Raw genomic sequence first — 277,727 nt, forward strand, 5'->3', positions numbered from 1 at the left:
GTAATCCAAAGAATGTTTCTTCTTGCTTTTTCCCCCCACTTTCTCTTCCTGGGGTTTTATTATTTTTTTGCCAGGTTTTTGTTCAAATGTATCTTTTAGGCATCTTGTTGAGATTTCACTGTAAATTCCTTTTAATTCCAGGCAGTCTCTTCCATTTTTCCAGATCGTGCCCTTTTATTCTTTTTCTCTCATTTCCTGCTTGTTCTTATATTTTTGTTTTTTGTTTTTACAAAAATTACATTACATTTTTGTTGCCTCTAACCATTTTTTTACTGGATAACATTTTTCTAGTGGCGGGGCATCCTTGCAGGCCCTACTGTTGTCATTAGTGGAATATTAGTGCATAGGATTGTGTGTTTGTTAGTAGGATTTATGGGTTAGGGATTTTCTGTGTTAAGGGGGGTGCACAAAGGGAGACTCAGCCAATCTCATTGTACACATGTTGTACTCTGACAATAAAGGTTTGAAAAATGTGTATATTTTTCCTGGTGCCTGCTAATTAAAGAAGAAAGAGTGCTTGACATCATCTGGTCGTCCGTATCTGCAGTCTTCTTTTGGCAAAGTAAGCCCTGGGAGGAGGCATCTTGGCTGCCAGGCATGCTATGTTGCTTAAAGATGCTCTGATTACATTGGGTAGGAAGGCTGGGAAGTACAGACTGCATAACTCCACCTTGGCAGGATTACAAGGTTAAGATGACCTGGAACATGCTCCAACATGAAGTTTCACTAATTAGAAAAAGCAACCCTGATGCTAATAAACCAGCACAAACTGGAAGCAATATTGATTCTCCAGTGTGCTCCTTTTTTTGAGACAAAAGGTTGGAGGAGATCAGTAAGTAGGATAGCAATTTCATGTCGATAAAGAACACTTGGATTTGCTCATTCTTTTAAGTCTGCCCCTTGAAAGTGGCCCTCCCCTCCAGCCTATTTTCAAATTTGAGGGAGCAAAGAAGCCAAGAGCACAATTGTTTTACGCTGAGGAAGTTTATCTGAATTAATCTGAATTAGACCTTTCTTAGGCTTTACTTTTCCTTTTAAAATTCAGCAGGCTACGTCATAAGAGTCCATGGAGTCTAGATAGTATCTTCTGAATGATAAAACAAGGCTTGCAGTGCAAGCTGACATCTCTTGCATGTCACAGCAGATATACAAAAAGAGTGAAGGGTGTGTCACAATACTGCAATGCCCGTTTCATCATTTGCCCCCACTTGATCCTCCTGCAGACACCAGTGCACCATGTCAATCCAATATTTGATTTATTTTTATTTTTCACATTTCTGTACCGCCCATCTGCTTCAAAGGGGTACTTACCATACAGTACCTAAAACCCTCTCTCGGTTGAAAAATAGAGCCCTTTTCCTGAAGCATAACAAAACAAATAATTCGTGCTAGTTTGTGCTATCAAATATCTTGGCAGGACACATAAGCTGAGATAGAAGCTCTTGAGAGCAAATACCTATGGAATTTTGAAGACATACATTACGCAAGAAAAAAGGTGTCTGGACCCAATCATTAACCTGCAGCTGCTTGGCTCAAACAGCCAGGGCCATTGTAAGGAAGGTAAGAGAAAGCACGCAGAATAACGCTTCTGGAATCCTTTCCCTTTAGCAGCAGCCGCCCTAGGGTGCCTCGACATTTTCTTCTGCATAGTAAGGTAATGTGTTGTCAGCATCCACTTTGGTGAGTCAAGAGAAGTCAGAGGATGAAAGCTGCCTCCACGCTATCACAGTGCAAACTCTGTGGCATGCACACCCAAAAGGAGCCCAGCGTGCACCACAAGGGTACTGCCCTGCTTTCCTCATTTTGATAGAAGTGTTGGATCCTGCAGATGCCTCTGCATGTTACATTTGGGCATTACTTCTCTCTCCTCATATTTCCCCCACCCCTTTTTCTCTCTCTGTGTGTGCTCACATGCATGCACATCCCCTACCTTGACTCACATGAAGGAGGCAGCTTAGAATGGAGGGTATGTCCATATTTTTTGTGAATTATTATTTTTTCCTTCATAGCTCTCATCCAGATCTGGCCCCTAATCAAATTAGGTGTTTCTTTTCCTGGCTTCTCTCCCCTCCCCCAATATTTAGTTCTGTTCTGCTCAGGTGGGTTTTTTTTAACCATAATCTCATTGACAGGCAGACAGGCAGATGAACAGCACCCTGGCTTCATTTTACATAATTTCTTTCCAACATTCCACTGGGTTGGAAAGAATTAAAAAAAAAAAGGTCTTTCAAGAAATATTTGAAAGAGAGAAGCAGTGAGGGGATAGAGTATCTGATCATTTCCAAGGTGCTGAACTGTTGATTTATAGCAATAACAGTAGCACTTAGACTTATATACCACTTCATAGTGCTTTAGAGCACTCTCTAAGCAGTTTACAGAGTCAGCATATTTTCCCCAATAATCTGGGTCCTCATTTTACTGAACTCAAAAGGCTGGAAGGCTGAGTCAGAATCGAACTTCTGGCAGTCAGCAGAATTAGACTGTGATACTGCATTCTAACCACTGTGCCATCACTTATGCCCTTACCCCAAAGTCAATGTTTGCCCTGTCATCATATAATAAACCAGAATGGAACCAATTGGCTCCTGATACAGAAAGTTCAGTGCAGGGAATCAAGGACCACCTGGATAAAGCAAATCTATCCCATTTTAGGCTGGATTTTAATCAAATGGAAATCATATAAATGGACAAAGCACCATAGTGAGGCCTTGTATCAAGCACCTTTGGTACCTACAGCAGTATGTTGATTATGAAACTGTATGCAGCCAATTAAGCACTAGCCAGTTCAAGTGTGTCTCCATGTGTATATAGATACATACACATATACATGGTTCATACATATTCGTAATTTTGTTTTTTGTTTTTGGCTTAATGTAGTGTATTGTTTGTTAGAAAACATTGTTTGTTTAAAAACCCTGCTCTTTTCAAATCATGCATTATGGTTTAGTACGATATATGAAGTTATTTTTTATTTCAATTGTCAATTTTGAATATATGTAATACTGTATTCATGGCAGGTTATAATAAAACAACTTGATGTCACTTTATTCTTGGAGAAAAATAAACAAGCGAATAACAGTCCAAGGCTTTATGGGATGCATTTACATATGACACTTCAGATATTTTTTTATCAATTAAGGAATTGTAAAAGTTGTTCGTTGAACAAGGAATTATTTCCTGATTTTTCTCATACACGAAGTCATAGCTCAGTAGTCTTCAATGTACGACCACAATTGGGCCCAAACTTTATGTTGCTAAGTGAGACATCTATTAAGTGAGTTTTGCCCCATTTTGCAAACTTTCTTGCCACAGTTTCTTGCCAAGTAAATCACTGCAGTTGCTAAGATGGTAATACAATTGTTAAGTGAATGTGGCTTCCACATTGACTTTGTTTGTCAGAAGGATGCAAAAGATGATCACATGTCCCTGGAACACTTCAACTGAATTTTGATCATGTGACCATGGGGATGTTGTAACAGTTATAAATGTGAAAAACAGTCATAAGTCATTTTTTCAATGCTACTGTAACTTTGAACAGTCACTAAACAAACTGTTGTAAGTTGAGGACTTCCTGTACTTAAGAACAAGCTGCAAGAAAGCTTATGCCTTTTAATAAAAATGCTACCAGATTCCTGAATTGTTGCCAATTTGGTGTAATAATTAAGTTTTGGCTTAGAAACCAGGAGACTGGAAGTTCTAGTCTCTCCTGAGGCAGAAAGCTGTCTGGATGACTTCATTCTCTCTCGGTCTAATGCACCTCACAAGTTTGTTGTTGTGGGAAAAATAGGACTATTATGTTCACCGCCTTGAGTTAGCTATAAAGTAATAAACATACATAAAGTAATAAAGACAGGATAAATAACTAATAAATAAACTAATATGGTTCTCCTCCTAAGTCATAAGGAATGACTGTACATATCCTGCAAAGGAAAAATCAAACAAACCATACTGTAACTTGTCACAATATATGAAATCCTAGAGTTGTTCTGTCTCTCTAATGGTGTATGTATCAACCTAAATGTTTGAATGGTTGTGTGAGTATTTTCCCTTCTGGCACATTGGCAAGTGAAGGTATTCTAAACTGGCTGAATGAACCGAAAAGAGAAATCTTATGTTGCCCAGCGTGTGGAAGACCACAGTAATTTGCATGTAAGTTGCAACAGATTTTAGCGCATTTGGAAATTTTTGTAGCAATGAGGCAAAAATAAAAAAAATCCTGTAAGAATATTTTCTAGTCATAAAGAAACAATGGCAAAAAATGAAAGAAAAGTAAAAAATATTGGGAATGCTTACTATTTATTACAATGCATATTATTTATTCTATATGTATGTATTGTTTATTATTTTATTGCCACAGAAGTATTCTCTCCAAAGAAGGCAAAGGATTGAATTACGTATTTAAAAAAAATTTTTTTTTTGCCTTCACTATGTTCAATTTGAATCATTAAGCAAAAATTATTTGAAATAACTTTCAACCAGGGCTGGGATTCAAATTTTTTAACAACCGGTTCTGTAGGCATGGCCAGGTGGGTGTGGCTATGTGACTGGGTGGGCGGGGCATCTTTTTTTTGCAGCAGCAGACCCCTCCCCTGTTTTGGGGCCTCCTGGGCCTCAGGGAAGACTCCTGGGGGACGTTTTTGATCTCAGGAAGCTTCCCTGGGGCCCAGGAAGGCAAAAAATGGAGTGGGAGCACACAGCTCTCCCCTTGCTCTATTTTGGGGCCTTCTGGGCCTCAAGGAAGCTTCCTGGGCAAAGCAGTAAGACAGCAAGGGGGATCCCAACTCAGCTGATCATCGGAACAGCTGGTCGTCATGGGGAAGAAATACCTTAAGGAGTGACTGAGTGGGAGAGAATGCAGTCAGCAATGTCCCGCGTGTGTAATAAGGACTGACTGGCCGGGGACAGGAGGGGTGGGCAGAGAGGGGCGGGGCACAATTTGTCGGTTCTCTGAGCTGCGCAGAATCATAACAACCAGTTCTATAGAACCGGTCCACACTGGTGGAATCCCACCCCTGCTTTCAACCTACATGGCCCATCTTGTCCCCTTCAAGTTGTACTTATCAATCCTCTACCTGATTTGGTAAGCTGCTTACCTACAAGCATCCTCATGATTGATTAGAAGAACATCTAATTGAATAATTCATTTCCATAGAATTAGTCACATCTGAAAATGGTTTGGTCATTAAACACAGCCTCTAGGCATATTAAATTATATCAGAAAATCTCTTAGGACTGCCAAAAGTATAAATGGTTCCATTATCACACTAGCATTGCTCAGATCACTTTGGTTTAGGGACATAAAACTGAAAGGAAAAATACTTCTAATGTCGTGGTATCACCCATATTTATGGTCATTAATAAATTGATAAAAATATAAAGGGAATGGCATTGAGAAGTGGATTTTGTCATTGGGAAGTGTAACAATGATATATTCATTAACTGTGCTTATGATGCAGCAACCACTTATTTACTGCATTTTTGTCCCCTGTTTGGTCTGCATTTGACCCTCATAGCTCAAGCCAGCTTATTAAAAAAATCTCCACTGGTTTTATTTATCTCCTCAGCAGTAACCCTGTGTAGATTGGACTGAGAAAAAGTGAGCGGAGAATGACTAGCTTAAGGTTAACCAGTAAACTTAACAGCTAGGGGTGATCTTGAACCCGAGTCTTCTTTGACATTAACTATGCTACACTGGCTAAGTTATTCTATGACAAGTCAAACTGTGCTTTCCTTGATTTAAGCTTTGCATGTTGATAACTATTGTGATTGTCAACATTGCAGGTTGATCAGTTATTGTGGTTCGTAAACTAAGGGCTTAATGGCTTTGATGTGAACTTATATCTTTAGAGTGTGTTCAATAAATCATGGTTAAAACCCATGGCTTAACTAGATGTACATAGATTCCTATACTGTACTGAATTTAGAATGGATGAAGACACTGACTCAGCCCCTAAACCACTGCAACATTTTGATCTTATCAAAAGGCTGTCTCTGAGATTCTGCTTTTCAAGCATCGCCATAGACCACCTGTTTCATCCAAAGTTACAATCCATCCTGACCCTTTGTGGGTTGGATCTGAAGATAATATTGTTCTGAAATCTGTCCTTCAATTTCTGAACATTTTGTTCTCCTGTGAAAAAAAGGTCATTTTTTTTTCCAGGCAGCCTGTGCAAAGGTTTAACAGGGTGATTCAGACTGGCAAAGCTTTAATCGAATCACCCCATGGAAGCAGATTTGTGAACCGAAGCAAGGCCCTGCTCTGTGGCAGATCATAAATTTAATGACTTTTTTTTATGCTTCTGGATTTGCTGTAGATAATATGCAGAGCTACAACTTCATTTCCCCAAATAAAGGCTGCTGGGGGCCAGCTAAGTGGCTCAATGGGATGTGTGACATGGAGAGAAGCAGTTGGCCAATAAATTTTAATTTTTCTGCCTATCAGTAAGGCAAATTTTCTTTTGGCTTCATTGAGCTTTCTCTTTTCTCAGCTTCCTTCATGTGGCCAACCACAAGTTTTTGCTTTGCTCTCTCTTGTGCTAATGTAATAGTAGTAGTAGTACTAAATTTTATTGGTAAAATTCATTTATTAGGCATTGACCAAATCAAAAGGAAAAAAAAATCTGCAATAGAAAATAAAAACCACAGTAAAACTTACTAATTATAAAAGTGGTGTGTGAAAGTATGGCACATTTTACAAATACCAAAATAAAACTTAACCACACAGAGAGAAATGAAATCTTGTTGAACAGACAATAATAACTGTAAAGAAAATGCATCCAGGTAACCTGGGAATCTGACTAGACAGGTATAGCTATGCATTTTTATAATAAGGGCAATAATAAGAGTTAATGTTTTAAGAATTCCTTCACACAGGATGGATGTAATTTAATTGCATCCACTTGGGATCTGATTGGCAATTGGAAATCATTTCAACCAACTAATCCTTAAAGGCAGCAAACTGCATTCTTCCTATAAGAATTTTATCAACTGCTTTTTTTCTTTCTTTGAGAAAAAAACCCCCTCAAAAACCATTTTCCCTTATCAAATTAAATGAGAATCGTTAGAAACACAGAGAAACTACATTTTGGCACAACTTTCCTGATCCCTTTCCAATTAACCTTTCTAAGAGCTGAATAAGAAAAGCTTATTTACTTAATTAAAATTCTGCGAAGATGAAATCTTCACTGAATTACTTGTAATGATTTACAGAAAATATTAAAACCTGACAATAATTAAAACCTTAATAAATAGTAAGAACTTACTGCATTCACTTTCAGACCAGCAAATACAATAAGATTCAATGTGTGAAACAAAAAGTCCCTGTATCTATCTTCAATGGTGAAAAAAATATTATTATTTAAATCAGAAATGTGCCCAAGGGGAGTATGGTACAGCTGAAGAAGAACATAACCTACCACCAAAGAGTTGTGGTTTTCTGTGAGGTGACAGACTTTTCAATTGTATTTGCACTTTAAATAATATATTTGGTGGCAACTGAATTATGTTGGATGCGTCACTGGCTTGGCCACAGCAATAAAAAAAAGTGGCATCAAGCTTGAAAAAAAGCAAAACCTTAAACAACTCTCCGATAAATGGTAACAAATCTCTTCCGGTAAAGGATCTCCCTGAAAGTAATCACTGACGTTTTGTTACTCCTGGGTTTATGAAATGATTGCTGAACGTTCTTCCCTCTTAGTTTCCAGGCCTCCTCTGACTGGAACTGTGATGAAGTCGGCACATTTTACAGAGAAGAAACTCTGCTGCTCCTTTATAGGAAGCGGCATAAACAACCCGGCCATAATGGTTGCAGGTTTAGTGTGGTTTACCTCAAGACGTCACATCAGTTGCCCGAGGAAAATCAGGAAGCCCGCTGCCTTACCGCACTCTGTTGATAGAAAGGGGAAAACACATCTCCCCTTTGATTTTTATTTGTTGAAAAGAACCATCAGGCTTGTTGTCTAGCTGTTAGAAAGAGGCCTATGTGGGTAGAGATAGATACATATGCAAAAATGTGATTGAAGCAGTTTCTGCTTAACTCAACTTGAACTTCAGTTCAACTTTGCTGAATTCTGAGATGTTTTTAACCAATGAACATAGATGTATGAGGAGAGGAAAGCCACCTCTGTCATACTTAGAATGTATTTTGGAGGAACCATTGCAAGCTAGGAAAAGTAATACCAGGCTTGGTGGACCAAAGATCTAACTTCTGTGGCAATTCTGCAGATATCTCTGTGCAAAGACACAGACATGCGGATGCTGAGTATATGTTAGCCCTATGTTATTATTTAAATAGGAAAGCTAATGACTTATTCTTTAAGATGCATAGGAGATAAGCAAAGTATTTGTGTTTTCTAGGCCAATGACTGAGTTCATAGATGAAAGTAAACAATGGTTTGCATTTTACATTGTAGATGAATTCAACAAATTATTCAACGAATTATGATCATTTTGTGGCTTAAATGACAAAACCAAGCCAGTTGCTTTTCTCATATATCTTATAGTGCACAATCCCAAAAAGCCATAGCACCAGCCTGAACAGTAATATTAACTGGAGCTGTTTAAAGTAGGGGTCTCCAATCTTGGCAACTTTAAGCCTGGATAATTTCAACTCCCAGAATTCCCCAGCAAGCTTTGCTGGGAGTTGAAGTCCTCCAGGCTTAAAGTTGCCAAAGTTGGAGACCCTGGTTTAAAGTACATTTTAGGGGAGAATCTTTACCTATATTCAAATGTTCTTGGCAGCTGGTTCCCACAGCAATTGATTCACCTACCTTTAACACCTTGGGCTGACAAAAAGAAATGGCATACCTTAAAGCAAGGGTGTTAAACTCACATCATCACGGTGGCGTTACATGACATATCGGGATTTTTTCCCCCTTTGCTAAACCTGGTGTGGGCATGGCCAGTGCCTGACACATCCGGCCCCGTGGGCTGGAAGTTTGACAGCCCTGCCTTAAAGCATAGCCATTCTGAACCATTTTTGGCATATGTTTGCATATTCATGCAACTAGAAAAGAAATTGTGGGAAGAGGCAAAACTGGGACAATACCTACTATCTGTGTCAAATAATTTATATAAAACTAACTCTCTGCTGAGTAATTGTCTAATTAACATCAAAGTCCCTGGTTTTCTCTTGTTCCATTCTAGAAACAGTCTGTGGTTTAATGTGCTTTTCTATACTGGGATGCAGGCACAGAACAAAAAAGCAAGCCGTAATGTTGCCTCCATTCCTGGTTTCTAGTTCTCATACTGTCCGAGAGCCATTGTGAAATTTTCTTCTTCAGGATGTAATTGCGAAATAAGTTAATACTTGTTGTGATAGAGTAGGATGTTTAATCTCTGCAACATCCCTGTTATTTGTCTTTGACTGTGCTATTGATGTGGCAAATGGTGATTTAGTACATGCCCATCATCTGGGCTGACAGCAGCAACATTTTCAACCACATGAAACCCAACCAATTTGCAAAAGGCAAATAAATGGATGTTGGGATGAACCGTAAGGAGGCAATGGAGAATCAGCCCATGTTTACAGATTCAAATGCTTTCTTTCCAGCATTGGATGTTACATGGGAGTGCTGATATCATATTGGGCGAGGTTCCTTACAAAACAAATCTGTATCACTTGGTTTTCTGCCTCGTGCAAGCTCACAAAACAATGAACATGCCATTTGGATCCGCCCTTTTTCAGCCTTTTCAGTATAGAGGATATATACCATCTCACAAAGCCTTTTTAATTAATAGATAGGCTAACATTGTATTACTGCTGGTTGTGCAATCTTGGCGCAGAATTTCTTGAGGTGTGATTTTGCGATCTTACCGTGATGTTTGAAGTGTGATTTTATCTTGGATATTATCATGCCCAATAGCTGAAACGTTTTCCCTGATTACATTTTGCTAATTCATTGGCACGCTAGAAACAATTTGCCTATGATTCCCAGCTTCTATATAAGGTGAAAACCAGAGCAATTTTGTAAACATATGGTACTGTTTCTACAGGAGATGTTGCAATCGGCAGCATACCTTTCACATCTTTTTATCTGGGCAGCACAGAATATATCAGATAAAACATCTTAGAGCAGAAGTGCAACTGTTGTAGTTCTGCTGGATTAGCCTTGGGAGTTGCAAAGCTGCAGCTTCTTTCATATCAGTCATTAATGTTAAGACCAAACATCTAAGTTTTGCTATTTTGGTGGTATGGCAACATTAGTCATACTGAAATGCAGGTAGTCCTTGAGTTATGACCACAATTAAGCTCACAATTTCTGTTGCTAAGTGAGAAATGTCTTAATTGAGTTTTGCCCCAATTCATAACTTTTTTTGCCACAGTTGTTAAGGGAATCACTGCAGTTGTTAAGTTGGTTACACGGTTATTAAGTGAATGTGGCTTTCCCATTGACTTTGTGTGCTAGAAGGTCGCAAAAAGGGATCACATGACCCCAGAACACTGCAATTGTCATAAATGTGAGTTGGTTGTCAAGTAAATCACATGACCGTGGGGATGCTGCAATGGTCATAAGTGTGAAAAATGTCTTAAGTCACTTTTTCAGTGTCATCATAACTCCAAATGATCACTAAACAAACTGTTGTAAGTTGAAGACTACCTGTAGTGCTTTTCATTTTGGGAATCCTAGATTTTGAAGTGGAAGCATATCAAAAACATTAGTCACAGAGTAGTGGTCTGCAATGGCTGAAGGGATGCAACTGCAAGATAATGTTTGAGTATTCTACGAATAAACCCTTGCAAATTCCATGAGACCCTTAATTTTGCCCAAAATTTCATACTAACTGGTTGTATTATCTAGAAGATACTGAGAAGATACTGTTGAATGTATAAGTTTTGTATTTCTGTCCGTGGGTTTGATTGTATGTGTATATGTATACTGGGTTTCCCCAAAAATAAGACCCAATCTTTTTTTTTGCCACCAAAAAAGGCACAGGTCTTATTTTCAGCAGATGTCTTCCACTGACTCACCTCACAGTGGCAACACTGACAGCCCCACCCAGCAGGAGCCCACTGCCAGCCCACTTCTTCTGCAGCCATTTGTTGCCACTTGCGCATGTCGTCCCAACCTCGGTTTTGCTGTCAGAGGCCTTCAGGAAAGGCCTCTGCAGCCAATAACAGAGTTCCAGATCAATCCAGAGCTCTGTTATCATCCAGAGCTCTGTTATCTTTCCTGAAAGGCCTCTGACAGCAAAATGGAGGCCAGGGATGATGCACATGAGCGGTGACCTGTGGCCACAGAAGTGGACCAGCAAGGCAAGGCAGGTATCAGGGTGTGAGGGGCCTGGCTGCAACTTTCCAAAGGTATGTAGTAGGACAGCTTCACCCTCCATCCCCACCTTAGCTTAATTTTTACCCGTGCACCTCACCACATGCTGTGAACCTTGGAGTGGGCGGGGTCTTAACTTGGGCTTATTTGGGGGTGGGGCTTATATTGGGTTCACGTGTAAAAATCAAGCTAGGGCTCATTTTCAGGATAGGTTTTATTTTCACGGAAACATGGTATGTATGTAAATCTATGTATGCAGGCAGCAGGACATGACTCCACATCTTAATCCCTTGGAGGTATTCTGTCTACCATCCTTGCTGAGGAGACCTAATTGTGATAGGTCAATTCATTTCAACAATGCTTCTCATTGCAGAGTTGGGTGGAAGGGAGGCTTAGGAGAATCATCTCTTGGCAAAGAAGGCAACACCAAGCATGGTTCAATTGATTGTTGTTTCCCCTCGAGCAAAGCACATAGCAAAAAAAATTTTTTTCCAGTCCTTTCAGTGATTCTTCCTAAACAGCCACGATCTATAATTAATGTATTATCTGATTAATTTAAATTTAATTAAATGCAAATAAGTGGAGGGGGGAAACATAAAATGCTTTTACAGTTTTTTTTTTAAATTAAAGTAATTAAATGCTTTATTTTTAGTTTTGCCTCCATCCATTTTTGTTAAGACCACACCTAAGTTCTGCCCTAGAATCCCACTTAATGGTGAATTCAGGTGTGTAATCTTCAGCTACATTCTGAATGGAAGGCTGAGAAATCAGTGTGGGCATGTCACGTAAAAGAGATGAAACAGTTCAATATTTTAAAATATCTATGTAAAATCTTGCAATTAAGTTTGATTACTTTATGGGCAAGTTTATACAGCTCTTCAGGGGTGGGGGATGCCTTTATGTTTGTCTTGATTCCTGACAACTACACTAATAAGTCCCTGCAATTTTCTGGGAAATGTTTTCAGAAGTGGTTTGCCATTGCCTTTCTTCCTGGGACTGAGAGAAAGTGACTGACCCAAAGTCACCCAGCTGGTTTCTGTTCCTAAGTCAGGTGTAGAACTAGTCCAGCATCTTAACTACTATACCAAATTAAGTATATTCACGGAGATTACCTGTAACAATGTAAACATACTTTGTCACTGACCTCCTGAAGGGCGTTTCCTTCCCTAATTTTAATTTCACATTCCCAGTCCAGTTAACAGCCCTTGGATTCTTTGGAAAAATCTCATTCAAATATTAACCAGGCCCACCTCTGCTTAGCTTACAAGCTCAGACAAGAACAGGCAAACGCTGCTACCTGCTTCTCTCACCCTAAAGAGAGATTCCATTCATTCACATGAGTGATAAAATGACCTCAAATCTCCCTGCTTGGCTAGGTTGGGTAGAATAGTTAGGGAGAATTGAATGTATTTCTATGCAAATTATTTCTACACCTAAATCAATTAGTCATGAACTAAGAAGAAGTGTCTATTGAATCATACAGTATACAACCAAGGCATATTTAAAGAGTTTTTCCAATTACAGTTATAATCACTTGAGGTTATTCAAATAAATAGCTATTTAATCCACTGTGTGGAAGAGTGGAGTTTTGATTACTTTTGGCTTGTTTCCATCTGAGTCATAGACTTGTGACTTTATGGTGGTCATTAGCTTTGTGTGTAAATGTTTTCCTATTCTCCCAGTTGACCGTCCCTCATCATGTCTGTCCCCACTTTCAAAGGTCTTTCCGTTTTCTCATTATTATAGCCCAAATCCTTCCTGTCCTTAAGTTTCCTGGTCAGTTCCTATATAAAATTTAAGACCTTATTCAATATGTTACATATCATTTAAGGGCAGTTTCCTATGAAAAATATTCCTAGAATCAACTTATTTATATCTTACTCCTGTTATTAAAAGTTATCTATGCTCTTACTTTGGAGTTTTAAAGGTGTGCTCGTTGCAGACAGAAAATCAGATTTCCTAATACTGTTATGAGTCTGAAGGTGCAATAAACATCAAGGACATCTGCCTCTTATGATGAAATACCTCAAAGTCTTCTTTACCAAAGCCTCATTAAATCTTAAATTCTTTTCTATATTCCGCAGACTAGAAAAACTGCCTGAAACCCTGGAAACTCTCAGGGTTAAAAATATTGGTCTAGATGGGTTGGGCTGGATAAGCAGCTTTCTGTATTTCCATTTTTGAGAGCCTGCAGAACGAAATCAATGAGCTCAGGAAGCTTCACCCTAGACAAAGACCCTTGGAAGGGCCTCCTGCCTTTCCCCTTTATTGCTGATATCCTAAAGGTGACTATTCTGAAGGCTGCCTTTATTCCCTTTGTTGCCCAAGGAGCAAATCTTTCACCCAATGAGCCTATCAGTCACTTTGCAGGGCTGTTGTGAAGTTTAATTAATTAAAGCTTCTGATGTGCTTTGAAGCTCTTGGATGAAAGGCTTGCTGTAATTGCAAAGCATTATTAATATTCTAATCCAAAACTTCACACGCTGTCTCCTTCTGATGCTATCAGTTGTATTGCATACATTAAGAGAAGCTGCCTCAGCATGACTTGGTTCATGTTTATGAACAGCTGCTGGAGGTACAATCAAGCAAAGTCCCACCCAGATGCCCAGGCCTTGTTATTGTCAGGCAGAGACAAAGTTGGCCCAAGGCTGCATTCCATCAGAATAAAATACGTTGATGATACTGTGGCACAAGGGGTTCATCTGGTTCAAATTTATTGTTGATACTTTGGCCTCAAATCAAATAAATATTTAGTTATGAGCAATTAAGCATGCAATAAAAAAATTCATGTGGTGCCTGATAAAAACTTCATGACTTTTGCAGCAAACACTTGCCATGGACTATAATGTTCTACACACACAAAATTTTATGTTGCAGTACATGTGTTACATATCACAAGATTCTTCATTGTTTTTGTAGTGACAGATTAAGTCAGCTAATTCTGAACACCCAAAAGAAAACAAAGCTGTCTCTACCTTAATCTGATTTTTCAAAACTGGATTTTCTTTATAATCAACTTTTCCTTAGGTGTTTCATACGCATTTATTGAAGGAAGGAACATTTAAAAGAGGAGGGAAGCTTCAATTTTTTTATTTTATTTTTTTGCTGCAGGTGCTAAGCAACTAAGAGAGGCATTGTCCTGCTGAGGAATGGGTCCTGTGCTGTCCAGACAGTATATAGTTAATTGGGAAGTGGGATAGTTAGTTAGGAATTGGGAGCTGTCTGCTTAAGGGAATGCATCATGGGAAATGTAGTTAAGGCATCATGGGAAATGTAGTCCATGTCATGTGGTCGCATTTGTAATCCTGATTGGTCACTGAATTGACCCTTGGTTGGGTTGGGGGAAGCCCTTTGTTCCCTTTCCTTGCCTGGACCCAGCAGCATGCTGGCTCCCTCCACTCCTTTGTTCTGGGATGAAGAGAGCTGTCTTTTTACACTATGAAGTCAGCTGTGCAAGGAATTGGACATTAGATGGATCTTGACCTAACTGTGAGTTACTTTGAGGATGCCTAATATAATCCAATAAAGAAACTTTGTATGGAAGACTTTGTAGAGTTTGCCTGTCCGTCTTTATGCATTCAGCCAGTAATTATAAAAGACAGAACAGGCAAGCATGACTAAGGGATTTGTTTTCTGTCATTCATGCTGCTTCATGTGCAGTTCAGTTCCTACACTTAGCTATCAGACAATCCTTGAATTGCACTCTCAGGAGCTACCTGTACCTCAAGGTTAGAAACTTTGCTTGAATCAGCATGTACAACTTTGCATACCCATCAGTCCCAAAGAACATGGCTAAAGATGAGGGAGGAGGTCATAAACTGACCTCTGGAGATCTGCAGATAGGTCAGCTGCAACTTAAAGGATCCCAATGAGCAAGAATCAGAAACCTTTGATGACTCACTAGACCAAAACAGAAGGATGAAGAAGCCTGATCAGCATCTGGTGGGTATTGGTGGGAACAGAAGTGCATCTTTAGCCTTTTCCAGTGTTGTTATTGCTGTTATTTTTACTAGCCCTAGTAAGGTACTGGGCAGAATAACATTTCTCAGCTGAGGAAATTGGGCAGGTTTTGTCAGCATCCAGCTTCTGTTGCTACCACCAACATTTTAGAAGACTCGGGACAAGTCTTTCCTCATTCCCCATCCTGTAACTATTAAGTGCTATAGTGCCTGAAGAAGGGGTGCAGCTAGGTGGGTAAAACCTGTTTCTCTACCAAATACAGGAAGTCAAACAGAGCCTTGGAAACAAACAGCTAACAAAGGTACCCATCCCTTCAACACCTTCATTGATTCAGTGCCTTTAAGATAGTGTCTGATTTCATCTTCCTATATTGTCTACCTAAACAGTGTGTGCCTTCAGGAGCTATCCAATGCAGTGCATGCATGATTTATCTGGAAAGTCAGTTTGGGGCACTTGCAGTACTGTGAGCACCAGGGGTGGGATTCTACCAGTTCGCACCTATTCGCTAGAACCAGTTGTTAATATTCTAAGCAGTTTGGAGAACCGGTTGTTAGAAGAAATTACTGGCCTAATCCTGTCAGGAAGGAAACATTCTGGTGTTGCTTACAGAAACTGCCTCTCCATTAACCCTTATTACATTCTTGGCAGGATTAGACTTCCTGTCTCAGGAACTTCTCTGGAGTTTTTTTTTCCTCCTTTGCTGGTACTTTGTGTGGAGTGACCATTCAAAGTTACAATGGCACTGAAAAAAGTGACCTATGACCATTTTTCACACTTATGACTGTTGCAGCATCCCCACAGTCATGAGAGGCCAGGCGAGGAGATGCATGCCTCAATGTGAGTGATATTGAGTTGGCCATGCCCAGCCAATAACATGACCACCAAGCCACACCCACCAACTAAGCCATGCCCACAGAACCGGTTGTTAAAAAATTTGAATCCCACCCCTGGTGAGCACCATCCCTGTCTTGGGGAGCTTTTATCAAATCGGTCAGCCTGCACTATGGGGTGCCAAGTCCCTCCTGTACATAATCTCTTACTATTATAGTCTGGCAAGAGAGGAGAAATAAAAAAAATATGCATGTATTTCCCCCCCTCCCCCAGTTAGGGTTCATGGCATCTTGGATGCATGGGATAATTTCTCTGTGGATATAAATGACCATCTCCTTTACAATCATTATTGCTGCAAATAATCTCAGCGCCTCTGTGGTTAAAGTGGAGAAGAAAGAAAACATGGCAGCCTGTGAGAGCTGTACACAGAAAGTGAGACTTCTGTGCCTTTGTGGCAGTGGGAATAAGCAGCAGCACTGGAGGCTCAAGGCTTCAAGTAAGCACTGCTAGTTCCTTGCAAAGAAGTAACAATGGGAGAATTGGCATTTGGTGCCCTTTCTTGGGAGCCGAACAAGACAGAGCAAATGGAGGAGAAGGTGCTACAGATGCAAGCAGCTGGGACACAGGAAGCCAAACAGTGAAAGGAAAAGCAGCAGAGGTGGAAAAGGAAAACCGCAGCTGTTTGGCTGTTTTGTTTCAATTGTGCAATAAGGCAGCACAGCACATTTCAAACCTGTGTTACAAGTTGTCACCATCATGCAATATAGTTGCAGTCGATGTTTTTATGCAGGCTAGGCAGTGACTCCACATGCTTATAGGGTCTTCAGTAGGTAGTAGAAAAAAATGCAACCACAGTCAGCCCAAGCCGATACATATTTGCTCAAAGTTTAGTCCAACAATGGAGTGTACGGCGCTGCTTTTGTAATTTGCCAATTTTGTTTTAGTAATTAAAAAAAAAACCCATCGGGATCCTGATGATGATACTGGTTAAGGGCTACCAAGTTACCATTAGGAATTTAAAGGGATATAATTTTAAAATTCAGAATTACCGGTTTGTCCTCTGAAGAATCTGGCTGTGAGTGTAATTGGAAGCTCAGCATATCTTGTCCTTTTCAGTAGTAATTGCACCTATTGATTATTACATTTTTTGACTAACAGAACAACTATAAATTTACTTCCCTAGAATCTTTGTTGAATCTCAAATAAACTCCCCCCTGCCCCCAAGAACTTAAGCACAGTAGCAGCTATTTTATTCATATGAATAAATCAAAACTGATCAAAACTTGAGACATAAAATGAAGTACAAACAAGATAAAAGCCCCAAACAAACTTGAAAAATACATATGAAGGAATGGAATTACAGGAAGTGGATTTGGTGGCAAAAATTCCGTGCAGGATCCAAGGTGTTTGATGTTATCAAGCTTATCCTGATAACTTGAGGCTACTGAAAGAAACCATCTGTTGCAGCTGAACAAAATGACAGAAAGCAACATCGGAACTGTCTCCAGTGTCTAATAATACTTAAAGACTTCCTTTTATATTTTCCATTGCACTCTGATAAAACATCCAGAGATTTATGTAGCTTTGCAGGGGCCAATCTACTTGGACACAAGATCCAGTTACTTTGCTTCTATATCCAAGTAGCCCGTAATTAGGCTCAAACAAAAGTTGAGTCATTTATAAAAAGAGCCCAAGGTGCTATTACAGCCAGACACACCAACATCCAGTGTATAATTATATAATCCACATCTGTGTGGAAACTGCCCTATTAAGCCACCCGATTCCCTGAGAATGAAGATGTTACGTATGCTGGCTTTCTAGAAGTCCCATAAAGTTACTGCTTCTCTCAAAAACTCCCCTCTTGAAGAGACAAGAAAACACCATTCCACTTCATTTGTTCAGCGGAAGGCTAAATGAAATTGGAAAACAAGTACTGTATAAAGGAAAAGTTGCTGAGATACGATTCTCTCTTCCACCCTCCCAAGCTGTTCTGAAATTTTGCATCTGCTGCATTGATCATGCAAAGGAGAGATGATCCCAGCAACTACTGCGCTCAGACCTATTAACAGAACTATGGGTAGATTATGTGTGTATTAGATCCATGTGTCTCTTTTAATCAAGAAAGACACGTTTTGTCGTCATGTCAGGAGGATACTTTTTGCTAGTTTTAAGATCTCTGTTAAAAGCATTTGTTCAGCTGCAGGGAATGGTGGGTTAAAAGAAACAGTATGCCAAAAGTGGACGGGCTCATTGGTGGATGTAACTAGTTGATAAAATTATTTGCTTCATTGCAAGTCAAAGGCTTCTACAATTCTACACAGTTGAAATTGCACACAAGAGTTCTGCATTTCATTGGCACAGCCCTGCAAAATCCTCACAAGTGGGAAAAAACCCCCGAGACTATGGCTTCAATACACTTTGATGTAAACATGTAGCAACTCAAAGATCAATTTTCCCCGCAGGTGATTTGCAAAGGCCATTTATTCAGCAAGAGTATTAATTTGTCAGCTACTGCTAGGACTAACAAGCTCTAGAGAGCAGCAGGTATAAAAATGTTAGATGTTTACTCTCCATTTATACTGGAGGCACTTACAATTAAGTACTTATGTGTTCTCTAGCCATTTAATTTTGTGTTTATTCTGCATTGATTCACAAAAAGCCTCATGTTTAGAGGGTTTTTTTCTTTCCTAAGTTGCACTGGGGACTTATTCAACTGTTTGGATTGTGGCCTCAGCAAATTAGCAGGGTCTCTGTTAAGTATTCTCTGCCTGCTTTCCCCCCCTCATTTCTTTTTTTTTTTTTGAAAACAATTTTATTGTTTTTTTAAAAACAAACAAACAAAACAAACAGAACATAAAAACATCAGCTCTCTTCCATACACAAGCAGTGTGTCGGTTGGCTCATCAGTTTTGTGCATTCATTTCGTAGTCTCAATTACAGTTACATTACATAATAACTCGTATTATCAATCCAAACTTATATATCCTAGTATCACTATTAGAAAATCATTTGACTATAATTTTATTCATTCATACTTTATGAGATAACTATAATTTAGGTAATTTATTCTATAACGAATCATATAATCATACCAAATCTATCCTAAAAACACTTTATAGATATGATGTCAAATAACAAAAGAAAAAGAAAAGACAAAGATATTCCTTGTTATCTAACATTCTAAATATTCTATTATTGTATTTTATCATCCAACCATTGATAGAAAAGGTCCCAAATTTTACAGAATTGTTTATCCTCTTGCTCTCTAATTTCAAATGTCAATCTACTCATCTCAGCACATTCCAATATTTTCTTAATAATTTCTCCCTGCAATGGTATTTTCTCATTTTTCTATTTTTTAGTGAATACAATCCTAGCTGCTGTTAATACATTTACAATCAGATATTTCAAGTCTTTACTGTATGTATCTGGTAAGATTCCCAATAAAAAAAACTCCGGTTTCAAATCTATGTGTTTCTTTGTCATTTTTTCCAACCACATGCGGATTTTAGTCCAATATTTTCTAGCGTCCTTACAAGTCCACCACATATGGTAATATGAGCCAGGTATCTGATGACATTTCCAGCATTTTTCAGATTTATTCTTGAACATTCTTGCTATCCTTGTCGGGGAAAGTGCCACCTGTAAAACATCTTATACAGATTTTCTTTATAAGCTGTTGACATTGTCATTTTATAATTTTGCGACCATATTTTTTGCCATTTCTCTAAATCAATCCCATATCCAAAATTCTTCCCCCAAGCAATCATAGTTTCTTTAACTTGTTCTTCCTCTAGCTTAATTCCCAGTAAATAACCATATAATTTTTTAATCACCTTTTCATCAGTACCTGTCAAAATCTTATCTAGATCAGTCTGTTTATCATAAAATCCCTCTGTTTTAGAATCTTCATCATACCTTGAGTGTATTTGCGCACATGAAAACCAATTCATCTTTATACCTTGTTCCTCTAGATTTTGCATAGATTTAAGTTCACCCTTTTCATCCAATAATTCCCCATATCTAACTGTTTGTTCCTTCTTATAAATTATAGGATAGGAAAATGCTTCAATAGTCGATAACCAAACTTTCAAACTTTCAAAAATTTTCAAATAACATTGTCTTTTAATCTTCTCCCAGTTTAACCACAAAGACTCCCGTATATAATGTCTTCTAAAATAACCCTGTGTTTTAGTTCCCTTATACCATAAAAAGGCCCCCTTCATTTCTTGATGCTCCAACTGTTTCTGTGTTTCTGTATTTCTGTATTTGAACTTGGCTTTCCCTCTTTTCTACTCCCATTCTCGACATACGATATACAGCTGTACAAATCAAAACACAGTTTAATGGTTGAAAAGAAGGCCGCTTTGGAACCAAGGTGAACAGCAAGCCCACAGCCTGGGTTATTTATTCATTAAATTTATGTAAATTGATATTTATATAATTAGAAATAACAATTAAATAATTTTATATATGGAATGTAACAAGATTGTTATAAGGGCAGTAAGAGTCAACTACATTCTGCTTGTTATCACTCAAGGAGGACTGAGGAGCGAAGAAAAGATGACTTAAGATTCATTAAGGTGACTCTTCACTTTGTTGTGTTAGTGTAGTTATTGTTACAGAGGGGGAAAAAAGGCTTGCACGTTGAAGGGCCTAAGAAATATAAGAAAAAAAGGACATATTATCAGTTTCTCTCACTGCAATTGCTGCCTGCCCTCCATTTCTAGGTAAGACTGGATTTAACTGGTGGCAAGTGGCATAGGGTGTACCTGCCATGTCCTGCCTACTTAATGAAAAAGATGAAAGTCATTCAGTTTGTCTTCACTGCTGTTGACCTGGATATTGCATTAATTTGGTAACCACCACAACATATCAAGAGTTTCCAGTTCAGCAAAACGCATGAGAGGTGAAGAATGACTATATTCTGATCCATGCATATAAGGTATAATTTTAATGAGACAGAAATCATACTGACATATCACTTTGTAAGCAATGGCTACAAATTATTTAATAACCCAAAGGTCTTCAAGAGGTGAATAGTGGGGGGGCGGGGGGGAATCTGTAAACATTTCTTGCTTGGAGTGCAATCTGGCCTACGGTTAGCTATGCTTATAAAGATGCCATTGCAGATTAAATCCTGCTCAGGGGCCTGTCATCTGTCACATATCATTGGGCTTACAATGTATGTTTCAAACTATGCATCTGCAACATTGGAACGTTTTCATCCAAGAAACTTTATAGGTTATTTCAGTTTTATCATCAGAGACTTCTGAAGGCAAACAGATGGCAGGACACCGACTTCCCAAAAGCATCAAATATGCTTCATGGCTAACAGAAGTTTGGGCCAGAACATAATCCTTAAATATTTCAATGCAAATATTATTGTTAAGATTCATAAGTTCACCAAAATGCAGTCTATGCCATATATTGAAATATCAGGTCTTGCATTCATACATTTTCAAACAGTTGGTGCATTTATTTGTTAGCTCATTTCCTAACTCTCTGGAGAAATAAGGTATATGGCTAATATGCTATCTATAGCATCGTGAACTTTATATTCCATTTGGAAAATCCTTGATGCTATTTACAAATATGGGAAGTTACTCTATTGCGAGTCAGAGGCAAGTGATTTGCCTAAATATATCACAGGAAAGAAAAAAACATGTATCTAACACTCAACGTCTTATTTTTATATTAGAAATTATGATGCATCCAGTAATAGTTTTCCGTACAGTTCTCGAATGTCAGTTAAAATGAAAAATTTAACTCGAATCATTAATAATATGTCACAGAATTAACTTAAATTAGTAACCACTATTTAAATAGCAACCATTTCTGTAGCATCTTTGTGACTAAATAATCTTTGTCAAGCTATGTTCTGATAACTAACAAAATACGAAAATAAATCCTCCAATAAGATTTGCAAGTAAAGTTGCTAAAAACGGCATGCCTATCTTTGTGGCAACTGATGGCTGATCCGATTGCATACCTTCTCTTTCCCATGAGAATCAACTTAGGAGACAGACATAATATGACAGATTTATTGTACATTTATTTTCAGTGTGCTTCTAATGTGTCAAGAAATTCCAGCATGCAGAAATTCACACACACAAAAAAAAACCCCTCTAAACATTGGCATAGAAAAAGAAATTAAAAAAAAAATAAAAGGGGGGGGGGATCACATTTATTCAATATATTTTGAGCTTCCATCAAGCAAGTAATGAAGCAACATTTCTGCATATAGGAAAAAGAAGAGGGGAAAAAAGACCCTGTATTGAAGTCAATCAGCCAAAGTTCTCATTCAGTTGGTCTATGATGATCACAATGAAACTGCAGAAGCAAACCCCCTGCCAATAAATGCTGAAGCCCAAGCTTCAGGAAGTTATCTTGCAATCTGTTGACAAGCATGTGGGCACAAGAATCTGTCTGGCATTTTCTCAGGATGAGGTTGCTTCCCCCCCCCCCATTTTTTATTTTTTTTTAGAGTTTTCCATTTGCAAAGGCTGCCTCCTGGAACTGAGGGACAAATAGTTTGAAGTAAGCCCTAGAAAAACAAATAAAAAAGTTTATGTCAGTAAAGATCAAAATAAGAGCATGTTGCATTTACAGACAAGATTGTCTAGCATGCAAAACAAAACTTCTTTTCTGACTAAAAAAACTATTTTAGTTATACTGTGGCTGGCAAGATCAAATGTAGCACTACAATTTCTTACTTTGAAATAATGCTTAACATGCAGTCTTATCTATTGCAGAAAGCTGTAATTTTATACATATATATATATATATTAAACTAAGTAAGTTGGGGCATATAGTACTCAAATAATGGATTATTTTACATTTCTTTTAACAGAATTGCTTGCATCCATTACTGCTTTTTTGTTATTCACTCTGTTGCCATTTCTACTGAAAAACACTTCACTTAGTATATCCTAGGTAATTGCCCTCCTTCCTGCTGCCTTCATGTAGATCTAATACAGTTAATTCCTATATACTAACCAGAATCATATTTTGCAGAACTCAACAAAAAGTACCTTATTTTCCAAAGAGCATTAAACAGCTGATGTGTTAATGATTGTTTCATATTAAATTATAGTCATTTCCAGTATAGTAGCTTGATTTTTACCAGGCTACTAATACAACTGGATTTCATATGTTTAATAGATACAAATTTCAATTTATACATTAAAGATAATTGTATAGTTGAAATATATTATGTACATTTTAGAACTGAAGGTGGGAATTAAATCCAGATGGCTGTGTATCTGCCCGTTTCTATAATGGGCAAAGTCTGTCATGTTCATTGATAAGCCATTTTTTTTAAAATCCATATGGATTGCACGGAGCAAATTTAATATATTGTATTGTGTATTCAGTTCAGGAGCCAGCCTGGTCTAGTGGTTAAGGTGCTGGACTAGGAGCAGGGAGAGCCAGGTTCTCATCCTGCCTTAGGCACAGAAGCCAGTTGGGTGACCTTGGGCTCTGTCTCAGACCTAATCAACATCAGATTCAGCAACAAGCTGGCCAGCAAACACACACACACACACACACACAAAACCAAAACCACTTTTACATCATCCATTTGATGGCTTCACTATAGTGAACTAGAAATACAGGAGAGCAAAAATATTTCATATTGTGTCTACTGACCAAAAGGCATGGACGACTAAATTTAAAAAAAGCAAGAATCCTGAGTAGACACTATTCTGTTCTCCCCTTCTGCCATTGCATTCCCCTTCATTCCATTAGGAGAGCCATTTTACATATTGATCTCTGTGTCTCTCTTTTTCGGTAAATTTCTGAAGTGAAGGTGCTTATAAATTACAATCTTGCTTGAATACTTACAAAAACTAGTCTGATCAAACATGCCAAAAATTCTAGGCATGCCTTAATGCAAAATCCTATGCCAAGGATCCAGGAAGGAAGACAAGAAGGAAGTAAGAAACCATTGAATGTCACAATCTGGAGAGAGGATTTAGAGGATTTTGCAGCATTTTAACTCCATATTGGAGGCTGATAAACTTGAGTAAACATAAACTCATAACATTAGGCTCAGGATATGTAGTCCATCATCCAGAAATTCAAGATTTTTATGTAGAATTAATCTACATTAAAAATGCTAAAGATTTTATTGAGGAAAGGAGGAATACGATAAATAAACCTGTTACTTTATTTGAATTGTTCTACAATTTCAACTGTTTTATATATAGATTCTTTGACACAACATGAATCCCTTTTTAACTTTGAAGAGCAAATTTTGTGTGTATGTGTATGATGTTTAAAATTTCAAGTTTTTATTTGAGCTCAAAGGAGCACCAAATAGATGAGCATCACATTGCCCCAACAATCTGGGTCCTCATTTTACTGAATTCGGAAGGATGGAAGGCTAAGTCGACTTTGAGCCTGTTGGGGTTGAATTCCAGACTTTGGGCAAAGTTAACATGCAATATTGTGTTCTAACCACTGCATTGCCTGGGCAGTGGTTGGAATGCAGTATTCATGGCCAGAGGACCAAATAATCTATATATTTCAGAATATTTTGAACATTAAGATTCATAAGGGATAAGACACTAGGGACTAACCTCTTCCTTGCACTTTTAGAAATTCTAAAAATATTAAAGACAATGTAGTAGGTGAGATACAAGATAATATATAGTTATAAATAGATATCTCATATGTCTATCCATAAACTTACCATACCTCTTATTACAGGAATTAGATTCTTTGTCTAAGAATCTAATGGAGTAAATTAGATTTGATGATTTACAACATTTATTTTGCCACAAATCTTAAAATATATAATTTTGGGCAGCTCAAAGCACAAAAGAGCACTTTAAACAACTATGGAACTCACATTAACCAAGGCATTCTAAACAGCTGCTAAATCAGCTGCACCTTTATTGGGCTCAACAAATATCCTTGTCCAACCCTGGGGGGAAAGCCAGGTCTTTACAGACCCGGAGTTGGAGGTTGCTTTTATTTATCCTGATTCTTTAAAGCTTTTTCAACTGATATATTTAAATTAATTTTGGCAAAAAGTGAAACAGATGGTCTGGAAATTCTCTTGAGTATATGGGGCAAGATAATTGTGAATAAGGTGAATATAACTCCAAGGAAAATTTATATTTTAAAATGTCTCCTATTTTTATTCCTTTATACTATTTTAGACAAATTTACAAAGCTACTATTTTTTTTCCTTTGATAGGAACATCCTTTAAAATTGGGTGGTATAAATATGCCTGTTGGGAAAGTGAATTTAACTTTTTATTTTTCAGGTTATAACTGGGCATTTGTTTGATTAATCTTGAATTAATCTTATTGAAATAAGGAATTTCCAGATTCAGCTCAAAATTAGAATCATATGATGATTGGGAATAACTGTTTCCCTAATTACAAAACTTGCATTCAGTTTAAGAAGATATGTATGTATAATATGACTCATACATGCAATTTCTATTTTACCTGTAAAAACCTTACATTACAAAATAATGGTTACTTAAGAATAGTAGACAAATCCTTTTACAGAATTATAAATTGGATTTCTCATAATATTGAAAAAGTTTGGAGTATACTTAATACTAAAAGTAATATGTTTTAGATCAGAGTTTCTTGAGGGTTATTAAATGTAAACATTATTTCATAATAAATAATATTTACTTATTCTTCAGCTGTGATGCTATTACTGCCTGTATTTGAGAGGATATCTTGGGAGAATTAATCAATGTTTCTAAATTAGTAATTCATCTTTCATAAAACAGTAGATATATTCCAAAGATTGCATAATCTTGGGAATAATAAACTCAAGAAACTTCTGTTCCTTGATTTTTTAAAAAAGAAACTATTCTCTTTTTTAATGTACAACATATACAATATGCATTTGTATAATAGTATTTTAAACATTCTCCAATAATAATTGGCTACAATCACTCTCCAGTTGGTAATACAATTTTGTTATATACAGTTGGTATAATTTTGCCAAATTAAGGCTTGTTCTGCTACTGCCTTTCTTTCTTTCTTTCTTTCTTTCTTTCTTTCTTTCTTTCTTTCTTTCTTTCTTTCTTTCTTTCTTTCTTTCTTTCCTTCCTTCCTTCCTTCCTTCCTTCCTTCCTTCCTTCCTTCTCTCTCTGTCACTATCTAGTTATACAATGTATCATCATGTATTAATCACATTTGTATAGCCGCTCATCTTATAAAAAGCAACTCTAAGTGACGTACAAAAATTGAATAAAACAATAAATGTAAAAAGTTATAAAAATATAAATCATATTAAAAATAAATATTATAAAAATATACAAACCTCAGGCAAAGAAAGGATAAAAATGGCTACCTCAGCAATGGAGCTATCTAAGCATGTCTTGGTTTCCTAGGAGCCCCAGGCTTTAACAGCCTCCCAGAATGTAAAAAGGGTTGGAGGTAATCTAATCTAATCTTGAGCATGTTCCTTAAGGCAGCCACCACAGCAAAGAAGGCACATCTCTTGGGACTCATCAAATGTAGGTTCTTAGCTGATGGTGCATGCAGTAGGCCTTTTCTACCAGATCTAATTGGCTACTTGGCAGAGGCGGTCCATCAGATAGCCTGGTCTCACACCATGAAGGGTTTTAAAAGTTAAAACCAGTACCTTGAATTGGAGGTGGAAGCAAACTGGCAACCAATGTAGCTCATAGAGCAGATGTTTAACATGCACTACTCTAGGAGCACACATAGTTGCCTGAACTACTGTATTCTGTACCAGCTTAAATTTCTGGGTAGTCTTCAATGGCAGCCCATGTAGAGTGCATTGCAGTAGTCCAATATGGTGGTGAATAGGGCATAAGTGACTGAAAAAAAGAGACTACCAATCCAGAAACGGGTGCGATTGGTGCACAATTCCCAGCCACATTTGGATTATGGACTGATTTGCAGGTATTTGCAGGTATTTACAATGACAGTTGGTTTTAAAAGATATATATTTAAAATTTATCAAGCCATCGAGAATTAAGATAAGGTAACCTTTATTGTCATTTTTTTCTGTGAATACATTAAAAATGAAATTCCGATGCCTGCTCTCAAAAGAAAATAAACATATACCTATACATAGACATGCACACACATATTCATATGCTACACACACACACACACACACACACGAGAGAGAGAGAGGAGGGGGGAGAGGTCTGGTGTGTGTGTATATATAGACACAATTACTGGTCATAGAAACAGCCAAATAATTATGCAACACTGAAAAGCTAAATCTGCAGCTGCTTTGAAGCACTGAAATACTTGTGAATATTTGAATAGGTTTTGAATTGTCAGAGGGGCAAGAAAGGAGATATTTGAGAAATCTATTCATATTTTCTTGTCTTCTCTACAATATTAATATCCATTTTGTTTTCCTTTTATAATTTATATGTAGGCTTATATTATTACTCCTTGACTCAGATTACAAAGCTGTCAATACTTCTACAATTCTGAAACGTTTATGTTATTACAATGAAAATTGTTGTTTAATACAGCAAAAAGCAACTACTATTATTGATATCCACTTTTAAAACTATCCAAGTTGGGGTTCATCACTCCCTCTTTTGACAGAGACCTCCACAGGTAGCTTGTGCTGGATGGAAAAGTATTTATTTCATCTACCTTTAATTCCTCATTCCTTGCTTTAGTGTTATGAAAGAGAAAAAGATGTCCTGTGTGCAATGCTTCTTAACATTTATTAGAACAATATAGAGCAGGGGTCACCAACCTTTTGGACCTCAGGGACCACCAAACTCATAATTTTTGATCCCAGGGACCACTAACCGGTTCTGTGGGTGTGGCCTAATTTGTGGGTGTGGCTTGGTGGTCATGTGACTGGCTGGGCAAGCCTTGTATGTAAATATTATAAATATTTATAAAAATATTGAATTTTTTATAAAAAAGAGCAACTTTTACCCCAAATCAGGCAAAGCAGGCAGGCAGATTGAGTTGCTCACAGAATCACAGATTCATACAGAGATCTATCTATCTGCCATTGGCTAGGTCAGTCTGTCACATAAAATTTGCTTGCAAGCAAACTCATAAAATTTGCTAGCAAGCAAACTCACAAAATTAACTCACAACACACCATGCATGTAAATATTGATTTTTTTTATTTAGAAAAAGAGCAACTTTTACCCAAAATCAGGCAAAGCAGGCAGATTGAGTTGCTCACAGAATCATTCAGTGATCTATCTATCTGCTCAGTCTCTCAAATTTGCTTGCCATGAGTCTGCACTGATATGCTTGCAAGCAAACCTTCAGTCCTAAGGGAGGTTCGGCTATGCTGAGCCGAAGATCTAAAGACTAGCTAGAAAGCAAGAAATCCAACCATTTCCTGCTTCCTAGGTAATCTAAATCTCCCGGCACAGTAGAACAGTTGATGGTCGGAAAAAGGAAAAATAGCAATTTAGCAGGCAAGTTTTCTGGGTGAAGAGTGAGTGGGCGGGGAAGGTTCCCACGGGCCATGTGGGCTTGGATTAATTGCTTTGTGGGGGTGCTCTGGGGGTGAGATTTCTCTGTGGCTGACCAAAATTTTCTCACAGCCCATCGGTTGGCAACCGCTGGTATAGAGTAATTAAAGACTGTCATCTTGGAGATAAGACAAACTGTAAGAAATAGAAGTTGGCCTTGTAATTCTTTTTTTAAAAAAGACAAGCAAGGATACTATTCCCTCTGTTTCTGCTTTCACCTAAGCACTTGTTTATAATCTTGGATTATTAGGACAGATTGTTCCTCAAAATGTCTGCTCAGGGCTTCTTGTTTAGTTTATCCTGTACTCTGCACCACCTTCCTGAGATGAAGAAAACTCACTTGAAATACAAAAGAGACAATCAACAGTTCAAAAAGGGAACAACAACAAGACCAAAACACCTCCCAATCAGCAATCAACACCCAGATGAGCAAAGATTAACTCAAAGATTAACATCGGATCATCCATCAAGTAAACAATACCCCAATCAAAGAACTGTGAAACAAGCCAATAGTAAACCGCCCAACCAAGGAATCGTTAAGACCATCCCCTTCAACACTGACAAGGCAAGCCACTAAACCTATAAACCAAGTACAAACCTTTACTAGCACTGATGACGTTACCTATTTTGAGTAATGAAATGTCTACAAGAAAACAACCACGCTCAGAGGGCACCAAAAACACCCCCCCTCCAAATACAATTCTCCACTTTAAGGATTGTAAGCAAAGCAAGAGGAAAACCTGGTAAACATCTAGCTCCTCAACGCAAAGGGAGATGCATTCTTCACTTCCTGCCAGCCTTATGGATTTTTCTGGTGAATGCAGGAGGTTCTTATCCTTTGGGACACACTTGATCCACAGAGCTTAAGTGACTAAAGAGCACCTCATCACTGGGGGCACAATTGGATAACAGGGTTTCATAGGAAATATAAAATATGCAGCAAGAAGACTATCCCCATTCTTGATAGAAAATAAAGAATAATTTCCTGATTGTATAAATGTTAAGAAAAGTTATACATGGGGTGGGGGGAGGAAGGGAGGGAGAAAGCACAATTATCAGCTAATAAGATTACTCTAAAATACAAGGGCAAAGAAAAGAGATGACAGTTCACTAAAAAAACCATCTGGTATGCACAAAATGTGGGTAGCCAATACTGAATCTTTCTGCAACTAGGAGAGAAAGCTGTACTGAGCATTCTATTGCCCTTCAACAGATGGAAATCGTTTTCAAATTCAATGCACTTTACAAAAAACTTCAGTAAAAGTAACAAATTCACAGCAAAGGCATAGCTAATCTTTAAGAGCATCGAACTCTTTAGCAATTTTTATTTATTTTTTAATCAGTTTGGGGCATATGACACATCATACTATGAGATTATATGGTTCAGTCTCATTTTTACACTTCTCTCCATAGAGATACCAATTTTCAAGTAAAGCTTATGCTAGTTCGTAACATTCTTTACATGTTGCTTTCCATTCTCCAGTTCAGAAATTCACTTTCTGAATTCTCTAAAAAATTGACATAATTTGACGCTCAAAATTGGTCCAGCTTGGTTGCTTGTATTGTACTCCTATGTTGAGAAATTTCATGTGCTCTCCAAGCAGATGCTTAGAGTGTCAAATTATGTGTCTGAACTTGAGTGCAAAATCTTTGTAATCAGTACACACTCAAATCTTCCTCCCTCTCTCCATGCACAAATCTTGCATAACAGTGATCTGCATGTGGCACTTAAATGCACTTAAATCCACTAAATGCAGTAGAATGTGACATAACATTCTAAAAATAACAATTCTCAGATATATAAAAGTTCATGCGACTTATACCCATGGTTATCATCCTGGGCTATTTGTGTGTACACTCTTGTTTTGTAAAATAAATAAGCAAAAGCAATCCAATAATATAATGTTGGTTTTGTTAATACTCCTAAATGAAGTACTGCATTAAAGCTGTAGAGTACATCACATTTTCCAGGCCAAGAACCACACCTGGAATTGGAGAGGCCTGAAGGCATGCATAAAATAAGTAGGTGTATTAGAGTGAGGGCAAAAGTTAAATTGATTTGATTTAATTAAATAAAATAAAATACAGTTAATTTAAATATTTTTCTATCACATCATAAAACATTTCTAGGGCTGCCTCTAAAGCAGAGGTAGGGATCCATGGGCCCTTTATGACTTGTGGACTTCAACTCCCAGAATTCCTGAGCCATACTTCTAAAGTATGGAAGACCAGATCAGGCTATAGGATGGGCTTTTCCAACCTGAGTTCCCTTTAAATGTGTAGACTTCATTTCCTAGAATTCTGCACCAGCTATGATTGACAATTCTGGGCAAATCCACAAATCTGGATGGCAGAGATGTATAAAAAATGATGTTTGAGGTTGAGGAAACTATCTTAAAGACCTCAGGTTTTGCATTTCTGAGATATATCAAGTTGACCATCTCCCAAGAAATGGAAAATGGGAGGTATGGAAGATAATAAGACAGCATCGGTCCTAATAGAATTTTGTCTAAAGTCTGTAATTTATTGTAGATTCCAAATTCCTTAATGTCTTGTTTGTATCTACTATGAATTTGAAGATACACCCATTGATCAATTATAAATCCTCGCTCTTGTAATTCTTGTCGTGTTTTCAGCTTTCCTTGTGGGTCTAATAAATTTTCGTACTTAATCATTTTGGTTATGTCCAAATTATTAGGGTGTACTATCGCTTCCATTGGAGATAGCCAAATCGGTATTTTTAGATAAAGTTTTTTACGTACTTTTTTCCAATTAGTTAATAAAGAGTCCCTGATAAGATGCCTATGGAAATATGATTGCCTGGGTTTCCCAGTTTCCCACAGAAAGGCATGCCATCCTTTCTGCATAACGTGGCCTTCTAATACTAGTGTTCTTTTATTGGTTAGATTCACCCAATCCTTTATCCATAGTAGGGTGGCTGCCGTATGATATATTTCCCAGTTTGGCAGGGCTAACCCTCCTCTGCTTTTCGAATCTTCTATTAGGACCGAGTAAAAAAAAATATATCTAAATTTTACAAACATTTATTAGAAACAGAACTAGAACAAGAAATTGTCAAAGGAAAAGATAATAAGACAGCATCAGTTTCCCAAATATACTAGGCAGGAAACATACCAGATGAACTACTTCTGTTTTTTTGTAAGGCTACATTAATAGGAAGTCTGAAGGTACAAATTTCCCACTGTTTCCAATACCGCCTGAGAAATTAGGGAGGGTCCCTTCTGAGCTTTCTTCTCCTCTTGGTATGCAGCTGCAAACTGCATCCTTACTAATCTGATGATTCCCTAAGGTAGTATCTCCTTGCCCTGTTTCTCAAGCTCTTTCTCATATATCATTGCAGATGGAAATTATGCCATTTTAGGTGACTTCTAGGACATTTACAAGAACTCAGTAAACTTCTGCAATACAGACATCCAAAAACTATATTGTTTGTGGGTAGGATTTATCATGAGAATAGCATTATTTTAAAATGTCCTTTAATTACTTAAAATGTACAATGTTGGAAATGGACTCCACATGGTTTACAGAGAACAGGCAGAAGGCACATGTAACTAAGCAGGTATGTTATCCAGAATAGCAATTTTCCAATAGATGAAGGAATGTCACAGGGCAGAGGGTGGATGGCCATAAAATACTGCATTTTATACTCTGTACTGCTGGAGAGGAACACCAACTTCTTAAAAAAAAAGGTAGATAGGTAGAAAATTACTGCCATTGCTATTACATTGGCAAGGAATCAGATACCATTTTCATTTCAGGATCATGCTAAGGGAGTGTGACTTAAGTTCTTATGTCTCCTCTTCTTCCAGAACATGCCCAATAAAACTCTGAAAAGATCATTCCTTCTATCCATGACATAGCACACAAGCAATGTTTAAGCAGAATCTGGAGGACTGTCTGGGACGCTACAATCCTCTTCATGACCTGCTTTCGTTGTTACCTTGCGGGAGGAGGCTTTGTAGTATCTAAAGCAGAACATCTAGATTCAGTCACAATTTGGTTCCATATAAGCATTAACCTTGTGAACTCTCAAATTTCATTTCCACTACTTATTCAAAATGGATGGTGATACACACACACACACGTATATATTTGTTCAGGTATATATTTATGTATGTATATAGCACGTGTATGTGTTTTGGTAGATATACACACCGGCCCGCATTAAAAATGAAATTCTGTAGCCTGCTCTCAAGAGAAAGTGTATATCTACCCAAACGCATACACTTTCTCTTGAGAGCAGGCTACAGAATTTCATTTTTAATGCGGGCTGGTGTGCTTGCAGTAAAAAAATGACAAAGGTATCATATCAGCCACAGAGATAATGGAAAGCAAACAACAGTCATATATATATATATATGCCTGAAGAATCTAGAGGTGCAATGACAATAAAGTAAACTAAACTAAATTAGAACTATTTTTAACAAGTTACTGTTCTAAATCTAAGAAAAATATCCATATAACGCAACACTAATCTTTTTTATCATTTACTGTTTAAGCTCAAGAACCATCACATAAATCTCTCTTTTTTGCTCAAAAGCCTACAAATATGTTATCTGACAGAGAAAACAGAAGGTTTATTTACATGTTTAAGCTATTCATCTGTTAGAATAAAAAAAACCTTCTAACTGATGATGTAAAAATGGTTGAAGGAGTTTTAATATGAAGTAAAACCCAATATTAAGAGTAGGTAACTCCTCACAATATGTCTTAAACCTGATTTTCAACGGCAACTGACAACAGATTGTAGAATCATCAGCATTATATAACTTCCCATCTCCTTCCATAAGAACACTGACTGTTTTAAAACAGTGTTACTTGGGGGCAGGCTCAACTGATTTGAATTAATTGGGACTAATTTGGATCCACTCATATTGATGGGTTTTCAAGAAATATATAAAATGTTTCTGGTAATGTTTATTACTGCTAATTAGTTTATAGCATCCAACCCCCTAAAACCCCATTTCCAGAGTTATCCTTTAGCACAAGCTATGGTAAATTATGGAGATTTTACTAATGAAGGAGAATATTTCTAGCTCAGGGTTGAAATGAGGGGTGCTCTTTGAGCTTAGTAGTTTTCTGTACAATAGCACTGATGATGTTACTTAGTTTGGTTAATGAAATATCTGCAAGGAAACAACCAAGCTCAGAGAGCACCAAGGACCCTTCATATGGAGATTGTAGAATGGGAAACATGGAAGATGAATTTCTATGGAAATTAAGGAGAACCCTGCCAGATCAGGCTATAGGCTCATGTAGTCCAGCATTTTGATGCCATAGTGGTAGCTAGGCTCATTTGGGAATCTCACAAATCTGCATTAGAAAATGATAATGTGGATCCCAGCACAATTACAGATAGTCTTCAACTTACAACAGTTTGTTTAGTGACCATTCAAGGTTACAAAGGCACTGAAAAAAATGACTTCTGACCATTTTTCACACTTATGACTATTGCAGCATTCTCACAGTCATGGTTTACATTCAGTTGCTTGACAACTGGTTCATATTTATGACTGTTGCAATGTCCTAGGGTCATGTGATCATCTTTTGTGACCTTCTCACAGCATAGTTAATGGGGAAGCCAGCTTTACTTAAGAACCCTGCTACGAATTTAACAACTGCAGTGATTCACTTAACAAATGTGACAAGAAAAATCGTAAAATGGGGCAAAATTCACTTAACAAATTTGTCACTTAGCAACAGAAATTCCGGGCTCAATTGTGGTCTTACGTATGTGCAGAGTCTATAATTCAGGAAGTAGGAAACACACGTCAGTATTAGTTGCCATTTCTATGTAGGCTTCCATGATTATAGCCGCTGGCAGGAACTTTTAGAGTTTAATTATGTACAGTATGAAAAAAAGTATTTTCTTTTGTTGGTTCCCAACTCCTGTGTTTAATTTCAGTGGATAACTATCTCTCACCCTGTTCTGACGCAAACCCTTTTCCAATAAAACAAACAAAAGCCAAAGGAAACAGAAACCTTTTAATGAGTCTTACGAATCCCCGATTAAAAGGCTGTTGCAAACTAATTAATTTTGATAAGTACAAACCTCGCCAAAACTGTGTGAGACTGCCAAGAATCACAGATAAGAAATATTTCACAATACAAGAGTCTTCAAATACCAACTTAAGATACTGTAAGGTCCATGAGGCTGAGTTTCAAAACACCTTTGCTTCCTGCAAAGAACGTTCACTTCACAGCTGGCTTGTATCTTCTTGAAGGAGGGGCCATTACTTTGCAGTCTTACTCACAAGTTGCCCATGCTGTTGCAGCTGCTCTTTCCTGCAAGCAATCCTGAGCACACACGCACTTGGCACAGGCGCCTTGGGAACCTCATTGCTGCTGCCAGCCCCCACAATCTCTGAAGGCAACAGTCCACTTCCTAATGGTCCTGGCCCATCATCTGAATCCTCGGTCTCCTCAGCCATCCGCACCTGCTGCCAGCTAACCACAACACACCTTCTCCATGGTATCAATGCCATGAATGGTTTTATATAACCCGTAACCTGTTCATTTCAAGCTAAAGAGACCCAACAACTCTAGCAAGAAAAGACTAATGTTTTGTTGCTAGGAAATAGGAAGAAGCAAAGAATTTCCATGGAAGGGGTCTGGAAGGTAAAGCAGCTATGAGCTGAAGAGACTGAATGAGGAATACTGGATGGAAAGGACAGTATATATGTCAATAATAAAAGGTTGAAAGAATGATGCATAAATGAGGAGGGGAAATGATCCAAAGGACCAAGCAGCAGGGTTATTTTAGGATCAGTTTGTAAGGAGATTGTTGGAAGAAGCTGTATAGTAAAACATATGCACTTATGCAACATTTAATTATCTGGCTTTTCCAGGTTAAAGGAATGGGAAACGCTTCTATGCCCATTCTAGAAAAAAATCCAAATGCAGCATTTGAACACAGCCATGGTTTATCTTGGATATATAGCCAAACAGGTATGTCAGTACTATTTAGATAGAAGGTATGTAAAGGTGCAAGGTTAAAGATTCAAATACAATAAAATAGTCATTGCATTTTTCTATTCTTCATTTCAGCATTATAATTAAGATTTGAGGGTTAAATATGCCTTTAACATAATTAATATGAACACTGTACCAGTCTTTTCAATTATTTTGGTGCTTTTCACATTACCTATCCCAAATGACATTTGCCAGTTACAATGTAGCAAATGCTTCTTAGTTCAGACTATAATCCTCCTAAAGGAAACCCTTCAGACCAAGGAAAAATGTGAACCATCTCACTCTCCTCAGATACGCTAGGTGAGAAGAAGCATTAAATTCAGGGCAGAAATCATAAGACTTGTGCCTTTGACCTGTTCATTTCAGACTGTAATTATTATGTTGCCAATTCATAATAATGTCATGTTATATAAAGGATGTCAACAGCAGGACCGCAAAATGCACCCAAATTCTTGTAAATCCTGCTGACTATACACTTTCTGAAGCTCAGTCTGGTAATTCCAAAGGCTTTATAGTTCCCTGATCTTGCTGCAACTTGTCAGGAAACAAAGAAAACTTGTTTTGAAAATGCTTGCCACCCACAGCAGTCTGTTCTTGGGCATTTGCAAAGAGAGGACCAGCCCTTCCCTGACCACACATAGTCTGGCTGGCTGTTTTTGCTGTAACTCCCAGTAATTAACCTTGAAAGGCACAAAGAACAGATAATTCACTGTGCTCAAAAGACAGGGCCACAAGCCTGCCAGAGGCTCTGACCTACAGACACTTTCAAGGGCCTGGGATGGTTAGATATAGAAAGAGAAAAGACGGAGCTGATTTCAAGATATTCAGTTACATAATGAAACCTAAACAATCAAGTAAAAATAACAGAACTAAAGTGATTAGGTGGAAAGATTAACAGCAACATGTAGAAACTGATTCCCAAGAGCTGCTTTAGGTACGGCAGAGACAGCATTCTGCATGGCTGCATGGAAAGTGGAATGATTCCTGTCACTCCTTGTAGAAGATCTTCCATCTCCAGTGGAGCAGAAACAAAACCCTTAGAGCTCCTACAAACTCTCCGAAAACAGGAATAAAAATAATGGCAAAAAACAAGTGGCACATTCAATAGCCCCTTAAAAAAAAAACAACCATTAGGATGAACAGTGAAATATTAGTTTATGCTGCACCATAGGGAGAAAGTTTTAAATTTAGACAGACAGCTAACAGAGTTTTTGAAGCCAGCCTCTTCACGCGTTATTGATGTGTTGGTACAAAAATTAAATTTACCCTCTTTCATTCAAATATATATAAACTCTCACAAAAGCAACAATAACTAGTATCCAGAAATGATTTGATTCTGACTCTGATTTTGGGGCAGACTACCATTCTATGTCTGTGTTCTGTTTCCCCTTTTCTGTCTTCTTCTGGTCTAACCTCTGCATAATATGCATAATATTCAGCAACATATAAGGAGGATATAAGGATAAGGAGGCCTGCAGAGTTTAGCTTATGCTCTGACAGGTTGGTGATAAAATGGCTGGAATGCTCACGGGAAAATGGTTTAAGGAACACAAAATATGCAGTTCCTTTAATCATCATAGCAAAGTCTGGGCTAAATTAAGTCTTAGTGTTGTGACTGGCTGGACTTGGCTCTGAAGTTCTAGAAACAAACGGAGACAAACAAGTCAGCCAAATAGGAAATGACCCACGGCTCTGCCAGATTTGGGGCTAAATTCAGCAGCAATTTGGAGGAATTCAATTTTGTAGAGCAAATCAGAATATGATTCAGCATTTGCCCAATGGTGATTCACTGATACTGAATCTCTTCATACATTCTTTGATGACATTTGGTACTTTGAAACTCTAAATAACAAATAAATCAGAAGACCTACATTTTCCATCTCTTCTAATGGAACAAACTTAAATGCTTGCCGTTTTCTTGTCTCTCTATATGCAAAATGGTTTAAAGTGCTGTCTTTTTCCACAATGGTTAGTCAGATAAACAGTGAACAAAGAACTTCAAACAACAATTGTTTTAAATGTGGTTTGATAAACTGCGTCACATTTCATAACAGGATTATTGTAACTTGTTATTATATACCCAAGCATTCCTGTGATCCAGAATAGAAACTTGTGTTGAACATTAACCTAATAGAAAAAGTTCATGAACCTTCCAAAGTCACATACATTTCATATATTTAAAAAAGAAGCATTGAAGTGAAAGTTTGAAGTTAGTATCTAAGCTCAGATTTAAAAAAAGCTCTCCTAACTTTATCTTTAAACATCCTATGTTCAAGAAAAAAACATCTTATGTATCAGTTACTGTGTTTTTCACTTAGATTTTAAATCTCAAACTGTTTTTAAAGGTTGGTATGGTTTCTGTTTCAGCAGAGATACAAGAGCCAATGTCCCAGCTATTCTGCTGAGAATTCCTTGATCCCTTTGCTGGTAAGAAGACCATGGTTATTTCCACTCAAATCATTAGTTTTGTGTATCTTTCTGTAAGTCCCTTGGCTATTTATATTGGTTTTGGTTGTAATATTTGTCAGTTTCGCCAATATGTGTTGTCTACTCATTAGATGGGACAATGCCTTCTGGGCCAGCTGTAAATGGAGTTGGTTGATAAATCAGTGTTATCTCTGCACAGGGTCACAGTCTTTGCACTGAACTGTAAGAGGGCTCCACACTCCATCAGGGTGATGTCTGATGTAATGTGATCCTAAGTAGCATTCTCCATGGCTACTTTACTTGGCACTGTAGCACACAGGTGGTCTGGAATAGGAGAAACTACAAAAATGATCCAGAATGGTTATGTCTAAGGCCAAAATTATAATCCATTGTGATTTTTCTAATGTCATGAGAATTGGCTTTCTGGATATACCAGCTTACTCTTATTGCTTCCTGAACCCTCAGTATGTACTCAGTATACATACCCTCAGTATGTATAGGGCAAAAAGGGCTCCTCTCTTGTGTGCTGTTGATGACTCCTAGATGCAGAATCTTTTCAATGATACCATCAAATTCTTCTTGAAGTTCATCATGAGGTATTAAGGTTTTTCATATAGAAGGGGAATTAATTCAGTAAAAAAGTTAAATGTCCAGGCAGGCACAGACGTGGTACTTTATATCCAGAAGTCTTCTACCAGCATCAGTGTCACTTTGTTGTAGAGAGACAAGTCCAAAGGGGAGCATTCTGAACTAGAACCAATCCTTTCTGTATGCAAAGTGTCATAGAATAACAGAGTTGGAAGGGACCTTGGAGGTCATCTGTGGAACAACAATGGAAAAGTCATCTTGTACAGAAACCAATGAACTGATGGTATGGCCTGATGTGAATACAAAAGAATGCTTTGCCATGTCCACCAAGGCTAAAAGATTATCTGGCATAACACTTTCACTGAATCCATCATTTGAAGTCTGAAGTCTATGATTCAAAATGGGAAGATACATCAAAGAAATATTCCTGAAAGTATGTCTTCCACTGGATCAATGTCCACCAAGTGATTTATTGCTTCCTTCATCCTGAATTACTTTTCATTGTTTTGAACATGGGTGATGGCTGAAACCTGCCTTCTGATTTTTATTTGGTATGAATTTCAGAGCATAACTTTAATAATTAGCATTCATCTGTCCCTACACGTATGCTTCCAAGGAGTTTCAGCAGCCTTCTACTTATCTGGAAGTATAGTTACATCAGCAGAAAAACTATTTTCTTTGGAATTTGCTTTCTCTTCCTTGTCTGGTGGTGTTTACAGAACCCTAGCATGTGTTTCTTATCTGCTTCTTGCTTGAGAAATATTTGACATGTGGTCTTTGCATTGAAATGAAAAAGATTTGCCTTGCATCTCTTTCACTAATTCCTCAGGCCTGCCATGCATAGATGACATTTTAGCCTATAAGGATGGACAGGAGATTCCACAAACAGTTTTTTTTTAATCTAGAGTTGTGTTAGCTGGGAAGGTTAGCTCTATTCCCAAAGCTATGGATCTGGCTGCAAATGATAAGGAGTCCATATATATAAAACATCCCTGAACAAAGTTGTTCTGGTATTGCTTTAATGTCTTCTCTGGGGAATTTCATTTCTTATAAGATTTCCTTACAAGAAAAATACAACTTATTTGCTAGATAAGATTTAACCCTGAGTTTAGCTGATTTGACCCAATCTTCCATCATCTTCATTATGGTCATCATCACTGAATCATCATCATCATCATCATCATCATCATCATCATCATCATCATCATCATCATATTTTTATGTCACTCATCTCTCCTATTAAGCGACTTTGGGCAGCTTACAGATTTTAAAATACAAATAGAAAAATGATTAAATGATTAAATTATGCAAATTAAATATTTAAAACTGTACAAAAAACTGGAATTAAGAGATGGATAGCACGGGGTTGAGGTTTTCTTACCCTGTCAACCATCTCCAGCGGGCCCCAAGCCAACCAGCAAAACCAAGATTTAATATCCTTTCAGAAGCTCAAAAGGGTGAAAGCAGTTGTCACCTTTAGTGATAGAATGTTCCACAGGGATAGGGCCAACAGGGACAGGGACAAACTTCTCCTTGACCCTGCCTGCTTAATTCCTTAGCAGATGGGATCCATAACAGACCTCTTCCACTGGCATGAGTTGAACAGGCTAGTCCCATTGGGGTAAGACAGCTCCTGAGATACTCTGGACTTATCCCATAAAGGGCTTTAACGATAATAATTAACACCTTGAATTCGACCCAGAAGCAAACTAGTAGCCAGTGCAGCTTATGCAACAGCTATGTTATATGGGTCACCCTAGGAGCCCCAGAACTGCATGAAGCTTCCGAAATACATCGGCTACTTTCAAGGAAGATACAGCTTTGAATATCTCCCTGAATTTTAAATAACTTTTCAAGTACATTAAAACCTCTGCCATTGTTGAAGGCATTATGGGATCTGGTAAGGAAACACCTTTGAAAGAATGACCATTCATATACATATTTGGATTTGTAAAACACCTAAAACTTTTTTTCAAAATAGACATCATTTAAGCTGATGAGTCATCTAAACACACTACAATGAAGAATGATACTACTAGTTATAACAATACAACAATAACATTAAATAAATCATAACTCATATTCAATCAGATTAGAAAACCATCAGCATATCCTACATCAGCGTATCAAATTCCCATATTCTTCTGAACATGTATTAAAAGGAAATTATATTTTGCAAACATTGGTATGGTTAGATTTCTAGATATATTATACAGATATATTCTTTCATCATATTAATGTATCCCATGCTAAAAGAAAATCATTTATGGATTCTTCTGTCCTTGCAAGCTTTAAACTGGGGTTTTGTTGCTCTATGTCATTATTTATGCTTTCTATTCTTATTAAGTTATAGTTCAGTCTTTATTTTTATTTTCTATCTTGCTTCTTCTTTGCAAATGCTATTAATTGATCCTGGGAGATTCAGTTCTTTGTGAACATAGAAAACAGTCAAATCTTTACCAAAAGTAGTCATTGAGGATTTTAACCTGTTAGTCATTGCCAAATATAGGGCAGTGCTCATCTTTCAAGGTCATTGAACCAGCGCTGTCCAAAGACATTTCCATGGTCATGTGGCCAGCTTGACATCATGGAACACTTACTTTCCCACAAAGTGGTACCTATTTATCTACTCACATTTGCATGCTTTCGAACTGCTAGGTTGGCAGGAGCTGGGTGAGGACAGGAGCTCACCCCATCACAAGCAAGCAAGCAAGGTTTTCCAGCCAATGAGACTTTCCAGCCAACAAGCACCGTGCTGGCCCAAATCCTTAGGTCATTATTCAAATATTTAGATTGGTACTCAATGAAATAGTCTGAAAATACTGCAGCATATTATGACCTACTAGAATAAATTAAGACTTACATTAGGAACCACAGTTGTCAACAAAGATTCTTAAGTATATTATTTTCCTGCTTAGTTCTACAGAATTTACCAAAATTAGATACCGATCAACCACATCTATCAGTATTTCTTAGCAATTGGGGATCAGGGGACATGCATCTGAAAGAAAAGGGCCCTATTTGATTGGACCGAAATACCTTTGTAAAGAATATAATATTTACGCTAAAATATAATTAAAGAGCATCTATTTCCTAGCACCAGAAAAAAACAACAACCACTTGACAAAAATAGCGATTATGCAGTGTAATAAAAACTATTAACATGATTGTAAATCTACTCATTATTTAATAAGGGAATTTTCTATTTAGACCTCACTTGGAAAAAAACAATGCTGACAAGTATACAGATGCTATACATTTGTTATTAAAAAAAACTCTCTATATTCTGTCAAACACTTCACATATAAATATCTCTCATCAAGATTTAATCGTTATTTTTTCCTTGCCACAGTCAAAAATTTAATGAGAAGTGGCCAGAAGTAAGTTTCCCAAGCCTTCCTAATTTGGTTGGAATTTATATTATGCACGACAGCACTGAAGATCCCTGGCAGGCACCTGTCAAAATCAACATATTATGCCTTAAGACCTGCACTTAGCTATGCAAGACAATACTCTTCAAGATGTACATTAAAAAAGTGATTCAACTAGCCAGACTCCATTGTATTGCCATCCGCTGTCATGAACACTCATCAATTACACTGCAGTAAAATTTGCACTTTTACAAGCCTTATCAGTGTTAATTTTTATTGGTTTTCTATTTATCCTTATAACAGTATTAAATTAATGGACCTCTGGAGCAGTGATGATAATTAGGTGCAAAGCAGCTAAAGAATACAAGAAGTGGAAGTTTTAGAAGTTGAAATTTTAACCCATCAGTTACTGTAAACTGTATTTAATGAACAGATTAATCAGGCTTCCATTTTCTTTGTTGTTCTGCCTTGTCTCGTTCTTTCTTTCTTCTTGAAGCCACAAAAGCTTCCACCTCCAGTCAATTTTGTATCACCAAACTTCCAATTTTCAAAAATTCACCACCAAAATCTATACCCCCCAAAATCACAGTCCACCAAAAGTCCCACCAATGATTTTTGTGTTTCACTGGACTTTCTACTTTTGGTTTTGCCACTCTCGTCTCTATTCTTTCATATTCTTTCACATTCCAGTCATTTCTGGCAAACAAACAAACAAACAAAGAACAAACCCAGCCACCACATCTGGGAGTCTCTGAAAGAGACTTGGAATTAAGCTTCTGGAATTCTTCAAGGTGTAATTAAAGTGAACTTATCAAATCTTCCAAAATACCAGACGGCTGGACAAGAAGCTTATTAAAGAGATCCAACCTAGAAGTAAGGAGAAATTTTCTGACAGTGAGAACAATTAATCAATGGAATAATTTGTCTCTTGGAATTGTGGGTGCTCCATCACTGGAGTTTTTCAAAAATAGACTGGACTACTATTTGAGATCGTAGAAGTTCTCCTGCCTTGAGCAAGGGTGGTTGGACTAGAAGACCTCTGAAGTCCCTTCCAGCCCTATAATTCTATGATCTATGTAATCAAGTGCTAACTTGATGGTATCAGATACAATACTGCCATAGAAACATAGGCAGACAAGCTCCAGAGAAAGTGTTCTCCATTTCTAACTGAACTGAAACACCTCCATCCCCACAAGCCTTGGAAAGCACGGAGGTAAGAAATCCCATCAACAACTGCAATATCAATTTCAATGTCACAAGCCTCTGCAAATCAATACAAAAGCAAACTATTTAACATTAATTATGAAACTCCAAAAATAATAAGGAATGAAAAAGTTAACAGCACCCACTGCCCCTATGTGATTTACTGTGGGGGGAGGCAGTTATGTCAGCTAGGTGCCATCTTAAAAACATGATTTCAATTTTAAACAATGACATCATTGTAAAAATGGCAGTTTGCTAATAAAAGATGTTCATCAGAAAGAAAATGAAAATTCAAGATCTTTTTGTTTATATCTAATACTACAAGCAGGGGAAATAAGTGAACATAAATTATTAGGCGTAATGGAAAGCTGAGGGATTAAATCCCAAGATAAGAATAGACTTTTCTCAAAAGAAACATAAGTAACAGGAAGAAAACAGGGGCTGTATTGTATGTTACTTTAAATTTACTTACCCAAGTAAACGTAGGGGGAACATTAGTGTAAAATACACATGCAATATTGGAGTTGATACTAAATGAAAGAAAAACTAAGTGTGACCAAATGGATGAAATATCTGCAACAATGGAGCCAAATAAAGTGAACTCCAGCAAGCTGAAAGAGGAAGGCATATGGGCAGCAATGAACTATGGCCTGAAATCAAATACATTGGTATCTTTATGCTTGCACAACATATCCTAGTATTTCTAATCACAAAGAGAAAGAGTTGAAGGATGGCTGTTTCCTCTTCTGATTACTAAATGAGTGAATACATACATGCATATCCAAATAACCTACTAAAAGACATTAGGTGTGCCTACAAAACAGCAGAATTAAAAACTGAAGTATGATTGATACAAATATGTCAGGAAAAATAATCAATTCAAGTTTTTCCTGCTCCTTCTGAAGCTTCATGGGAACAAAAGGATTGCACAGAACATGTCTTCAAAGAGACACACATAGCATCCAATTCTTTATGCACAAATCGGAAAACATTACTTATGTCATAAAAATACAGGCAAGAAGTCTCTGTTTAATTAGACTCAATTGCCTACTTAAGAAAATGAAAGCATAAGATTTCTTACATGGAAACAAAAATCCAGTATGTGTTTTATATTTATACCATATATAGGAAAACAATGTCTTCATAATTAACCATAATTTATGGTTACTACGTATCATTGTGAATTGTTTGCCTCTATAATTGTTTTCAGTTTTCATTGCACATTCCCCTGCCCCATGTTTTTTTTCTTTTTGTAAAAGCAGCTTTTATGGTGATAAAATGGGATTTGCCTTGGACATACCATAGAATGTCTTCTCTAGGGTGGGATATTAAAGTGAATTTCTATATGAATTCACCCCAAATTTCTATTACCCTTCTCCTTCCTTATGCTATCTTCTCATGTTCCGTTTAGTTATCAACTCTCAGTTCTGCTACATGATTCATCTCTGTATTTATTTGAGCCTGCATATTTTTTTTGTTCCCTTCTTATTTATTAACATCATAAAATGTAAAACAGGCATATGAATTATAATTGAAAAACGTAATAAGAATATGACACTCTAGTTCATTTGTTTGCCTTTATTTCCTTCTGTGTTATATCATTCATAGTCTTGAATATCAAACTGCTATCAAAACGATAGCAATTCAAATTTCAGAAATAAAATAAAAAGACAAACTGGCACTGCTCAAAAACTAACAGGGTTAATGAACTCAAATCTGAGATCAAAATAATACTTTTAAACCAAGTCTCTACACAGCTTAATAAAAGAGAAAGCACAGACTCCCCTTCCCCCATAAAATTCAGCTCCAGTTCTTCAGGTGGAGAAAAGAAGAAGAAGAGGAGGAGGAGAAGGAAGAAGAGAGCTAATAGCAATTTCTTTTATGTCAGTTTTCCACCAATTTTCTTGGGATGTAATCCTAAATTTGCTTCTTATGAATTAAATTTGCCCTAACAGCTATGAGGAGACATGATAGACTCCATTCAAGGACAAATCGATCGAGCATTTAGTCCATTTGTTCTCATAATGGCCAATGAGACGTGTGGACATCTGGGCATGAAGATAACATTCCTTTTCTGATGTTTGACTATCCACTAATGCCAAAAGAGCGAGAGAGGGGAAAAACTGAGCAAGCTGTTTTCTGGTGGGTATAGAGGATGGCTTTGAAGGACAGAGGGAAGAACCAGTACCAAGGCGACAATCAGGTAAATTAGACTGGCCTTTGAAAGTATGTTACAAAACTGCCTCAGACAGCCTCCTCCCTTGTCTCCTAGTTAATTCACATGAAATTTAAAAAGTGAGGAAGGGAAATACATTGGCATTTATGAGATTCTGTGACTATAACTGTTCTAATAAAATTAGCTTATGTCTATAACTGAATCCATTTCTTACTCTGGTCTTACACTGAATCTGTTTCTTGTAGGGTTTCTTCATTACGTAAGAAGAGAAAGGAGGGGAGGGGATTTTTTATCTTCTACACTTACTAGATGCCTTTGGCAGTCAGAAAAGAAATGGATAGCTGCCTTCTTCTAAATCTGACTGATAAAATCTTTCTCTCATGTTTATCATGCTTGTTTGTTCCCTTCCATTCATCACATGGGAAAAAACAATTACTACCAACCTGCCTTCAGTCAAGGACCTGTATACTGCACGAGTCAAAAAGAGGGCTGTGAAAATATCCCGGACATAAACTGTTTCAACTCCTTCCCTCAAAACGACGCTATAGAGCATTGCACACCAGAACAACTAGACACAAGAACAGTTTTTCCCCGAAGCCATCACTCTGCTAAACAAATAATTCCCTCAACGCTGTTCAACTATTACGAAGTCTGCACTACTATTACTGTTAATTTTGTCATCACTCCTTATCACTCATCCCCTCCCATTTGTGACTGCATGACTGTAACTTTATCGCTTGTATACTTACGATTTATATTGACTGTTTCCTAGTATGATTGATTGCTTATTGTACCCTATGACTATCATTAAGTGTCGTACCTTATGATTCTCGACTCCTGATGAATGTATTTTATGCATGCTGAGAGTATTTACACCGACAAATTCCTTGTGTGTCCAATCACGGCCAATCAGTATTCTATTCTATTCTATTCTATTCTATTCTATTCTATTCTATTCTATTCTATTCTATTCTATTCTATTCTACTCTACTCTACTCTACTCTATCTACTCTACTCTATCTATTCTATAAGGATGTGGGATGGATGGAAGAACTTTTCCCTCCAATATTTCTCATTTGTTCTTCTTCTCTACCCATTCTTAGCAGACAGCACCACCACCAATGAATTTCTTAAAAATAACACTTTCCATCAGTTCACTTTGTCCTGGTTTCAAACAGCTATTTTTTCTGCTGTTAAAATTTGACATACAAGACTCAATGTGCTTTTCGTAAACATGAAACTCATTTTACTAGTGCTAATTATCTTGAAACAGAAAAATTGCTGTCTGAGGAAATCTATATCACCCAAAATGAGTGCTTTGCTCATTACATTTCAACTTTTGGATAGGACTGTATTGAAAGGTTTATGTGTAGAACTTAACTGAAATTTAATTAAACTGGGAAAAGAATGACCAAGAACATTGCTATATTCAATATAAAAACCAAATTATACTGAAATAGTTACACAAAATATTTTAAAAAACTTTTAAGGCCCTTCAGTGAATTCCCACCGTTTGTCTTATCTATGATCCCCAAAGATTTTGTGGAAGAAGAATAAAGAAGAAATATTGATTTATAACCATTCTTTTGCTACTTTGAGTAAACCCTAGATAAATATCCTAGAAAGGCAAAAAAAGAAAAATGTACCCAACCAAAACATTGACATTTAAACACAAAATACAAATCCAAACAGCATAAAACTTAAATATATATAACAGCAACTCAAGTAAACCAATCTGGCACAGGTAAACAACATCACTGACTCCCATCTAACAGTCTAAGCCCCTCACTTGGAAACACACGTGAAAACTTGGCAGGATTGGGGTCATCCTCATTTTGGAAGATTGTGTTCCAAAGGGTAGGCAACGTGACCAAAAGAGCATATTTTCTGGGTATGGAAAGATGGCATTACATAATCAATGGCTCAGCATGTCTTTCCTGCCAAGCCAAATGGGATGGACAAAAACAACCGGAGAGAGAAAGTCCTGAAAATAACCCAGCTCAACCGACTTTAACAGGAGACAACTACACCTTGAATTGTAGAATCCTTGGAGCTTTCTGCAAGTAAACAACCCAGCTCAGAGAGTGCCAAGGACTCCACAGTTCAGTCCTGAGCTACTTCTATTCTCTTCCATTGACACCTTGAATTGTATCCAGAAGCATATTGGCAGCCAGTGTAGCTCACTGCAATGTAACATGAGTGCATTAATGGCAGCCCCAGGTAGAGCATGTTGCAGTTACGTGTTATATCCATTTAGGAGGGGACCAAGGCATGAGTGATTGTGAGCAATGCCCATTGGTCCAGCAAAGGGATTATGTATGGTTTCTTGGGAAATTATTAATGATATCTTTCTATTTTTATTATCATTTTATTATCAATCCAATATTGTGTACTAACTAATCAATTAAAGCTTCCAGCTCTAATTATATCTCTGCTGTTATTATCAGAGATAAAACTTTCCTATATTTCAGTGGTTTAACTACTAATTTATTACTGCCCAGAGTAATAAATTAATTGCCCACTCACCTTGTAAGAGAGATATGCAGCATAGAAATTTAATAAATATTAAATAAATAAAATATTACTCTAAAACCATAGTACTTACTTTCACGTCACTTGCCTTCATTTCTGAAGGTACATTATATATTTTGCTGACTGCTTTCTCTTTTTCTTCTAACTCATTTCAAGTTAGCCAAAAGACTTAGGTGCTATATTGATTTATTTATGCTGCTCAGCAATCTCTAACTTATTGGTCTTTCAACACTTTGCAGTTTGATTATTATATGTAAGGCACCTTTATACATTTGTCCATCCTCTGATATTTATGTCCTTGATTTATTGCTTTATTTTCTTTTCATTTTCATGGGTTTTTGGAGTTATTTAACAAAGTACTTGAACCCTTGATGTTAAGTAAAGCAAACAGTTGCTTAGCAATAACACTAGGAACAATAGACTTGTTGAATGATGGTATAATAAGGTTAATAAGTATAGTTGCATAACTGCACCATAGGTTTGGGCACAAAATAATAGAAGCAACCATTATTTCCTCATCTGTGCCAGTGAGATGATTGCTGAAAACTCCAAGTCTTTCAGAAGTTCAACATACTTGACAAAGGAAGAGTGTTTTTTTCATCTGCAGTAAATCAGGATTTTATAGGTAGCTTGACACCTCTACAGCAACTCACAGTTAATTGTTAGAATGCTAGCTTTTTGAAACAAGGAAGAAAGTATTTCTCTTAAATGTTGGAAGGTCAATAATATTCCATTGGAAGTAGGATTCATAAATTTGAATATATAAACTCTTCTGCTCAAATATACTTAGGAAGTGAAGAGTCTATAGAAAGGTTTGCTGCAGACAAAGTACCAAACTAATGAAAATTTCTGTTTGGTCTATATGTATGTATTCTTTGAATGCATGTGTAGGCATTTAAAGAATACATTATTAATCCAATTCCCAAAACAACTGTACGGCCCAACTGCAATACATGCCTTAGTGCACCAACTTGTAATTTGCTCTGAAAATTCCTTGTGACCAGTTTCTAATAATGATCTGTTATTGACTTACAACTATAATTAGGACCAGAATCTCAGTCATTGAGCAAAGTGGTCATTAAGTGAAATATTCATGTGACCATTTCATTTAACGACTGCAGTCCTGAAGATCCAAAGTTTGTTTCTGCAACCAGCTGTGGGATTTCCCCTGCTCTCCGTGTGTGGGAGAGAACTCCTCCTGTCTCAAGACCTAAAATGGACACTAACATCAAAAACTTCATCAAAAAAGGATAACAAAGAATGTTCTTTCTGCACTAACTCAGCAAACTCAAATTGCCCAAAGAGCTTCAATTCTACAGAGGAATTATTGAGTCTGTCATCTGCACCTCCATAACTGTCTGCATTGGTTCTGCAACCCAACAAGACAGACACAGACTTCAGAGAGTAATTAGGACTGCAGAAAAAATAATTGCTACCAACCTGCCTTCCACTGAGGACCTGTATACTGCACGAGTCAAAAAGAGGGCTGTGAAAATATGTGAAAATATTTACAGACCCCTCACATCCTGGACACAAACTGTCTCAACTCCTACCCTCAAAATGACGTTACAGAGCACTGCACACCAGAACAACTAGACACAAGAACAGTTTTTTCCCAATTGCCATCCCTCTGCTAAACAAATAATTCCCTCAACCAGGGGTGGGATTCAAATTTCTTAACAACTGGTTCTATGGGTGTGGCTTAATTTGTGGGTGTGGCTTGCTGGCTGGGCTTGGCTTGGTGGTCACATGAGTGGCTGAGAGTGGCTTGGTGGTCATGTGACTGTGTGGACATGACCAACTCAATGTAATTCACGTCAAGGGGTGCCTCGCCTGGACCCTCCCCTCCCAGCCATTCCTTGTCACACCCAGCCTCAACTTTATAGTTCTGTAAAAATGTTGTTCACCATTTTTTGACTTTATTATCTATGTACTATAGATGTACTTTCATGGACCACTGAAAGGAAGAAATGGCTCACATGCTTTGTTCAAGAGTGTGATAGGCAACAGGCTTTTAAGGGGCTGCCAGAAAGAGGTGGGGGGGGGGGGCAACGTATTTTCCAAAGCACCAGAAGACAAATAAGAAGCAATAGATGGAAACTGAACAAAGAGAGATGCAACCTAGAACTAAGGAGAAACTTCCTGACAGTGAGAACAATTAACCAGTGGAACTGCTTGCTACCAAAAGTTCTGGGTGCTCAATCACTGGAAGTTTTTAAGAAAAGATTGAACAGCCGTTTCTCTGAAACGGTATAGGGTTCCCCCCAAGTCCCTTCTAAGTGTTATTCTGACATCTTTCCCAGGACCTCTACTCAGACTTTGGTATCCTCAGTTTTCCTGCATGAGCAGGGGGTTGGACTAGAAGATCTCCATTGTCCCTTTCAACTCTGTTAAACACACATGTATTTATGCTCTGGACTATAGACATGTAAACCCTGAAAAATACCTGGGCAAAGAAAGGCAATAAAATCACTCTAGGTGTAGGGATAGTGCAAAATATTAATATATGATAAAAAATGGTACAATTAAAAATAATAGCACAGGGTTTTCTCTCTCCCCCCCTTCCTTCCTATCTTCCCTTCCTCCCTTCCTACCTCTCCCTTCCTTCCTTTCTTTCTTTTTCTTCTCTTCCTTCTCTCTCTCTCTTTCCCTCTCTTTTTCTCTCTTTCCCTATCTTCCCCTCTGTGTGTGTGAGAGACAGACAGAGACAGAGAGAGGGGGGGTGGGAGAGAGGTGGCAGTGCATCCTGGAAACACACTGGCAGTGGGAAATTTCCTTGGGCAGCTTCGGAGGGCAGCAGCAGCAGAGCACACCCAGGTGTTCCCCCAGTCAGATCCAGCAGCCCAAGGGGGAGAAAGAGAACGTTCCCTCTCCCTATCTTCCCCTCTCCCTCCCTGTGTGTGTGTGTGTGTGCGCGCACACACACACACACACAGGTGGTGGAAGTGTCCCTTTGGGCGACCCTTCTCCTCCTCTTGTGACCGGTGGCTATGGTGGCGGTGGATGCAGATGCACAGGGAAATGCTCCTCAAACGAGCAGCCGCCTGCCCCGTGCCCAGTTTTTCTGTGCTTTGTCACTCACTTGAGGAGCATTTTCCCGTGCATGTGCACCCTTCCCGATAGCTGCCAGTCGTGAGAGGAGGAGGAGGAAGAGAAGAGTCACCCGAAGGGACATTTCCATTGCATGCACAGAGAGGGGGGGGAGAGAGGTGGCACCGCATCCTGGAAACGTGCCGGTAGTGAGGAATTTTCTTGCTTCGGAGGCAGCGGCAGCAGAGCACACTGGCGCATTACCCTGGCCAGATCCAGCAGCACCAGGGGGAGAAAAAGGACATTCCCTTCTCTCCTGGCCAGCGCTGCCATGGCCCCATGGCTTCTTCGTGGCCAGGAGAAAAATACAACATTCCCTTTTCTCCTGGCCAGCACGGCCACGGCCTTGCAGTTGGGGAGCAGCTAGCTAGCTAGGTCATGGTGAGGCAATCCAGGCAAGCCCAGGGACAGGGGGAGGGACAGAGCAGCGGCCTAGGCTGGTCCAGGAGTCAACTCGACCGGAGCTTGCTTGTAGGCTCACTCACCCATGGCCACAGTGGAAAGCAGGCAGCAATGGCAGGTGAAGGCAGGTGAGCAATAGTGGGCGAGATGAGGAATAACTGGGCGGGGTGGGAAGGAAGGGGCGGGGTCAGCCAGGGGTGTGATTTACCAGTTCTCTGAACTGTGAGACTCATAACATCCGGTTCTAGAGAACCGGTCCGAACCGGTAGAATCCCACCCCTGCCCTCAACACTGTCAAACTATTTACTACGTCTGCATTACTATTACTATTAATCCTCCCATCCTTCCTTTCACCCATCTCCTTCCACTTATGGCTGTATGACTATAACTGTGGCTTGTATCCTAACAATTTTTATTGACTGTTTCCTAGTATGATTTGATTGCTTTTGGTATCCTATGACTATTATTAAGTGTTGTATCTTATGATTCTTGACTCTTGATGAATGTATATTTTCTTTTATGTACATTGAGAGCATATGCACCTAGACAAATTCCTTGTGTGTCCAATGATACTTGGCCAATAAAGCATTCTGTCTGTCTGTCTGTCTGTCTATTCCAGCTTGGATCTTGAAGATCTGACTTCCATTTCTCCAGCCTGACAAAGATTTCCCCATCTGTGCACAAAGGGGTGGAAACAGCAGATTTCCTGCTAGCTTTGTTATGGATTTTCTGGGGAATTCATCTAAGACTGCAAATAGTAATCACATGATTGCAGGGTACATGACAGCCAGCTGTAAGTGAGAAGAAGCTGTCAAACACCAAGATTATGATCAGATGACTGTGAGAGAGTGATGGTGACATTTTTCAAGTTCATAAAGCACCTTTCTGAGTGCCAAAACTTCAGTCATTAAATGATGGGATGTAAGCTGAGGACAACCTGTATATAAATTTGCATGTCGTTTCAATTGTCTTATATGGTTGTTTTTCTCTATTCAAAACCTCTAAATCACTATTCTTGTTAACAGGTTATAATCAGATACAGAGCACTACTCTTTGTGAAAGCACTCCTTATTTCACTAAGGCAACTTCAAATTTGGGGAACATGGCAATTTGGCAAGGAGCTTGGAGATCTTCTATGCTCTGTTCAACAAGAGTAGTGACATAGGGGTTTTGATTCATTATGCAAGAACTTTTGTGATTTGAAGGATGGGAAGAAATCTAGACTTAAGTAAAAAAGCAGATATGTATAGATAGAGTAGCATGAACATACAATTATGTTTAAGGAAACAAATCTGACAATTATTAAGCTTGTTAAAAAAATGCATATATCACAGCTATCCCATCCAAATATGACTTACTTTGCTCTTTTGGCCATTTCGTTGCCATCCCATCGTGGACTATAGGGATAGTTTTTCTGGGCTTGAGAATATAGTTCTCCACTATTAGTAAAATGATAGACAGACTGAAATGTCAAAGTTGGCTGATCCCGAGGAAAGTACAGTGGCAAGTCAACTACAAAGAAAAAAAGAAAAAAAAAAGTTAGTGATTTGTTTTCTTTCTTGATTTCTATCATCTTATATTAACATGAAAACTTGTACGTTAAAATATTTTAAAATTTGACAGATGCTTAAAGGATGCTCAATTTACAAGGCCATTCAGTTTAATTTCAGTTTTTATATATAAAAATAACAAAATAAACCACAGATTAAAAGGTAACTAGACAATATGATTTGCTGTCTACATATGTAAAAAAACATAGCTGGTGATAGAGATGAGCATACCATCTTAAAGATGGGAACAGCTGGGGTTTATTTTATATCAGATAGGCCTGAAGTACTGTATTTTTAGCTGTTGTACATGTCTACCAAGCATGATATAATGTCCCTTCACATTTTTCTTATTTCCAAAAAACTTCTCAAATGCCTTAGTATATCCTAGATAATTTCTCCAGACTACAGTGCTACTTTCTGAGAGGTAAATAAATCTAGCCCTTCCCAGTCATTGTGCCTCTATATTTCAACAATGGGCTATTCAGCTATAGTTCTTACTCATTTGCCTTGCATATTCAGTTTCTCTACTGAGCTACAAGGTTAGCATCATTTTATTGCACATGGCAGGTATTTATAATTATTACTTTTTGAAGGTATTCCTGGCACAGGTGATGAAAGTTATGTTAACAAAATATTGAGTTAATTTAGAATGCTGCTGCATAACATTAAACCAGTATTACATAACTGGGCTCACAAAACAAGCCTTAGCTTTACATAATTATCATTATTGTATTCAGTTATGATAGATAAGGCTTTTTTTGAAATAAGGGAAACAAATTATTTTGTTCAGATTTGAATTTTCCCAAGAAATCCTTGATGTGAACTGGAAAAAAAACCAACCTAATTTTTTTATTTTTTATAGATTAATTTCTGAATTCACTGTTGTAATAACTAGTTTGAGTATATTAACATGATGACAACTTATAATCATCTTTTATTCAGTTAATTTTTTTTATAAAGCCTTAGGTAGGATTTTTTTTTTTACATTCAGGTGGCCCGTGAGACATCTATTCCAGTGTAATACTGCAAATAATGAAATCTTAAAAAGCAAAAACTTGGATCTATATAGGAATTGGGGGATTAGGTTCCAGAACCTATGATACTCTTCTTCCTCCCACAAGCACATTTTCTCTTTCTTCTGTTGTGGTTGTCTGTGTAATACACCTGAATTGCCCTTTGCATAAGATGTTTCTGGGTCTGTCCAGTTAAGAGGTTCCATGTGATTTTCCTGCAATAGCTGACTGATAACAGAAGGAATCACCTTTTTCACAGCTAGTCCGTCATGCTAACTTGTCTACTCTAAGTTCTTTTATAATTTGGGGGAAGAGGCTTCTTGATAATGTCACTAGACACTACTGCTATCAACAGACTGATTGTGCAATGCTCAATTAGTACAAATGTTCAATGAGCAGCTAGTGTTTGGCAGCAAAATTAAGAACTGGCTGAAAGTAGTAGTGCCCACAGTACGCATCTCCATGGACACAACAGAATGGCTCACCAGATACCGCAGTATGTGGTATGATCAATTTGATTTTTTTTCCATTGTCAGCCAAACAAATCACTTGGAAGAACGCAGCCAGCTGTTGTGAGGAAGCAATATGGATCCCCACAACTGGCAAGTTCAACCATAACCAAGTGAAAAGACCTACAGCTTACAATCACATGGAAGCCCACAAGCCAATGATATTCAAGGTCGAGGAGCAGGAGGAGGAGCAGCAGCAGCAGCAGCAGCAGCAAATATAGGCATGCAGACAATCTAGTCCTAACCCATAAAAACACATTTATCAGTTGTAAAAAAAATCCTCTCTACCATTTTCTACCAAAAAAGGGCCAAATCAATAGATATGCAAAAACATTTATAGATCAAAGTCTTAAATTATCAGTTGTGGTATGTGAAACAACAGATAATAATACTATGGATGAGATCTACCTGCTTTGGGGGGTGGGTGGGGAAAGGCAGCAAAAGAAGATAAATAATATGAAAAATTCAGACTCACAATTTATAATGGGAACTCAAGAATTCCAACGTTAAGAAATTTATTGGCCAAGATAGTTGTCACAAATCTTTTCATGGGTTCTGAGAGACATTTTGCATTTTATCTTTTATCCAGCACTTACTTTCCATAAATGTGACTATATTTTCCTTTCAAGTTCAGGATTACAGCATGCTATGCAAGGAAGTTATTACCATATATCTCGGGTATGTACTTTGAACTCAAAAACATATTCCTATGTGGTTACACTAAAAGGTAATATGATTTGATAAATGTATCCAGTAGCCATGTATGTATAACAATAGCCAAACAAATAATTTAGTTGGTATATATACATATAAAACCATGGAAAAATGTACCCTTTCCTTTGAGACTTGATAAATAAATTCTACTACTACTAATTTATATTTGGGAAGTTAAGAATCAAATTTTAATATGGATGGAATTTGCTGGTATAATATTTAAAATTCTGATTAAACAAATGAAGTGGAAATGCATTTGGTTAAGCACAAAATACACCTGGTTAAGCACAAAATTACATGTGTATATCTTAATAAGGCATGGCTGAGGTTGTTTAAAGAAGGAAAAGCAAAAAAGGAAAGTGCAATAATAAGCTATTTGGGAATTAAGAGTAGTGTCCTGAAATGGATTTCCTGATGGCAGATTAAGTTCCACCTTGAAAAGAAATAAGATCATAGTTCCAAGAAGGAAAGAGGAAAAAAAAACTTCACAAAATCAGCTTAGAAAAATTTAAAATGTGAACTCTTTAATACTTACTGATCATTTTGAAATATAAATAAAATAAAAGTCTAAGAATGCTCTAACTCAGGGGTGTCAAACTCACAGCGTCATGGCAGCATCGCGTGACGTTTCGGGACTTTTTCTCCCTTCGCTAAACCAGGCGTGGGCATTGCCAGCGCATGATGCATCTGGCCTGCAGGCCATGAGTATGACAGTCCTGCTCTAACCAATACATAAATAACCTTTTTGTACATCTATACATATTTTTTAAAATAATTTAAAATAAACTCCATTTGCAGTTTCATAATTTTACAATATCCTGGTCCAAAAGTTGGTTCTCCTTGAAATCAGCAGACATTGCTAGAACTCAGTTAAATGAATGTGTACAATGTGTATATATAGACTTGGAATTCCCCTTGTGTTAGCATCCACCATAACACCATCATGGAAATTATTATCAAACTGTCTCTGCTAGGGGACAGAAATGACAAGTAAATTTTTAGATTAAAATACCTACTGTTTCATTCTTGGCTAATGAACAACATAATGATGCCATTATCTAAAGTGATTTATCATTTAGCAATGTGCTTTTGTAGCATTCTTTGAAAGTCTAAAAAGCAAATCTAAAAGATCTGTTCTGCTCTGTGGGGTCAACACAACCTCCTAAAACCTGGTTATAGTTTTGAGGTTAGGATTTACTTTGTTATTTTCCCTTTGTAATTAAAGTTCATAATTTCTTTTATGTGTTTTCTTGTTTTTTAAATGATTTTCTAACTCTGCATGCTTCTTAAAAGGCAGCTGAATAACTTCATACAACTCATATAAAACATATGATATTTCATAATAAAACTTCAGTAAAGGCAATTTAATATCTGTGGTGTTAGTTTCTTTTTTTTAACTGAAGAATCTCCTTTTTCTTTGTTTTAAGTATCTGACCAACTGAAGTAGGTATTAATAGCATGTTTAAAAACTTTTGTTCAAAAAGGCAAAAGCTTTCTTTGAAAAGCTTTTGTTTTTAAATAGCTGTAAGTACATAACATTGAAGTCAAGTATAAAAAGCACAATAGAGACAAGACTGTTAATTCATAGAAGCTTTCATTCGTTATGATTAGCCTTTGAGCAATTGTGGTAATTTTCTCCACAGAGCAACTTTTTCAAAGATAAAGGAACTGGGAAGAAATTCTTCCAGTTAACAAGACATTGTAAAAATTCAATTATGGCTAGTTATGGATAGTAGGGTGGACACAACTCAGTTGTTTCTTAGCTACTACTCCCTCCACAACACACCCACTGTCAGGAGTGTCTACAAGATATGATAAAAATAGATAAAGATTGTTTGCCACAACCATGAAATCAAAACTCCACCAGATTTTTGTTGGATATGTCGCGTGTGGAATTAACATAAGAAACAAGAACAGTAGAGCTTTTACTGGCCATACTGACTTTTTCAACAACCAACCACAACACAGCCCTGTATATGCTATAACATTTGAAATGACTTGCCCCTGGTACTTTGCATGAGAACTTCTACCAATTTTTCTGAGAATTTCGCTTCTCCTGACTTTAAATCAAGGTTTATTATTTATCTTCTTAGTTCCAAATGATCTCCTTTAGTTTTATCTCTTGCCTCATTAATTAAAATGCACTTAAAATATGCCCAGTATGTATTTCAAATATTTGCCAGAAATCTGTGGTTGCTGGAATTCAGCAGGTTATAAATATGACCATATAAATGAATAAATAACTTATTTTTATACAAGCATCTTTCCTTTGAATAATTCTAGATGATATATGTATGTTCTAACAACCTACAGTACAGACTGTGTTACAATGCTGGATCACTGAGTGCTGAATAGCTGACTGAATTTGGATCTTTTGTAAACATCATTATTCAAATTTATCAAGCTTTATCAAGTTATATAAGCAAAAAAAAAAAAAAAAAGCAGATCCCTCCCCAAATTTCAACACAAGGAGGAGCAGAAGAAAGAAATGCAAAATAGAGAGGTTTATGTAAAAAGAACAGCTTTAATTTCATGCAAAAGTTATGGGTAGGGAGTTCAGCAAAGGTTAAGAAGAAAAATGAATACACACACACACACACACACACACACAATGAAAACAGCTTCTGTATGGGAATTTGGAGAAGCAAGATAGAAAAGACAGAGCTATTAAATAGAGATAATGCTTTGGCAGTGCAAGTCACAGTGTGACAGACAGATGTGATATGAAACAATGACAGAAAAATAAGAATGGGTTCAGGTTTAGAGATAAAAGCAAAGCATTTTCTTGACAGACATAAAGGGAGCTAAACAACCAGGACAACTTTAAGGAAAACCCAAATCAATCTTTTGATTTGAATAGAATGAATAGAATAGAATAATAGAAATAAAGATAAACTGAGAGAACTGAGATTTTAAAAATGGTTCTGATCAAACATGCTGACACTGCATGAAAAAGTACTTCAATCATTTATGCAGAATACACATGAAAATGGGACTGCTGAATTTTACTAAGTCATCTGCAAGTTTTATAAATCTGATAGTTTAAAAATACTGCTTCAGCAACTCGGTTCAAAACTGGAAATACTATTTCCAAACACATATTGATTCATAGGTATTTCTGCCGACAATAGATGAGTGACTCACATCTGTAAATTCCTGGAAGTACCGCTTAGTCATCTATTAAGGGATGCTCAATTTGTAAGTTTTGCAAGCCATGATAAAGAAATCTATCTGCATATCAGCTTAAAAAAACATTCCAAATAACTCAAATCTAGACTCTAAAAATAACCTCACATTATGTGAGTCACCTCACTAATAGGTTTACACAAGTCCTGTGCCGACCCGTGATATCTCATCAGAAAAACTTAATTTTAATGCAATTCTGAGTACATAAAGAAAAAAGACAGGTTTTAAGGAATAGAAATACTTTTCTGGGAATGTTTTCTGCAAATCTATTACGTTTAACATTTCTCAACAGTTAATTTTAGGACCCATCTTTCTTTTATATTAAAGCTTCCAATTGCTACAAAGGTTAGACATAGATTATATATAAACAGTGGTCTCTGCTGGTAAATATGAACTGGAAAATGAATACTGTATATCATAAAAATGGAAATAGCAAAGATTGACAATATTGTAGGAATTGATTAAAATTTCATGTTAATTTCATTTGTGATAAAAATAATTCTTACTTAAAAAAACACTAGTGGAAAATGTTAAAAGCATTTTCAAGCAGTTATCAGGAAGGGAAAGGAACGAGAGGGGAAATAGAATAATTGCTTCACACAGAGAGGAAGCCACATCTGTTCTAAGAAATTCAGTATCCATTATCTGAAATGTCCAACTCATTTTAAAGCAGTAATACCAGTCAATGAAATACTAATTCCAAGAGAAACTATGCCAAAGGTAACTATTCTGGTCTGTCCCAACCTCCCTTTATTAGTCTAGGATCTTCAGTGGCAAGACAACTTGCTCTTGTCTTCTTGTTACACCAGCAAATTAAATCAAAATATTTCTCCTTTTTCTTTTTTTATCCTCACCCTAGAAGGCATGTCAATAATCTGACTGGTAACTTTCCAACATTCAGCCCCCTCCCCTCTTTCCTGTGCAAATTACAGTTCACAAATTTCACTCACGGAACTGACAACACTGTAACCATAGTCATCTAGCACAGCTATTCCAAGTTGTGAAAGAACTACTAAACCAAGGACAGAGAAGGCTGTGGAAAACAAAGTAAACTGTCTGCCATGATTATGTTTCTAGACTATTGTGTACATAAAATGGTTTCCTTCAGGTCTGCCTGGGACTTCATTATAGTAGTTTTGGAAATATAGGATAAAATATTTACATATTTGGCTTGACCTGCCTAACCGAAAAAGTCAAGACAAATCAAGGACCAGACAGTGCTAACCAGGGAAGAGTCATGTCAGATGGAAACATTTAGGCAAGAATTACTCAGTTTATCCTACTATGATTTTTGATAAATTTTCAATCTGCCTTCCTTGAACTAGATAGGGAAGTATGAGGAAGAAAGAGGTTTGTGGATTTAAGTGTATAAGGACAACTCATTTCATTCAACTTTAATCCTAAATTATAACAGAAAAAGTTTCATTAACCTGACAAATGATACACAATCAACTCAGATGAAATAACACATCGCTATAGTGACATATATTTTAACTACACTAAATTGATTTATTCTGGAATGTTTAACATGGAGTGTTGAATCTTTGGAAACTACTAAAAGTTGAATTATAGTAGCAGGAATACATTTGTTATATTAGTGTCATACAAATCTTTTCCAGGAACAATTCAAAAAGTTGACAACAATTTTTGAATAGAATGATATAAACCCAGGACACTTTAGGAGACCACATTCTCCATACCATACATCCTACCCAAGATCTAAGATCTCCAGAGTGATTAACTGGAATTGGAGTTGATGAAACAAAATACACCTTTGTGGCTAAATTTAAACTGTGGTATTTTTAAGCCGATCTAACAATTCTTGGATATGTTTCTATATCTGCATAAACTTTATAGTTAAAAGAAAACAGAAGCAAAGATTCAGGAAAAAACCACCCTTCAATAAAATTGGAAAACCGCAACCAAACAGAATAGGCAGTGTAGAATCAGGCTGAATAAAGTAAAATAAATAAAATGAGTGAAGCAAAGCATAAAAGAGCTTGTATGTACATAATGTACATAACTGTATAAATATGATTCTTCACTTGAAGCCATTTTCATAATTTGTTTATATAAAAATGACATGATTATTAGGAAAAATAGAACTATTTTGTCTAATCAGTATAAATGGTGATTATCCCTCAAGGTTCTTCTCTACCAACAAGTGATCTGGAGAACAGTAGAAATAGGAATCAACTAAATGGACATAATGCAATAAAAGGACTTGTAACTGCCCAATTGTTACAGAGATGTAGAAAGTTCTAAATAGCAACGTTTTATCTGCAATTTTGTTGTAGACTTGGTAAGATATATGCTGAATGAGATGGGCAGTTTAGAAATACAAAATAAAAATAAATAAATGTATCCTATCTATGCATAAATGAACTAATCTCTACACAATGTTTATATGTAAAGTAGATATTATATTCTGAGGAATGGCTATTATTTTGCTTTTGTACATATGATTTTACATATAAACTCAAAAAGCAGGTGAATCATGATTTACAATAAATACACTAAAACAAATTATTTTCTTCTACTTTTATAAATAGTGATTACTACTTAAGATCCTACATACAGTATTACCTTGAAACTTTAATAGATGTTTGAAAAAAACACTATTATTCATTTGGTATAGAAGGCTTTCATTCCAATATTGTGTCATTATTGTCTTTGTTACCATTAGATGTATTCAAAACATGTTTCTACAGTTGCCATTCACATTTGAAACAATAAAAATGAGAATATGCTTGTTATGATTGAACTTTTCTTGTATAGCGTATTACAACAGAGCTACATATTTCAAAGTATGACTATTACATATAGAGGCATTTACTCATCAAACCACAAGACTGAAAGATCTGTCTATAATATTTTTTCTTATATTTTAATTTTTTATGGCTACATATCTAATAAAAATTTGGGAGTAAGCCCTGTTGCAAAAAGTAAAACGAAGAACAACGCAACCAGTTGCTGAGGTGAGAAACATATTTGTGGGCTTCTAGAGACAAGCATACTCCTCTTTGTATAAAACATATTTGAGAACTGTTTTTTAAATCCTGGAATATTTTCTGTGTAAATAAAAGGCAGGCAGAATTCATTTAGACATTATTATAGCTATACAGAAAAGGAATAAGTAAGTTTTGAGGAACCTGTGGCTATACTAGATAAAAGCAGTCTTACATAGGCCAAGGCAAATCTTGACCTATGTATTTTGCTTCTCACGTTTGAGATGTTTACCAGCAAAATTGAGACAGAACCCCTTTTTATCAATATTGTCCTGCAACTATTGTGTGTGCATATGTGTGCCTCTAAGTCAGTTTTGACTCATGGTGATTGTCTGGACTAGGATCTGCAGTTTTCCTGGCAAGATTTCATAAGTTGTTTGCCATTGTGTCTTCCCTAAGAGTAAGAGAGAGAGAATGGTTCAAATTTCACTTTGTACCTAAGGTAGGTTTTTCTCCTGGTTTCTATCCTGCGCCCCCCCCATCCCCCTCCAGTGCCCCATAAAGTAATTTACATATCTATATGCAAATTAATTTTATTTGCCATTTGGCTAACTGATCACCCTACCAACAGTTGGCCTTACTATTTATCTTTACCTTTTAGTTCACAAATTCTAAACTACCTCTTTTCTATCAAAACAAGCTGCTGAGGACAGGAAAGACAGAAATGTTATATAAACAGAGAAGGGTGTCTCTAATTTCCTCTCCTATTCCAGTTTCCCAGCCTTTTTGATCAGCAGGTCACATATTGCTGACTCTTACTAGTCCCATGCATCACAATAAATGCTGAGGAACACTGAGAACTGTTCTTTAGTAGGATGAACTTCAGGTCAGATTCCCCATCTCTGGATTAAGTTAAAATTTTGACTTCCTTTCAGCTGAGAGAAGTCAAAAGGACTTATACCTTTAATGAAAGGTTAATGGGAAACCTCTCCCATTATAATAAATAGTATCTATTTTATAGAATTTTGAGGTGGATAGAAGCATTGTAACGTTTTTCTGTGTGAAAATCATATTGTGAAAGAAAACCGCAACTGAAACATTAAAAACTGGAGATATATGTATTAATGTTTCACATCAGGAGATAAAAACTTCATAAAATAATTATTTAAGATGCTATTTTCATGATTAGTTCTCCCCACTTCTTCCTCACTCTTTTGGAAACTTCCATCTGTGATTTTTCAAGTGATAAAAGTTGCTCCAGCTCTTGTGTATCATTTACTTTAGTTACTTTCTATGAAAAACCTTAAGAAAAATTGGGCTGATATCCTGTACTTGGACAGATTGAAAAAGAAATACAGTTAGTCTTCGACTTACAACAAAATTAAGCCCAAAATTTTTGTTGCTCAGTGAGACATTTGTTAAGTGAATTTTGTTCCATTTTATGATGTTTCTTGCCTCTTAAGTATTAAGTGAATCACTGCATGGTTGTTAAGTGAATCTGGGTTCCCCATTTACTTTGCTTTTCAGGTGATCACATGACCCCGAGACACTGCAACTGTCATAAATATGAGTCAGCTGCCAAGCATCTAATTTTGATCACATGACTGTGGGGATGCTGCAAGCGTTTTAAGTGTGAAAAACAAGTCATTTTTTTCAGACCCTCTGCACTCACACCTTGTTGATCATCCCCAGAACCTCCCCCATTGGCAGCAGCCACTCCAACCCAATGGTACCAGCTAAGCACGCACACCTCCCCACCATACCACTTACCTGCCTGCTGTTCTGCTTGCAAGGCACCTGGAACTTGCCATTTCCTGCTGTCTTCCCCAGTAACGGTGGTTGTTGGAAGCTGGCAGGAAGATGTGAGAAGGTACCTCTTAACAATGGCAATGGGGTCTGCAGGAATTGCTGTCACTAAGTGATGCAGTCATAGGATGTTGCACTTTATGACTGCATTACTTAGCGATGGCAATTCTGGTCCAATTATTGTCATTAACCGAGAACTACCTATATGCCAGTAGAAGTATTAGATTTTAAGAAAAAAAAAAACCTTTAAAATTTTGTAAGTGTGGAGCAGCAGATGAGATTGGGGCCCAGTAAAATGTTATGTTGATATGGGTTACTCCAGGCAGTGTGATTTTATATTGTGATTGTGTGGTGTGTTTTTTTATTTTTGCTTGTTATTATCTTGTGAGACATCCACTGTTCTTGTACAAATAAATTATATAAATATTTTAAATATATAATGATAATATTGAAAACTTTAATTAGTTATACATGCATTTTAGACATGCATTAAAAGCCATTTTTGGTGTTCCTCTTAGTAAGGGATTTCATGGCATGTTGAGGCCTTTAACATAATTTAAAACATAATATAAATCTATATCCCTAGTTATTTTGGATATATAACAAAATGGGTCAAAGGAATCCATTAAATAAAATAATCATATAATGCTCAATATACAATAGAAAATATATTAAATTTGGATCTGCAGAAATGAATGTGGATCATTAGCTCAAAGAACATCCCCATAGAAAAATGCAAACATACATGCTTACAAACTTTGGAAGGCTTAAAAATTGATTAACATACAATTGTTAACTCTTGTGAATACCCAGTTTATTGCTGAAAACAAATGAACCAATTCTACTGAATTCTATTTATTAGAGATACAGGCATGTCTGTTGTCTAAAGAAACTTAAGAGTGTTGCCTCTTCCTACAGAGAAGGATCAGCTTACTGATTAATTACTAAGTTAATTCCTGTTATCAGAATCAAAAAAGAAAAGACTTCTGTCACCAAACTCAACCATGTTGCTATTTCTTGTGTTTCCTATACTCTTCTATAACTTGGGCATAGAGTTATAGACTACTAGCAGAAACAGTCAGAACTTGGTGGCTGCAGCCTACTGAAATGCCTGTTGCTGTTCTCTTCCTTAAGGCTTCTTCCTTTTTTTGACCCCAAACACAAAAAAGCGATTGTAACTAATATAATTATTTAGCTTGCTATTAAATGTAGCTATAGTAGTAACGCCTTCACCATCTTGAAACAGGGTATATAACCAGCCTGTAATTGTATTCTATCTCATCTTTTGCTAGGAATCTTGCAATTTTGCTATACATCATATGGATATTTCCGTTAATGACTTATTTCATCTTCTTTGAAGTTTCAAGGCCTTTCCCCTAGTCCCCTTTTCTTTCTGCTGCACTAGTTTCTATGGCAACCTTTCTTAACATGATTATATTGGCATCCGTATATGTTTCACTACAGAGATTAATTATGACAAGATGAACCCTTAAAAAAAGCTGCATTAAATTTCTAAAGGTTGAGCAGAATCAGTTATGAAATTTGCATTTGTGAAGACTTCAATAGAATACAGAGTCTACAGGTGAGAAATGGGATACTTGTGTTGGTATGCTACAATTATGTGAAGGAACCACTTTGAGGAAGCTACAATTAAACAAAAAAATATTTTAGGGTTCCATCCACTTTATTTATTTAGCATATGGCAAATACAAGGACTTATAGTGTTTCGGTGATGACCCGGGGCATGACACAATAGCAACACAGTCAAATAAGCAATAACAGTCCTTTTATTTTCTCCAACTTTGCTCCCAAAGTCCAGGTTACCTTCGGCTGGAGAAAAACTCTCCCAGGAACAGCCTTTAACTGTAGAAAATTCAGTCCAAAACAAGATCTACACAAACTGTAACTTAAAATCCAAACAAACCAAACTGAAGTAATTAGCTTGACAGGGCAGGAGAAGGAATTTCAGACTTGAAAGCATGGCAAAACTCACACAGTTGGAAGACGCCAGGAACATAGATAAACCATGATGATAGAAGATAATTTCAGTTTTGCTCCCAACAGCTTGCTGCGTGCAGCTTCCTTTTTATGTGTTCACAGCTGCAGCTAATGAAGGGAATCAGGGCCCTTTTCTCCCCCGTAAGCCACGCAACCCACATTACTCTCTTTTCCATTCCTCCGTGTGCCCTAAGATAAAGAGGGGGTGGACCTAGGTCTTTCTCTGAATTCCCTCTTCCTTGCTCTCCCTTTCCTCTGCTCTGCCCAGCCTGATTTTGCCCTTCCCCAGTTTCTTCCACAGCCAATGGAGCCACACTCCCTCTCCCTGTCAGCAGTTCGGTTTCCTCCTCCAAATCAGATTCTGACAGGGGCATGACAGGTTCAAATGTTAATGTCCAGTCCACCCAGCCATTCAAGGAGCGGGTGGTCTTTGTTGAAAAAAAAAATCAAACATTAGGCCGGTGTAAGCTCTTGATGAACATTTGGACACAATATGAAAGATATTTTGTCAAGGAGCACCACAGTCACACTGAGGGGTAGAGACAAGATCCCACTTAAACAATGCTGGGTATGGATCCTGTTCAGAGCTGACCAATGCTGGTGAGGAAAGTCAAAACCTGGTACATTTTGTGTATTGTCATCTATATAACTGCCTGTATCTGTGCGTTCAGCAGCCCATTTGGCTTTCCACTGTGTGGTGATGTCAAAGTTGTTAGACAGGTGTTGAGCGAGTGCCAGAGAGGGCTTCCTGGATTTAAGCCTGCCTTCCACTAAAAACAGCTGTGGAAAACTAACTGCTAACAAGAAAGTAACTCTTAAGTTTACTTCAGAAGTTATTTGTTTGCATACCGTGTTTCCCTGAAAATAATATTTTCTTTTGGGCTTGAAAATAAGCACTCAGGCTTATTTTGGGGGAGGTCTTACTTTTTTTTTAAGTGTAGGAAGAAGAAGCAAGCATGGGGGGCCGACGGGAGCACTAGATAGATGATGATGATAGATAGATAGATAGATAGACAGACAGACAGTTTATGTATGAGTGAATATATGCAGATTTTAGTATGCTGCTTTCTCTGTGCTTAAATTTGTAACAAGATTTTTTTTTGTAATGAATTAGATAAGTATGTATCTATTTGTAATGTATCTATTGGGGTTGTACACTCTGTTCAGAATGTGTAGGGAAGATCATTCAGAAAATCACACCAAAACAAACTGCAATAGAGCAAAAAAAAAAAAAAAAGACTTCTTGGAACTTCATGCTATAGAAGACTAAAACACTCCAAAACACACTCAGAAGCATGGATTGAAATAACTACTCCATTTACAGGACAACACAAATGGGTTTGGCTGTTCAAAGAAGCCGAGATTTGGGGAGAAATGCCTGTGAAAATCAGCTTTATACTAAAAGTCATATACTCATATATTGTACCACTGCCCTGCACATGAACCAGATGGCTAGCTCTAGTTCAGATTCTGCTGAAATCAAGGTAGTCATCAAATAATAAAGATATTCATCAAATAATCAAAAAACACAAGTGAACCAAGCATAATTTGTGAAATCTGTATTTCTGCCACTTAGTCCAAATGTTTTATACCAATGTAAAACAGCTTATAATGTATGGCAAAGTATTTTTGCCAGCAGTTATATTGATGTTTTCCCATGAAATTGAATGTTTGCATTAGCACTCAGAAATTTATCAGATATTCTTGACTTAGTGACATTAATACCATTTTTTCTCAACTAGAACATTACTTTGAAAATTATTGTTAGGTTAATAACTGACACACAGTTCACTTCAACTGCAGAATGGATAAAACACTACGATATTATATGAAATATATGACCATTACCACATTCATTATAAAAAAAAACATTTATGGCTTATGTTAATTCCATAACTAAATTTAAATCAGGTTAACAGCTAGAAGAAGAAATGTAAGAAATGTGTCCTGATAAAATAAAATATTTTTGAAGAATATTTTTATTATCAGAGCCGATCATAAAACTATACTACAACTGTCAGCAATAATTGACTAAAAATTATTTTTCTCCATCATACAAAACATTCAAGCTATCCAGAGAGAACTGCAATAAGTCTTTAATTTTTAGGGTATGATAAGCAGGAATTCACACCAAACTGTTAACAAATATGGACTGAATGCTAATGAACATGAAGAACAGCCAAATTCTTTTGTATGATTGGCTCAAGCCATATGCCCTAGAAGAACATTCTTCTGAAGACATTAGCTGGTATTCAGAGACTGCTATCAATTAATAGAAAATGGTCACGTAGGGTGATTCCAACTGTCCTCCATTCTTTGAAAAATCTGCTGAGAATTATTGCAGGATGTTTTACATCAGATTTCTGGTATTTAACAGAGAGGAAGCTAAGAAAACCCAATATTTTGCATTTTATAACTCAATTTTTACTCACTTTGTAATAATCAATTTCAAATACATATCTTTTCATCTGCAAATTAAAAATTAAGCAACTAACATACAAATATGAACAGTTTTAAAAGGGAAAGTATTCCTCAGCACATTGTTTGTTTATTTTTCTACATTTCTGAACCTCTCATCTCTCTCAAAGGGATTATTTAATTATTTGATATTCTATCATCTGATGGAATTCAGATGAAAACATTGATTTTGCATAAAACTAAAAAAAACCCATATCTGAATAATGTAACTTTTGTTAATGTGTTTTCATGTTATGCTTTTGCTCTAAAATAGAGAAAATTAATATTCTCTTCTGATTACACTTCACATGTGATTAAATGTTTAGAATTACAGGTCTATCAGAAATGAAAGATAAGATCAACTCAAATTTCAAAGAAATGTTTCAGTAGTTTTCTTTGCATTATTTTTCATAACTCAATAACCCTTGGGTATTCAACAAAGCCAGTGATGCATCAGTTAGTTTGAGTAAGTTAATCAGTGGCAATAGTTCAATTGTAATAATTTCTCTCAATAAGTAACTCTAGAATTAATTAAATAAAAAGAAAAAATATTTAGATTTTAAAAACATGGATAATTAAATACTGATTGCTGACTTTCCTGGAGCAAAGTAATTTTGAATTTAATGAGAAACTATTTGAAAATTTTCAAACTTCAAAATTCTTTATGCAGAAATAAACTACTATGTAAAGAAATTTTAAATTATTTTTCTGAATTGCTATATGTAAAAGAAAAAATCACAGCTATGAAACCTGGAAGATGAGGATAGATTCAGTCAATCTCTTGAAGATATACTAACTAAAGAGTTGACTGACTACAAGCTGTGCTGACATGTCTCAAGTGTGCTTTTTTTCTCCTTTCAAATTTACTTTTATTAGAAGGGATGACAATGGACATTTTCGGTGCTAATATTCCAAATACAAAAAGTGAACTTTTAAAAGAAGTAACACACAATTATATATATATATATATGTATGGTATTCAGCTTTGTTCGGGTATTTTCCCACGTCATTGTAGTTGTGCTTTTAAAGTTGTAGCAACGTTTCGGCAGAATCTCATCTGCCACCATCAGGCTTCTGTATTGTGTTCGTCTGTGAGTCAGACTATCACAGCCGTTTCAGTTTTAAATTTGGGGCTAGCCTACTGCTATGCCAGAATGGTTTTTTCTTCATCCTGATTGGTTGGGAGTCTTGGTCTGTGTTTATTGGTCTTGGAGTTTGCTGTGTTCTGCTTGATTGGTGTTTCTAATATCTTCTGTCTGTTTTGTGGGTTTTTTTGTCTTGGTTGGCTGGCAACATTGTGTTCCTGTATTGGAGGCCTTTAGTGCAGCTTGGCTCCGAGTAAATGGATGGCTATCATTTGTTAGGAAGCTAGGTTTCATCTGGGTGCCTGGTTGGGGTGTGTTTGAGCTGGAGGTATCAGGGGGGATCTGTTTGTGCCCAGGTGTTTGCCTGGCTTGTGATGTGGAGATTTTTTTGTTTGTGAGTGCAGGCTTCCAAATAATTGACAGTCTGGTGGAATCATCTCTTCTATTCATGCTTTCAGGTCTTTTATCAATCTCTATGACTTCTCTGATGATTCTGTGGCTGGGGTTTTCTATAGTGGCTAGGGTTTTGGTGCCATTGAAGTTGATGCTATGACCTGTGGCTTTCATGTGTTGGACTAGTGAGGAAGTGTGTTCCAGCTTTTTTACTGCATTTTTGTGTTCATCCAGGCAGGTACTTATTTTTCTTTTGGTCTGTCCAATGTATGTGGCAGGGCATGATGCACAGGGGACTTCATATATGCCTTGGTTTTCCAGGTCAATTTTATCTTTGGGGTTTCTAAGGATGGCTGCTATTTTTCTGTCTGTTTTGAAGGCAGTCTTGATGTGATGCCTGTAGTATCTTACTGATTTTGTCTGTAGCACCTCTTATGTAGGGCAGAACAGCTGTTCCATAGGTCTGTTCATCTTCTAGGTCTCCATTATGTCTCACTGTGTTTTTGTGGATCAAGCCGGTGATTTTGCTTTTGTGGAAGCCGTTGGCTGTCAGTACTTTAGTCAGGGTGCATAGTTCAGTCTTTATGTGTGTCTTGTCTGCCAGGCGTTTGGTTCTGGTGATTAGTGTTTTGGCCAGGGAATTTATCGGTGCTGGGTGGTGATGGGATTGGGCGTTGAGGTAGCGGTTAGTGTGTGTTTTCTTCTAGTATAGGGTGTGTCCTAGTGTGCCATCTGTTTTTTTGTAGATTAGTACATCTAGGAATGGTAGTTGTTTGTTTGTTTCCGTTTCCATGGTGAACTTGATTTTGGGGTGTGTGCTGTTTAGGTGTGTTAGGAAGTTGTTTAGGTTTTCTTTTCCATGGGGCCAAATCACGAATGTGTCATCGATGTATCTTAACCACAGTTTAGGTTTATGGGTGGCATTAGCCAGGGCTCTGGATTTGAATTCTTCCATGAACAGGTTTGCAATGACGGGTGACAGTGGTGATCCCATAGGGAATTTGCTTATATCTTTGTCCTTTGTATATGAAATATGTTTGGTTAAGCAGTGTTCTGTTAGTTCCATGAGGTGTTTAGCTGGTTGGTATTTATTTTTGATGATTTCAAGGGTTTCTTTTATCGGGACTTGAGTACAATACAAAAGACAAAGATACTGGTATTCGAAACAATTAACATATAAAACACTGCCAACCAGTACAGTGATCTCCAAGAGTACAAGGATTCAAGGTTCAGTGGAAAATTTCATCTATGACTGAATCATTTGCTATCTGATACTGTATATCAGGGCTATTTAGCTGCACTATTGCAGGTAGTTTAATTTACACCTCTACTAAGGTTTGAAAACCTTTCTATAAGGATTTATTTATGAACAGGAAATGAAACTATTCAAAATTATTTCAAACTACAGTACTACGACAGTTACAGATTAATATGATTTATATGATATTCTATTGAAAGAGAACTCAAAGGAACTAACAACTTTAAAAAATAAACAATTAAGATAAACAAGTATCTCACATTGATAAGCGACCTGGGGAGAAAGCAAACAATTTCAGGCCAGTTAGGAGAGACCATCTTCCGGGGGACTTCCGGTTTGAGCTTCTTCAGCGACAGACCTCTGCTAGGCTTCGATCCATACTAGCTGCTGGAGCGCCCCGAGCTGGCTGGTTTCGGGGCTAAGCCACCCTGTAGAGGTGGTGAAGAGGGGGGAGACTGCCAGCAGGGTTGAGGAGAGCCGCATCTCTCCTCCCCAGCTGGCCATTACTCCCTTTCTTGAAGGCGGTTGCAGCGGTGGTCAGAAATGGCCACCACAAAGAAGAACTCGACCGGAAAAGAATGTGCAGGAGGAAGATAAGAAGAGAAAGTTTTGGTTGACCGGGTCAAACAACAAAAGCAACAAATAAGGTACCCTAGAATTGAAACTATTTAAAAAAAAACAATAACATTGTTCCCTAAGAAGATTTTTAAGCTGCGAAGGAGAGAGAAAAGGGAAAAGATTTGGTTTTCTCCTTTTCCTATACTGACACCTAAGAGACTTAAGCAAGAAATTGGAAAAAAATCCACTTTGACATCAATAGGCATTTAATGCTGAAAATAAAAAGTCACAGGGATAATAAAGATTTCTGGATAATTAAAAGCTTTTGAAAACAGGAAAGGAGAGAAAAAGAATAAAAGGGTAGAATCTGGAAGGGAGGAGACTGCCTGGAATTAAAAAAGAACTTACAGTAAAATCTCAACAAGACTTCCAAAAAATACATTCTAACTGAAATATCGCAACAAAAACCCCAGGAAGAGAAAGTCGAAAAAGGAGAGACCATCTTCCAAGAATGGTCTTCTTGATGACAACATTGGTACCACTGATATAGATGAGAAGGCAGAAAGGATTTGAAGACCAGAGACAGAGCAATTGTTACAGGAGAGTATAGCTATTTGCATACATTTATTTATTTAACACAATTAAGATTATTAAATAACTTTGGGTGGATATCTGTGCGTGTGTATGAATTAAAACAGGTAAATTATAAAAAAGCGTAAGCATCCAGAAGGCAAACTCTCTATAATAATAAAAAAATTGTACAGTGTCTCAACCATCAAGTTACTCAAGGCTTTGAAGAGCAGCTAAGATTGCAGTGACTTTTTGAACATCCTCAGGGTATGAGCTATAAAGATCTTGGAGGAGATATTCCACAGTTGCAACTCAGAAGACTCATTTTCTATGTTCCAATAGATGGTACTGAATGAAAAAGGTGTTAGATTTCTTAGGCATAACAACATTTCAGAATAATTTCTCAATATCAGGGTATATGTATATGTTCAGTGAACAAAGATCTAGATCTAAATTTAGAATATATACTGTATATATAGCAGCAGTAGGCTAGCCCCAAATTTAAAACAGAAACGGCTGTGAAAGTCTGACTCACAGATGAACACAATACAGAAGCCTGATGATGGCAGATGGGATTCTGCCGAAATGTTGCTACAACTTTAAAAGCACAACTATAATGATGTGGGAAAATACCCGAACAAAGCTGAATACCATACATTGTATATATTTATATCTACATCCATTTATCTATATCTAAATATCTCGTACATATTCCCAGTATGTCTTAGTAACTGTCTGTTGACATATATAATAGAATTCTTTATTGGCCAAGTATGACTGGACACACAAGGAATTTGTCTTCGGTGCATAAGCTCTTTGTGTACATAACAGATATAAGCGATAAATCATGATCATAGTCATAATATATTCATCATGAATCAAAAGATACAACACTTAGTGATAGTCATAGGATACTAAATAAGCAATCAAAATCATACTAAAAATGAAATAAAACAATATAATCATAAAGATATAAGCAACAAGGTTATAGTCATAAGCAGAAAAGGAGATAGATAATAGGAGGGATGAGAAGAATAATAGTAATATAGTCTTAGTAAATAGTTTGAAAGTGTTGTGGGAATTAGTTGTTTAGCAGGGTGATGGCATGCAGGGGAAAAACGTCCTTGTATGTACATCAGGCATATTCCAATATGTTTTTCTGTCTGTGATTTTCAAAGCATTTTGTATCTTACATAATTTAAAAAGAACAAATGATCTAACAAACCTTATGACCTTTTTGAGATTTCAGGTGACATTACACAAACATGAAGATTGCAGAAAACTCAAGACAGATAGGGGAAAAAAGGAGATGCAAGTGTTGCTGTTTTTGGTACTTCCCTGTTAATTTTTGTTTAAATTTTCAAGATGTTTGTATCCAAAGGAAAATAACTACTCACTGTGAACCAGGAAGCAAAAATCCTTCCACATCAGCAACAAAGTGAGTTTTGTGAAACCCTCAGCATCGTACTCTACCACTCCACTATTAAAAAAATTATTAATGAAAAATATAATTAGAACCACAAAGCAAAATTAGGCAGGGAAGGCTTGGCCCTTCCTGTTGGCATACATAAATTCGTGTATAGGGCAAAAGGCACTGTTTCCCTCTCTAGTTAGGCACAAACAATATTAACTAATTACTCTGTTGTGGACATTAACACCTCCTGTGTGCAGCTACCATTACCTACTTGTTTTCCTAGTTCTTATTTAGACCCCATTATACCCAATGAACTTTCCTTCTGGCAGCTCCAGTTTTTAAGCAGCAAATGTGATTAGAATTTACTACAGTACTTATATTTTTCCTTTTATTAATATGTACCGAAAAAACCTGAAATAAAGGTGCACACATGCACACACTTTTAAACGCAAAATTAAAAATGTTGCAACTAGAATAATTAGAAATATCAGCAGAATTAAACTTTCAAAAGTAGGAAAAATTCTGGAAGGTTCTAGAGGAAATGGATTATCTAGACCTTTTTCAATGCGGGTTCAGGCTTCTGCATGGCACTGACCCACATCTATCACACCTGTAGGTGACCTCTGGCAGGACTTGGATGGGGAACTGTTAGTGAAAATTACATAGCTAGTTAGGTGCTATAAACTAAATGGGCAAATATCTGCTATCTTGATCTATATTCTCATCTTGCTGATCCTGTCCATCCACATTATCCATTCTTTCCATTTTTCTATTTCACTCAACATAGCTTTTCTAATGCATCCACCCATTTAGTATGTCCAAAGTATTTGAGTTTCTGCTTGCTGATTATTGCCTCAAGGGAATTGCCCGTTTTTATTTCATCTAGCAGCCTGGCCAATTCTGCCAGCAGGCCCTAAGTACTTAAGTAACCAGCTGTACATTAACACTGGAAAATCACTGTTTTAACTATTCTGATCTTTATTCCCATAGAAATAGTATTTTCCTTCATGATTTTGTTTAGAATTAATCTTCCAGTTTCTTCTCCAATGTACTGTCCATCTTAATGTCAGATCCCTGTAGCTGTCATTTCTTCAGTGGAAGAAGAAGGGGGGGGGGGAGAATGATAAAGAAATCCTTTCTTGATATAACTTGAATACATTCAATCTTACATCGAATTTGTATAACCCACACATGATACAATGGAGAAAGGAATCCCAGATGGCCGGAACCTAACACCTCTGAGCAGCACAGCCAGGAGATGAGAAGACCATATAAAATTCAAGTGAGATGTATGCTTAGGAAACTGTGAAAAAGATTGTTCCTTCAGAAGGGGTGGGGGGTGAAATAAACATACTGGCTTTTGTTTCACAAAATACACATTGAGAGAAGGGGAGGGGTTCTAAACTCCCTTATCTATCTCTGCATACCTGAGAGACCTTAAACGCTGCTTTTAACCCCTACATGAATTGTCTCATCTCAATAAAGGATTCCTTTTTGATACGTTTTGATACGTTTCCAGAAGTTCATTCTAGTTGATTGAATGGGAAAAGTTCTGTAGCCTGACACCTATTCTTGAATCCAAACCTCAAAATTACCCTTTTCACCTATAATTTCACTAATTATACTGTTGAGAATTTATTTGGCTTCTTAATATTTAGCATTAATCTAGAATTTTGACTACTTCTACTTTCAACTAACAAAGGGTACCACCTGTATTATTCATGTTTTTGTTGTTAATAATTTCCCCTTATTTTGGCTTTTTTCTCACCAACTCTTCAGAAATGATCTTGAAGGATAGAGTAAGAAAGAAGAAATGCTAACATTCTTTTCTTCTATACTATGGCATAATTTATCTATTAGTGCATAATAAATACAAATGTAACATAACTACAGTAATATAACTTGGGGCTACCAAGCTTAAATATGGATATTTAAAAAAACTCAAGTGGCAAAAATATTTTTTAGTACATATGAGTAAAAATAGACAGAAAGCTAGTGCTTATAGTTATATTCCATTTTAAGGTGAAACATATATACGTACGTTCCAAAATGACTAAGAAATGCTGCAATATATTCCCTTCTCTTATGGTAACCCTGGATAACATATTGAACCTATAAAGGAAAAGAAAAAATGAATGCAATTATAATAAAACTAAATTACAATATAGAATATTAATTTGGGAGAGTTTTTGCTTTACTAATAATATAATTTATACATTATGTATAGCAAAATTGACAGTAGTCTAGAAATTTTTTTTACATGCATTAGCAATAAGAGGTTGGTGTAATAAACATATATAATAATTACACATACTTTGCATTTTAAGGATTAACAATTTGATTAAACCTTATTATGATATTAAATTCTGCTGTTTTACATAATGGCAATATACTATCCATCTGGAATTTCATACAGTATTTCATAAGTAATTTGAAGAAGTCTATGGTTTCTAAGCATTTTGTTTTATATTGAAATGCAATTTTGTGTATTTCACACTTCTGAAATTTCCTGGGCCAATGTTTAAGTGTTGCAGTTAGAACATGTCTATCATGTTCTATCAGTTCATAATTTCTGCACAATATTCTTCTTTATTTATGACACATTACATAGTTGTCTGACTACTAACTGGAACACTAAACAGGGAGCAATTTTTTGTAGTTTAAAAACAGATCTGGGCACTTGCAAATTTTAAAAAAATAACTAACCAATAGAGCCATAACAAAAACAACTCTAAAGATAGATTCTGGTATAGAAATGCATTTTGAAGTATATTTCATAAATTCATAATTTATAAGATTCCTTTAAGCAAGAGCAATTTAAACAGGAATAAAGGTTATTTCCAGACTATTTCAAAATCAGGTAACAGATAACAGGTAATCAGAGTTGGAAGGGACCTTGTAGGTCATCTAGTCCAACCCACCGCCCAAGCGGAAGACCCTACACCATTTCTGACAAATGGCAGTCCAATCTCTTCTTGAAAGTCTCAAGTGATGGCGCTCCCACAACTTCTGAGGGCAAGCTGTTCCATTGGTTGATTGTTCTCACTGTCAGAAAGTTTCTCCTTATTTCCAGGTTGAATCTCTCCTTGTTCAGTTTCCATCCATTATTCCTTGTCTGGCCTACAGGCACTTTAGAAAATAGATTGACCCCTTCCTCCCTATGGCAGCCCCTCAAATATTGGAAGACCATTATCATGTCTCCCCTGGTCCTTCTCTTTATTAGACTAGCCAAACCCAGTTCCTGTAACCGTTCTTCGTATGTTTTAGCCTCCAGCCCCCTAATCATCCTAGTTGTTCTTCTCTGTACTTTTTCTAGAGTCTCAACATCTTTTTTATAATGTGGTGAACAAAACTGGATGTAGTACTCTAAGTGTGTTTTACTAAGGCTTTCTAGAGTGGTATTAGTACCTCCCTTGATAAGATTGATGCAAACCCTGACGCAAGTTGTACAGCTGAAATGCAGAAAGCTATGCATGGTTTTTTCAACTACTCCTGGATCACCCCAAAGTGACCTTCCATTAGGCAAGTTCACCTTTGGTTTTGAAATTTCTGACTTAACCTTAGTTCATAGGGTTTATCAATTTATCAAGAATAATTTATTTTTACCCTAGTCTAGAGCCCTTGTATTGGAATATCTTGGTAAAAAGTTTGTCTATTCTGGGTATTACCTTGTTGGTTAATAGTTGGCATACTTGGGGAACATAATCAATGAGGCAACCTCCACCTGGAAAAGCAGGAATGTGAAGAGCAGAAGATCCACCAAGAGCACTAGAAAAACAAGTCCATTAAGTAACATCAGATAAAGCTTTGTGATTCTTTCAAAGGTATACATTTTCCATATAAGACGCAACGTATCCTTATGTTCAGATATATTACATATAAAAATCATATCACATTATATATACACAACCCAAAAATGTAATATTAGACTACTGTTTCAATGTTTGCGTTAGATACAGAAAGCAGAACTACATCTATGTTGAGTGATGAAGAAAACCCACTGAATCCAATGGGTTTGGTTTAGAATGTCTTACCACATACTAAAAATCCATAACATGCATGTATCTGAAACCAGGATGAACACATTTATTGACCTTTTCTCTTTTGTAAACAGAAGGAGATAAACATCCCAAAGATTTGTTTGCCACTTTTTAATGCCAGCTTATACTAAGTTTTGGTTGGTCCCTGAGCTTGGCTGTTTGCTTGCAACCATTCAATTACCCAACTAGATAACATATCAATATCATCATAGAGATATAATTTTATTACTGATAACAATAATAATAATTTAATAAATAATATATTAATATCTGTAACAATACCTCTAAAACGGGTGTCAAACTTTTTTGGACTGCATCAGGGTTGTGTTTGACCTCGGAGGGGCTGGGGGCATAACCAGATTGACATCAGTTATGCTAGGAGCGCCTGTGGTGGCCTGGAGGGCTTTTTGGCTGTGATGGCCTCCTCCAGCCCTCTGCCAGTGAAAACAAAGCCCAGCAGGGCCACGAGCACACCTCCCGAGCTCTGTTTTTGCTGGCAGAGGCACCACAGGCCGGTCCTTCACTGCTACCAGGGTGGCCCTGCAGGCCAGATCTAAACATCCCATGGGCCAAATCCAGCCCGCAGGCCTTGAGTTTGACACCCCTGCTCTAAAACTATCAAATATCAACCTCTGTCTATCCTAGGTCTTTGAGAAGGACTCAATAGCTGGATAAAAATGGCAAATTCAGTGTTAACTGTGCGACGAATCATAAACAATACTACAATTAATAATGTTTTTTCTTGATGTCCAATACTGTTTTTTCTAACTGTTCCATTTTAAATGGCTTCTTTTTATTGTATTCTAAGCAAAGCCACCATACAATATTGAACTTTTTATTCTTGTTTTTAGACTAGACTTGCAGCACATTGGCAATCTAAGAAGTCAAAGCAACAGGCTGAATAGGGTAAGTGGAGACAGCTAGAGTTTTCTCACTATAACAATAAATAATCTAGAGCCACAGGAGTATTTTTTTCAAACAACTATGCTAATTGAATAATTTATGAAGCAGAAAATATAAACATCGTTCAAAATAACATCTGAGCATATTTTGCTCCTTTTTATGAAGTTCTCACACTGGTTTTATTTTAATCTTACAAAGCAATTTAAGATTTTTCTAGACTTCAGGGAAGAAATGGTGAACTGAAGATGGCAATGCTAAAACCAGAGCTAACAATCTTAATTGAACGAAGTACTGGCAAGCAGCACTGCTCTTTGTAATTCCTCTCTAGGCAAGATGAGGACTTTCTATCACCCATAAATGTTCTAGAAAACCACTCCTCGCAAGAGCAATGTAGTAGTCTCAGGCAGATTAAGAATCTAGGAAATAAACTTTAAAGATACTATTTGGATTAAATTGAGAATCAGAAAGTTGTAAAATGGTGATTTCTCTTCTGGCATTAAAAATGGAATTCAGAAAAATGAAAGAAACACTACAAGAACGAGGTGAATCGCTGGGTTTTGCTTTAAAATTTACTGAAAATGTGACAGCAGAATATGAACAACAAAGACAAAAGGCAGAAGAGGAGGTGGAGCAAATCACAGAAGAGACCATTTTTAGTGATCATCGAGAACCAAGAACTCTTGAAAGTAATAAGAAAAGAGTTGGAAATAAATACAGGAGATTTAAGAAATTAAATAAAAAGGGGAATATCCAAAAAATTTAAAAAAGGGGAAGAGTCAGCAGAAATTCAAAGGGCGAAAGGAAATTATAAATAGAGAGAGAGAGATAAAAACTGGAGTGAAAGAACAAAGGAGAAAAGACAGGGGGAAAGAAGGGACAAGAAACAGGATTTGGAAACAAAGAAATATGGGAATTGTAAAAAAATGGGAAAATCCTTAATTGGACACAGAGATAAAGAGTGATTATTATATAGAAAGAGGATTCTGCAAAGCATTCAGAGGTAATATAAATAAATTTATAGTTACAAAATAGGGACATATAGACTGACAAGATGAAAAAACAGAATTGTTATTTTTTGGATAATGGAATCTAATGCTCTTCCTCTTTATGTAGAGAGATAATTGTAACAAATAATGGAATATGTATATTAGATATATTGAAATTTTTTAAGATTGGAATGTTGGCTTTTTTTGGTTTAAATATGAATGGAATAATTAATGGAATATGTGTATTAAATATATGGAAATAAATGAAATGATATAGGAGGAGAGCTGAAATGGAATTAATTTTAGGGCTTAGGACTGCTTTACTGTTTGAATGAGTAGATATGTCCTTTTGGGGGAAGGATTTAATGAAATTTAAAAGGAGAAAAATCATGCAGAATCTGATTTATATATGCTATGTATTTTTAAAGGGATTATTAAGTTTAATGTTTTAGGTAATAATATTAAATGTTTTAACAACATTTAAAAGGGGTGAAAATAAACGAATTATAACTTAGAGGTGGTGCACTTATATTGAGATTTCAGGGGGGAAACAAATTTATAGAAGAAGTGTCCTTTTTTAATTAGAATTTAAGATGAAATATACAAATGTGACAGTTAAAAGTACTAAAGTATAGTGATTATGAAGTTATCGTAAGTGAATTAAATAACGAGATAAATATTTGGAATAATACAATAAAATAGAAAATGTATAAAAGCACTGTTAAGATAAGGAATTGGATATAAAAATTGAATATGTAATCATGTTCATATTTGTATGTATATGTGAAACCTGTAATCATGTTGTTCACTAAAAAGAGATGTTAAAATATAGAAAACTGAATAAAACTTGTTTTAAAAAAAAGAGTCTAGGAAATGAGGGGATGCCATCTTTGCTTAAAATGCGGTTGGTGCCTTTATGGACACTAGGTTTGCATACTTCCTTTTCTAATCAATAAGTTACGGATAATTTTAACTGCTTCTTGCAATTAAATATGAGAAGATATAAAAAAACATAAAATAAATAAAACATATCACATTTGAATAAAATATTAAAAATACAAATTCCCAGTTCTTCCAATAACCTTCAAAATGAAATGTACAAGTGTTTCTAGAAAGGAAATTAAATGTGCAAAATTCCTATTTGCTGAAATTCTGAGTCTGAGGACCAATTTGTAGCTAGAGCATTTAGGAATAAAATCTATATAATAACATACAATAATTCAGGACTATAGCTATGCTTTTTGATTACCTAACTATCAGAGAATAGATTCAGTTCAATGGGGAAAAATATATTCGGATAGATATCATTCTACCCAAAAGATCCTTAGAATTCGTATACAGTAGAAAAAAGATCTTTCTGAGAGACTCTACATAAACAGTAAAGCAGAGATTGAATGTAGTGACCCTTTAAATATCTATGGAGATTCTCAGTAATGCATGTCATGGTTGTCCCAAAGATGATTTTTTCAAAAGGCAACTGGACTTATAATCAAATGTCCCTCTATGAATCAAATGTTGATAAACTCTAATACAGTATCTCAACTCCTCGTAGCAGAATGTTACTGTATCATTCTATTGAATAATTGCTCAAGGATGTGAGCATTTCCCAAAAAATATGTATTTTTCAAGTTATCACTATATTGAGCAACACAGAAGTTTTAAAAGGTCAGAATGAATCCTAAAGGAGAAAATACATCTTTGACAAAGAAATCAAACAAGAGAAAAAAGCAAAAACAAAATGGGTTTTCAGAATAGCTCTCTTCCAGTCACAAAAGCATTCATCTATTTTCCCTATATTGTAAAAATTGTAATTCCGGGATCCAATTTGGATCGGTCATTTGGACCAACATTATCCTCGGACGCATATATTTGCCTTCATTTGTTGTAATTCCACTTTAAAATCCACTAATGCTTTAAATAAGAAAGAATTGGCTTGATGTAGCTGACATGCCAGGATTAAACTCTTTGAAAACTATTGGAAATAATGAAAAAGTTGGTATGTTCAGAGACAAAGGAACATATAGAATGACTATCAAAGTAGTCCTCATTTCTATATGCCTTTATAAGGGAAAAAGAATAAGAATGATTCAAAGATGAGCTGATACACTAGCCTAGAGCCAATTATGTTTGTAAGTTATAACCATTTGAAACTCCCACAAATTGGTATTGAAAACTTTTGTGATGCAAACAAATTAAGATATATTAAATAATTAATGTTAAGATTTAATTTATCATTTTTGAAATATGATTTTAAATTATGAATAAAATATTTTAAATCAAAAGAAACTTAGTTTTTAAAAATATTGTATTGACATCATCTTTAATTTTTGTTAAATGCAATTTTTAAAATATGTTCCTTAATGAAAATCACTAATGACTCAAGGGCAATTTTTGTTCAATTAAAATTTTTCAAATCAATTAATATAATTAAAAACTGCAATCCTAATTAAGCTGCCTGAAAGACTATAACAATAACCTTACTTCACTACAGTTGTCAAAAAGACAAAACAAAAATTATATCCAGAGAAAAATTAAGAGTGTTTTCTTGTAACCTGCACATTTTAGGATGGATTAGCCTAGGGAGCTATGGCAAATGTCAGGTTAAATAAATAGGAAACTTTTCTTTATAGATAGTATCTTGGGTCTAATGAAAAGGGCACTGAAATTAAACCATTTTTACAAGTTTGGATGGAGGGGTAGGAAATACAGTTCTCTGATTTTGATGAACTCAATGATGTTATAAAGACACTTAAATAAAACGTAAGAAAACACAAGCAAAACTATTTCCTTGATTCATTTTATTACATGCATGTCTACATTTCTCTTCTTTCACACTTTTTCATTATTATTAATTTGTCTTCCATAATTTGAGTATCTATAAAATATATTCAGGCATTTTATTTTGCTATGGGGAGAAAAGGCATTTCCCTTCCCCTCCCTTTTCCCCCCCAATTCAATTATCATTCATTCTCGCTGTATGACCAAGCCACGTAAAAATGCTTCTTTCATGCTGGTCATTCATTCTTATACACAGAGTACATTCATCAAATATCCTTTAATCCTTAGGACATTTTGATTCCCACCATGGACAAATGGCTACAGGAGCTGATGGAGTTGGCAGAGGTAGCTAAATTGACTGTTTTGATCAAAGAAAAGAATATAAGTACTTTTGTTGCTACAGGGAGACTGCTTCTGGACTTTATGCTTGAAGTGGAAAAAATAGGAGATGTTGGCTTTGAGTTTTACTGAGTAGATTGATTTGTTGTTATAGAAATGGCTAGTTTATATTATGTAAAAGCAGAAAGTTGAGGATTGAGGTTAATGCTTTATTCTACTACAACAGAGGGAATCGGAAATCAACTTTCCTTTTTGTTTTTCTCCTTCCTCTTCTTCTCCCCACTCTGCCCTACTATTTGCTTTTGTATTTTTGTATTTTATTCTATAATAAAGTGTTTTTTTAATCCTTTAATCCTTTGACTCTTATTTCTTTTTGTTTTATCATGAACACCTCTCATTTTCAATGCAATGAATTTCATTGATTTTGTAGCAAAAAGAACAGAAAGTGAGAATATAAATCATAGATGACTGAGTGATTTATTATCATTAGAGACAGATTATTCATTGTACATGTTGTAATGGCACATTCAGGGGAGCACAGAAACAAGTGATATGCTACCAAAAGAGTGCCTTCTTTCAATATAAAATTTCACTCAGCCACAAGGTTAATTAAGAAAACACTTGGCCAACTAGTCTCACTTGGCCTTCTGCACACATAATTACAGGTATAAATTGGAAGAAAAAAGCAAGGCGAGATTAATCTTTTGGGCTAAGGAGCTTAACTCTATTTAGTTAATTGTAAAGGTGGCTGCATATATGCACGTAGCAAACACAGAAAGCAATTGCATTCTTAGCCACCTTCAGACAAAATTCTACTTTTTTCCCCTTTTCCAACACAATATAGACTTTCTAGAGATGGAGAAACAGTTGCCAAGAATGCATTTGTTTCTTTATGATCTTTCTCACAGTGCCATTTCCAAGAAAGAGTACAGAATGCCACCCCTATGTAATAAATGCCATGCAATTTTTAATTATTATTTCTCAAGTGCCTACAGTAACTAGGCGTTGTACACAAAACAAAACAAAAATCACAGGACCTGTACTCGGGTTTGCAGTTTAAAAACAAAAACAAGATAGCTGCAATCAATTATTTCCACACAACTACAAAAGAAATCTGAACAGGGTATCAGAAAAAAGGGCTGATGAAAGACCAAATATGTGCCTGAAATTAGCTATGCCCAAGCTGCTACTTGAGTTGTTAAGCTTGTTTGTATAATATTGTGCACCTTTTGAAAAATGTTGTGGCAGGAAGACAGATCTTGCAAAACTGTAGAACTCTTATCACACAGGTTATATAGAGAGCAAGGACCCTGAGAATATTTCAGTTATACATTGTGCGCACTCTGGGGATTCTCCTGAACTCACGATTCCTGCTCAATGAGCAGGTGGCAGTCATGGTAGTCTCTGCAAGGGTGTTTGCACAGCTTTGTATTGTGTGCCAGTTATGCCTATGACTAGATTGGAAGGGGAGGGAACTCAGCTCATAGTCACTCGTGTCTTGGTCTCCTATTGGTTAGATTTCTGTAGCGTGTTCTGTATGGGGCTACCCTTGAAGTGGATCTGGAAGTTTCAACTGGTGCAAAATGCTGTGGAGCAGGGCAAGTTATGTGTGCCCCTAGAATGATACCTACTATACCTCTGCTTCACATTGGTTGCCAGTTTGCTTCCAGGTCCAGCTGGTTTTGATCATAGTCCTTCATAGTGTGAGACCTTGTTACCTGAGAGAATGCCTCTTCTCCTCATTACATCTGCTCACCCTATCAGGTCTGTCAAAGAAGGCATGCTATGGATCCTATCTGCCATCAGGTGGGTCCCGGGAGATCTTCTTTGCCATGGTGCCTGACTTGTGGAATCTTCTCTCCTGGGAAGCGAGATTAGCTTCATTCCTTTCAATGTACGGCAAGTCCCGCAAGATCTGGTTATGTTATCAGGCCAAGGGGGTCCAGGAGACAGGAGAGATTTTGTAATAGCTCTCTTACTCCAGTTACTATTACCTCCAGGTTTGTATCATTTTTATAGTATTTTTTTTTAATTTCAGACTGTTTTATGTTTTTATTTTTTATTAAGTATTGTATGTCACTCAGTCACTTTTATGTGAGATGGTTGGTTATATAAATCTAATAAAAATTAAAAATAAACTGATACCTTTATATTCTGAAAGAAAGCAAATGAATTTGAAGAGGTGGTGTTCAAATAGTAGCTTATGCAAAAAGAAAAGTAATCATGGAAGCAGTATTTCACATGTAACTACAGTCTTTAAATGCTTGTTAGAAACTAGGAATCTCACTGAAAAAGCTAGCAGAGTGTAAAAGTCAATACAATATTTGCTACTTCTTTGCACAGAGTTGTAGAATTCTCATGGTAAACGCCATTTGATGATATAAATCAAGTAAACAGAAGGTTTATAATAAAGGTATTACATTGGAAGAAGTTATACTGTAAGCATATATGGATATGGTAAGATTAAAATTCCTGTGAACTATCAATATTATACATTTTGATAGACTGAAGACATGTTAGGATTTATTATGTATAGATATAATAATAGATCACAATTGACAGCAGGACAAAGATATGATCCTATACTGGCTTTTAGACCAACATAGATTTTTTTTTAAAAAAAAATCCACATAGATAAATAAGATGAGATCAGAGAACTTAGTACACTTGAAGGATAGCAATGATTTTAGCAAATCTGTTATCTGTAATTTCAAATTCAGATATATATATATATCTAAGGCCTGAAGCCTAATGAATGTACAAATATAACATATTTGAAATAAACTGACCAGAATTAAAGAAAAAATAGCAATTAGAGATTTTTTCAGAACAATATATAAAAGTGTTTTGTTAAGTATTCTTAGTATACTTATTAAACATATAAGATATAACAGTATCTATTTCATGTTTAGATAGATAACCATTGTTCCTTTTAAAATAAATCAAAGGAAAAAGATAAAAGGAAAATACAATTGCTGGGATGTTAAACCCATCTAACTACCAAATATGTAGAAGACATCCTGTTTTTACTAGCTTTGTGGTAGTTAGAAGATAATCTAGTCTTCTTAATATAGCTGGACTCCTGCACATAACAGGAAGTATTGACTTACTGGAGCAAAATAAAGTTACTGGTTATTCTGCATAGACAAATAATCATGTTTCATCAATGCCACTGAGAACTATAAAATGACTATGGCTATTTTGCATGACTATCTATGATAGTGGACACATAGTGTACTTAACTATTTACTATGATTTTCCTGAACAAAGCATTTGAGGCCAGCCTCTGAATCACTGAGAAATCTCTTGAATGAAAATGGCCACTCGCTCTTATGGCAGTGATGGATCACATACTTTTCATGCAACTCATTCTTATAAGAATTCCCTAACATCACTAAGTCATATTGAAAAAGATCTTAAACTGTTGCCAAACTCCTGCCAAATTACATTGTGCTAGTTGAGTTATTGATCTGGCTCACTTTAAGTCTCTTTCTATATTATTACATTTAACGTAGAAGACAGAAAGGCTAAATATAAGCAGGAACCGACAAAACTTTTCATCTTGAACCTAAAAATCCCATTCTCCATCAGCAAGAAAACACATTGCTCTCCACAGCAACAGCATAAGAGATAATTAATTCTTCATCCCTTGGATGGGAATAAATTTGTCACTATTGTTTTTTGAACACACAATTTCCTTATACTTTTTTTTCCATTTAAGAAATTAATCTCAAATTTGAGATTGAAATGCAGGGTTTTTTTTTAACCAAAAACAAAACAAAACAAAAACCAGTGATGCATACATTTTCTTATTGTTTAGAAATAAACGTGATACTATATACATAAATATCAGAAATCAGAATTTGAGAACAGAATTTTAAATATAGTTGTTCTCCACTTAACTGAGTTTGAAAGGGATACAGAAATCTAAGAAATGTCTGTGTACCTGCAGTGATGGCTATGTTGGGCTACTTCCTCCATGCCTTCCTCCTCTATTGGTTCTTATTCTCTACTTCGTAGACTGTACCATCTGACTCCAACTTCTCATAAGGAACAAAGTTGCCAAATTCTGTGCAGCAGCACACAAGCCAAAGCTTAAAATCTTTATCCAAAGCCTTTCATCACTTGCCCTAATATTCAGAGGGCAATGTTCAGAGTTACTACAAAAAAAAAGTTTTGTGGTAGCATTAAATGTACCTGATGCCTCCATTATTTTCTTTCAGGCACTATATTATGATTCAGGCAACCATCATAAATGTGAGTCAGTTGTCAAGCATCTGAATGTAAGCCAAGTAATCATCGGGATGCTTCAATTAAGTGTGAAAAATGGTCAGAAATCACTTTTGTCAGTGCTGTTGTAATTTCAAATGGTCACAAGCGAACTGTTGTAAGCCAAAGACTATCTGTATTACAAAGTTCGAAACAATCCTTTTTTTTTTTTTTTTGGGGGGGGAGGGAATCCTCTGAGTCCATAAAATTATGAGTCTGATAACAGTTTGGATAGCTTAAACAGTTGGGATAGCCCTGAAGGTAACTTAAAAATGTTAACATGCAATTTTCAAAGTTTGAAGAAAAAAGTTTATATATTTCTGTGTTGTTTCACAATGCAAGATGAAAGGACAGATCTGTTTGTATATTCACCATGAAAAAAAAGCATATTCAATGGTAAGCGAAATCCTGTATTTAAAAATCTGTACCATGTGAAGTTACATTATAACTTGTGATTAAACTAGTTTGAATATTCTTAAGACATGTATCTTACATTCTTTAGTTCTTTAGGCTTCTTACTTTTTAAAATTGACAAATTTTGCAGTGATATGTTCACTTCTATCAGCTGTTTTGAAGGAAATCTCTTCATGAAGCAGCTATATTGCTACCTACAAATGATGTACAGACAGAATATAAGATGCTCCTTCCAATTTAGAGTGATCTGTTAAAAAATAACCTATTTAACATTTCTTCTACAGCGATTGCAGAATTATTTTCTGCTCAATCCTGGTTACATTTACTCTGAAATATATCACCTTAATTTAAAAAGTAGATGACTATCCATTGAGATACTTTTTCATACTTCTGACTTCGTCCAGGATAAGATCAAAAAGCTGAAGATAAACCACTACTAAGCCATTAAAAAAATACATACAGGTACCTAGCAACTTGTTTCAATATCAGTGGTCTGTCTTCTGCTTCTCACAGTTGCATAGAACAGCAATAGCATGTAGACTTATATACCACTTCACAGTCTCTAAGCGGTTTACAGAGACAGCATATTGCTCCCAACAATCTGGTCCTCATTTTACCGACCTTGGAAGGATGGAAGCAGAGGTGGCATTCAGCAGGTTGTGACCAGTTCTGGAGAACTGGTAGTGGAAATTTTGAGTAGTTCTGAGAACTGACAAATACCACCTCTGACTGGAGATTTTACAGTATGCTTCCCCTGCCACACCCACCAAGCCATGCCCACAGAACCGCTAGTAAAAAAAACCTGAATCCCACCACTGGATGGGAACTTTGAGCTGCTCAGAATTGAACTCCTGGAATGAGCAATGAGTTAGCAGTACTGCATTCTAAACATTGCACCACCATGGCTCTTAGAAGATGGCTTTAGGAAATCCACAAGAATAACATAAAAGCTGCAGACCTTAATTGATTTTGCTTTTTTTAATCTACTGCTGTATTCACTGTGACTGCCTTCAAACAGGAAGAAATCAGAGAACCTTCTTTGGTAGTTGTCACTATCAGTTATCTTCCATGAATCTTCAAGCGTTCTGAGGATCTGTAACCTGAAACTCTATTGCACTAATAAACCAGCAGTGCCTATATATTGTCTATAATTTCATACATATATGACAATAGGAGCTCAAAAATAATCACAAGGCCATATTTGTAAAATAAAATAATTGCCCTTTTCCCTACAAAGGAAAAGACAGTGTGAGCTGAGGAAACCTAGATTTGTATGACAGCAAGATCTCATATTGCACTGCTTGATTTTCTTCTGAAGTAAGAGAAATGTGATATTACTTGCTCAGTCATGAAAAAAATATCAAAAATTAGGAATGCCCTTATGTATTATATCAGGGCTGCTTTTTCGTTTTATTCCATTGTCAACTTAATTAACTATATTACTGACTGCATGAGTTTTTAGTAACTTGAAGTCATGAACATTGGGTGCACAATATTTCTTACTGACTTCCATATTATAGTGCTTATGAATTGATGAGATGAGAATGCATTACTTTTATAAACAGAACATGAAATGTAATATCTGGACAATGTCATACATTGTTCCAATTCTACCCATATGGTTCTAAATGCCCAGAAGAATAATTTATTGCTTCTGCTTAACCTCAGAAAAACGCATACATTTTCTAGTAACCTAAGATGGAGGGACAAGATATATGACATATATCTGACATTTGCCAATCATAGTTGGGGGGCAGGGATGGGAGAAAAAATTATTTCCTCTTTCATAAGCTTGTCTGGAAAACTAAAACGAGACTAGAAATTTTCTAATAAATTGCTTAGATGAGGATCTAAGGACTTTTGCTGAAGGTATCTATAACTGGGACCCAAAATTCCATAGAAGCTCTATCACATAATTCTCTATTTGCCCATTACTGTTAAGACTGGGTGGTCTTATAAATTGGTGCTGATATAATAGTAATTTTATACAAATATATATTCAGCAATCTTAATATTCATTACCTTACAAGTTGCCATTTTATAGTCATGGGTGTCACATGTACTATTGTATTGCATAAGCTCTGAAAACAAGAGGCTTTCCTTTTTCTGGTGTCTAATTATGCAATTCAGCTTGCTGATATAATGGGAATGGCTTAAACATTCTAATTATGGTAATACAATGACTGAAGACACTTAAGGAAACTTATAGCATATGGATAAAACTAAACAATACAGCTATCTTAAGACTGCAGTGAACTTTCTGTCAGTTTAACTGAAATAATAATAGATAGCATAATTTTTCAAACAATTCTATGAATATTAAATAAATATTGGCAAATTCATAACTTCCATATAATTGTTATTAATGACATGAATATTGCAGAATGCAACATTTGGCTTATTCCATGACCCACTATGTAAGAAACCATTAAATTCACCCATTTCACATTAGGTACCACCTATGCATTTGATCAAATTCTTTAAAGCCATCTTAATGTATTTGAGGAACTAGCTTTTTCACTTATTTTTTTCTTCCTCAAAAGTTGTCATTAATCTTAATTCTTTCTTTGTTACCTGAAGAGTTCCGTGTGTGTGTGTATACATATATACATATTTACTATTATATCTTTCATTTTGATCATTATTATAAAGTACCATGCCACTGTAATTTATGTGGCCTACCATATTTTTTAAAGGAGGACAGTGGAGACTCTGTAACAGCAGGCACCAACCTTTCTGGCTTGGCAGTCAGGCGGGAGGGGGGAAGAGGGAATGGTTTTGTGTGAGTGTCCATTTACAAGCTCATGTAAATGGAGCTTCACACGCGAGTGCAGTCACTCGCTCCTGGCATGGCCCAGTTCCAAACAGGCCACGGCCTGGTAATGGGCTGTGGGGGCTGGGGACCCCTGGTCTATAAAAACAAAGAATTATTTCTGATGAGATCAAAGGAACAGAAAATGAAAATGCAGTTCAAGAAATAAGCATAACTCATTAATAACTCCATAGTCTGTTGAATAGCATGTAGCATACTAGAAAACTCTATAAAATTAGAAAAGCCACTTGGAGACAGTAGAGATATTACAAAGTTTACTATAATAACTTATGTGGTAGTGAGATCTCTTCGCTGTACTCCTTTCTTGAAATAACGCTAGCTAATAAACACACCTTGCCCATTTTAATAAATAAAAAATATATTTGAAAAAATTATATCTGCATACTTTTAGGTTTCTTTAATTAGATACTATATAGGTAAAAACATTATTGAAAAAATGGAAAATTAGACAAGTTGATTACTAAGGCCATGGGTTGTTTTATAAATCTGTAAATAATCTGTAAAATAAATAAATAAAAATAAATAAATAAAATAAACAAAATAAATTCCTTTTTGTACTATTCAATATATTATTGGCAATATCAAAAAAAGCAAGAGACCCACTTCTCATACTGCAATGTTATAGCTATTTTTTCTTTTTTCTTTTGCCTCTACTTTGATACTTAGATTTGAGAGAATCAGTGGTTTTGGTTTACTGGAATCAGCTTAATGCTGTTCTGACCAAGTTTTTTGAATTGAAACAGCTGTTTCAAATTTAAAAGTTTGGAATGGGCAATGCTCTGCACACTTCTGCAGAATGGTGTCTTGAAAGGCCATATCAATGTTCATTCTGGAATGAGGCTGGAAGAACCTTTCTAAAATGGCAATTATATTTTGGTTGTGACTAGGAGATGGCTTGACAGATGATTAGAAACAGGGATTTAACCATTTCTAAAAACTTCTGCAGGCTTTACTACTTGTCTTGCCTGAGCAAGCCCCACTCCAATAGATCTAAATTTTGATAGGGCAGGCCTGTACACAAAAAAACTAGAAACCTGTCAGAACTTGCCTGGACTTTGCTAGGACAGGTTAAGTGTTAGGTTGTTAAAGCAGGGTGGGATGCAAGTTCTGAAAACTGTCTAACTTTGCAGACACCAACCCACAGACTACAGGCTTTCTTCTCCGCTCTGTTTCAGCAGAGAATTGGAATGACTCCTGACAGTGATCCAGCAAGTTTACACACCAATCTGCAATCCTGTCAGAACTCATTCCAGACTTTACTTGGACAAGTTGGCGTTGTCTCATTCAGGCAGACTGGAAGCAAGTTCTGACTGTAATCCTGCTTTGTGTATGGAAGCCCTTCCCCCAGTTTGCATCCCCCTTCCAATTTATTTAAATCCCTCCATAAGTTACCCCTCACATTTTGAGAATCCCTGGATTATTTTGTCTCAAGTGAAGCAATTTTCTTCTAATTATTACACAAGAATAATTGTAAAGGGAATGCAGGGCAAATGCACTTTTTGCATTTCCCACAGTTTTATCCTAATTTGGAGGTCAAAACACAGGTGCAGCTAAGTATATAATAGCAATGTTATTGTAAAACCACACAATAAGATTAATTACTCTTGGTGACAGACATAAACACAAACAATTATTATGAGCTTATGTGTGTTGTGATATCTGATTACAGGTGAAGAAATCTTGGAGAAAGAATTGGAAATGTCATACTAAAAGTCTGAATTGTTGTTTTGCAAAAGTTTTTCAACATGTCAAAATTTACTTCTAAGAAGAGTTATGTGCAATTTCAAACTAACAGTATAGGAATCAGAATTGATGCCAATCAATCATTATTTTTGAAATAATGAAAAATACATTTTATGTAACTGTTATATCTTTACTATGTGACTGCTTGTTCTAATTTTTTTACTATATGCTTTGAGATTCATAAGCTACTTTACAGATATTAATACAAATAATTAAAATAATATTAAATTGTGCTTGCCAATTTGATTTTTATGATTTTGAAGGTTATGCAAGAATATTATTCAAAATGATTATTCCCAACAATACTATATAGTAGCCCAGAATTTTTGGTACTAATCTTTCATGTCTTCTACATTAAACTGTGGGAGTTTCCAGGGAAAAAATTACACTGCTTTCAATTAATAAAACTTAAGTACATTGTTTTTTTTCTACTCTGAAATAAAAAAAAATCTGTTGCACTTGCAAATATCTAATTGGTTAAAAATAAACATCCAACAGTGTTTATCTGCAGTTAGCCATAAAAATTTAAGACAAACCTATTTTAGAATATGTCAAAGAATCAGATTAAGAGCAACCCTTTTATGCCATATATAGAACATGTTGAAACAACAGGCTTTAGCTTTACAAATATTAACAAGTCCTATTATCTCATAAATAGATAATTAAAGAGTTGGGAGTTGCCGTGCTGAAAAGTAAATAGATTTTCCATTGAACTCAGTTTATCATAGCATGGGTGGTTACAAAAGACTGAACTGTTTGTACACATGATAAGGGAATAAATTCTGAGCAATGCTGAAATTTCCTGAGACAAATACATGTTTTTTTCCACAAACAAAACCTTTATGAGAATTGCCTATTTGAGAATTAAAAATACAATAAAATTAATTCACAGGGAAACAAGATTTTCTCCATCTTATTTTAACACAATTTTTAAAAAAAGAGTCAACAGGCTGGTATAATTTGTTGGTTTACTTGTTATAGATACTTGTTTTTTAAACACAGGAACATAATCTATGTATAGCTTTAAAACTCAAAATCTATTAGTTTTCTGTGATGCTAATTTTTATAAAGAGAGTAAACTCATTAAGAAAAGGAAAGGTTTTATAAACACGCAATTCATAATTCACTGAATGACAGTGGAAAAAATAAATGACAATATTCCCAGTTTTAAAGATTATTAGACTAACTTCTCATAATCTTTTACCCTGATTTATAATCTTCCAAAATTTATTATCAATCACTTAATTTCTGGTTTTAAAGTTGTAGCAACGTTTCGGCAGAATCTCATCTGCCATCATCAGGCTTCTGTATTGTGTTCATCTGACAAACACAATACAAAAGCCTGATGATGGCAGATGAGATTCTGCCGAAACATAGCTACAACTTTAAAAGCACAACTATAATGACGTGGGAAAATACCCGAACAAAGCTGAATACCATACATGTAAGTACCCACAAAAACTTAAGAAAACAAGCCTGTGGAAAACTGCTGGTGATGAATATATAGCATGATATTGATAATATAAAGCAGATGCCACAAAAATGAACTATTTAATACTGGGGTCTCCAACTGGGCTGTGGAAATGGCAGGTGAGCTCCACTTTCATGCGCAACAGGTGGGTGACTGTATGCAACTCTACTCAGATGGAATCAATCCCCACCCCCCCACCCCAGGGCTGGTCCACAAACCCGGAAAGGTTTGAGACCACTCATTTAACAGATAGCAGAGAATGAGAATCTTCCAGTAATATTCAGAATTATAAAGAGAAATGCTACATATAAATGATTTCCCAGTCCCACCTGCTTAATCAGAGTTTTCTGGCTCTTTGTTTATTTAAATAGGCTTTAGCACTCATGGTTTTATTTTGAAACACTGTTGCTTCTTTTGCTGATAACTAGTAAAGATAAAATAATTGATTCAAGTTCCAGAAAACTGCTTGAAGAAGTTTTGAAAAAAACTCTTGGCATATGGCAGACGTCCAATGTGAAGATGGGTTATTCTGGAATTCCCTTGTAAGGGGAAAAGCTAATGCAACAACCCACTTACTGCTATAGTTCCGGACTGCTGAGTATGGCAACTAGAAGGCATCTCTGCATAAGCAAAGACTGAGGATCAAGTAGGTAGATTGGTCCTCGGAATCTCCAAATAGGGAGATGAAAGGAGATCTCCCTCATGTGCTCTGGATAACTATTCATCATGAGGAGGCTACCTGACAGGGTCTAGAATGGTGAACCTATGGCACGGATGTCACAGGTGGCACATGGAGCCATTTGTGTGGGCATGTGAGCTCCACCAAACTTACCTGAACTGCACATGTGCATGCTTCCCAGCTGATTTTGAATTGCAACAGGCCTTGTCTTGCTTTAGGTTTGAATCTTCCCTAGTTAGAAGTCCTCAAGGCTGGGGCCAGAGCATAGAGTCCCAGTGGATTTTTCCTAACCAGTCAATGAAAGATTCCTTAGGCATTTCTGGGATTGATCCATTTGCTCCCACTCTACCACACGGAGCCAAATGCAGAAAAAAAAGCAGGCTGTCAGCAGCAGCCTTCAGGGTCAGTGATAGCATGTCTGTCTTATCTCACTCCCACCCCTACTCCTCCTCTGTCTCCAACTTCCTTGCATGGAAAGGGGAAGGGCAAATTTTGGAGCTGAGACTAAGAGAGGGGAGAATGGCGGCATGGGAGTGAGAAAAAGCAGATGTACTGATGCTCGGTCGGAAGCCTGTTGCTGTCAGCCCATTTTTTCAAGATCTGGCTCCTTATGGAGGACTGGAAACAAATGGGCTGATCCTAGGAATCCCCAAAGAATCCTTCATTGACTGACCATAAAAGTTCACTGGACCGATTAGGAATTCTTTTTGGCTAAATAAACAGTCCTGGAGAAATCTGTGACCCTTTTTAAAATGAAGCCACTGAAGAGCACCAAGCACACTGCTTCGCCTTCCAGTCCTGTGCATTAACATACCTCTATGTCAGCAGAACAAGTGGCCTCACAACAGATGCACCAGGAAGAATCAGTGATGGCGGGCATCCTTTCATAGATACATCACAATCTTGGCCTTCCTAGATCCACACAGGAAGTACCTGGGTGTGCTATGCTTACTCCACAGCTTCACTAATGGGCTGCTAAGACTCCATGCTCTGGCTCAACCCAGCCTCGAGGACTTTTAACTTGAGAAGGTTCAAACCTAAAGCAAGCCATTTACTTGTCCCTCTCTTCAGTTAGCTGCATTGAATTAGCCCATGATGAATTGTTCTGTGGTGAGTTCTCGATGGCAAGTCGTCCTATACTGAATCAGCTGGGGCGAGTCAGATTCAGCAAGTTGTCCCATTCTGTACACAACAGCAGTTTTTTGAATGTTTGGGATAATTTCAGAGGTGGTATTCAGCAGGTTCTGACCAGTTTTGGAGAACTGGTAGTGGAAATTTTGAGAACCAGCATATACCACCTCTGATTGGAGATTTTACAGTATCCTTCCCCTGCCACGCCCACAGAACCAGTAGTAAAAAAATTTGAATCCCACCACTGCATAATTTGGGATAATATAGGGATAATTTATTTTTTGTTCACCACTGTTGCAGAGCCTTTTAAAGGACTTAAACTCACAAAATTCACTTTCTAATTACTTTGTGGCTATTATAAATCATAATAAAGATAAGTTACTTTATGATTGCAGAAATTGGGTAGTAGAGATAGTCCTCGCTTAATGACCACAACTGGCTTCAAAATTTTGATTGTAAGTCAGAGTGATCATTATGCAGGTCATTATGTAAACTGATTCAATTTTACTATCATTTTTATGTCAGTCATTAGGCAAGTCACTATAGTGGTTAAACAAACCACAAGAAACAAACCACAATAAAGAGGGCTGTGAAAATATTTACAGACCCCTCACATCCAGGACACAAACTGTTTTAACTCATATGCTCAAAACGATGCTATAGAGCATTGCACACCAGAAAAACTAGACACAAGGAGTTTTTCCCCGATTGCCATCACTCTGCTAAACAAATAATTCCCTCAACACTATCCAACTATTTACAAAGTCTGCACTACTATTATTATTAATAATCTTTTCATCACTCCTTATCATCCACGCCCTCCCACTTGTGACAGTATGACTGTAATTTTGTCGCTTGTATCCTTACGATTTATATTGACTGTTTCCTAGTATGATTTGATTGCTGATTGTACCCTATGACTATTATTAAGTGTTGTATCTTATGATTCTTGATGCATGTATCTTTTCTTTATGTACACTGAGAGCATTTGCACCAAGACAAATTCCTTGTGTGTCCAATCACACTTGGCCAATAAATAGTTCTGTTCTGTTCTTTTCTGTTCTATTCTATTGTCATTAAGCAAAGGTGGCACAACCAATGGGCATTTTTGTTGTTTTCTGCCAGAAAACAATTTTTGTGCAAATCATAGTCATGTAATTGCAGAAGTTGCAACTAGTTGTAAATGTGAGCCCATTACCAAGTGTATGAAATGTGACTGGCGGAGGGATGGTACATGACATTAAACAATAGTTGGAAGTGCTTTACAGGCCATAAATATTCTCTTCCAGGACCACTGTAACTTTGAACAACCATTGAGCTACCAGTCATTAAACGAGAGCAACTAAAAATTCCAACCAAAAGGCGGGTGGGGGAACCAATCCTTTTATGCCAGTTAATACTGGGATATACAAAATGACACAAAATGTTATACCATTGGAAACATTAAAGAAGATATTTGAAGAACAAAGGCAGAAATTAGTAAGTACAATATCAGCACTGTCAGTAATGGTCTCAGCTTCTGTGAATGGACTACACATCACCCTCAACTTATGATGGCCATTAGGACTGAAATTTCTGTCACTGATATGGTCATAAAGTGGGACTGCACTGCTTAGAAACACTTTTATTTATTTAGTTGACCTTGTTTTAACCTACTGCAATTGAGAGGCTCTTGACAGGTTACAGTCTCATCAGTAAAACTTTCAGAGAGACAAGCAAAATGTTAAAAAGTTATGATATTTATGTAGCTACTTACCAAGCACATCTAAATTATATTAAAATAACCAAAATATCTTTACAATCCCCAAGGCATGTCACAACTTTTGAGCACCCCTTATGTTTGGAAATTGAAAGATGAAAAATTTGACATGCCCTAGAATGTTCAACCACAGGGGTGTCAAACTCACATCGTCACGGCAGTGTCACATGACATATCAGGACTTTCCCCCCTACCCTTCTCTAAACCAGGAGTGGGCATGGCCAGTGCATGACACATCTGGCCTATGGGCCAGGAGTTTGACAGCCGTGTTCTATCAGAATAAGTAATAATTGAGACATGGATAAAATCCTAAAAATAGAACATATCTATAATTCAAAGGTCCTATTAAACAATTCTGTTTTAAATAATTTCCTGAACATTATTGCATAAGGCATCTGACCTCTTTTCAAAGCTGATAGTAAGAGGAATATATTAGTTTGATAAATTTATATCCCATCTTTCAATCAGGGGGTCAAATTGGCTTATCTAACAATTCCATGTTCCATTTTTCCTCACCAAAACACTATAAAGTAAGTTGGGCTGCCAGAGAATGTTTGGCTGCCCTAAAGCTTCCAGGTTAGCTTCTGTGGACTTGAATCTGACCTTGCTAAACAATGATACTGGGAAACAAGATGTCCTTGAAATTCAAGGAGCCTATTGTGGAGTTGAATTCTTCTTAGATAGTTTAGTATCACTTTTAGGACCTCATCAAGCTTTCTTTCTGTGGAAAAGAGAGGGAGCAATAGCATATCCATTAAATGGCAACTTGGAAGGAGATGCCAGGTCTATGGAAATCCCCTGTGATGTCCCTATGCATCTAAATGGCAATTCCTGGATATACTGGAGCCAACATAAAGGCAGTGATTCAGAGTACTGAATCCAGGACCTAGGCAATTACTACTCTTTTTCCATTACTCCTATAAGATCTGAGATTGGATTTTGTGCTCTGCTTATTGCTACTTTTCTTATTGTGTCATCCCTTATTTCTTCCCTAGCTAAGACCTACAAAGAAACCGGCCAATGATGATATCACCAGATTACATACAGCCAAAATGTTTTGGCCTGACTTTTTTTTGTTTTTCAAACTTTAAGAAGGAAGTGGAAGAGGACAAAAAAAGGTGCCTTAAGTGTGACAGAATATTAAGACTCAGGAAGGGAAAACTGAGGAGTTGAGGCAGTTTAAGGGCTGCTATGTATGTCATAAATCTCTGAAAGAGTTAAGCTACTTATAGAATCTCTGCAAAATCTTCTGAAACCAAGTTAAGGGATAAAAATTTTGGCCCTATCCACTTTGTTTGGACCTTCTTTGAGGCTGCATGCAATCCAAATCTTGCGCATCACTGTGGTAGGTAGGGATAGAGCATCTGTTATTTTACAACTATATAAATGTTGGACATACTGAATACATACTGTTTCATTTTCTTTAATTGTTCAGGATAAAAAAACCTCAATCTCAAAGGTCTGTTTAAATACTTCAAAGAAAAAAACGATGACGTAGCTAACTGGACAGGATACAAAGAACTACATTTAACAATGTGACTTACAGTATGACAGTTGTGGCTCCAAATTCAGATGGAGCTCTTACATCTTTTCAACAACTTTTTGTTTTAATGCCTCGCTTGATAAATAGTTCTTGAAACCCAAAAACTTCAAGCAGTTCTGTACGGTCTTCAAGTGATGTAATAAAAAGCTTTAAGATAAAATGATAAAACTTGAAATTAACTAAACATTATCAAAGCAAGAAGACTTTTAAAACATCAGGTTAACGGTACATAAAAGCTTAATATGAATGAATTAATGCATAGTCTTACTAGGCTGCAAGCAAATTTCAGAATCATCATCCTTATTCTTTCCAAATAAAATGATGTAGAAGAGCAAGCAACTTAGAAAGTCAGAAACTCGTGCTCTAGGACAGGGGTGTCAAACTCACGTCACAGCGGCATCACGTGATGTATCGGGACTTTTCCCCCCCTTTGCTAAACTGGATGGGGGTGTAGCGGGACCAGGAGTTTGACAGCCCTGCTCTAGGACATTTTGACCCAGAAAAGTGATATATTCAATAAACATTTTTTTTAAAAAAAACTGCACAACAAATTATTGTTATGGAGAAAATGCAGAAAATTCAAATGAATATGGAAACAGCAAAACTTCCAAAGGGAGCACTATAGATGAATACTGAGGGCTGACAAGAGTTGTAAACTAGTAAGAACTAGGGGTATAAAATTAAAAGTGTGCACAGTACAGCCAGCCACAGACAGATTTTTTTCTTGCATGAAAAACTAAACATATGGAACAAACATTACTAAAGCAGTGCAAAGGAACAATTAGCATAAACTGTTTTGAAAATAACTTGGAAAAATATCAAGTACAGAAAATACTGTGGGATACAGTTGCTAATGTAGAAGTGGGCAAGGTCCTAGACATAGCTTCCTGGCCTGCCTATGTCCTTAAATGACCTGCCTTTTTTTTTTCATTTATGCCTTTACTTAGGATATAGGCTATTCAAGGTCAGAAGAGAATGATAGTGCTATAGCTCCCTCCGGCAAGATAAGAGCTTGAAACTGCTAAACTCCCACAAAATACAGACTTGGTTAAACATTTGCACTGACATTGCTCTACTGCATTTCTATAGATTTTGCTCCATGTGCCACCCATTTTATTTTTATGTTATAAATTGTAAAAACAGAAAGGATTTAATATTTCTAGGTCTGCATTGTATTTCTGATCTTTTTGGTAGTTAGTAATTCTAGTTGAAAAATAAAATATTTTATATGACATATAGTAAAATCTATGTTCAGTGTAACAAAGTATGGTCATTCAACTACAGATTGAACATTAAGTGCATGGACCTGTTGCAATATCAAACATATGCAACTAAACTTTCTTTGGATAAATTAGCTGATTATTTATGTTGGTTTTGGAATACATTTAAGTAATTCAGCTGCATTATTCAGATATAAAACTAAAATAAGTCCAGCATTATCAATCAATCAATCAGAATAAAGCTGGAAGGGATTTTGGAAGTCTTCTAGTCCAATCCCCTGCTCAAACAGGAGACTCTATCTATTTCAGACAAGTGGCTGTCCAGTCTCTTCTTAAAAACTTCAGTGGTGAAGCACCCACAAATTCTGAAGGCAAGCTGTCCCACTGGTTAATTGTTCTCAGGAATTTTCTCCGTAATTCCAGGTTGCTTCTCTCCTTGAATAGTTTCCATCCATGGTTTTTTTGTCTTGCCTTCTGATGCTTTGGAAAATAAGTTGACTTCTTTGTGGTAACCCCCCAAATATGGAATAGTGCTATTATGTCACTCCTAGTCTTTCTTTTCTCTAGATCAGCCATACCCAGTTCCTGCAACATTCTTCGTATATTTTAGCCTCCAGGCCTTTAATCATCCTAGTTGCTCTTCTCTGCACTTTTTCCAAAGTTATATTTGGAAATTGTAAGAACTACCAGCAGTAATTAACACTCACTTTATCTTCTACTTTTACTTCTTTGAGGTTAAACAAGACTCTGATTTGGTTAACAGTTTGGTTTTTCTTTTACACTAGGACTTGGATTACCTAACTAGTCTGCCTCTAGATGTTTCCTGACCTATCTTATGGCTGTTTGTTGATTGTCAGTAATATAAGAGATAATTCAACCCCCCATATTTGCCTCAGCCCTGTCCCATTCAAATCAAACAGGCCAGGAATTAACATAGGAAGACTAGTCCGTTAAATGATGGAAATTATAAATGATTCTTTTAAAAAGCTGTTGCATGGCCTTTGCTCATTTTGGGAGAACTCACTGTATTTAAAACTGTTCAAGTAATAATGATAAACATTCTGATTGTCAGGACTTCACATCTAGGCAGAGTATTGAGTTGTACTGGGCACCAAATCAAACAAAAATATCCATTGTGCAATAAGAAAATGGTCATAATGAGAGTTAATCAAAAATGCTGCCTGCAAAAAGTTTGAATTAAAGTTTTTCATGCCCAACAGAAATAGTATGAGGATAAATTCTAATTAATTTTAAACCTCTGTTATTTTAATTAACACCTATATTTGTGCATTTTTTTCAAAGGTGATGGGGTAGGAAATAGCATGATCTATGCCAATGGCTGAAACATGCACTCTGGGAACAAGCAATTTGATGCTCTAATCATACTACAACTGTGATAAGTGAACATTTAAGGGTATAAGTTGGCAAATCTAAACAAAACTCTTTGGAATAGCATTAAATTTTATGGCAGTCAGTAATTTTGACATACTTTTTTCCAGCAGGAGTCATGCTTTGTTCCAGCAGAGACATAATTTGTGTGGGTTGGGCAGTCTTTAGAACTGTTTCAGGGTGATTTCCCAGAAATTCCTTTTTCTGCTCTGAAACATTTTATAGTGTACCCAACACACCAAAGCAAAGTTAATTAGCTTTTGATTTGTAAGCATACAGAGAACCTTTGTTTTGTGTTTTCTCCAAAGGAACAAACATATTGTTGTATGTACTGGAAAAGAACTGAAGTTGCTTATGCATACGGGGTTCATTTAACTTCTGTCTAATGGGGTTTCTAGTTCTAGTTATTGTAATTTGGCATATCCCTAGCAAAACAAGACAGATCAATAGAGCAAAAATACTGGTCAGTAGCAGAGCCAGCTGCAACAGTATCAGTTGAAAACTACAAACCTGTGGTGCTTTATTCAGCCCAAGCCTGGATAAAGACCAATGTCAACAATTAAAAGGAGAAAATGTTGTCAGGACCAAGGTAGAAAATTAGAAATTGCAATGTAGTAATTCCTTGCTCTTAGAAACATTCAGGCTTTTATAATTTTTGTAAAAGGATTGTCCCTTATTAGAAACCAGGTTGGTATATAGATCATAGTATGACAAAAGGATACAAATAGAGAAGAATCAAGAAGTCATTAAGAAAAGAGAAGGTAAATCAACATATTAGGAAACTGAATCAGATACTTTATTAAATCAGATTACTAGGATGGGGCTATTCCTTTACTATATATTAGGACTTTTTCTCTTTGTCAAGTTTTTGCAGAGGGATTTTTAGTGGCTGGACAATAATTCCCATAGCGAAACTTAATTTATCTAATTATAACAATATCAGTTAGATTTTATCACATTCCTTCTAGATGATCCCTTCATTATTTGTTTGGTTTAGGGATGAGGGAAATCATCCTTAAATATAATTGCTAAGAGTTTTGTTTTATGTCTGGACTTGTTTCTTGTTCAGAAAAAATCGCCAAGCAAGGCGAAAGAGGAAGCTTAGATTCATCACAAACATTTTGGTAGCAAAAGTGAATATTAAAATACTCAAAGGAAAAGCACTTCTAATAAACATAATGAAGAGTGGAAACAGGAAGATAAAGTTGGTCCATACACGGTTTAATACAAGATCATGAGCATCCTGAATTAAGAATTACTAGTCTTCAAACATTTGATTTTATGGTATTTTTTTCCAGCTTTATGCTTGTGAAGATCTATAAATGTTTCACAACACACAGCATTATTCTAGAATCTGCCTTCGGTGATTAGAAAAGGTTCTTCTATAAACGTCTGTCCCCACCCTCCGGAACATTCTGCTGCCAGAGGTAATATCTGTCCCCACGCTCTTGGTCTTCCAGAAAGTCCTTAAAACCTGGCTTTGCCAACTTGCTTGGGGCCCTGATGGGGTCATTTTACACTGGAGAAGGCTGATGGGATAAGAGAGAAAATCCCAGGCCCATGCCATCTCTCCTCTTAGTTTTTAGTCCTTATTATTAACTGTTTTTACATTTATCTTTTTATCTTTCTGTAAGCCACCCAGAGTTGCTTCAATAGTGAAATGGGCAGTATATAAACGTAATAAACAAACAAATGACTGTGTTTTAATTGGAGAAATGGGGAAAATCTGGCTTCTTAAGATTTCCTTGCTTTCCTATGTCTCTTCTTCCCAGAAAAAAATTAAATAAATAAAATAAAAAAATAGTAAGAGAAGACCTGTCTGATCTTGATGAAAACAAATCACCGGGGCCTGATGGATTACATCCTGATGGATTACATCCAAGAGTTTTAAAGGAGCTGGCAGAGGTCATCTCAGAACCACTGCACTATATCTTTCAAAAATCCTGGAGCACCGGAGAACTACCAGAGGATTGGAAAAGAGCTGATGTGGTTCCCATCTTCAAAAAAGGAAAAAAAAACCAGACCCAGGAAACTATAGACCAATCAGCCTAATAACAATACCCAGGAAGATACTGGAAAAGATAATAATAATAAAAAAAACCAGATCTGCCAACATCTAGAAACAAGTAAAGTAATAACTAGCAGTCAGCATGGGTTTGTTAAAAACAGATCATGTCAAACCAATCTTATTTCATTCTTCAACACAGTAACTAAATTAGTGGACCAGCAAAATACTGTGGACATAATATATTTAGATTTCAGCAAGGCATTCAACCAAGTAGACCACAACCTACTTCTTAGTAAGCTAGAAAAAAGTGGAATAGATAGCACCACCACTAAATGGACTCGCAACTGGCTGGCAAACCGTACTCAACGAATAGTCCTTAATGAGTCTAAGTCTACATGGAGGGAAGTAAGCAGTGGGGTGCCACAAGGTTCCGTCTTCGGCCCAGTACTCTTCAATATCTTCATTAACGACTTAGATGAGGGAATAGAAGGGGAACTTACCAAATTTGCAGATCATACTAAGCTGGCAGGAATAGCTAACACCCAAGAAGATAGGCTCAAGATCCAGATGGATCTTGACAGACTAGAACACTGGGCCATATTTAACAAAATGAAATTCAATGTAGAGAAAAGTAAAGTCCTACACTTAGGCAAGAAAAATCAAAAGTACACATATAGACTGGGTGAAACCAGGCTCAATAGCAGTAGCTGTGAGAGGGATCTTGGAATCTTAGTAGACGACCAGCTAAATATGAGCCAGCAGTGTGCAGCAGCAGCCAAAAAAGCTAATGCAATCCTAAGTTGTATTAACAGAGGGATACAATCAAGATCAAGGGAAGTACTAATACTACTCTATAAAGCCTTAGTAAGACCACACCTAGAGTATTGCATCCAGTTTTGTTCACATTATAAAAAAGATGTTGAGACTCTAGAAAAAGTACAGAGAAGAGCAACCAGGATGATTAGGGGACTGGAGGCTAAAACATACAATGAACAGTTGCAGGAACTAGGTTTGGCTAGTCTAGTAAAGAGAAGGACCAGGGGAGACATGATAGAGGTCTTCCAATATTTGAAGGGCTGCCACAGGGAGGAAGGGGTCAAGCTATTTTCTAAAGCGCCTGTAGGCCAGACAAGGAATAATGGATGGAAACTGAACAAGGAGAAATTTAACCTGGAAATGAGGAGAAACTTTCTGACAGTGAGAACAATCAACCAATGGAACAGCTTGCCCTCGGAAGTTGTGGGAGCGCCATCACTGGAGACTTTCAAGAAGAGATTGGACTGCCATTTGTCAGAAATGGTGTAGGGTCTCCAGCTTGGGCGGGGTTGGACTAGATGACCTACAAGGTCCCTTCCAACTCTGAATATCTGTTCAATAGGCTCCAGGAGATGTTGGTGGTGGCGCTCCAAATGGTGGTGGTGCTCCAAACAGTGGCAGTGCTCCAAACGCGGCAGCGGCAGCTCCAAACACGGCAGCAGCTCCAAACACCATTTTTGTTTCCGTGTTTGGAGCTGCCGCCGTGTTTGGAGCAGAGCACCACCGCCATTTGGAGCACCGCCACCACTCCAAACACAGCGGCAGCTCCAAACACGGAAGCGGCAGCTCCAAACACGGAAGTGGCAGCTCCAGACATGGCGGCAACTCCAAACACTGTTTTTGTTTCCGTGTTTGGAGCTGCTGCTTCCGCATTTGGAGCACTGCTGCTGTTTGGAGCACCACTGCCATTTGGAGCGTCGCCGCTACTCCAAACACAGCGGCAGCTCCAAACACGGAAGTGGCAGCTCCAAACACTGTTTTTGTTTCCGTGTTTGGAGCTGCTGCCGTGTTTGGAGCTGCCGCTTCCGCATTTGGAGCACTGCCGCTGTTTGGAGCACCACTGCCATTTGGAGCGCCGCCACCAGTCCAAACACAGCGGCAGCTCCAAACACGGAAGCAGCAGCTCCAAACGTGGCGGCGGTGCTCCAAATGGCAGCGGCACTCCAAACGGCAGCGGCACTCCAAATGGCGGCGGCAGCTCCAAACGGCGGCAGCAGCAGCTCCAAACACGGAAGCGGCAGCTCCAAACGTGGCGGCGGAATGGGCAGAAAGGAAAGCAACACCGGCAGGTGCCAAAGGTCTTGGGTCTGCAGCAAAGGTGGGAGTAGGGAGCTCTCTGTGCTTCGCCATGATCACCCGTTAGGAGCGGCTGGTGGCGAGGCTGCCCGTGGGACGCTCTAGATAAGGATGAAAGGGGGGGAATTAAGTTACCCCTGAAAACACGGCCTAGCTGTTTTTTCGGGGCTCAAAAAAAAATAAGGCCCGGCCTTATTTTATGAGAAACACGGTACATACATACATACATACATACATTTAGGAGAAGGAGTCTGAAACACGGTACATACATACATACATACATACATACATTTAGGAGAAGGAGTCTGAAGATTTTAGCAGACTCTCAAAAGAGTCCATGACCAAAAAAGCCAAGAATTCTTAGTATAATTGAAGTAAAATAAACCTATGTATGTGGTTTGCTTATAGAATTATTATGCAACTTATTTAATACGTACGTGAAAACAATATCTGTATCTGTCAGTTTGAAGAATACCATTATTGTTCCTCCATACAAAGGAGAAAAGAGTATGAATAAGTAAAAAAAATAGGGGAATTAGCTTGTTAAGTCTGCTATGACAGTATTTAGCAGAATTCTGATTAAAAGGATTTTTGTGATGACAGCGAACAAAATTTAGGAAATGCGTTGCAGCTTTTATTTTGTAGGGAGGATCCAGTTCAGATTGTTGTTATTTAGTAGATCATTAAGAAATGAACGAATGACAAAAATATGTATTATTAATTGATGCAGAGAATGCATATAACAAAAAAAGGAATATTTTCAATTGATAAGGAATTGAAGGTTGATTATTGAATGAGATAACAGTATATGGTGGAAATAAAACATGAATGACAATAAATGAAATATTTAGTAAATAGTTTGATATTGTGCAGGGAATAAAAGAAAGCTGCTTGATGTTCCCTAGATTGTTTAATGAATTTATGGATAAATGTATAACAAATATATGTGTGTTAGTTGGGGACATGTGTACTTTCACAAACAGATTGTAGCATGTATGCTGGTTGAGAAATTTGTCTGTTTTTGCCCCTTAATATAAGGAAGTGACATCTATCAGGAAAAACACAAAACTAAGTTGAATGCAATGAGAATGGAGTACTTGAGAAGCATGTAGAGCAAAACAAGATGAAATAGGATAATAAATGAATTAATGAAATGAAAGTGAGCCAACCAATATAATTGAGATGGTCCAGAAAATGAACGAGGACTGAAAAGCAAAATTTACATATGAAGGAAAAGCAAATGGGTGAATGAAGAAAACTACAAAAATTGTGGATAGATGTGGCTGATGAGATGCTTAAAAGAGTAAAAGGCAGTAATTGAAGGGGTGTATTGAAGGATTTGACGGAAGTAAGGTTGGTTTGTAAAGACAAAACAGTATGAAGAGGTATAATGAATTGTATTGGTAAAAATTAAATCTAGCCACTGTACATTTTGTACTCTTCATCTTATATCATGTATTTAATTTGTTTGGTGCATTATTTCATACTCTTACGTGTAATGTTGCTTACTCCAAAAGCAAATTCTCTAGCATGATGGTTAAATATGCAATCACTTTTGTATAGTGTTCCTAATAAATAAAAAGTATCTATAGTTATGATACATTTTTGCACTATTGGCTAGTATTCTTACTCAATTCCTAAATACTTTTAGTTTCTTAGTATCACATTAGGCATCCTAGTAAGCAATATATACAGCTGTCCTTTAGATGTTAAGAGTTTATTAGTCCCAGGCAACTCATATCAGTCTTATTTAGATGGCATGGGAATTGCAGTCCTATAGGATGGAAGATTCTCAAAACCTTACATATACTACAAAGGTGCTTTTTCAAGAGGCAACTGGACTTTCTGATTTTTTTGAAGATGTTTTGCTTCTCATCCAAGAAGCTTCTTTGTGACAACCATGACCTGGATGACTGAGAATCTCCATAGAATCTCCACTTACACTATACTATTTACTTCCTTTCTAGACTTGTAGTTATTTGTGGAATATCCTTCCTTTCCAGCAAGAGCTGAAGTTGGCAAACAGAGCACTCTCTCCTACAATGACATCCCTGTACCATAAAGTGGACTGAGAAAATTAATGACTGACTCAAAGTCATCTAGTGATCTTTCATGGTTCAATATGGACCTTAAGCATTATGCTATTTTTGTAGATGTTATAGTCTCTATAAGTGACCACTCATTATACATTAGTGGCATTAAAGTGTTACTGGTATCATTTGTCTTTTGGAATTGTTTGCCAAATGCATGCAAAGGCAAAGGCACAAGTGCCTCTGATTTATATAAATTTCTCCACAAAATGGAGAAATTTCCAGCCATTTCTCAAGGACTTCATTGTATTGAAAAGAGCCTCACTACTGAAAAGCTCAATAGGAACTATTCTTTCATGATTTCTTCTCTTTAAAAATATGAAAAGCCAAGGAAGCTGCAGATTCCTGGACAGACTATCAGACAAGAAACCATATTTCAATTTCATCAGATTGCCTGGCCCCTTTGTAACTAAAAGGTACAGAAAAATATTCCACTACAAGTCTAGAAGTACTTTTTTCTTTTCAACTACTATGAGAAAAACAACCATCACAGGATAATTTTTCTACCTGACACAAAATAGAAGATTTTCCAACATAAACTAAGAACTACAACTGCCATATTTATCTGAGAAAGCCAATTCAAAATGTAAAAGTAGACAGAAGAGGAAGGAAAAACAAAACCCAAAAATGTAATCACAGACAAAAATTGTGTGATTTACTTAACTACTATTAGATTTAACCTATGACTAAAACTTAAACATGCTTTTAGATGCTTGTTCAAAATATGCCTGAACTTTTTACCTTCTTTATTTTTATTTATTTAATCAATTTATATAATTGCCCAATTCACAGGCTGATTTTGGATGGCTAGTAACTGGATAAAATAAGCAAACAGTAACCAAAACAAACAAAGAAATCAGCAAGGACCATAATACATGTGAGGCCAACCATAATAAGTCTCGTAAACCGTCACAAAACAGTCCAGGATGTCAAACTCGCAACCCGTGGGCTGGATGTGTCACGTGCTGGCCCCGCCCCCGCCCGGTTTAGCAAAGGGGAAAAAAGTAACAATACATCATGATGATGTGACAATGTGAGTTTAACATCCCTGCCCTAGTCCAATGTTTGGGGGAAAAGTCAGGTTTTCAAGGCCTTACAGAAACCAACATTAAAACCTTGGGGGAACATTCCATTCCATTCTACTCCAGTCAGAGGCTACAACAGAGGATACTTCCTGGGTTCCCCACCCCAGATGACAGTGTTTGAGAGAAGGGATCAAAAGCAACCTATACCGTTGGATCCTGTGGGATGGGTAGAAATTATTGGGGATAGCCCCACAAATAACCTGGCACTGTTCCAATAAGGACATTATAGGTGGTAAGAGAAAGGTGGAGGTTTGCAAAGTATTGGTGTTATACAGAGTACTGTAACATGGTCATAACTACCCACACACCTACATCTTGGACCAGCTATGGTTTCTAAATGGCAGTCTCATATAGAACATATTACAATAGTTAAAAACAGATATGACCAAGGAATAGGAATTATAATCTGGGAATCCTGATCCAGAAAAAGGTGCAACTTGCATACAACAGAAATTTGTACAAAGGCCTTCCTTGCCATGGCTACCAGCTGCTCTTTGAGCACGAGTCAAGAACTGAAGATGGCCCTAAGTTGCATAGCAGGGCTAGGTCTACTCTCTCATCCATTACTAACTGAATTATGAAATGAAATTAAAGAAGCCTTATCACAGACAAACTTTTTACTGCTTTGTTTGATTATGACAGAATTTCAGAATTCTTGCTACCATGCTTGTTGTAATTGAAATTGGCTGCACACTTGGGACAGTAGGCACTTGAAATATTGTATTTATGTTAACACTGTATTCTGAAATGTTAATAATCTATTATACTCAAAGCTAAATGTTCATTTTATTGCATAAATAGCTGCTTTGAGAAAAATGAGAGAAAAATGCATTGTGTTTGAATTTGCTATTATTTTGTTCACATTTTTGGAGCTTCATGTATGGCCTGTAACACAAATATTGGAGAGAAACTATGTCTGGAAATAAGAAGACATAAGACTAGAAAATGTCCATATGTTAATGGGGCAGTGATTTACTGCTATGAGTGGCAGAGACTTCTATAAATTTTTGCTTTATACTAGGTGTCATGAGTTAAGAAGATGCAATATTTGCTCTTACAATACTGAACCAAAGTTGGTAGGTTATCCTAAAAAGATTCAATCTCAAGTACTAAGGAGCTAAAAGATCTAAATTAGAACCAGGAATAGAGAGGAACTAGAGCCAATGAAAGCCTGGGAGTGAATTTTTTTTTAAACAACAGGAATTTGAATAATATAAAGGATTATTATTATTTACCTGCTTGACAGAGGGACTTATCTAGTTCTCTAATATTTGTCTGCATTTTCACTGTACTTTAGATTCTACATCTACTTCCCAGCCTAGGGAGTAAATCATTTGATGGATTAGTCATCTAGCTCCTAAATATGCAACTTTAACTCCTATACCTAATTATTCCTGTTTCTTATCAATCTATTTACTACAGTTTCTGTAAAACTATTAAATAAACATATTAAAATGTATTCTTTGCTTGCATATTGCCATATGTCAGATATTTGTGCGTAAAGAGGTGTTATATCCTATTTTAATGACAGCAAATGCATATGTGAATGAATCTGTTAGAAAGGATGAATCACAACCCCTAGACAAATTTAGGAACTAGAGACATCAGATGAGATTTAGGTCTTACGAATCAAAGCTTTTTGTTTTAATTGATATAGTCCAATTTAGCTTGAACTACTGATTGGTTCCGTGTTCAATTATTTCTTGCAATTCTGCCCAGGTATCAAGTATTACCCTGGCAGATCTTGACATTGTCATATAACTAGACAATCTGTGATCTGCCTGGTCATCCTTTGAGAGATATTTCCTTATCTAAACATAGAAACAGAATAACCACGGGCTTTTGTTTTTGCTATTGTTTTGTTTTTAAAACAAAAGAAGAAAATATAATTTTATTAAAGATGATGTGCAGCAAAGATATACTTTTTAACTATTTACCCTCTTTTTAGAGTTCCCAGACTGGAATTGTTAGAAACTGGCAATAAAGGTAGCAAATGGGGATCATGTGACCACAGAACACTGTAAGTGTTGTAATTGTGTGTCAGCTGACAAGTGCCTAAATCGTGATCACATATCTGTGGGAAAGCTGTGGTGGCTGCAACTTTGAACAATTGTAAGTCGTCTTATTCAGTGCTAAGTGAGGATTACTAATACTAATGCTAATACATTAAAGAGTCGGTAAATGTAGCTCTGAATACTGCCAATGAATGGCCACAACCAAATGTGATTTTTGTTGTAACACTGTAAATAATAAACAATAAAAACTCATTATCACTCAGGATTGATTTAATTTCACTGAAACCTTCCATACAACAGATTTTTAGAGTAATCTATAATATTTTGATTATCTTATAGGCTCCATTTAGCATGAAAAAAAGGATTAAAATGCAATATTCCAGCAATTACATACTTGAACTTATATGGCGTAGACAAAAAAAAAATCATTTGTTTGGTTCATTAAAGTAGTTTTTTCAATCTATACTCTTCATAACATTGCTTATTTCAAAACGAATAGTGTAATAGGTGGTTAGGTGTATTTTCAACAATACATTCATAAAATGCTGCATAAAGCAATCAAAAGGTAGTTTTCCCAATTACTGAATCAAAATGTCCAATACAATATATCAAGACAATTTAGTGCCCCACATTTTTCTACACTGTGTGAGACTAATAACATAGGTATAAAGGCAACAGGCCTGTCACATTTTAGAAGACTTGCTGTCCAGTGCTGAAATCCCCATCACTGCCTTTTCTAAAGTCTTCTTGTATCATCAAATATGATTATGATTATGACAACTTATTAGCAAAGACATTAGCAAAGACAGAACACGGTATTTATTATTTATATAGCTGTAAGTCTTCATTTCTCATTAATGCTTGCACAAAAATATTTGAATCATAATTGTGATAAATTTTGAGGTAATATTATCTAAATATTTCTTTCACATTTATCTTCTCTTCTGCTTCCTTTATAGTTCCTTTTATTTCTTTATGTGTCTACCAAATAAATCTCAACAACATCTTCACTTACTGGAGAATACTAAAAGCTGATACAGTATCCTGGAAAAAAATAAAATAGCTTACTGAAAAGAGCTCCCTATGGATTTATATTTTTGTAACTAAGTTCCTTTCTCAGTCAAGAACTTAATTTGCTCCCAATCGTGTACTCAATTTGTAGAGTGAATCTAAAAACACTTAAGTAGAATAAATCAAAGAACAAGTATTTAAATCTGCATTTAAGTATACAACTGCTATTGATAGTAACTGTAATATTATATGCTTAACAATTCCCAGCACTACTATTGAATGACTTGCTGTTCAATCCATGCTGCATAGTACCTTGTTGTGGTATATATCACTAATATAGCAATAGTAATAGTGAATTTTAAAATATGTGTAACTGATTCTCTTGTAAAATAGATGGAACAAACAAATTGCAACATTGCAAGTAATCACGATAGCATTTCTTTTCAACTTTTTTTTTAAAAAATCAGTAGTTGTCAGACACTAGTCATCTTCTAATAACTAACCTTTATAAAACTGTCTGCAGAAAAACACAAAATCTTATACTCAGATATGAATGCAGTCCTTATTCTCTTTTCCACTGTCAACATTATTGGTACATATGTAGATTTCAATCAATCTTAAGCACCTGCATACACTGAATATGGGCAAGGGAAACTATTCCAAATATATTTATAAGCTTTTGCTAAATGAAAAAAGTTGATGTTTTAAAATAATGTTATCAGTTTTCCATTATTATGAAAACGAAGTATTCACATTACTGTGAACAACTACATTTTCTCCTCCACCATTACGTAGTGCACTTTTTTTTTACCAGCACAGATTAAGTGCAACTCTTTCTTGTAGATATGCTATAATAAATAGTTAACAATTGAGTTCCACAAACCTCTCTGAAAGCCATAGCTTTTAATAAACATGCCATGCTCTGTGGTCACTTAAATAAATCCTCTAGGTTTCTGGAGGACTTTTATGGTTCTCTCAAAATTACCAAAAAGTAGATGTTTTTGCTGGAATATGAAATGATCACAAGTGATAATTTCAGACAGAGATCAATTCAACTGTGAAAGGTTTTTTTTTACAAAGATAAATTTATCATAAAGCTGAATATTGTAAGAAGTTATCAAAGAACAAAATTAATAATTTTACAAATAATGTACCTGTTTTGAAGATTTAAACCTGTCAAAGATATTTGTCAATTTGCACCTTTATTTAGACTGGTAATTCTCCAATTACCCTTCAACAAGCTTGAAGACTACAAATAGAATTACCTCAGATAATAGGAAATAGATATCTATCCTAAATAATATGGCCTTAGAACTATGGTGTACGGAGCCTGCAAAGTGACTATATTTCTAGAAAAATTGAGTGTGCTGTCCCGCAGATGTTTTTCTTAATGGTTTTTAATGATTTTTCTGTTTTTTTTTTTTACTTTTGTATACTCCCAGAATCACACATGTAAGATGAGAGGCTATCTGAATTTAATAAATAAATAAAATTAGGTCACTAATCAATATCTTATATTCTGCATGCTATGTTCTGAAAAACAAGAAAAGATTTGTCCAAAAAGTGAGGGACACAATAAGTACTGTCCTCTGAGTTTAAATCTTGTTAATTCTTGTGCATTAGATTTACATTCTGTCTTTTTTTCTAGAAGCTCAGGGTAGAATTAACAGATATCTTCCCTCCTTTTATCCCCATAATTGCCCTGTGAGATGGGCTGAATCGAGAGAATTTGAAGCCACCAATGAGCTTCCATGGCTAAGGATGGATTTAAGCCCAAATCACCTAGTGTAATTTCTTATGGGTGAGGAGAGGGTGAAGCCTATTATGTACACATTAAATATTTAATTTAAAGAAAGTTACTTAGATTTGTTTATCATCAAATTCCCGAGGCAAGTTCTATCATTTTCCATTATTTTGCATTTTTGGACGAGATAATTGAGCAAGCAAATCCCCACTTTAATATCTTACCCATTTAAGGATACAGTATAAGAAAGTTCAGAGACCTGCAAGTGTTTCTTTCAGGTTCACAACTTGTAACTCTTTTTGGGGATGTCTTTCCATTAATGTTTATCTCTAAGATAAAGTACATGTAAGCCTAGAATTCTAAAGCAGAGAGTTCAAGAATGAGGCAGAAAAGGGGAGATTGGAAAGCGAACAAAGATTAGTTCCAAAAATGGAAAAAAGGAGTCAAACTATTTTTCCTCCTAGCACTACCATTTTAAGAGCAGACAAAATTTATTAACTGTATTTTAATTGTACCATAACTAAAATAAATGCTGTGACACACTTGGACAAACGTCCTATTAGCACAAAATAAGAACTCTTGGAGTCTTATAACAAAGATTAATAGATGTGCTAAATTGCAGTTTCTTGACTTGTTCAATTCAGCAAATGTTCTCATACTACAAAATCTGAAAAAGCATACATTTATTCCAATAAAACAATTTAAAAGAGAATGCTATTGAACATTTAAATTAGCAAGTTATTATTTATTTCCATTAAACATTCAGGAAGATATAGTAAGCAACTTAAAAAGAAAATTAAAAAGGAAGAAAAAAAACACAGATGATAAATTAGGGATTTAGAGATGTCAGGGAGGACATAATTTTCCAACAAAACATTTGCTACTTATAAATAACTAAATGTGTTGTATTGTTTTAGCAGACTTAAAATTCATAGTGTAACTTTAAATTCAGAATGAATATTGGGAATTCTGGTCAACACAGTATACATCACTCGATAAAAGTAGCAGAGGGTTGCAGGAAGCCATCCTGGCCAAAAATGGGGCCATGCCTACCCTGTCCCGGCCATGACACCTGGCACCCTGAGATCAAACACAACCCTGATGCGGCCCTCAATGAAATAGAATTTGACTCCTCTGGCCTAACCTATATCTTAGTTAACCATTCTTCCTCACAGGGCACCAAACAACCCTGCCAGTAAAAAGGATATAACATCCTTGCAGCACTGCACTCATTGAAGCATATCTGAAGCTATTCCACCCCAGCACATTCATTACATGCAGATATTGTCACCTGGCCATGCAAATACTTGATGTAATGGCAAAAATACAGAAAACAAAAAAATGAGGAAATAACCAAGTATTTGGCATATTTTTTATCAGGACTAATTTATTTATTTAATTTATTTATTTGCTGCCTATCTCACCTTGATATAAAGTATGTTTATTGTGCTTACTATTACCACTCTGCATGAACGGAGACAAATTCCAATCCTCATACTGGGCTCCAGCCAAGAAATATAAATCACATAGCATATCGTTTTACTGGGAAATTAATGAAGGTATCAATAAGAAAAAGTGGTTGCGTTCATAAAATATTAGTCAATAACCAAAGACTTGCACAAATTTTCTTTCATTTCCAAGCAAAATACCTTACTAGCTATAAGGGAAAGTCTTGTTTCAACAACAGAACACATATTTCTACTGCATATAGAAAGCAATTCCAAAATCTAATGCAGACACTGTTTGGATGGGGGAATAAGATGTACCATGTATGTCGCCTCTGTAATTCATAGATATTGAGGAGTGGCCTACTTACAATGTATCAGTAGTAGCTCACTGTTATTTCATTTACCTATTATTTAGTTATTAGGATGGCTGTTTAGATTATGACCAATGACCATCCCGACAAAAAGAACAGGTCAGTATCCCATGTATTTTTCCATTAGGAAGGAACCGGATTAATCTATGAACACTTGAAAACCAACATGGAGCTCAATCTCTTTGAGTCAATGAGACAAAAAGGAACATTCAATGAATACCATTTAAGGAAAATACAGGCTGATTACAGCTGTGGGTTCAGTTTTAAAAGACTTTAAAATGGAATTGGCAAAGGAAACTGCATGGCTTGACTAGGACTGTCACTTATAAAAATCATCATATTGACTTTTTCCATTAAAAGTCAGAGGGGCTTTATACTATCCAAACGTTTTATATAAACAATGAGAAATATAATAAAATATTATGAAACTAAGATTACTATATATGAGATACAGCACTCACTGTTCAATTCGAGGAGAGAGGTACAATTTGGGAAAAACCTGAGTAGCTTCTGTATCTTCAAAACTGACGGAAAGAAGAGCAACATCTTCTCCAGGGTCTTCATTTGCATCCTAAAAACATACACAGAAAGAAAAAAATAAAATAATTGTAATAGCAATCATAAGATTGACCATGTCAAAGATTATAAGGCCTAGCTGAAAAGGTTGACAATCTGCTACTTTGGTCATTTTAAAACTGGCTAGAAATAATGCTTGACACCAGGAATGTTAATAGAAATATACTGCTAGTATAATATACCATATATTTTAGGTGCATACAGTAGACACAAATTAAATGTCATTGCCATGAATTTGGCAGATGTCAAATTACTGCTAGCAGGCATGTCATGATATTCTTTTGTAGAAAATACTGTTTTCCAAAGTCAAATCAGCTGTTAAAAAAACACTTAGCTTAACTGGACAATAAGAAATGATTTTACAGTGCTGCATGAACTGAATTTCTATATCATTTTACCAGTTTGTGACAATATGATGGAGGAAGTAATTGTTGCCCAATACTAGTCTAAGTGACCACTGAAAATCTGGCAGTTTTTCAGTTTTGAGCACCATTATGTACAGTAAAAATGAAAGACTAAAACAGAGTTATGTTCAATTATAGAATCACATGTCTTTCCAATGTAATTAGCATCCTAGAAAATATTCTTTTGGAAAAATCATATAGCTTAGATTTGTTTGTTCGTTTTCTGCTTTTATTATTTTAATTCCAGGCACTGAACGTATCCTGCAGTACTTTTTTCTTCCTATTTATATGGTTTTATATTCTATATTTCTTCCTGTATTTCATGGCTGAGTAAATAACATTTCCTTCTCAAATGTTTCCATACACCAATATTCTTATGAGGTAGACTGATCTAAGAGTGAGTATTCCAATATACCCAATAAGTTTCTGTGGCTGAAGATTGATTTGCAGTGCATTTTGCTAATCATAATCCAAGTATTAAACCTTGCAAAGTAAGTTGCCATACTAACTTGGCTCCATTCTCTGCTATTTCTAGCAAGGAGGAGTGGGAAAGTTTTCTAAGATTTTAGTTGTTGCTTTGATGAATCAATTATTTGATTTGGATTTGGATTACACAGTTTCCCATGCTTAAATGTAATCCCTCTGATCCATTCCTTTAATTTAAGAACAAAATATTACATGATAAGAATTATAAAATAGATTAAGGCATATTATATTATTATATTGCTAAACTACATTGACAGATTAGCCATGACAATCTTAGAAAGTATATTCAGATTCTGTGATATACCTATAAAGATCAGAACAATGCAAGCAATGGTATTCCCAGTGATACTCTATGGAAGTAGAATCTGGACTTTGAAAAAGCAGGATAATACCGGTACTGATATTGATGCTTGTGAATTGTGGTGTTGGAAAGGAATCCAGAGCATACCATGGATAGCAAGAAAACAAAGGAATGGATCATCAAACAAATCAAGCCAGAGTTCTCACTTGAGATACAAATAACCAAGCTCAAATTGCCCCAGCTGAGACATGTTATGTAGAGAGCTAGCTCTATGGAGGAGGTTCTAATACAGTACTGTACTGGGAAAGGTAGAAGGAAAGAGAACAAGAAGACAACTAGGCAGCAAAGTAGAGGGACTGAGTTATTGCAGCAGTGGGTGTGCTACTGAAAGATCTGAAGGACCAGCAGATTGTCATGGAGAAAATCTATGTGGTTGCTAAGAATCAACACTATTTTGATAACACACAATAAATAAATATTATTATATTATACTACTATACTATACTATATAATATTATACGGGTTATTGTGTTATATTATATGGTATGGTTTATTAGTATAATTTAATAATTGTTTGATAGATTAAATAATAACCTGAAAGATAAGTTAGGAAATGATTGTCATGGAGAAAATCTATCTAGGTGCTAGTAAGAGTTAGCATTGACTTGATGACATATAATCAGTCAGTCAGCCACCATATATTTTTTCTTTCATTTAAATAGATGAATGGGAAAAAAGCATTGATTTTTGCTTATTTACAAACACACACACACACACACACACACACACACACACACACTTGAGTATTTTCAAAATCCATAATTTGGTTTATTATTAGGACCAATCCCAATATTATACATAAGTATCAAAGTTTCAACTTCTTCAAACAAAACCCATTCAGTTTTGTTCCACACAGCATCAACCTTGTGAACTCTCAAGTTTCCTCTTTCTGCCATGTATTCAAAATGGACAGTGATGAATATTTATACACACACACACACACGTGTGTGTGTGTGTGTGTGTGTAGCATGTGTACCATGTATGTGTATGAGTACATACATATTTTCTTTTGAGAGCAGGCAATAAAATTTCATTTTTAATGTGAGCCAATGTGCTCACAGCTTTAAAAAAAATGGCAATAAAGGTTATCTTAACCAAAGTAAGGTTGATATTTACTTATTTCATCAGACAAAAAATTACCAGAAAAAATGGAATAAGGGAAAAGGAATTCAAAATTACTCCAGATATTTCAGCTGTGAATTTCAAAGTCAGTCCAAAGATGAACCTGTAGATAACTCATAATCTGTAGTACTGTAGTATCATATGCACCACATTAAGTAAAAAGTTTCAACCCCAAAAACACAATTGTTAGCCTCCTGTTACATAACATATACCATTATGTATTTGGATTCCACCCTCCACCTCCTGATCCACAGCTATGACTACTCGTTTTGTATTTCAGGCTTGTATAATAATGTTAGGTATTTCCCTTTTTATTATGCCAGCAGTCATTTAAATCTTATCTACCAAAATGACTAATGGCTATGGGTTTTTTTAATATAAGTCCTCTGAAAGCTGCATTCACTAGTGTTGCAAAACTTAAATAGAGAGATGTAGCAATATTAATGATAGCAAACTTTAAAAAAAATCCAGATAATGTCTGTGATACCATACATGGAATACCACATTATCCAAATTCTGTATCACAATACCTTGGAGTACTGCAGCAATCTCACAAGACCACCACAGGATATTTTACATTTTTGTGATGTTCATTTGGAAAGCTGTGTTTTGCAATGAACATTAGTGATGTCATATCTTTGTCACATTAAGGACAACATGAACTGAAAAGTTTGGGAACAATGGCAAAAGTCTGATTTATGAACATTTGTGCACTACTTCAAAGGTTTGTTCTATATTTCATTTGCTTTTCAAAATCTGGTCTGGAACCTCCTAGAATCCAAATAGCATAAGACAAAGTTAACTGAGGTTGCCAATGATTGTTTTTAAATAATAATTTCTAAACAAGCCACAGAAGACTGGTTTTCATGAAGTCTAAGACCTAATGCATGTCTTAGTATTAATTTAAAATTAAACAAACTGCATTATGATTTAATATTAGGCATGAACTGACCTTAAATTCAAGATATAAATGAAATCAACTGATCCATTGTTCTCTTCTCTCTTTGCATTTTTTGTATGTTATACATCTTTTCTATTTTGCAAGTATTTTATATTTTAATCATTTTCTCTTTTAAACAGTTTTGTATTGCTTAGGATGCTGCCAGAAGATTGGTTCCAGCTCAGGCATCTTCCAATACACCAATATTATGAATTTGTATTTCTCCATAGCCACTTTTCTTCTGCTTCAGAGAAAATAAACTTCTGCTTGTACACTTTTGGCGTGTATCATCAGAAGTTCCTTTAGAATTATAATTAACTTGTGGATTATGATTAAAAGCTCCTATGTTTCAAAACAAAATTAAATGTTTATACCACTATACACAGCAATTTTCATGAAAAATGAAATCTGTAGCTAAGCTAATTAAATCAGTGGTTTTCAAAATGTGGTTCCTCAGGAGGGGCATAGGCCACTTAGAGAAAGGCAGGGCATTCTAAGAAAGAGGCAATCATCCTGACATTTTTTTCTTGTCATCAAGAAAAAGTTGAGCATTGCACTACAACCAGTTGCCGTGTTAATCATAGATGCACAAAGAAAAGTTTCCAACCTACACCCAGTGTTAACTATTTAAAATACAGCATCCAGGGAAGAAAAGGCACAAAAAGATAATAATTGTTTCTATTTCATCCACATTAAATTTGCTAGTAAAATTTTTGGGAACAGAATTGGGACAAATTTCAAATAGCACTTATATACTGCTTCACAGTGCTTTATAGCTATCTCTAAGCAGTTTACACGGTCAGCATATTGACCCCAACAATTTCGGTCCTCATTTTACCCATCTCAGAGGATGGAAGGCTGAGTCAACCTTGAGCCTGCTGAGATTTGAACTGCCGAACTGCAGTCAGTCAGCAGAAGTAGCCTGCAGTACTGCACTCTAACCACTGCGCCACCAGGGCTTGTATGTTTTCTTTGTAAACAAATTGTTAATATCTTTAGAATGTTAAATGAGACAGGGGAATTTACTAATTAGAAATGACTTTACATAATAGATAATTTTAGGATATGTATAATAATGTCAGATAACCTATATGCTTATATGGTTTTAAAAGAAAATTAGAGTATTCATGGTGGAAACCAGGGAAACTGCCCTATGCTTACATCATTGGCTTATTTAGTTTAATACTATGCATGCTTATTAGTAATAATGTTCCTTAGCTTAAAATTGAATATTTCCCCTCCTAACTAAAGATACAAAGAAATGGAACAATCTTCAAGAAATGCAGATATTCTATCACTGAGCTATACAAGTAGTCTTCCACTAATGACCACAGTTGGGCCCAAAATTTTAGATACTGAATGAAGCAAACTTTAAGCAAGACACTATGTGGCCACTTCATCAGGAACCACAATTCTAGCTCTCCCAGTTTCAGTTGTTAGGCAACTTTGTGGGTCATTAAACCGAGCACTGGGAGAAGGTCCATGCATTGTGGGGCAGGGACAGGGCCTAGCCCCTCTCCTCACCCTACTGGGGAGAAGAATCATGAGAAAGACTGTGTTTACTAAATTTGAGGTCCATTCCTCTAGTGTGCAGGAGTACTTTTCCTCCCTACCCAGAGGGGAGGGCAAATGTCATATTGGGGAAATGGATCTCAAATCTAACATCCCCTCTACTTGCAACCTTCCCTACTAGCTTCCCCACTAACTTTGGGGGGAAGCTAGCAGAGAAGATTGCAAATGGCAGTCTTATGATTTGCAGGGCACTTGGCAACTGGTCATAAATACAAACAAGTTGCCAGGAGTGCAAAATGTGATCACATGACTAGGTGGATGCCAAACTTAATGCATAGAAAAAAACAAAAAGATGATCCTGTCTATTGAACAACCATTTAGGATATTTGTCTTAAAGATTACAATTAGGATTATTCTCATTTCCAGACTCAGAGGTGAATCCTACAGTATATCCATGGATCAGACCAGATCAGGTTGACACAAACCTTGTGTACATAAATGAGACATCAATGTAATGCACTGGATCTGAGACTACCTTTTAAAAATATTTTGAAACTTTAGCAGATCAAAAATATTGTTGCTATACCTAATTAAAATATATGTGACTATAAATTCTTTTTGAGTTCAAATTGTAATAAAATATGAATCTTTCCTTGTTTTAAGATTTGAGGGCAGTCCTGTATTTTACTATTAACCAAAAATCTCCAAGTAGCTACCCTCAAGTTTTTTTAAAAAAACACTTACAAAGAGAATGGGCGTTGGTCTTACCTGACACGCCATTTCTAGTCGAGCTGCGAGGATCATCCAGAGAGTGGGAGGTGCTCCAGACTGCGTCTGTGTAGGCTGAGCTTAATTACTGAGGAACGCTCCGCCCTCTGTCACGTGGTCCCTTGTAGCGTTCCCCAGTTTATGCGAAGTTGAGAGAGGAGGAAAGTCGACTAACTCTCATCTAACTAGACTTAAGGTATCATTGGCTGAAACAAGGTTCCCCCAGACGGAAAAAAATAAAAAAGGGTGGGGCTGGATGATCCTCGCAGTTCGACTAGAAATGGCATGTCAGGTAAGACCAACGCCCATTCTCCCTCGAGCTGCTCGGATCATCCAGAGAGTGGGACATACCAAAGCTTGGCTGTCCTACGGGAGGGAATCCGTCTGGGGTGGAAGCTCCCCTGGGTCCCCGATGACCCGCTGGAGGACTCGTCTACCAAACGAGGCCTCCGCCGACGCAAAGATGTCAATCTTATAGTGCCTAATGAAAGGGGAGGGGGAAGCCCAGGTGGCGGCCCGACAAATGTCTGAGATTGGAGCCTGGGTAGCCCAGGCCGCAGAGGTGGCCGCACTTCTGGTGGAATGCGCCGTAACCCCGCTGGGAACTGGCAAGGCCTGAGACGAATAAGCCTTGGCGATGGTGGCTCTGATCCATTGCCCGATGGTGGAAGGGGACACCTTGTGGCCTAAGGACTTGGGCTGGAAGGAGAGAAATAAGGACTCGGACCTTCTAAAGGGTTGCGTGCGGTTAATGTATATGCAGAGGGCCCGCCTCACATCTAGGGTGTGCCATCTCCTTTTCCCACGAAGGATTGGGGCAAAAGTTTGGGAGTGTAAGCTCCTGAGCCCTGTGGAAGGCTGAATTGACCTTGGGCAAGAAGATCGGGTCGGGGCGTAGGACCACCCGATCGGAATGGAAGATACAAAGGTCCTTTCTCACCGAAAGGGCAGCAATCTCCGAAATTCGGCGAGCCAAGGTAATTGCCACCAGGAATACTACCTTAAAGGTCAAAGTTTGGAGAGAGGATTCTCTAATAGGCTCGAAAGAAGGTTTGGTTAGGGCCACCAGGACCTTGTTAAGGTCCCAAGTGGGGTACCGGTGCACGACAGGGGGACGGAGGTTAGTAGCCCCCCTTAGGAAGGCCCTGATACGGGGATGGTGAGAGAGGGGACCCAGATTGTCGCCAGAGACGACGGTCGAGAGGGCAGCTACCTGGCATCTCAGGGTATTAGGTGAGAGACCTTTTTTGAGCCCATCCTGGAGAAAATTCAAAATCTGGGCCACCGAAGGCAAGAGCGGGTTGACCATGGAGGCATGGCACCACCTGCAAAAGCTGACCCAGGTAGCATCGTATATCCGATTGGTTGAAGGCCGTCTGGCGGCCAGGATCGTGTTAATGACCTGGTCAGATAAATTCTCCTTCCTCAACTTTTCCCGCTCAACCTCCACACGGTTAGTTGGAACCATTGGGGCTCCGGATGTTGAATGGGCCCCTGAGACAGGGAGATCCTGTCCAGAGGGATTCTCCACGGGGGAGACACCGAAAGGTTGCGGAGGTCCGCAAACCACGGCCGCCTGGGCCAATAGGGGGCCACTAAAATCAGATCTGCCTTCTCCTGGATCAGTTTCTGAATGACTCTGGGAAGTAAAGCTAACGGGGGGAAGGCATACAGGAGTCCCAGGGGCCATGGACAGCGAAGTGCATCGTGATTCTCGGCCCCGGGGGAAGGGAATCTGGAGAAGAACCAAGGGAGCTGGGTGTTGCGGGGGGATGCAAAGAGATCCACTGACGGGAGACCGAAGATCATGGTCGCCTCCCTGAAAAGGGATGGGTGAATGCACCACTCGGACTGGTCCATGGTGGCCCTGCTTAACCAGTCCGCTCGGGTGTTTGAGGCCCCCAAAATGTGTTCTGCTTTGATTGAGAGGAGGTGACGCTCTGCCCAACGGCAGAGTCTTTCGGCCTCTCTCATCAACCGGATAGACTGGGTCCCGCCTTGCCTGTTGACATGGGCCTTGGCGGTAACGTTGTCCGTGAGAATAAGGACGTGCCGCCCGTATACCTGAGGCAGGAAATGGCGCAGGGCCAGGTGGATGGCGTGGAGCTCCAGCCAGTTTATGCTGCAGGCCCGCTCTGCTTGGGACCATTTGCCCTGCGTTGTAAGGGACTGGATGTGAGCGCCCCAGCCGCTCAGGCTGGTGTCTGTGGTGATGATGAGACGCTGGGGATCTTTGAAGAGATGACCCCTGTTGATGGCAGGGTTGGTCCACCAGAGGAGAGACGAGAGGACCTTTGGAGGTACCTTGATGGAGGATTTTGAGTTGCTTCTGCCGGACCTAGTATGAAGATGGGCCCAAGGAATAATAGAAATGCATGAAACCATTTTTCCCAGTAATTTAGACAATTCTAATAGAGAAGCCCTCTTTGATCGTCGAATAACCTGAATTGAATTTCGAATACTCTGGAGCCTTTCCGGGGAAAGGAACACTTTTTCCTGCACCGTGTCAATGATGGCCCCCAAGTGGGCAATTCGGGTAGAAGGGACCAGTTGGCTCTTTTTTTGGTTGACCAGGAAACCATGGGCCTGGAGAGCAAAGAGGGTAGTCTTGGTGTCCAGTTCTGCTTGAAATTGGGAATGGGACAGGATGAGGATATCATCCAGATAGCAGTGGAGCCGGACCGGGTAGTCCCTTAAGCGAGCTGCCAGGGCCGCGAGGATCTTGGTGAAAACTCTGGGAGCGGAAGCTAGCCCAAAGGGAAGGGCCACATACTGGAAATGATGGTGATTGTAACAGAATCTAAGGAATTTGGAGTGGGAAGGCCGAATTGGGATGTGGAGGTATGCCTCAGAGAGGTCTATAGAAGATAGCCAATCTCCTTGCCTGGTGCCCTGCAAAATGGATTGAAGGGTGTGCATTTTGAATTTGCGGAGGTATAGGAAGCGGTTGAGTCGTTTGAGGTCCAGGATAGCCCTCCATCCCCCCGAGGACTTGGGAACCACGAAGAGGTGGGAATAGAAACCCTGGCCTCGCTGAGAGGGAGGAACTGGCTGGATGGCCTGGATTGAGAGTAAGTGGTGGATGGCAGAATCCATTAATTTGTGTTTGGAGGGGTCCCTAGAGGGAGGAGATGACATGAAAAACTCGGGAGGTTGAGAGTTGAACTCCAGAGCAAGTCCAAACCTAATGGAGTCCCTGACCCATTTGTCGGAAGTAGTAGAATCCCACAGGTCGGCGAAATGTCTCAGCCGACCACCAATGGGGGGAAAGAGACAGGATCTATTTGGAGCGCCGGAAGGGTCTCCCCCCGGAACCTCTGAAGGGACGCTTAAATCCTCCGCCCCTCCTATTTCGATCGCTCGAGTCGGAACGATCCTGGGGATATGATGCTCTATACGAGGGAGGTCTCGGGTACCTGGGGGGGGGAAGAGGACTGGTAGAAGGACCAGGAGGACCCTCTTCGAAAGCGCTGAGGGGTTCAGGAGTCAGGCCTCCGAAAAAGAGGAGGGAGGAATTTCTTCTTTCCCCTAGTCTCGGCCAAGAGGGGGTCCAGGGCCGGCCCAAAAAGCTTCTCCCCCTTAATGGGGGCGGAGGCCAGCTTGACCTTGTTCTTCATGTCCGCCTGCCATGGTTTGAGCCAGAGCAGGCAGCGGGCAGTGACCTGAGACGCTAACGCCCGGGAGGAGAATTTAACCGAATGGTATGTGGCATCAGCTGAGAACTCTGCCGCCGCTGTGATTTTGGCTATGTCCTGAAGCGCATGTATATTGGATGGAGGGATGTGTGACTTCAGTTGACGGAGCCACCGGATAGAGGATCTGGTAAAGAAGGAGGCTGCAGTGGCCGATCTAATTGCCCAGGCGTCGGCTAGATGAGCCCGACGCAAGGCCAATTCAGACCTCCTATCCTCGGGTTTGAGGGCCTCCAGGGGGTCACTCGGGGAGGAGGAAGAGGCGAGACCAATAATGGGCTCGTCCACCTCCGGGGTATTGAGGAGGGAGCAGAAACTTGGTTCGAGGTTAAACAACCTCTTATCCTGTGTGGATGGGGGCGGAGGAGCTCCCGTAAAGCCCAGTTGGTTAGAAACCAGATCGTGGAAAATGGGAGGGGCGGGAATCACATCCTCGGCCACCACGGGCTGCTTGAACATTGCGTCCTCTGGTTTCTCCCCAGAGGAGAGGGGGGCCGGGGGGAGTTGAGTGGCCAGGCCCGAGGTTTTCTTGGCCTTGAACAAGATGGACTTGAACATGTGGGGCTTGAATAACCCCACAAAGGAAGGCTGATCGGGGGTAAGGCCCTCGTCCTCCGACAACTCTGCTTCCATCGGGTCTAAATCCGAAAAGGGTTCCCCATGGAAGGTGGATATCCATTCAAGGTCCTCCTCCTCCTCCCTGTATTGGTCTAAAATTTCCATTCCCTCCTCCGGTTCCCTTTCTGGAAGAGGGCTGGCCCCCCGGGAGGGTACCTGACCAGGAGTGGGGTCCGGGGTGAGCATGGACCTAGTTGGCACCGGCTCTTGTGCGGGAGCCGTCTGAGGAAGGCTTGGTCCGGCCATCTGCTGCATGCCTTGAGCTATCCCCTGTCAAATAGCCTGCTCCATCCAAATTCTCATGTACTCAGGCATCTCGATCGTGGGCGGGTCCTCCTGTCTTAGGCCAGCGGCCGTGGGAGTGAAGGTTGCTTCAGGCATCCGGCTGGTAGCTGGTCCAGGGGCGTGAGACTCCTGGGATGAGCTGTGCCTGGATAGCGGGGAACAAATTGGAGGGGGGGGTGCCTGGAAGTAGAAGGGGCGGCTGGGGGTGTTGGTTGAGTCACCCTAGAGCGCCTATCGAACTCCCTCTCTAGTGCCTTATGACGCCTTAAGGCGTCCCTTTGAGAGGCCTTAGAAGACTCCTGGGAGGTTTCCTTAGCCTGTCTGCGCACATGATGAGACTTAGATTTTGCCTTCAAAGAATGGCGGGAGTTACGATTATCATCTGCCATGGTGAAACAACAGAAGTATCAATATGAATATAATATAATATAATATAATATAATGAATATGAGTATGTATACAGGCGGTTGGCACGCCTAGGATACGACCTGGTAAGGCCGGGTATCCAGAAACTGGCCCGCGCCCCCTTTTGGAATTTGCAATGAATAATCTGAAAAATATGACCAAAAAAGGAAAAAAAAATTAAACTGCCACAGAAACAGACTTTTAATGTACAAATATATCCCACCGGGATAAGGATCCAGGAAAAACACACTGCAGGGGCAGTGATGGGAGGCTAAGTCTCTCTAAGCAAATCTGAGAGAGAATAAATGCCAATTGGATGAGATTGGATCACCAATGTAAAGAAATATGAAGATATTCTGTATTAGGGGGACTGAATAACAACCTGGCAGTTGGTAAAAGGAAGAAGAAGAAGCCAATTAGTCAAATCAACGCCAGCAATACAAGGCCTCAGGCAGCTTGCCCCCCCTCAGGGAGGGAGTGGCTGCTTTTCTACTTCCCCGCCCTGAGATCTGCTGCGGGAGCCAACACTTACACCAACAAGTAATAAAATAAAGTACAGTTTTTCCCCTTTTGAGGGGAGAGGAAGATAGATCAGCCCTACTAGGCCTGGGAGCCTAAGGCTAGGGCCAGCAGATTGTCGCAGCAATAGGAGGCCTGCAAATTGGCACCCGGCCACGGGGCGGCGCCCAAAATGGCGGCCGCCTGGAAATCGAAAGCAAAAAAGGAAGTGGGCGGCTCAGGGCGGATGCGTCCTGCAAGCCACGAGGGCGAGGACGCTGAAATCACCTCTGTCTGGGCGATTGGCATTAGTGGGGGGAAAACCAGAATAAAAGGCTCTGGACCTCTAGAGGCACAAGGACGGCAAGGCAGGAACGGAAAGAAAATAAACAGCAGAGGGGGGGGTCAGTGCTAAGCGCTGCTAAGCCACCCGCTCAGCCCCCTGGGGGTGAAAACGCACACCCCTAAGTCTCAAGAAACCCACAGATGCACAGAGGCTAAGGAAATAATAAACTGAAATCAAACCTGTAATTAAAATATTATCCTGCTTGAATCAGCCAAAGAGTGGGAAGCACAATCAAAACACACAGCCTAACTCTGCGAAGGCTGAGCATAAAACTGGGGAACGCTACAAGGGACCACGTGACAGAGGGCGGAGCGTTCCTCAGTAATTAAGCTCAGCCTACACAGACGCAGACTGGAGCACCTCCCACTCTCTGGATGATCCGAGCAGCTCGAGGGAGAAGGTTAGGTATTTCTCTATTATTCTTCTGCTAGCACATATAAAGTTTACTGAAAGCAGCTTTTGCTATTATTTGGCTTCACTGATCCAGTTTTTAATCTGATGGATGCTACTGTTTATTTTTCACTAGTTTATATTCCATAAGTGTTAATATTTAAATTATAATTGGACTTGCATTTTGTGAGCCTTCTTTGGTTCTATTTTTGGAACATAGATCATAATGTAAATCATAATAATATAAATTTTTGGCTTTAAAATCATGTAAACTGTCTCCAAAGCATTCAGAGAAGAAAAGTGAGCTACACATTTTTTACAATAAATAATATATTTTTTTTTAAAAAGAACTCGCTAATTTATGCATTAACATTCACTAATATCGATTGTATTTATTAGCATTATTTATATTGAGCACCAGTTTTAATTCTTTCTATAGCTGAAGACCTCAGAATACCGTTTACATTTTTGACTAGCTAAACAAATTAACAATAGAGTGTCTTTTATAAAGAAGAATTCCTGGCAAGTATTGATTCCCAAACACATTTAAAACAGAAAGCATAAACACACTGTTCTCTTGCATCCTACTACCTACTGTAACTAAGAACTGGGAACTTACTGGAACTGATAATTTATTATGAGTCAGAGTGTTAATGGCTAGTCCAACCAAAACATCTGCTCTACACTGTTACTACTATAATTCGTTTCCTTTTATGTTTGGAACAGAACCAAGTTGGACAATTAGACTTTTTTGTCTTTAAAAAAAACACAGAAGCCAAAAGGCTGAGTACAAAGAATGAACACTCATATAGGATAAGTTCTGGTAAGTTGCCCACCACTATAAAAACCTGTATGACTGTTGCCCCCAAAGTGCTTTTTCCAAAAGTCAACTGGACTTACTTGGGGTTTTTTTCCTTTGAAAAAAGGAAAAGTCTTCATGGATGAGAAGCAAAGGAAAAGAAAATCCAACTGCCTTTTGGAAAAGGCATCTTTGGGACAACCATAACCTGGATGATTGAGAATCTCCATAGACATCTGCATGACTGTTTTATATTCCAGTTCAATGTTTTGCCCAAACCACATATTTATCTGCTTATGGACTTAAATCACTAGAGACCCGAAACTAGGCTACAGCCAGAATTCTTCATCTACCCCCTGCTCAGCCAACACTATATCTTAGCAGAGGGATTATGATGCAAAGACAGGAGCAAAAACAGTATCAGACTGGAGAAGGGAATCTAACTGGGTCCAGGACTATACTATTGTAGCTAAAATGTATTTATATTCATAAACGTAAGCACTTTTGTAAACCATTTGACTCTGGAGAGAGAAAATCTTCAGTTCTATATAATGTTGACAATCCCACTACCCCAAAATGGCTCAAAATTGGGAGTCCTTCTACAGTCAAAACTCCTGCTTGGTGAGCAAGTAGCAGCTGGGACCAAGAAGCCCTTTATATAGCCCCTTTATGCCAGTTATGACTCTTCCTGGAACCGTAGGCTTTACTCAGTCAGTGAAGCCATCATCTCTCAGTTGGATTACTCCAATAAATTCTAATGCTTTTCAAGAGAATTTGCAGTGGGATACATTTTGTAGCTTCAAGTGATCAATAATATGATGGTTTAAGTAGTGATGAGCATGCCATGTAGCAGCTCTACTTTAACAGTTTGATTGGCTTCTAGTGCAAGTCAAAGAGCTGGTTATCATATTTAAAGCCTTTCAAGATTTAGAGTCTATGTACCTTTTTTCATATATCTGCCTGCTTGATACATTTGAGTAGCATATGCTCATTTCAGGTTCTCTCTCTTAGGGATTGCCATCCTTAGGGTTCTATAAAATAAGCTTCTTCATTCCCTCTCCTTTGGAAGGTCATGGATCCTAACGCAGAACGCTCCTTCTCTCCATAAAACCGTACTAAAATATTGACTATTCTCTCCAAGTTCTGGATGGCTCCCACTCTGCTGTTATTTAGAAAACCATGAAGACTCAGCTCTTCATCCAGATTTCCATCAAAGGAGAATGAGATCTCTTGCTTCATCATACTTGTCACTGTTTATTTCTTAGGTTTTATTGATATTATTGCAATTTGTTGTGAGCTACCCAGAGTTGAGCAGCATACAAGTTTAATAAATGATTATGATTTGTTGCATAGTCAGCCTGATGTTCAGATAGATTGGCAATTTATATACATCAAGTTCTTCCCAAGAACTTGAGATAGGCAATGTTTGATGTTGTTAAAGATATCGTCCCAAAATGTAAGTTGTTGTGAATAAAGCTGTCACTTGCAATAGGCTGATTTTATCAATGCTACTAAGAACATTCAAGTGGTGCTCCAGGTTGTTTTGGGATTGCACCTAAGGTACTTATTACTATTGACACCACCTTTGCTTTCTTTTGCCATAGTCATTCTATTTCTAGGATAAACAGGGAAGTTTACTAAGTAGTGAATTTGATGTTCTTACCAGAGAATAGAATGAAAATACAACAGAAAAATATTAAGAACTTGGGAAATGTGGTAAAATTAGGATGTAGAAATAAACTTTAGGATAGATATTAAACTAATTAGAATATGGAAGAGGAAGCACAGAAGCAGGGTTTAAGAAATTTTTAAAAGTGCAGTAAATGAATTATTTGGTAAGGATTTGGTGTTATCTGTATGAGTAAAATATGACTTTTGTAAAAGAAGTTGAAATAAATCTTCCTAGTCTGATTGAAAATCCAAGAGATTTGATTCCCTAATCCTCAACTTTGTTACCTGAGTTATATCTTAGGTGAGCTGATAAAAGTGGTTTTGGCTTTGGCATTATAGGTTTTTTAACTTTTGTCGGGAGATTTCAATATTCATGAGAAAAACCTCCTTAATGATTAAGCATAAGGCTACATGTCAATATTACTATCATAGAATGATATTCAATATCCAAAAATCTGACAGATACCCGTCCAAAAATTTTGCATACAATGAAGGAGACCCTTCAGTAGAAAATTGAAAGCAGAACAGCATATTTGGCCCAGGAAACTTGGGAATGAGAATCAGGAACAGAAACTTATAGTAACTGGTAAACTGAATCCTCAACAATCTGAGATGGTTATATCAACTGACAAATAGGTCTAGTATCTTTCAAAAAAGGGAGTTGGGTACATGAACATCAGGAAAAACTATAAATGTAGAACTTGACTGAACTGATCTGCAGGGATAATGTTCTGAGGTGCAAGAACCTCTGCAGATGCAAATCCAAACTATTAGTAAGTATTAGCAGGTGACCTTTAGCCTAAGGGTTGGAGAGGGCTAGAATGCTTGAATGCAAGATTCACTTTAAAGGAGCATTCTGAATAGCAGAGTCTACTTAAGGATGCAAAGGAATCCCAGGAATTTCAACTATGCTTTTCCAAAAGGCAACTGAACTGTTTTTCCCTTGAAGAAGGAGAAGAAGCTTCATTGATTCTGGCAGGATGGTGGGGCAATGGAAGGATTAGTTCGGACAGTATTAGGGGTGGTAGTGGAAAAATTATATTTCTTTACAGTCATCTGATCATTGGGACTTCCCTAATTATGACCTGGATGATTGAGAATCTCCACAGAATCCACAGGGAAAAAACCAATCACGGCCAGGTGGAAAATTACAGCTTCTGGACTAAGGAAGACCTATATCCCTGTATCAAGAATTACATGACAACTGACACTATGTAATAAATATTTATCAGTGCTTTCAAAAATCTACTCTTAAGATCTCCCCAGGCAGTAAAGATTAAACTTATATCTACCTATGGTAAATAATTTGTTTTTACAATATTGTCCTTGAGGCTTCAGTCAGGGTAAGAACAAAATAAAAATAAAAACCATAAAAATGAAATCCAGATAAATAATAGCACCTTTATCTCTAAGCAATCACTGTAGCGATCAAAGTTGACCTAAGGGGGATAAGCATGAACCATGCTAGTCATGTGTGATATGTATGGATCGCAGGACTCCTGCCAAGAATTATAGAAGCTCTAGATCTAGAAGATTCTAAACAGGCTATGGCTCAAGAGCAAAACTGAAGTTTATACATCACGAAAAAGAATTTCCCATTATTTCCATTATTCCTACATCATATGAACATAATGTATTTTTTCTTTGAGCCCTTAAGACAGGGAGTGATGTACTGTACACTACAGAGAAATTGCAGTAATTGGTGGCATAATAACTAAATACATAAGCAAGCAAGCACAAATTTTAAAACACACTGGATTATTTGTGACGTAGTGGGAAAATCATTATCTTCATAAGAAAAATCCATATTATTTCTTGAAGAACAATTTTATTAAAACATGCCAAAACAATAGTTCAAAACTGATACTCAGAATTATTGTAACCAACCGGATATTTTTAAAAAGGATAAATCCTCCAAATAATTGGAGTCTAATTACTGTATTTTCCACCACACAAACTCTTCAAATTCCCATTCATTAACTGTATATACTTTCAGAAAAGTGGGTGATTTTTTTGGTAGCATATAATCCCCACTGATGATTTCTATGATAACACCATAATATCAATTAACATTAATGTTATATGTTCAAATTTGTAATTAGTTGAACCAACATAGCACATTTGAGCTATCTAACAAAGCTCATCAACTTTTATCAGTTACAGATACATTTGCAGTATTTTAATTTGCCAAGTGGTAACAGCATACCTAAACAATTCAAAATCTAAAGGAAAAGAAAAACATTCATCTACAGATACTGAAATCTTGGTATCTAATAAAATCTGTACCAACATAAAGAGGGTGATCATTAAAAAGGAGCATAATGGATCTAAAAACATATCTCAAGAGGGAAAATGGAAATGTAAAAAAGGATTATAAACAGCGGATATAAAAGATGTATAAATTGAAAACTAACAGTACGTGTTAAAAAACAGGATCTAAAAGAAGGGTTGAAATCTAAAAATGAGAACTGGCAACATGCAAGGGAATATAGACAACATTATAGCATAGCATTTAGACTTGTTTAATGAGATGATAGGATAGATAAATTGATGAATAGACGGACAGACAGATGGATGGATATTATTTAGCCTATTCATTTTAAAGACTCTGAATGGTGAGTCACATTTTTTTTACTAATTTTTAATATCAAAATGAGGGATCATGACTATGTATAAATTTGGGGATTGACATATTCTAAATGCACATGCTAAATTCAAACTTATATTTATTTTATTTTTCAGCTGCTAAATCTAGTCACTTTTAAGAACATTTATTTCATGATATTTCACTAAAATAGTCTTTTCTATCAAAAACTAACAGTGCTGTAATACGTTTGCTGTCTCTTGCTTATCTGAATGTGGCCTCTCCCTCCTGGGAATCCATATAACATTTCATCATATGCCCCTGGCAGAAGCCATTCCAAGCCTTGTGGCATATATGTCATGCCAGCCTCTCATGCACCCTCCCTTGCTCAACAGCAGCCACTTCAAGCTTTGTTGTTCTTGTGCCACTCTATACTGGTCACTTGTACACCCTCATGCAACTTCCCCTCCCCTCCCCTGCCCAGCAACAGCCACTCAAGGACTCAATGCATTCACTGGACTCTTGAACCTGCCCTTGCCTTGTAGGAGTCACTCTAAGCCTTGCTGCATTTGCACCACAACATACTAACCCTTTCCTTACCCTACAGCAGCCATTTCCTGCCTGCATACAAGCCGCCAGAGTCTTGGAACTTCCTGCTAGCTTCTCCACTGACCTTTGCTGTTGGACACCAGCAGGAAGTTGTGGCGGGATCCTAACTTAACAACTTGAAAATCTTATTTAATCATTGCAATAGGTTTGGGATTGCCATTTGCTAATCATTGTGGTCACACGACTTTGTGCTTTGCCATTACATTGCTTCATGATGGAAGTTCAAAGTTCAAACCTTTATTGTCAATGCACAACATGTGTACAATGAAATGGAAATTTTGGTTCCAATTAACATTGAGAGACCACCTATATATGTAAATGGTTGCTAAACGTATGTGTGTGTGTGTGTGTGTACTCTATTCTATTCTATTCTATTCTATTCTATTCTATTCTATTCTATTCTATTCTATTCTATTCTATTCTAATTACATTATATAAAACAACATTTAGCAAAAAATTTCCAATCATACAAAAGACAAAGACATAACATTTTTGCCATTTATGATTTTTTAAAAGTCAATCAAAACTCTTAATGGTTTGGACAAATGATGCCCAGATTATTATTCCTACTCATTTTTCATCAGACAATATTTGCAAAAAATGTTTTGGATGCCCTAGGCTTAATATTGTTATTAGAAGTTATTCTGACAGAAATGTGCACTGTTCACTGATTAATCAGGCACAGCAATCACTACAAGCAAGAAATTAATGTTACTTGTTGTTACTTAAGGCAAGTTCATATGTTTTAAAAGTTTAAGTTTTTGTCTGAGCTTCAAGGACACAGTATATATATGATACTTTGCCCCATAAAATATGTGACTCCCTAATCAGTATGGACAATAGCTCCTGTATTCATTGCCTTTCTTGTTTAAAGAAAAAGTGAAGCAATTAGAAAACCACATTATTGGGAAGATTTGGCATCATTAAAGTGAACTAAGGAATTACAAATGATTTTGAGAATCAGTATTTCTATGCTGCAAAAATTTAAATTGAGATACCGTATCGTTACAATGACAAAAATATTGTATAGATTTCCTCAATGCTTTTCTTACACACTGTGACTGAAACTCCTAACTAGTGGGGATCCAGTTAAGGAAAGATGATAATGTCTACGAAACAATCTTCCATAGGTAAAGTTGTAATAGCTGAGCCACAGTTTATTACTGTGATAATTAGAAAACTTTTTAGAATATCATCTCAGTCATATATGTAGATAAACCTCTTCGTTCACATATCTTCCCATATTTATAACGTTCCAAAGGTATTAGCAGCATTTAATTTCAACTGTCTTTCGCCTTGTAAACTTTTATGCCTCAAGAAGCTGTTTGCAGTTGTACTTCAATATGTTTGTTCAGGCCATATTGTTGTTCTGTTGGTGGTAAATAACAATAGTACTTAGATTTATATGCTGTTTCCTGGTGCTTTACAACCCTCTCTAAATGGTTTACAGCAGGCGTCGCCAACCTTTTGGACCTCAGAAATCACCAAACTCATAATTTTAAATCCCAGGGACCACTAATTGGTTCTGTGGGCATGGCCTAATTTGTGGGTGTGGCTTGGTGGTCATGTGACTGGCTGGGCATAGCTTGTATGTATTATAAATATTTACATAAATATTGATTTTTTTAATAAAAAGAGCACCTTTTCTCAAAAATCAGGCAAAGCAGGCAGACAGATTGAGTTGCTCACAGAATCACAGATTCATTCAGAGATCTATCTACCTGCCATTGGCTAGCTCGGTCTGTCACATAAAATTTACTTGCCGTGAGTCTGCACGGAATAATAGAACCTTCAGTCCTAAGGGAGGTTCGACTGTGCTTAAAAGTAGAGCCGAAGATCTAAAGACTAGCTAGAAAGCAAGAAATCCAACCATTTCCTGCTTCCTAGCTAATCTAAATCTCCTGGCACAGCAGAACAGATGATGGTCAGAAAAAGGAAAAATAGCAATTTAGCAGGCAAGTTTACTGGATAAGGAGTGAGTGGGCGGGAGGGTTCCTGCAGGCCATGTGGGTGGCGCAGTCTTGTGTTTCTGCGCAGCCTGGATTAATTGCTTTGGGGGGGTGCTCTGGGGATGAGATTTCTGTGCAGCCCACCAAAATTTTCTCGCAGCCCACCGGTTAGCAACTGCTGGTTTACAGAGTCAACATATTGCCCCAAAAATCTGGGTCCTCATTTTACTGACTTCAGAAGGATGGCAGGCTGAGTCAACCTTGAACCTGGTGAGATTTGAACTGCCAAATTATCAGCAGCTGGCAGTCAACAGAACTAGCTTGCAGTACTGCATTCTAACCACTGCGCCACTACCAAAAATCAATCATCAGGACAGAATCAAAAAACTGAACAGAATCAATATTTTCCCTCTCCATTTAATACAACACAAGCCTCTTTCCAGACCTCTGGATACATAATGGGACTTAACAAGTCGAATGCGTTATGATCTAGTTTATTAAAACACAAAGTAGACACAAGTATAAATAGGTATTATGAGAATGATGATTTTAGTTGAAGTTAATGTTCTCTTGTAAAGTGCATTGGGAATGTTAAAACTGAAAAAAAACCCTTGATTTGGATCTTGTCCTGCAGTAATCTCCATTTGAGATAAAGCAACTCGTAGCCCTAGGGTTCCTTCAGACTGATGATTTATGTATCACCAGACAGGCATCAGTCAGCTAAGATGATTTTTCCCATCTATCTACAATTTTATACAAACTGAAAACACTTTTCAGTAGAACAGAAGAAATTTCCCAGCTCAAGTAATAAGAGCATTTTTGCGTAACTGAAATAGAGGAATGTAGAGATAACTTTGATGACAGAATGCAGGATTCATTAAGAAGGAGAAACAACAACATAGTCCTGGAAAAGGAAAAAGGAGACAAAGAAATTTAAAATAATCCCACCCTTTGGTATAAGAGGGGACAAAGGGAAACTCTGGCAGGCTTCCGAAATTTTGTTATTAAACCCTACAATAATAAAGAAGAGTTCCTGTAATCTTTGTAGTGTCAGTTTCCTGGCCTGGCCTACCCTGGAAGGCTGACAACTTGGTAACAGAAAAGTTCACGGATTGAGAGAAATTTAATTTGAACAACACTTGTTTTTCCATAAATTGAATTTCTGCTTTGTAACAAAATAGTTAGCAATTATTAGAATTTTATTGAAGCCTACACCCCACCCTATCAGTCCTTTTCCTATTCAAACTGTAAGAAAATGCTTTTTTTTTTCTTTTATTATAGTACTCGGCCTTCTTCTTTTTTTTAAACATCCCACTGCAGGATGATTCTCGTGTTTCTTATATGGCAACATTCTTAACCATATTCTTTTCCCAACAATAAGATGATAAAGTTCACCCAAAGACTGGGGAAGCAATAAATATTCTTCTATATGTGCTAAAATACAGGGCGCTGGATTTTATTATAAGATAGAAAAACCTGCCTATGGATTAGAGAACAAATGGAAGCATATGATGTTATCAAGAGAGTAAAAGAATTGAAATGGAAATGGGCTAGTCACTTAGCAAGAAGAACTGATGGCAGGTGGACCAAGGCAGCCACAAAATGGATCCCACAAAAGAGACCTAAACAAGATGGATCGATGACATCAGCAAATATTGCAGGCCCAATTGGTAAAAGCAAGCTCAGGACCATATTGATTAGAAACATGTGGACGAGGCCTTCATCCTGCAGTGGATAGACAATGGCTAAAATGACAGGGCACTGTTTATTTTTCAAATACCTACTTATTTTCAACAATAAAGTTGTCCATAAATTCTATTGATATTCCTTCATTTTCCCATAAATTATTATTGATGCACATCTTTACTAATTACGTACGCTTTATTTCTATAAGTTTTTATTATACATGAACAACAGGGGCTTTTTATTAAGATATGAGGAAAGAAACTAATGGCAGAAAGTGAAGAGGAACTAAAAAGCCTCTTGATACAGGTGAAGGAGGAGAGTGCAAAAGTTGGCTTGAAAATCAATATTAAGAAAACTAAGATCATGGCATCCAGCCTTCCCAATTCCTGGCAAGTAGATGGGAAAGAAATGGAGGTAGAGACAGATTTTATTTTCCTGGACTCTAAGATCATCACTGACGGGGACTACAGCCAGGAAATTAAAAGACACTTGCTCCTGGGGAGGGAAGCTATGGTAAATCGAGATAGCATACTAAAAAGCAGAGGCATCACCCTGCCAACAAAAGTGTGTATAGTCATGGCTATGGTTTTCCCAGTTGCAATGTATGGTTGTGAAAGTTGGACCATAAGGAAGGCTGAGCTCCAAATAATTGAGGCCTTTGAACTATGGTTCTGGAGAAGACTCCTGAGAGTCCCTTGGACTACAAGGTGATCAAATAGGTCATTCCTAGAGGAGATCAACCCTGACTTCTCTTTAGAAGGCCAGATCCTGAAGATGAAACTTAAATACCTTGGCCACCTAATGAGACGGAAGGACTCACTGGAGAAGAGCCTAATGCTGGGAACGGTTGAGGGCAAAAGAAGAATGGGACGACAGAGAATGAGTGGCTGGATGGAGTCGGCTTGACCTTAAATGGACACTGGGGAAGGGTAGAGGACAGGAAGGCCTGGAGGAACGTTATCCATGGGGTCGCAATGGGTTGGACACGACTTCGTGACTAACAACAAAGAAGCTAGACTGAAGAAAAATTCAGGCAAACAATGTTTTAAACATCTATCTGAACATCTATCCTATTTATAGTTTTCCTAGTTCTGAAGATGTACTAGTATTTGCCACTTGCCTGCTTAAAGATCATGACAGTAAAATCTGAACTTATGAGATAAAAGTGATAGGATAAAATGGAGATGGCTCTATTTGCTGCTTTCTATACTACATTGAATATCAAGTCCAAATGTCTCACCTAGGTCACTTTTCCACACATTTCATCACTCAAGTGACAACAGAAGAAAAGGCTTTTTCTTGCATGATACATATTATTATCATCTTAAAAAATCCAGCTACCTGTATATGGGTGAATGCTTCAAATGGGCTGACAGTTATATTTTTTCAGTCAATAGCAATAGCACTTAGACTTACATACCGCTTCACAGTGCTTTACAATCCTCTCTAAGCAGTTTCATGTCAGCATATTGCCCCCAACAATCTGGGTTCTCCTGTTACTGACCTCGGAAAGATGGAAGGTCAAGTCAACCAATACACATATTGACATACTTCATTTATTTATTTGCAATCTCCAGAAAACTGAACACTGATATTGTATCTCAGCTAAAAAGGAACTTTTTAACATAGAAAAGCATATTTTTAACATTTCAACGACATCTGGGAAGAAGCACTCTCTTCAATATATTAAAAGTCCACATCAGCCAGTCATGATTTTCTGACAGGTTCACTATTCCTTTCCTTTTCATTATTTTAAGACGCAGCTTTATATTTAAAAAGATAACATTTATTAACAATAATAATCACTAATACTTCTATATCAATTTTATATCATAATTGTTAGATTTTTTAATATTAACTTTTCTGTGATCAATCAGCTTAATATTTTAAAATTAGAATAATATAAATTTTAAAAAGTGTCTCTATAACTAACACATTGAAATAGAAGCAAGATTATGGGGTGGATATTTGGAATATTTATGCAAAACAATATAAGAATGATAATTTTGCAAGGATTATATTTCATTTTAGTTAAATTAAATGTTCCATAGGTGCCAACTGGAGATTTGGGAAGTTACTGTAATACCTATGACTGTATTGTGAACATAGTATGAAAAATATTATTTTTTTCCATTATAGTCTTAAAATATAAAACATAAATAATCTTGAGATTCCACTAAAATTAATTTATACAAAATGTTACACATAAAAACATGTATCTCTGCCAACTAGAAAGCCTGATGGTTTTAGATCTGGTAGATATTAATTTGCAATTGTAACAGATCCTCTTCAATTCAGACCATGTAAAACATATAATATTAAACTCACTCTCTCATACTACAGAATTTCCATTCGTAAACAAGATTCAAATATGTGACAATCCCTCAGCATAATGGTTTTCTTAATGACATGGATCACACCTGACTGTTTAATATTTCTAGCTAATTTCCAAAAATGTTAGAGGATCAAACACTGTTTCTAAGTCTGTTCATTTTTACCCCTGATAAACATCCTAGAAAATTAATATCTGTAAGCAAATGGTAGCAACATTAGCTTGCATTTAAAATTTGTTGAAGCTAATTCATTTTTTACAGATTTGGCTCACCAAGACAACAACAAACGTTCTAACAATGTGCACTTGCACCTACTTACTGATTTCAGAATGCAAAGGTTGGACAAGTACTGGACCACAGAAAGAAATAACCAATCAGTCCTAGGCGAAGTAATGTTTCATTTGAAATGAGCATAAATAAACTCAAATACTTTGGGCAAGTGATGAAAGAAATGCTGGACTATATATCAAGTATCATGCTTGGCAAGAATGGGGATAGTTAAAAAAAATAGAAAATAATGAATGAAGTGAATGGATGTTTTCCTGAAATGTCTCTAAGAGAGGTATGAGTTATTTATAGTTTTCCTAGTTCTGAAGATTCACTAGTATTTACCACTTGACAGGAAGCATTTGCCACAGACAGGAAGCAGCAGGTAAAGCTAGGCAGAATCACATCTGGTACCTGTATAATTAGCACAGGGCTCCCCCAAGACTGCGTGCTTTCTCCACTTCTCTTCTCCCTATACACCAATGACTGCATCTCAAACGATCCATCTGTTAAAATACTGAAGTTTGCAGATGATACAACAGTGAATGGTCTCATTCGAGAAAACGATGAATCCGCATACAGACAGATTGTACAACTTGCCTTGAGGTGCAACCTAAACAATCTGGAACTGAACACACTCAAAACCGTAGAAATGGTGGTAGACTTTAGAAGAAACCCTCCCATACTGCCACCTCTTACAATACCAGACAACACAGTATCAACAATAGAGATCTTCAAACTTCTAGGTTCTATCATATCACAAGACCTAAAATGGTCACCTAACATCAAAAAAGCACAACAAAGAATGTTATTTCTGCGCAAACTCAGAAAGCTCAAACTGCCTAAGGAGTTGCTGAGACAGTTCTATAGAGGAATTGAGTCATCTGCACCTCTATAACTGTCTGGTTTGGTTCTGCAACCCAACAGGACAGACACAGACTTCAGAGGATAATTAGGATTGCAGAAAAAACAAATACTACCATCCTACCTTCAATCGAGGACCTGTATAAAGCACGAGTCAAAAAAAGGGCCGTGAAAATATTTACAGACTCCTCTCAAACTGTTCCAACTCCTACCTAAAAACAACGCTACAGAGCACTGCATACTGGAACTACTAGACACAAGGACAGTTTTTTCCCCGAACACCATCACTCTGCTAAAAAAATAATTCCCTCAACACTGTCCAACTATTTACAAAGTCTGCACTACTATTAATCTTCTCATCACTCCTTACCACCCATCCCCTCCCACTTGTGATTGTAGGACTGTAACTTTGTTCCTTGTATCCTTACGATTTATATTGACTGTTTCCTAGTATGATTTGATTGCTTATTGTACCCTATGATTGTTATTAAGTGTTGTACCTTATGATTCTTGACTCTTGACAAACGTATCTTTTCTTTTATGTACGCTGAAAGCATTTGCACCAAGACAAATTCCCTATGTGTTCAATCACACTTGGCCAATAAAGAATTCTATTCTATTCTATTCATGAAAAGTAGAAGGAATAATGTTTGTCAAGAAAATTATAGTAGTGATAATTGAGGTAAATGTAAGACATAGCTAACTCAGTATATACACAGGTATGAGTTTCTGTAATACATTTTAGCAACACAATGTCCCTTCCCCTTACACACACACAACTATACACAGAACCCTACTGAATGGTACAGATTAATCAGTTTAAAAGAGCTTAATCTGGAAAAGTGGATGTAAAACTGCAACTTGTTAATAATAAAAAATAATATTTAATAAAATACTTCATCTTTCTCCTTCTATTACTTAGGATTTAGTTCCTAAAATATTGCTGATTCCTTGTATATTTATATTCTATTATTTATAATTAAATTTATACCATGCTGTTCTACTTATATTGGTAAAGACAGTTTATGCTGTTTTAGCATTTTCAAAGACATTCTTACTGTTTGGGTGTATAGATAGGTACACTGAGAAGTTACATACAGGAGATGTTATCTTTTCCTTTAGATATAGCCATGCTTTCCCTTCATATCAGCACATTTGACATAGCAGAATTTAATCCATACGTGAACACTATATATTCATTTTTCATTTCCCTAAAAAGAATTTAACAACCTCATAGCATCTATGTCTCTGGCTTGAATTCAACAACTTTCCTAACTACCAAAAAGTTCCTATGTGTACTTCCTCCTCAGTTAGCTTGTTAACTCACTGACAAAGTTTCAAAGGCTTAAACAGAATCATTTAAATCTATTTGTATATTAAATATCATGTTTAATAACTACTGAAGGATTTTTTTAGGGAAAGTTACACGTAATGCTTATCACTTATTCTGAAACTGAATTCAATTTTTGCAAGATAAGGCATCTGAAAATAAACAATGCAGACAAAAGAAAGATGCAGAAGTGTTGAACCAGTTTTATTAAATTTCAAAGAATGGGAGAAAAGTTTAAAAAAGAAGAAAGGTGGAAAGGAATTACAGAAAAAAACAGGAGGCATTGGAATTCATTTATTTTGAAGAAAGTGGTAGCTCAAATAATAAAGAATTATTTTACCTTGAGAAGGTAGGTAGGGATATTGCTGAAGTCCACTGGCAATTTCAGAAGGAACCGAGCTGAAAATTCACCAGTCTATTAATTTGAAAGAATAGAAAAAAGGACCTTAATATTCAATTGAGCACTTGCATTCCTAATAATCCAGAGACATAATTGAAATAGACTGAACTTTTAGAGTTGTGTAACACACTAAAAGCTAATCACACAACAGGCAAGGTGTCTGCAGGAAGTAGACGCCAATTATAGCAAGATTATCTCTTAATTATGTCATTCCCACATTCCAATTATAGTGATCATTATGTATGAACTCCTAAACTCGGGACTAATGGAATTCAGATCTTGTGGGGACTTTGTTTCCAGTTTCAGCAGATGTATCAGTACTACAAAGACACTTTTTTTTGAAAGAACCAAATAGTAACTGATGTAATTTAGAATGTAGAATAACAGAGTTGAAAGGGACTTTGGAGGTCTTCTAGTCCAACCCCCTGCCTAGGCAGGAAACCTTACGCCATTTCAGACAAATGGTTATCCAACACCTTTTTAAAAACTTCCAGTGTTGGAGCATTCTTAATTTCTGGAGGCAAGTTGTTCCACTGATTAATTGTTCTAATTGTCAGGAAATTTCTCCTTAGTTCTAAGTTGCTTCTCTCCTTGATTAGTTTCCACCCATTGCTTCTTGACGTGCTCTCAGGTGCTTTGGAGGGAGCTTGACTCCCTCTTCTTTGTGGCAGCCTCTGAGATATTGGAACACTGCTATCATGTCACAAGATTTAATTCCTGAAACCTCCTACGACTCATATGAATGACACTGAAAACTTTTGAGATTTTGCATTCCCCCCTTGAATTTTATGAGACTTCGTGAAAAAAATACCCTTGCAACCCTTGCGCTATTTCAACAATTTTTATTTAATTGTTCTAATTAAATTGAATCTCATATGCTACTATTTTATACAGGTTTTATAAAAGGATTAACTGATGAGGAGTCAGTTTTTTTAATCACTATATAAGGATCACCGCATTCACAGATTATTACACATTGTGAAGAAACAAGGGCGGATGATCAGCTCCATCATACAGCGAGACAATTCTATTGTTATATTATTTTGGAAAGACACCAGACACTTTTAGCCAAATCATTACCAATTTAGTCACACCAGGTGCTGCATATTATAATTCATTTAATTCATAACTTTGGCCATTCAACAAAAGAATCATTTAGACCAGACTGTACGCCCCTCAAGTTATGCAAGTCAGGAAGCAAACTCCACAAATCTGACTCAAAGTATACTTTACTGATGTATCGACCAGGGGTCCCCAACCCAACCCCTGGTCTGTGGCCCAGTGCAGGGCCGTAGCCCATTTGGAACCAGGCCATGGAAGTGATGGGCAAGCATGTGCGCAAAGCTGCATTTGTGAAAGCAGCGTGCATGAAACCATCCCCTCTCCCTCCCTACCCCACCACCAGCAGTCTGCCAGGCCAGAAAGGTTGGAGACCACTGATATAGACTATAGTAATACCATCTTGAAAGCCTAAACATTCCCTTTTATACTTCTAATACAGGTAGTCCTTGACACAATTGGGACCAGAATTTCCATCATTGTTGTCATAAGTCAAGACTCATTTTATGACAATTTTTACAGCTATCAGTAAGCGAATCATGAAGTCATTAAGCAAATCCAGCTTTCCCAACGGATTTTTTTTGGGGGGGGGCTGGAAATTGACAATAAAGGTACTAAATTGGGGAGGTGGTGTGATGGTCATCAGTTTTGGTACAGGTCATAAATCACTTTTTCTGAGGCCATGGTAACTTTAAAATATCATTAAACAAATGGTCCTAAGTTGAAGACAACCTGTATTCTAATGAATTAGGCAGGAGTCAACATTTTTTCCTCTGTCACAGGATAATGACTTTGTGTGGAACCTTAAATTATGCAGATATGCATAAGCTTACCATGTTAAAAATACTACTTTAAATTTAACTGTTTAATAATTTATTTCTAATAATTTTTATTTTATTTTTATTTAAAATTGTTTTATTGAATATGCAGCAAAAATTTAATTATTAAACATAAATCATATATAAATATAATAAAATCATTTTATCCATTGTAGCAGTCCACAATTTGATACATCATTTTAAGGAGTTACTGAACCAGAAATTGAGAATTCTGATCTTATCTACTTACTGAAACTAGAGTCCCTCTGTGAGTGAGATGGACAGTTTCTAAATTTAATAAATAAACAAACAGATTTCTGTTCTGTTTAAATTTCTGCTTACAATAAATAAATAAATAAATACCCAGAATCATTTTCAATTATTTTATTCTTACATGCTGTATGCTATTTCACAATGGTATACAGCACGTTACTATGCAATCTGCAACTCATTCAGACAATTCTCCTACGAATTACCCTGAAAACTGGAGGGCAGCATCTGAATAGCAGGTATTGTTGCTACTTTTTAAACTGTCTCTTTTATTGGAAAGAGAAGGAAGCATTTCCAGCTAGGAACTCTTACATTTTATTTAAACTTGCAAAATGTATTTAATTAGAATAAAAATACTTATTAAATGGTAAGATCAGTGAGAAGTCAGTGCTTTACTGCATTCATAATCTTCAATTTCACATAACTGTTAGCCATAGTTGTTTACCTAGGCAACAAGTTCAAACAAGGTAATGTAATAAAATTGCTAAACAGCAGGAAGGGAGAAAAGAAACAACGGTAAAATGAGGACATCTATTTTAAGAAATACACACCTAGGACAAACATCTCCTCCAAATCAGGTTATAGTTACTATGGAAAGGAATCTCTAGTACTACTCTTCTGTTATTGTACTCTTACCCAGTTGTTCTTTTTGCCAGCATAAATTTCCATGTTCTCTCCATACTGAGGTTCTTCAAGTAATGTCTGATATTCAAACATGAGCCGGGAGCTCTCACGTAATCTGCTGCATTGAAACTGGTGATACTGTTGTACAAGTTCCTTTACAACAAGCAGGAGGCATTCAGGATTTGAAGGATTCCAGCAGGCCAAATTCTGTTCAATCAAGAGACAAGTTAACACAAGAATCATGAAATGTAATTGTATTTGCATTGTCCAAAGTGAGCTTTGGACCACTGATCAACTTGAATGCTCTTTTATTTGCTAGAGAATCAATATAATTGTTATCACTGAAACTGATGGATCTTTCAGTTGTGGTACACTAGGTAAAAAAAATAAAAATAAAAACACTGAGCCTTGGCAATATTTTCCTTCTCTTTTGGTGAAGAAATACAAGCACAACAGGGGGGAAAAGTGACACACCTAGTATTTTAAATTCTCTGACACAGATTTGTGCTCAGCCTAACTTGGGCCATCAAATTCTCTCAACAAACTGAGATAGGATTTATACTGCATCCTCCTTGAAGGTTAGAATATTAGCAGATCCTATATATAAGAAATTCAAAACCATTAGATTTTCCTTTTTTTACTCCTGTGCTGTCAGTGCACCGGAATGGATGCCAATCTCCTCTGAGAAAGTGAAGCAGTCCTCACTTATCTTTGTTACTAGCTACATCAGTGTAAGAACCCACTCTTATATTTCTCTATTCAAAATTTTGGTAGAGGGGGAAAAATTTAAAGCGGGAAAATATGGGGAATATCAAGGCAAACAAGGCTATATATTGTGACATATCTATAGATTTCTTATTCTTTGTATCTGGTCACAGATATACATCATTTAACCCAGTAAATTCAGATCATCTAGCCCATTATTTGCTCCCATAATCTAATAATATATAAAAGACTACTCTTTTTATAAATTTGGAAGGTGCACAAAAAGGTAGAAACCTATGCAATGCACTGTCAGTTTGATTCACAGATAGAACTCAAGTTACAATCTCATACTCACAATCATTCAAAATTACGACAGTGCTGAACAAGGGGGACTTATGATCACACCATGAAATTGTGGCCATTGCAGTGGTCCAATAGTCATGCGATTGCTATCTGGGTACTTAGATGCCCAGTTCACAATATATCACAGTGAGCTGGCCACACAATCGCTATTTGAAACTTTCCACAAGCAAAGTCAATGGGGAAATCAGCAGATAAAGTTGCAAGACATTCCCATAAGTTGCTCCTCTCCTTTTTCACCTGGGGAGCCCCACTACAGAAATTTTGGTCCCACTTCCCATCATAACTCAAGGCCAACTGTATGGACCATTTTGATCCTTACCTTTGGAGTACTCAACCGCAACATAACTTCTTAACATAAAAAAATAAGATTTTACAATACTCTCAACTGAAATTCAAGTGGCTGCTTGCTTTGGCCAGCTACTGAACTGGAAAAGCTATCACCAGTGTCTTTATTTAAAGGCCAGTGAAGCAATAGCTTTGATGAAGATCAGCCTCATGGTATTTCCTGTAATACCCTCAAAAGTGTTTCAATCAAAACAAAGATTCCCTTCTATCACCACCAACACCCTATAATGTTCTTTTATTTAACTAACTCCTGAACCAAATAAACTTATTCTCTGTCCTCTGTTGTCTATTTTCATCCTATCAATTAACTCTAGCTGAATTCTGTCAGCTGTTTTTCACTTTGTCAACAAATTCTACCCATAATTATATAGGCCGTTTTGTGCTATCATTTATTTCTCAATCTTTTTTTTTAAATCCAAGGAACACAATCTAAGATCCCAAAGATCTCAAACTATCTATAAATGCTTTTTCAGCTATCTAAAACTTACAAACTTTGATTTTCTAATACACGGGGGTGTGTGTGTGTGTTGTCCCCACAACTATATTTAATTTCACTCACCTGTAAATATAAATGATTTATACGAAATTTAAGTTTTTGTTCTATCTCAATTCATTCCTTTTACAAAATGTGGATTTTGGAGGTTAAGAATCTTTGTCTAGAAAAATCTTGTGCATTCCAGTTTTACACATGTATTTGTGAGATATTTAACTTACATATGGACTTTGGATATTTGTACCTTGAACAGCTGGGAAAGTACAAATGATTTGGTATCTGATATATATTGAATTAAGATTAAACTCATTATCAATCATCTATTATTAGACTTGTAAAATAGTTTAACAGAAAAGTTTTCCACCTTTCTGAAGTATAGACGGTGTTCTTTTTTTAAAAAAAACCCTTGCATTACACAATTAGAATCAAGATATGCATGCTTCCATTTATTTTATCAGGTTTTAAGTAAATACCTTTTCATCTGTTCTGAAAAGCTGAAAGCTTAACATTCATGCCTGCTGACATTCACACTCAATAAGAAATGGAAATAACCTTTCTCCCATAATTATCTTATGTATTATGTCACTTTTGTTAAAGATGTTAGTAAAGATTTTACTAACTATTCTATACAATAAAATAATTTTTCCCAAGTATTATTGAGCTTGAGGAACTTCACTCACATGACATTAAATAAACAAAAGAAAAATCTGAGTCATTTAGTCACCTGAAATGACTTCTTTGTTCTTCTCAAGAAGTTTTAAATGTTGTATGAAAGCTGAATTTTGTCAGATTCATTAAATTTAGACATGACCAATTTTAACTAAATTTACTTCTAAAGCCAAATAGATGTTTAAATCTCTTTCCCCTCCCCAAATCCTTAGCAGAAAAGTCACAACAAAAATTTAACAAGTGGCAAATTATCCAGGGCAATTTAATATATCCATTCTATGTTAACACAGTCATAAAACCTGCAACAGATAGAATCAATTTTTAAACTTTTTCTCTAGAGATATTTTTATTCCCCATAAATACTCACGTATTATTGAGCTGCAGGAAGGTATATTACTTAAGCTAACTTTTCAAAATATTTTCTGCCTTTATCATTTTTCTCCAAGCTTTGTATAGAAGCCTTACATGTCAACGTTGTGGGCCACAAAATACTTTCCACATTTTATTTTGTTAAACAAATCCTTAAAATATATATTCTTAATTACTTATACTAGAATTCTGTAGCAGAAGTCAATATTAAGATACAGTTCTGCCAAATCAGTATTCCAGCTAGATGAGTAAACCCACTTGTATTAGAGATCATTCTCATATCTTAATCATAGAAAAATATGGTATCACTGATTGTGTGGCACCACAAGGATATGGCAATATAACTGGCAGAAGCATCATGCAGATGACTACCTTATTTCCTGGCACGTTTCAGGCAGTATGATGGAAGACAGTTTTCTTGTCTTTACCACATGCCTTCAAACGAGTATACTTCCAGGAAGTAATCTGTACACACGATTTTATAAGTTAATATTAAAGAAAGACAATGCATTCGCAACTTGGGCAAAAAAGAAAAGGATCACACAGTGCAGGGAACAGTTTATTAATTTGTGTAATTTTTTCATTTTAAATGCTGCACATATTGTTTCATTCAAATATTTTGTAATGTAAGATCACCCCCATTTCTTCTAGTGCCAGAGCTGTGTGGGCTGGGCAGAGCTGGGAAAGCAAGCCGAGGGTGCGCGCCCACCTGCCAAGCGAAAGAGCCGGGCCGACCCAAGCTTGGCTTCCTTCCCAAGTCCCTCCAGCCCGAACCCGAAGGGGCCACCAGGAGAGGCTGCCCGAGGCAGTGATAGCGCTCACCCATCCGTGGACAGGGAGGCAAGGCGACGGCCTGCGCCGCGTCCTCCTTCGAGCTGAGCCCTGCCGAGTCAGCGCCTCTGCCTGATGCCCGTTCCACTGCAGCGTTTGGAGCTACCGGCGCATTTGGAGATGCGTGGGGATGGGGATGGGATGGGCAAGGGGTGGAAAGGATGGGGAGCTTCGGGCTCTCTCTGATGGCCAGGGAAGCAGCGCTGCCATCACCTCGCCTCCCTGTCCGTGGACGGGTAGGTGCTATCACTGCCTTGGGCAGCCTCTCCCGGTGGCACCTTCGGGTTCGCACTGGAGGGACTTGGGAAGGAAGCCAAACTCAGGTCGGCCCAGCTCTTTTGCTTGGCAGGCAGGCGCGCATCCGTGGCTCACTTTCCTGGCTTTGCTCAGCCTGCACGGCTCTGCACGGCTCTGGAGCAGCCCTGGCGGGATAAGTGGAGGGTCTGGCGGGGAGGCGCTCGCTGCCTTGGTGAGAGCTCTGCTGCCGGGCAGGAGGGCCCGCCTGTCAGCTGTGCTGGGCGCCCCAGGTGAAGCTCTTCGTGCTCTGCCCGGTGCCAGGCAGGGATGGCAGCTGGGCGCTTCTCCCGAGCTGGGCCGATCCTGCGCTGCGGCCCCGGGAGATTCGCCTCCCCATGTGGGGTTGGGCTGCCCTCTCGGGCAGGGGAGGTTTTGTTGTAGTTGGGCGTCATTTTTAAAATAATTGGCTTTACCTTCGAAAGCAAAGGGAAGGCGGCAGGAGCGCCTGAAGCCGAGTATCTCCGCCGGGCTCCGGTTGCAGGGAGGAGCCCTGGCTGGCCGCACGTGGCTGTGCCAAACACCACGGTGTTGCTCTAAATGCCACAGCAGCAAGGGAGAAGGGAAAGCAATGGTGACGGAAGGTGTCCCGATACGAAGTGCCCCACCAACGCCGAGGTCAACATCCAAGCTGTTGCCGCTTGCCCACCCGAGGATGCAAGGGGGGGAATTAAGTCACCCCCGAAAAGATGGCCTAGCGTTTCTTCAGGGACCAGAAAAAAATAAGGCCCGGCCTTATTTTGTGAGAAACACGGTAGGATAATATTTCTATGGTATGACCAGTTTCTACAACTAAGAAAAGTCAGAATAAGAAGCAAGTTAGACTTGTCAATAAGAGAATAAGCAAATAGTTTCTTAATTAAATGGAGCTTGTTTTTCTTAAGAATGTGCTTAAGCATCCAGGTTGCTGGAATATCTTCCAGAAACGTGACTTTGAAGAAGACAGCTTGCTACTGTTTTTCCTGGCTACACTACAGAAAACAGCAAGATCTTCAGTTAGTGTACTTTCATATTTTTAGGAGGAAGAATTAAGTGCAGTAATTGACAAGGAAAATAAATGTCAAGAAATACAAGATATCAAGCCCTTCAGAGTGACTAATATTAAAGTAGAGCTTATCTTCACTGATTAAAAAAAGGGTACAATTTCAGTATGCCAGTAAAATACAAAATTATTTGTGAGCTTAGGCTATAAAAGTTTTATTTAAATATTATGAAGTACTACTACTACACATAAAAAAACACACAAACTTAACTTTAGTCATCATTAACATTTTCAGCTACATTCAATTGTCTCCATTTTTTCCACCTGTGTCTAGTGCACAAGTGTCCAAGTTTATTCACATTTTAAAAGTATACACTTAAAATATCTTAGGGATTGGCCACAAATTTGTAGAGAGCAGAATTCCACAAACTAGAGGTTCCCTTTGAAAGAAAATATGATTTTTTTAAATGAACCATTTTCTCCTTGCTCCAGAAATTTCCATAACAGGGCTAGAGGCAACATTAGGAAATCTGGAGAAAATGAAAATCAGAGTGAAGTAATATTGCCTGTGACTATGGTAGCATTTAATTAGCAACTGTAGGACAGCAAATCATGATCAATATGCCCTTAAAATTATCCAGTATGAAAGCTACAGATACTGTATTTGCAAGCAGCTGCATCAATAAATAACTTGAAATCAACACTAACTTTTGACATGGTTACCTTGTCAAATGGTTACCTTATTTAATATATGAAAACAAAATTGAATCTCTATTGTACATTCTTCAGCATTAAAAATAAGCTATTTAAATTACCTTGATGAATTATATAGAATCACTAGTATGCTGGTATTGTAGTATCTACAGTACTTTCATAACCTGATACAAACTTTTTCAGAACTAAGTATGCTTATCTAAAAGTTGCTTCTAGTGAAGGTAAAATTTACTGATCAGGAAGTCATATCTTGTAATTAATATTCCCCTATTTCTTTTCCAATTACAAAAGTGCCATTCAAAGTAATATTTGATTTATATTGCCACCCATTCATATTCACAACGATAAAATTAGAACTGCTGTTCAAGAATGGAATTTCTGTTTCAAACAGACATTATGAATTAAAACAGGATGGAAAATTAGAATAGTTTTAAATAACTGACTAATCAGTCAAATTTACAAGTACTTCTTTCTCCTTTGAAAATGTATATTCTAACAGCTTGAAACAGGAGATGCCACAAATGTATTAGATTTGCCACTACAAAACATACATAGGGATAGTATTATTTTGTATAGAAAGCATGGTTGAAGACTATTGAATCACTGCCTTCTAATTAAATTGCAGTTGTGATAGTTACTTGAAATTTTTGCAAGAAAGAAAACAGAATGTTAAAGTGCAATTGTAAATTTATTCTGACCATGTTTCTTTCTACAATATGTAACAATTAAAGGCGATGTTGCTTGAGTAAATACTTCTAATACATAGCATTAAATAAATGAAAATATTTTTTGTGATGGTGCTTCAGCTCTGAAATTACTTCTCTTGTGATGTGTGACTAATACATTATATTTTTTGCATCAAGTCAAGATACTTCATTTATCCAATGCAGTGTTAACTTATAAACTATGGCTTTTGCTGATTTTTGATTGCCTCTTATTTTTCATTATTATAATTTGATTAAAGATATCTAATAATTTTTAAATATGAAATATTGTACCTCTCCACCATGAAGCCATATGTATACATATTTTTAAAATTGTTTTAATATTCATTTTAAAGAACACTATGAAGCACAGTTCCATATGTTAAATACAAATTTATGACAATGAGTAATGTTCTCTCAAATATATTCATTTGGTATATTAATTACCCACCAATATTCTGAAACCAGAATTGCAAGGTCAGGTTTGATTTATGGTCAACAACTGAGTAAAATTATTATTTATATATTTTAAATATGTGTGTGTATGTGTGTGTGTGTGTGTGTATACATACACACACAATTTATATGCGTGCACACACACACATGCATGCACGCATGCACACACACATAGCGAGCTCTTCGAACCAGTAAGAAATTTTTTTGAAACCCACCACTGATGGTGACCCATGCATTGGTCACCTCCCAACTAGAATACCACAATACGGTCTACCTGAAACAGCCCCTGAAGAACATTTAGAAGCTGCAATTGATCCAGAATGCAGCATCAAGAGCAGCTATGGACATACCACAATATGCCCAGTTAACAGTTTTGCTCTCCAAGTTGCATTGGATGCCAACAAGCTTTCATGTGCAATTAAAATAATTTGGCTCTACAGGACACCTTTCTGGCATAAGGCCAAGTTACCCTTCTCCAATTGTCTCCATTCCATGCTATCAGTTAAGGAATATTATTTGGCCAGACTCAGGAAGTGTGCTGTTCTGTATCAATGCCTGATCTATGAAACACCATTTCTCCCGAGATTAGATTAGCTTCAACCCTTCTGAGCTTTTGCTAAGCCCTTTAAGATCTAGTTTTTCTTTCTGGAAAGAGAAGCGTTGGAATTTAGGAAGGGTTTGAACCTGTGAGTTAAATGAATTTCTTATTGACTGGGTTGTTCTTGACTGACATTTTTAAAATACGTCTTATTTCTATATTCTGTTACTGCATTGTATAGAATATTTATATTGTGTTAGCCATCCAGACCTGCTCAGATCAGATATAAAACTAGTAAATTAATTAAAACAATGGACAAAAAGTGTAAAATAATGTTCATGTACTCACGAAAGACAAAACTGTTTCTGAGTATCCAATCTTGTTTATTTCCCAGTAAAATAAAAATCTCAAGAGTGATTAACAACTAAATATCAACTTGTAGAATGGCATAATAGCATAATACAGTTAAAACACATAATATATCTAACCAAATTCTATTCCATTCGAATAAATCAAAGCTGATCTATTCTAATGGAATAGATCAGCTTTGCAGTTCATCTAAAGCTTATTCTAAAATTTAGGGCCACAGTTTAAAAGTAAAGCAATTGAACTGACAAAATGACAGCAAAATATACTCACATGTAAGGAAGAAGGATCAGGTAAAAATTCAGCATCCTCTCCAAAGATAAAGTCAGGTGGCAACTCAGGATAGTGAGCATTAAAAATTATATCCCCTTAAAATAAGCAAACAGCAAAAAAATATAATTTACTACTGACACAGAAGAAAGTAAAACCCTGATTTTGATCATTACACTAACATGATTAGTGCTTTCCACTTCTCCAGTACTGCAGCCATGAATATTAACCACAATTTATTTGGGTAAATATTAAACAATGATTACTATAAAAGAGCATGCAAAAGCTTCTGAATTGATCATAACTATGCTAGACTTTTAGATGTGAAGCATGTATGCATAAGGCTTCTTGCAGCTTACTCTTCTATTGCTAAAATCAGATCACTTTGAAAAAGAATAACATTTTATTAACACCTTTAAAAATCAGTCATTGTTGGAGAGTAACCATCCCAGCTGGCAGGAGGCCGAAGTGGGGAATTAGCCTTGACTCGCTATATAAATACAGGAGGGCTAGGTCTGACCCCCCCCCCCCTCCCCCAAATGCCTTTGAGCTTTATCCAGTCTTTCGCAGTCAAAAGCTAGACGTTTGGGGAGATTCCTGTATTAGAGGCATAGAACAATAAAGTACATCGCTAGTTTGAACTCTATAGCTGTAGGTCTGGTTTGTTTGCACCTGACAAGTATCATTCCATCTTCATCAAAAGGATTTTCCTCAATTGTCAAAAACTACGTTATAGGATTCTCAAATATGAAGTTTATATTGGTGAAACTACAGTATATTTGAATTTAATATGAAATACCCATTTATTTACAAGATTAAATACATAGGTTTGTTCCAAAAATCTTTTTGGAAGCAGATGTTTGCCCGGAATGTATTCTGAATTAATACAGGGATCGCCAAACTTTTGGACCTCAGGGACCACCAAACTCATAATTTTAAATCCCATGGACCACTAATATGAATTTTGACTGACAGTGGCTTGCTGATGTTGGAGAGAAGGAGAGGGGGGGGGGAAGAAAGAAAGAGAGACTGTCTGACTGACTGACTTTTGGCTTCATGCAAGGAAGGCAGCAGAAGTCTTTCTTTCTCTCCCCCAAACTCCGCCAGAAATAAATCTTTGCCGGCATAGCCTTCTGGAGCAGGATGCCTTGCAGAGTCCCAAAGACTCATTTCTGGCAGAGTTTGGGAGAGAGAAAGAAAGACTTTTGCTGCTTTCCTTGCATGCAGCCAAAAGCAGAAGAAGCAGAAAGAAGCAGCCTGGTGGCCAGATGAGCCACATGGGGCAAGTTCCCCCCCTCCGCCCTTTCCCCCTTCCCCTCACTATCTCATGTTGTTTGCAACACAAGCCTTGTGTTCCCATGGGCCATGTAGGCAGCGCAGCCTTGTGTTCACACGCAGCCTGGATTAATTGCTTTGGGGGGTGCTTTGGGGGGGGTGACATTTGTCACCAAAATTTTCTTGCAGCCCACTGGCTGGTGACCACTGTTCTAAGACTTTTTTTAAAAAAATTGCTTCCCAGAATATGTAAATCTAGTCTCAGTGGTTGTAAACAATGGTTTATTCAGGAGCTAGGCAATCATGCCTTATCCAAGATTATGGGTGATATAAAATATGGTTTAATGCATTCAGAGAACCCAGCTACTATTCCTGATTTGGCTCCAACTACTATAATTTTGCACTGTAAAACTCTTTGCACAAAAAAATTAATGTTTCATAATAATAGAACATTTAGATGTAGGATATAATTATTATTTTTTTTGATATTATTTTTATAAAACTTTATTAAGATAGATTTGGTATGATCTTATGATTTATTGCAAAATAAATTAAGTAAATTATAGTTATCTCGTTAAAGTATGAGTTAACAAAATTATAGATAAACGATTTCTTAGTGATGATATTGGGTTATACAATTATTGATTGATAATATGAGTTATTATGTAATATAATTATATTAGCGTTTAGGAAATGGATGCACAAAAAAAGTGGTAAACCAACCAATACACTGTTTGTAAATTTATGAAGAAGGATGATGTTTTTATGTTTTATGTTGTATGTCTTATGTTGTTTTGTTTGTTGTTAAAATAAAAAACTTTTTTTAAAAAAATAATATTCCATTTACTCTTCCAAAATATATGATGGTACTTTGCCTTTCAAAGTAAAGTAAATGCTATACTTGCTTGAAAAAGTTTTGGAGATGCTTCAGAAGGGATAGGAATGGAAACATAGCACCCCTAAGAAAAGTTTTTTGTGGGCTTCTACATGTCTCTGAAGAATTACGTGGCTGCTTTAATGAGTTAAAATAACTGCATCTTTAACACAAACAAGCAGCAACATAATTTTCAAGTTCATATGGAAGCCTAAAAAAAAATACATGGTTATTTTAAAGATATGCTACTTTCCAATAAACCCTTTTCAAATCATTTTAAAGGCATATATATCCCAACCAATTAATATTTAGTTTCAGTAAAGGTTGCAATCTGTTGTACAAACCATTCAAATTCTAATAGTCTGATGGACTTCAGAAAAGGAGAAGTTATGCTTCAAAAGGCCATGCTTTAAAATGCTTTATCTAAATTTGCAGCATGACAGCTGTTTGATTGATATTCTGCAAAAAACAAACCAACCCCAAAACCTCTTCTCTTAGAAAGAGGATGTTGTAGTACCCACAAAGGAAGCATACTGTCCTGCTGAGAAACAAATCATGGGCAGTGGCACACGTTCTTATTGCAACATTTCTAATGGCCTTCCTTCATTAAACTCTCTTGTTCTTAAAAGATAACAACCATACATCAAGGAACAGGATGTCTGAAGTTCCTGTGCAAAGCTGTCTTTCAATGACTGTTTCACCTCCGGCCATTATGAAATGTCTGCTGATAAACAAATATTTTCTTCTAAGCATCTTTTTCACTATTAATTAGGATCTATACTATTTCTTTCCGCTTGTGCAGTTTTCAAAATATATTGTTTCTACCTAGAACCTGACATACATAGCATTTTTGGTGTATGTAATATAGATTTGCATATTCATAAAGGCAGAGCTCTAAGGAATGTCACAAATTATGTCTCCATATTGTAATTTTTCATTTTAACTTCATTCTAAGATGTAGATTTGCCAGCAATTTACAACATATCTACCAAACAATGATATGGATGTAAAATGGTTCCTTTATTTCTCCTATATTAACCAAGCTCTTGCTTTTGATCTTATTATTTGAAAATTTATTATTTTAAATTATGGTGAAGGAATGTAGAAAAATACCATAAAAGCAAAAAACTTTGCTAAAGCAAAAAATGAAGTTTACATGGTCATTATGCAAATGACATAGTTTGTATCAGTGAACAAATGACACAAATGACAATATTTGCCTTGTCCACATAACATCACTGCAAGTGATATACTCTAATTTAAAAGAGAAACAGGAATTACAGAATCCATTCATCTCAAATGGAAATTGAGGTTTCACAATCTTGTGTGTGTGTGTGTGTGTGTTTAAGTTTTTTGCCTTGCCAACCCAACTACTTTCGAATAGCAGCTTGCCAGCTCAACTGTTGTGCCACTTTGTAACTCAAGCACATTTAGGAATCTTATCAAAAATTCCTTGAGATTTACATTGAAATGCAGTTTAGAACTTCAATAAGTGATTCACCATAGAAGGTAGAAAATATGAGGTACACTCGCCTTCCCATCTGCCTTCTCTGAAGCCTATGTATTCTTTTCAAAACATTTAAATGTACTGTACTCTCCAAAGGACATAAAAATATAAGAGTGGAACCATGCCCAAAAGCATGCTCCTCAAAAGTTTATTAATTCTTGTATTTATTTCAATCATCAAATAACTCTTGGTGGCTTGACATACTAGGATTAAAATTTTAAACTAGTCATATAATTCTTGGATGCTTGATTTTAATTGCAATTGTGTAACAGAATGGTAAATTATCATCAACTCCTTTCTATTACTCCTGTGTAATAGAACCTTTTCAGAAAAAAGTAAGATATGAACTCTTGCAAGGTTTCCATGGGGGGGGGGGGTTCTCATCTTCTAACATTTTGTGTACAGCTACTGAAGTCTCAAGACAGTTCTAGCCATCCTCCATGCAAACTGCTTGCTTTATGACAAACACTCTAATATATCTTTGTATCAGATTAAGTGTTTTAGTAGATGCTATATCTGGGAGGGACCCAATCCCTGAGCAAATGAAGATTCATCTGAGCATGCATGTGATCTAGATTTTACACAAAACCATCCACCTCCGGTCTGTGGAAAAAATGTCTTCCTCAAAACCGGTCCTTGGTGTCAGAAAGGTTGGGGACAGTACTGTAAAAACGTAGCATAAAGAAATTAATTTAAAGAATTGTTACCCAAATCTGTCATAGTTCAATCTATTTATATCTATCTGTCTGTCTATCTATAGTATCTGTCTATCTATCTTATTCTGATACACACACACACACATATATGCATACAGTATGTATGTGTATGTAATTACATACAAGTGTACCCCCCATTTTGATTTCTCAATTTATTTTCTATATGAAACATCTAACTTGCACAATGAACTTCAAAAATATCTACAAATTATAATGCATTATATATAAGCAACAAAACAAACTCTAAAAGGGATAACTCACAAAATTCTACTATACAGGTAAAACTCAAAAAATTAGAATATTTTGCAAAAGTTCATTTATTTCAGTAATGCAACTTAAAGGTGAAACTAATATATGAGATAACTTATTACATGCAAAGCAAGACAGTTCAAGCCGTGATTTGTCATAATTGAGATGATTATGGCTTACAGCTCATGAAAACCCCAAATCCATAATCTTAGAAAATTAGAATATTACATGTAATCAATAAAACAAGGATTGTACATAGAACAATATCGGACCTCTGGAAAGTATAAGCATGCATATGTACTCAGTACTTGGTTTGGGCCCCTTTTGCAGCAATTACTGCCTCAATGTGGCGTGGCATGGAAGCTATCAGCCTGTGGCACTGATGAGGTGTTATGGAAGACCGGGATGCTTCAATTGTGGCCTTCAGTTCTTTTGTATTGTTCAGTCTCATGTCTCTCATCTTTCTCTTGGCAATGCCCCATAGATTCTCTCTGGGGTTCAGGTCAGTGTGCTGGCGAGTTTGCTGGCCAATCAAGCACAGTAATCCCACGGTCATTGAACCAGGTTTTGGTGCTTTTGGCATTGTGGGCAGGTGCCAGGTCTTGCTGGAAAATGAAGTAAGCATCCCCATAAAGTTCGTCTGTGGAAGGAAGCATGAAGTGCTCCAAAATCTTCTGGTAGACTTTGACCCTGGACTTAATAAAGCACAATGGACCAACACCAGCAGATGACATGGCTCCCCAAGCCAACACAGACTGTGGAACCTTCACACTGGACTTCAAGCATCTTGCAGTGTGTGCCTCTCCATTCTTCCTCCAGACTCTGGGTCCTTGGGTTCCAAATGAGATGCAAAAGTTGCTCTCATCAGAAAAGAGGACTTTGGACCACTGAGCAACGGACCAGTTCTGTTTTTCTTTAGCTGAGGTAAGAAGCTTCTGACATTATTTGTTGTTCAGGAGCGGCTTGACAAGAGGAATATGACTTTTGAAGACCATGTCCAGGATCCATCTCTGTGTGGTGGCTCTTGATGCACTGACTCCAGCCTCAGTCCACTCCTTGTGAAAGTCCCCAACACTTTTGAATGGCCTTTTCCTGACAATCCTCTCCAGGCTGTGGTCATCCCTGCTGCTTCTGCACCCTTTTCTTCCACCCTTTTCCCTTCCACATAACTTTCTATTAATGTGCTTTGATACAGCACTTTGGGAACATCCAATTTCTTCTGCAATTACCTTTTGAGGCTTTCCCTCCTTATGGAGGGTGTCAATGATGGTTTTCTGCACAACTATCAGGTCAGCAGTCTTTCCCATGATTGTGATTCCTACTGAACCAGACTCAGAGACCATTTAAAGGCTCAGGAACCCTTTGCAGATGTTATGGCTTAATTAGCTGATTAGAGTGGGACAATTTGAGCCTAGAGTATTGAACCTTTTCACAATATTCTAATTTTCTGAGATTGTGGATTTGGGGTTTTCATGAGCTGTAAGCCATAATCATCTCAATTATGACACATCATAGCTTGCACTATCTTGCTTTGAATGTAATGAATCTACCTCATATATTAGGTTCACCTTTTAAGTTGCATTACTGAAATAAATGAACTTTTGCACGATATTCTAATTTTTCAAGTTTCACCAGTACATGAATGATGCCATGCCGCATTAGATACCTTCACCACTGATTCAATGAGTTATGCTTATAGTTTATGGGTAATTCACTATTTTCCTATTTGTTTTCTCCTAATGCCTTAATTAAATTTTCTTAATTTTATTATCAGGCTGACGCATGTCTATGAATATAAGTGATAAACTTTTATCAAATGATAAAAGAAGATACTTTCCATTGGAAAGTATCCCATTGGAATGGAAATGGAAATAAGAAACAGGGATAGCTTTATTAAAAATAAATATATTGATAATTTCCCTCTTTGAAAACAAAGTCAAGGGACTAGAGAACAAGCATGCCTTCCTCAATAAATTTCTGTGTTCACATCACATGCTAAGATAAAATGAATTATAAACAAAGTATACTCTAAGAACTTAGTATGATTTTGTGACCAGCCAGAAAGTTCAAAGATTTTTTTCAGTCTCAATTGCTAATGCTACAACAAAGCTAAACTGACAGTATGAATGAGAGAGCAGAAATAAGTTTTAATTTCTCTCAAATAGAATAACAGAGGCAAAGAACTGACCTTGCAGCTCCTTCCTTAACCTCCTGTCCCAGCAAAATTGCTGTTTAAAATGAACAGTTTCCCCCTTAATCCCCTTTTTAAAGTTGTGTAAATTGGCAGCTTCCCATTCTAACTATGAGTTGTGTGAATAGGCCTTATCTACCATTTGATATATTTTCAATGAGTCAGAACCTAAAAAGCTTTTCCTAATTAGGCAGCACCTATGTAAAATCAGAATTACTGAACCTTCTCATTCTACATTTGATTGCAGTAACACATTTGCAGTTTATCTGCCTGTTCATTCTGCTTATAACAATGATTTAAAATTCTTCACAATACTTTTATCTGTTTGTTTTAATCCGCATGAATAATCTGCTTCAATCCATATCTTGGCCACTGATCCCTTTTAACTCTAGTCAGTCTCTTTCCTCTGACTGCTAAGTTGGTTTCTTTCCACAAGGCATTCCTGCACTGAGTTGCCAACTCTAGGTTACATGGCACCCCTAAGTCACATTAATTGATGGTGCCATTTCCTGCCAAAGTGAAGATTTGCATTTTTATAAGGAATTAGAAGGTGAAACTGCAATGATGTCCCAGTACTTACTTGGCCTTAGATTAAAGCTGGTTAGACCTTTGTATGTGATGAATGGTGACTACTTGAACACAAATGTTAAAAGAAAAGGAATAATATCCGCAGAAATGACTAAAAATATTACTAACAAAATAAAAAATTAAGTAAATAAAAAGATATTTATTTGATGGAATATAGAGCAGACATCAGACAACTTTCTATAAGGAATGGATTCTACAGAAGAGAAAAATCAGAAAAGACCTAAATAACAGAAATTATTAGTTTAGCTACAGAATCAAAAAGCCAGTAAAGGTCTGCAGATTATTTTAAGGTACTAAGTACTTACATTTTAAAGTTTCTCCAGCATATGGAATATGCAACTTAAATCGATCACAGCTGGGTCCAAGAGTTAATGAGGTGCAACTACAATAAAATAAATAAATACTAATCTGAGTGTTGATGAAGGCAATAGGTGCTACTCATATTGTAGTTACATAAAATTAGCTATACAAAGTACCATACATTAAGAACTTTAATTGTGTTTTTAAATGTTTCCTACTATTACATATGTTACATGTTTGGGGGGATGAAAAGGTGGGGGTACAAGTTGGCAAGTTGTGCAAAGCAAAATATAATAGGATGAGCCCAAATGCTCAAAAGTATTCAAGTAACTGCAATTACAGCCGCTCCACAAAGGTTTCTCCATTTCTATTATATGCACCGTCAAAATTTCTGGCAGGATTGGCAAGGCAAGCACACTCACAATGCATACAGTTAGAGATCATTTAAAGAAGTGATGCTGGCCATTCCAGAGGATGCAGCTGTTTTAATACTTGAGGAAGTTCATTTATTTCACAACGCATCTCTTTCAAATGTTCTCCATAACCCCACAAACTGCAAACAGGCAAACTACTCCACATACTATATTTTTATTTATTTCACGCTCTACAACAATGCATATATTTTCATTTATTATTACATTTATCATCATTCTATTATTTTAGATTTTACAACAATAGCAACATACACTAGCTCAAATAAGTCTCATTACTTTGTAAAGTTGTTAGACAGGTTTGTTTTGTCTTTGTGCTTGAACTCTCAAAATATCCAAGCAAATGTTACTGGGATTCTAAATATAGATTTGTTAGGCATTTTTTTTTTGTAAATAGTAATACCCCATTAATAAAACATTGGTGATAAGCTTTCATTTTGACATTTTTTAAAAATAAAATGTTTTAACGGTTAATCATCTAGCTCACTTGATACATTTGTTAATGTAAAAGTCTCTTTTTTTTTGTAGCACCTACACTGCGACTGTCCCACGTAGGCTTTTGGGAACCATGTATAGATTGAGGAGTGACATGGAGGTGGAATAGTGGATTTACTGTATACAAAGTTTAAAAAAACAACAACCCAAGAACAGAATATTACCCAATGTGAATATGAAACCTAAGGCTTTAAAGTTAATTATTCTGTTAGTAACAACCTTTAAAATGTACTCATATCAATTTTTCTACTTTTATACAGAAGGTGCCTCTATAATCCAAGTTAACCTTCATTAGCCTACTCTCTTTCATTGGTCACTAAGACAGCAATCCTACATTTTTCCCTTATTGAACAAAGAAAGTTCATTTTTATGAGACCATTCTAAGAATTCTGCTTTATAAACTAAGAGGAAAGACCTAAAATTAATGCTGCAGTGCTGCAACAGAAGCCTCTGAGCATACCCAATAGAAAATTTCACTTTTAGGTTTTAGTCAACAAAATTATTTCTATTGTGCACTCAAGCTGATAGAAGACATCAGATTTTACATCAATTTTTCTTGCTTTAGGCTACATTCTGATGAATCCTAACATCCTTCCTAACAATAACAAATATTACCTATTAATATTTCATTTTTTACATATAATTTTGACCATGCGACATACGGTAAATCCAAATTATTGATAGCATTTCTATGTCTTTCTATTTCACACAGAAAAGCCATCAATGTATGTTGTGCCAAGGTGTTTTGTTGTTCAGCTAACTTTTCACAGAGTCTGACAGTGATTAAGGCTAAGATGAACTGATTGCTTCAAGATTGTCCATGTGTCTAAAGAAGGACTAAAACTTCTGTTTCCCCAATCCTAGCCCAGCACCTAAACCATTACATCACACTAGGTGTCTATAAGAATCCAAGGAGACTTTTTAATGTAAATTTTTTTTCAGATTTTGCAAGTATATTTCCTTTTTATCTACTGCTCAAAATCAAATGGAAAAGGATGTATCTGTTATTGTAATAAAAGAGATATTTAATAACAGCAATCTTGAAAGCAACGCCAAGTATTTTTCAAGGCTGTTAAAAGTCTGCTTTTTAAAATATTTTACTTCTGTAAAGTGAAAGCTGACAGCACATGCAGTTGCATTTCACCCAATAAATTCGGTTTGAGGAAGCTTCACAGGAGATTTGAAAAATAGCTATTATCTGAACAATGAAAGACCCACCTCTGAAAAATTATCCAAATACCTGCAAGGTGCTACAAAAAGTTCCAAGAATAAGGAAAAATATTAATAATGGGGTAATTTTAGCATTCATATGCCAAGAAGTATGTAATATATAAAGTATTTATTTATTACATTTCTGGTTATATACAGCACATTAAAAACTGTCTCAAGAATTATCAAGCTTTTATTTACCACAAAAAGAGCAAGGACAAAATTCCTTGACAGTAATTCATCAATATTATTTACAAGTTTCCAGTTCATTTCCAAAGCAGTTCAAATAAGAGATTCTTTATCTTTAAAGTCATAAGCAGTAAAGATGTCTAAAGAATGATTTCTATATGTAAAGATTTTCTAGAAGAGAAATACCTCAATAAAGCATTCTGGATCATTATCCAAAAAAATAACTCTTTCAATAATGGAACCTAGAGTTAAAACATATTTGCTCATTTTTAGAAATTCTAAATGCCTATATGTTAATATTAAGATCTTTATTTTTCCTGGATATTGGTTTACTTTCTGAATTTAATACTTTTAACCTTTGTTCTTCCTATGAATGTATCAAATTGACTCTATATTGTGCTCCTTTTTTACCCACGTTACCCAATTTGGCTGCCCACAATCGATACAATAGGCAAACTGTAAGTTTCATGACTCCTTCTTATACTATATGAACTAAAGCTAACATAGTAAATGTGCTTGAGAGCATTGTTTTTTATTATAGAAATATTATTTGTAGCATAATTGTTTCATATTGCTCATATTATTTCACAGCAGTGACAGTTACTTTTAGTTTTACCTCTAGTTTTTCAGCGGAAGCAATTACAACCATTCATTTAGTGACTGTTCAAAGTTATAATGGTACTGAAAAAAATAACCTACGACTCGTCTCATGGCTGTTACAGAATCCCCAGTCACACAAACAAACTTCAGGCACTTGAAAACTGGCATTTATATATAATGGTTAAAGAATTCCAGGCAGGGGTGGGATTCAAATTTTTTAACAACTGGTTCTGTGGGCGTGGCTTAGTTAGTGGGCATGGCTTGGTTGTCATATGACTGGCTGGGCATGGCCAGCTCAACATTACTCACATCGAGGCACGCATCTCCTCACCTGGCCTCTCATGACTGTGGGGATGCTGCAACTGTCGTAAGTGTGAAAAACAGTCATAAATCACTTTTTTCAGTGCCATTGTAACTTTGAATGGTCACTCCACACAAGCCAAGTACCAGCAAAAGAGGAAAAAAAGACTCCAGAGAAGTTCCTGAGACAGGAAGTCTAGTCCTGCCAAGAATGTAATAAGAATTATTGGAGAGGCAGTTTCTGTAAGCAACACCAGAATGTTGCCTTCCTTACAGGATTAGGCCAGTAATTTCTTCTAACAACCAGTTCTCCAAACTGCTTAGAATGTTAACAACCGGTTCTAGCAAATAGGTGCGAACCTGTAGAATCCCACCCCTGATTCCAGGGTTATGCAATTAGCATTGTGACCTTCCTTCAATAAGTAAAATCAACCGAGAAGTTAATGACTTTGTGATTAATTTAATTAATTTATTTGTTTAACAACCAAGACAAAAAAAGATCATAAAATTGGGCAAAACTCATTTAAATGTGCCTTGCTTAACAATGGCAATTCTGGTCTCAGTTTTGTCCATAAATCAAGGACTACTTGTATTACAGTACAGTTTATGGACAGTCCATCAATCACCAATCATGTGAACCAAGTTACAACTACTACCCCATTTAGGTTTCAAATTTTATTCAGGTGGAAAACAATATTAATGACTATTGGAAACTGCTATTCATTCTGAAGATTGACTGAAAACTGCTCTCTATAGTTACACATTGGGTTTTTTCCCAATTCTACTGAAAGAATCAAGAGACAAAATGTTGCACTCCTTCTATGCAGGAAAAACAGCATAAATATTCATCACAGAGAAGACCTGCCTTTACTCATGTCATATATCACTCACCCAGGGGTGGGATTCAGCTGGTTCGGACCAGTTCGAGCGAACTGGATGTTAAATTTACATCTGGTACACCGAACCAGTTGTTGAACCGACCAGCTGGCCCTGCCCACCCCACCTCTCCCCTCCCCGGGATCTCCAAGTGACCCATTTTGGATGCAGGTAGGTGCAAGGTCTGCGCAGAGGCTCTGGGGGTGTGTGTGAAAAATGGGCATTCCAGAAGTCTGGAAATGGGCTTGTTTCCAGCTTCTAGACGGTGTCCGGACTCTGGGGGAGGTCATTTTCACCCCCCCAGAGGCCCTAGGGGAAGGCGAAAAACGTCCCTCCTGGAAGTTGCAGTAGATCACGCCCACCATGGCTATGCCCACCCAGCAACCAGGCAGCGAACCGGTTGCTGGGAATTTTGAATCCCACCCCTGCACTAACCTCACTTTTGATCATTTCTTGGTCAAAGCAAACTATTTGGACTTTATAAATTTTCTGGAAAAAGTCTGAGCCATGACCCAAATCAAGAATACCACCAACATTTGCCTTTTCTATTTTGGATGAACAAAGGCAAATGTGAAATGTTCAGTTCTAGTGACCAGATAAGCCTTTAATCGATCACATCCAACAATTCAGTTTCTTCTCCTTTGTAAAACCAACTAAGGGAAGACAGCAGAAGTCATAGCTGAAAGGTACTGTACTTATTCACGAAGAAATACTCATCACAAGCGCTTTTCCACCATTTTCTCAAACTCTTGACCATGTAACTGCAAATGGCCTGCAAACTTTCCACAAACTATAAAATTTGGGAGATGCTTGCATAGCCATTAACACAGGTATACCTTTAAATAGGAACACCTAACAATAGAAACTCTTCCAATTTGTTTATAAGTGCTATTAACCATGCTCCACAAACCTTTATAGAATCAAAAAGAATAATTTTACTTCCCACTTAATTAAAACATCAAGATTATGTAATAAGTGGATCGTAAGTATCTAAGAATTTACTCTCAATTTTGGGACTCAGTCCCATCATTCTACGTGCCTGGTATGACCTTGGTTGGATAGTCTCCATTTTGCTCTAGCTATATGCCAAAGCAAGCATATGAGGCTTTAATCAGTTTATCAATTCGTACTCAAATAACACATGCAAAACTATGCTAATCACAAACTGAGAGTGCAATTTGAGTTAAGTAGCATATGACATTTGGAATATGACCAAATCAGAGCATCTGCAGAGGTCTATACAAATCAGTTTTAATATGATATATAGAATAAGGCAATGGATCAGCACTAGAGAAATCAAATTCAAGCTTCCCTTCAGCTATGGAAGTTCACTGAATGGGTAACTTTCAACTTTTCATTTTCTTTCAGCCCAACATACTTCACAAGGTTATTGCTATGCAGAAAAATGGGAGAATCATTTGATGTGTACACCAGCAGGAGTTCAGAGAGGTAGGTAGGCAGGTAGGTAGGTGGGCCGCCAGACCAAGCTTTGAGAAAGTATTCACCCTATATTAAAACAACTAGTCACCCAATATAATTCCGATTTTATTCTAGTGAGAAAGTAGAACATGATACCGAGACAATATATTCAACATTTTGGGCTTGTGAAAAAATAAAATACTTGGAATTACTGATGAAAACTAATTTCACTCTTAAGTGTTCTGCACAAACCAGGAAATCTTTGCAAATATGAAAAATAGATCAGAAAGAGCTTCTTTTTTTCCAAACAAATGAAAAATGTTAAAAGTGCTTAAAGATATTTGAAAAACAGTCCTCAGAATAACATCACAAGGTCGCAACTTGAATTTATTACAAGATAGCTTACCCAGATTTCAGATCAGTAATCCTTAAACAGTTAGTTGCATCCAATCCTACTTTTCCATTTCTGACCACATTGGAGATCAAAGGAGAAAGTGATGGAGAAATTCTGTTTAAGGCAACTTCAGGAGACATATTATTTGTAAGTTATATTCGCCTCTGTAAAGAAAATAAGAGAAAGCAAAACAGAGCAATTCCATTTCTATATATTGTCACATTTTAAGAATTTGAAAGACCTCACAAATAGACACAGTGGAAAAAAGGATAAAGGCAAAAAAACTAAAGTAAAGAGAGAAAAAAGCAGAAAATTTATGGAAGACTGCACTAAACAAGGAGCAAAGCCATTTAAAAAGACAAAAAGGATGTTTGGACAAACATTCACCTAAATATACCCTACATGGTCTCTTTAAAACACTGTCAGCATTCCAACCAAACTCTCCATCTCAATTTCAGCACTCAGAGACAGAGTCCATCCAAGTAAGAATTTATTAGAGAAGTCATATTGGCACATCTGGGAAAACCCAAATCTTAATTCCCGTGTTTTCACCTGCTATATTAAACTCACACCCAGGCCTTTTCTGATGACCCTCAAGTCACACTGTCCAATCTACCTCCATTCTGAACTCCCGCCAAATCCAGTCATTTCCCTCCAGCGATTCAGCCTTGAGCTCTGGTGAAAGAATGTTGTTGTGGCTATCCTCCCTTCTCACTTTACTTCCATTCCCACGGTTACCCATCCTCCCTTGTGGCAGTCCCAAATCTGATTCAAGATAGATGGGGGCTGACAAATACACATTCATACACATGGTTTGCTCAGTTTGTCCATTAGTTAATTCTGATGGACAGTGCAACTTGTGAACTTCAAATCTGAGCACAATTTGCTACTAGCTTATTAAACTTCCCAGGCTTGTTGCTTGCCAAGATCAAATGTTACAAAATATATGGATGGTTCAGCATATTGCAAATTGTTCAAGCTATAAAAATGTGTTCAATAAAGTAAATACAATTTCAGCACTAAACTTTAAACAGTTTCAAATTTATCTTATAGTAAACTCAACAATCACCTGCACATTTAGAATGGCTCGATTTTGCCCATTATTCAACTTGACAAAAGAGAAAGCTTAAATATTAGAAGTCATATTATATTTGATATGGGTTATGTTGCATTCTAATTATTCAAATAAAATTACAAAAATGGGATATAATAAACAGCAAATTTATCATGTTCTTTCTTTTATAAAAATGTTATATATGGGGCCATATGAAATATTATAGGTAGCTTATTAATTATATGCACATGAATAAAAAGACATGTTAAGTAGATAGTTGTTGGCTCTCATTTATTGAAAAACATTTTACATCCCACTGTTTACATCCCACTATGCTATATTATTTTCATGTGATTCTCAGGACCTAATGTTCTTGAACATACCTTTAATTTTATTTAAAAAAAAAAAAACTTTAGTCAATCTACAGACAGGTAGACTTCGACTTATGACCGTAATTGAGCCCAATGTTACAGTTCTAAGTTGTGCTGATGTTTAAGTGGATTCCCATATGACCGTGGTTAATTTTGACCTTTTTGTAGTGATTGTTAAGTGAACCTATTGTACCTAATGAGAGGGGGTTTTTTGCCAGGAATTTAAAGTAAACTCCGGTTTTTTGGGGGAAAAAGTCATAAATCAGTCATGTGACCCTGGCGTACTGCAAATGGCCATAAATGTGGACTGGTTGCCAAGTGCTCAAAATGTGATTATGTGACTGGGACGGTGGTGGTCAGAACTTAGAAACTGGGTCATAGGTAGCTCTGTGATGGTCCACTGTAACATTAAATATTTGCCAAACGATAGATTGTAAGTTAAAGACTACTGCTAAAGTTGACTCATGCCTTATTAAGGATTCCTTTCTAATACTGATGTATAATAATAAGTTATTGAATGTTGAATACCAAATTTATCCATTATCTTTGTGTTTTGTATATTTTTGCCCAGAATGCTCACAGCTCTGGCTTTTTCTATCCCATCCTCACCATGCCACCCTTAGAAATGCCCTATAATAATTTTACTAATCCAGGAGAGATTTAGAAATTGGACAGGAAGAATCTACTTGTTCTTGGCTGATTTTGAAACACTAATTTTAATCTGAATATTTTGATGACAGCACCACAAAATTCTGAGCTATCAGCTGTAAGTTGAATAAAGGGTATTTTATTTAGGAGGAGGAACCAATATCCAACCATGTCTCTTTATTAGAAAATAGATTCCCACTATCCATTAGAAGATAGATTTCATGCTTAAGTAACATTATTGCACAAAAAAATATATTTTTCAAGTATTCCAAAGCCAATAAGCAACCTAATTCTAAAAATGAAGACTGAATGCATACAGATGGAGGATTACAATTGAGGCCTCTGAAAATGGAAATCCAGATTCAAATCCATCCACATCCATAAAAGCTTTCTGGAGGGTATTCCTTTAATTAAATGATTAATTTAATTTACCATAATTAATAGAAATTTGTTTAGATGCATGACAATATAAAAACACAGTTAAAATGATCAAGGTAACTTCGCAAAATTGATCCAAAGCCTAATAGCAACCTAATACTAAAAATTAGAGAGCCATTGTGGTGTTGAACTAAGAGCAGGTTCTAATCTACCTTCAGCCATGGAAGCTCACGGGCCAACTTTGGATCCATTATAACATTTCATACCAATTTACTTCACAGGGCTGCTGTTATGGGCAACACTATGTATGTTCCTGTATAAAGTGAAAGATATATAGCTAATAAATAAATTAGCTAACAAGCCAGGCAATACACAATATTTCCTAAAAGATCCTCGGGAAGTGGTTAGTTTTCATTACTTTCTAGAAGGCCATCACTGAGGGGAGGGGAGCCTAGTTTCTTGAGGCTCTTCCACAATATGGAGCCTTCCCCATTATCTTGCAACTGGGATATCGTGAACAGAATCTCCTGGAAGAATTTTCTTGAAAAGCAAAACCTCTGATTGGATTAAATGATCCTGAAGTTCAGGAGCATCCTTCAGCCCAAGCAAATTCTCAGAGCTGCTGTTCTGGGAGTAGGAAAAAAAAGGGGGGGAATGGAGTGACATTTGTCAACTTAAACATCTAAATACATAAAAGTATAATATATGATTATGTGCCAACAAGTTGTCTTTGACTCCTAGTGGCTACATTCTCCCTTATGAATGATATATCAAACAAGATGCAGCCTGGCTCCCAGATTTATCCATTAATAACTGACGATCAAGTTACACCTTTGCCTATAGCAAACATGAAAGATACAAGGGCTCAACCTTAATAAACATCTGCAAAATGTTAGGCTTTCGGTTTGATGAGTTTCGCCAATGGTAACGGAGCAATCATTCCGAGCACTACTCCGCCGAAGAACAAGAGCATAAATATCAATGCTTGGAAGAGCATAAATATCAATGCTTTATGCACCCGGTTAAAAAAAGCGGTGGTGGTGGTGGTAGTGAAAGCTCCGATTTCCACCGCAGGAACTCCTACACTTGACGCTGAGTCCCACAGCAAGGAAGAACGGGCACACAGGAAAGAGCAGGTGACACAGCCACCCAGCCCGCCTTGAACCGGGCTCGGTTTCCTCCGGCCTCCCTCAACCACCAACCGAGGCTTACAACGATCAGAAGAAGCGCTTACAAACCCCGAAACTGCGCCGGCCGCTCGCCTCTCCCTCGCGCCTCGGGCGCCTGCGCGGATCCGCCCACGTAAAGCCTGGCACGCTACAGGACGTTACGTGCGCGCCGCCAGCCGCCTGCACGAGACACTCGAGCCCTTTTGCCCGGCCCCTCCTCGAAAACCGGAGGAAAGGGGGGCCTTTCGTAATGAATATAGGTGGTCTTGCGCGCGCCTGACTGAATACGGTTTTTATAAACGGCGAGGGGTGATGGTACGGCAAGCTTCTGTAGGCGCGAATTAGCGTGAAAACGTGGTTAAAAAACGTGATCAGGCGTTTTAAAGGGGTAGCCTAATAGAAACGTGAAGGATTCCACACGTAAAGCGGATTGGTAAAGGAATAACAGGCGGATAGTGCTGAGAACGGCTGGAGGAAAGGCAGGTTAAAGGTCACGTGGTGGAGGAAAAAAAGAGGTTTCTTGTAAGTGGCTCCTTGCTCCGTTCTTAGCATGGTAGTGGCAGAAATCGTCGTGGTGGGATCCTGTATGACTGATCTAGTGAGGTTAGTATTGGACGTGAAGGCCCTGCTTTTTTTCCCCCTAAGTCAATGCAAAAACTGGTCTGAGCGACTAAATCAGAGATTTCAATTTACATGAAAAGAAAAGGTTTGGATCCACAGCTCCTCAAACTCTTCAGTTCGCCAACCTCTTCGTGACGTTTCAGATCGTTTATGCACCCTCCAAACATGTAATAATGTTGGATTGTCCTATCACCTCTTGGGGTTCACTATGGACCACTTTGAGAAAAACCTAGGTTATACTAATCCTAATCACTTGAAATATTATTACCCAAATGAGAACCTAATATGAAGCAGTCCTGATAGTTTCAAGCCATATTTGAGTTGATTTTGCTGTATAAATAAAACATTTTGATCATTTTAAGTATTTGCTTCCTAATTTTCAAACCCAATTTGTGGTATTTTTTGCCTGATGTAAATAGATTTCTGTATGTAGGCTAATGAGAAATTGTCAGATATATTGATTGTGAGCAAGTTTTTTTTCTTATGCTATTATTTCATTATAAAGTGGAACTAGAAAAGAATACTGGCTAGAAAATAGAACTGTTCTTTGGATATCTTTGTTCCCATCGATGATCTCACAAACTGTAATCATTAAATGTTTAAAATACCCTTTATGTTAAAAATGGTCTCATCTGTAAGGATAAGAAAGAAAAATCTTCATGTGTGAACATAAAGAGATGCAAGAACTTCTTGTAAGACTAAAATACCAATGTAAACATATTACAAACTATTATGCGCTACTGTTTAAGCAATCCATGAAGAAACTTGTATCAAAAACATCTCTTGCGCAAATCAACTTTTTTATTCAGTCCTAGATTTTCAGATCAGAAATTTTCATCTCTGCACAAAGCATAGAATCAAACGAATATGTTTACGATTTTGTTAAAAATAATATTCATTTATTTTAGGGAGATTTGTTTCTAAATATGCTTGAGATATATAGTACAACTTGCTCTTTAAAGTTATTGAAACGTTGGGGCAAATGTATATAAAATTTGGTTCTTTACTTTCCCTCTCTTATATCCCATTGAATCAGGGGAAAACCTACCTGAATTTATTTCTTTAAAGAATTAAGGAATGTTTTATTTTTATTATATATTATTGAATATCCGATTTACACTCAGAAAGTCTTATTGTGCAACAAATTAACTCAGTAAGTAAATACAGCCCATGATTCCAGTATGACTTCATTTCAAAATTTGTGCAGTTAGCAAAAATGCTAGCACTGCAAGTCTTAAAGCACTGACAAACTGATTCAAATTTCTCATGATTCTTTGATGCTTTCTGAACTTAATTGTTTGATTGTAGACATTTCATTACCCGATTAGATAATAACATCAATGCTGTGGAGCTGAAGTCTCCAAACTTGGCAACTTTAAGCAGGAGTGGGATTCAAATTTTGTAACAACTGGTTCTGTGGGCATGGCTAGGTGGAAATTTTCATTTGATTGGGTGGGTGTGGCTTTTTTGCAGCACCCCCCTCCTGTTTTTTGGGCCTCCTGGGGGGCATTTTTGCTCCCAGAAGGCTTCCCTGGGGCTTAGGAAGAAAAAAAATGGAACCTAGAGGGGGGCGCACAGAACCCCCCCCATGTTCCGTTTTGTGGCCTCCTGGGGCCCAGGAAGAAAAAAATGGAGCCTGGAGGAGGCACGTAGCACACACACACGCGCGCGCTCCATTTTGGGGCCTTCTGGGCCTTGGAAGCCTCTAGGTGGGCATTTTTGCTCCCAGGAAGCTTCCCTGGGGCCCAGGAAGGAAAAAAAATGGAGCCCCCCCCTCCATTTTTTGCCTTCGTGGGCCTCGGGAGCCTCCTGGGTGAAGTAGTAAGTGAGAATCCTGGCATAGCTGATCATAGGAACAGCTGATCGTCGGAAGGGGGGGGGAAGAAATACCTTAAGGAGTGACTGGGCAGGGAAGAACGCAGTCAGTGATGTCGGGCATGCACGCAATGTTGCACATGTGAGATAAGGACTCACTGGGCAGGGAGGGGATGAGAGGGGCCAGCCAGGGGCACAATTTGCTGGTTCTTCAAACTGCACAGAATCATAACAATTTCTTCTATAGAACCGATCTGAACCAGTAGAATCCCACCCCTGATTTTAAGACTTGTGGCAACTCCCAGAATTCTCCAGCCACTGGGGACTCCTACTATGGAGTATGGGGTTTACTGTCTGTTTCTATGTAGTAACTCGCCCTGTCAGTATTGGTGGGGATGTGGTCTCTCCTTGGTGGTTTCTTTATAAGGGTATACTTCTCTGCTTGATTGTTTATCTGGTGCTAATCTCCACTCAATCTATGCATTGGCTGCTATGTTGTGGTCTTTTTGTTTCTTTCTTAGCTTGTTTTGTTCCTTTTGAACATTGTATAAATGATTTATTTCTATAGGTCTATTGATGGCTGAAGGGCAAGCTTCCAGGAGTTCCCTAGCCTTTTGGATTTAGCTTAATGTAAGATGCTCACTGCTTCCTGGTTGAACTTGTGGTTGAATCTGTACATATGTTGTGATTAAGGAGTTTTCATCCTGTCTTAGTTCAACTCCTACCTAGTTGATGTCCATAGAAATGCTCTGCTAGTCTTCTGCCTGACTGTCCTACACAGTGGATATTTTGGCCCTTACACTGCATGTTGCAGATGACTCTTTTTGGCTTCTGGGTCTTTTGGTTTACTTAAGGTAATTTGGAGGGCTTTGGTTGGTTTGTGTGCTATGATGATGCTGTGTGGTTATAATAGCATGTATTCTCTGAGATGTTTTTGATTTGTAGCAATGTTATTTTCATAGTTTAATTTGGTTGTGCTCTGGTGGGTTAAGTGGTTCGGCAGCTTTTGATAAAGTGTGAATATCCATTTTTGTTGGAAGATGTTTTATAGGAGGTTTATTTACATTTATTTTTTAATAAAATGTATATGGCTGCCCAACCCACACTCAGTGACTCCAGGTGGCTTACAAAGATAAAATCCAATACAAAAACCAATAAACTCCCACTCCCCCACCAACAACTGTCAGACCAACCACTTTATGGGCTCCATTGGCAAAATAATGTCTTCAGGGCCTTGCAAAAGTGTGTCAAGTAAGGGCCAATCTTATGTCTACAGGCATGATGTTCTATAGAGAGGGAGTCACCATGGAGAAGACCCTTCTTTTTGGTCGGATTCCAAAAGACCTCCTGTATGGAGAATTAGTGCAGGGAAAGCTCCCTGGAGGGAGATCACAACTGCGATAAAAGGACATCTGCAAGAGGGATCTAAAGGCCTTGGGATTGAACATCAACAGCTGGGAAACCTTGACCTCTGATTGTTCAGCTTGGAGGCTAAAGACGCAGCATGGCCTTCTTCAATTCAAAGAGATACTGGCTCGGCAGGCTGAGGCAAAGAGTCAGTCCCGGAACCAGCGAAATCCAGGAGCTGGACAGGAGACAGACTGTATCTGTCCTTAATGTGGAAGGGATTGCCACTCTCGAATTGGCCTTTTTAGCCACACTAGATGCTGTTTTAGGACCTCTTTTCAGATCACGATACCACAGTCTCTTGAGACTGAAGGATGCCAGTGATGATGCCAATGAATGATATGTGCCACCTTAGGAGAAAGTACTCATAACATTCCTTGTCTCCCCACTCTAGTGGGTCATGTAGATAGATCTGATTGGGAAAACACAGTGCTTCGCATAGCCTTTTTCTTTGTTTTAGGTTGCTACAGTACATTTGTGCTTGTCTGAATAATATTCTTAAATAGCTCCTTTTATGGGAGGTTGGATTATTACTTTAATAATGGAGCACTTGGTTAGTGTAGATTGTTTTTCAATAGGTTTGCATTTTTAATTTGCCATTGTTTCCTTTGCTGATGAGGATATCCAGGAAGACGGATAGAGTCTTCTTGTTTTTTCCTCTCGTGAATTTTAATCCTTTGAAGATGTTTTACCTACCTTCTCTAATTCTTTTTTATTATGACAAAGGTGTTGTCTACATACCTGATCCCCACTTTTGGTTGCATGTGTGGAAGTTTCTAGATGCTCTATTACAGTTTCTGCTATGAGTCTTGAGAGTGGTGAACCTAAAGAGACCCCAAATTTCTTTATATTGTTCACCACCATTTAGGAGCAGAATACACAGTGGAATGAAGAAAAATCTATAAACACAACATCGATACAGTTTCATGGGAAGGTATGTGAATTCCAGGTAGTATATTCTATATTAAAAACACTTAACCTGAGCCTAGAAAAGAAAAAGCATCACCTCAGCAAATCTCCTTATGGTCAGAATCATAACTGTGATGAACAGTACAGTCTTCTCTATCATCAAAGCATTGGTTTCATTGGGGCTTATTTTCTGATTTATAAATGCAAGATCACCTGATATTTGCATTCCGATTCATTTTTGAGTAAATGTGCCCAATAATTACTACAAATACCCCTTCCTTTCTTCGTTCCTTCCTCTCTCTCCCTTTCTTTCTTTCTTTCTCTTTCTCTCCTCTCTCACACCCACACAATTTCCTGCTGAGACAACAGATTTTTCTTCATCTATTGAAGCACACTCTATTGAATATGTTTCTTCTTATTACAATAGTAAAACTGAATATACCTTAGAAAAAATAAATATAAACTTCATCTTTCTCTTTAAGTTAGATTTTAGAATAACTTTTAATAAAACTAAATACAGCATTGTGAGTGATGTGGGTGCTTCTACTATATATCTAATAATCAGTGACTTTTCTTAAAGCTGCCTGTAAATTGTGTGAGATTTACACCTTTGCTCTGAATAGTGTACAACAAGTGAGCCCATATAATATGTTGAACAGAAAACCAGATTTAGAATCAGACTAGACCTGATGTCATATTTTATACTGTTTTTTTCTAAATCAAATAGTGGAAGGGCAGGGTATAAACTAGATTAGGACTAAAGAGAAATTGAAGGCTTTAAGGTCCCCTCCATGCTGCAATTTGGATTTGGTTCTGCCCTCCTTCCTTCTGCTATTTGTTCAAAGTGAAAAGAGTCACACACAGTCAAACCACATAATGAGCATTAGATCTAATTTAGCTGACAGTTATGTAAATCTCTTGAGCTCACTGTTGTAAATTAGTAGATAGACCTAGATACATTACTATTTATTAACTTTCATCAATCATTCAGCCTTCCTAAAAAAATAAAAATAAAACAAGTCATCTGAACCCAGCAGAATATTCAATAGATCCCCTCTGTAGGTCCTCCCTGTCTCTTCCAATTTCTTGTCAAATTTGATTTCAACAAGCAGAGACTTGGTTGCTGATTTGTTTCCCTCTATGACAGGGGTCCTCAAACTTGGCAATTTTAATTCTGGAAGTTGAACTCCACAAGCCTTAAAGTTGCCAAGTTTGGAGACCTCTGCTCTATGACACTTTTTAATGTACACCTCTTAAAAATTGTTTAAAATATTCTTCCTTTGGCCTTGTCTCTGTTTCAGCTCCTCTCATAAATGTCAAAGAAATCTAATTTCTAGGTTTGTATCTCCTAAAATTAGAAAAGTACTTTAAGATTGATAAGGAGAAAAGAACCTTTTTAACTGCATATATTTTATTTCTGCCTATATTCCTCCACACCCAATGATCAGTGTAGACTTTTCCTTCCCTTTGTCTCAGAATGGAGTGCCATATTTCATGTTGTTTCACATGCCTAAAGCCACCTTCCAGCACCTGATCATCATTCACACTTTAATTACATTAGTAAATGTTCCATAAAACATTGACTTACTGTTCTCTTGATTATTAATTAACTCATAGTTAAGTGTTTTTACCAGTTATACAAGAAATATGTTGTACAGAATTCTGTGCAGGCTTTTTTCTTGAACACACAATGTATGTGAACAATACTTCAAAATATAGTTGATTTTAGTTCTAGTCCATAATTTTTAAAAGCTTATAATTAGAAATCGTTCGATGTAGTAACTTGGCATATTTAGTGTATTTTTCTCAGTTATGAAAATGTTGAGCATCCTGTATTGTTGAAATTATTATGCAAGATACTGAGATCTGTTTCTAAATTTTGAAGGTCAGTTTATTTTTTTCTTTTCCTCTTGAATTTGATTACAGTGAAAAATTTGGAAGAAATTTCCTGTCATATTTGATGCACAATGCTTCTGCCTTGCAGGCATCTGTGCTAATGTATGTCTACCCTGGATTCAATTTGCATCCAAATGCAGAAGGGACACCTGATCAGTGAAAGGTGTTAAAATAGAATTTTTGTTTGTACAATGGAAAAGCCACTAAGTTGTTCAGTTCTACAACGCAGTTAAGTGCTATCCCTGAACTTTTTCAGTACCTCAAACTTTTATTTTATCAATTGTAGAATACATAGCTATAAAATACATTTAATCACCATATAATATTAATTTTTATACTCCTTAGAATTTTTACAAAAATCTAGAAGTATATTTATAAACAGAACAACTAGGATTAGGAGATTGTTAATAAAACAACATCGAAAAGGAATAGTCCACCTGTGCAGTATTTTGAAATTCAGCATTTGCTCCATTAAAAGTTAATAGGCATTTTAAAGCTTGTATTAGAGCATATTAAATATGTGTGGATACATACAAGCTTTCACTTAATTTTGCTTTAATTTTGCATTATTTGTTCTTTAAATTTCATAGCTATCACAATTTTCTTGAAGGAGCAAAAAGATATGTGCATGGTTCTCCATTCTCTCTCCAGTTAGCCTAATCCTAGCTCTAAGATCATGTTGAGAGCTTCATGGATAAATAAGAATTTAAAACTAAATCTTCCAGTTTTAATCTGATATTAAGCACTTATTCCATTTTAGTTCTATGATTATTTAGCTCAGCATATTGAGCTCAAGAGTCATCCACAGAGGGTTGACAATGTCAACATGATTAAGCCTTACCCCTTTTTACATCTGTGTGATTCACAATAGGAAAGGGCAGGACTATGATCATCCAGTTTCACCCGCTATTTTGAAGTTCTTGACTCCCTCTCCCACTAGTTGTGTGGAAAGACACCATATATATTTGTGTTATGAAAGAATTATAAACATACAACATTAGTCAAATAAAGAATAATGATGAAAGTCAGTTAAGATGTAGGCTGATGACGCTGGAGTAGCAACAGTTGTTGGCCCATTTTAAAAAGCTGAGAGGAAATTTTGAGTTTAAATAAAAGTTGCAACTAAAATGAGAGTTGGAGAAGACAAATTGACATTTAAAGGAGCCTTTCTTGTCCCACAATGCCCCCCAGATTGGTATGAATTACTGATGTGTGTATGTCTGCATGTAGCGTATATGTGTTTAGGTAAGCTGCTTTAAATGTTTATTATACCTGAAGATTGATTTATCCCAGCTGTCATTTCCATGCTACACAGTCTCTCTATTTTCCAGAGAGGTGAGGTGGTTGTTTGTAGTATTAGCTATTTCCATGGCAGTAGACCGTGATGCCATCAGTGGAAGACTAAAATGTTCCATTGGACATGGGCAATTAAAAATCAGGAGATAAGGCTTACATTTTGCCAAACTCCTCAGCATTATAGCCTGAATGAAGCTCATAAGCTATTGTTTAATTCTTAAGGGACTCAGTATGTGTAAGGGAATAAATGTGTTTGTGTTGTTTAACCCCAGCAAGAAAATGACTACATTTAGAAGAAAACAAAATTAGCCACTTGAAATGGCTTTCTGTATTGTAATGGAAAGAACAAAATATAAGTTCCAGAATAATAACTATTGTTAGGCACTGGATTTCCTTGAGTTTTTCTATTGCTGTACAACCATTTAGAGCACTACAATTTACCTGTCAGATAGCGCTGATTTTTCCCACACATATAAAAGAATCTAAAATCAAAAATAACTTTTAGTGAGGTTTTCTTTCAAAAATGTTTGCAGAGGCTTGTGATTTTAGTCTTCTTTTGTAAATTTTTAGAATAACCTTTTGGCAATAAGAGATAACCTTTTGTCAATAAGATCAAAAAGCCTTGTTCTATTCAAAATAATGCTGGATTAACCAGCTCATGAGCAGCAGAAACCTCCAGCCAATCACGGAGAAGGTGATTTTCTTTAAATAATGTGGCTTTGAATTATATTGCTACAGATGTAACCCATGAAACAATACGTTAAAATAACTGCTTAAGGGAACGTGGGTTTCTATTTCTTTCTCCTCCATGCTACATCGAGAGCCCAGGATGGGTTGACTCCTTCCTATGATGTCATTTAGCTGAGTCTGTACTAAGATATAAAAGCCAGCCCCCAGGAGAGACCCCAGCTTTTGACTCGGCTCCTTTCAGTCAGTAGCTGAGTCTGAAAGCGTTCTGTTAGATAGCAGTCACCAGCGATCTTCAGTACTTCTTCCTTGCTTCAAGCAGCTCCCAGGGATCTGGGCAGCTGCTCTTCTAGGACAGCAGGGCTTTCTCTCCTGCAATGTTGGGAGCAGTGTTTCCAGAGCTCTGTGCAGGCAAGCTGGGCAGCGTCTGTAGACCTCCCCCACGCCTGCGGTTTTGAGCGATCGTAAAAATGATTGGCAAACCGATAAGACCACAAGCCAGCTGATCGTGTGGCTGGTTGCTGCGTTTTTCCCTTGCTGACTTCACTCGGGGCTCTGTATAGCCTAAGGAGCGATTTTTCGATCTTGGAGCCTGTTTCCTTTAGTCAGTGGCCATCTTGGATTGAAGCCTTCCACCATGAGGTGAGCAGCCATTTTGTAAGCCCAGGGGCCATTTATACCCTAAGGGGCTTAACAGAAAAATTTCTAAACAGCTTCTTTCCAATGCAAGAGCCTTTATTCTACAGAGCATACAGGTTGGAAAGAGTTGGGTTTTTCTTTGTTTCTCCCATGAGCTGTTCAGAGCATCCAGTGATGGGGAGGTGCTTCAGTCCCTTCTAGGAAGGCTGGGCTTAAACTTGAGGACACTCCTCCTCCTCCACGAGACTCCTCCTTAGCGTCCCCAATTTTAGTTCAGCCTTTCTTCAGACAGGTTGTGTGATTGTTTCCCTGGTCGGAACAGAACACTGGCGATTTAGCTGATTTATTTCTCAGGTCAGGTAATTTCTGTCACCAACCACCCCCCTGGAAACCTCCAAAAGTCATTTCGCTCAGATTTTTGTTTTGTTTTGTTTTTATGTTCCAGCCTCCCAAGGCTAAAGCCTCATAAACAAGGAGGCTTATCTTTCCAATCTGCCCTGAGGCTAAAAGCCTCTCCTTTCAGAGACATGCTGCCTTAAACTTCTAAACAAAGAGGCTTATCTCTCCGATCTCCTAGCCAACTGAGTAAACGTCGAGGCTTGAAGCTTCAATTTAAAAGTGCAGCCTTTTTTCCTTTTTATTAGGAGGCTTTCCCCGCAGAACACCTCAAGGCAGGGAATTAGCCCCTGCGCCTTCCCACTGAGCGGGTTTTGCTTTCAGCAGGCCAGGCGGTGATAGCCACTTTCATTTTCATTCTGCCACGAGGCAGCCAGCATTTTAAAGGCTGGGTGGTTAAATTTGCTGAGTATTTGTTACTGTCTGTGAGGAAAGCTTCCCAATGAACCCCTCCTAATTGAAACCAGAACCTCTTTTTCATCGATCAGAGTCCAGATCACCACAGCCCTTTCATAGGGGTTCCTTTCGCCCCTTCAACCAACCCTACTATCCAAGATTTCAAAGACAGCCTGGATTCAGACAATAGACAGATAGAATTGAACCTGGGGACAGATATAGAAGGGGACTCCATCCTAGGAGACAATTTCGAGGTACAGGATCTAGGCCCTTCCACAGGTCCAAGTAACGACCACAATGAGATTCCCATGGGTGGTCACCTAAAAAGTTTTGCTGACCAAGGGGACTCCTCTACTACTGACACATGGGTCAGGAACACAGTACGATTTAGTCTGACACTGGAGTTCAGCTCCCCCCCCGATTTTTTATGAAGTGCCCAATTTCCAGGGACGCAGAAAAAAGGTTTCTCATGGACACAATCATAGCACATCTACTAGAGATCCGGGCCATACAACCCATCCCTTCTAATCAAAAAGGTCTTGGTTTTTATTCGCACCTCTTCGTGGTCCCTAAAAGTTCAGGGGATGGAGGGCAATCCTGGACTTAAAACATCTAAACCAATATTTAGTTTACCGAAAATTTAAAATGACCACTCTCCAATCCATCTTACTCAGCATCAAAAAAGACGATGTCCTTACCTCCATAGACCTCACGGAAGCTTACTTACATATCCCAGTTAGGCCCTCACATTTCAAATTCCTTCTTTTCTGTTACAACAACATCCATTATGAATATATTGCTCTCCCATTTGGCCTAGCTTCAGCTTCCAGAACTTTTACAAAGGTCTTGGCTGCCTTGGCAGCATCATTCAGAGATAGGTCCATCCGACTTCAGTGCTACTTGGATGACATTCTGGCATCTTCCATCAATCAAGCAAATTCAAACACTCAAACTACACTTGTAACCCTACAACAACATGGGTTCTCAATCAATTGGTCAAAAAGTCATTTAACACCCTCTACTAGACTCATTCACCTTGGCACCATCATTGACACCCTGGAAGGCAAAGTTTTCCTCTCCCCTGACAGACAAGAAAGCATTACAGATTTGGCTCAACAGATCAGAACTCTTAGGAAAGTAGAACTATGTCTCCTTTCTAAATTGCTCGGAAAAATGATTTCTTGTATTTCTATTATCCCTTGGGCCCGGTTCCATGCAAAAACCCTGCACTGGTTCCTGTTGCCATATCAATGTGCTGGGAGAGACGACGGCAGGACTTGCGTAAAAGTTCCATCAACCATTCCCAGGTCTCTACAATGGTGGATATGGCCCGAAATCAACAAGGGATGCCTTTTCAAGGATCCACGCAGGTCGATTGTTACAACAGATGCCAGTCTAGTGGGATGGGGGGCCCACTTCCAATCACATAAAGTGCAAGGCCTTTGGACGGATTCAGAGAAGGCACACAATATCAACTGGCAAGAACTGAGAGCGGTGTACTTGGTACTTCGACAATTCCTCCCGCATCTCCTTTGCAAACATATGCTCGACTTAACAGACAACGTAACTACAAAGGCCCATATCAACAAACAAGGGGGCACTCATTCCAATCTACTAATGAGCGAAGCAGAAAGACTATTCCTGTGGGCCGAAATCCATCTTCTCTCTCTAAAGGCGGAGCACATATCTGGAGTAGCGAATGTACAAGCGGATTGGCTCAGCAGAGCCATGTTGGACCAATCAGAGTGGCGTCTGGACCCCATGATCTTTTTGGAGGCTACTCGGGGGTTGGCCAACTGGTAGTCTACCTGTTTGCCTCCCCACTCAATGCACAGCTTCCCCGATTCATTTCTCGTTACCCATCGCAGGGGATGGAGGACGTGAACGCACTCAGATATCACTGGCCCACCAGACTGCTTTACGCCTTTCCTCGCCTCCCCGTGATTCCCAAATTGATTCAGAAGTTGCTGGAAGAAAAAGCGGACCTGCTATTAGTGGCTCCTTATTGGCCAAGGCAAAGAACCCCTCAATGGTACCACTGTGGAGGATTCCATCATTGGTCATATCGCTGTTTCAAGGCCCAGTGCTACACCCGGACTCCCAATGGCTAAACTTAGCCGTATGGAAGTTGAACGGCGACGTCTGAGAGATTAACACCTTTCTACTCAAGTTATTCACACTATTGAGTTGGCTCAACGTCCTTCAACGAACCGAATCTATGAGGCCACCTGGTCTAGCTTCTGCCGTTGGTGTCAGAAGGTTCAGATCGACCCCACTTCCCCATCAGTAGCGCAGTTATTAGAATTTTTTCAGGAGGGCCTAAACAAAGGGTTATCACCCAATACTCTGTGGAGACAGATGGCGGCCCTGGCTTCGGTCACATCTTGGGATGATTTTACCTCCATATCTCATCACCCTCGCATTCACAGTTTTCTGCGCGGTGCCAAGAACTTGAGGCCCCCCTGTAGTGCACCGATACCCAACTTGGGACTTAAATAAGGTACTATTGGCCCTTACTACAGGTCCTTTCAAGCCACTAAAGACTACAACGCTTCGATTTCTAACCTACAAAGTAGTTTTCCTGATAGCAATTACATCTGCCCGAAGAATCTCCGAACTAGCTGCATTATCAGTGCGCAAAGATCTCTGCATTTTCCATTCGGATAGAGTAGTTCTCAGACCAGATACCTCCTTCATTCCAAAAGTTACTTCGGCATTCCATAGAGCTCAAGAGCTGGTGCTCCCAAATTTTTGCTCACGTTCATCACACAGGCTCAAACACCAATGGCACCGCTTGGACGTAAGAAGAGCCTTACGCATCTACATAGAGTGCACAGCGCCCTCCAGAAAGACATAAGCCCTCTTTGTGTCCTTTCAGCCTAACACCCTTGGGCGCAAGGTTTCACCCTTTCCCATAGGTAGATGACTAAGAGCCACCACCGCTAAGTCGTATGACTCTCATTTGATTCCAGTGCCCCAAGGCATTACCGCTCACTCCACCAGCAGTGCAGCCACCACAGCAGCATGGGCAACCCAAGCTACAATAGAGGAAATTTGCTGAGCTGCAACCTGGGTTTCTCCATCTCCATTTATTAGAAATTATAAAATTGATGTCTTTGCTTCTGCTGAGGCTTCATTTGATAGGAGAGTTTGGCAGCAAGTTATTTCAGAGACAGGTCTGCAACCCAGACAGAGTCCCGCCCTTAGGACAGTGCCAAGCTTTGGTATGTCCCATCACTGGATGCTCTGAATAGCTCATGGGAGAAAAGGCATTGGTACTTAGCTGATATGCCCATTTTCTGTGAGCTATGAAGAGCATCCAGCCTCTCCCTTTTATTCCGTCTGGTAGGGGGTCTGTTCCGGCCAGGGTTATTACATAGGCTTAAGCATATAGGTTATCAATACCTTGGCTTCGCAAAACTGGGGACGCTAAGGAGGAGTCTCGTGGAGGAAGAGGAATGTCCTCAAGTTTAAGCACTTTTTCAGAGTTCCAAATCTGGGCTTTCCAATGTGACACCCTCTGGTCTTGGTGCCTACCAGATTTTCTTCCTTGCCTCAACTAAAAAGTAAAATTAAAAAATGGAAAGTTGGCATGTTTCAAAAGAAAATAACGCTTCCAATATATATTTCCAAGACCCCCTTTATTTAGAAATAAAGGTAGTCTTCGATGTACATTTCATTTAGTATCATTCAAAGTTACAGTGGCATTGAAAGTGTGACTTCTGACAGTTTTTCCCACTTACAACTGTTGCAGCATGCTCATGAATGTGTGATCAAAGTTCATATACTTGACATCTGATTCATATTTATCATGGTTGCAGTATCCCAGGGTCATGTGATCATCTTTTGCAACCTTATGACAAGCAAAGTTATAACAAGCCCATTATAATTTAACAGCTGCAATGATTCACTTAATTTTCATTTAGCAAGAAAGTTTCTTAAAATGGGGCAAAACTCACTTAACAAATGTTTCATTTAGCAACACAAATTTTGGACTCAATACTTGTACGTCCTTTAAATTTAGAGCTAGGGCAATAGGGAACATTCCATTCCAAAGAATATGAAAAATATATTGTTATAAATTGAAGTTTTGAAACTGGCTTTATCACCCATGAACAAAATGGTTGCCAAAGGGAAATCCTTCCAGCATTCATTTTACAAGACTGCCCACAGTTTAAAGCTCTAAATACATACTCTAATTCTAACATTGGAAAAGAAGCGAAGTCCTGCATTTCTATTTCTTGCTGTAATTCTATCTGTGTTGCAGAAGTTTTCAATATTTGAAAGCTGCAATTAACAACTTCCGCACCAAACACATTCCCATAATGTTATACAATATACAATGAGATCCACTCGGGTCCAGCTCTTTATTTGCTTATACCTAATAGACAGGCTCTTGCCAGACTAAAGCTATAATCTTGTAACCTAACACAGTGGTCCCCAAGCTTTTGGACACCAGGGACCAGATCCATGGAGAGAGATTTTTCTGTGGACCGAAGGGGTTTTGTTTTGCGTGCTGCCTACATCCCGCAAATGGGACTTTGTTTTATGGGCTGGTTTCGGGCATGCTGTAGCCCCATGATGGTGAACCTGTGGCATGCAAAGCCATTTGTGCCGGCATGTGAGCCGCAGGCAAACTTACCTCACTGCACATGCATCTGCCTCCCAGCTGATTTTTGGCCCATTTGAGGCCTTTTTTGGCCCCCCAGAGGCTTGAGGACAGTTTCTGCAGCCTTTGCAGGCTGAAAAATAGTGAAGAAACGGGCCTATTTTTCGGCCTGCAAAGGCTACAGAAGCTGTCCTCAAGCCTCTGGGAAACCGAAAAGCCTCAAATGCACCAAAAATCAGCTGGGAGGCACAGTGCAGGTGAGGGGACAGCATGGGGGGATTTTGTGCGCATGTGCAGGGGGCATGGGGTGGCGCGCACATTGCCTTCTGGGTGCTGGCATGTGAGCATGCGCGAGCGCGCACATAATTTTTGGCACAGGAGCTCAAAATGGTTAGTCAGCACAGCTGTAGCCCAATGCCAGTCCATAGACCTAACAATTATAACCTGAGAGATTTTATGTGCCTCCTCTCCCCTCACCATTCAGTTCAGGATTGTGCAATTTCTTGTCTTGGACCCCTCTCTGGAATGTGCTACCCCTTCCCTAGGAAGCAGCAGGGCTGTTACTGACATTTCCCCCTTCTACTTCTTCAACTGCACATTCTGTCACACTCACTCCTGTGACCTGCAGATACTGAAATCGAATGTTTTATTAAAATTTGTCAAGTTATGCAAAGCGATAGCTTAAGACTATGATACAAGCATCGTATTTTTAAAGATTTTTATACCTTTCATATAGAAAATATGCATAAAAGGAAGCTCAGCAGTATTCTCCCTAGCTGTTAATTTGTGAGGCACTACTTTATTTTAATATTTGTAGGCTTAGGTAATATAATCTGTACTATTTCTGCATTCTACCACCTTTTTTTGTTAATTAGTTAGACTAAACTTTTGATGGGATATATCACATATGGGATTCTATGAGTAGAGTTATAAACTGTGGTTAAAATGTTATGTTTTAATAAATACAAATAAATTAAAATGGTCAGAGACACCATTGACGCCAACAGCTAAAGTACTGCCAGGCTTCAAAAATCAAGTACTGAGCAAGAATGTGATTGACACTGAGTTTTAACAGCATTGGAAATATTGGAAATGTTACATGGTTAGGTGACTCTCCTCTTTCGGTTGCTAGAATTATGATGTATGTTTCTAGATCCTGAATAGGTGATTAAATTTATCACAGCTTTTAATAAAAATTAGGAAATGGAGAAACTGATCAAAATTGTCTTATGCAAGAGATACTATAGCAGAAATTATTGTCTTGTCTTACCTGTTGTTTTTATGCTGTGATATGCTGTCATTATCTCTCCATAGTACAAAATATAAAATTACATTTATAAAGCTGGAGGAGGCCATTTAATTTAGATATGTTATTCTATGTCTTTTACTATAGAGCAAGACAATGTGTCTTCATGAACTTTTAAACAACTTCCTTTCAGCTACTTGACGACTGGTATCCTTTTGTCAAATGCCAACATGGGCAGCTTCTTCAATCTCTCTCTTCATAATTTTCTATGAAACCATGTTAGGTTACTGTAGTTTCCTGACCCCTAATCTTTTTCACAAGTATTAGCCGAACCTGTTACAATTTCTCTGAATCCTGCTTAAACTATAATACCCAGAACCAGGTGCTGGTAAGATGTGAGCAAAGTAGAATAAATTGAACTATTAGGAATAGGAATATTCTTTATTGGCCTTGTGTGATTGGACACACAAGGAACTTGTCTCCAATGGATAAGCTCTTAGTGTACAAATCACAAAGTGGTAAGTCGTAGATAATAAATCAAGATGATCATAAATCATAAGATACAAAAATGGAAAACGTGGAAAATAAAAAAAGGAACTACTATTTCCCATAATAGGGAGATAATTGCTTTTAAGGCAGTCTGAAATTGCATTAGTCTTTTCTGCAGCCCTACTATTACTGGCCATGTTCAGTATGCAGTAAATTTTTATTCCAAGATCTTTTTTGTATGCATTATTACCAATCCAGATTTCCCCACATATATCTGTGCATTTTTGTTTTCCAAGGAAAGTACATTTGTACTTGCTTCTATTAAATTTCATTATGCACAGTTATTTTACATTTAGAAGTACTCTGAATATGATTTTCATTCCAGATGTATATATAATTGTCATGGTGTTCGGCTCACATTTAATTAGCTTGGTAAACAGCATGCCATGTGATACTTTATGAAATGTATTGCTTAAGTCAGGTTATAGTATGTCTATAGCATTCTCACAATCTTTTAAGGAAGTTACTCAATCAAAAATTAAGGTTAGTTTGTGAAACTAATTCTTGATAAATCCATGCTGATTTTTGGTAATTGATATAGTGCTTTCAGTATGCTTATGGATTAATCATTTTGTTATGATCAATGAGCTAATCAATTTATACCTTCAATATTTAAATATGTTCAAAGTAGGTATTTCCCAATCATGTTTCTATCAACTGCATGCTTCAATTGTGCCTCTTCCTCCTATTATTTAAAATGTTGAACTCTTTGAATTCTCAACTGCTCATTTTGCATTTATTCTTTCGGGGAAAATGGGAAATATAGCTCATGCACATCTTGATCTTTTATTATGAAACTTTCATCCTTATCATTCAGACACCAGTACAGTACAATTATAAAATACATTTTTATAATTTTTATAAAATTTTTATAAATTTTTATAATTATAAGATTATAAGCACCATTTGGCGCTGGAAATGTGGATATCTGTTGTCAGTATCCCGATAGACCTTAGCATAATAAAACTTGACACCAGAAGTTGGAAGAATTACTTGATAGCAATAAAATCCACAAAGTTGGTTTCTCAAATAAATGTTCCTTTTGCTTCTTCATTTGATATTACATTTACTTGGACTTGGAAGGCAGAGTGGCATGCTTTGGATTTCCTGCAGGCTTTTGTTCTATCTCACCATATTTCAAGATATTCACAAACTGAACATTATGCTGTGTTGTCAACACCCTTATAACATTTTTCTTGCCAGGAACAAAGTCCTGTGTAAACATCTTCTGCCATTTGGCATTTAATAGGCCTGCTTGCCAGTGTTTCTGCCTGTTTCCTTGGTTATTAAGTATTTTCTGCAAAAGTATAATCTTCATTTATTTCAGAGTTCAGAGTTGATCTGTAATAGATTTTATGCACTGCTATTCTAATAAGACTCTTATTAAACATTTTTAGATTCAGACCAAGTTATTTAGTTATAAAAATGATTAACAGACAACCTCCTCAGCACTTATAGTTTTTGTATATGGCTATATGTTACTCGTTTGATTGATTTCAGTCTCTAGGTTTTCTTTATTTTTCCAGAATCTACTTTTTTTTAAAAATTGCCCCTTTCTGGGGCCATTCTCCAAAATTATTGACTTCCGTGTCCTTTTAGTTCTAAAACTGGTTGTATTTAGATGTCAATTCATTATTTTTACCTGACCATCCAATATCAGAAGGCTTTAATCCAGATTTAATATTAACCCAGTGTTCCTCTGGGTTAAGAAATGACTTGTAGTATTTTCTTACCACTGGAGCTATTCCATTCATGTATCTTACCTGCATCTCCAATTATTAAATTCCTGTAGTGGTGGTCTGTCAAAGAAGAGTATGCAGCATTGCTGTCAAACAAAACACTTTAAATATATATTGGAGCTGATTTCTTAATTCACCCTATCCCATTCATTGGCTGTTTCACTCCCCCAAGGGAAGGTAGTGTTCAGATCTAGGCAAGAAAATCCAGTTCCAGTAGGTCAAATGCAGGCAAGAAGAGCCAGAAGCCCCCCATGAAGGCAATGAGAAATAAGACTTTGGAGAGCTCCAAGTGATTACTATCTATAGGACACCTCCCCGATAGAAACTATCCAACTATCTAGAGTTAACTGAAGGCTTCTGAAGGCCATCATAGTCTACAGGATGGTTTGTTTCACATTTGGCCCGCATACATGAACTAGCTGAAATACTAAAAGGAACTTCATTTTGCTTTCTTAAGAATTACGTGAGACTGGAGAGGAGAAGCTTCTGGCAAGAGTTCCTTCTGCAACTTCAAAAATGATATAACCATAACCTCTGGCCAGGAGGTCATAATTACTGGATTAGCTATCTTTCCTCTGATTAGGAGCTCCATTCATCAGAATCTTTTGCTGTTCCCAAAAGCACCTGAAAGCAGTTATAGTGCTTTGTTTTCATCCTTTAATCAAATCTTGACTTCCTTTGTTATTTTCTGTGGCATAATCAGTGCTTAAGAAGAAGTCTCAGTTTAAGGATCTCCAAGTTAAGTTCTAATAAAACATTAAAATTGTTTCAATTTCTGGGACCTTAATGATTGCAAAGCCTCTTTTAGGTCTCTCCACTTTTACCACAAGTACCAGCTTAACTGTATCATCCAGTTGGCCTCTCGACAACCTAGCAGTGGAACTTTTTCTGAAGACTTTGACACTTTCTTTTTATGCTTGAGTATAACTAAAGACAATGAAACCAGGAAATCGTCCGAGATGATTATCTTCCTAAGTATGTAAGACCAGATGGGAGAGTCAGCACTCTCTCTTCTACACTATTACTGCCTCCTTAATAGAAGAACAGAATAACAGCGTTGGAAGGGACCTTGGAGGTCTTCTAGTTCAACCCTCTGCTGAGGCAGGAAACTATATCATTTCAGGCAAATGGTTGTCCAATCTCTTTTTAAAAACCTCCAACGTTGGAGCATCCACAACTTATGGAGGCAAGCCATTCCACTGATTAATTGTTCTGTCAGGAAATTTCTCCTTATTTCTTGGTTGCTTCTCTCCTTTATTAATTTCCATTCATTGCTTCTTGTCCTGTCTTCAGGTGCTTAATTTCCATCTCATATGCCACCATTTTCATCTGCTTTTCAGGTCTTGGTCTTGCCATTTTCATTGTATTGCCTTCTACTCTTTAAATCATGGCTGTCAAACGTGCAGTGTCATGTTGCCATCACGTGATGTATCACGGCGTTTTTTTCACAGAGCTGGGATGGGTATGGCCTGAGCGTGATGAATCCGGCCCAAGGGCCACCAGTTTGACACCCCTGCTTATTTAAATCAAAGGTAGGAAACCTCTTGCTGGCTCAGGAATTCTGGGAGTCAAAGTCCACAAGTCATAAAAGGACCATTGTCCCCCACCCATGCTTTAAATGATAAATATTAATTTCTACTATCTTCGTCTTTCTTTCATGTTAGGATCATGTATTGTGGAGTTGGGGAAATAGCCACACTGTTTTACTTTTTTGTAATATGTATGCAGACATACTTGTATTAAAAATAAAAGCTTCTGACTTTGGACTTGAAAGCTTGTTTAGGTTGTTCTGTTCTGTTGTAGAAGCAGCTGTTTCCGTTCAAAACATACCTAAGTCTGTAATATATATGCTCAAGTCCTCTGGAAAATGCACATTTGAGTGTACATGTGAATGGAGAATGCACAGTTACAGATGGTTCCTTAATCGTAGAAATTACTCATAATTGCCATTTCAAAACAGAAGGCTGAAATGCTTTTAAAGTTAGCCTAATGAAATCAAAATCTAGTAATTGCTTCTCATTACAAAATTCAGTGACAAGATAACAGTATTACATTATAGCACGGCTTTCTTTTCTTAAAAGCTATATCTCTGAAAGTGAATTTAAGGTGTGTTTGGCAGGAAGTTTAATGTGCAAGATGGAAGTGTGTTTAAGGAAGAAATGCACATGTGTATTTTTGATGTAACCTTTCAAGTTAACCTGGATATTTTAAGCAAAGTTTATGTGATTGGTTCTGTTGGGTATATGGATACTCCAACTGGTTTGGGTTGAATAAATATGTAAACCTAGGATTAAGTGTCTTGTAGCTTTAAGCTAGAAACTGCAATGTCATTGTGGGTGCGGTTGCAGGCAGCCATATAGGTAGGAGGGGAAACGTAATAGCCCCGGCTTCTGGATGCAACTGTCTGAGTCCGGCTTCTGGATGCAACTGTCTGAGTCCGGCTTCTGGATGCACCTGGTTACTGTTCCAGGTCTGCTGCCTACTGTGTTGGTCTATCTGCTTACCTTGGAGGCTACTGTGCCAGATACCATTTCACCTGAACACAAGGACTGTTTCCTGGTGAGCTGAGGATTCAGCATTGTATTTGAGAGAAAGGTATCTTAAGAAGAAGATATAGAAGCAGATAAGGACATTGTATTTACTGTTTAAAGAGACTTGATAACTGTATGGATAAACTGGATACTGACATATGGACTGAATGACTATTCTTAATCTCTGTATGAATTAAATACCTATTTAAACCACAAACAGTGTTTTTGTCTCAAGTGTGTGTATACTCTAGGGCCCAGCCTCTCTCTCATTTGGCTGCCTGGCTTGACTGCTGCTGCGCACTCAGCTAGGGGGTTTATCCCCAAACACTAACATTGGTTATGGGCCCAGCAGTGTGCACAGTCTAGCTAGCCAGGATATACCAGTGAGAGTTTTGGTCAAGAGTTACACATTGCTGCAAAGACAAACTGTTTGTTGAATAGTTATTTTTCTGCAGAGCAATGGCACAAATAGATTTGCCAAGTCTGTCCATGATAGCCAGACTAGATGGAACAAACTATGTTTCATGGTCAATGAAATGTAGTTTACTGCTACGAAGAGAAGGTTTGTGGGACATAATTACAAACCCACCAGATGTATCAAACTTAAATCCCAATGATGAAGAGGATTATAAACTGATACAGGACTATGAAAGAAAGAATGAGCAGGCTTTGTGCATCATAGGTCTCACCCTGTCTGATCAGCAACTCATTCATATCCGAGGGGTGGAAAATGCTGCAGACTGCTGGGATAATCTTAAAAGGATTTATGTTCGAGACAGTGTAGGAGCTCATATCAATCTTACACGGAAGCTGTTTAGAACACATCTTGAGATAAATGGAGACATGTTGACTCATTTAAACTGTATGAAAAGCATTTTTCAACAACTGCAAGAAAAAGAGCTTATATTTAATGAGTTGCAACAAGTATACATTATACTGTCTTCTTTGGATCCAACCTATGATGATTTTGTGACTGCATTGGAAGTATTGCCTAAAGACAGTTTATCAGTAACTGAGATAACCGGCAGGCTATTAGAGGAAGCCAGGAGAAGGAGCGAACGTGAACAGCTGAGGGAAGATAAGCCTAATAAGGAAGAGAAATTATCTTCAAAGCCTGAGAGAAACCAGCTGTGTAAAGCAAAGCACCCGGAAGAAGAGAAGTTATCTTCAACGGCATACACAATTAAAAAGTGTTTTAATTGTGGAGGCAGAGGACATTTGGCAAGATTCTGCAAAAAAAGGAAAATGCCAGAATGTAAGAAAGCCAAAGAAATCCTTTGAACTGGCCATGTTTAGCAATTGTGATATTAAGAATAATAAGTGCACACTGGAAAGGGATAACAAAAAGGTAACTGCAGCTTTAAATGGAGCATTATATGTCTTGCATGACAGTAAGAAAGGGGAGGCACAAACTGTATTTAATAATATCAAGCCTCATGATGAATGTATCCATTTATTGCATAGACGTTTGGGGCATGTAAACTTTAAAATGCTAAAACGTACAGTTGAATTATCTGAAGGAATAAGGTTGAAACCCTGTGATAAGTATTTGCGTTGTAATGTCTGTTGTGAAGATAAGAGTAAAATAATGCCTGCAAATAGGCTAAATGGTTTCAAAACTAAAGAACCTTTAGAAGTAGTATTTGCAGACATTATAGGTCCAAAGAAACCCAGTATAGGGGGTGCTCGATATATACTGAGCATTATGGACCATTACTCTAGATATGGGTTTTGCTACTTAATGAAAAGCAAAACTGAAACATATCAACATTTCTTCAACTGGCTAAAGTTTGCTGAAAGAAAAACTAAACGGCAACTGATAACCTTGGTGACAGATAATGGTACGGAATTTGTTAACAGCAAATTCCAGAGTAGGTTAAAGGCAGCTGGAATAGCTCATAAGACATCTGCACCATACAGACCACAACACAATGCATTTATAGAAAGGCGAGGCCAAACATTGCAGGCGATGACCCGTACTATGTTAACTGATTCTGGATTACCTGATTCTTTGTGGAGGGAGGCAACAATGTGTGCTAATCATTTATTAAATAATGTGGTTAACTCAACCACTGGTGAAATACCATTCACCATGTGGCATGGCAGGAAGCCTGATTTGAGTTACCTGCACACATTTGGTGCACCAGCATGGGTGCATATCCCTACACAACTCAGGCGTAAAGGGCAACATAGAGCTAAACAATTTTTCTTCGTTGGTTACCAAGCTAACCATAGGGCATATAGTTTTTGGGAGAAAGGCACATCTAGAGTGTTATGTAGTGCCAATGCCCAATTTCTAGAGCACGTAGGATGGGATAAGTTAGAGCAGGATAGCTATAAAGAAGTGATTATTGAATCATACAGAAATCCCATTAAGTATCCCTGTAACTTTAAGAAAAATGTAAAGCGAGAAGTACAGGAAGAAGTACAGCCCCTAGAGGAAGAAATAGCTGAAAATGGGGACCAGGTAGTAACTCAACCAAGCCCAGTAATTCCCAGAAGGACTACACGTATATCTAGACCGCCTGATAGATACCAGGCTAACACAGTGTGCCAGGAAAATAGAGTTCCATCTACTGTGGATGAGATAAAAAGATATCCTTCTAAAGAGAAAGAAAAATGGTATGCAGCAATTAATAAAGAATTGAAATCTCTGAAGGATATGAAGGTATATGAGAATGTGAGATTACCTGTTAATGAAAAACCCATTGGCTGCAAGTGGATTTTTAAAATAAAAATAGACAAGGATGGAAACACAATCCATAAGGCAAGGTTAGTAGCCCAAGGCTTTAGACAAAGTGCAAAAGACTATGATGAAGTATTTGCACCTAGTCTTAAAGCAGCAACGTTAAGGGCAGCCTTAGTGTGGGCAGCAAGCAAGAAATATATAGTTAACCATTTAGATGTGGAAACTGCTTACTTGCATGCTCCACTAAGACATACTGTGTATATGAAAAGGCCTAATGGATTTAAAGGAGACAATAATAATAATAATGATTGTTGGTTATTAAAGAAGAGCCTTTATGGTCTTAAACAATCGGGCTATGAATGGAACCAGTATATTGTAAAGGAACTGACCAATATAGGATTTAAAGCTGGTTTAGCTGACCCATGTCTATTTAAGAGAGAAAAGAATGGGAAAATATCATTATTATTGTTGTTTACTGATGATATTGCTCTGATAACTAAGACTAATGATGAAGCAAATGAAATAATATCATCATTAGCCAAGAAGGTAAAAATCAAGCAATTAGGGGAGATAAAGAGATATCTAGGTTTGAATATATTGAGAACACAGAAAGGGTTTAGGATATCTCAGGAAGATAAGATATCGAAATTGCTAATGGATTATAAGATGGAACTTTGTAAGCCTGCAAAGACTCCAATGAGTCAGGATATTTGCAAAATGGATACACAAAGTCCCAAATGTGATAAGGAACTGTATCAATCTTTGGTTGGTAGCTTATCATATATTAGCAATTGGTCAAGGCCAGATATAGTTTTTAGTATTAATCAGCTGGCTCGACACAATAATGACCCACTTCAATGTCACTGGATAGCATTGAAAAGAATCTTAAGATATCTTAAAGGTACATTACACCATGCACTGTATTTAGAACCAGAAGGTGATCTCATATTGAGTGCTTATGCAGATGCTAGTTTTGCATCAGAAAGAGACACAAGAAAGTCGACTTCAGGAACAGCCATAATGCTGGGTAAGACATTAATTGGCTGGAAGTCTATAAGGCAACAGCATATAAGTTTGTCTACTATGGAGGCAGAATTCTCCTGTTTATCTTTATTGTGTACTGAGTTGATTATGTACAAACAAATGTTGAAGGATATGGGTATAACTGTAAATTACCCTATAGTTGTGCATGAGGATAATCAGGCAGAAATTAAAATGGCTACTAATATTGCAGTTAAAACGAGGAGTAAACATACAGATTTGAGGTATCTTAATGTAAGAGAATCTGTACAGAGTAAATTGATACAGCTGGAATACTGTATGTCGGAGGACAATGTAGCTGATCATTTTACTAAGGCCCAAGGTGCTATTAAGCATCTAAAGAGTTGTAAAAAATATGGGTTTAGAATGTAAAGGCATTACATATTTATATCACCCAAAAGGGGAGAATGTTGGGTATATGGATACTCCAACTGGTTTGGGTTGAATAAATATGTAAACCTAGGATTAAGTGTCTTGTAGCTTTAAGCTAGAAACTGCAATGTCATTGTGGGTGCGGTTGCAGGCAGCCATATAGGTAGGAGGGGAAACGTAATAGCCCCGGCTTCTGGATGCAACTGTCTGAGTCCGGCTTCTGGATGCAACTGTCTGAGTCCGGCTTCTGGATGCACCTGGTTACTGTTCCAGGTCTGCTGCCTACTGTGTATTGGAACGTCTATCTGCTTACCTTGGAGGCTACTGTGCCAGATACCATTTCACCTGAACACAAGGACTGTTTCCTGGTGAGCTGAGGATTCAGCATTGTATTTGAGAGAAAGGTATCTTAAGAAGAAGATATAGAAGCAGATAAGGACATTGTATTTACTGTTTAAAGAGACTTGATAACTGTATGGATAAACTGGATACTGACATATGGACTGAATGACTATTCTTAATCTCTGTATGAATTAAATACCTATTTAAACCACAAACAGTGTTTTTGTCTCAAGTGTGTGTATACTCTAGGGCCCAGCCTCTCTCTCATTTGGCTGCCTGGCTTGACTGCTGCTGCGCACTCAGCTAGGGGGTTTATCCCCAAACACTAACAGGTTCTCCAGATGTTTGACACAATTTCTTTATTTTAGTTTTCACATTTTTATTTGAACCATTCTTTTTTTCGCACTCCTTCCCTCTCTCCTTGCTATATGATAGATAGATAGATAGATAGATAGATAGATAGATAGATAGATAGATAGATAGATAGATCGAGTAGGAGGTTGGACTAGAAGATTGCCAAGGTCCCTTCCAATCTATTATTCCAGTCTAATCTCATTTCTGAGGCTGGGACAATAGATCAGCCAAAGAAACCCACTTGTTTAAACCCTGTCCTGCACTCCTCAGACATGAGAGGAAACTAAGATTAAAACAGAAGGGGTGTCTCCCTTGCATGCTATCACGTAGCTGGCCAATTTTTGACTTGCTGTTATCTTGGCCAGGTATGAATTCCCCCCACCCCTCAGATTTATTTTTCTACTCTGCTCTTCCCTATGTTCAGCAAAACATATCTTGTTATCAAAAGTATTGGAGTTTTTCCAGCTTGCTACATCAATAATATTCATATGTTTATGAGGGCCCCTTGATTAAGAGCCTTTGATTTCCTACACCACCTATTCCTGCCTAAGTCCTCCAGTGTTTCTTTTATCTCTTTGGGTGGCACCTGTCTTTTCCAATGGGCTTTTAACTCTTGCGACTACTGAGAGACCAGTTCCATCACTTCCTCTCAACTGTGACATTGAAGCAGCCATTATACCAAGCTGCAGCAGAAGCTAGAAAGCATGGTCCTCTCAAGAGGAAGTCTTGTATTTCAATGCCTGCCTTATAGTACCATAGGATAGTGCAGCATGATGAAGGTGAAGTTCCCTTAACCATGTTCAGTAGCCTTTTTTTATGATCATGAATTTTGTATTAAGATGATTTTTTTATGAGATACAGTGTTACAGGTTATATTTTACTTTTTACAAATTTTTATTAATATTTTGTTTTTAAAAAGTGTACAAACTGACACAAACCTACAAAAAGAAAAGGCATTTATAACTTCCCAAATAGGTTTGTAAAGTTCCTACATAGTGATTCTATTGTATTATATTAAAAATTAACTCAAGGCTGTCCTTAGGCTGTGAAGTATTTTCTTCAATAATCCACTCGGAGTTGACTTTGATCTATGCCATTGTAACGCCTGGGTAATCAGTGCTTGTATTTTCATAATTTATTTATTTTCATTATAAAGACAGGTTTTAAATGTTGTAAAATCCCAAAAGAACTATTTTGTTTTTTTCTCTCAAAGAGTGTATGCATAATGTATAGGTGGACACGCTTACTGGAATGGTCCCCCTTTTGGTATTATGTAAGCAACTGTGGGTTACATACACCTTTCTTCTTGCAGTGCTGCATATATTGTGATTAGTTACCTATTGTTTTAATCCCCCCACCTCACCCCATCTTCTCCAAGGCCTAGAAAATTTGGAACACAATTTAGACCTTTTGGTCTTGCTTCACTGCCTTTACTGAACCAGTGAAATAATTGTGTGGTCTGTTTTACTTTTGGTTCTTGTAGGAGTGTGAAAGATGTTGCATTTGCAGATTTTGGATTACTATTTAATTAAGTCTCTACAGTACTTGCCCTTAACAATATTAAATATTATAACAAATATTTAAAAACTCTATAAGAAATATGTTAATATGTAATAAAGAGTATCTTTCCCTCTTTATTTCAACAGCCTTACTAAACGTCTACCAAAAGTTGGAGAAACCATACATGGGTATAAATTTTTCACTGGATTTGGGGGGAAAGGTGCCAACCAGTGTGTTCAGGCAGCTCGGCTTGGAGCTAAAACTTCAATGATTTGCAAGGTAGGCACTGGTTTATATATGTTACTGTCAGTATATTCTGTTGTTAATAAATTGTCTAAATATTAATACATACAAAATTTACAGGTTCATTTTAGCAACTAACAACTGCCTTATCCAAGACAAAAAAGAAGCCCGAAGCAGAATAAATATGTGTATTCCTTTCTTGATGAAGGTTAATAAATACAGGTAGTCCTCAACAGTTCATTTAATAGCAAGAGCAAGAGCACTTAGACTTATTTACCGCTTTATAGTGCTTTTCAGCCCTCTCTAAGCGGTTTACAGAGTCAGCATATTGCCCCCAACAATCTGGGTCCTCATTTTTCCCACCTTGGAAGGACGGAAGGTTGAGTCAACCTTGAGACTGGTGGGATTTGAACTGCCAAATAGCAGGCAGCCGATAGTCATCAGAAATGGTCTGCAGTACAGCACCCTAACCACTGTGCCACCAAGGCTTATGACCATTTAAAGTTACAAGGGCACTGAAAGTTACAATGGCACTGGAAAAGGTGACTTACGACCATTTTTCCCAGTTATGGCCTTTGCAACATTCCCATGATCATGTGATCAAAATTCAGATGTTTGGCGGCTGGTTCATATTTATGATGGATGCAGTGTCCTGAGGTCATGTGATCACCTTTTACAACCTTCTGACAAGCAAAGTCAATGGGGAAGCCAGATTCACTTAGCAACTAGGTTATTAATTTATCAACTGCAGTGATTCATTTAGCAACTGTGGCAAGAAAAACCATAAAATAGGGCAAAATCTCACTCAACAAATGTTTCACTTAACAACAAAAATTTGGGGCTCAATTGTGGTCATAAGTTGAGGACTACCTGTATAGGGATGCACTCTGTGCCGTCTAGGACTGCCATAGCATCCTATGATCAAGCTTCTAAAATTTTAGAGTAACTGGTAGCGTTAATATATAGGTAATACTAATATAGTTTGAAAACAGGATTATGACTTGCTAAATGAATATATCAGTCTATTCTGCATCTTTCCAAATACACAATACAATGTATCAGTTTTGTATTTTTGAAAGAGAAAGATTAATATTTTGTAAAAAAGTTAATTGTGCTTAAGTATGGAGAACATGAAATGTTTGCCAAAATTTTCCCCATAGGAACAAAATCATTTTATTCTAGTGTCTATCCACTCCTTTTTCTGCTTTTTCTTTTCTACTAGAACCTCAAGGTCCACCAATTGGAACTATGTGCAAAGCAATGAATCAAGATAGATAATACTTGAGAAATAGTATAAATTCATGTACAAGATTGTCATAATGTACTTCATTTATTTCGTTGTAGTGGATTATACTAAACCCAGCCATTTTGATTTGTAGCTCTGATTTATGATTTAGCATGATGCCTGAGCTCAGATTGTTGTGGTTTATTAAGCAAACCATAGCTTAATTCAGTGTATGAATCCAGTTAGTATAACTGAGCACATGGAGCAGACTTAGAACATCTTTTGATAATGAAAACTTAATTCATGGTCGGTTGGACAAGGGTCCCCAATACACAGTTCATGGATTGTACCGGTCCGTGGCCAGTTGGGAACCAAGCTGTGCAAGGCAGCAGATGAGCGTACAAAGCTTCATTTGCGCAAGAAGCAAACAAGTCCACATAGCCTAAAAGGTTGGGGACTTCTGTCTTAAGGGATCAGCTTTGCAGTCTAATTCCCAAAGAGCTTTTTTGTTATTTTCAAGGATATCCAAAGTTTCCCAGAACAGTTGTTTATATAGAATGTAGAAAAGTAATTCTGTGCTTTTTCAGAAGTAGATATAAAGGAATTCTAATTATAATTAACTGAAAGCTATTTCAGTTTTGCCCACCAGCTTCTCGTAGTGTATCTAATAAGTTACAACAATCATTTACCAATGATTTCAACTGAGGAATTTATTAAATGGAACCCTTAATAAACTGTTGCCATGTGAGATACACTACCCAGGACTTCAGGGCTTCCATTTCATATCCTTGTTACCTGACCTTATTTTACAGTGTTTTGTTTTATTTTGTTTTCTCTGACATTCAGCATTTGTCAACTGCTATGCATCCTCTGCCATTACTAAACTGTGCATAAATAGGATTCTCCCATGGGTTCATTCTTTAAGAAATATTTTCCCATATCAATTATTTCACAGGTCATAGAGCATGTTATGTTGTTTATTTTTCTTTGGTTCAATAACTGTAACTGTATTTTCAACAAATTTTAAGTTTTGTGATTTCCTCATCAAAGATATTAAATGCATAGTTGGAAAATATAGACCTCATTAATATTTTTAAATATTCTATAACATTTTATTGATTAAAATTTATTTTTATTTAAATTACCTGGTTGCCCAACTTTTAAATGCACCTGTTCTAGAGAGAAATGGTATTGCTCTCCCAGACTTCAGTGCTATATTCATATAGAGGGGAGGACTCCCCACCGGATTCAGTACTTCATGTTTCTGAGGAAGATGTTAAAAAGGGGTTTTAATCATGTTATAAAGCAGGGGTCTTCAAACTCGACAGCTTTAAGACTTGTGGACTTCAACTCCCAGAAATTCTCCTCCAGTCATGTTAGCCCCGGAATTCTGGGAGTTTAAGTCTACAAGTCCTAAAATTGCCAAGTTTGAAGACCCTTGTTATAAAGTCAGTGATACCTTATGATTTAAGGATGAGTTGTAGTAACATTGAGGAATATAAAACTCCTCTTTCTAAAATATTATGACAGTGGAGAAATATAGAATAAAAATTTATTGGTTTTAAGAACAACCAGTACATTTTCATTCTTGCATATTCGAATATTTGCATTTTGAAATATTTTTATCGCTGCAAAACAGATATTTCAGGGGTTCTCTCCAGGGCTAATGGAAGCCCAACAACATGGAAATCCCCATCTTGTCCATACTTGAGAATGTTGTCCAAGATGAGCTGGGTAATCTGAAATATATAATGTTGTTTATTTTTGCTCTGTAGGTTGGGAAGGATTCTTTTGGTAATGACTACATTGAAAACTTTAAAAAAAATGGGATTCCAACAGGTATCTTTCTTATTTTAATTCAGAATCAAATTATATCAATTATCACTATATTCTGAATATATGATTTGCAAAGTTTTCCTCAATGAGAAAATGAACAGTGTAGTAAACAAACATCTACCATTCTTCATAATAATTTTTTCTTCTGTTCTATATTGTATCCAATACTCAAAGACTGTTTGGACAAGTCCCTGCAGTTTTCTGGGCAAGGTTTTTCAGAAGTTTTTTTTTCTTTAAGATTTTTTTTATGCCACCATTATTATTTTTGTAAATAACTCAAGACAGCGAATACACCTAATATTCCATCTTCCTCCTATTTTCCTCAACACCAACAATCCTGTAAAGTGAATTGGCCTGAGAAAGGCTGGCTGACCAAAGTCATCTAGTCAGCTTTCATATTTGATTTTTTTTCATGTTTGAAATAGTTTGCCATTGCCTCTTTCCCAGCATTATGAAAAAATAACTGGGTCAAAATAATCTAAACTGGATTTGTACCTAAGGCAGCACTAGATCTCACAGTTTCCTAGCTCCTGGCTTCTTCATAATGACTAGAACTCAGTAATACTAACTGCCAGCATAACACAGATAAAAAAAATATATTCCTACATAATGTTTAGACTTGATTCAACCACTTGGTTATCTCACATTTTATTAAACTCTCAGGTAAATAGATTTAACACCTGTATTGTGGCTTAGCATATAAAATACCCTGTATGAGGGCTGTGATGAAAACCAGCAATTCCCATGTCAAAAATGGCTGTTATGTAGAACAGCCATTCAGCTTCAGGGCCGCTATGTGTCATGTAAAGTTGATTCAGAAAAAAAAAACAGGAAAGAAGCCTTGTAAGTGGTCCTTGATGTTCTCTGAGCTTGGTTGTTTTCTTGCAGACATTTCATTATCCAAACTAGGTAATATCATCAATGCTAGTGATGATCTAAGAAGTCATGTGTCAAGCCTTCTAAAGATGGTAATCTCAGGAAAGAAGAACCATTTGGGTTTCTGAATAGACCTTTGTAAGCTAGTTGGGTAATGTAACAATGCTAAAAACTTCTCAACGCCATTTTCCCATTCAATTTACACCTAATTGCTTGATGTCTTTCTCCCCTTGTCTTTTTTGCAAATACAGTAGCTCTGTTTCCTACTCTGCCTTCCTAGGTTCTGTTAGTCATTCCATCATATCTTAAGTTTAAATATCAAGACTGTAATAGTAATTGATATGTTATCATTGGCAATCAGCAATCAACTGTTGAGTTTAAGGCTTCATCTAGCTGAACTGTGAATCTTCTGCCAAGTCTAGCCAAGGTATCAAGCTAAGTAATGAAGTGTCTGGAAATGTGTGATTTACTGCCAAATTCTGGTTGGAGGAACATGACAGCCTTTGGTTAGGTGGTTTTAGAAGAAATTTTACAGATTCATTAAGTATATTTTTCTCTATACAAAACTGAGAGAATCTATATCCCACTATTTATTGCTAGAGGGCAGTTCTCATTTTTCTTGTTCACCTGGTACATTGAGGGATATTAATGGGAAATGGCAAGCAATGGAAGGCGAAGCTTCCCCATCTATGGTCTATAGCTATTACAAAAGTATATAAATGGAATCTGTCTTACAGATGAAATATTCCTCAAAATGTAATTTATAGAAAGGTGAAACTGGCTATAGCCACTAACTTGTGGCTTCCAGGAAGAATTTGGCTAGGCATTGTTAAATTTAGGTCAAAATCCAATTTTAAACTATTTTGAACACACTTGTGCAGAGTAAACATACTTCCAGATAAACATGGATAGGAATGTACTATTTTACTCTAATGCAGCCAAGACTTTACAAGGGTTACACTGTTTCCTATGCTAAAGGAGTCACTTCATGGGTAATATTTTTCCCAATAAGCAGAGCAAATTCATACTGTTTTAACCATAACTTTGACTTGCATGTCTATGTGAATAACAAGTGTACTACAGCTGCCAGTAATGTCTGTACTAAATTTAGATCAGTTTTTTTCCTGAAATACGGAATTAGCCACAATTAATTAATCTTGAGCTTGTGTTTGCTGTCATGTGGGTGTAATTTAGCATTTATGTTTCCCGCTCCTGGCATTGGTATTCATTATTAGCATTTTAAACGCCAGCTGTTCAGCTGTAATGTTTGCTGATGTAACTCACTAATTTGTACATTTGCTGAAAGATCTCTACAACTTTTTTCTTTCTTACCTTAGAATTTGTAAATCAGACAGAAGATGCCGCAACAGGAGCTGCTTCAATCATGGTCAATAGTAAAGGTACATATCAAGGAATAAGCTGGATTTTCTTAGTTTTGAATTATGTATGATGAGTATATTAATGTTAAGTTTTATTTTTTTAAAGATATAACCAAGGAAGTTTTCCCACCTGTTGCATATCTATACCATTGAGCCCAGAAGCAAATACACATAAGCTGTGTTCTGTATCATTAAACTTTGGATGGCATGTGTTGGGGATTGAACAGGCCTGGTAACAGGATTACAGGATACAGCTGATAACTTTTTGTTTTTTCTCTTGTCTCAAATATTTCATATGCTTTACATAGAATGACTCAAAGGAAGAAATGTAAACTGTAGATTAAGCATTTACAAAATCCTGCAAACCCATTCATCTCTTAACTAAAGAAGGATTAGTGATAGTCCTGTGCCTCATATATCCCATGATCAAATTCAGTAGCACTGTTTTGTTTTTTTTCATTTTGCTGAAAATGATTACACCTGGTATTGTGTGAATTTTGATTAGGACTGATGATCAGTTACCATCCCCTCTAGATATTGGGCAAATATAGCCACAGAAACAAAAGAAAGATGTTCTAAATAAGAATAGCATTATAATGTAATAGTATATTATACTACTACGCTGGAGAGACGATATCTTCAGTGGCTGAGTTTTAGAGCTTCTCATAATATCAGTTCGTTAAAATAGTGTCATAGCATGGTTCTTGGACATTACGGGACACTGAAGAACCAGTTATTGCTCATAGAAAACCATCTTGACACCATTCTTGACACCTTTCTATATGTTGAGAGCCCCTTCAACTTGGAAATCAGGGCAAGTTTGTTTCATCTTAGCTGTGTCTTTTGCTATTAATTACTAATTGCAGTTCCAAGAAGTCAGTCTTGTATGCAAAAGTCTTAAGTTCAAACTGGGAGTTTCAGTGGCTGTAAAAAAGTGATGAGTGAGATTAAAGAATGGAAGTGAAGAAAATTATCTGGATGTAATATTAGCTTAACAAACTTGGTGGCTGATACAGATTGCAGATTAGAAGTGGCTTTTTCCATCTTGGCATCTGGTAAACATAGAAGAGTTTTCACACAGAGCTATTTCCAGAACATAGCTTTGGGTGTTGCACTGTTGTTTGTTAATTTGCTCATTTTTGCCACAGGAAAAAATGGTTTGGAAAGTACTTCATACCGTGACAATTGTAAATAATTATCTTTGAGCTTTTTCTAGTCTGATGCTCCCTAGAAATGTTTTGAATTCAGTTCCCAGAATCCTTCAGCCAGTATGGAATAGTAATGTGGGGGCAAGTATTTCATTTGGATTTGTTTTTTCTAATTCTCTTTCCTGTGATTTTTTTTTTTCATATTTTACACTAGCTGTCTATCCTTATCTTTAGAGATAATATTATAGAGGTAGTCCCATAGCTTAAGTTAGGGGATTATAACCCATTAATTGAAGATCAGCGCTCCAAGATTCTGGCTTAATTTCTAGAATCCTAGGTGTCTCAACAATTATTTAAGCATACCTACTATTGCTTCAGTTTTCCTATGTATTTGAACGAATAAATACAAAACTGATTTTGACAACGATGTCAAATAAAAATTTCACAACTATCTAATACGTTTATAGAACTGTGAATGGTCTGACAATAATGAATAGGGTGAAAAACTGATGAGAGTTCTAAGTTGACCAAAAGAAAATATGCATGTAGTTTGTCCAATGTTCTGTCAGGAGAGATTGTTGATAGCCTCTAGTTCTGAATCTTCATGAAAGTCTGTATAAATAAATGACAACTTTATCAATGACCATAATAAGTAAAAAATTAAATCTAGTGGGTGAAAAAATGTGCCTCCAATTGAAAGACCCTTGGCATAAACATCGGGGGTTAGTTATCTCCATGTGATATCTGGATAATAACTATTAAAGAAAAATATTTAAAAAACTATAAGCAATGGCAAAAAATTGCATGCTTTCTCTCCACCTTCACACCCATCACTATTCCTGACCACCTAACAACATTAAAGTGAAATCTGTAAAAAAATTACTTCAGAAAATTAGGGGGGAAATGAAAAACTTCAATCAAATACACATAAATATTTGTTCCATGTTGTATCATTTCCCCATTCATGATAACATTTAGATCTGATCTTCAAAAAGAAATTCTATGGTCTTAAGGTGACCAATTCCATCTACTTTATTTCTTGTACTATTCCTTTGGTAATGCACCATTAATAGCAGTCTTTCAAAATGCTACTAAATGTAACTGTAGCAGTTTTCAGAAAGTATGCTATCCATCCTGAGACTTCAGGCTGGCATTTTTATGTTAGGCAATCTTTCACTGAATGTATCTGGGGGGAGAAAAATCTAGGCTTTAGCCAACATTGTTTGGAAAATTAAATTCCTTTGTGAGAATGATCATTATACCATTATTCCCACCATTGTATTTGGAGGAGGCACATTTTGAACCTAAAACACTCTAAAGTTTAATTCTGAAGGAATGTTTGCAAAGTAGAGCTTTACAATCCACAATCACATGACTAACTTATGATTTGAAAGGCCCGCTTTAAAATTTGACGACAAGTAGATGAAAAAATAACTTAGAATGTTGAGCAGTTTACTGATGAATAATTGTCAAAAACTACACTGTTGGCAAATGCATTTGCTGCACAATCTGCACAAGTAGGAATAAACAAATTCATTTTATAACAGATATAATGCCACAAATGCCAATATACTGGGGTTTTATTTCTTGTTACTAGAAGATTCCCTTGGGAATCTAGAAGATTCCCTTGGGATATACATGGTTCAGATGCCAAAGCTTAGGAAGACATTGCCATCATAATTACTTCAGCAACTGCCTTAACAGCTTTAATCTCTTTCCTTTGAGGAAAACAAATGAATCATCTTGTGCAAGTTATATTCTCATATAGGTAGTCCTTGGATTATGGTGGCAATTGAGATTGTGATTGCCATTGCTAAACAACACGGTCATAAAGCATGATGTCACATGATCATATCACTTAATGATAGCACTCTGAGGCAGTCCAGTTCCCATTGTAAACCAAAAACATGCCCCTCATTAGGCAGGAAGAAGCAGGAAGAATACAAGGATGTCAAGTAGGATGGGGGAAGGCCAGTGCAGGCAACACATAAGTGGTGAGACCTGTGAAGAACAGTGGTGCAGACTGCACATGGGCAGAGTGTGTTGCAGATGGGAGAAAAAGTGGAAGCAACTTACTGGAGCAACTTCGGATCTTCTCTGCCAGCTTCCCCATTGAGTTGCTTATGGGAAATCAGCAGGAAAGGTTGCAAATTGCAATCATGTGACCAAAGCTCCTTCCAATGTCATATTCTTGAGCTGGGCACACAAGTGCGTGAATGACTGTGAGGTGCTGCAATGGTTGGAATATTCAGGACTGCTGGTATATCCAGTTTTTTTCCAGTGCTACATAATTGTGAATGGTCACTGAACAAATGGATGTAAACAGAGTGCTACCTATACTTTAAAGTCCATTTTAGTAGGATTAAAGCCATAGTGGTGTTTCCTAGAGAGATAAGTGGGCTGGTACTGAATAGCAGAGGGTTGGCTGATATGGCACGGAAACCCTCTTCCCTGATATTATGGAGATTTTAATCATAACAATTACTATTAGATGGTTTTATCTAACTTAATATTGCAATTTGGAACATTACTGCTATAGAGAAGCTGGAGTTGTTGTGAAGCTCTCAGCCTGGCAGGGAGGAGTTAGCTTGGAGTCACTGTGCAACCGCAAAATGCCTAGAACTGACACACAAACCCCACCCCAAGTTCCTTGGAGTCTTATCTAATTGCTCCCAAGAGTAGGCTGAAGAGATTCCTGTATTATAGCAGAACATTAGTTTGTACACGTGGGTCTGGTTGTTTGCGCCTGACAGGAATACAGCCATCCTTTGCATCCAATCATTCCCCCCTCTCCCCAAAAAACTTTGGGATTGTTTTTTGGACTTTTAATAATCAATAGGGGATAACATTTCTTTAGAACAATCTATACTATATGTAGTGTTTTTTTCAAAATCAGCCTTTTCTGAAGCTCTTTCTCATTTCCTGCCATAATTTAACAATACTGTGTGCATCTCAAGGTCGTAAAACAGGACAAAATTCACTTAACTACAGCTTTGCTTAGCAATACGAATTTGGAGCTCAGTTGTGGTCGTTAGCCAAGGACTGCCTGTACTTTGTGTCCAGCATGACACAAACCTTATATGGCTTCATTAAAAAAATTAAAATCCAAACTTATGGTAGTGGGGGAACTTATGGTATACTATCTTTTTTGTCAAGGGTAACTTGCAAACATTCAATATAAACTGCCTTGTTCTTTGATACTGGTTTTCAAATCTACATTCCTTATTGCATCAGTCAAATTCTCAACAAACATGGTATTTTATTTTATTTTTGGCAAACCCACCTCAATTTTGAGATGCCACAAGTGCAATGAAACTTTAGTTTTACCCCGGTGTTTTCACCCTTTCTATGCAAGCTAGGATTTCTAACATATAGACACCCCTTGAAAACCTACGTGCTATTAATTTTTTAGTGCTGAAGCAGCCATTAAGAATCATATATGCCATGATGTCAAGAAAATACATTTCATGTTCAGTTTTAATCATTCTAAAATTTCACATTTGTTTTTAGGAGAAAACTTTATTGTAATTGTTGCAGGAGCGAATTTACTTCTGAATTCCAGTGATTTAAAAAGGGCTGCTCATGTCATCTCTGAAGCCAAAGTGATGGTCTGCCAACTCGAAATAACCCCAGCAATTTCTTTAGAAGCATTAAAAATGGCTCATACCCATGGAGGTAATCTAATAATAAGAATTAATTGTTTGCTTCATTCCACAAGTGGTTTCATTAATGTTCTTTTATTGTAGCTGTGTTTCAAAGTCATTATAAAGCATGGTGACCTAAATCCAGGCACTAGCGATATAATTTAATAAAACAATTGGGCCTGTGAAGAACAGTTGGAATTTCACTTGAATTGGCATGAACCTGGTACCATGTGTGCACCTTGCTCGTTTCTTTTTCTTAACCTATTGAGTGCAATTTTTGGTCAAGCCAGAGTCGCAAATAACTTCCTTAGCAGCAGAAGACGACTTAAGATCATTCCGTGAAATGGACCCTGGTTTAGATCCTCATTCTGTATCTCTGGTAATGCAAAATGCCTTGGGCACGCTACTCCTTTGTGTGCTGTCAGTTGATAACCAAGCACCCTCTTTCCCTGAAAGGAAAACATTTCTGAATTTAAGGGGATTTTTTTCAAAAATCCAGTCAGACAGAAATAAACGTTATTTCTTCTGTTACCGTATTCTGATATAATTGTTCCAATTTATTTATAAATCTAAATTCTTTAAGTCAGAAATTGTGGGGTTTTTTAATAAGCATAATCTCTAGAACATTTATTTCACTGGCTCATTTATTTCAGTGGTGCAGAACATCAAACAAGTATATCTAGAACTTGGGTACTCACAAAGTGGCTCAGTTCATTAAAAGTGAACACCATAATCTGAATGTTAATCTGTAAAGTGCTAGAGAACACTTTGTTCTGGATGATTGACTGGTAGAAGAAAAGACGCTTAATTCTCCCATTCTTCAGGAATATGTGTAAATAACAATAACTTCAAATTCCATTGCGTGAACATAAAATGTATTTGCATTTAATGCACAGGAGATTACCTCTTCAATAGAAGCCATATAGAAGCCTGTCCCAGACAGGAAACCTCTGTCCATCTTTGAAACACGTTGAATGGCTTTATGGTATAATGAAATCACTGTAAACCCTTTGCTAATACAGAAACAATCTTTAAAATCCTCACAGCTGGAGAGTGTTACTGGCACTTCCTTTCTTTTAGTCTGCTGATTTTTATGTTTAATGCAGCAGTTTATGTTCGGAAGCACACTAGACTATGTGTGTTTAACAGATGCGCATCCAGATGCAAGGCTCAGAAGAAAAAGGGGAGTGGGGAAACAGAAGCTTGTGCCTATAAGCCCTCTTGTTTCCATACACTTGGGTTGTTTTTTTAAACTACAGATCAATAGTTTTATGCTTGCTGAAGTACAGATTGTCCTCGACTTACAACAGTTCATTTAGTGAGCATTTGAAGTTACAACACCACTGAAAAAAAGTGACTTATGACCAGTTTTTTCACAGTTTTGGCTGTTGCAGCATGCACATGGTCGCATAATCAAAATTCAGATGTTTAGCACCTGATTCATATTTATGATGATTGCGGTGTCCCAGGATCACATTTGTAACCTTCTTACCCAAGCAAAATCAATGAGGAAGCCAGTTTCACTTAACAACCATCTTACTAACTTAAGACCTGCAATGATTCACTTAACAACTCTGGCATGGAAGGTCGTAAAATTGGGCAAAACTCACTTAACAATGTCTCACTTAGCAATGGAAATTTTGGACTCAATTGTGGCCATAAATTGAGGACTACCTGTATCACTGTCCCACTAATTAGTTATTAAAGATCTCTGTAGCAGCTTTTCTGTCACTTCTTGCCTTTGTTTTGATTGTCCTGATGCCAAAGTTGTACATGATAGATCTGGGCTTCTTAACAGATTCTGGTAGAACCAAGCTAATTACAAAGCACATTAGAAACACTTTCAATAATTGTAGACTGTGTTTGAATAACTGCTTAGGCCAGGGATCTCCAAACTTGACAACTTTGAGACTTGTGGACTTCAACTTTTGAAGTTGAAGTCCACAAGTCTTAAAGTTGCCAAGTTTGGAGACCTCTGGCTTAGGCTCTGTTTGGTTTCAAAGCAACCTTTCAGTCATGAGAATAGTAGGTCCATTTGTTGGAAGGGAGGGAGGAAAACGCTTCCATATCCGTTGGTATTATTTTAATTCTAAATAAAGGGAAAGGCTTTTTCCGATCCAAATTCTGATGGAACCCTTTTTAAAATATAGTATTGGAATGACACAGAGATGAGAGATACGATGACTGTGGGTATGCATACTGTCTAATCCTGCAGCAATTTGGATTTTGGATTCTGGTTTTGCCTACCATACTTAAACTCCCACTGACTTATTCCCTGGGTCAGTAGTCCATTGTTGGAAAAGAAGTTTCTTCCCCTTTTACAACTTTGCAGATTCCTGGAACTTAAAGGTGAGGTAATTGGAATAAAAATTGTCCTCTGGGTTTTTAAATCTAGGAATGTCTGTATGTCTGTGGTTCGTATCAGCTTCCTTCCAATCTGAGACCTTTTAACTGATGAGAATGAAGTTCCAGAATTCTTAGCAGACAAAAGCAAAACACAGTCCTAATATATCTGGGAATAATTTTGTGTTTTGTTCTTTGTTTGTTCTTGAAATTCAGTTATCCTAGTATATGCATATCTCAATTTAAATCAACAACAACCTTATTTAAATCAATCTACCTTATGTTTCTGAGAAATACAAATTTCAAGAAATGCTAATATGTAGTAGTTTTTATTTTTTTCAAATTCAGCCAAGCCTTCAGTTTCTTTTCTTTTTTTCTTTTTCTTTCATGGCAGAAGCATGATTATAATATTCTCATGAAATCCTTAACTAATTCAATATCATTGCACTACCAGTGTTTTATAAGAGCCGAAAACAGGGTATTTTGCTGAGATTGTTTATGTTAGCAAGTAATTTGTGTATCTAGGGGAAATGTAGCGCTGAAAATGCCTTAGGCATTATAACAAATAGTGTTTTTTGAATTGTAGGCATTTATATTTCAGCATTATGTGATAAGACTTTTACAAAATTTTCCATTCTCTTGTAGTGAAGACTTTATTTAATCCTGCTCCAGCAATTGCTGACCTAGACTCACAATTTTACACTTATTCCGACATCATCTGCTGCAATGAAAGTGAGGTAAATATCATTAGGGTGACTCTGAAGAAATAAAACATTGGGAGTATTATAGTACATGTTATGGATTCAGACTCTGAATATTTTGATTTTAATTTCCATTGCATGGCTAGACCAAAAACAGAGACGTTCCTAAAAGATCTCTGTTAAGTGCACATTGCCCGGAGTGGCTTTTCAGAACAGGAACAAATTAAGTTTGTGCTATCCCTCTAATCCTCCTGTATATTTTGTAAGCTATTTCATTGAAAGTAACATTTATACAAGTAGTCCTCACTTAACCACCCTAAATGGGGCCTGCTGTTCTGCCACTGAGCAATGCAGCTGTTAAACGAAACATCACCTGACCGCTGTGCTTAGCAACAGCAGTTCTGCAAAGCTGGTTTATTGTCATTGCGCAAATTTCACACATTCTTTATATGAGGACCATTTCATGCCACTTCTGTTGCAGCCACAGTGCACCAACCTTCTTTCACATGCCAGCTTGGTCCTTCTTTTGTGTGCTGACCACGATTTCCTTTTCTGCACTAGCTGTTTCGTGCATTAGGCAGGTCTCTCTTTTCTGAAAGGAGACCCTGGCTATCATGCAAAAGAAGGACTCAGCCAATAGGGATGCATGGTAGAGCACTTGCCCATCACCTGCTCGCCTGCAGAAATATCCACAATACTTCCCCCATAAATGGCCAGGATAATGAGCCCAGTAGAGGCAAGGCAAGTGAAGACAACAAATCAGATGGGGTGGGGAGGAATGGTAGCAGGGAGAGTAGCTTAAATGTGGGCAGGCCTGAATTTCGTTAGTACTTTGATTTAGTGCTATCATAACATAAACAGTTGTTGAATGAATGGCTATTAAGCAAAGGCTATTTGTAGTGACCTGCCATGTGTTAGAAATCTAGTTCGTGTTGTCTTGCCTCCATACTGTGTTCTCAAGTCCAGACAAGAAATCCATATCCGAGTCTAGTTCCTTAGCTCCTGTAGCTTCTGTGAGTGGAGAAGTACTTTGGGTATGCTCTGTTGATTATACAACAACAAATTACTTTTTTAAATGAAAATAAACAGAACTTTCTGAGCTTTTATGACTAGTCTTCACAAAAACCCAATTGGAAAGCTTTTGAACTTTTAAAAACTTTATTTACACAGCTTTGTGGTTCAAACAGATTCAGTGGTAATTTCAAGCAGAACTAGGAATTTACCATAAGAGTCTTCAATATATTGCTGTTTCTGTTGAAAGAGGAATAGTTTGCCACATAGCCAGGCCTCACATATCTAAAATGTACTGAAGGCAAAATATATTTATATTGAAATAAATATATTTTATTTGTATAAAATAGGGGTGGGGTAGGGAAAAGAACTGCCTTGCCAGTCTTCCTTTTAAGATATTTGTGAAAATATCATTCAGAGTATGTCAAAATTAGTTTTCTAGTTTAAAGGAAATAGAAATGTATGTCCCATTATCAGTGCAAAGTGTAAAGTTTCTGACAGGTGTCCTACTAAACTAGTGCAATATACAAGAAAATGTCCATCTTTGATTGGCTGGATAAGAGAAATTCCCATCTAATGACATGACTATTATTTATCTTATCCACACCACTCCATATAATCAGTTTGTGACATTTTGAATCCGTGAAAGCATCAAATGTTGAAAATACTTTCATGTGAGGAGTATCGCATCAATATTAGATAAAATACATGCTTCATAGTGTTGGTCTGCTGAGTACTGTCAGTGCTTTGAAAACTACAGATACTCTGTATTCTAACACATTTTGTTCTTTATACATGTTTGTGCTAGGATGAAGGAACACTAGAGGTCGGATATCAATGGCCTATCTGCCCACAAGGAATATTTCACAAGCTGTGCCTTTTAGATATGTTTAATTTATTGCTTTAACAATAGCTTTTATTTGTGCGGTTTTAACTCTCCATACACAGTTCATAGAAATGTATATTGCATGTTTATCAGGTCCTGATTATTTTTGCTTAGTTTGCCATTTGCTTTTTCCCCTTCTCTTTTTCCCAGAAATGATCAAGCCTGTTGAAACTAGCTTGTTAATTCACTGTGCACCAGATGTAGCATAACTTAATCGCTGAGGTTTGCCCAGGAATGTGCTGGTTCTCTTTCTCCTTAATACTTTTAATGAAAGAAATGCAAAATAAGTAAATCAAATTTAGGGCCTGTGTGAAAGCCAAACTTCAGGCTGTGTGTTACTAAATAATTTTAAACTGCAAGGAAAATAGTTACATCATCAGTTTCTGTATTGTTCACAGTAGTTAGTCCTTATAACAGTTTGTTTATTGACCATTTGAAGTTACAATGGCACTGAAAAAAGTGTTTTTTACACTTACAACCGTTGCAGCATTTCCATGGTCACATGATATACATTCAGATGCTTGGCATCTGATTCATATTTATGACGGTTGCAGTATCCCAATGTAAACTTCTTTTGCAAACTTCTGACAGGCAAAGTCAATGGGCAAGCTAGATTCACTTAACAACCATGTTACTAATTTAACAATTGCGATGATTCACTTAAGAACTGTGGCAAGAAAAGTCATAAAATTGGACAAAACTCACTTAACAAATTTCTCACTTAGCAACATAAATTCTGGGCTCAGTTCTGGTTGTAAGTCAAAGACTACCTATAGTGCAGTGAAAAAAAATATATAAGCGTGTACGCTCCAAAGGCATTCAATCTCAAAATTAAAAAGCAACATGGAGGGTGGATGCATGTCTGCGTTAACAGACAATAAAACACATTTCTCTTATTCGTATAAAATGTGAACATAAATACTACTTCTTAAAGAGGGACTAATTCATTTGATTCATATTTTAATATTTACCAAGACTTGGTTATTCTTGAGGACATACACCCTTCCAAATGTCATGTCACACTTATCCACAATGTGCAAAAGCCATATATTAAAAACTATCTCCAGAAATGCATACATGGGAGGGGGGGGGGGAATTGGCAAAATGCCTATGTTAGGAAAAAACTGTTGCAAAATTAGAAGCCCATAAAATGTGCTTGAATAAGTATGCATATTTTTGTGAGGGAGTATGTGCATACTAATGCAGAAATGCGAGAGAACAAATATTTGTTAGATTTATGCCTTGCCTTTCATTCAAGAGTTCAGGATAGCATTCACTGCTCTCCTTTTGTTTCCTACAGCCACAATCCTGTGAGGTTGGCTAGACTAGACTGAGAGTGACTGATTCAAAGTCATCTAGTTGAGCTGCTTAAAAAAAATTAAAATATTACATAAATCAATTTTGGACATTCCTGTTAAATCAGGAGTATGAAACTATTTAATCATGATCCAGTATATAAAAGAAACCAGCACAGCTTCTTAATACTGAATAAACCATAGACACTTGGTTCAGATGTAAAGAATAATTTATACAGTACACAACGTTGTGGAATTATGCTGAGGAGAAGGAGAGAGCACACATTCTAAAACAGGCTCTCAGGCCTTGAGACTTTTGCTTAGGTAGAACAATTCCATGAGCCATGGTGGTACAGCGGTTAGAATGCATTACTGCAGAATGCAGTGTACTAATTCTGCTGACTGCCGCCTGACTGCAGTTTGGCGGTTCAATTCTCACCAGCTCAAGATTGACTCAGCCTTCCATCCTTCCAAGGTTGGTAAAGTGAGGACCCAGACTGTTGCTGGCAATATGCTGATTTTTAGAGAGGGCTGTAAAACACTGTGAAGCGGTATATAAATCTAAATGCTATTGATAGTATTTAACTGACATGAAGGTATAGTATGCATTATCTTCATTAACTTCATACTGCATCTTCAACTCAATCAGAGTAGAGCTGGAAGGGTTCTTTGAGTTCTTCTAGTCCAATCACCTGCATAAGCAGGAAACCCTATACCATTTCAAACAAATGACTGTCCAGTCTCTTCTTAAAAATCTCAGGTGATGAAGTACCCACAACTTCTGAAGGCAAGCTGTGCCAGTGATTAATTGTCCTAGGTGTTAAAAAGTTTCGCCTTAAGGTTGCTTCTCTTCTTGACTAGCTTCCATCCATTGTTTCTTGTCCTGCCCCCTAGTACTTTGGAAAATAATTGACCTTTGTGGCAGCTTCTCAAATACTGGAATTCTTTGCACTTTTGCCAAAGTCTCGACATCTTTTTTGTAGTATGGTGACCAAAGCTGGATGCTGTATTCAAGGTGTGGCCTCATTCAGGCATTATAAAGCGGTACTAATACTTCATGTGATTTTGATTCTATGCCTCTGTTTATAGAACCAAGGATTGTATTGATTTTTTTGGCTGATGGCTCATGTTTAAACAATTGTCCACTAACACTTTAAGGACCCTGTCACAGTTACTGTTTTTGAGCCAGGTTTCACCTAATCTTTACTTGTAACGGCAATGTCCTCTTTAAAGAAGATACATGCTTAATTATTATTTTGAAGATTTAGCAATCAAATTTTTACATGGAAATATGAGTAAACAAAGAATTAATTTCAATGGAGCTGGTTCCAGGTTTAAGCCAATGTCTGCATTTTCAGTTTAAGTGCTTGGTTTGCAATGACAACATTGCATTGCCAGAAATGTTATTTGGAATTTTACATGAATTAGCATATTTCTTTAAATGTATTTCTTTAAATATTTATTCATTTTCCTTTAAATGTTTTATGGGGAAATAAACTATTAAAAAAAAATTCTGCTAGGCCTCCTGCTATTGTGTTTTATTTCTCTTTTTAAAAGCAGCAGTTAGTTGTTTCCTTCAATTGTACATTTTTGTTAATTAAAAATTAGAGGGAGAAACTTTCCAATACAACCAGAAGTTTTACATTGAGTTTCACAATTGAGACCTAGTCATACATTTTAACTTTTGGCATGCTTCAACTGTCTGGTATCTGCTACCCTTGCAGGAAAGTGTCTCTCAAATTGTTTCATGCTGTCCTGATTTACCCCTGTTTTTTCAGTTGCTGCATGTAGCTGGAGGCAATTCTCTACAGAATGCAGATACAGCAGAAATTCCTAAAACAAGGGATATTTTGATAACTCCACAACCACAGATATATGTGACAACATGTAAGGAGAGACAAACAAACATTGATCAAGAACTTTGGGTACACTCTGTGCTTAAAGAAACATCAACATAGGGCAGTGCATATTTTACAAATGTTTTAGAAGATGGTTCAGAATTTTGTGCAATACAAGTTCTGTATCTTACTTGTTAAAGCAGCCCCAGCCCCCTCCCTCCCCCCAAAAAAAATTTCAGGTTTCTACAAGAGACAGAAAAAAAGAGACCCACCTGCTTTAATTAATTGATTCACTAGTCAATCTTTTCGGGATCCTGAAGAATTAGTTTAATTTAGCTTGCTTTAATTAGTAGAAGAGAAGAGTTGCATTTGCATGAGTTCCAAGGCATTTATTCCTTATCATTTTTGAAGCATGCATAGCTTTGGAATAGAATAGAATAGAATAGAATAGAATAGAATAGAATAGAATAGAATAGAATAGAATACTTTATTGGCCAAGTGTGATTGGACACACAAGGAATTTGTCTTGGGATAAATACTCTCAGTATACATAAAAGAAAAGATACTTTCATTAAGAATCAAGAATCATAATGTACAACACTTAATGATAGTCATAGGGTACAATCAGCAATCAAATCATACTAGGAAACAGTCAATATAAATCGTAAGGATACAAGCGACAAAATTACAGTCATACAGTCACAAGTGGGAGGAGATGGGTGATAAGGAGTGATGAGAAGATTAATAGTGCAGACTTTGTAAATAGTTGGACAGTGCTGAGGGAATTATTTGTTTAACAGAGTGATGGCTTTCAGGAAAAAAACTGTTCTTGTGTCTAGTTATTCTGGTGTGCAGTGCTCTATAGTGTATTTATGTGTGTGTGTGTGTGTGTGTGTGTGTGTGTGTGTGTATGGCATTCAGCTTTGTTCGGGTATTTTCCCATGTCATTGTACTTGTGCTTTTAAAGTTGTAGTAACGTTTCGGCAGAATCTCATCTGCCATCATCAGGCTTCTGGTTGTGTCCGTCTGCCCGTCACAGACTGACACAACCAGAAGCCTGATGATGGCAGATATATATATATATATATATATCTGCCATCATCAGGCTTCTGGTTGTGTCATATGTTTTCTTAAGTTTTCGCAGGTACTTACATGTATGGCATTCAGCTTTGTTCTGTACACAGAAGCCTGATGATGGCAGATGAGATTCTGCCGAAACGTTGCTACAACTTTAAAAGTACAACTACAATGACGTGGGAAAATACCCAAACAAAGCTGAATGAATTTCTCTTTCTAAGTGAGTTTTGCCCCATTTTACAACTTTTCTTGCTACAGTTGTTAAGTTACTAGCACGGTTAGTAAGTGAATCTGGCTTTCCCGTTGATTTTGCTTGTCAGAAAGTTGCAAAAGGTGATCGATCACATGACCCCAGGATACCGTAACCATTATGAGTCGATTGCCAAGCATTCGAATTTTGATCATAAGATCATGGGGATGCTGCAACGGTCGTAAATATGAAAAGCAGTCATAAATCACTTTTTCGGTGCCTTTGTAACTTTGGTCACTAAATAAACTATTATGAGTCAAGGATTACCTGTACTAGACTTGCATTGTATTTAAAAACAGACATTGAAAGCACAAATGGCTCAACAAATTAAATTCCCAAAAAATTGTTTAGACCCCCTTCAAAACAACATCCCTTTGTAAACATTTCTTGCTACCTCTAACACACTCAAAACTTCCCTTTTAAACATACATTCTCACCCATCCCCTGATTCTGGTAGTCCAGTGGTAATTGGGACCGGAATTTCCATCGCTAAGCTATGCAGTCATAAAGTACAATGTCACGTAACTGCATTGCTTAGTGATAGCAATCCTAACACTCCCCACTGCTTTTTAAAACAAGAATTCTGTGTTATTAAGTAAGTCCCAGAAGCCTTTGTAAAGCAGCCTGGTAGACAGGTAAAACACGGAGTACGGCGGGACTGGGAGTTGCAGTTGCCAGGCAAAGGAGGTTGCACAAACAGCCTGTGTGAGCATGGCAGGGCCAGAGCATGGCATGCCAGGTGGGAGAGGGTGCAAGCAATTTACTAAAACAGTTTGTGACATTCTCTGCTGGCTTCCTCATTGATTTTACTTAGGGGAAGCGGGAAGGGAAGCTTCCAAATGGTGATCACATGACTATGGGATGCTGCAACTATCGTGTGAGTCAGCTTTCAATGTTTGCATGACTGCATGGGTGGCATAACAAATGGAATTTCGAGGACTAGTTGCGTGTTTCCTTTTTTAGCACTGCTGTGATTTTGAACTGAATGAATAGTCATTAAGTGAGGACTGTCTGTATAGAATCAAGTGGGTAATAGGTCGTGCTATTCCCCTTTAAGTCAGAAGCAACATACTGTTTTCTGTAATTCTAGAGTATTGTTTTGTAGAACTGCCTCCAAGAAAATTGGCAGGAAGGGTGGGGAAAAATTTACCTCCACTTGGGATACATGAGACAAGAGAAAACCCCAAGAATGGTTTCCCAGAAGTTGCTGTTCAAATCAGCCCATTAGGCAAAGCAGGGGTAAAACTCTTACCTCTCTTGATTGAGAGCCTTGTAATACAACTCTTTGAGAACCCCTATTATAGATGTTTAACAGCTTCATAATAATGTTGTAATAATGTCATAATATTATCTATATCTAAAAATATAGCCTGTTGGCATATTACAAATGTGCTTTCATTCACTAAATGGAAAGCTTCACTCTGTCAGAACTTTGCCAAATGTACGTGTTCATATTAACATTACGAAACTTACCTAAATGGATTGTTATCATGAACCTGAGTCAGTCAATGTCATGAAAGTAATAATGATGTATTTCATCAATACCCCAAGGAGAGCCCAAGGAATTATTTGGGAATTTGCCCTATGGAACCAATTAGGCAATCCATGTCCATTTCTAAAGATAACAGCTACCAAGTCCAGTAGTCCAGAGGAAACAAAATTCTGATATTTTTATTTTTCCATTGCAATTAGGCATGCCTGCTTTCTAGTATCTTTAATATCTCTGCCTGATATTAAAAATATTTATATATTTACTTTGTAGAGCTGATTGTTGATCAGCTTTATCATTTTAGTATGTTTTTTTTTAGATGCTGTTGCTATTCAGCTACATTTTGCTTGCTTGCTTAAATATTTGGCTTTAATGTTCCCTTCAAGGCAGAAATTCTAACAGGAATTGCAGTTGGTAATGCTGGAGATGCTGGACAAGTTGGACTTAAATTGTTAGAGAGAGGCTGTAGGACTGCCATCATAACTTTGGGACCAGAGGGTTGTGTGGTAGTCTCCAAAGAGGAACCAACACCAAATCATATTCCTGTCAAGAAAATCTCTGCTGTGGATACTACGGTATGTATTATATTTTAAGTCTCATTTTGACTACTCACTTGAGCACTATTGTTCATGATAACAATAATAAATAAAATCTTTGGGTGACCCAGAAAACCCCACCTTTTAATCTTTTGGAAGGCCATCAGGACCTGGCTTTTTAACTCAGGTTCTGGGGTAGAATGAGTACATCTGGAGTTGGTTGTGGGGGGCAGGTATTGTGGGGGAATGTTTGTGATGCTGGGACTTGGGGTTATGGTTTTTATTGTTTTGAGTTTTATTATTCTGAGCAACCAGAGTTGTGTTTTAAATGGGTGCCCTTACAACTCTTTTAAAATAAATTAAAAAAATCATCAGACTGTTGCCATCTAGCCTATTATACAATGAATGTGAGTTCACCCAAGGTTTTTAGGCTGGTGTTCTTTCGATAGGGCAGAGAGCAGCATGTACTGATGATGTTATTTTAGGATTCCTTCATCTTTCTGTCTTTTCTGTATTGCAACAGTAATGTTCTTACTACTTGTACAAGATGGCGACATAATCCCTCAGCACCTTCACTTCAGCCACCTACTCTCCTGTCTGGAAAAAGAAGGGAGACGCCCAGTAGTTTTCTTACTCCCCCAAATAACTGGTTGTGTTCTCACATGCCTGAGTTTTATGTGCTGGCAGAACCTATGACTTTGTAGAGCTTAAGAAGTATCTGGTACTCAACTTTCACAAGGCATAGTTAAAAGTCAGAAGTAGTGTGCCATGCCAAATTAATTTTGTTGTGATTTATAATGGCCATTAACTTGAACATTCTTATACTGGAGAACTTGGGGTTCTCTGTCTTCCCAATGCTTTTCCTGTTTATAATCAAGTGCTGACTGAAGGGTGGAATGTTATAATTATTAGTAACAGCCCTAAAGAAGGACAGTAGTTAAGCTCCTGATAGCAGGTTTATCTCACCCACATTTACTATGCTGGGACATCTTGTACTGTTTTTTTTTTCCTGATATAAATGCAGAACATTTCTGATGATGTCGCTGAGAGCACTTCATGTACCAGCTATACATTTTAGGTGCCTGATGTCATGAATTGTAGCATGTGTTTTCCTCCAGCAGTTGTAACTTTTTGTTAGAGGCTAAGCACAGTGCTGTTTTTTACCTAAACAAAAATAACTGGTTTAATTCACAAGAAAGCTGATTTGATCAGAAGTAAACAAATCTGTGTTGATATTGTTTAACTGTAAATCAATTTGTGCACAAGTAGGTAAAATACAAAGAGATTGGCCAGTATTTTCTGTTCAGAGTCTGATGTTTTTCTCAGGAAAGCAGGGTCTGCAGAACCTAAAGACAGAGAACCTATATATAGACTTTTCTGAGCATTTTCTGTCAGAAAACTTCCAAGTTTGAAATAGCTGCTAGTGTGTTCCATGCTGGCATAAACCAGGATTGAGTAAATTCTGTTTGCAGATTCTTTACATGTAACCATTTTGGGTTTTTTTAGGGCAATTGCTTCGTATATAGGTTTGGAGGAGACTTCCTTTAACCTTGCCTCTCCTCTATCATTATGGCTGATTCATTATTATTATTATTATCATCATTATTATCATTATTATCATTATTGTTGTTGTTGTTGTTATTCCAAGATGGTAGTCTCCCTGGGTTTCTGCACGTTTTTTACTCCTTATGGTCAGCATGGAAACTAACTTGATTGTGGCCTTATTTATATGATGGTTTATCATCTTCTTACTCAAAGACATGCAGAGCTGTTGTACTTTGAAATGTCATGATACTTGCTACACTGAGTGGAGAATCAAAATCCCTGGAAATTGCTCTCTGGAAACCATATTTTAAAATCTTGGATGTGACCTGCTTACCCCAACGAATGAGGATTATGTATTTTAATATGCTAGGAAACATTTTCTTTTTCACATGTACCAGGATTGTCCCAGCATTGAAAATCAGATCCAGAGTCTGATTTCAGACTGAACTCGGGTAAATAGAAAGTGCTTCTGTTTGGGGTTGCAAATGAATGTTCCTATTGTGTGGTTAAGCAATACACCTTTTTATCATTGCTGTTTTAACAGGCAGTTTTCTTTTCCTTTTTTTTCTTTTTTCTTTTCAGTAAAGTGATATTCTTCCACACTTTTTAATCCATAAGAATTCTCTCTGGTTAAGCTAGGAGTTTTCATAGCTAGATTTTTACTGATTAGATAACAGTGGAGGGCTGTAATGAAACAATTTTGCAAGTTAGTCATCCAACAGCAGTACATGAATACCTTGCTTTAGTGGCAGACGGTCAAGAAAAATGTAAATGCTACTTCCCACTGATAATATTCCATATTAACTACTTAGTGCCCCCTTTTGTTTACAAGTAAAGCTAATTAAATAATTTCACAGATATCACATCAAATTATTCAATGTATACTTACCCCAGAATAGTTTTGAAGCTAAAAAATTACTGTAAACCTCAACTTAGATTGGGGTTGTCTTCAGATTTGATCTGCTAACCATAGTCTGAGACTGTATATTTAGCCTATATCTGTGTAAAGAAAAGATTATCCGATAAAGTGTCTCTCTGGTAGAAAAAAATACTATTAACAATGAGCAACCAGTTTTCTTGGGGAAAACTCACAAATGGAAGGACACTAATCCACCCATTTTCTTTGTTTTCAGCATCTGAATTTTAGATATACTTTAAATATTAATTGAAGTCTTTGGACAAAATGTCCTAGAGTTATGTCAAGGGTCTTCGAACTTGGCAAGTTTAAGACTTGTGGACTTCAACTCCCAGAATTCCTGAGGTAACATGACTGGAGGAGGAATTCTGGGAGTTGAAGTCCACAGTCTTAAAGCTGTCAAATTTGAAGACCCCTGAGTTATGCAATTACTACTATCTCCCCGCTTTGTGATTATGTAAATACTTCCCTACTATACTCACTCTGAATTTGGAAGAAGCAGCAAAATTATGTTTCAGATATTACTGGTTAACTCAGAAAGACTCACTGTATTGGTAGCAAGGAAGGGAGAGTAGCAAGACTAATTCCGGAGAGTCCATGCAGGGTTGTGATCTTTAGCAGGTGCTGCTATTGTCAACTGCAATGATGTCTTTGTCACCATGCAATACTAACGTTGACATGAAAAGCAGATCAACAAACCTGTTAAAAGCATAGGTTTTAATGGAATTCATTAGTTTACATTTGATTATATACATGAATATGAAAATGTCTGACAGAAAATTGCAGCACCTACAATAGATGACCTTAGCTAATCCCAGAATGCTAATCAGGGGTGGACCTAGTTGGTAACAGGAAATGCAATGACTGTAGGCTAGGCTGAGGATTTAGAAAGGTGCCAGAGGGCAGTAGCAAGCCACAGCTGTGTTGTCCCCTAGGAAAACTACTGTATATGGTTAGATTTATCAGAACCATTGCATCTAGATCATTGGAGATAGTAGTTAAGGTTGTGCAAAACACTGCCTACATGGATCATTCCATGCATAGAACATCAAGTTTTCAGGTGGCATATTCTGGATCAAAGCACATGTTTTGTCAAGGACTATTGGCAGCTTATAAATTGGAAAAAATAAACACACTGGGCAGAAATTTTCCAAAGTGGAGAACAGTAGAAAAAAGGCAAGAACATCAACAATGTGCATCTGCTAAGGGAAAATAGGAACAGTGTGGGGAACCGATGAGAGGAGCCATAGGTGATTTGGATTAGAACACACATGAATTTAAACAGGCCATAAAAAAAGAAGAAATGAGCTGAAGGCAAATAGCCTTGCCCCAAAAGATCCTCTTGGATTTTGTTTCATCTAAAATACGGGACAATTAAGATAACTCAGGTTTTATTTTGGCTGAATCTTGACTTCCCTAGAATGGTTCAATTTAATTTCTGAATCACAATGTATTTATTTCATGCCAGAAATAAAACATAGTTTTTGTTTCACACTTGCCCGGTATTAGTTCTATTGTACAGTGCACTAGTTAGTCCACCCTAATCCTATTATTTTTTTATTGATTTATTTACTTACTTACAGAATTTAAATGCTGCTCTAAACTCACAACTCTCTAACATGAACAGAAGGGATCTCAAATAAAGCGGTCTTCTCAAAATACATTATAATACAGCATAAACTAACAGGCTGCCCTCTGAGTATCGAGGGACTAAATAATTGACAGTACATTTAAAATTTAGATTATGTGAGAGAAACTTTCTGGAGGTAATCCAGTGGAGGTTTCAGAGGAATAAACTACACAGACTTTTTAACAAATACACTTAGATTGAGAAGCATTGTTTTTATTCAGAATGAGCAGCCTTAGTAGAAAGTCTACCCGTCAGTCACTTTAGTTGAATGGGGCCTTAAAAATGTTTTTCAACTTCACATTCCAAGCCACAATAAGATAGATAGAGATAGATTAAATTACAAATATAAAACCAAGATGTAAAATATATTTGAGGTTCTCTGCCAATATAGCAAGCAGTAATAGACACGAACACAAAGCTAGAGATGTTTGCTTTTTCTGTTTAGATATAATATCAAAATTGTTATCTAACCACTGACTGTACTACTTCAAAAACAGGAGTCCTTTTTGGATTAGAATAAAATGTACATCTCCTTGATGTTCAGAAAAAATTCCATACTATATAGTGGTTTGGGGGTTTTTTTGTGGCTGGGTGTATATCTTAAGCTCTCATTAGGTTTGACCTAACATTGGTATAAAACATAGGGCTGCTATTTTTAAAACCTACAGAATTATTTTTCTGCAAGCATTTTGTTTTTTATAATATTGTTATGACAGCTGTTTTACAAAACAATTCTACAGACCTCATAAATCAACAATTCATTCATTAAAGCAACCTGCAGTAACAAGTTTCAGTCTTTCAGAATCGTCTATCCTTTTCTGGTTCATCATCACAAACTAAATGATGGATGGTTGGATGGATGGATGACCATATATGAAATATGATAAAACCATATATTTTTTTAAAAAAATGTAAGCAGTTCAGTATATTTAGGACATGAAGCTGCAATCTTCTATCCACTTCTTATTGAATTCATAGAGTTTCCTTCAGCTAATCACGCTTAAACTTACAAAGAAGGTCATCTTTTTGAAACAGTAGGAATTTCTCTTGAGAAAGCATGTAGAAGCTTGCGTTGCACTTTTAGTAATTACTATGTAAAATTAAAATTAATTCACAGAATTAAAAAGTTCCCTGGGAACTCGACTACTATGTCTTCCCTTGACTTTTTTCCCCTAAACAATATTCCCCTCTGCTTTAAAGTAACAGATAATACACAGGTATATATTTAAGTTGGTTTAGAAGATAATGGCTTTTTAAAGATGAAAACACCAGCTCTTCAGCTACTGTTATGCCAACTTGAGTGTTGCAACAAGTCCAAAATGCCTTCTGTCTAATTATCTTGTCTGAAGTGTTGAAAGTTAGCTATAATAGGCTATGTGTAATTCAGCTAGAATATTGAGTTTTCTGCATAATTCCCCATGTTTCCTTTTTTATAGCAAGGTGCCAGAGGTTCATTGTTGTCCCAAAATTAAGTGACCAATGCTTCCTCATCATCATAGCTATGCAGGTCTGCTGTTTGATGTTTAGCTTTCTGTGTATATTATATTGAAAAAAGTAAAAGAAGCAGTGTAGCAACAGTAAATGCAGGGAAACCGAAACATTCTCAGTGATTATTTTCCATCGTTCTCCATCAGTTGCTTTTACAGTATTGCTGTGAAAAAGGGCTTTTCAGTACGGAATATCTTCCCAATATTGCTTCCTTTTAAACAGGCTCTTAAGGCTGTTTTATTCTGAAAGGTTGGTCCCCCCCCCTTCTTGTTATCTGTATTATTGAGAATGAGTCTTGTGTCAATTTGTCATAATTTCCTTCTAGTTCTTTTTTTCAGTTTTGCAACTTATCCTTTTATTTAACAGTTACCTTTAATCTTATCATAGAAAATTGAATGTAAATGTCTAATAAAAAGAATAATGTTTGTTCCTGTAAAAATTGATTCCTGTAAGTTGGTGGGATTAATAAGTTGATTCATTTATTTCTGGGTTTACCTAATATACTGTGTCATAAACCATGATTTATAAACCACAATGGCTGAGTTCATATAAAATGGTTTAGCAAAATATGTACATTCATCTGGACTTCATGAAAATTTTCATGGCTTGCACTTAGATGTCCAATAGACAAATCGTAATTTGACAAATCTGGACTTCGAGTTATTAGGTCGACTACTGTCTGTTTCATCTTAACTCTAATATTCTTTTGTGCTTCTCACTGTGTTTTTTTTTTCTTATTACCCAATTTTTGTTGCTCAATGTTCTGTCTCCCATTCCACTGATAAACAGTTCCTTGGAACAAAATTCATACAATAATATTTGTTTGCTTTTAACATACGTTTTTTTTCTTACTAGATCCATTTCCGATTTAGGCATGTACCTTGACAGCACACATTCTTGTTCAGCCTCTTCTATGGTCATTGATTGAAATGTGGTCTTGAAAACATTTCCAAATTCTGGCCTAGTCCTACACCAGGAAAGCTCACTTGTGACTGGGACAAAATGGAATATTATCAATATACCAAAAAGCCAGTCCTTTTTAAAAAAGCATCCATTCTTTGTTTCCTGGCTTTGTGGCCTAACGGCAATGACTTTAAAAAACTATAAATAATGAGCTCAATCCAGTGACTAATTACTGAAAACTCTGTGCATCAGCAGAAGTGGAACCTGTGGTTAACTCAAATACTATCAAATGCCTGAGCTATTCAATAATATCCCTTGGTGTTTTCTCTCTTTCTTGCAGTATCTCTTTGGTTTTAGTTAACCTTTTGACAGTGAAAAGAGCAGCTGCTAGGAAATGAAGCTGTTGGCAAAGAGAGTGTTGAGGGCAACTTCTTCAGTTCACCAAAAAGTGAGGACAGACTAAAGGTTCAGCTTTTCCTGCATATGGCTGGTAGTATTACAGCAAAATATGGTATTGACCACCATGTAGGAAGCTTGTTGACAGTGGAAACTTTAATTGGGAGAACAGTTGGGCTTTTAATTGTGGCTAATTGCACAGAAGCATGGTGAGATGGAGGGTGTTATTGTAGAAAATTATGCCCCAGATAGTGATAATATAATAGCTGCCTCTATTTATCGGGTAGCCAAAATAACCCTGTGACTTAGCCTTCTGCTTTCTCGCCTCAAATATGCAATCCGATGAATTTTGGAAATACAAAGAGCCATACAGAATAGAATAAACCACCAGCTGCTCTAATCAGCAACTGGTTTTTTTTTTTAACACTGCATTTATTATTTGCTAAAGTTCAGCTTGGCTGTGAATGTAGCGGGAGCTGAAATCATTCCCTCTGACTTGTCTTGCTTTTATTCCAGACAGAGAATAGGTCACCCTAACTTCTGATCCTGATACAGACCGTTGGGGCCTTTCCTGGTAGCATTGTTGCTCCTGTGAAACAGACAAGGATTTGTGGAAATAATTTTAGAGGGCTTTCTTTCCCTCCAAGAAGTGCTTTGAATATTTGTCCTTGGGAAATAATTTTTTTGAAAATGAATTTTCCTAAGAATCTTATTATCCTAGTCAATTATTTGTGATTAAACATCCCACAGAATCAGTGTACAAGTGTAGAAGGTGCTACAGCACCTTCCTCGGGGAAAACAACATAGAAGGGCTGCTCAGAAAATAAACATGGGTGGAGTCAGATTTCCCTGCCAACTCTGCTTGTTTCCAGTATTTTTATTTTTAGGGAAAGTTGCCCTGCAACTCCAGACACAACTGGATACCATCAGATTTTTGAAGTTCTGCCCTTGTTCCTTTTCAACCTTTTAAGACAGTTTTGAGAATCTTTGCTTGTCTATAACAATACTTTGCCAAGTTTGAATTGCTCTGGCATGAAAAAATGCTTACTCAGTATTTATCCTATCCAGATCACCAAATGACTACCATTCTGGCTGTGGCTTCTTCGTGTTTAGTCACAGGGACAGGATACCACATTATTGATAACAGACTGAGTTGATACAATAATAATAGTATTAACAATAAAACACCCTTAAAATATTGTTGAAATCGTTAAGAAACGATTAGCGCGGATAGATAGAATAGTATCAAACATGCTGGAACCGATATGTGCTTCTGCTACTTTCATGTAAGAATAGCATGGAAGGCGAATGAGTGGTACACTTAAATGTATTTGCAGCATACTGTAGGACTTCTATTACCAGAACTAACAGATTGTTTAATAATGAGTGGAAAAATACTTCACCTGCTTCCATTTGCTGGCTGCCTTGTTCTATGCATTTGGTGACTGAAAAGCATTTTATAAGCTTTGAAGCATCTGGCTACTTACTGAGATAAAAAACATTCGCTCCCATTTGCAGAAAGGAAAAATGAGGCATTGAGCGGTACACAGGAATTTTTTTTCCCTTCATGAAATATCATTTCCACATAATGAAGGGAAGGTTCCTCTTTGATTCATCAGTGCACAGCCAGATATGTAACCTCATAATGCGGGATCCCATGGTCTTGTCCTGACTAGTTCTAGACATAACCGTATGAATTTTTTTTAAAATAAAGACCTTTTCCCTCTCGGTTAGAATAGCTGTTTGATAATGAATGGAAATGTAATTTAAGCAAATTGAGCAAATGTAAACAGTTCTGTACATGTACAGCTTGTGGTCTTAACATAAGGCAGCAGGAGAAGCAGAGGACCACCCAGGTCAAGGTCTGATCTTACTTCCAAAGCATCCAGTTTCCTAATTAAATCTCTTTCTGTTCCTTGTGTTGGGGGGGGAGAGGGGGCCTGCCGCTTTCCCACTTTTCTTCCAGATGGGAATGCATAATTTAATGATGATCCAGCCCGTTGGAGACATGTGAATTGCGAGCAGCTTCATAAATCAAGACGTTGATGAAAATCAGCGTCTAGTCATTTTCTCCCTCTGAGTTTAAAAGGAGCCTTGTAGTTCATAAGGTAGCTCTGGAGCCTAATTTGACTAGGCTCAACACAAAACATGGTTTTCAGAATCAGAAATCCTGGGTGGGGGAGCAGGGGGTGAATGCTATCATTAAAAAAAACCTTCATATGAATATAGAGAGTGCCCTCTGCTCATTAATGAATCAGTAGAGCTTGTTGCTACATTATGAAATAGGAAAAGGGCTATTAGGCTGTGGGTGTAACTTCTCAGAACAGCAGGCACTTCAGTTGGACTTTTAAATGTACATATTCCGCTTAATGTAACTATGACGGTCTAAGTCCTAATAGACATCTGCTGTTTCATTGTGTAGTAAAAAGATTGTAAAGAAGTATTTGATAATTGGGTGTGTAGGAGCTCTGTCTGACTACTTTCTTTGCCATATTTGCTATTTAATGACTAATGATGTTCATTTAATCCTTAGAGAAGAGTATTTGAGTTATGGACCAAAGCTTGGGGCGCTGAAGATAATGATATGTTAAGGCAGAGGTCCAGGATTTGAATACTTGCAGGCAAACAAGTAATAGCAAAGTCTTGCCACCCGTAATGCTTGATAATTTACTTAACATCAGCTATAATCTTATGAATTTCTTATTTTCAAATTAAATATCGAAATAAGCAATAGCTAGAAATGGAAAAATCCCAAAGGCCTAGAATTCAAAAGTTGCCTCTCTGTAATTTTAAATGTTTATAAAACTTTAGAAGCCTGAGATGGAAAATTTACCTCACCTGTGCAATCAAAATACAATAATAAATAATTGGCAATCTGCTGCCCTCTGGCTGTCTAAAATATTTCAGGTTTTAGACTGCCAGTTACAAACTGAATGGCACTGCCAAGTGATTTACAACATTTTTGCAAACTTCTATTATACAATTTCCAATATGATTTCCTGCCAATCTGCCAATGTGCTAAGCAGAATAGCATATTTTTTTAATGTGATCTGGTTGCTTCCAAACCTTACATCTGAAGACTAATGTTTGCATTATTTGCTTTCCTCACTTTAAATACACCTTTATTTAGTAGTTTCAAATTGAAATTTTACTGAAAATTTAAAGAGAGCTACATGAATGTTCTGGGTAAATCTGGTGTATTTAAAACATTGCAGAAAAGGATCAGGAGGTTAAAGCACTTCCTTCCTGGCATATCATAATTTAGAATGAAGATTGTTACAGAAGTAAATGAATGAATGTTATAAAGAAAAAAATTGGTACACTTGTAGTCTCCTCTGTATTATATAATACTAAATGAAATCCTTAATTTATTAGAAAATGTGGTACCACAAGATGTTTTGGTTTGCCATTGGTTTGGTTAAATATCGATACCCAATTCAGCAAATATCAATAGCTTAACTACAATAGGCATCAGAACCTGCCTCCTAGATTAAATGTCATATCACCTTCTTTTAAAGCAGCAGAATTCGAATGACATTCAAGAATACATTGGTTATGAGATAAATATCATTGTTCTCTTGACGTGAAAATTAAACTTACAATCATTAAGGTTTCAGACAGTTAAAAGTAAAGGCCTTCGCTTGTAAAATTACATTTAAATTTAAAAAGCTGCATTGTTTTCTCCAAAAATGCATCAAGCAGAATTCATGAAAATCAGCCCATTGTGTTTAGAAATTCTTGTTAAACGTTGCCCAAGTGGAAATAGCAAAATACTTACATATTTGAAATACAATTGCTTAGTTCCAATCAGTTCTGATAGTTGGGAAATGACGTACAACAGTTTGCACAACATCAGGCCCACAGATGGTATTTTATGAATAATAGTAGTATTCCTCTCTTTCTGTGTGTTAGCAGAATTATTTTCTATAGCAGATAACTGATCTATTTAATCTAATTATTCTTTTTCTGTGCTACCTTTCAAAGCCCTGTACATTTAATTTTTCTTAACAAAACATTCCACACTCAATTTGATGCTACATACAAAACATCATGGAGAACAAAATAATTATGCCAGAGGTAGGAACTGGGGAATTGCATCCCAAGGAATCAGTAATGACCGTTCTACAGTGTAAGTGAAAACAGAAGGCAATGCTTTGATGAGTGACCCTTAAAATGTGTTGCAAGAGAAATGTTGTGGTAACTCTTTAAAAATCACCAGGGCATGTTATTCTGGATGTTGACAACTAGCAGTTAACATGACAAACTTATTTTATTGCTGTACCTATTTTCAAGTCTGTCCAGAAGTTGGCCTATTGCCTATCTGACTGGTGACTGACTCCATGGACTTTGAAAATATAAATTATCATGGAGATGACAAGAACTAACAAGTTGCAGAACTTTTTGAGTTGAATGTCCAAAGAGGGGAGATTTATACTGATGGTTTTTTTAATAAAGTAAACCACAAACTAGATAACTTTCCAAAGTATCCTAGCTTTTTGATCTTGAATAGTTTTGTGCAATAAGATATTTTCAAATAGGAAAAAAAATATCATTGATACAGCAGACACTTTATCTGACTTCATCTTTCAAGAATGTATGAGGCTAACACTAAGCACTATTCAATCATGTGCAAATGACCTATCAGGAAATCAGCCAGGAAATGGATATAGATTCCTGAGCACTGATGCAAAGTATTGCATGGGTACACTTTTCTAACACAGCAGTTGTTATTTTTGAATTAAATAATCCTTACTGAAGACACCAAGGCTTTCATAGCTTAGCTATGGAATTTTTAACAAGATTCAAAACAGCGATCTTTCAACCCAAGAACTTTCTTTACAACATCCAGCCAGGTAGGAATGTAAAATAGTAGTTTTTCCCCCAGCTTCTTGGGAATTGTGAAAAAATTTTCAAAATTAGAAGAATGTTTTAATTCTCTAATCCTATAATTGAAGCCTCCTTCAATGGACCATTTGTATAGCAATGCTATTTTTTCTTCCCAGATTGGAACTATCTGCTTGATAGGCCTGCATAAACCTTTCTTTGCTGTATCATTTAGCCATCTTTCCCAATTATTGTCCACAGAATTTGTGGTACTTCTCTTTCCAGCATTTCTGGCAATTGACCATATTGATTCGGCATTACAGATGTTGCAGACCAACATTTGAGAACATGGTAATTTTTGGGGTGGGGTGGGGGGAAGGCTTATTACAGAACTTTTTTGCAATCAGATTAAAGGTAATATAAATGTGATACTACCTTATGTATTTTGGCCTGCCAAAAGTCAGCTGGGGTTTTCAAAGCAGGCCTACATTTATAGGCATTGTATCTTGTTTGCATTATACTATCTCAAAAACCAGATTTCTCTGCTTGCTTTGCCATCAGCTGTGATGAAGCCTGTCTTGTGCTCATTTTGCTTTGTCATTTCCCTACTACATAGCTTTTTTTGGACATTGCCATAATAGTGCTTCACATGCAAAATTATCTTAACTATAAATCCTGTGCAGAATTCTCCTGTTTAAATGCATGTCATATCTGGAGGCAGTTGCCATTATATAGTTGGAAAATTGTAATTATCATGGAGGATTTTCCGTTTATTTATTTGAATATTTGAATATAACTTCTCAGGCATTCATACGGTAGCTCTTAAAATATTATAAAATTTAGTATCCTATTATGAACTCTTCCTTCTAAATTAATGATTAATATATCACTTCTAATGCATAAGCCACTTCTGAAAAACCTTGCCAAGGGACTTATCCAGATACTCTCTGAGAATTGGACACAATTGAATGGACACCCCCCCCCCAAAAAAAAAAATATATGTATAAACACATTTATCATTGTAATGTGATTTTTATTTTTTTGCAACCTTCTGACAAGCAAAGTCAATGGGGAAGCCAGATTCACTAAACAACTGTGTTCCTAAATTAACAATTGCAGGAATTCACTTAACTCTGTTGCAAGAGAAGTCATAAAATGGGGCAAAACTCACTTAACTGTCTTGCTTAGCAATGGAAATTTTGGGTTCAATTGTGGTCGTAAATCAAGGACTGCTTATATAGCATTACCAACCAGAGGTTTTAAAAAAAGGCTGATAGTTGAATAGAAGGACAGAAAGCATAAATATAGGAAGCAAAATGTAGCTAAGTTCGCTGGAAATTATAGCACCACATAACTGGAGGGCATTAACTTGAATAAAGCTTAACAACCTAATACTAGCCATACTTCTGGTTTTATGATTTTAGCTACATGAAGGATATAGAATACCATGAGTCAGAACTCAACTTTTCAGGAAAATGGAAGAATTAATTATCTGAAAAGGAAACATTCTGGGTATTGCTGATACTTTGCAGAAATTTTAATTCTGCTAGCCACAGATGGATGTAGCTTCTATTAACTGTAGAAGTCTGTGGCTCAGCTTTACAGAATGCAAAGGAATATCACAGAGTCTTGTTTGGATAAGTAAACTACCTTCTAAAAACAGGCTCCAATAAGTTCATTACATTTAACATTTCCTGTGTGCTGCTTTCTTTTCCAACTCTTGAGAGACAAATAGCTTCTGCACACAAAGTATTCAATTCTCAATGCCTGTATAAAAGGTAAAGGGGTTTTGTCCTTATTCTGCCTCACTTTTAATTTTTATGACAACCCCTCCCCAGCAGATGGCTATAGATCAATGCTATTTCTACTTGAAGCAGTGTTTCGAACAATTGTTTTTAATTTCAGGTAGCGCATTGTTATTTCTTAAGCTGCCTTTTTTTTCCAAATGAGGCAGAAATGGCCTTCACTTGAGTAAGATCTAAAACACTTCTTCCAAATCATTTTCAAGCCATGAACAACCTAATAAATCCCTGAATTCTGACCCACTATCCCTTTTATTTTCTAGGTATTCTCTTGCCAACGTAATCCTTTTTCAGGAAGTAGTTTCTAAAACACAGAACCAAAGCCATTCTAAATTAGGGGTGGGAAAACATCCTCTGCCCTTGTATGGTTGCATCCATTGGGAACCACAGATAGCAAAAGATGAGTCACCTTTAAACAACAAGGCTATCAGATATGTCCATTTCATTCACATTCATCTATGCATTGAAGATATTTTTATGAAAACTCAGGGTGGTAATTTTTAAAGTACATGGTTTACAGGATTTTCTATTTACCATTTGTAGTATTTCATTTTTCCCCTTTTACTTTCTTCTAGGGAGCTGGTGACAGTTTTGTTGGAGCACTAGCATTCTACCTGGCTCACTACCCCAATATGCCTCTGCATGAAATGCTGAGGAGAAGTAACTTCATAGCATCCATTAGCACTCAAACAACCGGGACACAGACTTCCTACCCTTACAGAAAGGATCTGCCACAAAACCTATTTTAAGCTGCGGTTTAACACATTTGATTTTTCTCTGCTCAAACTTTTTAAACAAATGCCAACTACATGGATGCCAGAATGAAGATGGTACAAATTGCATATTGTTTCTTAGCCTTATCCTGAATGAGACGCACATGGTGTGACACACTGCAATTCCAATTTAGGATACAGCATTTCAGCTTTACAGTGAGATTATTTCCATGTCTTAGTCACCTAAGCAAGGACCCTTTTATTACTGTATGTTTTAAAATTGTGATCCTACCCCGAGAATAAATTTTTTGTGCCATTTGGAAATTCTTTGTTTGCACTGAATGAAACAGGATGATCAAAGCAGAAAGAACTATTTAATATATTGAGGCATAGCATACACAAAAAGGCAAGGCTCACTTTTGTGGTAATCCAGTTGCCATGACTCAACTTCCAGACACAGTTGTAGAAGTTGTAACTTAAAAATTTGAAATTTCTCTGATATGGCCTCTATATTATTGGAACAACTTTTTTCCTGAATATAAGACATATGCCAGAAGACTTCTATGCTGTTTCACTTACTCACTCCAAGCAGTTCACAGCATATATGCAATAATACACTATAAACATAACAACACTCAAACTATTATATGATGGAGCCAGCCATCACAATAGGACTAATCTTAATCCAAGGTCCCACAATCACATGTAAAACCACCACATACTCAATCCCAAGTACTCTTTGGAAAAGCCAAGTTTTACAAGCTTCCTAATTATTAAGAGCAAGGAGGCACATGTTAATTCTGGTTAAATACATTCCACAGGAAAGCAGTTCCTGAGAAAATTCTGCAGGCATATTTTGGGTGGGTAGATTCTAAATGGAGAACAGAATCCAAATATTCTGTTAAGATACCTGGGTTCTATTAAGCATTGTGATATTTTAAAGCAATGACTAGCATCTTGAAATGCAGAATAACCGAATAACAGTTGGAAGGGATCTTGGAGGTCTTCAAGTCCAACCCCCTGCTCATGCAAGGAATGGGGGATTTGACAGACCTCTCCTGGAGCCCTTTTTATTTATATTTGAGATGAAATCATGGTATGAATTTTTAAAAACTTTTGAGTTTGGGCTATGGATGTTTATGGGGTATGGTTTGGGGGGTGGGGAGGAGGAGGTACAACAAAGTATCTTTGCATGGTACAGAAATCTAATAAAATCTAATAAATAAAACCCACACCACCAGTCAACAGTAGCTGCTATATAAAACTCCTTAAAAAAATGTAAGCTCTGTTGCCTGCCTGTATGCCTAAAACAGCCAATCAAGCTAGGCAGATTATTCCATTGTTCAATTTTTGTAGCTATGTAGAATGTTTCTTAGGAGAGAATAAACTTCCATAAACCTGTTTCTCCCAGATGTATCTGAACTACTGTTTCCACCATTTGCTGCAATCTATAGAGTTTAAGTGCAAAAAACTGAGGAAGCCTCTTGTATATGGTTTCACCTCTTCTGATTGAAATGAAACATACACACAGTGGATTCAGAGTTTTAATTCACAATTGTGAAAACAAAGTTTTTGATGACGATCCATCTTCTAAATATCCTTCAATGATATTATTTACAATTGACTTTGACCATGTCAGTTCATTTTCTCTTTTCAGCATTGCTAACTTCGTATTTCCTTGTATACATCTTCGCAAATCTTCTTAGCCAAGCATGAGTTACACAGAACAGATCTTTTTTTGCTCTTTGAAGAGGACTTTCTGTTTGACTATGAAAAGACAAGTAAAAAGAAAATCCCTAAAATTATGCCAACTTGCATTTTACATAAATACACTTAAATCAATTATTGGCTCAACTGCATGCCTTTTATCACATGAGGATGAATATGGATGTGATGTATAGCAAATATGCAGTAGGTCATCTAGAATCTATATCATTTATTGCAAAATAAGTAAAGAAAACTTACTTAAGGAGTTTGAAACCTAAACAGTAAGAAACAAATAGAATATCAACATGTATGAAATTATCTCTAGGTTTCAATGATTTAACACCAAAATTTAAGAATATTGAGATCAGTAATTGTACATTTTCCCTGAATAATTTTTCTTCCTATTTTTCTTACAATTCCAATCTAATCTATATCAGTGACATAACTTTTAAACTAATCCATCTAATGCAGTAACTTCTAGTTTACATCAAGATATTGTTTCTTGTTTGGATCATTTGATCAGTATCATTGGCTGCTCATTTTAAACGGATCTAAATTTTGATTGCAGTTTTACTGATGTACAATCACAATGTTTACGAATAAATCCCTACTGAGAAAATATGATCCTTAAATTAAAAATGGGATATAAGCTTCCCTAGGGAATGTTGCCACACAGTACAAATATTTGTAGAGAAAGAACCTTGCCAAGCAGGAATTCGAACAGCTGTAATGGAGTGTAAGAGTAACCTTGAAGAACAGAAGGAAGAGCTGCAACCAAGATATTGGGCAAGCTAAATACATTTGAGTCTAAGACAGAATTATAATTTGAGAAAGCATCTCAGGCTTGACCCCTCCTGGTTCTCTTGTAGATAAAGAGGGAGGAGAAGCACATTGCAAGATTCTTATAATAAAATAGTATCAGAATTCATAAAGTTGGTTTCCCAGTCTAGCTTGAAGGGCTGAAACAGCATACCAATATAAGGTCCAAGACTGTTTCTGTAGGTATTTGTATTGGATTTGTTGAACATTGCACATCTTATGGAGGGGATACTACTTAGGAAGCCAGCTCTTTTAAGAAATGTTGTGTACAATAGGCATTATTGGGGGAACCTCCTCATATGTACAGAATACATATGGCTACAAAGGTAATGCAGGCCATCACACTGCTGCAATTACATTGTACAATCAAAAGAACAACAAGCTCTAACAACAGTTTCAAGTATTTATGGCAGAGCACTAATTTTCTTTCCATTTGAGAAAACCCCCAAACCTTTCTGTGTCTCAATATCTTTGCAAATTTATTTGTATTTTGTAAGATTACTGCCAGCACATCACCATATTACCTTTTTAAGCCTTTTACCTTTTTATTCAATCTTGACCAGTGCTTCTATTTAACAACAAATGTATTACATTAACAGGCCTCAGTTTTATCCATTACTGTAGTATGTATCAAAGTCTGATACCTTTTCATAATGTTTGAGAGATGTTTAAGATTTCAGTACCTTGAATATTCCTACTCAAACCATTTGAATTACTATAAGTATTGCTATGTTACACCAGAGGTTCCAACATGTTTTGTTTGTATTCAAGGATACAAATACAAATACAAAAATGTTCTTCCCATTTATATACCCCTACAAAACACTCTTCAATTTCTTACCAAAGCGATCATAGCTTAGCATTACCAGCTTGTCTTGAAGCCGGAGTCTTTTTACATTAAAAGAACAGCCCGTTCCTGCTTCACTGAGCATTCTCACAAGTATATACCTAGAATAATAACATTAAGAAAACCTTTTTATTTGGCTAGCTATGATTATTTTTTGTAATTCATTTTTTACTTTGTGGTGCGTGCATGAATGCTTATTAACATATTTAACTTACATTTTCCCAATTTTCCTTATTTTTAAATTAAGGGGTTTTGTTTAATAAGTACTTGCAATGAGAAGCCCCAAAAGCAAAGCTTTATTAACCATTTCTTTTTCTCTTATAGCCCCACATGTCCCACCAATACCCATAAAGAGCTTCTAAGGAAAGGGTGTGACAGGTACATGTATTTCCATGATCCATCACTGTGTGCTACAAAGAGTTGTGTGGCATATATATTTAATAAATTATTATAACCACCCATATTGAAATCAAGAAAGCAATTCTCTAAAGAGAACCTAATTTACCATATTATATATAATAATGAATTTTAGCTCTTAACATAGAAAAATTAAACATATAACAGACATAACTAAACATGCTGGTTTCATCTCCCAAATTCTGCAACTTCTGGCACTATATCAACCTGAGAGATTAAAGGAAAAGCTGTGTTCACTAGATATTTACTTAAATGAACAGCTCTTTTTCAGATAATCTCAGACTGTGATTTCTTAACAATTATTTTTGATGCAAAAGGCAATCCATTACAGAAAGAACCTAACTGCCATTAATAGCAGCAGTTATCTGAACCGTACAGTTTTAGAATAGTAAATGCAATTCAAATTTACTTACTTTGATTTGGTTTTCTTGGCCACTGGCATTGCAGAACAAAAAAGAAAAAATATTTAAAAGTTTTAATTTATTTACCAATACACCAAATTATTCCTGCCATATAATTTATTTTATTTTGTTTTAACCAACTAATAACCTATCAGAAATTTACAATAAACCAAACTAAAATATGACAAAACATATATGATAAAAAGTCAAATAACATATAAAATTAAAAAAAAAACTAGCAACACCAGTCAGTCAAAAACTGATACTTGAAACTAAATCAGTTAAAAGGCTGGGTGGAAAAGAAATATCTCTCTACCTGGCACTAAAATGCAACCAACAAGGGTGTCAGTCAAGCCTCTCTAGAAAGGGGATTTCATAAAAGGATACCACCACAGAAAAGGCTCTTCCGCGTAGATACCTACATCATCTCCTTTGGTGACAAGACCTGGTGAGAGGAGGGTCTCAATAAATGATCTTAAAGTCCAGCTAAGTACATATAGGAGGCGCTCACATTCAGGTAACCTAGTACTAAGTTGTTTGCGACTTTAAAGATAAAAACCAATATTTTTAATTGGGTCTGAAAATGAACTGGCAGACAGTCTGGATGGTGAAGAACTGACATGTTTTTACCAACTATCTCAGTGAACAATCTAGCCTAATGAGCAGTCTATTTTGAATTAACTAGTTTCCAGGCTGTTTTCAAAGGCAGTCCCACATATAACACGTTGCAAATCCAACTGTGGAAGTAAAAGAAACAGCATTTAAAACTATTTAAATAATATTCAAAGAAAACTCATGACTCACCATATTTTTAACATTCTTTTCTAATGCAAATTTAAGGATTCTAGGCTAGATAGAGTTTATTTACTTAGCTTACCATCTATTCCCAATGGTTCTTGATGTCTAACAAAGTCACTATATACATACACTTTGTTTGTGCCTTCAAGTAAAGTATTTTGACTCCTGGCTGCTATCAATAATTCTTAAAACAGATTCTAAAACAGAATATTTCAAGTCCTCTGCCTGTCCCATACCCTTCAACAGAAAGGCAACACCCTAGGTCAGTGATGGCTAATCTTTTCCACATCATGTGCCAAAAGTGCAGGCACTCACGTGTCTGCACCTATGATGCAATGAGCACACAACCCCCTTGTCCCCTGTGCATGCATGTGACCGTGTGCCTTGCTCCCTGCGTATGTGTGCGCATCTCCCACACGAGTCTCCCCTCGCGCATGCGCGACAGATACCCAACAATCAGCTGGTGTGCGCATGCGCAGTGGGGCTCTTCCGAGCGACCTCTCGTGTGCCAGCAGAAATGGCTCTGCGTGCCATAGCTTCACCCTCACGGCCCTAGGTCCCTCCTCTGAAACAAGATCATTTTATGAGACCCAGGAGGCACTTGCCTTCTGGAACAATCTCCTCCAATTTAAACTGGTTCAAACTTTGCAAGCCCTGCCCTAAAGACAGTGAAGACCTGGCTTTTCCTCCGACATTTGAATTAAAATGAGTAGGGTTCCATTCTAGTGACTTGTAATAAACTTGAGTCTCTGATTAATAGTTATATGTTTCCTATTATCATTACTATTACATATTTTGCTTTTAGAACTTTTTTTGGTATGCTTCCCAGAATTAAGCTACAGTTCTTAACAATCCAAGATCATCTATTCTTACTGAAAACTGCTGGGTGTTGTAGCTCAGTGACATCAAAACAGCTACAACTTCTCCCTTCCTATCTAACCTTGCTCTATGACCAATATCTCATCTTTTAAAGACAGTTTGATTGTTTACTAGTTACAATCATTAACAATTTCCAGATTGTAAAAAAAGAATCAGGGGCATTGCTTTTAATGTTGGGAAAATGCAGCACCTCTGTGCTAGTCATTAAAGCTGGAATTGAGGAAATTTGCATGGACTGGCATGTTGCAGTTATTACAACTCCTTTTTCCAAGACTGTGCTGCAGTTGCATTAGGGCAGCCCTTTGATTCTAGGAAAAGAGGTAGCTGCGTTAAACAGATGCAAGCAAATTCTTGTATGAGCCGCCCACATTTTCTAAAAGCACCCTTTCCCTCCACAAATTGTTCATTAGTTTTTCTCCACTTTTTCAGTCTTATCCCTACTTCAGATATAAACCCTGACAAATTTATCTCAGGAAGGCAAGAGAAAGCAACCTCCTTCACCCTACATTCTGTGCAGAAAGGATGATTTACCGTACAGGTAGTCCTCAACTTACAACCGCAAGGGAGCCCAACATTTCTATTGTTAAGTGAGACATTTGTTAAGTGAATTCTTGCCACAATCTTTGTTAAGTGAGTTGTGACAGCCGATACATTAGTAACCTGATTGTTAAGCAAATCCAGCTTCCCCATCGACTTTGCTCCTCAGAAGGTCTTTGCTCCTCAGAAGGTCGCCATGATCACGTAACCTTGGGACACAGCAACGGTCATAAATATGAACCAGTCGCCACACAAGCATCTGAATTTTGATCACATGATTACAGGGATGCTGCAACGGTGTTTGAGTGTGAAAAACGGTCCTAAGTCACTTTTTGCAGTGCGGTTGTAACTTTGAGCGGTCACTAAAGGAACGGTTGTAAATTCGAGGACTACCCGTATATAAAATCTCTACTCGATTCCCAAATGATGGATAAGGTTGGCGTAACCACCATGTAGGCCCGCGAATCACTAGGCGGCCGGCCCTTCTGAAATAAGGCAGACGGGAAGGTAGTATTAGACCCCGGACTTTCGCCCTGCAGCCACTCCCGTCAGCGCTAAGGGAAGCGTGGACCGACTGCCGCTTCTCGTTTAGCCTCAAGAAGCATCTTAAAAGGCTTAATCTTAAGGCTTAATCCAAGGAATAACCTCGGGTTTTTGAGCCCGTTCCCGGGCAACCGGGCAAAGGCTTCGTACCAAGGGAGGATTGGTGGTGCTGAGCCCGCACCACACGAAACTTCCCCAAAGAGGGAACTCCCAATCAACTCACAATTGACCACCGTCAGAAACATGGCGGCAACGACGACGCCAGCAACTAAAGTCACTCAAATCCAAGCAAAAGCATCGAGCCGTAAACTTTTCTAAATACTTCCGGAGCGCGCGCGCTTGTTGTTGGTTCTACTTCCGCCTCGCTAAAGCCCGCCCCTTGCAATCTGAAAAACTGGGCATTTCTTGTAGAATTCCTCCTCTTTCTTTCCGGAATCTGCCGGCTCCTCCCCTTCTGGTTGCTCTGACGACCGCTGGTCTCGCCGTTCTTTCGGCAGCGTGAATTAACCCTTTAGCTACCGGGGTTCCTGTGCTCCGCCTTCGTTGCTTAGATGCTAATACCAGGCTGCTGAAAGAATAAAACACTAGGCAGAATGCTCCAGATCGAAAATATGTTACTTGCCTAGAGTTGGAGGACCTGAAGGAATGCACATTCTTTTTCAAATTGTTCCCATCGGACCATGTTTCACACTTACCCATCCATGTATATGTAATAAATATGTATTTTTATCCAGATTAGGGATTACCCAGTTTTCTGCCACATAGTGACTGCAGTGATTTCATGAAAATCTAAAATACTGTCGGCTAGTCTAAGGCTATATTATAAGGCTAGTCTAAGGCTAATATTAGGCAAATCTTACCATTCAGTTCTATTTATAATGTCCCAAAGGTGCTGAACTGAAGAAGCTTCTTGGATGAGAAGCAAAACTTTAAAAAAACAAAACAAAGAAAGTCCACTTGCCTTTTAGGAAAGCACCTTTGGGACAACCATGACCTGAATGACTGAGAATCTCCATAGACATTTTATTTATATTGTCTTCTAACTATTACAAGAGAGGAATCTATCCATTACTGAATTGTTCTTTGTGGTTCATTAGGGGCAATACTATGCATTGCACAGGTCCTTTCTATCTCACTATTGCTGTAGTCTGCTTCATCCTTTACATTTTTATAAACAGTACCTGGTTTGTTGAAATGGACCCTAGATATTTCTATAGAAGAAATAAATAATATTAATTAGTCTGTTGCACCCTTTAGAGCTGCAAACTTCTCAGGCATGAATGGGAGACAGGGAAGCATGTAGTTGAGATATAGAAAGCTACATCTGAATAGCAATTCATAATGTATCAACAGAATTGAAAGTTGGGAAAATAGTTGTGTAAATATGATGAGGTTACCTAGTTTGGTAATGAAATGTCTGCAAGGAAATCACTAAGCTCAGAGGACACCAAGGACTGCAAAGTTGATCAGATAAGAAAAGGCTTATATCTGTATTTTGATAATGGAAAAACAAGTATTATAACAAATATTCTTCTGTGGCTTTAACTGTTTTGTAAAATTTTAAGTCTTTTACTTGTTCTCTAGTTGGTCTGTAAAGCTGACAACAAGAACTTCAGAAACACACACGGGAACCTTTACACTATTAAATAACTTAATTACCTGGATGAAAAATGAAGTTGAACAAGGGGGTGAAAATCAATAGTTCAAGAGCATATCTACATTTTAATATGAGGCTGCAAGAACAGTCATACCAGATTAAACCCAAAGATAATTGAATACACTGTTTCCTTTATAACTGTGACAGATGACATATTCCTTCCTGCTGACATGCTTCCAAGTAGAATACATTTCTTTCCCACCATTATTCCCCAACATCTGGATATCTGGAGACATACCATCCCTAATCAGTAAGTAGCTGATTGAGTACAGGTAGTTCTCAACTTACAGCAGTTCATTTAGTGACCATTCAAAGTTACAATAGCATTGAAAAAAGTGAGATGAATATTTTTCAATATTGCAGCATCCCCATGGTCACTTGATCAAAATTCAGATGCTTGGCAACTGGTTCATATTTATGATGGTTGCAGTGTCCTAGGGTCATGTTATCAGCTTTTGTGGCCTTCTGACAAGCAAAATCAATATGAAATCCAGATTCACTTAATAGCCATGTTATTAACTTGACAAATACAACAATTCACTTAAAACGGTGGCAAGAAAAGTTGTAAAATGGGGCAAACTCACTTACCAAATGTATCACTTAGCAACATAAATTTGGGGCTCAATTGTGGTCATAACTCGATGACTACCTGTAAGAGCAATAGCACTTAGACTTATATACCACTTCATAGTGCTTTACAGCAGTCTCTAAGCAGTTTACAGCTTCAGCATATTCCCCTCAACAATTTTATTGTTTTCATTTTATTGACCTCAGAAGAGTTGGAAGGCTGAGTCAACCTTGAGCCTGTGAGGTTCAAACTTCTGGCTGTGGACAGAGTTAGATGGCAATACTGTATTCTCATTACGCTTCCACAGCTGCTAGTGTAATGTATATGTCACAGCAAAAACTTCCCTAAGTGGCAATTCTACCATTATCAGAATATGAATCCTACTGAACATAGTAAGACTTTAACTGAGATTTCAGCCTTTGTTGTTCAAATGTAAATATTGGACCATCTTGGATCATCATATTCCATTCCAAGACCACCAGTTATACACACTGGAAGTTCATCTAATCATTTTGGGGGTAATATGAAGACTGTGCACAATAGAAATTCATTACTAAAGCAATTCAGGCAGTCCTTGACTTACAATGGGTCAATTAATGAGTGTTTAAAATTATGCTGGCCTTAGAAAGGATGGTTTATGGTTCAGAAAGTACTTCTGGCTATTGTAAAACATTGTGCTGACAGCCTGAGGCCACATGGCTGCATTTCAGAGGCACTTGGCAACTAGCTCATACTTATGACTGCAGCCCATTTGGGAGAATAGATTCACTTAATGGCCTCATCATTCAAACTTATGCCTGTGTGATTTGTTAACAACCATTATAAATGATTGAAAAATCAGGTCATGAGTACCTCAACTTATGACTGCAACAACTTACTATTTCAGTCCCAATCATGGTCATAAAGCAAGGACTACCTGTAGGTAGATGTTACTATCAGACATTAGCAAGGATGTTGCTATGCATGTTAAATGAAGTTTATACTTGAATTTAAAGCAATCGTGCAAATTCAGCCTGTCAGTAGATCTGTCGGTGTGTATTCCATTATGTAATATCATGTAAAAGCTGACAATTGCCACTTGACTGATGGCAATGTTTAGATAAAATATTTCAGCAGGAGCTAGGATGGTTCAATAATAGAATAGATGCTTTATCTTATCACCATCGTCATTCCTGGCTGATTAATCTGTAGAAATGTATTTATCCATCCTGTGGGCAGCAGGACCTATACTAGAATGTACAAATATCTGTGTTAGCTTTGGGAAAGAAATTCTGTGTCAATTAAGATTTCCTGTAGAAATCTGAGAGAGAAATATAATGGAACAGTAGTGCTGTGAATTCCCATCTTATGCTCAACCTATAGGCACATGCACATAAAAGCTATATTAGCTAAATATCATAAGCCTCTAATCACCTTTTAAGGAAAGCAAAATCTTGTTCTGCACTGCAAGCCCTTGTAATGAACACATAACAAATGTGCAAGTTAAGGTTACTATCTGACTGATCAAATAGAAATCTATAACTAAATTATTGTGTGTTATGTTGTGTTGTGTTATGTTATGATGTTATGTTATGTTATGTTATGTTATGTTATGTTATGTTATGTTATGTTATGTTATGTTATATAGCTATAACATATTCAAGATCTATGTCTTCGTGGGAACCAAGCTAAATAACTAAAAGAGGTAAAGTCTGGGTAGATAAATCAGGGTATTTTTCATTCTGCTTGTTCATCAAGTAATAAATGCTACAGCAGGAGGCTGTTGCACAGTAAATAGACTGGGATATATAGCAATTATTTCCCCCAAACACAAAAATTTAATATAAGAATAATAATGTTCCAGGTCCTTGAACGTTCTGCAGTTATCGGTGAAACAAATATGTCATCTTGACATGCCGAATGCATGTTAATGAGGCCAAGAACAAATGCATAATAAGAGCTAGTTAATATGGTGTTATGTGGCATGAAAACAAATAGATGACAGTAAAACTGAGTTCTGGAGTAACATGACATTCTGAGTTCTGGAGTAACATGACAAAGACAATTTGAGAGGTTTCTTGGAGGCCTCTCTGGTTTGATTTTACATGTTGTGCCTTGTTTCTGTTATATATCTTGTATCACCATTCAGAACAGTCCTTTTCAAATCTAGTTCTATTGTATAAAAAGTAGCCTTCCAGGAATATCAGAAGAGAAGAGAGATCATTAAGGATAATGAGGCAGTCTAACCATTACAGATTCTTTACTTCCTTTAAAGCACAAGCTGAAATAGAATTTGAATATTAGGATTACATTTTAACTGATAGGAATATAAAGCAAATATTTCAGTGGAATTATGAATTAAACTATTTTACATCTCAAGAAACCATCAATAGAGACTTCTATCAAAGTTTAATTTTGGGGGTCAGGGAGGGAGTGATGACGAGTGAGCTTAGGAAATAAGATGAAATACTTAGCGAGCAATGAAATTTGCAGCAAGGAAAGTTGGCAAGCAACAAAACATGTGTCATGATGCAGAGAGCCAACTTAGAACTTGCATCAGATGTTGGGATTCAAGTAAGTAAGGACAGAACTATGTCATGATGTCACCAATAGCATGCCGTCATTTGTATATCATTGTGGCCAGTTCCATACACATGAGGGTGTATAAAAGTGCAGTGATTCAAAAGTAAACACCAGCTTAGTTACAATGTCAAATAAAGTAGAGCAGACTAAGGAAGAAATTGACTCACTTCCTTCCCGCTAAAAAGTCCGAATAAAATACCAAAATGATGCAAAGCAAATCTCTGGAAATATTTTTAAAACTGAGTACATTTTACAGGCAGCTGGGTTTACTTTTTTTCTTCTTTCCTTTTTAAAAAAACATTGCAATAGGAAAATATTCTAAAATATAGGAAATATATCTTATATATCTTGGTCACTCTAATCTTATTGATTAGAGTGACCAAGTATATTTACAATTTTCTTATGTTTGCTTCTATTTTTGTTCAACTAATTTAAAGATACAGTTCTGTTCCATATAGAATTCTGTCTATATGCTCCATATAGTACCAGGCCATTGCTACTATATAAAAGGAACAGAAAAAAGGGGGACTTTGAATGTGAAAATTTTGACATGGCAGTTCCATTCTCTGTATGAGTAACTGTTGTGGGGGGGGGGAAACACACTGGTGTGTGCAGATGTTCACTAATGGTAGTCAAATAGCCATAATTGCAAAAACACATACATACACAAAATCTGTGTTGTGCAGCATTGAGAAGATCAGGCAGTCTGGATCTACCAGAAGTTTGAAGAATAGTTGGAGATGTAACACAGATAGAACTCTCAATAATGTGCTCCCAAATAATCATGGCATAGGACAGAATTATTAATAAACTAATACTTTTTAAGATTTAAAAAAACCACCCTTTTTACTTTCATCTCTGTTTTTTTGATTAGACATTATAGTATGAAGAATATAACCAGTGGTGGGATTCAGCCAGTTTGCCAGTTCAGGAGAACCGGTTGTTAACTTTCTGAGCAGTTTGGTGAACTGGTTGCTTGAGGAAATCATTTGGGGAAAGAACCAGTTCTTAAATTATTTGAATCCCAACACTGAATATAACCATTTTATAGACAGACACTGAATGTGTATTAGCAGTTTTAAGAATAGCCAAGTAACATTAAGTCATACAGGAAGGTATACAATGAAATAACCTGCAGTGTTTATATCTTTATTTGAATCCTGTTCCAACTATACTGGATTACTAAAAGGTGGGGAAAGTCTTCCATATATCCCCGAATAAAGCTAAATTTTAAGGGCATTACTGTAGTGAGCAAATGTGGGTTTAACTCCTCTAGCTGGATCTTGGTATTCCTCCATCTTAGACTACCAAGTGACCAGAGGGGAAAACAAAACTGACCTTAGAAGAGCTTTTATTTTATTCTTGTTTCAGGCTAGTTGCCAGAAAAACAAGAAGAAATATTTTTCCCCATTTTAGTTATCTTTTGTTTAAAGCTGTACCCTTCAAGAGAATAGACATGCTTTGCATCAAACTTGGCATCAGTACATGACGGATACCAGGGGTGGGATTCTACCAGTTCGCACCTATTTGCTAGAACCAGTTGTTAACATTCTAAGCAGTTCGGAGAATTGGTTGTTAGAAGAAATTACTGGCCTAATCCTGTAAGGAAGGCAGGAAGGAAACATTCTGGTGTTGCTTACAGAAACTGCCTCTCTGTTAACCCTTATTACATTCTTGGCAGGACTAGACTTCCTGTCTCGGGAACTTCTCTGGAGTTTTTTCCCCTCCTTTGCTTGTGTGGAGTGACCATTCAAAGTTACAATGGCACTGAAAAATGTGATTTATGACCATTTTTCACACTTACGACTGTTGCAGCATCCCCACAGTCATGAGAGGCCAGGCGAGGAGATGCGTGCCTTGATGTGAGTGATATTGAGTTGGCCACGCCCAGCCAATAACATGACCACAAAGCCACACCCACCAACTTCACAACGCCCACAGAACTGGTTGTTAAAAAGTTTGAATCCCACCCCTGCCTGATACTACTACCAAACTCCATTCCCACCTCAGTCCCAAGTACCACCCTGGATGGTAAAAACTTTAGATGGCCATTCTCCTTTTAGGCTTGTGTATGTGTTACAAGTCCAGATGTCAACATTAAAGAACACTCTGTTTATAGAAGCAAAACTAAAGCATGTTAAGAAATGCTTAGATGGAAACCCCCCCCCCCCTTGTACATTAGATAGGATTATATTTTGTTCTTTGAACTCTAATGGATTGTAGGTTGTCCAGAAGGATTCCTTTATTCCAGTAAATCTTTATCCTATACTTTCTATCACATTGTTTATGCTAGCAGGTAATACTTCTTAATACATGACAAAGGGCTAGCTAATAAGTGTGACTTCATTTCAGTAGCCAAGAAATGGATTCAGATTGTAATCTTTCTTCTTCCTAAAGCTCTGGAGACTTGTTTTTCTTGTCGGCCTGGAGTGAGGAACAGACAGTTATTTATGGTCTCTGCCAAGAATCCTTTGAGATTATAGGTTTCTCTGGAGTTCCAGTGAAATACAGCATTCCACTGAATTAGTTAATACTGTGAAACCTCCTATATTGAACCCTTTGTTCTAGTGTACGGTTAGCAATCTTTGTAAATGTTGGAATCCCCTCAACAGTTCACATTAACTCTGGTTTCAGTGTCCCCTTTTTGTGCCCCACTGGAATGGAGTCATACAAATATTTAAGTCAAATTGTAGTTGGCTGGATTTGCTTAGCCTAGCTAATCTTCATAACAGATTTCATGTTTAATATTTTACTATGTTCTTACACACTGCTTAGGCTCCATTAACTACATGGATGGTTTCTCATGGGAAACCTGGAAAACTGGGCTGTATGTTCATTTAATCATGGGTAAGTATGTAGTACACACTAAACTGTTTCTCCATTTCTTACTCTTAATCTGGCCTGATTCATACGACACATTAAACCATAATGTAGTTTGTAATTTTATGGCTTACTAAATACAGTCATCATGATTTCTAAGGCTTAATGTATTGTATTAAATCCTTCCAGTTGTGTGTTCAATAAAGAGAAAAGTAAAGTCCTACACTTAGGCAAGAAAAACCGAAAGTACACATATAGACTGGGTGAAACCAGGCTCAATAGCAGTAACTATGAGAGGGATCTTGGAATCTTAGTGGACAACCAGCTAAATATGAGCCAGCAGTGTGCAGCAGCAGACAAAAATGCGGTTGCAATCCTAAGTTGCATTAACAGAGAGGTACAATCAAGATCAAGGGAAGTACTAATTCCACTCTATAAAGCCTTAGTAAGACCACACCTAGAGTACTGCATCCAGTTTTGTTCACCACATTATAAAAAAGATGTTGAAACTCTAGAAAAAGTGCAGAGAAGAGCAACCAGAATGATTAGGGGACTGGAGACTAAAAGATATGAAGAACAGTTACAAGAACTGAGCTTGGCTAATCTGGTGAAGAGAAGGACCAGGGGAGACATGATAGCAGTCTTCCAATATTTGAGGGGCTGCCACAAAGAGGAAGGGGTCAAGCTATTTTCTAAGGCGCCTGTAGGCCAGACAAGGAATAATGGATGGAACAAGGAGAGATTCAACCTGGAAATAAGGAGAAACTTTCTGACAGTGAGAACAATCAACCAATGGAACAGCTTGCCCTCAGAAGTTGTGGGAGCACCATCACTTGAGACTTTCAAGAAGAGATTGGACTGCCATCTGTCAGAAACGGTGTAGGGTCTCCCGCTTGGGTGGGGGGTTGGACTAGATGATGTATAAGGTCCCTTCCAACTCTGATTATCTGTTATCTCATCTAAAGGATGGTTAAAAATTTGCTTATCATGCTGTGAAAATTCAGCTTCTTTATAATTCTGAATAAAATTAGGAAAGAAAAAAAGAATAAAAGGGAGTTAGACCATAAATTAGACCATATGAAAGTCATATTACCAGTATAAACCAATCATATTTAGAACAGAGTATTAAATAATCGATAGTTTTTCAGAACATGATATGACCTGTTCCAACAGAGAAAATACTGCTGGAGGGCTGAGGGGGCAGGGAAGTGAGGGAGTTATTTGGGATCACATCAAGCCTTTTTCCTGAATACAGAAAACATAAAGCCTGTCACGTTGTGTTTGAGATGTTCCTTTTAAAATTTTATTGACTTAAATCCTCATTATGCACATGATCCCCTTTGTGCCTTCAGGGTGTAACAGGCTCCCTATTCACTGCCAAACAGGTGTGGTTATGTTCCTGGCAGCAAATAAGAAACCGAGGGTGTCACCTGTAATGTTGGCAAGGAAAAAAAATCTCCACCTGCAACCATATTGTTAAGGTGAGATATTAAAAAAAGAGAGAGAAGATGATAAATATACCCAGAACAATGTAAACATTGGCCTGGTGCTTGTATTTTCTTTGTGCCATTAATTGTCCATTACCAAAGACTGCTCAATAAAAACTGAACACAAGAGGTTTGTGCATGAACTTTTTCTACAATCTCCAACAAGAATTCATTTCAATTTCCCAAGTAAATAAGCAAACTGCAAAACAATACAAAAACAATTTTACTCTGCAACAGTTAACATCTCTTTTTCAATATCATAAGAAATGTGTTTTGTGCTATTCTCTGCTTGTCAGAATGGTCCAGTACTTGCCTAGTAACATATTAAAATGATTCAGTTGAAATAGGTCCAGCAAAGGTCATCAGGAGATTGGAAATGAAGACTATCAACAGAAGTTGAAATAAGTAGGTATGTTTAGTCTTTAAAAAAAAAGGATGGAGTAAAATATCTATGTTAGTTTCTGCCATCTAATCATTGCCTCAAGGGAAAACTCCATCTTTCCATCCAGGAATGATTGAAATGGTTCTTCTTATATTTTAATTTTTTTTTAGTATCTGACAGTTGTCACACCAAAAATAGAAATGTTCTCTATCATCACAGAATGCAAAGTATGGAACAAGTGTCTCAAGTTCAAGGGAAGCAATTATTGCTGGTTGTTAGGAAAATTTCAAAATAGTAAGAATATTTGGAGAACGGCATATCTAAAGAGATTTTAGAGTTTCGATTGGCAGATAGTTACAAGCAGAGATTCAACAACCTGTTGACAATGTGCTTTAATTTAGACTTTGCTCTGAGTAGGGTAATGCAACTTATGGTCTAAACTACTCTTTCCAGTTCTATGATTCTAAGAATTAGTATACAGAAATGTACACAGTTGGGTACCATCCACTCTGGCTGATGTCTGTGTAAATGTATGCCCTTTATTTTACAATCCATCGTTCCAGGAACACTGCAATGATATTTCTGATCCTGTCCACTCACCTTGTCCATTGCCTTCCCATTCTTCTAATTCTCTCAGCCTTGCCAAGCATAGTTATTTTCCTGGAACAATATCCATCTATATCAGATGCCCAAAGTATGTTAATTTCTGCTATCTAATCGTTGCCTCAAAGGAACACTTGGTCTTTATTTTACCCAGGAATAATTGATTGGTTCTGCTTATTTATTTATTTATTTATTTATTTATTTTGTATACAAATCCTTAATTCAAGGATGTCTTTCTTCTTTATGTCCCTCTTTTCAAGACTTAATTATCACCAGAAAACAATTGCATTTAACTATCCCAATATTTATTGGCATAGAACTATCCTTATTTTCATCATGTGTTTGTCATTGTCTTTCTCCCTAGAATTAATCTCATTTTCAATTTCCCAAGATGTTGTTAAAAATTCCAGAGCTGGAAGAATGCCAAGTGGTTACCCACTTGGTCAAAAAGTCAAAATCTTATTACCATGATTTCCATATCATATAATTCATTAGTTATTATACTTAAATCTGCTGTATGTATATCAACATCATCTCTGAGCCATTTTCCCTTTAATCTGCCTCATGTCTATGGAAATTCATAGACAACTGGATTTTCTGATTTTTCTTGGAAGACATTTCGTTTCTCACCTATGAAGCTTCTTCACCTCTGACTGAATGGTGAGGAATGGGAAGATTTATAGTTCTTGAAGACAGCTGGTCATTTGCATTCTTTTAGTGAGTCCTTAAGGTCACAGATAAACTTCCAGATGATCTTAATGAATCTCTAAAAGAATGCAAATGACCAGCTGCCTGCAAGGAGTATTAACCCTTCCATTCCCCACCATCCAGTCAAAACTGAAGAAGCTTCTTGGATGAGAAACGAAACGCCTTCCAAGAAAAATCTGAAAGTCCAGTTTCCTCTTGAAAAAGCACTTTTGGGACAATCTGACTCATGACTTCTAGTCCAGCATCTTAACCATTATCCTTTATGCCTTAATGTGATAACAGTACATGAAGACAATGCCAGCGAAATGCAATAGTTAGAGTCATGGTATAGAAATAATGGAAGCTAGGATTAGATCCTGATTCGGCCATGAATCTCTCTGCATGGGCTAAACATTCCAGTTTAATCCGCTGGAATTAAAAATTAACCTTAACAGATACAGAACATACAGTACAGATATCAGGCCTAGCCCAAGAATGATGTAACAATCCAATCCAAAGTTCAGTACTTTATTTACTCACACCATATAGAATCTTGCCAGATTAAACCTATAGAGGCAGTCCTCAACGTACAACTGTCTGTTTGAAATTACAACAGCACTGAGAAAAGTGACTTGTGGCCGTTTTTCACGCTTACGACCATTGAAGCAGCCCCATGGCCATAGGATCAAAATTCAGACACTTGGCAACTGACTCATATTCATGACTGTTGCAATGGGGTCCTGTGATCAGCTTTTGCAACCTTCCGCCAAGCAAAGGCAATAGGGAAGCCAGATTCACTTAACAACTGTGGCAAGAAAGGTCATACAATGGGCCAAAACAAACTTAACAAATGTCTCGTTTAGCCATAGATATTTGGGGCTCAATCATGGTCATAAGTCAAGGACTACCTGTACTAGACTGATCTTTTGGATATACCTTGGGAGATTCTAGGGAGGGCATATACATATACACATATACATACATACATACATACATACATACATACATACATACACTCTTCTCATGATCCAGCTCTGGACTGTGTTGTTACCTTGTATTGCCCCCAGTGGTGGAATTCAAATAATTTAACAACCTGTTCTCTGCCCTAAGGATTTCTTTCAACAACCAGTTCACCAAACTGCTCAGAAAGTTAACAACCAATTCTCCAAAGTAGTGCAAACTGGCTGAATCCCACCACTGGTTGCCCCTCTTCTTGGAATATGACCCCCTCCTTCCCAGGAACCTGCTGTGTTATTGTAGTCCATTGCACCGTGCATTCCCAACCTGAAGAGTTGGACAAACCACTCTTTCCAGAGGACACTGGTGTGTGAGGGTCAGTGAGAAGCTTAGGGAATTGTAAGGAATTTACCAAAGGTTTATTACTACAAATGCTGTTTAAAATTGTCAGGTAACCACAATATTATCAAGTGAAAGGAAAATCTTATTTCATAAGCTTCTTTGCGTAGAGTTACAGAACTTTGAAAAAAAAAAGATTATTGCCAATAGTTTTCTCAATAACCAAGAGGTTTACAACACTCCAGATATGTTCATTATGGATAATCCTGACTTATCTGCCACAATCAAAAGCAGAAAGAAACAAGCTGTGCAAAGTGTTAGACAATAGGAAATAATCCTTTGGCAACTTTAGAAAGTGCTTTATCTAGATCTGCATTTCCCATTATGCTGTTCTTTTGGTATGTTAGGGCTAACCCTGAGAATTCCATTAGTCACATTATAGAAAACAAAAGAAAGACCATACAAACTGAAGATGGTTTTTTTAAAAATTAAAAAGAATACCTTGCCGTAGGACTGCAGAAGAAGAAAAATAAATAATCTGACGTCATTGATCAGACAAAGGAATGTAGGTCCCTGGCTGCATGTTCCATAATTACCTGCTACTTATAAATTGACTCAAGAATAATTTGAGGCAAGGCATACACCCTCCACACACACATCAACCAAAAAGAGTGACTGTGACTCAACCAATCTGTAATGCATAATCAAATTCATGCACATAGTTATTGCTACAGGTAGTCCTTGATTTATGACAACAATTGAGCCCAAATTTTCTGTTGTTAACTGAGACATTTGTTAAGCAAGTTTTGCCCCATTTTATGACTTTTCTTACCATGGTTGTTAAGTGAATCACTGCAGTTGATAATTTAGTAGCCTGGTTGTTATGTGAATCTGGCTTCCCCATTGAGTTGGCTCATCAGAAGGTCGCAAAAGGGGATCACATGATCTTGGGACATAGCAACAGTCATAAACATGAACTGAATTTTGATTGCACGATCATGGGGATGCAGCAAAGGTCATAACTGTGAAAAGCGGTCATATGTCACATTTTTTCAGTGGTGTAACTTTGAGCGGTCAGTAAATGAACTGTTGTAAGTCAAGGACTACCTGTATATTGCTGATTTCCTGGCTCTCCAAATTATCTCATAAAAATCAGGACAGCCTAGTGTACTTCATTCAAAATGAAGTATTTATTTATTTATCTATTTTGTCAAGCATGTATTAGAAAACATGTATAAGTATAAACATTTTATTTATTTATTTTGTCAAAAGCTTACAATACAATAAAATAAAAATAAACATAAGTTTAAATATAAGAAATAGGAACTAATAACTGGGGACAGTAGGACAGGGACAGTAGGCAGGATTGTCCGCTTATGCACGCCCCTTACAGACCTCTTAGGAATGGGGTGAGGTCAATAGAGGTTAGTTTGAGGGTAAAGGAGTGGGGGGTTGAGCAGGTGACAACAGAATCAGGTAGTGAGTTCCAGACATTGACCACTCTGTTGCAGAAATCATACTTCCTGCAATCAAGCTTGGAGTGGTTTACATTTAGTTTATATCTGTTGTGTGCTCTTGTGTTGTTGTGGTTAAAGCTGAAATATTCATTAACTGGTAAGACATTGTAACGTATGATTTTATGTACTATGTCCAATCTTAGCCGGCGTAGTTCAAGGTTGTCTAAGCCTAGAATCTCAAGTCTGGTGGTGTAGAGTATTTTGTTGCGAACAGAGGAATGTAGTACTCTTCTGGTAAAATACTTCTGGACTCGCTCCATTGTATTTATGTCTGATATACAGTGCAGATTCCAGACAGCAGAGCTGTATTCAAGTATTGCTCTAGCAAAGGTTTTGAATGGTCTAGTTTGCAAATCAGTATTACCGGAGGAGAAGCTTCATAAAATTTACAACTCTGAAAGTCTTTTGGGCAATACTGTTGCAGTGAGCTTTGGTGCCTAGGTCATTCGATATGAGAACTCCAAGGTCCTTGACAGAGTGAGGGTCATCAAAAAGGTCATAGCCGCCTAGCTTGTATTTGATATATAGATTTTTTTTTTAACCAATGTATAGGACAGAGTATTTGTTGGTTGAGATTTGGAGTTGCCAACTATTAGACCATTCTGACACATAATCAAGGTCTTTTGAAGGATAGTGGCATTGACGGTGGTGTTGAATAGTTTTACATCATCAGTGAAGAGAATGCAGTTGCTTATAAGGTGATCACAAAGGTCATTTATATAGAGTGTAAAGAGTGTGGGTCTTAAAACGCTCCCTTGGGGGGGCACCGTTGTTAACTGGTGCAGGGTTTGATAGAGAGTTTCCTGTTTTTACTATTTGTTGCCAGTTTGACAGGAAAGCAGTAATTCACTTGTGAAGGGATCCGGAAATGCTGTAAGAATTTAATTTTAATAGTAATTTGTCATGTACCACTGAGTCAAAGGCTTTGCAGAAGTCAATGTAAATTACATCTATTGCTTTACCCTGGTCAAGTAGTGTAGTCCATATGTTTTTGTAGTGTAGAAGTTGCACATTGCAGAAAAATATTTTTTCCTGAAACCAAATTGTTTATTGGAGAGTAAGTTGTTTGATTCTAGGTGGAAGGTAATGCATTGATTAATAATCGATTCCATAACTTTGCACGTGACACAACACAATGAGATTGGTCTTTAGTTTTCAACCAAGCAGGGGTCACCCTTTTTGAAGATAGGGATGACCATTGCTAAAGACCATAGGTTTGGAAGGAGCTGGTTCTGAATGATATCTCTCATATTATGCTTAGGGGTTCTGCTATGGTAGTGGAGAGCTTTTTTAAGAAGAATGCACATAAGCCATCAATTATGATTATGAATACATGAAATGGATACTAATATACTATATATTATATAATATATTATAGTATATTATAGTGTGTGTGTGTGTGTGTGTGTGTGTGTGTATTGTTACCTTCGGCTGAACTGAGCGGGAACCGAAGTCCATTCTCATTGGCTGAGCCATCTGACAGTGAGAGGTATAAAAGTAAGCTGTCAGACCGCGTCAGCTGTTGCTCGTTCTCGTCAGCCGACTCACAAATACAATTGTTGCAGGTGTGGGAACGTCCACAGCGGGTTAAGGTGGTGGAGGAGGCTGGGGAAGGGCAGAGGCTGGCTGAGCAATCAGAGGAGGATCCAGGCCCATCTCCTATCCATCCTAGGTCATGCACGGAAGAGAGGATCAGGGAAAAGCAAGGTCTACTCATGAGGAGATTACCACAATCCTCTTCATGGCTTGCAGCTGGGAGCTACGTATATAAATTTGTAACTATGTAATCAGAATTTCTGGAGTCAAAGTTTAATGTTTTCTTTGAAAGAGGTTTATCTTTGCTGGCATTCTTCCCATGGACTCTCCTCCCTTATCTTCCTGGAATCTATGATTAATTATCTTGGCTTGCTTCGAAACTCTCGTCAATGCGGTTTGTTTTGGTTTTCTTTCTGCCTCATTATTTACTTTTGTGACTTTAAACTGTGCCTAATAAAACAATGAAGTTAAGTTGAAGGCATTACTGGACTTTAATGTATGTTTTGGGTTTTGGGTTATTTTGAGAGACTATGGGTCATCACAGGTATCCTGGCTGGCGATTGACAAAGTCCCCCTATTTTGTCCCCTAGGATAACCCATTGGGCATTATTCTTGGCTGCATACTTTTCTATACCTTGCAATACAGGGCGGGCAAGCACCTTGGACGTGTGGACGCATTGAGCTGTTGCCCCTTGCCAGACAAAATTATAGACCCTGCCCCTTCCTCATCTATACTACTAATTGACAATCACCAATTACCTATTACAGCCGCAGATGTCACAAAAGCCTCCTCTAATGATCTTATTCTCTAACAGGTATTAGACTGGGTGAGGAGGGGTGGCCAGAAAGGGGCTGTAGATGCCCCATTTATGCCATTCAGAGCTAAGCAGCATGAATTATCCACCTAACAGGGCTGCCTACTGTGGGGAAGTAGAGTAGTAGTTTCCAACCTACTGAGACCTAAGATTTTAAACAGCTTGCACAAGGGCCATTCAGGAATAGCCCGCATGAAGGCTTTAGCTCAGAGCTATGTTTGGTGGCCTGGCATAGACTCTGATATCACCACAAGGGTTAGGGCATGTCATACATGCCAAATGTCTAGAGTAGCACCTGCAGCCACTACTTCTGGGGAATGGGAGTCTGCTAAGTCGCCATGGGTCAGGGTCCATTGTCAGCTGTTCATCCGATATCGAGGGGGTGAACAATAAGATACCAACTCACTCATGTAGCTTCAGTGAAGTTTTTATTCGTCTCCCACACCACAACAGGTAACAGTGATGAAATTATGTTTAAGTCAGCTCTGGTTTTTGTTGCAACCGAGCTGTATTTATACATGTTATACCTTGGATAATAACGTAATTACTATAACCACCTTCTGGCCACCTTCGCTGCCTAACATCCGACATCCTTAAATTAAGGAAACATGGTAATTGCACCTTTCCCCTGCTCGATGATTCCATGCACCCCAGTGACAATTCACCCTATCCCCCATTTGCCCCGCACCATTATTACACCCCCACCCCTCTTGACATCCAGCCATGAATCATCATTATTGCACCACTCCTTGTCAGGAAGTTGATGTCAGTCATTTGAGGAATTTTCATGATAACGCCAACATGGTAACACAGTCAATGTAAGGTAATTAAAAGACTATGGTCATATTTCATCTTGGCTGTCTCGGCTCCAGTCCATTCTTCATTGGAATTGTGACATCCATATTGACCTGGCTGGGCCATTTCAGGCTTGCACTTTCCTTATCATTGTGGACTCATATTTGAAGTGGGTCGAGTTGGTCCTTATGCCACCTCAGAGATGATTATCAAGGCATTAGATCACCTTTTTGCAACCCATGGCTTCCCCGACATCCTAGTGTCAGATAACGGTCCACAATTTACCGCAGTGAACTTTGAGTTATTCTTGGCACGACGGGGCATAAGGCATGCCCTTGTCACCCCTTACCACCTGTCGTCTGATGGTCAAGCAGAGAGAGCTGTGAGGGCCGCCAAGGAAGTGCTGGAGCGATTGAGGGTGAGGACTGGCATTCTAAGTTGGAAAAGTACCTGCTAATGCAACATGCTACCCCCAGCACAGTTACCAATCGTTCCCCAGAGGAGTTATTAATGGGCCGAAAGTTGAGGAACCATATGGACAGACTCCACCCTAGTTATGCCCCAAATGTTCCCTTAAATTCTTTTAGTGGTATTAGATTTTTTCCAAGTTGGGGGTTTGGTTTATGCCTGGAATTTTGTGGGTAATCCGTTATGGCTGCTGGGGAAAATAGAGGCAGTTACTGGCCTGAAATCATATAAAATAAGTCTGTTGGATGGCCGAGTTTGGCACCGACATGTAGACCATGTACGGGGGCACTGGGCTGAGTTCACAGAGGACCCGTCTGACAGCGAGCTGGCCGGCACACAGCAACACAAACTCGGAGTGGCCGACATGCCAAGGCACGAATCAACTGACAACGAGCCACCATGGGAGGACGACCTACTTTAAGAAGTTCCTCCACCTGAGTCTGAGTCAGCTGAGGGGAAGGGTCCAGGGATGTCTCCATCGTCGTCTGCTGGCCCTGCAAGCAATCGTTCTCCGATGACCAGGAAAGCCGAATTGCATAGGTCCAGCCGGACTAGACAACGCCCCGCCTATCTGAATGACTATGTATGTGCCTGACTGGTGGGAAGGGCTGTTATGTTCAGCTGAGCTGAGCGGAAACCGAAGTCCATTCTCATTGGCTGAGCCGTCTGACAGCGAGCGGTATAAAAGTGAGCTGTCAGACCGCATCAGCTGTTGCTCGTTTTCGTCAGCCGACTTGCAAATATAGCAGCTATTGTGGTTACCATGGCTACAGTTAATATTACATTTAACAGTTACAGTTAATAGTTATTAGTTAATAAAGGTTGACTTATCAAGATTGTGGATGTCATTTGTGCCTCACAAAATATATATATTATATAATGTACTATATATTATATGTAAGTATACTAAATGAGTATAGTAAGATTGTACTTGGAATGCTAGTTTTTCCCCCTTCTGGTCTTTGGAAACTTCAGGCCAATGGATGTAATGTAGTCTTGTGGGGGAGGAAATATTTTTAAACTCTTTGTGTAGTGTGGGTCATTATTGCCGAAAAGATTTCTAACCAGGGGGCAAATTGTTCAAAATGAACCAGATCTATATATAGCTGCAGCTCCTAAGGGGGTAAAGCCCAAGGATGGCTGTTGTCTGACACAAATGCCTTGAAACACTGACATAAACCTCAGTCACTTTCTTCATTAATCATTCAAACGTCTGTTTATGGCAAAAGAGAAAACTGACATCGAAGTAGCCTCTGGAAAGCTTTATTGCAATTATCTCAAAGTTCATCATGAGCCGAGTCTTCCAAACAGACCAACACATCTCCCTGAAATTCATATTTCAAATGCCATTTAAATATTTTCCAGGTCTGAACTCACATAAAAATCTAATATTATTTCAGATGTCAATTGTTCCATTGCTCAGTGCATTAAGTTCTTCGTAAGAACAAGAGATTTGTTTTCTTAATGGAGAAAACAAACTGCCCTTTTCTCTTGTGGAGACTAATATAACCAAATAACCATTTTGGTTATTTTTCTTTCCTTTTAAATTTTTTATGAGAAGCCCATAGAGTGAACAAAAGAGAAAGGATTCTTGATTTATTGTATGGAACAGAGAATTGTGGCAAATGCATATAAGTTCTATTTTTATACAGTGCGTTTTTTTTCTTTGTTGGTGCTTCGTTATTTTGTTGTGTTTTATTTTAATACAGAGGGATATATAAATAGTTTAAATAAATGAATTAATGGATGTACACTTCCCCTGAAAATGGCCACATGACCTTCTAAGCTCTCCCTCTTTGACAATTACCAGCACTAGCTTGTGATGGGCTTTAGGATAGCTTTTTCAAATACCTGCTGCTTGTGATTCTGGGCAAGAAACAGTATGTTAAGGGTATGTGGTGCACTTTAGATTAAACTTCATAGCTTGCCTAACAGAACAGAATAACAGACTTGGAAGGGACCTTGGAGGTCATCTAGTCCACCCCCCCCCCCCCAAGCAGGAGACCCCTTACCATTTCAGACAAGTGGCTGTCCAGTCTCTTCTTAAAAGCCTCCAGTGATGAAGCACCCACAACTTCTGAAGGCCAGCTGTTCCACTGGCTAATTATTCTTCCTGTTCTCACTGAATTTTCTCATTAGTTCTAGGTTGCTTCTCTCCTTGTTTAGTTTCCATCCATTGTTTCTTGTCTTGCCTTCTGGTGCTTTAGGACAACCATGCTTGGAATAAAATTGGACTTTGGTTACCTTTGTGGGATGTTGGCCAAGACAAGCCTAATTGATTAGTTCTACCTTTCTTGTTAGCAGGGAATGCTGCAGGTGGGAAGGTAGAACTAAAGCTGGTAATCTAATCCACACTTTATCTTTTCCTAATTGACCAAAGCCATGATAAGTGGGTGGAATTAATATCTATTGGTCATCTGGGGATAGCCATATGATACACAAATATAGAATGTAGGAGTTGTTAATGGTAAAGAGCATATGTTAACAAATGAAAGGCAAAAAAAAAGAAAATAGCTTGGTGGTGTTTCTATGAAATTAAGAGAAAAGAGTAGGATCAAAATAAAAAAAAATAGATAACATTTATCTAAAGATAAATTAATAAATTAAAATTTTAAATGAAGGTTAATAAATCATTCACACAAGCGAAAATATAAGGAACAAAATGAAAATAAGGAAAAGTGATTGGACAATTTGAAGATGCAAGAAGAATGAATAGGAATGAAAAATGTGTAATAGTAACTACTTAGAAGAATTTCTGTTTTGAATATATGGTTTAAACAAAATGTGGAAGCTACATAAAAAACGTAAAACAAAAATGATGTTACAGTGCACCAGAGAAATGTGTGGAGTCAGCCTCACAAAAAGTATGAAAAGAGACACAGTGGAAAGATGAAGTGAAAAAAGATGTGTATGAGCATAACATTGCAAATCATTCCAGAAATATAACATACAAGGATGATTAAAGGTCTTGCAATATGACCTTGCTGTTGTTGGCTATGGTGGGTGAAGCATGGATTTTGGAAAAAAAGTGAACATGGGAGCAGGAACATGGTCAAGAATGAATGAATGATTATGAATGTGGTTTATATATCAAACTAAATAACCAGCACAAAAATAGTGATATGACTTGGTTTTACAGAATGAATGAACGAGGATCACATTACAAAAGCTTAGAAGAAAGGGAAGATTGTGAAAGTTGTGATTTGCTGGAGTTAATAGCCTCAAAAAGAGATTTTTATATCAAATATTTTTCTTTGTGTGTTGGAAACATCAATACACATGGATTGATCTTAATCATACAGTACTGCATTGCATTTATACCGTTGGAAGAAATATCCTTCTGGGTTCAGTTCCAAGTGGGGAAAAAGGCACTGGAAACATGGAGGCTGTTTGGAAAGATGGTTTAATGGTGGACAGGACCACATGGCTTGGTGAAAAAGAGAAGAGATGCTGATAGTGCCTGGGTTTTATGCCCTCTGTTGGGCTTTGAATTTGAGCTTGTGTTCTGATTGGTTGTCAGACTCCCATGGGGCCATGCAGGGGTATCTTTGTAGGTTGTCTTTTGAGTCGCAGGCTTGGTTGACTCTTGCTGGGTGATGATGTAAGGAAAGGGCTTTGAGCAATTCCTATTATGGTTCTGCCTGAAGGAGGTAGATCTTTGTTATGTAGAAAAGACTGGCCCAGGCCTTAATGGGCCATAAACAAAGTTGGAGGGGTGTGTGAGTTTCTGCCTCTCTGAGTTTCTAGTTGTCTTTTAGGGGAAATATTCTTTTTAGTATATCCTAAAATATTGCATTTTCCTAGGAGAGGGGTGGGTTTTAATACAAACGTGGGCTACAGAATTGAAATGGGCATTGTCTATATGTATCTGTTCTTAATCCTCTCCACTTTTACTTGTTCTCTTTCAGCTGTTACTATTTGAATCAATGAAAGTATTGATGGAAATAGGAAGTTGCAATCCCTCAAATATGTGCTTAAGATTTTTCCTGTATTATAATATAAAAATAATTAAGTAAGTAAACTTACTTAGATTGAAGCTATGGTATAGATTTGTTCATTGTAGTATGCAAAGTTTAAGTAATAAAGAAATTACTTAACTAGGGCCCAGAAACAGTCACAGAATAAAAGCTGACCAGGTTAAAAAAAAAAAATTAAAAGAGCATTATCTAAAGATGATCTACACTCTGTCTGAATAGCTTTTAAAAAAATCAAAAGGAGCAAATATGGCAAATCTTGTGAAGAATGTTTTTTTTTTTGTAGATAACAACTCATTATAGGAAGTGGTAAAAGAGAAAGTTAACAAGAGAAGAAGCAGAACCACGTTTGTGACTTGGTATATTGTGTGAACATAGCTGGGACAAGAAATTCACATAGTGAATTTTAGAGTTTGAATCTTGGGTTTGAATCTACCAGTCTGAAAGGGGACTTCTCACCTCAGGAAATTCTTTAAAATGGTATATATTAAAGAATTTCCTGAGGTGAGATGTATAAAATATATATCTTGAGGTAAGACATGTATATACGTATATACGAACTCCTGGAGAAGGGATAAAGCAGAGAGAGTGTCTCAGAGCCTGCATTTCCCAAGTAACAATTTGGCATAGGACCTTGAAATGCATCTGCTGGAAATTGCAATACTATAAAGGCTAGACATGCTGTACAGCTTTCCCAGTGGACACATGGGTGACGACCGCGTAGTTTCAGAGGCAGAGTTTTCAAAGGATGGAAAATACTATGCTGTATCTCAGAAGCTGCTGGACAAGACTTGGCAGAAGGTACAATGTGGTCTAGGGACAGGATGAGCAGAAGCAGCTTTGGGTGGGCCTCACAGTTGCTAGGGCCAACAAGATTATTTACTTTTATTTCCAGAAGAGCTTAGAGGAGTGAAGTACAGAGCTGGTTTGCTGATCCAAAACAGCATTTGACTCTAAGAATCCCTTCAGAGTTGAAATTAAACTCTCTCCTTATCCAAAATAATAATATTTAAAAAAAAAAAAAAACTGCTCAAATGCTCATGTTCTTTAGAACAATACTTTGCTTTCAAAAACGGATTGTGCTCCAATCCAAATGCCTTGTCTAGGAAAAAAAACTTTATTCCTAAGGCTTAAGAACTGAAATGGAGCTGAAATGTTTAAATTTTTTTTAAAAAAGCTTCCATCTTTAAATCGCCGCTTATCCAAAAAAGTGTTTTACAGTTTAAAAAAAGATTGTTCCTATGTGCTGAAACTGAAATACATTCAGTTTCTCGTATTGTGTAGGTAGCAAAGGAGGATAAAACCAGAAGAAAAGGGGAATACCAACATATGTCTTTGGAGAAACATTTGCTGCGGTTTCTTAACATGTCACAGTGGGCTTCATAATGGAAAAAGAGTATAAACCCTCAGTTTAATTAATGAATGGGAAAAGGTAATGTATTAGATCTGAATGTCCTATAAATCTGAATAGGATTTTATACATTCATCTCATTTATAAATGCATCCAAGATCCAATAAACCAAGGGCTTATTCTAAGTGTGGTCTTTGGGCTACCATATTTGAGTGCATAAATCTAGGAGATTACTGGGTGGCTGTAAAGAAGTTCAGAAATCTGTCACTATCTAGTGGTTGTCTGTATTTTTGCAGCCCAGATGCAGAGGCAAAAAAAAAAAGTTACCTTCTCAACTGCATCGACTTGGCTTAGGGGAAAAAGCCTTTGTTCCAAATATTAATGTAATGGGTATCTCTTGCTTTATGGTGGCATTCAGCATTCTTGGGTCTTGTGGAAAGAAGCAGAGCAGTGAACTATTGTATATTATACTACCTGCAGCCCTTAGTGACATCCATGTTACTATTACTATTACTATTAATCTTCTTATAGTTCCTATCACTCATCCCCTCTTAGTTGTGGTTGTATGACTGTAACTTTGTTGCTTATTATTTATATTGACTGTTTCCTAGTATGATTTGATTGCTTATTTGTACCCTATGACTATCATTAAGTGTTGTGCTTTATGATTCTTGACAAATGTATCTTTTATTTTTATGTACACTGAGAGCATATGCACCAAGACAAATTCCTTGTGGGTCCAATCACACTTGGCCAATAAAGAATTCATTTATTCATGCAGTGGTGGGAGTCAATTTTTTTTACTATTGGTTCTGTGGGCGTGGCGTGGCTTGGTGGGCATGGCAGGGGAAGAATACTGCAAAATCTCCATCTCCTCCCCATCTCACTAACCTGCTTTCCAGCTCCATTTTCCTGTGCAGGGCAACAAAAGAAGACCCAGCCGATCAGCTGGGACTCGAGAGGCAGATACTAGATGGGGAGGGGGGCAGTCAGAAGTGGTATTTGCCTGTTTTCCGAACTCCTCAAAATTGAACTGGTCAGAACCTGCTGAATACCACCTTTGCATTCATGCCACTATTTCTGATCCCACATATGGGGAAGTCTCCATGAATCCAACAGTTTGCATATTCTTACAAAAGTTTATCCAGAATTGAATTATTTTACTTCTAAGATTCTTCCTTTCTTAGAACTGTGTCTTAGCTCTCTGGCCAGAAACCAAGGATAGACACCAAATGGTGCTTTCTCTTGCTCTTTCTTCCTTTTTAATGAAATTGGCAGCTCCTCCAAACACATATCCAACCAACGCACAATGCATTTAAAAAAAAAAAACTAAAAGAAAAGAAAGAAAAAGAAAAACAGACCATCTGGCTAAGAGCTTCTTAAAAATGAGAAGGGAAGAAAAACAACATTCAGAACCGGCAGTTGAATGAAACTCAGCCTGCCTGTGGACCTTCTCCTGTGATGCACACTAAGGACAGCCATCATATACCCTACTTAAAAAAAAAAAAAGCTCACCACCAGAATGAGATCAAGTTAATGGTTTTGAGTGGGATTAGGGTGACTTTCCATAGCTACACATGCACTCAGTTAATTAGCAGCTTTGGAAAATAGCCACACTTTCCCCCACCAAAGATTGCCAGCTTCAGCCCCTTTGTTGGGGCGTTGGAGCCCTCTACTGGAAGTCAAATGGCAGATTTCCTCACCCTTGAAGTAGATACAGTACAGTATTTCACCATGGCTCTCTCAAATAAGAGTTTGAGATTGATGAGCAACTGATGCGGTTTTATAGGTTTTAAGCAATATGGGCGCACATATGAATACAGATGTATGGTTGAGATTCTAATATATGTGTTTATCAATATGGCCGTCAATCATGAAGTGCCTCTAGTCACATGCATATGTTTTATTTTTATTTTATTTTATTTTATTTGTCAATTGTTTACAAGATAATAAGTATAAGTGTATACATAGTTATGAATACATGAAATGGGTACATATAAGAAAAATAAAAGAAAAATAAAAGAAACAATAGGACAGGGACAGTAGGCACGTTGGTGCACTTATGCACGCCCCCTACAGACCTCTTAGGAAAGGGGTGAGGTCAATAGTAGACAGTCTAAGGTTAAAGTTTTTGGGGTTTGGGGAAGAAACTACAGAGTCGGGTAGAGTATTCCAGACATTGACCACTCTGTTGCTGAAGTCATATTTCCTGCAATCAAGCTTGGTGCGGTTAACCTTGAGTTTGTATCTGTTGTGTGCTCTTGTGTTGTTATGGTTGAAGCTGAAGTATTCATTGACAGGTAGGACATTGCAATGTATGATTTTATATACCATACTTAGATCAGACCGAAGACGGCGTAATTCAAGGTTTTCTAGTTCTAGAATTTCAAGTCTGGTGGCATAAGGTATTCTACAACGAGTAGAGGAGTGGAGAACTCTTCTTGTGAAATATTTCTGGACTTTCTCAATTGTGCTAATATCAGATACGTAATGTGGGTTCCAGACTGATGAGCTGTATTCGAGTATTGGTCTAGCAAATGTTTTGTATGCTCTAGTTAGTAGTGTGATATTACCAGAGAAAAAGCTACGTAAGATTAGGTTAACAACTCTTAATGCCTTTTTGGCTATGTAGTTGCAGTGGGCACTAGCACTTAGATCATTAGAGGTGAGTATTCCAAGGTCCTTTACAGAGCTTGGATCATCAACAAGATCTTGACTATTCAGCTTGTATTTTATTTTCGGATTTTTTTGCCAATATGTAAGACAGAGCATTTATTTGTTGAGATTTGAAGTTGCCATTTGTTTGACCATTCTGATACACAGTCAAGATCTTCTTGAAGGGTAGCAGTATTGTCTGTGGTATTGAACAGCTTTACATCATCAGTGAAAAGAACGCAGTTGCTCTTAATATGATCACAGAGGTCATTTATGTAGAGTATGAAGAGAGTTGGTCCTAGAACACTGCCTTGGGGACACCACTATTGACAGGTACAGAATTTGATAGGACACTCCCAATTTTGACCATTTGTTGTCTGTTTGACAGGAATGCTTCTATCCAGTTATGCAGTTGTCCAGAGATACCATAGGATTTTATTTTTAGTAGTAGTTTGTCATGTACCACTGAATCAAAGGCTTTATAGAAGTCTATGTAGATTGCATCTATTGTTTTGCCCTGATCAAGTTGTGTAGTCCATATGTTTTTGCAGTGTAAGAGTTGCAGATTACAGGATAGTTTTTCTGAAACCAAATTGTTTATTGGAGAGTAGGTTGTTTGTCTCTAAGTGGAGGATGATGAATTGGTTAATAATTGATTCCATGACTTTACAGGTGACGCAGCATAAGGAGATTGGCCTGTAATTTTCAACTAGGCAAGGGTCTCCCTTTTTGAAGATGGGGATGACTGTGGCTTGTGACCATAGGTTAGGCAAGGAACTGGTCCTGAAAGATTTTCAAAGATTATGCTTAGAGGTTTGGCTATGGCAGTGGATAACTTTTTAAGAAATAGGCACATATTCCATCCGGTCCAATAGATAGGGATGGTTTTAGATTGCGTAGTGCTTTTTCAACATTGTCTTCTGTAAAATCGATATGTATTAGATCACTGTAGTTATCTGTGGTTCGGCTAGGAAATGCTGGGCATAATCCATTGCTGTTTACAAATACTGAGCCAAAAAATGTGTTAAAGATGTTGGCTTTAATGGTGTCGTCGTTGCAGTCTTTACCATTAGGTCCTATCAGGGGTGGGATGGACCTTGAATCTTTTAGTTTGTTGTTCATCTATAAGTCCATGTTTTTCTCCCCCTCCCCCCCCCCAGGGTTTTACATAAATATGAGAAACTTTTCCTCCCAGTTCTGCAATATCCACACAAAAAGCTTGGGAGATATATTGTGGGTACTGTGTGAACCATGGCAGGATCCATGGATGGCCTCAGATATCCATTTTGTACCTGTGCCCTAATCTAAGATCTGCTTAGGAAGTCCTGTTTTCTTGCCTGATCATAAAAATAGTTAGGCTTTAAAAAAATCACCTGAATTTCCTTAGAGTCTTCAGTGTACACCTCAGACTTAAATCTTATCTTTGTTACATTTAGCTGTGAAATTAATGGCTGTGTGCTGTACCAACATGTTTATCATACACTGAATTGATGTTTTACTGTTCATCTGCTTGGCTTGCCCAATATATCTTATCTTCATTTATCTTCTATGTTGCTTTGGGAAGGGCTTGCTATAAAAAGTGACATAAATACTTGGAATAAATCCATTGTCACATAATTGGAGTGCCTTGAGACTGGTGAAGAAGGAAAGAAAACCTTTTAAAAGTTTACTGTGAATTTATTTTCTTCTATTTATTTATAATCTGAAGAAAGACTGATTGTGTACATTATGTATAAATTCGTGTTTCAAAGCTCCTGATATGCTACCATAAGGAGAGAACAATGTTATAATAAAATAAAATAAAAATCCTTGTCCTCATATAAGACTTTGTATGGGCCTACAAAGATGGCCATAACCTTATTAATAGGAATTGTCATATCGGTCAGTTTCAGTTCAAGGAACAATACCAGAAAAACAGAAAAAGAATAAGTTGGAAGGTCATCTAGTCCAACCCCCCACACAAGCAGGAGACCCCACACCATTTCTGGCAGATGGCAGCCCAGTCTCTTCTTGAAAGTTTCCAGTGATGAAGCTCCCACAACTTCCGAAGGCAAGCGGTTCCATTGTTTGATTGTTCTCACTGTCAGGAAGTTTCTTGATCAGTTTCCATCCATTATTCTTTGTCTGGCCTTCCGGTGCTTTGGGAAATAGGTTGACTCCCCTCCTCTCTGTGACAGCCCCTCAAGTGTTGGGACGCGCTATCATTTGACCATTCTACCATTTTAAAGAGTAATCCATTCTCCCCCCCTCCCTCCATATTAAGCTTTTGGCCCTAACAAAGAGATGGTGGCTCATTGTCAAGGCCAATCAAACTTAAATGGAGAATCACAATTCTAAACGAGTATTCCCCAAAGGCCCTAGCTGGCTTTTAGTTTAGTTTGTTCAATGTACTTATTTACTCCAATGAAGAACATGTGGCAAAACTGCACTCCAATAGAACTGAATAAATCACGAGTAGCTCACTCATTTCTGCCAGAGCTGGTATACTGCAATGACCAATCTGAAGTGTTTCGCAGTGGGTTAATAAAGGCTACCATAAGATCAAAGGATGACAAAAAGTCTCTTTGTCTCTCTGTTCCATACACATACCAGTCCTTGCTGTAACACATAAGATGAGCTCAGCAGAGAGAAAAGATTTCACTTAGAGTCTCTACTATCCCTTCAGCCTGGGCACATGGGCATGTTTTCCCAATCTGAATAAATACTGTAATCTTTGCCCTTCAGGCCTTGCAGATGGCACCACCAAAGCTGTTGTCTATAGCTTATACAAAATACACATCATGTGGTCAGTTCAATGACACTGTTATACTCCCCAATAAACTCATGTTCCCTGATTCAGAATATACTCATCCCCAACTCAATACAGAAAATGAAATCATCCATACAACAACTTTAAGCACACACACTATCCAAACCACATCGTTCCTTCATTTAGACAACAATAGGATCTCCTTTGTTTCTATATTTGTTCGCTTCAATCAAAAATAGCGATTCATTTTGCTGGAAATTTAAATTGTCTATTAATTGCATTTAAACAAATCTTAAAATAGTGTTATGAGTTTTATTGACTCATTTTATTTAAGAAATTACTTTCAATGTTATTAAGCTCCAGTTTGTGTAGACTGGAACAATTTCAAGTTAAAATAAAGATATAGTTAGTTCAAAAGCCATGTTCATGATTTGTATAGAAAATACACTGCTCAAAAAAAATAAAGGGAACACTTAAACAACACAATGGAACTCCAAGTCAGTCACACTTCTGTGAAATCAAACTGTCCACTTAGGTAGCAACACTGATTGACAATCAATTTCACATGCTGTTGTGCAAATGGAATAGACAACAGGTGGAAAGCATAGGCAGTTAGCAAGACATCCCCAATAAAGGAGTGGTTCTGCAGGTGGTGACCACAGACCACTTCTCAGTTCCTATGCTTTCTGGCTGATGGTTTGGTCACTTTTGAATGCTGGCAGTGCTTTCACTCTAGTGCTAGCATGAAACAGAGTCTACAACCCACACAAGTGGCTCAGGTAGTGCAGCTCATCCAGGATGGCACATCAATGTGAGCTGTGGCAAGAAGGTTTGCTGTGCCTGTTAGCGCAGTGTCCAGAGCATGGAGGCGCTACCAGGAGACAGGCCAGTACTTCAGGAGACATTGAGGAGGCTGTAGGAGGGCAACAACCCAGCATCAGGACCGCTACCTCCGCCTGTGTGCAAGGAGGGAAAGGAGGAGCACTGCCAGAGCCCTGCAAAATGACCTCCAGCGGGCCACAAATGTGCATGTGGCTGCTCAAATGGTCAGAAACAGACTCCATGAGGGTGGTATGAAGGCCCAACATCCACAGGTGGGGGTTGTGCTTACAGCCCAACACTGTGCAGGATGTTTGGCATTTGCCAGAGAACACCAAGATTGGCAAATTTACCACTGGTGCACTGTGCTCTTCACAGATTAAAGCAGGTTCACACTGAGCACATGTGACAGACGTGACAGGGTCTGGAGATGCCATGGAGAATGTTCTGCTGCCTGCAACATCCTCCAGCATGACCGGTTTGGCAGTGGATCAGTAATGGTGTGGGATTGCATTTCTTTAGGGGGCCGCACAGCCCTCCATGTGCTCACCAGAGGTAGCCTGACTGTCATTAGGTACTGAGATGAGATCCTCAGACCCCTTGTGAGACCATATGCTGGTGCGGTTGGCCGTGGGTTCCTCCTAATGCATGACAATGCTTGACTTCATGTGGCTGGAGTGTGTCAGCATTTCCTGCAAGACAAAGACATTGATGCTATGGACTGGCCCGCCCGTTCCCCAGACCTGAATCCAATTGAGCACATCTGGGACATCATGTCTCGCTCCATCCACCAATGCCACGTTGCACCACAGACTGTCCAGGAGTTGGGGGATGCTTTGGTCCAGGTGTGGGAGGAGATCCCTCAGGAGACCATCTGCCTCCTCATCAGGAGCATGTCCAGGCATTGTAGGGAGGTCATACAGGCATGTGGAGGCCACACACACTACTGAGCCTCATTTTGACTTGTTTTAAAGACATTACATCAAAGTTGGATCAGCCTGTAGTGTTTTTTTTCCACTTTAATTTTAAGTGTAACTCCAAATCCAGACCTCCATGGGTTGCTAAATTTGATTTCCATTGATAATTTTTGTGTGATTTTGTTGTCAGCACATTCAACTATGTAATGAACAAAGTATTTAATAAGAATATTTCATTCATTCAGATCCAGGATGTCTTATTTTTGTGTGGCATTATTTCTTGATGGTTTGCTATTGATCAGCTGGTATTGCCATCTAGCTGAAGTCAGACAAACGTAACTAATCACTGAATGAAAAAAAAACCAAGTAAAATAAAAAATCTTGAACCCCCCCAAAGTCACTAACGGCATTCAGGACCTGATTTCTTGCACAAACATCCTCTCCTGATTAATTCTTTTATTATGAATTTACATTTGGACAGCCACAATTATTTGTTCTCAGCAACACAAGATCATCTTTGTGGTAATTGTTCAAAAATTAAAAAAAGTTAACCATATTCAGGAACACATTGATTGAGTTTGCCTATTGCATTAGTCATAGCATTATTTATCTGTGACTTAGTGTGAAAATTTAGTGAGAATTTAACATATTCACACTAAACTGGTCCTCCCAAATTTGATATCCTCCAATGCTATAAATTTCAACTTCCAGAATTCATACTTAGTGTAGTCAACTGGCTGATTGGCAATGATGGGAGATTTATCACCAGATTCAGAAAATCTTTACTCAGTGATAATTTTTCATTTTTCCTTCACAAAAAATATTTTATGAGCATCAGTAATGGTGCTTTGGAGTTCTTAGGAATAAACAAACAGAAATTGGTTTCTCTCCAATTTTGGGATTAGCAGGGTTTGGAGTAGCTATTTTTTTAAAGGCATCTATATAGACAAACCATTTTAGAAATATAAGAAGACAGGTCATTCTAATTTTTCATATCTCCTGATAAGAACAACACTGTTGATTTTTCCATATACATCAAATCATTGTAATGGAAAAAAAATCAGCAAATCTATGCCATTTCATCTTGTCAAGTAATATTCATAGAATTGCTTTCTTATAATGGCTGAAGTCACACAAAAACTAAGTTTATTCATAAATTTATTTAAATTTATTTCTTTGGTTATTTATTTCAATTTATATGCTTACCCATCTCAGTCTCAGGACTCCAGGTGGCAAACAATGGTTAAAAGCATTAAATAAAAACGATGAATAGTAAAATAATATCACAATGTATACAAATTGGCAGACAAAATAAAAACCATTGCAACCGCCAACAAAGTTTGTCCAGCTTTGTAAGCCAGTATCAACTGAACTGAGACAAATGGGGTTGGTCAATGAACCATAATTAAGTAAACCGTGACTTAGGGCAGTACAGGGCCAATGCCCTAATGGAGTAAAAGCTAAGGAAGTGCTCCGTCATGTATTAACTAAAAAAAAACCCTGATTGCTCAGAGGAGGCCTAATTTTGCTGGGAATATTTTCTAGCCTTTCCTGTTCAGAAGGTTACTACCTGGTCTGGATTGTGAAGGATCTTTTGAAGCACAGGCAAGAAGACAATCTATCAGCCTCATTTCAGAGCCACCTGCACCAAAGGTGTTCTACAGTAGCCTTAGCTGATCCTGACAGTTGTAGATTAGGTCAGATCCACATTACTACATGCTGTGTGACAAATCCCACAATCAGAAATAGATTAATTATGGGCCTAAATGAAGCAAAGAGTTTAAAATTTTGAGATTGCTGGTCGAATTTTCAGCATTTTAGAAGTCAGGATCTTGCAAAGAAAAAGGAAACAAATGAACTAACATTTGCCATTGTAACAGCATTCACGTTTAGTGCCAAATCATTATTTTAAATAATGGTTTGCTAAATAACATGCAATTAGCTGGATTCTTACTTGGCAGGAAAGCCTGAAACTATTATTTATTATGTGAAGCTAAGTTCATATAACCAAAAACCCCTGACTTAAGACTTAAGGAGGAATTTCTACAAAAGCGATACATTTATTAAACAAATTTATAAGCACACCCAACTCACACAGAGGTGACTCTGGGCAACTTACAACATTAAACATTCATCATAAAAAACCATAAAAGTATACAATTCTTTCTCCGAGGATTTTATACACAGACTTTGAGATCACTTTCTGTATATCACAATTTTTTTTTCAGAGAAGATTTTAAGACATACTTGAGCAATCCCTCTGTCAATGCCTAAAGATATGGAAGGGTTTGATTGTTAGAAATCCCCATAAGCAATCATTATTATGAATAAGTTCAATGCTCTCCTAATACACATTGGTCATTTCTTTTCCCCCAAAGGTTAGGGCAATGGCCAAATCTAGCTGATCATATGATTGACTGTGACCAGCATTTGTATGGACAATGACCAAAATAATGCACAGAGTTATAGGTCAGACATCTGGGAAGAAGGCAACAGACATGGATGATCTAAATACGTTGATATTGTCATCAGGATTTGCACCCAAGTCATGAAAGTTTTAACTTTTTACGTGAGGTTTTCTCTACAAAGACAGAAAGGTAGTGCAGAGAACAGACAGGGAACAGGCGGATGGGCTGGCCTGCTGCCCCATTCTAATCTTAGCTTGTTGCAAAGCACACAGCACTATTTTTCTGTTGTTTACAGAGTGGGAGGAGCTGAACCGGGTTTAAGAGTTTGATTGCTTAGATTTAATCCCAAATTGTTTCTGGAATAAAAACACCAGACAGAAACAGCACGCTCATTTTCTAACCGCACATTCAAAGGGACTTATTATGCTCATTTATGAAACTGACATCAAGATTAGCTGTTCCCAGTTGCCAACAGTTGCTGAACAAAGGCCTTCTCTCCCGAGCTACCTCTGAAGACAATGGATCCCCATCGCCAAACCTCACATTGTTCAGAAGGGCTGAAGAAGGGCTGCCACAGTGCTTTGGACTCTTAAAGTTCATTATGGGCTACAACCCCAGACATGCTGATTAGCAAAAACAGATGGAATTGCAAAAATTATAAATGGCCATCTGGTATTCACAAGTCTATTGAAGGACAATTCAAACAAATGTCAAACAAGGATACAAAAAGCTTCTGTGTGATAGGAGGGCATGAGAGGTTTGGCAAATTAAGTGACATGGAAAGACTTGGCTTAGTTTTAAATGCAACATTCTAAACAAGGCAGTTTTAGGCAGTTTTGTATGGAAACCAGAGACACCTTCTGTGATGATGATGATGATGATGATGATGATGATGATGATGATGATCACAATAATCAATATTTATTGCATACGAGGTTCATTTATTTTGAACGTTGGCTCCAATATCCAGTGAACAGACACACACTAAGTGGAGATTTATTCATTGGTTCTTCATGGCATCTGTAAATGTGGTATCATTAAGGTTCATGGTTTGCTAACATAGTTTATTGCATAAACTACCAATAAATGAGCTTGCACAGTGCACTAAATCAAAACCAAGTATGGCTTGAGGTGATAATGAAAACATGAGAGGAGACGGAGTGATGCATAGCTAACTTAGAGAAAGGTGCACATTGGATCAGGCACACCAGTTACTGTATAGCTCTAACACACCAACTAAGAACTCAGATTTCACCTTCATTTTTTGTCAATTCACAGCTAGCCCAAGCCTTGGCCAGCCATTGATTAGCTGGGACTGCCAGATAGTCACATAATCTGTATCACTGATTCAAATGTAGAAGCCGCCTGCTAGCTCAGTGATATAAAGTCCAAGCATAAAGTCCAGAGTTATCTCAGATTTAGTTTTCTCCTAAGATACCACCCTGGGAGGCAGGAGCAAATACCAGGATCAGCAGTTGGGATAGCTGTCCTTCCTTACTGGTGTTTATAATGGGGCATTAAATAAGTCAAGATGTTGGCCACCGTAGTACAATTGAGGCCTCAATGTTAACTTTGTTTGCTTCCCCTTGTAGGAAGTTAGCCCCACCCCTCTCCTAGAAAATTGAAATATCCTAGGAAATATTAAAAAGGCAGAATAATTTCCTCTAAAAAGAATAGAAACTCAGAAGCAGAAACTCACCTCAAAAATAGAAGCTTACCCCCACCTTTGTTAATGGGTGGGCCATTAAGGCGTGAGCCAGAATATTTTACATAACAAAGATCTCCAGATAAAGCTATACCAATTGCCAAAAGCCCTTTTCAGTGCATCATCATCCAGCAAGGCTCAACCAAGCCTGGAACTCAGGACAGCCTTACAGAGTTGCCCCTGCATGGCCCCATGGGAGTCTGACAACCAATCAGAATACAAGCTCCAATTCAAATCCTAACAAAGGTTATAAAACCCAGGCACTCTCAGTATATCAGTCCTTCTTGATCTTTTCCTTCATCTTGAAGCATGTGATCATCTTTTTCACTTTGGAGCTTCAAGCCATGTGGTCCTGTCTACCATTAAACCATCTTCCCAAACTGCCTCCATGTTTCCAATGTCTTTTTCCCCATTTGGAACTGAACCCAGAAGGATATTTCTACCAACACCCTGCAGACTGACTGATTTACTTACTTACTTACTTCCCCTCCCTTCCCTTCCCTTCCCTAACATTGTTTTATACTGTATTATTTGTGTTTTCAAAATGCAGTGTTATGGGATCTCCAATTGGACTGTTCTTTTATTAGGGGCGGCACTGCAATCCCAAAGAAGAGGGGTGGACAACCAGGAAATGTTTTCTGTTTCTAGTCATGATTCACGGAGGAAGCGGTTGTCTGAGCGTAGAGGTAATACTGACAGTTGAACCTGCAACCAGGCCAGCTGCCAGGCCAGCTGGCAGAATATTTTAAGGACCAATATCAAGCATATAAGGTTTTGGACTATCCTTGCCAGAGTTTATTGTGCTCTAAAAAAAAAAAAACCTGGAAAGTGGGGATAACATCCTTATTTCTTTCACTCCCAAGCCACTGAAATTCAAAGTTTTCTATCGCCCGAAAGGTGGAATTGAACCACTCTGTCGCTAGACAGCTACAGGTTTGAAGCCTGCACCCCAGACCACTGAGGATCATCCGGGCAAGAAAGTAACACACGGTTGATAATATATAAAGCTCTTAAACGATAAACCTTTCAGGATATAGTGAGATATGTCGACCTAAAGTAGAGGGTGTTAAAGCTTAGAAAATATTCTGTTACTTCTTATAACTTTATGGTGCATCGTCGTACTCGAGTCTCTTTTAATATTAATGTGCATTAGATATACATGTATATATTTCTTTCGTGCGTGGGGATATGCAAATATTGCTGACGCGGATTGGCCTGCTGATACCGTGGGCGTGCTTTAGAAGAGCAGCTTTACAGAAGCAAGGCTTTCCCCCCCTCTGCGGCTCGCGTGCGATATCTTGGCTGGCTGAATCAGTTAATTTTTTTCAAGGTACCGAAGAGCCAGTCCTTCCTCGCAAGTTTGGAATTAATATAACTGCGCGGCCCCTTTTTATGGAATGGGAATCTGCTGGGGAGGGAAGACTCAGGAAGCAAGGGCGGAATGTCTTTGCTTTGTCTGGGGGCTAACTGTGTTGCAAAAGAATCGCCTTTCTTGGCGGGAAGACAGGGAGTGCACTTTGTATTTGCTCAGAGGCGAGCGTCCAGGGCCAGCCTCGCCAGTTTGGATTGTCCCAGTTTTCCAGCTTCTCCGGCTGATTGCACTAGTTCAAGAGCGAAACGGACCACTCGTGCCCCCCGAGAAAAAGTCGATTTCGCAGACCACTCCCAAACCAAAGTCTATTTCTCTCAATTCAGAACAGAAGATTTACATCCTGCAGAAGAAGAAGAAAATCAGATCCAACGGCCAGTTTGAGAGGTCTCTGTTGTTCTGCGATTGGCATTGCATTAATTCTGCTTATTATTTAGTTTCTATAAGTCTCTGAAAACTTCTGAATAAACCAAGCACCCTTGTTTATTAGATAGACTGCCACCTGGAAATCCAAGATGGTAATCTAGAGGCCAGTGAGTTGAAAAAGTATCTCTGAAGAAAGCAGTAGCCAATCACATTCACACAACTGCCAAGAAAACACATGGGTTTGTCCATATAGTGTCCAAGAACCAAATTTAGCTCAAAGATGACTAGCTTTATTTGATGCACAGGTCGTCACGTGAATGCTTTTATCAATCATCAATCATTCTTAATGAGGCAGAGCGCAATCCTGGCTTTGCTGACATAGCCAGGATTGCACTCTGCGTCATTAATTTCCCTTTAAGTGAATGGGACGTCAGACCATATAGACACCACCTGAAACCATCCATGGTTTATCATTTCTTCTCTTAGATTCCAAGCAAGAAACAAATCCTGTGTTCTGTTTGTTCTTGCTCTGGATCCAGATTTCTGATTTTCGACATGCACTCAACCATATCCTGGTTCCCCTTAAAGTGGCCACTCAGCCAAGCTAAAGTCTAGTGGAACAATACGGAAGGAAAGCAACTTGAGGTACCCTCAAGCCTACTCTGGAACATGTTGGTGTAACTCTAGTGTCATTTTTGGGATAGTTCCAGAAAAACTATTCCGGGAAAATTAATCTCTTTAAGAAGAGATTGGACCACCATTAGTCTGAAATGGTACAGGATTGTTTTTGTTTTGCTTGAGCAGGGGGTTGGACTAGAAAACCTCCAAGATCCCTTCTAGCTCTGCTAGTCTGTTATCAAGAAAATCTGCCATTTTTAATGGCATTCCAGCCCCTTAAGTCCAGCTTTGGGAGATTATAATTTTTCCTTGCTGGGTACTCAAAGCCAATTCTGGTTTAGTTGCACTAGATTAGAATATTGGCCTATTGATAGGCTTGTGGCTGGAATGGACCTTGTGCTACTGACCAGGCCCTATTGCATTGGGGTTGCTGCAGCTGTATCACCTGATGCAGATCTATGCCTCATTGATACCCTGCATTGATTTAGCACAGGGGTCTCCAAAGTGGGCAACTTTAAGACTTGTGGACTTCAACTCCCAGAGTTCCCCAGGCAGCACGAATTCCTCAGCCAGAAATCCCATCCTTTGCTGGTTCCCCTCTTTCATCACAAGAAATTCTAGAAAGAAAACATGCCTGGTGTCAGGATGGCTTTGTTCTTCCACAGACCCAGAGAGCTATAAGAGAGGGAACCAAGAAACTCTGATAACAAGCTCAAAACTTCTTTCCCCTCTCCCCCCTTTTCCTTGTTGTTCTTGTTCAGCACACCATGCCAATAAAGCTTTGCTGAACTGAATTCAACCAGGCCTTCAAGTGGGAACGGGTGTGGTCCTTCTGGCCTTTCCCAAAAAGAGCAGCAGCTTTATTCTCCACACCCCCACTGCTCTGTTTCCCTGGGAGAAGTGGTGGTCTCTTACGAAATCTCTCCGGGGGAAGGAGGCAGGAAAATCCAACAATCGTCATGGCAAAGCTGACACAATGTAGAAGCCTGTGCTTTTTCCCAATGCAATCCTTCCAAACGTGGGTCATAGAGTTCCTCCTCTGATTTATCTCTCTCTCTTTTTATCCCCCTCCGCCAAATACTTTTGAGGGTTTGACTTAGTCTCCATAGCTCAAGCCAGCAGTTGTGATGTCTTTGAGTTATCGGGCCAATCTTACACTTGGTTCTAAATTGCAATGCCTTTTAATTTGGATTATTTGGTGCCAGTATTTTTGGGTGCCATGGAAGATGTATTTCATGCACACATCTATAAATCTGCTGATCCATCTATCTGCGTATCTACTTAACTATGCATTTTTGCAAATTCCAGAAAATTAAGCAGCTGTATTTGCCTGACAGGTTTGCCTATGCTTTCTCTCAATCAGAATTTTCTGGCTTTGCATGAACCGTGGAACTAACCATATGAATTTGGTTTGCACAGCACTCTAATCGAGCATGTGGCTTGTGGCTTTGAAGTTCTGTGTAGTGAGAAAACTCAGCAAGGAACAACAAAATTTAGATCAAGAGTTTGTTGATTTGCCAACCTGGCATCTTCCTCAAATATTTGAAACACATGTGGGCTAGAGGGTACTAGTTGAGAAAGACTGATTTAGAATATGATGAACTGTTCTGAAAGTGTCTCCCTGCCCTTTCTGTATAACTCTTTTGTGGGAATTCTCTAAGTTTATGACAGCTTTATATGTAATAGCACCCTTTCTTCTAAAAGCACTGAAGTACTTTATTTATCTTTCCAATAATTGGGTGAATTTGAGATAGATTGGCTTAAAGTCAGCCACTAAATTTAAAATGTGGTGTGGATTTCAGTCCAACCCTTTCCAGCTTGGGTCTGCTCTGTGCTAGCTTCAGGCCAAAATAACTCTGGCTTGAACCCTCTTATTGGAAATAGTACAAATAGTCTGAGTACCAAGCACCACATTCTCCATAAAGTTAATGATTCATTGCCATTGATCATCCCCTTACATCAGCAGTTGCAAATCAACTTAAGGAACAGGATTGCCATCTTTTATAGTTGGACCTGTTCTTAATCCTTTAAAAGCAGGATGTCTTTCTGAAATTAAGGAGACAAAAGCTCTTTCCTTCTTTTCTAAGTGTCTATATGATGGGACTGCAAAATAATTAGAAAAATAATTAACAGAAAAATAATTAAAAGATACTATTCTTCCCTGGATGTATTTTAGAAAAGACAGGTGAGAAGTGTCTTGAAGATCTTGGATAGAGTTATAACTGAAAGAAAACCTCAGAATATGTGAAACAGGCCCATCATGTATTTTACTCTCTATTGCTTCAATGCCTTTTAACTTGAGATTCCACATCTGAACTGAAAAATCTGGATGGCCACTAGATATTGGACCCTTAGAGAATAGAGTAGTTGGATATGAGATGGGCAGCAAATAAATGTTCTAAAAACAAGCAAACAATCAAATAAATACTTAAATAAAATTTAAAGCTGCTGGTTGTTAATCAGCTTTCTTTTTTTC

The 277,727-nt window shown here is 37.4% G+C and overlaps 3 protein-coding genes and 1 non-coding gene across 13 annotated transcripts; 1 reads left to right on the forward strand and 3 right to left on the reverse strand.

Moving 5' to 3' along the window:
• Positions 1-22,091: 22,091 nt before the first annotated feature.
• On the reverse strand, positions 22,092-169,268 carry BABAM2 (BRISC and BRCA1 A complex member 2). Of its 5 annotated transcripts, none has more exons than XM_087934895.1 (13): positions 169,221-169,268; positions 168,195-168,295; positions 165,544-165,695; positions 159,624-159,700; positions 151,922-152,016; positions 143,832-144,026; positions 140,989-141,063; positions 114,615-114,724; positions 76,441-76,540; positions 74,814-74,884; positions 72,756-72,838; positions 52,672-52,825; positions 22,092-22,605 (listed from the first exon to the last, which is right to left on the reverse strand). In XM_087934895.1, exons 3-13 carry the CDS (start codon positions 165,669-165,671, stop codon positions 22,542-22,544), a joined length of 1,152 nt encoding a protein of 383 aa, XP_087791021.1. In that variant the 5' UTR covers positions 165,672-165,695; positions 168,195-168,295; positions 169,221-169,268; the 3' UTR covers positions 22,092-22,541. The 5 variants fall into 5 exon arrangements, with proteins under 5 accessions (XP_087791021.1, XP_087791018.1, XP_026551401.1 ...); XM_087934892.1 differs by having other exon boundaries at positions 169,217-169,268; XM_026695616.2 differs by lacking the exon at positions 168,195-168,295.
• Positions 169,269-169,317: 49 nt separating this feature from the next.
• Positions 169,318-233,803, forward strand: RBKS (ribokinase). 6 transcript variants are annotated; one of them, XM_087934908.1, is made up of 10 exons: positions 169,542-169,673; positions 173,863-173,928; positions 196,332-196,464; positions 199,429-199,492; positions 201,703-201,765; positions 206,403-206,567; positions 209,525-209,616; positions 216,752-216,814; positions 217,813-218,001; positions 232,042-233,803. In XM_087934908.1, the coding sequence occupies exons 2-10, from the start codon at positions 173,921-173,923 to the stop codon at positions 232,213-232,215; spliced, it is 951 nt and encodes a 316-aa protein (XP_087791034.1). In that variant the 5' UTR covers positions 169,542-169,673; positions 173,863-173,920; the 3' UTR covers positions 232,216-233,803. The 6 variants fall into 6 exon arrangements, with proteins under 6 accessions (XP_087791026.1, XP_026551395.1, XP_026551396.1 ...); XM_087934905.1 differs by having other exon boundaries at positions 169,618-169,754; XM_087934900.1 differs by lacking the exon at positions 173,863-173,928 and having other exon boundaries at positions 169,318-169,754.
• Positions 233,710-239,491, reverse strand: MRPL33 (mitochondrial ribosomal protein L33). Its single transcript, XM_026695614.2, has 4 exons — positions 239,351-239,491; positions 236,383-236,404; positions 235,547-235,653; positions 233,710-233,946 (listed from the first exon to the last, which is right to left on the reverse strand). Exons 1-4 carry the CDS (start codon positions 239,370-239,372, stop codon positions 233,897-233,899), a joined length of 201 nt encoding a protein of 66 aa, XP_026551399.1. The 5' UTR covers positions 239,373-239,491; the 3' UTR covers positions 233,710-233,896.
• A 34,294-nt stretch (positions 239,492-273,785) lies between these two features.
• TRNASTOP-UCA (transfer RNA opal suppressor (anticodon UCA)) lies at positions 273,786-273,872 on the reverse strand. The gene has a single exon. It is a non-coding gene; the product is annotated as a tRNA-Sec (tRNA).
• Between the last annotated feature and the right edge of the window lie 3,855 nt (positions 273,873-277,727).

The sequence above is a fragment of the Pseudonaja textilis genome, chromosome 1, assembly GCF_049901715.1.
Source record: "Pseudonaja textilis isolate UNSWEBS1 chromosome 1, rPseTex1.2, whole genome shotgun sequence".
Classification (NCBI taxonomy): domain Eukaryota; kingdom Metazoa; phylum Chordata; class Lepidosauria; order Squamata; family Elapidae; genus Pseudonaja; species Pseudonaja textilis.

Coding starts and splice junctions, on each gene's coding strand:
- BABAM2 (XM_026695616.2), bottom strand. CDS start 165,671: ATGTCTCCTGAAGTTGCCTTAAACAGAATTTCTCCATCACTTTCTCCT. Junction 72,839..74,813: donor TTTCTTAGTCATTTTGGAAC/GTACGTATATAT, acceptor TTTTTTTAATAG/TGGAGTGGTAGAGTACGATG. Junction 52,826..72,755: donor TTTTTGCTTCCTGGTTCACA/GTGAGTAGTTAT, acceptor TTTTCTTTGTAG/TTGACTTGCCACTGTACTTT.
- RBKS (XM_087934900.1), top strand. CDS start 169,702: ATGGTAGTGGCAGAAATCGTCGTGGTGGGATCCTGTATGACTGATCTA. Junction 169,755..196,331: donor TGTATGACTGATCTAGTGAG/GTTAGTATTGGA, acceptor TTATTTCAACAG/CCTTACTAAACGTCTACCAA. Junction 199,493..201,702: donor AAAAAATGGGATTCCAACAG/GTATCTTTCTTA, acceptor TTCTTACCTTAG/AATTTGTAAATCAGACAGAA.
- MRPL33 (XM_026695614.2), bottom strand. CDS start 239,372: ATGTTTCTGACGGTGGTCAATT. Junction 236,405..239,350: donor GTTTCTGACGGTGGTCAATT/GTGAGTTGATTG, acceptor CTGCAATGCCAG/TGGCCAAGAAAACCAAATCA. Junction 233,947..235,546: donor GCTAAGCTATGATCGCTTTG/GTAAGAAATTGA, acceptor GTCTTTTCATAG/TCAAACAGAAAGTCCTCTTC.